This window comes from Callionymus lyra, chromosome 13 (genome assembly GCF_982586985.1).
Source record: "Callionymus lyra chromosome 13, fCalLyr1.hap1.1, whole genome shotgun sequence".
In the NCBI taxonomy this organism is placed as follows: Eukaryota; Metazoa; Chordata; class Actinopteri; order Syngnathiformes; family Callionymidae; genus Callionymus; species Callionymus lyra.
Window position 1 is genome coordinate 7,467,813 of NC_141830.1, and position 207,198 is coordinate 7,675,010.

General features: G+C 36.5%; 6 protein-coding genes across 8 annotated transcripts; 3 read left to right on the top strand and 3 right to left on the bottom strand.

Moving 5' to 3' along the window:
• Positions 1 to 3,991: 3,991 nt before the first annotated feature.
• ibtk (inhibitor of Bruton agammaglobulinemia tyrosine kinase) lies at positions 3,992 to 25,544 on the bottom strand. The gene is made up of 29 exons (XM_087805196.1): positions 25,399 to 25,544; positions 23,229 to 24,064; positions 23,028 to 23,124; positions 22,767 to 22,891; positions 20,493 to 20,603; positions 19,426 to 19,596; positions 19,229 to 19,346; positions 18,937 to 19,117; positions 18,726 to 18,849; positions 17,356 to 17,533; positions 17,057 to 17,210; positions 16,170 to 16,554; positions 15,760 to 16,013; positions 15,244 to 15,330; positions 15,081 to 15,163; positions 14,963 to 15,000; positions 14,723 to 14,819; positions 14,530 to 14,631; positions 14,343 to 14,460; positions 13,891 to 13,951; positions 12,891 to 13,015; positions 12,673 to 12,785; positions 12,423 to 12,568; positions 12,150 to 12,265; positions 11,786 to 11,881; positions 11,560 to 11,712; positions 11,042 to 11,233; positions 6,978 to 7,110; positions 3,992 to 5,245 (listed from the first exon to the last, which is right to left on the bottom strand). Exons 2-29 carry the CDS (start codon positions 23,571 to 23,573, stop codon positions 5,120 to 5,122), a joined length of 4,029 nt encoding a protein of 1,342 aa, XP_087661322.1. The 5' UTR covers positions 23,574 to 24,064; positions 25,399 to 25,544; the 3' UTR covers positions 3,992 to 5,119.
• Positions 25,545 to 28,634: 3,090 nt separating this feature from the next.
• tpbg (trophoblast glycoprotein) lies at positions 28,635 to 30,552 on the top strand. Its single transcript, XM_087805727.1, has one exon. The coding sequence runs from the start codon at positions 29,015 to 29,017 to the stop codon at positions 30,155 to 30,157; it is 1,143 nt and encodes a 380-aa protein (XP_087661853.1). The 5' UTR covers positions 28,635 to 29,014; the 3' UTR covers positions 30,158 to 30,552.
• A 3,292-nt stretch (positions 30,553 to 33,844) lies between these two features.
• ube3d (ubiquitin protein ligase E3D) lies at positions 33,845 to 106,209 on the bottom strand. 2 transcript variants are annotated; one of them, XM_087805362.1, is made up of 11 exons: positions 105,956 to 106,209; positions 101,187 to 101,398; positions 98,787 to 98,877; positions 97,585 to 97,804; positions 95,375 to 95,447; positions 95,162 to 95,240; positions 93,979 to 94,087; positions 90,694 to 90,842; positions 84,052 to 84,190; positions 72,707 to 72,766; positions 33,845 to 33,999 (listed from the first exon to the last, which is right to left on the bottom strand). In XM_087805362.1, exons 1-10 carry the CDS (start codon positions 106,057 to 106,059, stop codon positions 72,746 to 72,748), a joined length of 1,197 nt encoding a protein of 398 aa, XP_087661488.1. In that variant the 5' UTR covers positions 106,060 to 106,209; the 3' UTR covers positions 33,845 to 33,999; positions 72,707 to 72,745. The 2 variants fall into 2 exon arrangements, with proteins under 2 accessions (XP_087661488.1, XP_087661487.1); XM_087805361.1 differs by lacking the exon at positions 33,845 to 33,999 and having other exon boundaries at positions 72,573 to 72,766.
• Positions 106,210 to 106,661: 452 nt separating this feature from the next.
• On the top strand, positions 106,662 to 141,209 carry dop1a (DOP1 leucine zipper like protein A). Of its 2 annotated transcripts, none has more exons than XM_087804926.1 (38): positions 106,662 to 107,001; positions 108,030 to 108,225; positions 109,628 to 109,809; positions 109,896 to 110,066; positions 111,729 to 111,918; positions 112,028 to 112,126; positions 113,117 to 113,216; positions 114,360 to 114,457; positions 115,116 to 115,230; positions 116,012 to 116,132; positions 116,208 to 116,327; positions 116,836 to 116,938; positions 118,120 to 118,149; positions 119,282 to 119,509; positions 122,200 to 122,713; positions 123,355 to 123,638; positions 123,725 to 123,877; positions 125,110 to 125,210; positions 125,290 to 125,555; positions 125,628 to 127,737; positions 127,864 to 127,975; positions 128,199 to 128,381; positions 129,718 to 129,843; positions 130,080 to 130,214; positions 130,283 to 130,338; positions 130,426 to 130,530; positions 130,655 to 130,721; positions 132,184 to 132,328; positions 132,480 to 132,559; positions 133,614 to 133,723; positions 133,905 to 134,054; positions 134,852 to 134,913; positions 136,826 to 136,978; positions 137,046 to 137,182; positions 137,254 to 137,309; positions 137,839 to 138,003; positions 140,474 to 140,603; positions 140,668 to 141,209. In XM_087804926.1, exons 2-38 carry the CDS (start codon positions 108,088 to 108,090, stop codon positions 140,974 to 140,976), a joined length of 7,404 nt encoding a protein of 2,467 aa, XP_087661052.1. In that variant the 5' UTR covers positions 106,662 to 107,001; positions 108,030 to 108,087; the 3' UTR covers positions 140,977 to 141,209. The 2 variants fall into 2 exon arrangements, with proteins under 2 accessions (XP_087661052.1, XP_087661054.1); XM_087804928.1 differs by having other exon boundaries at positions 114,375 to 114,457.
• Positions 141,210 to 142,264: 1,055 nt separating this feature from the next.
• Positions 142,265 to 186,704, top strand: snap91a (synaptosome associated protein 91a). Its single transcript, XM_087805402.1, has 27 exons — positions 142,265 to 142,751; positions 157,839 to 157,981; positions 160,606 to 160,681; positions 161,343 to 161,445; positions 163,896 to 163,989; positions 164,136 to 164,247; positions 164,994 to 165,100; positions 165,168 to 165,209; positions 168,119 to 168,180; positions 169,727 to 169,739; positions 169,886 to 170,049; positions 170,126 to 170,217; positions 170,608 to 170,622; positions 170,891 to 171,097; positions 171,573 to 171,647; positions 173,319 to 173,585; positions 174,767 to 174,850; positions 175,142 to 175,210; positions 175,407 to 175,526; positions 176,726 to 176,797; positions 178,261 to 178,446; positions 181,019 to 181,216; positions 181,285 to 181,303; positions 182,993 to 183,083; positions 183,180 to 183,266; positions 183,340 to 183,453; positions 185,370 to 186,704. Exons 1-27 carry the CDS (start codon positions 142,622 to 142,624, stop codon positions 185,448 to 185,450), a joined length of 2,823 nt encoding a protein of 940 aa, XP_087661528.1. The 5' UTR covers positions 142,265 to 142,621; the 3' UTR covers positions 185,451 to 186,704.
• Positions 186,705 to 187,411: 707 nt separating this feature from the next.
• prss35 (serine protease 35) lies at positions 187,412 to 192,920 on the bottom strand. The gene is made up of 2 exons (XM_087805358.1): positions 192,475 to 192,920; positions 187,412 to 190,020 (listed from the first exon to the last, which is right to left on the bottom strand). Exon 2 carries the CDS (start codon positions 189,999 to 190,001, stop codon positions 188,751 to 188,753), a length of 1,251 nt encoding a protein of 416 aa, XP_087661484.1. The 5' UTR covers positions 190,002 to 190,020; positions 192,475 to 192,920; the 3' UTR covers positions 187,412 to 188,750.
• Between the last annotated feature and the right edge of the window lie 14,278 nt (positions 192,921 to 207,198).

Below are 207,198 nucleotides of genomic sequence, written 5' to 3' on the forward strand. Positions count from 1 at the left end.
TCTTAAAATATTTTGAAGGATTCTTTCGCCAAAAAAACACTTTTTCAGACAGTAATAATCAATCCAAGAGAAATGAGATACTTATTTTTTTTCCATTTATGTTAAACTACATAACTAGTGCCTGGATTGCAGGGACCACTGTGTCTTTCCGACATGCTGGCAACCTGTCCAGGGTGTCCCCTGTCTCTCACCCTGAGCAGCTGGGATCAGCTCCAGCCCCTTCGATAAGGGAATACGTGCTTGAAAACGAATCAAGTGGCTCTTAAAGAGACTAAAAACATGTGATATCAGGCTTTTTTAAAATGATTTAAACTAGTTTAATCATACATTCAACATCTTCGTGGGTCAATACAGAGTTTTTCATTGAATTCCATCTTTTTTTCTGAAGTTTCCAGATGAATTCTTTACGTTTTTGCAACATGTTTCTCTTTCAATGAGTGTTTGAATGTTACGACGCTAGCAAACATTTCATAGACTTTATTTTGAAGCTACTTTTTTTTATTATTTTAAACCTCTCGACGTTGAGTTTGTGTTCATGATCTCAGGCGACACTTTCTGTGTCTATAAAAGAAAACCTGAGCGACGGGTCACGAACACATGACCACATAAACTCAACAGACACCCAGGAGGAGAGAAAAGTGAGTGATGATATTACTAGACCAAAGAGAGAGAGAGAGAGAAAAAAAAAGTCTCCTTCTTTCCTTCTTGTTTTTTTTTCTCCTTCATGGATAACTGGATTTCCAGCAGTGGCTCATTGGTTCGTCCCGGCTGTCGGGGAGATGTTCTCGTTCTCCAGCGCTGGTCGTGGATCAGAGGCTCTGGAGGCTGGAATGGGATTTCCAGGTCTTCGGCGATGACAGAGATTCACTCTTTCTCGCTGCAAACCTTGCAGGTTTGACAGAATCTCTTCGATCCACAGGAAATCTTTCGTCACTTCTGTTGCATTTGTTCATGTTTTTGTAACTTGATAGATGTTCTATTATGTTCTAGGTTCACGGCGGATCATGCAGGTTATGGTTCGAGCCACACCTTCTTAATGATGGTTCTTTAATCGCTGAGAATGTTGACGACGAGACGTTCACTGACCTCCATTTAAAACTAGTTTGATTCTCCATTCGTCAGCGATAATTGAAGATCCAGAGTTTTTGCTTATAATACAAAGTTGTAATAATTGTTCTAATAATATAATTTTTATATTTACTATATATATTATATTTTATGTATATATTTTATTTTCAGAATATGATTAACAAAATATCAAACGTATATTTACATCTATAAAATAGAAAATAAAGAGGAAATTAATTAAAATTAATTAATTAATAATAATCATTTACTGAATAAAAATGACAAAAAGTAACATCATACAGTCCATACATTTGAAGTTTTTGTTCTTATTATCCGTAACAGAAACTAATACTACAACTACCACTACTAAATATAGCTTAACAAAGTGGAAAAAAAGTGTGAAAAATATAATAATAGTAATAATTAAATAAAAATTAAAAGTACAAAAACATACCTTCAGTCCAATGTGTCCAAATGTTTTCACCTGATAAAATGCATCACATTTTGCATCACAGGAGAAGGATCTGTCTCGCCTGCAGTTAATACAAAACTGACCTGCTCTAGTAGAAGAACTCACATTTCTCCGATCCTTAAAACTCTTCACTTGCTGCCAGTTTCTTTCAGGATTCTGGTTCTTACTTTCAGAGCTATTCATGGTCAGGCTCCTCCTTCCACCAGTGATCTGATCCAGCCTTACACCCCAGCTCGGGCTCTGAGGTCTGTGGATCAGAATCTACTGATGGTTCCTGAACACGGTTCTGGACCAGAGGAGAGAAATCCTTCCAGGCTGTTGCTCCTAAGCTTTGGAACAATCTTCCTCTGTGTTTGATGATCTACTGACTCCTTCAAGAAACACCTGAAGACATTTTCATTTGTGCTTTTCCTTGATTTTCTGGGACTCCTGTGTTTGTCTTATGTGTCTTTTAAAGTATATATTTTAACTGTATATTGTTTTTGATTGTTAAAGCGCTTTGTGACCCTGGTCTAGAAACTGTGCATCCAACATAACAGAAATCTAAACTCTAAAATGTCAGAATCCTCCTTTCATTCAGCGAGATACGATGGTGACAGTTGTGACATTCTGACTCCCGATAAGATCTCGCAGACGTCACATCTCTCGCCGGAGTCACGTTGCCGTCGGTAACAACACGTTTCACACCCTGCTCTGACGGAAACGTTTCCTCAGGACATAATGATCTTTGAAAAAAAAGAGCTGCCAGCTGATCGTCTACAGGTAATCCCGAGCTAACAGGCTCCATGTCCACTCAAGAGGATTGCAGGAGCTCGGAGACTCTTTACCGGCGTCCAGAATAAGGCCGGAGACGAAGCCAAAGGTACTCAAGCCAATCTAGAGTAAGAATAACTTTAAAGTAAAGCTGCAGCAAACAGTCTGTTCTTCTGCTCCGTTGATTCAACTGTCAATCACCATCTCTCACAAGCAAGAACAGGAAGCATATTTGATGCTATACACGTACCTGAAAGTATTTATAATTATGTTTATTTAATGTCTTCATTCCGATGTTTGCTTGTAGTTTATTTTTATATTTTATGATTATTATTTTGGTTATACTGTAATTATTGTTGTCATTTTGTTTTATTTTGTTTTGTTTATTTTATCTGGGTAACTTGTTACATACAATTAGCCACATTAATGCTACCAGGCTGAAACAAGGATGTAAAAACGCACAAGGGGCCGAAATCTTTTATACATTTTCAAGATGAGCTAAATAAATCAAACCTAGCTCAGTGTTAAACAACAAGCTGAGCTAAATACTTGAGGCTAAGCTATGCTAAGTACACCAAGCTGAGCTAAATAAAATAAGCTAAGCTAGGCTAAATACATCAAGCGAAGCTATCCTAAATACACCAAGTGAAGCTAACCTGAATACATCAAACTAAGCTAAATACACCAAGCTGAGCAAACTACACTGAGCTAAGGTAAATACACCAAGCTAAGCTAACTACACAAAGCTAAGCTAAATATATCAAGTACTTCAATCTAAGCTTAAATACATTAAGATCGGCTAAGATGAAGTAAATATACAAAGCTAAACCAAATGCATCAAGCTAACCTTAAATACATCAAACTAAGCTTAAATACATCAAGCTAATCTAAAAGCATCAAGCTAAAGTAAACACATCAAGCTAATCTAAAAGCATCAAGCTAAAGTAAACACATCAAGCTAAGCTAAACACATCAAGCTAAGCTAAAAGCATCAAGCTAAGCTAAAAGCGTCAAGCCAAGCTAAAGTAAACACATCAAGCTAATCTAAACACATCTAGCTAAACTAAAAGCATCAAGCTAAGCTAAAAGCATCAAGCCAAGCTAAAAGCATCAAGTTAAGCTAAAAGCATCAAGCTAAGCTAAAAGCATCAATCCAAGCTAAAAGCATCAAGCTAACCTAAACACATCAAGCTAAGCTAAAAGCATCAATCCAAGCTAAAAGCATCAAGCTAACCTAAACACATCAAGCTAAGCTAAAAGCATATAGCTAAACTAAAAGCATCAAGCTATGCTAAACACATCAAGCTAAGCAGTCAATTATAAAATACTTGATAGGACGAGCAACAGACTCATTTCCAAAAGTGTTTTTTATTAAACGAAGACTCTTAACAGCTAATGGATACTAATAGACGATTAGCATTTCCACCGGCGCGACTCTACCTTTGATTATGTCTGATAGAAAAGTCTCCATCAGCATAAGTTCGGGGTCACTGGGGTCACTCGGAGGACGAGCTCGATCTAATGGGAACGTGCCTTCCATCCAGCAGAAGAATAATAGGAAGGTTTGCTAACCGCTACAATGATCCCGCATGGCTACAGTAGCACCGCTAGGAACGCTAATCTTTTAATCAAACGCTAATTGATGCGAGTGTCAAGACGACCTGTTCCAGGTGCAATGAAGAGACGAACGAGACGAGGTCAATGAGCAGGTGACATTTTAATGCATGCCATTTTTTTTTCTCACTTCGGGTACTTTCCACGTACTCGTACTCGCACTCACATGTGGAGGCAGTGAAGCACACAAACACAGTTAATGCCCGTCACATGCCATCGATGGATACAAAGCCTTTAGAGGAAGAGGTTACACTTTGAACCTGGTGAGACAAGAAGTCCTAATGTGAGTTTGACCGTTCGAGGAAGTGAATGGTTGAATTTTTATATTTCAAATGTCGACTTGTTTTTTATTGAAATGACGTTTTTGTAAGCATTTATTTTCCTAATTGAATACAATCATTTATTAGTTGAGAGGGTAATATTTTTTAATTTAATCAATTCATTTTAGAGGTTGAATCTGATTGTTTGAATAATTGTAATTAAAACTAATTGTAGAAAAAAAAAGGCCTAAATTCTATATTTTTCGATTTGTAGTCTTTTAAACTCAATATATAAAAATGTGATAAAAAGTACTTTATGAAGACAATCATGGCTGCACCGTTATACCATCATTCTTGTGTTCAATTTAAAAGGATACAAATTGAAAAATATAGAAAAAATATTAATTATTGGAATTAGAACATCAAACTTTGTGTTAATGAAAAAAATCCCTTTGAAAATATTCAATTTTTAAAATTAAAGAACTAAAAACCTTTCAATACTTGAAAAAAAATATCATTAAAATGCTTAAAAAAAACACAATTTCAATGAAATAATTACAGGTTCAAACATTTCAAATTTGAAATTCAACCATCCAATAACTAGACAGATCCACCCTAGACTACGTACTAGAACATACTAGTGAGTCGACTCAACAGTTTGCACTCGTCGCTCCTCGAGCCGTTAAACATCTAATCCAACGCTCGTCTCACATTTGTGCTTCGTCTCTTTGGCAACTTCACATTTTCAATATTTTGGAGTTTCATTAAGTTACAAAGCACCAAAAAATAAGCAAAAAGTAATCCTGCGATAAGAAACTCTCTGGTGTTATGACTAACTTTGGAGCGAACTGGAGACTTAATCTCGTCCCCACGCTAGCGTGATGGACGAGCGGGCCTCCAGGAGACGTGGATGGTCTCACTGGGTCGGTATGTTGCGGCGCCTGGACGGGCCTCAGTGTTTGTTCCAGGTCGGGGCCGCCATGGGACCTCTGGAGGATCTCTCCACCGTGATGAACTCATCGGGGTTGTCACGCGCCTCGTAATGGAGGAGAAGATCTTGGATGGCTCGCTCTTCGATCTACCCCCCGAAAGAAAAAGAGAGGAACATTTGAGGTCCTGGTGGGGAAGGGAAACCACCATTTCATGGTAGAAAGAGAAACTGCTGACACTAGAAGCTGCAGTTAATCTTACAAGAAAAGGAAAATACGAGTTTTATTTTTTCTATGAAAGGTGCCGACAGCGGCCTGGCAGCTCCTGCAGCAAAGAGGATCTACTTTTTCTAGACGAGATGCTTATCAGATCATTTGACTCAAAAAAGGAACAGATGCATAAAAAAACCCAAAAGGAGATATTTGTAGTACCTTCAGAGTACTTGGCTCTGGTGTTGTAGAATTTACCAAATGACTGCTTTCATTTATTTCAAAACCAAAATATTTAAAAAACGTCAGCTTTAAAAACTGCTGGTTTGGACTGTATCCTCACATCCTCAGTCATCCAAGGGATCATACAGGAGTTAAATCTTTGTATCGCAGATGCACTATATTGATGTGTCTTCATTCAAACACCTATGACCTAAGCCCATTACAGCAAACCCCTTCAAGAAGTTATCAGACAAAAAAAATAATCTTGTAGAACCACTTAAAATAGGTGGTATATTTGCGCGTCAATCGGTAATCCATTAAAAAAAATTAAATAATGTTACTAGATATTTTAGGATATTTCTAACCCTTGTGTCATCTCAGGGTCAAGGTGTCCCAAAGGCCTGAGAACAAATGTGTTTGTGGTAGCCCTTGTGTTGTCTCTGGGTCAAGGTGACCCAAAGGCCTGAGAACAAATGTGTTTGTGGTATCCCTTGTATTGTCTCTGGATCAAGATGACCCAAAGGCCTGAGAACAAATGTGTTTTTGTGGTATCCATTGTGTTGTCTCTGGGTCAAGGTGACCTAAAGGCCTGAGAACAAATATGTTTGTAGTATCCCTTGTGTTTTCTCTGGGTCAAGGTGACCCAAAGGCCTGAGAACAAATGTGTTTGTGGTATCCCTTGTATTGTCTCTGGATCAAGATGACCCAAAGGCCTGAGAACAAATGTGTTTTTGTGGTATCCATTGTGTTGTCTCTGGGTCAAGGTGACCTAAAGGCCTGAGAACAAATATGTTTGTAGTATCCCTTGTGTTTTCTCTGGGTCAAGGTGACCCAAAGGCCTGAGAACAAATGTGTTTTTGTGGTATCCCTTGTGTTGTCTCTGGGTCAAGGTGACCCAAAGGCTTGAGACAAATGTGTTTGTGGGATCCCTTGTGTCCTCTCAGTGTCAAGGTGACCCAAAGGCCTAAGAACAAATGTGTTTGCGGTATCCCTTGTGTTGTCTCTGGGTCAAGGTGAAAGACTTCCCTGGCTTCCATAAATACACATGCAGGGTGGAGGTCGTTCACATTGACCCTGAGACAACACAAGGGATACTGCAAAAACAAATTTGTTTAGAAGCCTTCAGCTCACCTTGACCCTATGATAACACAAGGGTTAAGACCTTTTGAAAATGTAATTTAAGACACTTTAATACCACTTAAGTGCTTAATTTTAAGATTCATGAATTTAATTATTTTCAGTAAAAAAATTAAAAAAGACAGCAAATGTTATTAAAATTGTGAATTATTAGAATATAAACCATAAAAAACTGTAATCGAAATAAAATAGAAGAATATAAAAATGTAAAATAAATGGATACAGTGTTGAATATGGATACACTATAGGTATAAAGTTGAGCGTGTGGATATTCTCTCACACCTCAAGCCATGACGTGTGATCATGCTTCACCTGAATGAGAGCCAGTGGCTTCTCCCGACTGCGGATCAACGCTGCTTCCTGCTGCTTCTCCTCCTCCACGATGGAAGCAAAGGTCACCAAGGAGGAGAGGGGGGGGCTTCCTACTGCTCCCAGGAGCCAGGGTCTGAGGGGAGAAGGATGGAGATCAGGGAGGAAGGAGGCGACTACGAGCGGCAAACGTTCTCAGCAGGTGGACGGACGTTGAGTGGACTGCTGGTGACAAGCTCGTGTGCGAGGACGGCCGCCTGGATTTAGTTGAGCCCCGAAAATTAAACTTAATTCTCGTCCACACGTCTGGGTTTCGTCAGAACCGAGGTCCAGACGGCACTTATTGAGCTCGCATACCTGTTTACTGTCACACTGCAGCACCGGTTCTTTTCATTTGATGCAGAGGACACGTTTTTTAATCACTCTTTATAGACTGGAAACGTATGAAAGGGCTTTTGTTTAGGGTCGACTCAGACTTACCAGCACAAGTTCTACTTTCTTCCATTAATTAACCCTTATTTTGGCAAGATTGTTGTTTTTTTGAGCTTTGAATTATTGTTCACGAATATTTGACTTGCATTCAATGAAAACTCATTTAAAAGGCTACTCATGGAAAATGTATTTTTGAATTTGAACCATGAAACTATTTTAATCAATAAAAACCTAAATAAAAACCTTTCAAAATGATTGAATTCAGTTATTAAAAGAAAATGGCAAAATGCTTAAAAAACACATTTGAAATGTTAAATTTAAACAAAGAATATTCTAATGGCACTGGAATAGATGATCAAGCTCATTAAGGGTAGAAACGAAAGAGGAAACAGCAGTTAGAAATCAGAGCAGAGACTTTATTCCAACAAATTCCATTTCAGTTTAATGCCCCATTTATATGAATAGCATTTTAATTATTTTTAGTTTTTTGGTTTTGTAACAAACTTAATGTTGTTGAACACTGTTTTAGCAACAAATTTTTTTTTTGTTTACAAATCTCTCCCAGGTTTCTTTGTTGTTTCCGTTTTTCAACTGGTAGTTTTTCTCTTCCAACATGACTAGGGTTGGCACTTACATGTAACAGTTACTACGATACTACTTTTTGCTGTACAAACTAATTACTTCTTAGAGGCGTTTGTCATTACTGCGATCTAAACTGACCGAGTTTTCCATGTGGTCAAGAGATCATGTGACCCGAAATAGTAACAGATGCATAAAAACTCAAAAGGAGATATTTGTAGTACTTTCGTAGTACTTGGTTCTGGTGTTGTAGAATTTATAGACCGAATGACTGCTTTTATTTATTTCAAATCATATCAGTAGTTAAATATTTCTATCGTAGTTGCACTATATTGATTTGTCTTCATTCAAACACCTACGACCTAAACCCATTACAGCAAACCCATTCGAGAGGTTATCAGACAAAAAAAAGAATCTTGTAGAACCACTTAAAATAGGTGGTATATTTTATCAAACATAACATAAAAATCACAGCGCTTCTTTTAGCATATTTTTTTTGAGTATAAAAGAAAAAAAAGTTGCTACATGAAAAACACCATCCTTGTCAAGAAATATATTTTGTCTTTATTTACTTTTTTACTCACAGCATTTCACTGGCCTATAATCTCCCTTTCTGACAAAAAAATACTTTCCTTAGTAAGAAGTTACTTGGAAAGTAGAGTAACTGAGATACTTTTGAAAGGAGTAACTGTAATTACTTGCCAATTTAAAGTCATTTGCCGATCACTGAACATATTCGGATGCCACGCATATCAAGTGATAAGTTTTGATTTTAAAATCCCTTCATCTTTTGATATAAAGCACTCGTTAGTTAAAAAATATTTGCATTAATGCCATTGAAAAAGTTAAACGTATACTGTGATTTGTTTTGTGTTTTTACTTCTAATCCTACAATGGAGTTTATTTTGGTGAAACGCTGTAAATTCTAGTTGTTCATCTTCACCTGGATATTAGTGTTAATTGTGTGCACGTTACAACAAAACACACGAATGAGAAACCCTGATAAAAAAAAGCTGCCTGGTCTTGGACTAGAAGCCAAACATCAGGCAGACATTTCTATTAATGTGACTTTGATATGGACACGGGGTCCTGGGGGGGGGGCTGCTGCCGTTTCCTGAGCCTTGAAGCGAACGACCTCGCTGCTCAATGGAAAAACCAAGAGGAACCTGAAACCTGCTCTGTGTTCTGTATGATCTGCTGTGACACGAGGGCTGCCCTTATCTATTCTGATTAGCGTCACTGGCTTCAGCAGAGTGACTCACAGCCGTTTGATATCTGGAGGTCGTCTTAAAACTCACTACTAGAAGAACTACTATGTTACTGCGACTGAAATCTGTCCGGAACTCTCTAGCCACATTTTTGTTCTTGTATTATTTAAATACAAAAAAAAGGAATCTGGTCATTTTCTGGTAAATTTTTCATTTCAATGGAAATTTTTTCTAACAAGAAGTGGCTGAAACCACCTCTACATGTATTACTAACTATCTTTTAATAATACTAAAACCAAGCAATAATAACAATATTGTTTTAAAAGCTACAATATTCACTGGCCTAGTAAAGGATTGTAATAAATAAGTTAAATTATAATTCAACCAAGAAGCCAATCATTATCTTGTGGATAAATGACTCTGCACACACACATACATACACACTAATACAACCAGACATATTAAAAAAAAAACATTTATCCATTAATGGTGTAAGTTATTATTGATGTTGTGAGTCAATTAAAACCAAAATATAAATTCACAAGAAACCCGTCCACCGAAATAAATAAAAAACAATTAAAAAACTTCAAAGTTTTTTATATTATTTAATTTGTCTCAATTGATTTGTACAATTAAAAATATTTTTTTTAATTAACGGGCGAGATAATTGCGGCTGAGTGAGATAGTTTTTTCTGTAGTGGTCAGGTTAGTAGGTTCATGCACACTTTACTACAGCTCAACGGGTTGTCAGCATGTGCGGAACAAAAAAATATTAAAATACACCACATTGAAACCTGCGTTTATTTTTTTCCCCTCCTTGCTTCTCACTGGTCTTTGTAAAACTATCAACAGGCCGTCTTCTGCCAAGTGCTGCCTCCTGAGGCTAACTTTGGAATCTTAAAATCATTTTTGAACCGAGGTGCTGAAAAGAAAGTAGGTCATTCTTAACTACAAATAATGCTCAATATGAAAGGCTAGAATAATTTTATTTTATATAAGAATTTGAACATAATCTAGAAATAAAGAGACTACTATACTTAAAGAAAATATGTATAAGTAAGTAAGTAAGTAAGTAAGTAATATTTATTTATATAGCGCTTTTCGAGACCAGGGTCACAAAGCGCTTTAACAATCAAAACAATACTCAAAACAGTACATACTTCAAAGATCAAGATAACACCGAGAACAACACAGGAGTTCGAGAAATTCAAGGAAAAGCCTGAACAAATAGAAACGTCTTAAGATGTTTCTTAAAGGAGTCAGTAGACTCCATCAAGAGCAAAGAGAGAGGAAGATTGTTCCAAAGCTTAGGAGCAACAGCCTGAAAAGATTTCTCTCCTCTGGTCCTGAGCCGTGTGCGTGGAACCATAAGTAGATTCTGATCCACAGACCTCAGAGCCCGAGCTGGGGTGTAAGGCTGGATCAGATCAGTGATGTATAAGTAACAAATTCAACATAAAATGTGGCTTCAGTAAGTGCAAAAAAAATATTTTTGTCCGGTAGTTACGACTTGTCCAGCTCTCGGCAGACGTTCTTAAGGTCAGGGTGACTCATAGTTCGTGCACATCTGTGACGCTTCAGGTCACTAAGGTCTTATTTAGTGTCGATGAAGAGCAGTTTGTGTTTTTCAACAAACTCACTGACATACAAACGTTTTCACTTCCACAAAAATACCAAAATGAGGAACACAACTGTATTTTCTTTATAGACAACTGATGGTTACTCAATGACTAGAACAAGTGGATCTTACAGTCTCTACTTGAGTGAGTGATCGCTTTACAATAACAATCCAACAGCGACCCCTCGTGGTCCGCCACAGTAATGACCACATTAGTATCGTCAACTCACCCCGAGGGCTTCTCCTGTTCGTCGTCTTCATGTCTGCATGAGGCCCTGCGACTGGGGGGTGCGACAGTGGCCGGTGGAACTCGGGCAACTCCCTGACCCCTCTGAAGTCTCTGCTGGGCATTTAGTCGGTTCTCCTCCTCCAGCAGCGCCCGCAGTGAACACGTGGAGGGCGGAGACTGGACTGTGGTGGCCCTGTAGTCATGAGAAGATTAAAAAAAAATTTAAAATTAGGCTATAACACAAGATTATATTTTAAAATATTGAAGTAAAGCGGTATCTTAAGCTTAAATTCAAGTGAAATTCAAGACTTCTAAAACAGCTTAAAAAAATGTTTAACAAAATGAACTTCATAGCTTTATTTTACACAAAATAAACATCACTTGTCTGTGTGTCATGTAATGCCAATTAAGGCCTCATTGTTAAATCCATTTATTTAATGCATTTTAAGTTTTTAAAGATCCACAGGACACCAATTATGGGCTTGTGATTCTAAAAAGTTCAGTCCCAAAGGTGCTCACCAGGCCTTTCCATTGCTGGTTTTGGATGGGGTGACGATGTGGGCAGGTTTGGTCACAGTGCAGTCCACACTAGCTTCCTTGTGGGCCATGGCCAGCATCTTCCTTTGCTTCTGGGACAGTTTTGTCGACACGGGGGACGGTTTGGTGCCGAGACTGCAGGATGACAGGAAGTGAGAAACCATCCTTTGTAAAATACCGATTACGTTTTGGATTTCCTCAACAATACCTTGCAGAGTTTTTAGGGGTTGCACCAGGAGAAGGCAGGGAGTTGGCTTCTAAATCCATGATGGTTCGCAGATCCAAGACAGGTGGGTAAACTGGTCTAAAAACGTGGTTATTATAAACATTTGAATCTTAAAGTTCAGTTATAGTGATTTTATTCAACCTTCTTTTTTGGGTCATTTATTAGTTAAACACAATTACAATGCGAGTCGTTTTTTTTCTGCAGAACTACACAATATTCAACATCTAGGGAATTTTTCAGCCTTTTCCACATCACTTGCATATAAAAATATGAATCTGAAAGCTCATTTTAGACATGTAAAATATTTTTTTTATTATTATTTTAGTAAATTTTAAAGCGTTCCTACCTGTTAAGGAGCGGGATGCTTCGAGGAGCCGAGTTTGGGGGGGTTGGTAGACCAGTACAGTCGGAGGTTGGTGTGCTGGGTGGGCTTTGTAGCCTTTGATTGAAGGCCTTGCCATTCTGTCAACACAATATCAAACATCATTTTTTAACAATTTTGAAAAAAAAAATATATCACGATTATGATTTTAAGCTGCCGGGAAAACTATTAAAACCAATAATGTCGCTGTGAATTCTCATGCTGTTGGTTGATTTTCTTATTTGACTACAGACCAACCTCCGGTCTGTCGTGAAATACTGGCGACTGAGAGTCTCGTGGACTTCCCACTCCCATGCCACTGCCTTCAGAGTCTGAGGTCAGTGGCTCGTGCAAGGACTCGGCAGAATTGGCCTCGACTGTCTTCACCAGACTCGGCATAACCACTGAGAGGACAAGCAGAGTTTAAAAGGAGGAAAACCAAGACATACAGAAAGACCTGTAGAGAAATTAAATCATTTCAAATAATTGTCTATGGGGTCTGTTTTACCAGCAGGGGTGGGGCTCTGAATGATGTCAGACAGAGTGTATCCTCCTGAGCTGTCGGATCGTCGCCTCGGTTTCTTCTTTGCCTTAATCTTTGCTTTCTTTAGAAGTGTTTCCCTGAGAATTTGAAAAAGTGAAGATTGAAACCAGAGATCCATCCATCACCAACTATCTATAAACTGAGGAATTAAACTGATTTTCATGTCAATCTGATCGTCATACCTGCAGCAGTGATCCAGCTCATTGGGTTCTGTGCTGAAAGCAGAGTGGAACTCCTCATCCTCATACATACTGAGGTCTGGAGCGTCAGGATACGGAGTGATCACCCTTTTTTGCATTGCAGGGATCTAATGAAAGACATTTGAACAATTTATTTCAACTTAGTTATTGAAGTGTAGTCATTCTTTAAACTATATCATTTAAATCAAAGTTGAATCACATTTGATGAATCCATTTCATGATGGTCATCATCGTACATGAATCAGCAGAACAAGCAAGTATTCTTCTTCACAAGAATCTATTGATATGCAACAGCACAGTATCAATTAAGAATATAATTATTTGAAAAAGGTGCATTTTTTTCTGCTTTCAAATCCCATTTATTTTAAATATTTTTTTCCCTTTACTTAAGTTTTGCAAATCAATTTCTGGCCGCTAGATGGCAGCAGTCATTACGTCCTCCTCAGCTTAAGAACTTGGTGACTAAGGACAAGAGGATACAGTGACTCCAGCAGCTATTAAAGCTGATGTCTGGACATATTTTGGTTTGAAAACAAATGAAAGCAGTTATGACATCGTCAAGAGTCATGTGGTCTGTAAATTCTGCAACACCAGATTCAAGTACTCAACAATACTACACATATATCCTTGTTACTGCAGTTTCCGAATATATAGCATTGTATTGTTGCTCCTGTATCGTATCATACGATTCTTGCCAATACACAACCCAATACCAATACCATGTATCCAAAACATTACTAGATATACAAGTTTATTTAACTTTATATTGACATATAAAGACGCACCAGATATGAGTTTGTTGCAATAATATTACATAAAATCATTTAAATCCATATTAAATTACATTTCTTGAAAAACCTCGGAGTGAGATAATGATATAAAAAAACTATTTTAGTTTTGTCTAAATTCCAAAATGATTATGCCATTTGAATAAAAGTTTAATCATATTGAAATCACAACGCATATTGGAAGAATGACTCACCATCCTCCTGTAGGCACTGGAAAGCTCCATAAGCACTTCATTACTGAGAATATCCAGGGCTCTGGAGATCACAACAACAACAGCAGCGGAAACAAATATTTAACATTATTGCGTATTTAATTTGGAAAGATGTACAAAACAATGATGACTCTCTTCTGCAAAGCAAAATCAAAGTGTGAATATACCTGAGAAAGAAGGACCTGACTTGCAGTTCAACTAATGAATCAATTCTCTAACATAGACTGAATATGTAAAGGCTTGTTTTAATAGTTTGATGTGGACGCTACACTAAATAGTCCCGTCATACATATTGTTTACAACAAAGGTTATAAATTGCAAAAATAAGATGCATTAGAATGAAATAAATTCAGCAGTTTGGAACATGTTCAACAAGCTTATTATAACGTGAGAAGTTTGAGAATATAAAGAGTATTTAGGAATGTGGCTCTCACTTCGACTCCAGCATGGCAGTGATGTTGAGCCCTATGAACTGAAGACAGGACAGCTTCAGTTGCTCAGCGTTGTACATGGTAGCGAACTCAAGTAGCTCTGCTGCATTCTTCAGAGTCACTGAAAGAGAATAAAACGCGTGTAATAAATAGAGAAAGCCATGCAAAAAACAAACAAAACAATTTTTACAATTCTCTGTGATTGCGACTTCGCAAATCTCCTTCAGTCGCGTGATGAGCAGCTGATCGGCTACAACCAGTGCATTGCAGACAAACTCCACGTTCAAACAATCTGACGGGAACAGAAGAGTCAACAAATGTCAATACATCAAGAGGATTGAGGAAAATAATATTGAAAGAAAGTCTGGAGACTCATTGGGAACCTTTAATGGTGGGAGACTCATCCGTGTAAATATACTCCAGAATAACCTGCAGGATTTCAGAGCTGATGGGCATTTCAAGTGCAGTACAAGATTTGGCCTGAGAGGGGCGCAAGGGATGTAGAAAAAAAAAGAAGTGAATTCCTTATTTTCACAGGCTTTAATTAAACCATTAGAATAAAAAATATAATACAATGGCATGGATCAATACGTCTGTTATAGATAACAACATATGAGACTCACCTCTATCCAGGGGTTTCCAAGCATGCTGTGGAAATATTCTGCGAAGTGCATAAAAAAATAACTTAGAATTAAAAGATTCATTTTTTAAACACACCATAAATGAGAGATGAGGTTTTACCTAATCTTGCGCAAAGGACACTCTTGTGACATGGAAACTCTTTGCCATCTTCAGATTTTAGGGTGACATCACACAGGTAGGAGCTGGATGAAAGCAGATATTAATTAGGGGCCATGATCAAAGTTGAATATAAATATGGAGGGTTTTGATTTATATGTCCTACCATTTTTTCGGACCGAACTTCGGCTTGTTGACATTTTTTTTGTTTACTACGTTGATCCTTCCGCTTTCATATTTGACCCCATCCAGTCTGTAAAGTAAATTGAGTACAGCACATTAATATCTTATTTTCAATTTCCAAGACATTTAGCAACTACGGAGGTATTTGTTTCTTTATTTTATATATATTTTTTAAAGTTTCTACAATTGATAAAAGTGTTGAGACCCTTAAAACTGATTTGTTGTGTTGGCCATATATTATGTGAAGGACGTGTGTGTCATTCAATCCCCCCGAAAAAATATCAATCTTCTTTTAAGATTGAAGCAACTTTATTTTTTGACCGATTATAACCGCTACTTCAGTCATCAGTAACAGGTTTAAGTAATACATATATTATTTATGTAAAAAAAAAGACTTTTATATTAACTGTTAAACGTTTATGGTGTTACTTCTAGTTTTTCTCTAAATCAACCAAGAGTCTTGGCACTGCTAAAACTCTATCCAAACATTGGTTCCTACCGTGCCGAAAGGCTGCTCAAGCTGAGCTTCTTTGCGCAGTTCTGTAAAGTCTTGACCGGGTTTGGCCCGTCGTCGTGTTTTCTGGCCTTGTCGATTTTGCCTCCTTTCGCCTTCTTGCCCTGTTTGGAGGAGATCTTGCTCTTGTTGGCCTCGTCTTTAATATCCTGGGGAAGCGTGCGGTAGACGTCCAGCGCTGAGCGCCCTCTCACGCTCAAGTCCTGCAGGTTGCTGATAAGATTCTCCTGCTCCGTATCCTGACCGAAACATCAGAGTTACATCTTTGAAGCTCAAATGAGCCCAGGAACTCGTTAAATGAGATTACTTTTATAGTTAGACGTACATTAAGCCAATTTAAATATACCATGGAAAGCTTTTATTTGAGATATGAATATTTTTGGCACTTGACTCACCTGGATTCGACCTGCCTTGACCTCAGAAACGGCCGGACGTGCACCGTGCACCAGCAGCTCGCAGGAGTCGCTGTAGATGAAGTGTAGAGCATATTCCAGCATGTCTGCCGGGATTTTCTCCAATATAAGCAGGTCACAGCCCACAGCATCTTCGCTTCTCCGGATATCTTTTTCATCCTCCTCATCGACAGCGCATCTCTCAGACATGAACTGCTTTCGGAAGAACTCTGACCTCATGGACAGGATATATTTGTGTGCTGCGAAGGTGCGGTTGCCTGCTTGAAGTGTGACATCATGGATGCTGTCAGTTTCATCTGCCTCATCCAAAAGCCTCCGGAAATGTTGGGAGAAGGTTGAAGGAGAAACACTGGGAATCTCATATAAACTAGAATAATAAAAAGAAATACAGAAAAAACACAAATGTATAAATTGTAATGTTATCTGACACATAGCAGAAGCAAAAACAGAGATGATCATCATAGTTCTTTAAGAGTTTATATTTCAATACAATGTGGGTAAAACACATAAATATACATACATATTTTTTAAATTTACATTTAACATGCAAATATTTATAACATTTGTTCATTTTTGTATTGCACTAAAGTTTACGGCCGCTAGATGGCAGGAGTCCTTTGCAGCTAAGAGAGCATTAAAATCCTGTGTGATCCTGGCGATGACTGAGAACGAGAGGATACAGTGGACTCCAGCAGCTTTTAAAACTGATGTTTGGACATATTGTTTTCAAAACAAAAAAAAGCAAAGTATAATTTGAACTAAACTTGTTAAAAATTATTCCTGGTCTGAAGTCGAACACATTAAGTGATGAATTTTAACTTTTTTTTTTGTCATAGTAAGTTTTGAGATTTTAAGAGGAGATGACGCACCTTGTTTTCGGGTCCGATTGAAGAACTCCAAAATTGCGTCCCTTGGAGTCTGTGGTGATGCTCACTGCTCTGTGGACGTAGGGAAGCTTCTCCAGTCGAATTCGCTCGAACATTGTACCTACATCCGAATGGCCACAAACCTCAACCCCAATATCTGAAATGTGAGAAAAAAAACTTGACATTTCAACTTCAAGACCAAGGATTATCAGAAATAATTAACTGCGGATTTAATTTAATATATTAGACAAAAACCTGAGGTATAGAACATGCAAACGGAAAACTGATGGAACCAGTCTCACCTTTCTTTTCACTGATCTTTTTGCATTCCCCAGCCCACACGCCGCTGAAGCCCTCACCCTCCTGAGTCACAAACATCATGCCGCTCTTGCTGAGCGCGATGTCCGACATGAAAACCTGACGCCCGTACGCCCACCGGCACTGTCTCACCGAACTGCCCGAGGTGCGCCAGCAGAACACCTGAAAGTCGGGAAATTTCAAAAAAGTTACGGAAATAACGTTGAGCTCAATAAAACATATACATACATATATATAACTGTGATTTGGAGTTGTGTAAGTGTTTATTATGCACTTTCAGTTAGATAACAACTCAGAGGAGATGCTAAGAGTAACTGAGTTGGTCACTGTGCTTACATTAGGAGGGTATGTCTGATAAAACTTTACTTACCCATTGAATATTTTTCATTTTAATAATTATTATTTATATATTATATATATTCTATGCTGTAAAAGACAATTATTTCAGAAGTGACTTTAGAGTGCATTTCCTGGCTTTGGAAAGCTCAGACCTCGAAAACAAGTTTACACTAAAACCATCTTAAAACATATTTGTTTAACCCCATTTGTTATTTAATTGAAAGAGAAAACAAATATTTGTATGATTGTTTATGATGAAGTATGGAAGAATATCTCAACTATCAAGATATTGATTGGTTGAAATGTTTTTGTTTTATTGAAGCTTTTTTGTTTTTTAATAATGAATTTAATTATTATCGTCTGTTGTCACTATTATGTCAACATTTTTATATTCAATTTAAAATGTTGTAAATGTTCTCTAATATTTTCCAATTATTGGTATTACAATATCCGATGTGTAAAAACAATAAATAAGAAATTTAGCAAATATTCCAATTTCTGTATTCAATTCTTCAACAAAATAAATTCAACCTTTCAAGATAGTTATATAAATATTATAATATTTCATAAATTATTACATTCAATTATAAAAGAAAAGTTCAATGCTTAATAAAACAAAACAAAGTTACAATAAACTCAAAGTTTTAACGTTTGAAATGTTAAATTCACGCATTCAATATGATAAACTTCCATAGTTTTAACTGAAGGAATTAATAGGTTTGGGTTAGTAAACCTTCAAATATGGAACAGGGGAACAATAAAATTCAATGTCAGAGACTCAAGTAGATTAAATTCATGCTGCCAATGACACTTAAAGTGTTAAAGTGATCAACCCTGCAATATGAACTCAAAACAAAATACCTTTTACAAAAGCCACAGTGATCTGATCAGTCTCTAAGACTGACTGATAAGGATAAGTTAAAACGAAGTGAATAAACTATAAGCTCCATTAATAACATAGAACATTTTCTTTAGTAAACATTCAAATGCATTTCCGCAAAATACAAAAACCTACACGTCCTGCTTCATCCAAGGCCAAGATGGACACTTTCTCCCCACCACCATCGTTCAGAAATTGTGGTTCCACGCGGTGGTCTAGAGAGCCACCATTGACCAGGACCTTCTTAATGTTGAGTTGCCTACGGGAGTAAAAAAGTAGCATGTTAAAGTTTAAATGCTAATATCAAAGGAATGAGTGATTTTTTTTGGGGGGGTGTTTGACTCACTTTGAGGCCATTTTCTTGCACTTGTAGTCCGCCAGCAGATAAACGTCGCCTTTATCGGTCACAACCACAGTTGCTCCATTGCTAGCAGCAGCCATTGATATCCCCACATCCTTGTGATGCAGAGCTGACACCTGTCGTGGGGCCGTCACACACTTCTCCCCATTAGGGTCCAACAGATAGCCTTTAAAGAATGATATAAATGAAACGAAGGCAGCAATATGTGGCCCAAAAATAGGTCAAAACACTAATGGGAACATTTTTATATTAAAATTTATTCAAAATTCATCTTTACCAAGTTGTCCTCCATTGAGTCCCATGGTGTAAACAGCCTCCTTGGTCCACAGCACAGTGTGGAACCTTCCTGCAGCCACTCCAATTACCGTCTTGCCTCTCAGTACCTTGGAGATGACCTGTCCATATCATTGAGATTCATTTTTGAAGTTAAAGTCACACAAAACAAAACAAATGCAACCATACTTGGTCACTTACCTGTTTCGGGACGTGTGCAGAGAGAGGAGGAGGAGATAGACCCAGCTGATGGAAGGTGTTGAGGCCAAAAGTGTAAACATAGCCCTCTTGTGTCAAAACCACAGTGTGGTCTTTCGCTGCTGCCACTTGGACACAGTGGTGGGACATCAAACCTTGGACCATCCGAGGAACCTACAGCACAAAAAGAAGAAGAAAAAAAAGCAAGCATTAAGCTTCTATCCCTTCCATCATGTAAGTAAGTAAATGTTATTTCTAAAGCACCTTTCTAGACCAGCGTCACAAAGCACTTTAACAATCAAAAACAATACACAGTTAAAATACATGCTTTGAAGGATCAAGACACATAAGACAAGTCCCAGAAAATCAGGGAAAAGCACAAATAAATATGTTTTAAAAGTTTGTTGAAGGAGTCAGTAGACTCCAGAATTTTAAAATTGATCCTGCAAGAAACTGGCAGACAATGCAGAGTTTTAAGGATCAGGAAATGTGAGTTCTTCTACTAGAGCGGCTCAGAATTCTCGCTGCAGAGTTTAGTATTAACTGCAGGCTAGACAGATACGTCTTGTTTTGACACCAAAATAAACTGTTACAATAGTCTAAACCAGAAGACATTGAGTCTACGATGTATGATCATCGTAAAGAACTTACACAATTAATTGAAATTTGAACCAAGAAAAAACCTCCATATTTACTATAAAATTAAATATGATTTGAAAGCAAATAGATAAACAACACATTATATATATATATATATATATATATATATATATATAATGTTTGAAAAAAATTGGAAAAATAAAGTGCTCTGAAAAGAAAAATCCACTTTTAATTGAATGGCATTTTTAAACACTTGCAATAGTCTCTTAGTCTCTTTACCATATCTGACACAAAGTCAATCTAAAATCTTAAAGGCTTTAAACAACAAAAAAAACTCACAAAAAATGTTTTGCCGATTTAGACATACAAAAATAACATGTACTGTATATAATTTGAACCTTTTGTCAGAACTTATCCATTTCTTTTTTAGTTATCAGAAATGAAACATTTTGGCCAGTAAAACATCTTACAAGATATGTTTGCTCGTCTCCATGTCCAAGACGACCTCCTTGTCCGTGTCCACAAGTGAACACTTGACCTTTCTGAGACAGAAACACTGAGTGGAACTTACACAGGACCACCTGAAGAGACAAAAAAAAAAACACAACACATTAGTGTGGGAAAAGCTGCCACAAGATATTATGTTCAAAGTGGTTATCTTATTACTAAACGGAAAAGTTTAAACTGGGCATATATATTTCTGTGGTATTCTCCTAAATTAATTTAATGTCATTAATATGCAACACTTAACCATGCGTCTTGTCTTTACCACTCTGACCTCTTGTCAGACCCTGCCATGCATCTCTTTCCACATCGGTCAGCCAAAACCTCTTGTGGTGATAGTAAAACACTATGGCAATAAAGACCCAGGCTACTCGTGGAAAAGAAAACATCATTATTAATACATTGATCCCATCAAGCCTTCAATAGAGAGCATGGATGTTACCCCAAGTATCACATTGATGTGGACATTGGCACACATGCATACACACTATGGCGCTTCATTTAATTAAAAGCATGTCACTGCGGGATTAATATTTAACCCCTGGCACCTGGATTGGGACTGGAATACAAAGGCTGTGTCACTGGGTCATTGTGTGGTCATGAAAACAGATCCTTCTACCCCTGAACCGCTGCATGACTAGTACTCCATGCTCCATGTGTAGCAATACAACACTCTAGCAAGTACAGTGGTCCCCTGCCATATCGCAGTTCACCTACCCTGGGTCTCACTGTTTTGTGGATTTATTAAAACATTAGTACTAAATATTTAAATATATCACATCAAGCTGCAGCCACAAACAGCTCATCTACTTGTTTTTATTCACCATGTTACAAATATATTATGTATATGAAGACTTGTATATATGTGAGCTCCCATGATGCATTTCTACACTGCTCCTTCCAGTGACTGCTGATCGGTCGCTACAATACTGTATTTAAATTATACGTTTGTTTTTCTACGTGAGAAGTAATCAAGAGCTGTTTTTGGTTGGCTGGGCGGCAAAGCTGTACAGGAATTACAGGAAACCTGCAATATATGAGGGACCACTGCTTCGACCGATTATCAAGTCAGCGCCTAGTTTAATACAAGTTTCACAAGCACCAACACAACTTCTTAATTATATCTAGCATGTGACAAAAATGCACCAACAGAGCAGCAAAACTTGTGCCAACCACTAAATGAATATTTCTAACGGCATCCACATGGCACACGACTGAAATTGTGGCTCGGTTGGCACAGAGTTTGTGATGAGTTTAACCTTGAAAAGACTCATTTAAGTGACTAACAGACCATTAGCAAACATCAATTCAAAGTCAATTCCATGAAGTCACATGTTCCCTCCAACAGAAAAGCATTGTTGGGGTTTTAAAAGACGTTGATTCTGATCTGATCCTGCCCTCTTTATTTGATTTATTTTTTTTATAATTAGTTATTCAAGCTAACTTTGCAATTTGTCCATGTCTTTATAAATTTGTCGATCCACGCCCACAAGAGGCTCTTCCAGCCCAGAAGACAGAATGGGTACAAACTTCATTGATGATGGGAAAATAGATCATATCGTTAATCAGTGGAAAACTGAGACTTGCCACTAAGATGACGGTTGGAGTTGTTGCAGCCAATTTATGCCTCTTTTATTGATTCATCCACCAATGGGAAAATATACAAGATTCAAAAACCTTTATTAGGGAGTGCATGTGGGAAAATTGTATTCATAAATAGCCCTCAATGTACTATCATGCACTTGAATTGATTCAATTATCGAATTTGTCTGAATTATCACAAGTGACCTCTAACCTCTGCAAGTATCAAGTATTATTATTGTTGGTATCTTTTTATTTATTACTATAATTTCTCCAATTTTATATCATCTTTTTTCATTCTTATTCTATGTACACTTTGTGTATTGAAAACCTCGACTAGGCTTTGTCCCGGAGTGAATCTCGGTTACATAATGTCCAAGAGTGGACCCTTTGTGCTTTGTTTTTTTTCCCTTTCTCTCTCCCTTTTTTTGTCTTTCATCATCATCTGGTAAAACTCGATAAAAAAAAAAGCTTATTATAAAAGAAAACATTGTTAGGTTATTAACAGTACTATAGTATAGCAGAATAATCCGATAAATGTCAATTTTACTCAACAACATAAAAATAGGTTATATAAAGAAAATTAGTGTTTGATCAAATATACATCATGTGAAATCTTAACATTTAAATATACATCAATGGAGCTCAAGCTATTCTACCTGCTTGATGTAAACTTCAGTCCGGGCAAACACGTCTACGAGCTCTGGATGCTGACGCGTCTCCTGGTTTCCATGGCCAAGAGTGAAATTTGTATTGTTTCCCCATGTGTAGACTTCAGTTGGATCTGGGGAAAAAAAAGACAGTTAAGCTCAAACACAACCGTACATGATAGGTTTAGTTTTTATTAAACAACTATCAGATATCGTTTATAGATTTAAGATATAAAAACATTTCAGTAAAAGTGGTCAATGGTTCCCTACCTGTGTTTTTAAAGGAAACGTGAGCCGGTCTGTCCTTCATAGTCAGGTCAAGGACAGAGAGACCTTCTTTGTCCTGTGTAGTAATGAGTCCACCATGCTGTAAAAAAGGCAGAGATAAAACTAGGACTCACTTTGTGGTTTTGTGCCAAAGACACACACCATCAATTATACCAGAGTTTTGTATATTTTTGGAACACAAACCTTAACCAGGGATATGAGACAGTGGATCTGTCCATAGAAGATACTTCGATGCAGAGCGGTCCAGCCTGACTCCTTATCTTTGGCCATCATATCTGCATTCTTGTTCTCCAGCAGCCACTCCAGCAAGGCCTTCTTTCCTAGGGAGGCCGCCAGGTGCAGAGCAGTGCGGCCGAAGGCATCCCGTAAAGACGCTGAATTGTAACAGTGTGCTGTCAAGAATGACCTCAGCTGACCCTCCGAGCCTCTTGTTAAGGCTGCAACCATCTTGTCTGCATGTTGCAGAGAGCGACATTTTGGGGTGCAGTCTGGTTGTGCCACGCTCATCCTTACCCCCTTAACATCCATTTATTCAATCCAAAAGTCCTTTACACTTTTATCCAATATACAATCCCCCCCGCCCACAAATGAAATGAAAAACACAACTAAGCTTAGCAACAAAAAGAAATAAAGCACTGAGGAAGCAGCAAAACTAGACAGAGGTGGTTGGGGAGCTAGAATTGTGCTTGTGTTGAGCTTCCACCGCACCCTAGCATCCCCAGAGCCTTACGGCGACTTGTCTCAGTCAACCATCTCCATCATCAACTCCACAGAGCGTAAAGTGCTTTTAGTGTTCAGCTGCACCATGAACATAATTATAATTTCAAAACTTCTAAGTACAAAAAATTGTGTTTCAATGCCTGCAAAAATAGTTCTATAAATACTTTACAAATAAGGCAATCCTGAAGACCCTCCTCCGATATTCTCCACTGACCAATCAGGGAACCTGAGGGGATAGGTCCCTGTACCCCCCCTAAATACCGCTCTCTGATTTAAAACGCCATAATTGTAGAAGGGGCCTGGGAAAGAAACAAAGTCAAAGGTCATCATTCAGGAAGTGAGAATCAGTGGAGAATAAAACAAGTAAGTAATTTATATTTATAGAGCGCTTTTCCAGACCAGGGTCACAAAGCGCTTAAACAATCAAAACAATACTCAATAAAAGATAAACTTAAAAGGTCAAGATAACACCGAGAACAACACAGGACTTCCAGAAAAATCAAGGAAAAAAGCCATAAATAAAATGTCTTAAGATGTTTCTTGAAGGAGTCAGAAGATCATCAAACACAAAGGGAGAGGAAGATCGTTCCAAAGCTTAGGAGCAACAGTCTGGAAGGATTTCTCTCCTCTGGTCCTGAAGCGTGTTCAGGAACCATCAGTAGATTCTGATCCACAGACCTCAGAGCCCGAGCTGGGGTGTAAGGCTGGATCAGATCAGTGATGTAATGAATTTAATGACCATGAATAGCTTTAAAAGTAAGAACCAGAATTTTAAAGTTGATCCTGAAAGAAACTGGAAGCCAGTGAAGAGTTTTAAGGATCGGCGAAATGTGAGTTCTTCTACTAGAGCAGCTCAGAATTCTTGCTGCTGAGTTGTATCAACTGCAGGCAAGACAGCTCCTTCTTGTTAACACATGAAAACAAACTGTTGCAATAGTCCAGACGAGAACACACAAGCGCATGGATTACAAGCCACAAGTATAGTGTAGTAAATTTGAAAATGCCTCATATGTTCCACGGTCACATCTGCAACCTAAACCCTCTGTTGACAAACCAGCAGCTGCATGCCTAAATAACTTATATATATATAATAATAACTACATTTTAAGTAAAGTAACAATTAAAAAAACGATTTAAATCTTTTAGTGGAGGACAAGTTTAATGTATGTGACGTTTTAAAGCAGCATCAGCAGCTTCTCTTCAAAGATAGTGGAAATGTTGGCTCTGTATGATGGTTACGTAACTAGAAGAATTAGATCATTCTAGACTCTGTCTTTGGTGTGACAGCTGTTCTTCTGTTTTAAACACTCGCCCATTCAAGATAAATTTAGTTTTTTTCTGGTAAATAACTGTTCTGGCTTTTATATTTATTTAAATATTTAAAATAATATTAGCCAGTTGCTTCTCTGCAGGTCCTGCAATTGTAAGCCGACGAAACATACAACCAACACGCAATACTGACACTATTAAGATATAACTATTTCTCAGAATAGGCCTTAAAGATAAACATTGTTTTATCGATTAACTGTGTCAATATTTCTGGATCTATCCAGTTACGTGTCATGAACTGACACATCAGCGGGGCTAGCAATGCTAACGGCGTCGCTACCTTTAACAGCGTCACATCACTTACCGCCCGTTAAATGAAGGAAGAAGGTGAAAGGGACAGAGAAGCATCAAATAAGTATATCCACTGTTCCATTGTTACGTATTTTAAGAGGTAAAGAAAGAAGCTGTGGTGCTAAATTTGACAGGAGATGATCACCGAAAGCTCCCAGGTTTGGTACAAACCCATTTGCTAGCATCGAGACTTCTGATTGGTCCCAGCACGGAGCACTCTACCAATCCTCATGTCTATTGGTTCATTTCCTCCCGGCCGCTATAGCAGCCCCCAAGTTATATTCTATATATATATATATATATATATATATATAAAGTTAACTTGGAGGGGGGTCTGCTATATATATATATATGTATATATATATATACATATATATAATATATAAAGTATTATATATATATATATATATCTATATATATATATATATATGTGTATAAAGTTAACTTTGGGGCTGCTATATATATATATATATATATACAGTGGCTTGCAAAAGTTTTCATACCCAATGATCTTTTCCACATTTTGTCATGCCACAAACATTAATATATCTTATTAGAATTGAATGTGAAAGACCAACACAAAGTGTCACGCAATACATAGTACAAAGAAAATTATAAATTATTTGAAATCTTTTTTTCACAAATAAAAAACTGAAACTATTTAGCCCCCCTGAGTCAATACTTTGTGGATCCGCCTTTTGCTGCAATTACAGCTGAAAGTCTTTTGGTGTACGTCTCTACCAGCTTTGCACATCTAGAGACTGAGATTTTTGCCCATTCTCCTTTGCAAAACAGCTCAAGCTCAGTCGGATTAGATTGGTTTGAGAACGGCGGTTTTTAGATCTTGCCACAGATTCTCGATGGGATTTAGGTCTGGACTTTGACACAGGAATATGTTTTGTTTTTAAACCATTCCATTGTAGCCCTTGCTTTATGTTTGGGGTCGTTGTTGTCCTGCTGAAAGGGGAACCTCTGCCCCGGTCTCAAGTCTTTTGCAGACTCCAACAGGTTTTCTTCCAAGATTGCCCTGTATTTGACTCCATCCATCTTCCCATCAACTCTGACCAACTCCCCTGCTTTAAACTTCTCCACAACTTTATCTCTGACCTGTCCGGTGTGTTCCTTGGACTTCATGGTCCTGTATGCTCGCCTATATTCTCTTAACACACCTCCGAGGGCGTCACAGAACAGCTGTATTTGTACTGAGATTAGATTACACACAGGTGGATCTATTTATTCATTAGGTCAACATTCAATCATTCAGCAGTCATCAGGCAACGCCTGAAGGAAATGAGTTGCACGTAGAGAAACGGGGGCTGAAAACTTTTCAGTTTTTTATTTGTGAATTTTTTTTTTAAGTCATGTATAATTTTCTTTGTACTTCACAATTGTGTGACACTTTGTGTTGGTCTTTCACATTAAATTCTAATAAGATATATTTATGTTTGTGGCGCGTAGTGTGACAAAATGTGGAAAAGTTCAAGAAGAATGAATAGTTTTGCAAGCCACTATACATATATTATAGTTGCTGTATAAAAATTCAGCTGCACATGTTTTTTATATTTAGTTGTTTGATGTTTTGTGTTTGTGTCTGTAGATATTGTCAGTGCGATTGACAATAATACTCCCCAGACATCTGAGTATCTCTTTCAGTATCAATCCAGGTTTCATGGAAATTGGCAGATGACTGTCACATTGACCCGGCTAAGAATAGGAGATGGTCAAGAGGAGGGTGTAGCTAGTGTTTCACAGGGATCCACAGCGGGGCCAAGAATTATGACATATTGATGAGTGAGACCCAACTTGACACTTGCCAAGTGTGCAAGGAAATATGACCAGGTTCAAGCAATAAAAGGGCTCCCCTTGTTCATACAGCGTATTGACAGAGTGTATAAACAATATACATAGAATTTTTCATCTGACTGTTAGTGTCGCTTTAGGGATTTGCATTAAATTAAAACATAAAAATATAATAGAAATAAATAAACAGTCAACCGTTAGTGCAACATGGAATAATGATGAAGAGTGACACAAATGTTCTGGTATCATGGTGATTTTATTGAACGTTTAGAAATCATACTGTTGACCAAGAATGAAGGTAAAATAGCTGGTTCCTGAGCATACATTTAATTCATTGATTGATGCACTTTCATTCTTCCCGGATTTAAGTTGGCAACACATTTCACAAAAAAAGATTTAACATACACATGTTTAAAAAAAACAACATTAATACATTAACATGAATATGAAAAATAATAATTAAATACATGAAATATTGATAGTAGATTATTAACAACAATATAATATTCCTCATCAAAGCTCTTAGTAATTCAGTTCGCCAATAAGCCTTTGCTCAAAGTTTTCTTGTTATGAAATGCACTGCTATGAAGGTGCAATAGCTGAAAGTTCAGATATATAATATATATATACAATGGTAAATTAAAAAAAACTTCAATATTTAGTATGTTATTTAGTATGTTAAGAAGGAAATATGCAGAATGTTAATGCAGAATATAATAATATATACTGTATATATATAAATATATATATATGCACATACAATGTGAACTTAAAAAATAAGCTTTAATATATACAGTATATATATATATACATATACAATGTGAAATTAAAAAAGCTTCAATATTTAGTATGTTATTTAGTATGTTATGAAGGGGTTCTGCAGAATATAATAATATATACTGTATATATATATATATATATATATATAAATAAATATACTGTATGTATATATACACATACAATGTGAACTTAAAAAAAAAGCTTTAATATATATATATACTGTATATATATATACAATGTGAAATTAAAAAAAGCTTCAATATTTAGTATGTTAAGAAGGGGTTCTGTCTCAAAGTGCTCGAATATAATAACGTGGCACGACTGCAATACAAGAGCTATTTTAATATATAATTGTTATTCGTTGCTTAGCAGCCACAGAATCCTCCTCTGGTCCACCAGACTCCCTCTCGACTCCTGGTCTGATTTCATCTCAGGGAGTTTTTTGATTTCAACACAATTGCATCATGATATACAAGATTTAAGCACATAATATCGAGGACCAGAACGATAAATAAAGGATGTGGCCAAAAGAAAGTAAAAGTAACCCCCCCTTGGCTCTGAATAATGGTATGTTCATTTTTTTCCCCCCTGCTTCTGCTGGGTTTGGTCTCACCCAGTGGTCTGTCACCAGTATAGAGGAGGTAGTCTTCCACAGCCTCGTAATTGATACACAGAACACCAGAAGATCCACAGCCTGAAGACACAACACTTACATCTCATGCTTTTTTTTAAAATCCCGGACCATTTTCCCCCCGCATTCTTATGGAAATAAACCGACCTTTTTTTTCTTTTTCTTTCTTTGCTTCATTCTCCGTTCTGTGAAGCTCGAGGGAGACCAGCAAGAAGTTCTCAAACCCCCGGTGATCGTCTCAAGGAAATGTAGACGACTGTCGATCCAACGTGGTTTGGGGATAGTTTTTTTTTTTAAAGAGTCGGATCCGGAGATGACGCAGTTTCTGAACTGATGAAAGAAACTTTCTCTTGGTTTTTGGTTGGAACCGGAGAAGAATCAGTTCTTACACCAAGTCTGATTTTTTTTTTTTTTTTAAATGATGATGATGATGATGATGATGCGCCTGTTGCTCTTCTCGTGTGATCCAGGAAAGATGAACACGTTCAAGAAGGTTTTACTTCTCCTCCTCCTCGCCCTCGTCCTGTCCTGCCAGGGATGTCCTGAGAAATGCACGTGTTCCTCACAGACTGTCAAATGCCAGGACCAGGACCTGGACTCCATCCCTCAGTCTTTACCCACCGACACCAGACTGCTGGTCGTCACGGGGAACAACATCAGTCGCATCGACGTTGGTTCTTTTCCAACTCGCCTGGAACTGTTGACGGATCTCCATCTGAGTGGGAACGGGATCGAGGACGTGGACGCCATGGTGTTCCATCATCTGCCGAACCTTCTGCGTTTGGACTTGAGCAATAACCCCATCCAGACTTTGAGTGAGAACGCTCTCCCGGTGGACAATAGGTTGCAGGTTCTAAACCTCAGCAGGTGCTTCCACAATCACTCCACGGTGGAGATGGACCTGAGCGGGGTTCGGAATGGGAATCTTCAGCAGCTGACCATGTTGGATCTTTCTAACAATGACATCGTGGTTCTTCCAGACGACACCTTCGTTAGAATGATCAACCTGGTCCATCTCAACCTCCAGAACAGCTCCATCGTGTCCATCCTCAACGGCACCCTGAGGGTCCCGCCTCTGCAGGAGCTGGACCTGAGGGACAACAGCATCCAGGGCATCCCCTCGGGCACCCTGATGGAGTTCAACCTCAAGCCCGACCTCGACGTACACCTGGCGGGGAACCCCTGGCGCTGCGACTGCTTCATCGAGGACCTCCTCTCCTGGCTGAAGAACTCCAGCCGGGTCGGCGACGTGCAGAACCTGACCTGCTCGGAACCGGAGCGCCTGAGGGGCCGGCGGCTGGTCCAGGTCAAGCCGTCGCAACTCAAGTGCTACGGGAACATGGAGGGCGTCCTGGAGACCTCGTACGTCTTCCTGGGTCTGGTCCTGGCCTTGATCGGGGTCATCTTCCTCCTGGTGCTTTACCTGAACAGGAAGGGCATCAAGCGGTGGATGTACAACTTCCGGGACGCCTGCAGGGACCACATGGAGGGGTACCACTACAGGTACGAGATCAACACGGACCCCAGGCTGGCCAACCTGAGCATCAACTCGGATGTGTAAGTGAGGACCAAGCGTATGGACTGTAGCCTCAGTTGCATGAGTCTTCCACTCTTTTCTGGTCATGGATCCGTCCCAGACACAGCTGCATGTCCAGCGAGTGTGTTGTCCCCAGGTGTGTATTGCATGGACGATCCACGACGGGTTGGACGGACTGAGTTAGTTTTTTTGTAGAAGACAATGGAATGGAGTACGCCGACTTTTTTTTTCTTCCGCGTGACACTTTTTAAAAACTCGATGCATCCCTCATTATGCCTGAGAAAATGCCTGACTGTGGGTTTCCTTTGATCATCTGTGATATACAATATGCCTTTTATCGATGTTCATCGTGCTGCATTTTTCCAACTTGAATAGATGGATGTGAGCCTTTTTTTCTTCATTGTGAATATGTAGTTTAATAAAATGCCTCTGGGTTACTGGCATCAGCTTTGTCTGAAGACCCTTTAATCATCCCTTAGGAATGTGGAGAAGGTTGGGAACACAGACACACACACAGAAACACACACACAACCCAAGTAACTTGCACATGGAATCCAATGAAATATTCTTTACCTGTTTATCATTCATTTTTTTCCGTCTCAGTATTTTGTTGTGCTCTGTACACATCACTCTTTTGTGTGTCAAATAATATATACATTATTATTGTAGGTTTTTAACTCCCACATGAATGCAGGCAATATTATAACCAGCAGGGGGCGTTGACCGCGCCACGAGAACAAAGAACTCTTTGTAATTGGTTAGTGTTTCGTATACACAAGTTTACACAATATTGTGCAAACTTTAGCTGCACGTATTTGAACTTAATTCATAGTTTGTGCTGCATCATGTGATTAAATTACCCATCATAGTTACTATACTACAAACTACTATAATGGCCAGCTGTTTTGTTTTATTTAAAATATTAATAATAACAATTAAATATGGTAACAATCATCAACAAAAATGTATTATTATTATTTAAGTTTTAATAATAAGAAAGGTATATAATATTTTCTGTTCTAAGGTAAAGGTGAATCAGCATTTTATTGTTTGTATAAATGTTAAAGAGTTTGGAAAATTGACAAAAATGTCAGAGCCTCTGCATATTTTTACTCTTGTTTAATTCTTTTTTTTTAAATTTTGTTTCATCAGTTTGATTTACTTAACGTTGAGTAAAATTGGAGTACAAATTTGCCAAAGGTAATTAAAACAAATTCAGTTTCCTCCAGGGACAAAATGCAAGTCACTTCAAAGACACTGGCAGAACTAAATGTCTTTTTTTTTCTTTTTTTTTTTTACAAGCTATGCTTGTAAAGTAGTTTTTAGAAATGGGTATGCTTCTTTGATTTATCTGATTCTGATTGGAGATAAAGAACAAAACTTGATTTATTGTTGTGCCTTTACTTAAACTCAGGCTTTGTCTAAGAGTTCAAGTCCCTACAATAGTGCACAGTTAGTTTATATTGACGTTTAACTAAACTATATCGAGGGATTATTTATTTAAACTCTAAACTTTTAAGCATTTAAATGCAAGTTTAGCATCACTAATCTAGTCTGCATAGTAGGGTAGTGTTCAGTACTTTACATTCCATATACTGTATATATATATATATATATATATATATATATATATATATATATATATATATAATTTATATCTTTCTTAAAGGGACTCTTTATCGAATTTTAATACAAGACTGTTATTGAATATTTGAGTTGCATCAACAAAGTTGCATCACGAGTAGTAGCATTTTATAGGAACTTAACTAGTGAAACAATCCCCAATTAACTTATCTAAATCATTTTTATATCGCAATTCATTACTAATTTAAAAAAAGAACAGAGATCGTTAAGAAGAGTATTTTGGATTACATTTTTCTTTTATTTAAAGGTCTTAATGCTGGGATCGGAGCTGAAGCTTATCTGTGTTTTTATATGTTTTTATATTATATAAGTGTTTTAAAAAACTCTTTTAAAATGACTCAAGAAGCAGCAGAAAATAAAACAACAAGGTACAATTTCAAATCTAATACAATTCAAAAACACACACAAAAATCAGTTACATTTCAAAGACGTTATCTCCAGGGCCCTCATACTGGATTCAATGATTAAATTCTGTTTTTAACTTCACTGTTTTTCCTGAAATGCATGAATCCTTATCCTAACTCAAAACTTTGAAAATGTATTTTATTGAAATGTTCTTTTGCGAATTGTTTTATTTTTTACAGGAATATTTAAATTCGATAATTTATGTATTAAAAGGTTGAATTAGTTTTTTATTGAATAATTGATTCTAAATATTTCTTTATTGAAAAGTTGAATAAATGAGATTTTCAAAAGATTTGAGTTTTAAAAAATATAATTTTTTGAAAATAAACTTACTATTGTACTATTTTCAGGTTCAATATTTGCCTTTTAAATTAAATAAAAAAATATTGTTATAATAGTGCCACCAGACAATACCAACATTTAAAGGCTGCGAATTAAAAAATATTACATCAAAAAAATGTATTATTGAATTATTGGGATAAGAATATCAAACTCTTTACTGTGTGTAAAATTATTATATTAAATGGTAAAAATCAACCTTTCACTATAAAAATGATTGAATTCAATAAAAAATAATCTAAATCATTTGAAATTCAACCCGTTCCGCATTCCGCTGGCACTGTTATACTTCTTCACTCTGACCTTGGCTCCTGAAGGTTCTCCTCTCAAAGTAACTCTGGTGGTGCCTTCACACAAGATATATGCCGTTTCCCTGCAAACGACTAGAAAATGAACCTGAAACTCACAAGACAAGTATTATGCTAATGAGCTCAAGCAGCTTTGTGTCTCACGTGATCCTGTTTTTAAGGGAACTTGCATCTTCACAGGAAGCCTTTCCCACATCGCCGGGTTCTCCGCCGTCAATCGCTATTTCTCACATGGGCCGGTATGGTTTGAATAAATAATTCATGTGTGCGACTCCTTTGAGGGCCGGCGGAGCTTCCAAGCATGTAACAGTATAGCAGTCGAAAAGAATAAAGCTGTTTGTTATGTCTGCACGTGCTCGTAGGAATGAACTTGTGCGGCCCTGTTGAAGAGCAGCGAGATAATCACTCTCAATCCTCCCGTAGCCAGCAGCCAACACTCGTCTCAGATCCTCCAACAATGAGGCGCCGCCGCCTCTCTTTATTAGAAATTCTTTCTTTCCAAAGAGTGAAAATGAAGTGTTGTCAAAGTGAAGGAGCCCGTCATTGAGAACCGCTTGATGATTCTCTAATGATATGAGAGAAGGATGCGTAACTCTAGACGGGTTGGCTGGTGCCGGCGGGCTTTTGTTCGGCTCGACAAACACAGCTGCTCCGTCGCTGTACTCCCAAGATTCGCTGTCACACCTCTCTGGTTCGCACCTATGGGCAGGAGCCACATGGGCGCGCTCCGAAAGTGTAACATGCTTTTAATAGAATCATTAACAACTCCTACAACCACTGTGATTGTTTGCGAGAGGCACCAAAATTCCATCTGTTTCTGTGCTTACAATTTACTCAAAGTTTATTATGAAATGACCCTTCAGTTCCATTTCAAGCAAAGTGTACTGGCAACAATCTGACAATACAGAGGCAGAGATTCATTATATTGTGATACTGTAGTAACAAGGATATATTTGTAGTATTGTCGAGTACTTGACTCTTGTGTTGCAGAATTTACAGACCACATGACTCTTGATCAAGTCGTAACTCTTTTAATTTGTTTTCAAACAGAAATTTGACTTTAAAAGCTGCTGGAGTCGACTGTATCCCCTCGTCCTCAGCCTGGAGTTCATTGTTCCTTTAGCGGCAATTGATGTAATGGCTGCTGCCATCTTGTGGCCGGAGGTTTAACTGCAACAAAAACAACAGCTGCAGTTAATATTTGCATGTTCATTGTTTAATGAAAAATCAATACAGTGACGTTGAATATTTATATAGTACAGTGAAAAAAAGATTGTGATATTTAAGTAGTATTGATATTTTCTTACATCCCAAGTATCCAGTGTAATGTTGCAAACAAAGGGCTACATTTCTACGTCTACAAGACACCATTTTGACTCTCCTCTGAGATTAAACCAGTCTCCGACCTATTTACGTTTGAAAGACTTTGACTTGAGACGGGTCAGGTAGTTGTACTCCAGTTATTGTCGTGGGAAACATTTACCAATCAGGTACAAGTAGTTCAAGTATGGAAATATATCTGTATATCAGAATATTAAATGGTTAAATGTGCCTTTAAATGCCCAAATTTAGATTATTGAAATATTGTGTTTCAATTTTATTGAATACAATCAATGTTTTAAAAAATATATATATTATCAAAATAAGTATTTTACTTTTAATACATAGATTTTAATGTTATTAATCCAATAAAACAATGTATACTTTTAATAATTTTTCTAGAGCTTTTCAAATTCAGTATAAAAATGTTAGTAAAGTTTGATGAAGTAGCTACGAACTGTTTTGGTAGTCTGGGGTTACTACAAAGATTATATAAAAGGTTATTAATTTAAAAAACATTTAAATTACAGAATGTATGTTGTATTATTAGAATAAGAATATTTAACTCTATGTGTAAAAAATCAATAAAAAATCATGCATTTCTTGCAATTATATTATAAAACCCCCCACTAATTTAACGTTTCAATATGGTAAATCATTCAATATTTGATAATAAAACTGTTCAATATATACATTTTAGAACTCAATAATAAAAAAACTACTTAAATTCTAAGAATTAAGGAATATTTATACACAAAGAAATCAAGATTTATCATGTGCCTCAATATTCTGATAGAATTGAATTACATGATCAAATCCCATCTCATATTTCTTCTTTCCCTTCTAAACAAGCTACTTTCAAGATTTTATGTAATACAATAACCAAGATCTTTACAATGTTACTTACTTAAACAATTAATAGACATCAGATGTGGTTTAAAGAAACCCATTTTCCTTGTTTACAAGTGAGAAAGTAGATCCACACAGTTTACATGTCTGTCTGAATCCTTTCTGAAGCGCAGATCTCTTCGCTCTTACATCTTCATTATTATTTTATTATTATAAAAGCCATCAATTATCTGAGTCTCACTTGTCAGCTCGGTTGACGTGGGAGAAGGCGAGTCTAATAATGTGTTAATAAAATTAAAGACTGGATATTTATAACTATGTTGAAGCGTTACATGTAGATTTCCAGCATCTTAATGTAATATTTTCAGCCGAAATAGATGCTCAGCTATAATGTATTTATCTTCATTTCAAAATACTAAACGTGAACGACATTACATTTGTATCTATTTGTTTGCGATTTCATTCCGTGGCTCCAGGTCGGTGCTTACACCTCGCTCCCCAAAGTGAGGCTTTCCCACCTTCATGGCGTCCCTGGAGAAGATTACGGTGCAATGCAAGCGTATGTTTCCACAGAGACCGACTCTCGTGCACGATCACATCACACTGTGTTTGGAGCCACGCCTCGAACGCCGCGCTTGGCAGAGCAGGTGTAATTATAGCAAGACGCAAGAAAATAGTGAGCGATTGAACAGTTGAAAATAAAGACGAGTATAATGGATGAGCACTCCATGATGCTCCACACCTTCTGCATGGAACACCCTTTTGTGCTTGTTGATCTTTTAGCATCTTTGAGGTTTAACTGATCAATATTGGCTTAATCTTTAACTTATTTGATGTACTAAACCCATTCATTCGTCTGGTAAAGGTATGGATCCAAAGATAACAAAATCAGAATGGTGTAAAAGGAACGATAATTCACATTAAATATCTGGCACCTCAAATCCTGGTTCACCTCAAGCTAGATTTGAATGGCGACCATCTTGATGAAAAAAACAAACAATCAAAATTATTGATTGAAGATAGTATGCTGTAAGGAAGGGGTCATTATATGAATATATTTTCCCAAAAGAGAGAGCAAAATACTATACAATACACCCATATTTTATTATTATTTGAAAGCCTTTTGTTTTTTCTTAATCTTAACTTATCTTTACTTGTATACAGTTACAGGCTAACGTCACGTAATGGTAAAACTTATTACATTTAAAAATTAAAAAAATAAACTTTGAGATAATATTAATACATATACACATATACACATATGTACATAACACATACTAAAGTCCTCAAACCGCGGCTATCCAATTTAAAGCGCTAAGTGCGTTTCCTTAGGATCAGGAGGATAATTGTATTTTGTCATGTTTTTTTTTAGCCACAGTGACAAACGTTTTAGTAAGGATGGACAGTTGGCTGATTTCTATTGTATAATGTCTCCAAGACAAGAGATTTTTGAAAATATTTTCCAATGATACAGTAATTGTAGTGCTGTCTTACGATGGTTCGTTCACCAGGCTTTTTCCTTGTGTTTTCTCCGGACCTCCTTTTTTTCGAAGGTGGCCCAGTTTTCATTGAAAACAAGCGGAACAAAAGAGGGGCGAAAACAAGATAATGACGTCCGAGGGAATAATACGGTCATTATGGGTCATACAGCGAGTGAGCACCATTAAAAAGTGGTGCTGAAGGGCCACAAATAATAATTACTTCATTATTTATAAATGGCCGCCAAGTCGCACTTTCACAATGGGTCTAACATTTTGCACTAGTTTGTAATTAGTCACACTATCTTAGTAAATCAAAAAACACCTGTGGTTAAGTTAAGATCAGTCACAAAACACAAAAACATAGAATGAAGGATCTGTCTCGCCTGCAGTTAATACAAGACTCTGCAGCGAGAATTTTAAACCGCTCTAGTAGAAGAACTCACATTTCCTGATCCTTAAAACTCTTCATTGACTTCCAGTTTCTTTCAGGATCAATTTTTAAATTCTGGTTCTTACTTTCAGATCTATTCATGTTCAGACCTTACATCAGTGATCTGATCCAGACTTACACCCCAGCTCGGGCTCTGAGGTCTCTGGATCAGAATCTACTGATGTTTCCTGAACACGGTTCAGGACCAGAGGAGAGAAATCCTTCCAGGCTGTTGCTCCTAAGCTTTGGAACGATCTTCCTCTGTGTTTGATGATCTACTGACTCCTTCAAGAAACATCTTAAGACATCTTAAAGTGACTTGTGACCCTGGTCTAGAAAGGCGCTTTACAAATAACCTTTACTTACTTACTTGTTACAACACATACTTATGTACAAACATAATCATTTTTTACTTCACACACAAGAGAACACATTTTAACTTGATCTCACTGGTAAAAAGCAGGAAAAAACTACTTTGCAATTTTTTTTAAAAAGAAACAACGAGGAAATTAGAGTATTTAAAGACAAATTAACATTTTTGCTCTCACATAGCACATGTGTGTATTCGTCTCCTTAAGCCTTTACTCATACGTTGAAACATTGTGTGACTTTGTTAATCTACAGCTTCAGTACAGTCGTGCTAATCACGGCAGTCACACATTTATGCCCATGTGGGTTGAGGATGCAACAGTCTGGGCTGCAGCAACAACACCTCACTCTCAAAGTTCATGAACTGCGAGTCAAAAAAGGGAAAGAAGTCTGGCCAAAAAGTGACGTTGATCGTGTTAAATAGGCTTCCTTCTGCCAGGTTTCATACTGTCATCCTGCAGCACAATCCTCATTATAAAGGTCTCCCGTATGAAAGTACATCAGTGGAGTCAGAGGTGGTTTGAATTGAAAGATTTTAAATGTTGAAACTTGAATTAAATTATTTGTTTCAAATATTAAATTAAATTATTCCTATATAAACGGGTTTCATTTTTATTGATCCAATAGTTCTAAATAGATTTTCTAAATATATATTTAGATTTAATTAATATTCTTTTAAATTCAATATTATACCAATTTTTGAATTTTCAATTCATTAGAAGAGATAAAATATGATTGATTTCAATTATTTATTAAAACAAATTCAACCTTTCAATAAATAAATTATTGAATTCAATGATTAACAATCAATCATTATTCTGTGTTTAAAAAAAACCCAATGAATAAATGAATTAATTATACTTTGAACATGTTTAAAATATGTAATTAGAAAGAAGTTAAATAAAACGAAATAAAAAGAAAACAAATCACTGCAGTTTGAATAAGAACAAGGAAGAAGTAAAATAATCCCTTTTTACTTATGCTAAGTTTGTTGCAAATCGACACATATTTCTACAAATATATCCATAAAATACATAAAACACAAGGACCCATAGTAGTACATAACATATACCTGATCGTGTATGATATATATTACACAATATTACATTGTATAGTATAATATATATGCAGATAACCATATAAAGACATCAAATCTGGATCTGGAATGAAAAGTCTGGATCAGATCAGTGATGTAAGGAGGAGTCTGACCATGAATAGATCTGAAAATAATTTTAAAATCGATCCTGAAAGAAAATGGAAGCCAGTGAAGAGTTTTAAGGATCGGAGAAATGTGAGTTCTTCTACTAGAGCGGGTCAGAATTCTCGCTGCTTCTTTTAACTGCAGGCGAGACAGATCCTTCATTCTATGTTTTTGTATTAAGTGACCGATTAGAAGAATTGAGCTTAGCTTTTTACTTATGCTAAGTTTGTTGCATATCGCCACATATTTCTACAAATATATCCATAAAATCCATAAAATCCAAGGACATAACTAGGACTAGTACATAACATATACCTGATCTTGTATGATATATAGTACACATTATTACATGATATAGTATAATATATATGCAGATAACTATATAAAGACATAGATTATACACATATGTTGATATATATATATATATATATCAATTTTCTAAATATATATATATATATATATATATATATATATATATATATATATTTAGAAAATTCAATGGTTTATGTGTATGGGGATAATACAAATGCAGTATATATATATACCACATTTGTATTGATTGATTGATCAAACTCCAGCCAATTGTGGTGACACTATTATACCAACCTTTTAAATATTAAATTTAAAAGGCTATAAATTTAAAAAAAACTTGAAGCAAGAAATTATATTTTTGAACTATTAAAAATAGAATATCAAACTCTATGTGTAAAAACATTGTTGTTAAATATTCAAATTGTTTCAACCAATTAGTTAAAAACAAAGAAAAAAAATCAACCTTTCTATCTAGAAATAATTGAATTCTATTATTAAAAAAAATAAATAAATCAACGTTTAGGAATTCAATATTCTGATGGAACCTACATACGTCTTTGCTTTCTTTCAGGTAAAACAAGATTATCTTATCAAGCAGCCAGAAAAAAACATTAGATAAAAATAAGGAGCCACACTTTTATTGTATTTGGCCTCATTTTAATATCCGAGCGCTGAGAGACGAGTGGCGTGTTATCAGATCGTCCCGGGACTGTGATTATATTCACCACTGGGCTGTTTTCTCCTCACACACCTGGTGGCCTTGCTGGTGACCTTTCCATCTGGAAAACACTGATTACATCCAGAGGAGTAATGAGTTTTTAACATAAGATAATGATCCTGGAATGCCAGGAGTTCCCAGGCTGTGGATTGCTGTGAAAAAAAAAAAATAAGGGGTGCAGATGAGTGAAAAATGGTTTTTGCCACGAGCCGTCCACTGGAGACGCCTCGTTGTCTCTAATGTGGATTTATGATGTTGCACATGAGCATGTTGTGGAAGCATCACCCCCATCGAGCCTTGTTGGGTTTAATGAAGACGGATCGGAGCTGACAGGACGGCGCTCTCTCTGGGCGCGCTCAGTCTTGCAGTGTTTGCCACATGCGCTGGAGGAAATGCAGCATGGTGGCCCAGGCTTACGCTATCTGCTCGTAAACAAGAAGGACCTTTCGCTACCTCAACCGTTCAATAAAAAACAGATTTATTCGTCTGAAACTTCTTTGGGTTTTTACAGGAGAATGATTCTCAAACTGACCTTTAAAGTGTAACACATTTTTGTTGAAATATTTTTAGTGAAGTCATTGATAAGAGAAAATTCCTCGAGGTTTTAAAAGGTTCATTGGTTATTACATGATGATTTAAATAGTGGCTCATCTTACAAATGGACCGAAACTCCACAGAAGGACATGCTAAGGCAACACTTTTATATTTCAAAGTTGAATAAGTAAATACCTTATTATTTGCAATTTATTACAGAAACTTATTAATGACAATTCGCAAAAGTGCAAATTAAAGAACATAAAATTGTACAATCAAATGCACAAAACCTAAAAAAAAAGCCTATTAAGACAGACAAACAAAATAGATTTCACAATTATTTTCCAATAATTATATTTAGATTTTAATAAAAAATAAACAGTAATAATTGTAGTGTTATTTTTCTAATCTTTGTCTTTTCTTTTCCATAGAATGTTTTGGAAATGGAAAATTGAATTTCAACATTCCATAATCCAATTATCGCAAAAATAAGTACATAAAACATTTAACCCTAATAAGAAAAATAATTGATTGAATTAAATTGTACTTAATGATCAATTTCCCCTGTTGAATGTCTTATAACTTACGTAATTTATAAACCTCAACTACGGATTTAAACTGACAACAATGAGTTACAAATTTGAATAATTTTTTTTTTTTTTATAATGTAAAACTAAATGTCAAGATTTATTGCCAAGTTATTTTCTTAAAATTTGAATCATTTTATTCTTCTTGTTCTTGTCGGTTGCATAGTCGTCATCTTCTGGGAAAAGCATTGAGCCCAAGTCTTTTCGTTGGCTGCCAGTTTCTTTCAGGATCAATTTTTAAATTCTAACTTTGTTGCTATGTAAAAAGTGATCTATCTGGTTGGCTGGGCGGCCAAGCTTCTCACCATTAATATAAAGGAGAAAGCAGCCACCCTGAAGAAAAAGAAAAGTTTTCTTGTTGTTGTTCTTTCCATCACTAACCTCTGCAGAACTCAAATCAGAAGTGAATGAATTATGTACTTGATTCACTATCACATGACAGATCAATAATGTATATTTTTGGATATAAACCACGGTTTCAGTGTCTTTGTCAAGTTTCTTTTATGCAAATACGTGTCAATGTATTCCCAGGGGAAAAAAAACAAGTGAATCGCAAACACATCACGCAATCATTGGTTTTTATGTTTGCCTCAAAGCAGAAACACACAAAGGGGGGATTATTGGATTAAGTACTGTCTGTTTGCTATCAGTAGTCCGGAAACCTGAGCTGCAACAGATAACACCTTCAGCCATGAGCTCATGGAAACATCGTCTGCGAGAATGATACAGTGATATGTCACGGTGTGTGCCATCGACAGACTCGCACACCGGGAGTTCTCGTCAAGAGTTTGCAAGTCCAAGCTTGTTTTTTTTAACACGTGCAACGAGGAATGAGTGAAGAAAACAGGTCGTGGACTCAGATGGTTGGTTCTAGACATGTAGAGATGCGGGGGCGGGGGGGCAATAAGATAAATGATTAGACTGTTAGACACAATACAACACTCTTAGCTCATAGAACTGAATGTGTCTGTAGTGTAAAGAACTGTTTATATCTAGGGGTGTTGGAAAAATATATATTGCGATATACTTTTCCAGACACTGTATTGATATTTATTTCTTGCAAATCATAGTTAATGTGTTACCAACGTTATTCTATGGTTTAATGTGTGTGTAACACAAAATAATTAGTATTTTTTTTTACAATTTTTATATATATCTTATTTATTTATTCATTTATGTTATATCTTTGCGCTTGATGGAGTCTACTGACTCCTTTAAGAAACATCTTAAGACGTTTCTATTTGTTCAGGCTTTTCCTTGATTTTCTGGAACTCCTGTGTTGTTCTCAGTATTATCTTGATCTTTAAAGTATATACTCTTTTGAGTATTGTTTTGATTGTTAAAGCGCTTTGTGACCCTGGTCTGGAAAAGCGCTATATAAATAAATATTACTTACTTACTTACAATGACAATGCAGTCATTATGTCCTACGCAGCTAAAGGAACTTTGATATCCCGCAATGACTGAGGACGAGAGGATACAGTCGAGTCCAAGCCGCTTTTAAAGATGATGTTTGGTTTAAAAAAAAAAAAGCAGTTACGAATAATAGAGTCATAAGGTCTGTCAATTCTGCAACACCAGAGTGAAGTACTCGACAATACTACAAATAATATATCCTTGTTTCTACAGTATTTCAATGCATCACAATATATCGCAATTTGTTGTATCAAATTTTTTTTGCCCCTGTATTGTGATACGCATCATAGCGAGGTTCTTACCAATACACACCCCTGTTTAAATCCAATGTTCCCGCCATGGCTACACTGTTTGGAAGCATGAAGTGAAGTACTAACACTTCTCGCCCAAAGTAGTTGCGATAAGCCGTAAACTATTTTTATAGCACTTGAGATCGGCCCTTGGATAGACCAAGATTGAAAATATTTTTTTCTTGAGGCAAACCATTTTTTTTGTATGTAACCTTCACACTAGAGCATACTTGTCATCGTGGTTATTAATCAATAAAGAGTCTTTTTACCCTTCACAGTTTTAATTAATGAGTAGTGTCTTTTTGTTTCCAATCCAACTTGGAGATTTTGCCAAGTTGGATTTCTGCTGCTTAAAGTCGAATTAAGGTCAAGAAAAACGTGTCAGAGATGTTGCATTTAAGATATAATAACACGATTTCATCATTTTAATTCAGAGGTATTTGAGTCCTGCTTGTGTTTGATCGGTAGTCTCACAGCAAGAAGGTCGCGAGTTCAAATCTAATTTTTTTTAACCTTGTCACATCAACACCTGTGCTCACCTGAGGGTGAAAGAACCCTGCTCTTCTTGTCAACCATGTACGTTTACCCACTTAAAGGGTTTTCCTCTTGGCACTCCTGTTTCCTCCCACATTCCACAGACAAAGAAAAGGTTAATTGATGACTTTGTACTTTGTAGTCTGCTCCACATTCACAATAAATTATCTCACCCCCATAAGATATCATTCCTTTCATTCATTCAATTCATTTTACATGTACAATTTCACACTTTTCAATTATTTTAATTTAGATCCGCCACAATATCATCAACTGGGGCCAAATCCTGCCCACCATTTATTTAACATGGTCCGTCGGATTGTTGGTTAACAATTTAAATAATGCCACAAATTTTAAAAATGTTGACATTTTGACGTATAAAGATGTTCTAGATAAAACTTAGGATCAATTATTATGGATGTCAATGACCAGAATGGATGGAGGACATACACACAATTCCAATCAGATATTGTACTTCTTGTTAAAGATAGTTTAGTAAATACACATTTTGTTTGGCTACACTATTGAAAATTTGGGTTGAAATTGAGTTTTACACCCGTGTTGTAAAGCAATACACGAACGTTTTATGTTTTGTTGCATCACCTGAGCCCAGACCAGTACCAAGAGTAAGACCAAGGAAGAACGAAACAAAGACCGTGACCAGAAAGAAACCAAAGACTTGCTTCACTTATAGAGCATTAACTTCAAAATGGGATCAACTGCACTGTATTTTCCCATCTACAAGAGACCATAAAAAAAGCGGTATTGAGAACAACACTGGTCTCAAAATACACAACTTGTTATTACTTAACAACATAAATGATTTCAATAAAGGCATTTATTCCTGTGTTTTAGCCTCTTAATCCCCATATTTAGGCAGATAATGTCATTCTTCACCCGAAGCTCAGTTTGTTTCTCCCTCATCTCCAAACACACCGTGACATACTCCGGACACCTACAGTGAAACTAAAGTGGCTGAGTTACATAATCCGAGGTGACGAGAGAGAACATCACTGCCGCGGGTGTTTGGACGAGATCTCTGTTGATTTTTTCCCGCGTCTGCACATTCTGTCTAATTGTGTTTCGGAGGATCGTGAAAGGAGGTGAAATTGCATCTCGCTATGATCTACGGCTCAATTTCTCCTTTGTCCCAGCAGGTTCTGAACATCCCAGGAGGTAAGAATCACAGAGGATGTAATCAATAACTTATCGGCGGAAAAAGGATCAGTTTTTCTTCCAGATGCACAGCAGGTACGACGGACCTGCTGAAGGTGGCACTTTTTGCAAACATGATGATGTAGTTAGAGCGACACGCTTGTCCTGTCGCTGCTTGTTTTCCAGGACCATATGGTCAGCGGGGGGGACAACATTAAACGCTTGGTAATATGATGTAGATCAGTGGAGAGTGTCAGAGTGAATAATGGACTGAACGAGCGACGCAACAGCGAAGCACCGTGAGCGCTTTCACAAGGCCACGCACAATAACCCCTTTTAAAATTGTGTACTTTGTTCAAACAAATTAGAATGCTCAGCCGGCCTTGAAGGAAATTCATAACAAGGGCCCTTGCCAGAATGAAAGCTGATTTTTAAACATATTTTTCCATCCATGTGGGCACTTTTCACTTTTTCCACTGACTCATTCACAATTGTCTTCAGTTCTTGCTTGTATTTTAACTCTTATTTTTCCAGCCTGTATTGAAAACAAGGCTGCTACAATCATTTACCGCTCTACTCTTCTTCTCTTCATTGTCATCCTACCAGAACCTAAAAGAGATGCACAGGGATTCCTCGGCCTCTTTATCAATCGTGCTGACAGATGGTAAAACAAATCAACAGAATCATCAGCCAAGAACGTCTATGTTGTCTGCATTTTGCAAAAAAAATGAAATTTCTATATTAATATTGTATAAAAATGAATGTATTTTGTATTGTTTTTCTGAAATTCTGTTTATTGTCATCAAACACTGCCCACAAGTGAAAAACTGTATCAATAAAACAAATAAAAAAGCAGGGTTATGGTCAGGTTAGGGTTAGGGTTGGTCAAAGTTAGGGTGGGGTTATGGGTTAGGTAAGGGTTATTAGTTAAGTTTAGGTTGGGTTTACTATGTTTATTATATGTTATTGGTAATGGGCAGGTTAAGGGTTAGGGATAAGTGAGGTTAAAAATAGGTTAAGTAAGTATTAGGGTTAGGGTTATAGTTATGATAAGAGTTATGGGTTATGGGTTATAGGTTAGTACAAAAAAACAAAAACAGACAAACAAAAACCAACATATACGTTTTAAATGTGTGTATAGTGTTATAAAACATTGGTACAATTAGAAAGAACCCCCTACCCTCCCTCATGCGACTCTGAATATATGTCTAAAAAAGTTAGGCAAGATATTATTGCTTATAATATTTAAAGAAAATCTGATATTTATTATCTAAAATCAAGTTTACATTTCCCACTGAAAATTACTCTTTAGGTGAATGTGTATTAGTGTAAGTGTGAGAAGGTATACTTAAAGTTAATTGAATTAAAAATAAGCTATAAGCAAGCTTAACACCAACAAGTTTAATTTTACATTCTTGATTATGTGTTCTTCAATGTCCAGTATTATCAGTCCATAGCATTCAGATTGTAGTCTCAAAGTCCCTCATTTTCATCTCATACTGTGGATGAATTGTAGAATTTTACTTTTATTTCGAGATATCTTTTTATCTCAGGACTTTTGCCTTTTTATAGTCTGACTCAAATAAACATAGGAACTCACAGCTGCAGCTCTCTTAGAATTGTTTGGTTCACATATGTGTTTTAACTTTAAAAAGGATGTTTCAATATCAATAACTCGATGATTTGGTCTCGATATCCTCGTGAGAGTTGCTCACCAAAAAGAATATTGGTTTGAAACAGGATAAAAGGACAAAATATATCTGTGATGCTAAAACCACAGAATCTGAGACACGAGGAAAGACTAATACTCTGGGAGTGTAAAAGGATAGATTTGAATTGTGAAGCAGGATTGCGTGGAGGGAAACTGTGGAAATCTGGATTAAATCTTGAAGCTTCTGGTCCTCAACAGAGAGTTTATGGTAATCCATGCAGATCTTGGATTGGTTGACAACCTTAGCCAAGTTTTTTTTTTCTGTGACTGTATGATTAATTTTTGTTTTACCCACTAGTACCACCTTTTTTGAAATACTGTTTTAATTCTGCAGGTATAAAGAAGTATTATGAGTGTGTGTTAGAGATATTTAGTTGAGCTCAACATCAGCAGAAAATGTATATAGTTTATTGTTGTATTTTATTAATAAATACAAACAAATTTGACGAAAAAAACAATGAGAACAAGAAGTTAATATTGTGACACAACATTGTCCACAGGTTATCATTTTCAGAATCATTAACTACTCAACTTTCTTTTGTTTAATACCCTTTTTAAAATGTTAATAATAAAAAAAAATGGTCACAGCAGTGACTCTGCTTCCATTTTTTGGTTGATTTTAATGTCTGGCACAAACACAATGAATCAAGCTAAAGCCAGGTTTTAGGTTGTAGGGGTGAGGGTTAGAGTGAGGTTTAGGATTAGGGTGTAGGGTTACATAAGGGTTAGGGTGAAGGTTATTGGTTAGGGTTAGAGTAAGATTTAGGTTTGAGTAAGGGTTAGCGTTAGCATTAGGGTTTGGTTAGGGGTAAGGGTTGGTTTAGAGTTAGAGTTTGCATTACAGCTAGGGTTAGGGTTAGGGCTAGGGCTAGGGCTAGGGCTAGGGCTAGGGCTAGGGCTAGTGCTAAGGCTAAGGCTAGGGCTAGGGCTAGGGCTAGGGCTAGGGCTAGGGTTAGAGTAAGGGTTAGGGTTAGGGTTACATAAGAATAGGGTGAAGGTTATGGGTTAGTGTTAGAGTAAGGGTTAGGTTTGAAGAAGGGTTAGCGTTAGCATTAGGGTTTGGTTAGGGGTAAGGGTTGGTTTAGAGTTAGTTTGCATTACAGTTAGGGTTAGGATTAGGGTTAGGGCTAGGGCTAGGGCTAGGGCTAGGACTAGGGCTAGGGCTAGGGCTAGGGCTAGGGTTAGGGTTTGAGTAAGGGTTAGCATTAGCATGATGGGTTAGAGGTAAGGGTTGGTTTAGAGTTAGAGTTAGCATTACAGTCAGGATTAGGGTTAGAGTTAGGGCTAGGTTAGGTTAGGTAGAACTTTAGGTTTACATAGGGTTAGGGTTAGAGGCTAGGTTTAGAGTCAGGGTTAAAGTTAGAGTTAGAGTTATGGTTAGGGTAAAGATTTAAATCAGAGTTATTTAAATGACTTAATAAAAAAAGATAAACACCAGCAAAACCAAAACACTAATACACTGTAATTTGAAAGAAACGTTCTCATATTATTATATATTAAACATATAGTGCACGTAAAACGTCTTATTTGGTCCTGCAGATGTTTGTATTTATAATCTTATCTTTCTTACTCTCATTCAAGCTCCTGATTCTTGTGAGAACCTGAATCACAATCCTGTTTCCATACGTGTCTAACAATGGTAGCGTCTCTCTGCTGAACAACTCTCTCCTCGCGCACATTTCTCCCGTTACAATCTCAGCCCCCAGTTGTCAAGCTCGTCGTTCCGCCCCTTAGCTCGCCATCCTGTCATTTTCTATTCTGCGTTTGAAACGTGAAGAGCGTCCGTGCCGACGACGTAGAAGTCTGGCACCAGCGCCCGGGTAATGAAACAGTGTCGGGCCTCCGCTCAGACGGATGAAATGCAATATTCCTCCAGCCGGGCTGTAACACGAGCTTCATATGTAGATATCAGATAGTTCGCCACGATCTTTCTGTTACCGTCCACCAGCCAACGCTTTGAGCAATTAGGATTTCTACTGTTACGCTTTTTGCACGCGAGCTCGGGAGAGATGACACAAGCTCAGTGGGTACAATTATGGAAAAAGATGTCTAACACATTTGAACCACAATGATCCAGGAATGAACAGAAACATAATAACCAGCATTTACTTCGCTCGTGTTCTGGGTATTGTCCTTTAGATTTGTAATAATATACAGTAAGTCCTTCTTTTTTTTAGTGTTTTTAGAATTGTATAAATAATGCACCACATTTTAATATTACCGTACTCTACTGTGATAATAATAATCTTACTATATATAGGTAATGGGGCAGACGACCCCCATGGAAAGTGAAACAACAACAAAAAACTGTCTTTAAAATGATCATATAGACTTAGGATGGGGGAGGGTAACTTGATCAGGTCAAGGCAAAGGGGTAAAAGGGGGGCAGAGGACCCCATTAAAATTCAAATACACCCAATTATGACCAACATTATTTTATTTCAGATCTTTGACCTTCAGTTAAGGTTTTAAGGGGAGGGGCACTCGATCAGGTCGAGGGAAAGGGGACAAAAGTAGGGCAGAAAATTGAAATACCTTTAATTTTGATTAAATTTCAATTAAATTTTAAATTTAAATATACACTTTTTGATTAAATTCCAAGTGATATCACTCGTAAACGTACGTACAGTTCATCGAGATTTCTAGAATATCAGCTCCTTTTGGTTATTGTATGGAGGCGGAAAACCCTAATGAAAATTGAAATACGTCCGATTTTGATGAAAATTTAAACAACACAACAGATATTTCCTTTTATTAATTGTAAGGTGGGGCATAACAGGGGTGCGGCGGGCAGAAGAACCCCATAAAAATTAAAATACATCCAATCTTGATGAAGAGAAAATGTCTTGAAAACTAGCATGCAGCGTGAGTGGGAGGACACTTCAATCAGGTCGAGGGAAGACGGTCATAAGGCGGCGAAACAACTCAATGGAAATTCGAATTCATGAATTTTTGATGATGACAAACTATATTGGAATGATGTAAATAACTGCAGTAAGACCAGGGAAACTATGGAAACTCAGTGCCTTCTGAATATCGAATGGTTGATATGAACATTTTAAATGTAGAAGCTTTGATTATCTTTAAAATGATGATGTTGTTTTTTGAGCTTTAAACCATTTTTTTAAAAATTAAATCATTGAATTCAATGATTTGTTTATTAAAAGGTTGAGTAAGGTTTTACTGTATAATCGAATTAAAAAATCGTATATTTCGAAATGAAAGATATATTTTACAGAGACTTTAATAACTAATCATTCAAAAATACATTTTCTCACTTCAATGTTTTTTTTAATGAGTATCTTTTTTAAAATAAATATAAAAAAGTTTGTATAAATGGCTTCAAGTAGCTCAGTACTCTTTGGTATTGTCTGGTGACAGTATTACATTTTTAAATTAAATTTAAAAGGCTAGAGATTAAAAAATATTTAATTTAGAAAATGTATTTTGAATTATTGTAATTTGAATATCAAACTCTAAGTTTATTCAATTAAATACAGATATTATTGTATTACATTGTTAAGAAAAAATGCAAATAATAGACAGCATTTTTAATTTTTTAAATTTATTTGAAATGTTCAATTCAAGCATTTTTCTATTGTGATATATTGTGAACAGGTTTGTTTCACGGCATGCATTTATATATAAGTCTCAGAAGTATAAAAACGTACATCCACCTGGAGACCACAGAAACAGGATTCTCCTCTATCATATTCCTCGGATCACTGATCTCCTCCACCGTCACGCTGCTCCCAGTTCAAAGGGAAATTTCTCTTGATGAATCTGAAAAATTCTTGCAAGTCGCTGAGGTATAAAAAATTGCTGTTCAAGAGGGATTAATCTTTCCTGCACTCTGGTAAATCCCTTCAACAATGTGAGGATAAACAGCAGCAGAAAACCTGATCTGACAGCCGCTTGAATGGCTGGATTCAAGAGTTTACGACCGGGTTAAGAAGCCGCTCGTCCGGACTGCTGATGTCGGGGAGTTTGTGGGATGTAATGCTAAGATTAGCAGTTTTGCCGATTAGGTAACTGACCTTTGTCCGTGTCTAACATTCGCTTTCGTCGCTGTGATGGTTCCAGAAACTCTTTCTTGTGTTTGTCTATCTGTCGATTTCTCACTCGTCCAACTAATTATGTTATATTAAGTGTTACTTAATATAACGCCGTGGTTTTATTATCAGCCTATTAATCTGCCCAACAACAAATAAATATACATTTTTAGTAACTGAAAATAAAATGAATAAAGGTACTTTTTTATATAGTTTTTAAAAAACATTTAAAATTGTATTTTATTTTCTTAGATGGATAATCAACATTGTTTGGGCCCCTAAATGATAGAACCCTTATTGGGTGGGAGAGGTTTTGTATTTGTAGGGTTGGATAAATATGAGGCAAAAAAAAAAAAACTTTACAGAAACGATAGATTAGTTAAATTAACAAACACAAGTGGTTGCTAAAGGTCTTACATTTGACCATTTCTTGTTGAATTAAGTAGTCATTAGGGTTGTCTATTGAAAAGAATTTGGTCATATGATACCTATCTCGATACATATATTGCGAAACTGTCTTTTAAAATTTAATTTAATTGTGCAAAAACCACTTGACTAGTAGTAGTTGAATTAAATGCTTAACATTATAACATCAACCCCCCTTTTCCCGAAAGAAAGAAATGAGCAAATACTTTCTCTAGTGAACCGTTAAAGTGATTGTAGGAAAGTGCTTCTCAAAATATTAACAAAAATATATATTGAAAAATGGACAATGAAGTGCATCAACCTGGAGCAACATGCAATATCCAGTATCTGTCAGTGCCAGAGTTATGCTGGAGTCTAGTGTGTCCTTTTCTTTTTCACTCATCGCTGCAATTTCCGCCGTTTCGTTTTTACTTTGTCACCGAGGAAATGAAGAATGTTGCCAACTAGTGGCCAGAGACTAAATTGCACCACATAAACGAAAAGACGCCTTGAATATTTGAGTGTTAATTGTAAAATAAAACATTGAATGATTGTCTTTTATACACACACTGTTGAAAAATAAACCTTAAAATAAATTTAAAATAAAAGGAAATATTGATACAGTGTTATTGAATATCGGGGGGAAAATATCGCAACATATCGTTATGTCGATATTTTCTTTCATCCCTAGTAGTAATGTTTTCTGCTTGAAAAAATAACATCATGTTGTTTTCCCTTTGTTACATATTGTTTGCTTTGATTTCTGTTATTATTTACTAGCGATTTACATTGCACAACCTACAGTATTCATATACTTTATTTACTGTGTCATTTATTTGTAGAGAGTATGATGGTTGGATAGAACTGTTTATGTCAAGGAAAGTTAAAATTATATATTTTCTGACCAATAACCTCGACTGAAACTCCCAATATAAGGTTAATTGTGTATTTATTGAAATGTCTATTTTTAAGAATGATTTGCTCAAGTATGATGTGGTATTATAGCATAATACAAAAATTCTAGTTTGAGATAAAAGTATAAAATACGTTTTACTGCAAGATTAAAGTCGTACAACATTTATTCCGAGATAAAATTTGTACTAAAATGTATTTTTAACGAGATTACAGTTGAAGAAAATAAATGTATTACCAGTTTACAGACCTATAACATACATTTATTACCAGATTACAGTCGTGAAAAACACATTTATCAGGAAATTAAAGTTGCACGAAAATGTATTTATTACGAGATTACAGATTGTACAAAATATATTTATTACAAGACCATAATAAAATATTTTTTAAAGCAGATCAATGTCCTACGAACAAGGCGCACCAATATAAGGTTAATAGTCTATTTATCTGAATTTATATTTATTCAAAAAATGTTCCAAGTACGATGTTTATTAGTGTAAAAAGTGTTTTATTAGGTTGTATAAAACACATGTATTACAAGATTTACGTCATACTACATTTTCCAACTAAATACATACATATTAGAGTTGAAAAATGCATCCATTACAAGTTTAGAGTCGTATAAAATACATGTATTATGAGTTTGTATAGTGATTTAAGGTCAATATTAGTAGAGAATATCTTGGTTGTCTTGGGTCATTGTTTATTGCTCTTTTTTCCAATGTGTAAATAAGCGTTTATTTTCTGTTCTTAAGTTTTTCAAGATAATATGAATAAGCTCTAAAACACATGAATACTCCAGAGGTTGACTGAGGCGATTATCAACCCTCTAGGATGAAAAAAAGTTATTTCACTCACGTTTCAAATCAATTCCTGAAAACAAACCGCGATATGACGATCTCGGACTTCTATTGCGTCAAAGGAGATAACCTTCCTTTATGAAAGAAACCAAAGTCTACTTTAATGGATTCCCTTTCTGTGGCACACATGATCCTTGGTATGCACTTCGACAACAGGATCGATTAGATCTGCGTGGTCATCTGACGGAGATCTGCTGAACCTTTTCAACTTTTCCTCACATGCTGGCCTTTCAATGAAGGAGCTGAACATTGCGTTTCACTGCAGATGTGGTTTTCCTTCCTAAGATCGGATTAACTTGAAAAAAAAAAAAAGAGAGAGAGAAAGAGAGAGAGAGAGAGATTTATAGATAGATAGATAGATAGATAGATAGATAGATAGATAGATAGATAGATAGATAGATAGATAGATAGATAGATAGATAGATAGATAGATAGATAGATAGATAGATAGATAGATAGATAGATAGATAGATAGATAGATAGATAGATAGATAGATAGATAGATAGAGAGAGAGAGATTTATAGATAGAAAGATAGATAGATGGATGGATGGATGGATGGATGGATGGACGGACGGACGGACGGACGGACGGACGGACGGACGGACGGACGGACGGACAGACAGACAGACAGACAGACAGACAGACAGACAGACAGACAGACAGACAGACAGACAGACAGACAGACAGACGGATAGATAGATAGATAGATAGATAGATAGATAGATAGATAGATAGATAGATAGATAGATAGATAGATAGATAGATAGATAGATAGATAGATAGATAGATAGATAGATAGATAGATAGATAGATAGATAGATAGATAGATAGATAGATAGATAGATAGATAGATAGATAGATAGATAGATAGATAGAAGACTGTATATAGACTGTATATAGAAAAATACATACAGTATATATTTACTTCTATTATTTAAACTTAAATAAAAAAACTTAAACTTATTTAAAGTTAGAACAAATAAATTCATCACAAGATTAAATTTGTAAAAAAAAATTTATTAAGAGATAAAAAAAAAGTTTAAACTACATTTCTTATAAGATAAAGTCGGAAGGAAATTGCATTTATTACGATATATATGTAGTAAAAAAGTGCATTTATTATGTGATAAAAGAAGTTTGAACTACATTTCTTATTAGACATTTTTTGAATTTCAAGATTAAAGTACGAAAATACTTTATTATGAGATTTAAATTGTGCCAAAATTCTGCTTAACGAGATTAAAGTTGAATAAACAAAATACTTTATCGAGAAAATTAAAGTTATATGAAAATTGTATTATTAACAAGATTAAATTGACAGTAAAATGCATGTATTACCACATTAAAGTTTGTACAGAATAATGTGACGTCATATCTGCATTTTCTTATAGAACTTTTAAACTTTTTTTTAAAAGTATTTTGTCTTTAATCTTGTAACAAATGCATAATATACAACTGAATAACATCTTGAAGTGGCCAAAATATTCATAATTAAAATTATGTACAACTACAATCAATACATTTTTATCAATTTCACACTTATTCAAATGTTTTTTCGTATATCATACACTTACAATTGTATACTTTTGAATTTTGATCAAACAATTCACCTGTAATCAAAAGTTTTTTGGTCCATAACCTTCCAGTTTTTAAACATTATGCAGCATCGTCTGCACACTCTTTTGGCGATTGTTGTGAGTGTCCTTTTAAAACAATTCTGATTTGAAACAACTTTGACTGACCACTGTGTTGTACAAACATGTCAGTGAGGAGAACGAGGAAAAAAACACTAAAGTGATCCTGCGAGCGGCAGTTAAAGGGACAGATTCGAGCCGAAGCATCGTCACAAACAAAGGCTTTAAAGAAAAGAGGAACAGCTCCCGGTTGTTTAAGTGGAACACTTCCCACTCGCTCATATAAATGCAGCCGCGCTCGTGTTTCTCTCCAGAGTCTGAAGATGCTTCGTGGCTCAATTACATTAAGTTCCTGCTTAAACATTCATGACTCTTAAGTTATATCATATATCTGTGCAATACAAGTCATAAATCATACATTCGTCATCACTATGTTACATTAAGCAGATGCTTTCATCCGGAGACACTCGCATCGGTTCAACACCAGGAGCTCAAGCCCCGACAATCGCTCACTGCTTAACTACTGGGAGGTTCTGGGGAAAAAAACTCTGTTTTAAATACAAAAGTACATTCAAGCACTTTGGAAAATGGCACTTTATTTTCTTTTTTACATAATTATCTAAACAAAACAAGCTAAAAAGTCACTTAGAGAGAGACAGGAGAAACAAGTGTATATATATATATATATATATATATATATATATATTTAAATGTTTGGATTGTCTTGATAAAATACTATGACTGTTGCAAGAAGACAGACGAAGCATATATCTGGATATTAGTTGGTGCACTAGTGGTTTATTGGGACACTAGTGGTTTACTGGGACATCTTTGGTGGTTAATGGGGCATAACTGGCAGATAAACATGTTAAAAAAAAGTTTTGTTTTTGTTTAAAAAATATATCATTGGCAGTGAGTTAAAAATGTGGCTTGTCCAGCTTATCATTTGTCCGACACCAAGAACATTTTCTCTTCTTTCTTTGTTTATTTCTATTATAAGCAACCACTGGATGTGTTCTTATACCGGGCTGCCAAACCTTTTTTTTTTTTAAAAAACCACAGACTGGTTTAACACGACATGATATTATTGGACCTTCAGATAAAACTATGAAAATAATTCATAAAAAGTTAGTGTTTCACTCATTTTCACTCTTGTCGGTAATCACAGATAAATGTTAGAAACAAAACACCCTTTTCTGATAGTAATAGAACAGATATTTGACAAATAACTTAAACATTAAAAACAGTAAGGTACCAAAACAGGATTTGGTTTGAGTTTAGGTATTATCTGCGGTAGAATTTTCAGTTTGAAAAAAGTCCTTTTGGCTCAAGCAGTGTCTCAAGTGTAGTTTACCTTACCTGGTTTTTGGTCTTTTCATGGTAACAGTAAAGACGACCAAAAGTGCTCTTGTTAGGCACAACGTTATCCAGGTGTACATTTATTATCGTATTTCTACGATTATTTAACCATTTGTGTAATGTACGATCAATAACTATAATTATTATAATAATAATTATATCATTCCGGTAAATCTGGCTTTAATTTTTCACGTGACATTTGTCCAGTTGTTATTTTTTTAACATGTATACGATCATTTCGGAAAAAATACGATCATTTTTTGAGTCTCACATATCGCCCCCTATTGGCAATAGCCTCGATATTTAAAGGGGTTTCCTTTCGCAAAGTAAAAGTCCGGGTTTCTTTGGTCCAGATGCTACCCCCTTGACCCAACCATAGATAAGCAGAAAAAAAAACTTTAAATTAATTGTATGAGGTCGATTGAGTGTTAGAAATAATTCTTTAAAGTATATCTTAATTAATTATATTATAAGTGTTTAATTAAATTAATTTTTCCTTTTATGTCAGTGTAGAAGATAGTTCGTCACCGAGGTATTTTGCAGGGATTTCATTATTGAATTTCATCGTCCAAACATTGAGTAAAATAACTGCTTTACAATTCTAATGCCTTCTCGCCTATTCGGAGACAATGTTCAAAGCCACACAATACCAGGCAGGAGAGAACCGTGTAACCTATCTAGGACTCATAATTGGCTGCAGGATCGCACAAGCCAAAAAATGTTCCCCGCACATTAATTTTAATAACTGCATAATTTACCCTCGAAAAAACCTTCACAACATGGAGATATTTTGGTTCCAAACACTTCTGTCCTAACGAAAAATGTTCTATCACCAACGAGTTTTGAGCTAATTTACTCGCCCAGACAAGCGCTAAAACTCTCTGGCGCTCATTAGAGACGGAGCCGCTCGGAAGGTGTGTGTTTGTGAGGTTGAACAAAGTCAAGTAGACAGTTTCGTCGGAATATGAAACACTTCCTCCCATTAAAGTTTTTTTTTTTTTTTTTTTTAAACAATCCCCGCCTCATCATGATCCTGACTGAAGCTGGCGTGGTTGCAAGTGGGCCGAAGCCACAGGCAACGACGCACAAGAGGAGAGTCAACTGTTAATGACAACAGATTCCCTACACACACACACATGCAGAAATCACACCCTATACGGTCACGTTAACCCGCCCGGCTATAGTAGGAGATGTTTTCTTTCACCATTGTCGACGCCCCCCTACACGCTGCCACTTCACCAGCCGAGCGCTGGCCCTGTTGCTGTGGCCCGGCCCGACTCTCCGTCCTGATGATCTCTTCGGCTGCTAAAGGAGATCTTGGATAACAAGCAGAGACAGACGAAGATCTGAGGGAGCGCTGGAGAACACTGACAGCGCTGAGAGGCATCATTTAGCGGTTAGGAAAGAACAGAGATGCTCGACTCAAAGAGGAAGAAAAAGGCCACAAATTACGCTTCTTTTCCTCCTGAGATGAATTCAACTAACATGCTGCTGAAGACCGAGTGATGCTAGAGTTCAGTTTATCATTCACGTTGGATAGGAGAAGTATTTCTGCAGTGAAAGTTAACTCATGCTAAACCTTTATTATTACAAAAAGGTGATTTATTATGTCGAGACTAAATAGATCTGAATAAATCAGGGATGTTGTTGTCGAGTTTATTGTCTATCCTCACTTTAAAATCAATCACTGTCGCAAACAACAAATATAGTTGACAGCCCAAAACAGATGGATTAGAAAGAACAAAATAGATGAATAGAAAGATATAAAAGAGAAAGAAATCAACAAGAATAAGAAATGTCACAAGAACAATGAAGTTTCTTCATCTAAGTCTTTCATCATGACCATATTTTGAAGTCATTACTTTATAAAGTTAGTCTGAAATCTGGGTGAACAAGAGGTTACGAGAGCGGTGTCTATTATGACGTAATAATGGCTTCACTTCGCCTCCAGCCAGATGTAATCACACCCAAAGCCCCAAATACAAATGTGTTTGTGGTATCCCTTGTTTCGTCTCTGGGTCAAGGTGACCCAGAAGCCTGAAAAAAAATGTGTTTAAGGTATCCCTTGTGTTGTCTCTGGGTCAAGGTGGACAAACTGCCTGGCTTCTAGAATATGCAGTGTTGGTTACTTAGAGAAGTACGACTCAACAACCAGCAGTGTTGATAATAGTTTCTACAGTATTATAGTCAACCTTATGTGGTAAAATTGCGAGAATTTTTGTAGTTATTTGGAGAATTTTTAAATGTTGCAGTTGGTTTACAGGAAGATAGATCAGATTGTTGTGTCACCGAACCTCCTCTGCACTTCACCACCCATAATCCTTTGCCCTTGTTTTTGATTGTTTAAGCACTTTGTGACCCTGGTCTAGAAAGGCGCTCTACAAATAACCTTTACTTACTCACTTCCTTACTTTATATATTCCGAAGTTGAATCCATTATCTCAATATTTCCCTTCAAATAATACCAGTGATTAAGTCTAAAGGACTTTTTATTTTACGTTTTCAGGAAATTTGGAATATTTATAATATTGTTATATTTTAGGTATTTATTGATGCAATTGCACTTTGTCATTCCTTGCACTTTGTTCTTTTTATTTGCACTTTGTTATTTCTTTTTATGGATTGATTGATTAACTTTATGAAACTTACCATCCATCCGTGCATCCATCCGTCCATCCGTCCATCCGTCCATCCATCCATCCGTCCATCCGTCCATCCGTCCGTCCGTCCGTCCGTCCGTCCGTCCATCCGTCCAGCCGTCCATCCGTCCATCCGTCCATCCATCCATCCATCCATCCATCCATCCATCCATCCATCCATCCATCCATCCATCCATCCATCCATCCGTCCATCCATCCATCCATCCATCCGTCCATCCATCCATCCATCCATCCATCCATCCATCCATCCATCCATCCATCCATCCATCCATCCATCCGTCCATCCATCCGTGCATCCATCTGAAAAACTATTTGCGGTAGAGCTATTTTGATAGGAAGTAGGAATATTCAAATATTTAGAAATTTAAGTCGTTATTCAAAGCCATACCCAAAATCTAGTAACAATTACTGAAATTTATGTAGCCAAATAAAACATATTTCTAATAAAACTTTGGCAAAGTTTTATGTCCATAGTTAGTTTAAAATGTCCTCACCTCAAACCTGTCAGCTCTGTGGGATAGCACTCTCTTCTGCCTTGGCAACAAAAAAACCTACATTGAAAAAAAAAAACTCCTCTCTGCCTGTGAGACTACAAGAGTTTTCATCTCAAATGAGGCTATCCCACCTTGAAAGACCAAAGCACCGAAGATACACACTGTTCTCCTGGAACCATTGAGAAAAGAAAACCTGTCATATCACGATGAATCCCATCTAAAGATAGTCTAGCAGGATTTTTTTTTGGGAAATGACAAAAGGACAGTATTTGGCAGAAGGAAATGGAACTCGCGCACATGCAACCATAGGAGGTCTTGGCGGCTCCCGATCACTGTTGGCTTTGTTTTCTCGTCCTCTCCTTTCTTTCTTTCTTTTTTAAACATGTGAAAGATATATGGAGTCCCGTGAGAGAGGAGCTCATCTTCCCTCTTGGCTTCTGAAGTGCCAGAGGGAAAAGCAACAATGGGAATTCACTGAGCAATTTCCTACTTTGTTATTGAACATTACTTCTCCAAGCTTTGGTTTCACTTTAGTTGTCAAAAAGCAGGAAAGATAGATGATCCACTCTCTTCTAAATTTGGCAGAGAAACTGGCAATGTCCCCAAGAATGGAAAAAATGTGCTTCTACAGGCTTCGGTCTGAAACATCTCAACATTTTTTTGATAGATTTCCTCGACTGACATTATTATAATAGTGAGGATTCTAAAAATAGCGACAACAGCTCACGACATAAAATGACTTCTGGTGATACAACTTCTACAGTATTCATCACAACATGTTAATATATCTAAGCTCTGGCGATCAAACCAACATTTTCTTTCCTCCAATCTAATGTTTTAAAATGTGAAACAGAAGCTTATCTTGGCAACTATCAAACGTGGTAGAGAGAAAAGAAAAACTGGGAGACGTGTTGTATCTGATCCGGTCTTGAGGTTGCTTAGGGGTGTGTTCTGAAATTGCACTTAAATTCATTCTGTCAGAACACACAGTACAGAGCAGTGTGATGCGTACAAGGCTGCTTTCAAGCCAAGATTACAATCCCTTTATTCTACCTACTTGGCCGACACATGTTTTTCTCTAGAGGGAAATTTGGCGAAGCTGTTCCAAACTGCTTGTATCTTTTGCCAAATAAACTAGCAAAGCTGCTCCACACTCAGATCCACACTGATGGGAAAATGCTGAGCAAATATGTTATATATGCTATCATATTATCTGACCACTTATATGGATACAGTGGTATCACCCACCGCTGGTGTTTTTATCACTGCTTGCGTGGGATAAGAACAAAGTAAAGTAGGTATAGCTTTGTGCAAGGACCTGTGTAGAAGTGAACACTCAACCTTTTCATGTGTGTTGGTGCTACTTTTAATTTACTGCTTGTTTAAGTGTTATAATGCATGAAATAGAAACATTGCAGCTCTTTGCTTTAGAGAGAAATTTGACGGACTAGAAAGCATATTCTGTATTAATCTCTCCTTGTGCAAGTAAAAGGATGGTGACTTATTCTGAATCTGGTGTCTGTTCTTTGTCTGATATGACATTACTGTAAACATCTTGTCTCGTCTTTTCCCCGAAATCACTGTGATTTTCACTATATCTCTTACTAAGAGTCCAATCCAATCTCCGGTGAAAACTCATTATGTCCACTTGTCCCGCCATCTTGTTCTTGATCTGCTCCCACAGGCACAATTCTATCTCTTTTTTTCTCCATAATTTTAGGTCCTTTTTGAAAATTGTAACTCCCATTATCTGCTTCAATTTACTCTCTTCTCTCCTCCCCCGCCTTATGGGTTAGTAAGAACCATTTCATTAACATTTTAAATCTGTAGGAACAGCATTCATTAATGCTTTATCAGAAGATATACACACAATGTATTCCTTAAAATCCTGTTTTAATATAAACCATGAACGATGCTTTATTCTGGGCTGTGTCCTAAATCGCACACTTCTCCAAGTGCACTGGTTTATAGTACACATTAAGATAAAGATTAAGGTCACATGAGTAAATCTTGTTTTAAATAAAAAACTGTCTCTACACACTTGAAATGACTCTACAACTTCTTCTTTTACTGCTTTTTAAGGCTGGATGCAACTGGAATTTGGAACACTATCGTAGACACTTGACAGCGCTTTTCACCAAATTAAACAAGTTATTAAGTTGTGTTTCATTGTGTTATTATTGTTGTTGTGTTGTTTCGTGGTAAAATTTGTGTTTTCTTAGCGTCATCTACGTCCCTAAGATTGCGGTCAATGAGGTTGGAAAGTGTCCATCTATCCAAACCCCATTTACTGGCCATTTGAGTGCTAAATGCGCACTACATTTTCGCACACTGCTAATTGGGACGCACTTGTGCATTCAAAATGCTAAGTGTAAGTGCAGAAGTGCACGATTTAGGACACTGCCCTAGTTTTGAATCAGCAATAATTAAGGGCAGTTTTCTAACCGCGGACATTGGAAGCAATGACAGAAAAACACGCCAGCACTTAAATGACGACGATAAACGAAAATGTGCATTTGTTAAGATCTACTCAACTAGTCCTCTGAAGACTTACTCTAAAAGGGCGGCTTAATGAGCCACGAAGCTAATTCTATCGCTGTTTGTATTCCTCGCAGTCCAGGAGGCCCCGTGAGGAGCAGGGAAGACATGGATCTGTGAAGATTGGACCATTTGTCTTAGCGTTAGAGTGCTGACAGATTGGTCCGTCTCTCTCTGCCTTCAGTGGATCTCACTTCTGTCCATCTCCTCATTTAGATGGTCTCCTGGGAGAACGCTTGGTTGTCTGTGAAGTTAACAATCCAGACTCCTTTCTGTTATTAACAATTGAAGCTGAAACTTTTGATGGAATCTTCTTTTTTATTTCAAGCCACAATAACACCAAGCCCAGGTATGTGGGTTATTACATCTCCTGAGGAAACGAGGGAAAGACGTGAAAGGAAACTAATGTGTTGATTAAACAGTGTCTTACATAGATCTTGAACCTCTATTGTATCATCAGTATGTGTCTGTACAAAACTCTCTTTTCATTGAAATACTTAAATGTCCTTACCCACTGAAAACGCTTTATTTTACAGGAGATGAAATCTTGTTTACCATAACCACGCCCACACTGCCGTGATTGGACAAACATTGCTCTCCACCTCCAAAGGAATTGTTGTATAAACAAACCAGGGCATGGTTACAGCCGGCTGGAAGAGTAGTGAAGCCATTATTACGTCACAATGGACTCCGCTCTCGTAACCTCTCGTTCGCCCGGATTTCAGACGAGGAAGAACTTTATAAAGTAACAATTTCAAAATGTCATGATAAGAGACTCACTGAATCTTGGGAATTCATTATTTGAAACATGTGAGTCAAGAAACGTTTTCAACTTAGTCGACCTTTATAAAACAATTGAAAATAGAGTAATGAAGAATAAATAAATCATGTAAGGATTGTGTTGTGTTATTATCCCATAATGTTATAGAAACAAACTAAAATTCATCAATCATTTAATATTAATGAATAATGTACTTGGTTTTAATATAAATCAATAAATCATTATAAAACAAAGCAAATATGATTTTTTTCCCCCCATCATTTATTTTCAATCTCATTTTGTGCTTTACATCAGTTTTCAGTACATTTGTAAGTTTTATACAGTTGTAAAAAATCCACCTGAAAATAATAAATCCATTCCTTTATTCAAATAGGTAATAAAATAACGATTAATGAAAAAGGAAGAACCAAAAAAAAGACGGTTTATTGTTGGCAAAGATCAGTTTTACTTTTTTAACACTGATCTCACGAGGGCCACATGTGGCCCCAGTTTTAGCCAGCCTTCAACTAATTAGAGAGCAGTTTGTATAGGAAGCAGGACCAGCTGGTATACTGAATACTTTGGGCAAATTGAATCATGATATAAGATTCAATATTATAATTAACATCCCTTGAGCTGCCCCCCCCCCCATCAGTGGTCCCGGTCTCTAATATGGCCCTTTGGGATGTTGCCCATCCCTTATATATATGTATACATATACACTAATGCAACAGAGGGCATCTTCTTGACCTAATTCAACATCAATCAATAGATGTTCATCCCATTATATAGAGGTTTTTTATTGACAGTTATCACATGATGTAATTGGGGCACAATGACAAAAAGAAAGTTCTGGTTTCCAGGTAAAGAGCAAATGTTTGGGTAAATTATTTCAAATGTCTTATCTCGCTTTAGTTGAAATCTAAAGTTCAGTGCTCTCTGCCCAGAAGGAGATTACAGACACAAGAAACTTGACTGCTTATTTCTCCACACCATGAACGTAAGCGCTGATAAGCCTTCCGTCTGCGAGGCGAAGTCTTCAAACCGTAAGGCAGCGGTTGATTCATCTTCTCTCTGGTTGGTGGAGATATGAGGCCGGCGGTCGTAGCACTTCCACGCTGGGCTTCCATCTCTTCCGTCAGCTGTCAGCTCCTGATATTCCTCAATCCCTGTCAAGACTGTAGATTTGAACGCCGCCGCTGCCACACTTCCACATGTGCCACTTCATATCTGATCTTGATGTGTTCGACAAGTCACCCAAGCAGAGCGTTTCTTAGACAGTCAGCACTTTTTTTCTACTGTCACCGAAAATGTTTGCTGGCAGGATGTCACTGTTGACTTGTTATTGCTTCATGTTCGCTGATGCTTCTGTGACGCTCTCACCCCGGGAGCAGGTTGACTCTGAGGCCAGCAGCGGCTCCGGGGCCTCGGCATGGATCTCCACCAATCCCGCCACAGAGGAATGTGTAGAACTATGAAGAGGCTAATGAGCCCCAGAAGGCTGCCCTGATGTGGCCCCAGGTCTTGTTAGAAAATCCAAAACAAAGTGGGATGCAAAGATTAAAGGCTTTATTAATTGTGGTGGAAGGATAGTTGGTTGTTAGGACATTAAGAAGCAACCAGAGCCGACAAAAATAATACTGAAGTACTAAAGAAGTGCTGGCATAGATAACTGCCATGATGCAGAGCAGCCAAAAGAGTTGTGGTCAGACATCAGCAATGTTAATAAACAGTAGATGGATCCATTGATAGATGCATTAGTTGTGAGCTGTAGACACTGTAGATAGATAGATATTGTAGAAAAATACTATATATAGAAACATACTATAGATAGACACTGTAGATAATAAGATACTATAGATAGATATGGTAGATACTGTAATTAGATACTATAGATAAATACTTTAGATATAAATATACTGTAGATAGACACTGTAGATAATAAGATACTGTAGATAGATATGGTAGATACTGTAAATAGATACTATAGATAAATACTTTATATAAACATATGCTGTAGATAGACACTGTAGATAATAAGATACTGTAGATAGATATGGTAGATGCTGTAAATAGATACTATAGATAAATACTTTAGATAGAAATATACTGTAGATAGACACTGTAGATAATAAGATACTGTAGATATGGTAGATACTGTAAATAGATACTATAGATACATACTTTAGACAGAAATATACTGTAGATAGACCCTGTAGATAATACGATACTGTAGATAGATATGGTAGATACTGTAAATAGATACTATAGATAAATACTTTAGATAGAAATATACTGTAGATAGACACTGTAGATAATAAGATACTGTAGATAGATATGGTAGATACTGTAAATAGATACTATGGATAAATACTTTAGATAGAAATATACTGTAGATAGACACTGTAGATAATAAGATACTGTAGATAGATATGGTAGATGCTGTAAATAGATACTGTAGATAAATACATAGATAGAAATATACTGTGGATAGATAATGTAGATGGAAAGATACTGTAAACGGATACTGCAGGTATAAAGATACTGTATATAGATATATTGTTGATTGATACTGTGGACATACGGTAGATAGAAAGATACAATAGATAGATAGCTAATGTTGATATATTGTATATTTTGGATAGATAATGTAGGTAAATACTACAGATAGAAATATACTGTAGATAGATAGAAACTCTAGATAGATAATGTGAGTAGAAATATACTGTCAATGGATACTGAAGTTGGATACTGTAGATATATATTGTAGATATATACTATATATATATACTGTAGATAGAAATATACTGTACATAGCTATTGATGATAGATACAGTGGATATATACGGTACATAGAAAGATACTGTAGATAAATAATATAGATAGAAATACACTTAGACAGATAGTCTAGATAGATACTGTAAATGGAACTATAGGAAGATACTGTAGATATATATTGTAGATAAAAATATATTGTAGATATGAATTGTACATAGAAAGATACAATAGATGGATATATATGATAGATAAATACTATAGATAGAAATATACTGTAGATGGAAATATAGAAAGAAACCTAGATACTGAACATACATATTGTAGATACTATAGAAAGACAGATACTCGAGATAAATACTTAAGATGGAAAGATATTGTGGATAAAAAGATAGAACTATGCTGTAGATAGCTAGGTTGCTAGCTTGATCTAAACATAATAGCACATTTTGTAGCACCTCTGTTGGTGAAGTGAATTAGTTCATTTGATTTTTTCCATAAATTGTTTCGGACAAAGATTATTCAGCAAATTTGTCAATTTAACCAAAATTTCTTTGAATAGGGATTTTTTAAACCATCATTTTTGATAATAATAATACAACTTTTTAATTGTGAAAACATTTTAAACACTAAAGTTACATATTAGTTAATATATGAAATCAGTAATATATAGATAAATACAATGTGATAATAATTAACTTGTAGTACTGTACAATCCCCTTTTTAGTGGCAAAAATATTTCTCAGATCTATGGTAATCTTCACTGTGACAATTAAAAACAAAAACAAATATGGTGTTTTGAATGTGACGCCTGTTGCCAAAATCTATTTTGTCTTCCTGCCACGTGATTGGCTCCACTGAGGGCTATTCTCTTCTAAAAGATTATTAAGTCATAAACTTTTTTATTAAGGAGAGAAATGATGCTGCCGAAGAAAAACAAGATGAAGCAGATGAAAAGTCTCTTACAGTCGAATTCTCTTCTAAAACCCTCACAATAAATGGACTATTAACCAAAGCTTCATGCGACTCAGGTGGAAGAGGAGCAGAGCAAGAACTCAGTTTCCTTGTCGTCTGACTGACTCTGTGATTCCCAGGATAGATGATCCATTAGGATCCGGGTGACTAAAAGAGGAACTCAATCTAATGCCTCATTTGCTCTCTGAGATAAAACTAGCTTTATGGCATGACCCCCCCCTCCCCCCACCACCACCACCCAAAAAAAAATCTATTTTTCCAACAGTGGCCAATCTCACACATCGCTGTCCAGCTTAATCCCAAAATAATATCAAGCACATTAGCAAAGGCAAAGGCCTGGAAAATCCAATTTAAATTTTGATACCGGGGCTCTTGTGGACTCCATTATTCCACACGTGTGATGTGGCTTTTTGTTTTAATAGCCATTTATCTCCAGTGGGCGAGAAGCCGTACAGAGGCGGAGGATGAAAAGATGCATTCAACTGTGGATTAGCCTTCAAAGAAACACCAGCTGAGAATAATGAGGAATTATTTGGGATTGTGAGATTAAAAAATGCTGGTTCTTATGAAAGTATTATCAGAATATTGAACGGTTAAAGCTTAAACATTTTCTTTTTATTGAAATGTTGATCTTTTTAAGTACTTTATAATTAAATTCAATCATTTATGCATTGAAAGGTTACAGAAGTTCCAAAAAATTAAAATGAACAGTTTTTTTACACAGAGTTCCAGGGACATGTGGTCAGGGGAGGCAGGTGAGGCAGTGCCTCACCTCTCAATGCACAATCCATCACAAACTGCGTTGATACATGCAATTGACACGTGCCGTATAATACTCCAGATAAGTTTATTTCTCTTCATTTTCCTAAGCCTGGTTGGTGTCTTTAACTATTAAAGTTTAATGTTTGTAAGGGTCTAATTTAGTTTAGCTGATCGGAAATACGAGAAAAATTGAGCCAAACTTAAGTTCCCGCTTACCTTTAAATTCCCCAAACGCTATTTAATAGGAGGAAATAAATGCTCGGCTTTCAAATTAAGGGCATTGAATCAGTCGAGTCTTCCTTGTAATCCTTTACTATCACGGTCATACTCTATACTGTTTAAAATCAATGTTTGCTAATCCTTTTTAAATTATTTATTAGTTCATTTATCTTTTTCTATATCCATTGATTGTTTAAAACAAATTTAGATTTTCAGCCAATTGAAAGGTCTCAGATCATTAAATATGGCAGGATAAAGATTTTGAATATACAATTTTAAATAAATTGATAATTAAAACATAATATTTCAGCAATGACTCTTATGTCAATATCAAAGATGACATGCTTATGAAGTTATAAATCAATATATATCCACAATCAATGAATGCCATAGATCTAGAGGATGTAGACTAATATCCTACAACATATGAAAATTCAATATAGACTTGTTGAGCAATTATTAATTAAATCATATATTTTTTGAACTTCATATATGTGTGAAGAATGCTGTTGAGATATTAAATAACTAATAGTCATGAATAAGTTTCCCCTTTTGTGTTTATATACTTAAATCTGACACTAAAGGAGTCAGTGCCTCACCAGCCATGAAGCTCATCAAACGTCACTGTAGATTTTTATATATGAATTCCAATAATTCCTAAATAAATATTATACATTTAATATTTTTCAATTCGTAGCCTTTTAAATTCAGTATAACATTTTTGCTCGAATAGTGCCAACATGATTCCCTGGTTCCGTCTTTGTGGTTCTTCTTGATCCTCATCCTATATTATTGCATCATACGAACATATGTCACAAAATGTTTTAAATCTTATTTTATATCATAGGATTAAAGAACAATATAATAACCATACTTACAAGATCTGATCTTTTTCTTTCCATTTTCATCAAAAAAAATGTTTTGCCTTTTGACAGTCCCTAACAAAAGCTACATACAAGACATACAAGAGAAGACGTTATGACCCATATGGGAATTTAACATTTCTTGTTAACTCTCATATTAGTTGTGTTTCCTAAAAGTTTTGTTTGTTAAAACCATGATTTAAACCCTATTATTGATTACAACCGGTTTGATATCTGTGTCAATGCGTTTTCCCTTTTTCTTAAATAGCTCTTAGAAAAAGCAAACTTGTACCATCCTGCCACACTTTTATAGTTTCATGTCATCAGTTGTAGTTCCCATACAAGTACTAGAGGATAAGAAGTATCAGTAATACAGGCAGCCAGTGAAGAGTTTTAAGGATCAGAGAAATGTGAGTTCTTCTACTAGAGCAGGTCAGAATTCTCGCTGCAGAGTTTAGTATTAACTGCAGGCGAGACACATCCTTCTTGTTTAGACACCAAAACTGATACAGTAGACAAATACTAAGATTGTAGCTTCTTGTGAAAGAAAAGTACATTTTAAAATAATACTTTATGCTCCTCAGTATGACTAAAAGATGATTTATGCAGACGGAACCTCAAAGAGGTGATAAATAATCATGATGGAAACTGCATCAATGTTCAGGATTTAATATGTTCAGACGATTGTATTTAAAGACCAACATCTTCCTTAAATAATAACTTTTATTTTTTAAAGTTTTGATTTATTAACTTTATCAATAACCTCATTGTGTTCATGTGTGGTCAGTGCTTTGATTTTCTTCTGCCGACTGTTTCCAAACCACAGATGTTTTCTGGATGGAATGAAAAAACTAAAATGACGTCATGAGAACAACAGTTGATTTAGTTTGTAAGTATATGAGGTTTTGGTTTTATTTTTCTCTCCCCGGGAGTTTCCAGATGACTGTTCATGAATCATAAAGACAACATTTATTAGAAGTGACCAAAGATACATAAAGCTGAACTTAAAAGCTTTATTCACTTTAAAAAAAAAAAGAAAATCACTTCAAAACGAGGAAAAAACCCAAAACATCTTAATAAAATAAATAAATAATGGGAGTGAATAATTAAAGTCACAAACACAATAAAGACACTTTGAAAAAACAAACAAACAAATTAAATCAAAATTTAATTGAACTATTTGTTTGAGTCTCAACTAAAAAACTCAACAATCAAAATACAATCAAAAAATCAAAAGGTTGCCTGATTAATAAATAAAAATCATGTTTAATCAATTAAAAAATGAAAACTTTATCAAATTAAGGTCATATTATGGATAGGATACAGATAAATGATTAAATCCCAAAACAGTTACTTCTATCAAAAAAAGAATTTTGAATAAAAAAAAACAACTGTCAATTAAAAAAGGTTTTTAATAAAAGTTTTAACTAAAGGACTCATAATATGAAGGTAGATTTGTTTCTTTATTGTATTTAATAATTTAAAAAGAATGAAAAAAAAACACTTTTTTTTCATTCTTTTTTTTTCCAACTGAAAATACATATTTTTTGTGATTTTTGATTCTCAATGAGGTGAAAACATTCTTGTTAAGTTGATTTTCAGTCAATGATTACAGCTCCGCTTCCTTGGATTAAATAACAAAAACAAGGATCTTTGTTCAGCCCACGACGCCTCCAGGCGTTGATATGATTGAAAATTTGGGGAAATTTGGCTTCAATAATTCACTGAAGCAATGTTAGCGTAGCAAAGGGAAAAAAAAGACAAACCACTGGTATTGTTAGGAGGGTGTCAAAAAGAAACATTTCACATTAACCAGAGTCTCAGAGATCAAGAAAATCAATTTTGTTCAAAGGGCCTTTGGCCAGGACAATCTCTGGAAAGTGATCTGCTGAGAAGAAAGCAGCAGTGAACAGATGAATCCCAGCTCTGTGCTGCTGGAGAAGGTTTGTTCTCAGAGATCACATGATAGCATGGAGTGAAATTGGTTGGTTCAAGTTGGCTCAAGGCCCGCGTCATATTGCCTCTGATAAAGAAAAACTCATTTGGATGTTCATCTGAGGACACCCAATAAATCTCCGTTCATTTACTCAACAGAAGTCTCTCGGCATGATTCACCAGTTTTTGCTCAAACCTGTACAAATCCGGCCAAAATTACAAGAGTGGTTTATTTACTGCACATCGGACTTCTTGTCAGTGAGCGGATGATTATCTCGACATAAGTAACGAGCGGCAAAGCCTTGAGCGAACAGCAGGAATCAGCTGTTGGTCTAGAAGAACTGGTGCCGTTTTTCTTTTCCTTGAGAAATATTTGAAAAATATCTTGTTTGCTCCATCGATGAAATCAAGATTTTTAATTTCTTTTGATTAATGAAGTTAAAAATTGTTTGATTATAGTTAAACATTTTTTTGATTAAAATTAAAAATAGTTGGATAACAGTTGAAAATTGTTTGAATATAGTTGAAAAATGTTTGACTACAGTTGAAAATTATTGGATTAAAGTTGAAAATTGTTTGAATATAGTTGAAAAATGTTTGACTACAGTTGAAAATTATTGGATTAAAGATGAAAATTGTTTGATTAGTTATAAATTGTTTGATTATAGTTGAAAATTGTTTTGATTATAGTTGAAAATCGTTTGATTAGTTAAATATTTTTTGGATTAAAGTTAAAAATAGTTGGATAACAGTTGAAAATTGTTTTCTTATAGTTGGAAATTGTTTGATTATAGTTGAAAATTGTTTTCTTATAGTTGGAAATTGTTTGATTATAGTTGAAAATTGTTTGACTAGAGTTGAAAATTCTTGAAATAAAGTTGAAAATTGTTTGATTAGTTAAAAATTGTTGGATTATAGTTGAAAATTGTTGGATTACAGTACAAAATTGTTTGAATATAGTTGAAAATTGTTTGAATATAGTTGAAAAATGTTTGACTAGAGTTGAAAATTCTTGAAATAAAGTTGAAAATGGCTTGATTAGTTAAAAATTGTTGGATTATAGTTGAAAATTGTTTGATTATAGTTGAAAATTGTTTGATTATAGTTGAAAATTGTTGGATTACAGTTGAAAATTGTTGGATTACAGTTGAAAATTGTTTGTTAATCGTTGAAAATTGTTTGATTATAATTGGAAATTGTTTTAATAAGGTGGACATTTTCTATTACAGTTGAAAATAGTTTGATTAATGAAAATACATGATACATAATAAAAATAAAATAATTATATGTATGAATATGTAGCACATTTTTATTCAAAATGAAATTTAATAAAAGAGTAAATAAAGTTGAGAAAGTTTAAAACAAAATATGTGCATTTTATATATATATATATATATATATATATATATATTAATGAACGAGCAGAAATGAACACGTTTATGTTAAAACAGCTGCAGGGATTCAAGTCCCTCCTCTTCGCTGGAATGTCAATTTGCAATAAAGCGGAAACGATACAAGATAATGAATAGAAAAGGTTTCCACTGCCAGTTACAGAATAATAGGCAGCAAACTGTCAACACACTTCCCAAAATGAACCCTCCATGTGACACTCAAGGGTTAAGGGAAGGATCAAAGGATAAAAGGTCAAGTGCTCTTAATGGTTTCACCGACATCACTGAGCCCTCGTCCGCGGAACACTCGAAATAAACGGGTTATTTAGAGACGACTTCACATGCAGAGCGAGCAGCAAAGGAAGAGGAGGAGGAACCGCTCGACGCTTCAGCGGATGTATTTAATTAGACGATTCACTCTCTGCTTTGTCGCCTCGCCGGCCACACATACTTCTTTGTGTGTTTGCAAGAGTAATTGTCTCCGGCCACATTCAGCAGAACCGGTCCAGCAGAGACACTCTCAGGTGTCACCAGATTCACATTCAAAACAACATTAAATATAAATAAAACACCTGTTTGAACGGATTTAATTGAGGAGAAAATTCACTTTCATTGTCCTCCAGTATATACATGCGAAACATGATGTTGACCAATGAGCGTGTGAGTTTTGGTCATGTGATGTGGGACACGAGACTGTGGTTTTAAATAAAGTTTTGAGACTTTTATCGACAGCGACGACTCACAAAAACTTTCGTGAACGATTGTTCAAAGATAAGACAAGTACAACTTTTTTGTTCATACACAAGTGTAATACTATGGAGCCTCGCTAAGTACTTCTACAGAGGTTCGCGGAGTACTACTACGGAACCTAAAGTTCAAAAACGATGGACTGTTGCGGAGAAAAACTTTTTCTTTTTTTTCCTACAGAACCCTGCAAAGAAATACTAGAGAGCCGTCATAGAGTTTTACTACGAAGCCTCTCGGAGTAATAACATGGAGCCACATGGAGTTATACTATGGAGCCTTGTGTTGTAATACTAGGCGCTTTTCAGAGTAATACTGCAAAGCCTCACAGAGAAAAACTACAGAGCCTCGCAGGGTAATACTATGAAGCCTTGTGAGGTTATACTACTAAACCCTCTGAGTAATATGAGAGAGCTTCACAAAGTAATATTACAGAACCTCTCAGAGTAATACTTAAAAGTGTTGCGCTGTAAAACTACAGAGGAGTAATATTACGGAGCCTCTCGGAGTAATAGTAAAAAGCTGAGGAAATACTATAGAGTCTTGTGGAGTAATACTTTGGAACCTCACAGACTAATAACATGGAAACTCAAGAAGTAATACTATGGAGCCTTGTGTAGTAAAACTACAGACTCTTGCGGAGTAATACTGTGGAGCTTCTCAGAGTAATACTGCGAAGCCTCTCCGAGTAAAACTACAGAACCTCGCAGGGTAATACTACGAAGCCTTGTGGAGTAATACAACGTAGCCTCACAAAGTATTACTGTGGAGCCTCTCAGAGTAATACTAAAAACCTTGCCGTGTACAACTACAGAGCGTTCCAGAGTAATACTATGGAGCCTCACAAAGTAATATTATGGAGCCTCTCAGAGTAATAATTAATTTCCGTAAAACTACAGAGCGTGGCGGAGTAATACTACGGAGACTAAGTCAAATTTTGGGGCTCCGTGAACAACGTGAAATGGATCCCAGGTCAGTAAACACAAGCAGAATTTAAACAAAAGGTGTATTGTGGAATCTTGAGAAAATAATTTGAAGTGTGAGTAAAGTCTGAAAAATGGTCTTCAGGACGAGTCCAGGTCATACAAACACACACTTTCAAGTCCACTCTTGTTTAATTGAGGGCGATGAACTGTTTTGTAACTTAAACCCCAAGAATGTCTGTGTCAGAGATGCCGAGCTCCGATAAACCAGATAAATTGGCTCCGACGCTCGAGCGAGTTTCAGTGTCTCGACTCACAAACCGGCTACATTAGAGCCAGGAGTGTGTGTGCGGGTTCTGGTCGCCGGGTTTAACCACATATCTCCTCCGACCAGATCCTAAAGATACAGCGAGTGTTGTGTAAATAACATCCATCACCGGGAAAATCAGAGCGCTCCACATGTTGTAATTACATGGAAGAGGAGGAGGAGGAGGACGAGCCCCCCAGCTATCATACGCTCTCATCAACCACGTGTCACATGGCAACCTTGTTTGAGAAGGAAACAACAGATACGAAAGAGAGTTTTTTTTAATCGTCATCAGACACAGGAGTCAGTGGAGGAATGTGTAATTACACGGACTGTGTTGCACGTGTCGGAACAAGAGGCTCTTCTCGGGCTGGTAATTACAACTCTTTCTTCTTACCCGTCAGAGTGAGCGCTCTCTCCGGGGTGTCGCCGGGCATCACAGCCTGAGGTACGCCACCTGAAGACACACAAGGGCAACATCGCAACGGTTAAACTTCTCAGCCACGTAAAAAAAACCCGTTATTAAGAGACGTCCAAAAACAGAGGAGAAGAAGCAGCTCCATCCTTCCATCTGCTGGTTTTAAAAGCTGCAGACGGCAGATGAGACTCCACCGAGGGTTCGGCGCCGCGATGATGGATGAGGGCATCTGCCTCACACTCAAGGCCTCGTCCTCAGCGCGCCAACGCCTGCTCAGCACTCACCGGTAATTCATAGCAATGATAACAAAACGTCACGTAGCCATGAGGAGAAGAATTGTTGGAGTCAATTCTGGAGTGAATCGCAGGAGGAGTGGTGGGTTTTGTGAGCGGCAGCTGTTCATCTGGAAATGTGTGCGAAAGTACGAGACGTTATGACTTGAAATGTTGGCAGCGGTCGACACCTGGAGATCACCAAACATGGTCTGCAGCTGTGGTTCATCGCCAGGTTGGTTAGAAAAGGTTTCTCGAATCCACTCAGTACATCTGGTAGTTAATATATGAAGATATATCAGTGTCATCAGAATATTGAATCATGGAATTTAACATTTTAAACCTATTTTTTAATGATTCAATTCAATCATTTCTATATTAATAATTTTAAAAACAGTTTTTCTAAATTCAATATTTACATTTCAACCATAGCCTTATAAATTCAGTGTTGTTTGACGGCACTATTATCGATATCAACATATCATTTTGAATTTAAAAGGGTAGGGATTAAAAAATACATATATTTAGAAAATGTATTTTTAATAAAATTATTCAAAAAGAAAATGATTTCATAAAATTCTTTATTATTAAAGTATACAGGAAAAAAAATGCAATTTTTCAATATAGTAATTATTGAAATCAATTACTTTTATACATTTAATAATTATATTTAATAAAATAAATGTTTGTATGCCACTGATGTACTTTCACAGAGATATTTTGATAGCAGTATTACACAGATGTAAATTAAATTTAAGAGGCTATGGATAAAGAACACTGGGAATAAAAGATTGTGACTCCGATAAAAATGTATTTGTTAAATAATTGAATATGAATATCAAACCCTATGTGTTAAAAAAAACCCATTAATTTAGAAAAAAACTAAATTTTTCTTTCAATTATTGAATAAATAAAAAATCAATTACTTGATATATAAATTATTCAATAAAATGATTCGATAAAAACCCTGTTATTCAACAATTTATATACTGAAAGCTTGAATTACTGAACAAAAGCACATTTAACCTTTCAATATTAAAAAATGAATTAAATTAAATTAAATTATACAAAAAAATGTAAATATTATTTCAACCACTCAATATTTCAGTTGGCACAGATATACTTCCATATTCTAGATTATAGAATTTTTGAAAAAATATACATTTTAAATTATGCCACACAATCAAGATGTTTTGCATTAAAAAACAATTAATGGAATTTTGACTTTATTTAGAGACAAAAACAGATAATTATCATTACTTGGCTTCATTTCAATAACATAATAATAACACAGGGAAGATGAACTATAATAGACGACTAAAAAAATATCTATAAATCCCACGTGTCAAACTGGGTAAAGTTAATTTGTTGACCGATTAAGAAGTGTTTTAGATAAGAAAGGGAACAAGGTCTACACTTATACAGTGACTTCCAAAGATAGCAAAGATTTGTTTGTGAAAAGATAATCAAGATAGATTAAGTTGTGGCGGCACAGAAGCGGGAAGCGAGTACTATTCCAGTGGTGACGTCAGAGTGTGTACACGTGTCAATGAATCCCAGGTTGGAGTATATTTGTAACATTTTCTAAATCCCTACTAGGAAAAAACAGATTTAAAATTTTAAGTCCCACAACCTGTCGGCAGCGAGAAGGAAGGGGAGACACTGACAGCAGGTCCGCCCAGAACACGGGGCGCTCGCTGACGTACGTGTCTTTGATCTTAATGAAACTCCAGCGAGGAAAATACATCCCTGAGAACCATGTGCGAGCGAAACATCAGTTGGAGATTATTGGTATTAGCAGCTTTTCCACTCCTCGTCGCCAGAAGGAAGACAGTTGAACATGCGTGTATAACTTAACGTTTTCTGAGGTGTGTTTTAAGTAAGTAAGTAAGTAATATTTATTTATATAGCGCTTTTCCAGACCAGGGTCACAAAGCGCTTTAACAATCAAAACAATACTCAAAAAAGTATATATTTTAAGATCAAGATGATACTGAGAACAACACAGGAGTTCCAGAAAATCAAGGAAAAGCCTGAACAAATAGAAACGTCTTAAGATGTTTCTTAAAGGAGTCAGTAGATCATCAAGCGCAAAGAGAGAGGAAGATCGTTCCAAAGCTTAGGAGCAACAGTCTGGAAGGATTTCTCTCCTCTGGTCCTGAAGCGTGTTCAGGAACCATCAGTAGATTCTGATCCACAGACCTCAGAGCCCGAGCTGGGGTGTAAGGCTGGATCAGATCAGTGATGTAAGGAGGAGCCTGACCATGAATAGATCTGAAAGTAAGAACCAGAATATTAAAGTTGATCCTGAAAGAAACTGGAAGCCATTGAAGAGTTTTAAGGATCGGAGAAATGTGAGTTCTTCTACTAGAGCGAGTTAGAATTCTCGCTGCAGAGTTCTGAATCAACTGCAGGCGAGACACATCCTTCTTGTTAAGACATGAAAACAAACTGTTACAATAGTCCAGACGAGAAGAAACAAACGCATGGATTATAAGATCCAGATCATGTTCCGACAACATTTTCCTAAGTTTGGAGATTTTTCTCAGTTGAAGGAAACAGTTTCTGGACAGTTTTAAGTGCCCTTCTTAGATGAAGCCATTGAAATTGTGTGTATTGACAATAATCCGATATGTATCAAGGTACAAGGTCAACAATACAATATATTGAGATGTATTGTGATACTGAAGGAACAAAGATATATTTGTAGCTCGAAAAGCGCTATATAAATAAATATTACTTACTTACTTACTTAGTATTGTCCGAGTACTTGACTTTGCAGACTTTACAGATTTGTTTTGAAACCAAAATATGTTATCAGTCTCACAGGATTTTTCTTTGTTCCTTTAGCTGCAGAGGACTATTGAATGCTGCCATCTAGCGGCCACAAATCTAATTGTAGCACAAAAATGAACAAACGATGTGAATATTTGAATGTTAATCGTAAATTTAAAAAAATTATATTTAAAGATAATAAAACAAAAACAGTTTGTTGCTGTCGAATAAAATATTGTGAAAAAAAATATGTAAATTTAAAAACAAAAATAAAAATAATAATAAAAAAATAAAAATAAAAACGCAAAATATATAATATTTTCTAACACCCCTGATAAATACATATTTTAAATTGTTACAAATGTTTACTCTTGACCCCTGCTTGTTTTCACATGATCAAATGTGGCCCCTCATGTAAAAAGCTTGGACACCCCTGGTTTAAAGAAGAAAGTAGCTTTGAAACAAACACAGAGAAGTCAGAGTTGAACATGCAAAGGTATTCATCAGGAGTAGAAATGATTTTATCGGAGGGACAGGAGATGTGGGAGGAAAAAAGGGGAAATGAAGGACAAACATTGTTAGAATAAGAAGCACTGGAGTGAAGCATTGTCAAAACATGAAGAGGACCCCTGTGACGCCCGGTAGACAAAGAACAAGACCGTCAGTGAAGCCTCACTTCGGTGTCACAACGGTAAGCTGCCATTTTCAGTCCTGAATGCCTGTTGAAAACCGAGCTACGACCCCCTTGGCTTTGGTCACCGACGTCTCGTGCTACCGAGGCTATAATGTCAGGCTCCCCCCTGAGAGCCCATTAGCCAGCTGATGGTCGCTCATAATGCTTGGAGCTCAGCCCAGAGTGTAATTTCCATCTCATCCAAGCACAGGCCACACTAGATAGTCGGCTACTTTGGTATCATGAATACATTAGACACACAGATCGCTTCGGTACACTTTCTAGAGCCAGGATCTCACATAGTTTGCAAAAGTTAAAATTTAAAGTAGCCGTTTGTTTTTATTTTACAATCTAATGAAAGATGAATGTTTTCAAAAGTTCTATAAATTTGGTATAATTATTATTATTACATTTAAGATGGACTAAGCATCGAATATTTTCTCACGCCTTTGTTTTAAGGGTGAGAGAAAAAAAAAACCAGACTAGACGAACTTGATATATTCTTTCAGTTCTGCTCATGGGTCTTAAGTAAGGGGAGAGTCAAAATGGCCGATAAGGGATAAATAATTAAAGCAGTTTCTTTACTGTGGAAGTAAAGAAAAAAAGTAGATTTGAACGCAATCTTCTCTGGGTCCACCAGACCTTTTCTGAGGCTCTATCTGCGAGTTTAAATCTCTTTAAAAAGAAAACATTTATAACAAAATAACAAAAGTTTGTTGTATGTTGTTGTAAGTTGTATGTGATGCTTACACTCTTAACTAGAAATATCAATGGGTTTTTACTTTCTATTAGTCTTTTACTGTGTTTTACCTCAATATTTGAATATGTGGTTTACATTTGTAAATGGTATGCATGTTGTTTTACCATTGTTCTGTTTTTTTTAAATATATTGTGTTATTTTTTCAATGACTGACTGTTAGTTTTTATGTAAAGCAACTTGACAGTTGCAGGGAGGAGATCATTGGAGAAGCTACTGTCCATTAAGCAAGATGACATATTCCTCTGAACACTGTCATCAGTGAGAAGAGAAGCAGATAGAACATGAATGCTCCTCCCATGATGCAACACTAATAGACTCAGGGACTCGTTCGTTCCTCGTGCTATTAGATTGTTTAATTCCGAGTTTGGGGGCAGGAGTGAAGTGAAAAGATGATTCTATGTAAATTTTTCTATTCTTTTTTCTTTGATCTACATTCTTTATCTTTAGATTGTGTCATCCTGCACTTTCTTTTTATTGAACTTTGTTCCTTTTCTTCATGCTCTTCAGAAGAAATACATTTTATTTAAAATATTTCTCCTCTGGAATCAGCAGCAGGTTTTTAAAAAACCATCGACTGGACATACGGCGACACTTGGCAGCTGAAGATATGAAAAAAAAGCTTGGGAGACATTCAACTTAGACCATATGCATCTCAATACAATCGTTCCAAAACCACAATGAAAGAGGCTTAAGGTTGTTCAGTCTCTTCTGAATATGCTCGATGATGTCATGTTCACGGTACGATGGAGGCCTAACAGGCTTTTAAACAAAGGTATTGTCAAATGGATAATGGTTCAACGATATGGTTTCCAAATCGATTCAGCAAGACTGCAATAGCGAGAGGCTGTTGAATCACAGAATTCCAAATAAAATCGTTGAAAGAATTCCAGGAACATGGTAGCTTTATGTTGCGTCATTTATTCATCATTTACAACATTTCTAAAGCTCTTGGGAATCCAGAAGAAGAAATTATGTAGGAAAAAAAACTTCTATTCCTAAGTATTCAAATTTTGGGGAAAAAACTAAAACAAAATTGGATCAAAGCAAGAATGTTTCAAACCTGCTGACCATATATATATATATATATATATATATATGTCTTTGTGAGGGATGGTTCTTTGAATTTCAATAACCAAACTGTTTATTTTAGCTCTACAATGCTGATTCATACATTGTAAAAGGCTAATAACTCGGGTAAATCATTTTCGACTCACCCTCATCGTCGGCTAAGGGTTGGGATTATATTCAGATTAATCCGTTTCTGGTTTAGAGTTATAGACAAAAATGTATGTTCATTTTAATGTAGCGACTGGAGCTCAGTTGTCTTCGTCTTTATCTTCGTCCCAAAAGACACTTAAAAACATCCAAATACTTTGTCTGTCTGGCTCGTCTGTAAGGTACCGTTTGTAGTGAAGCCTCAAGATGAGGAATTGTTCCAAAATACCTCTTAGTTAGTCTTTATTTTTGAAGTTTGTTTTAACAGAAACTCACAGTCTCACAGTTCCAGCTACAATTGTATACTCATTGAAACACACGTGTCTTAAAGATTTACGCTGATCATCGGCTGATGTCCTTGGATCTTCCGCTAAAAACGAGCCTAAAATAAAGAGATCTATTTAATTTTTTTCTGAACTATTTCTAATGTCGAGGCTTCAATCCAAGAAGGACGTTACAGACGAACAGTATGAGGGTATTTAGGTGTTTTTAAGTGTCTTTTTGGACGAAGATGAAGACAACTGGGCACCAGTTACCACATTAGCATAGACATACAGTTTTGTTCATAACTCTAAAAAGAACAGATTATTCTGAAAATAATCTCAACCCTTTGTGAGTGGAAAATGAGTTAAATTTGAATTTTGGGCAAACTACCACTTTTGTAATGGCCTCGTGAAGTTTCCATGTAAAGTGTTCAGCGAGTGAGTCGGCGTTAGTTGAAGTGACATGTCGTCGCCGCGGGACTGAGGAGAAGATTAATGAGAGGGTGAGGTGAAGTGAAACAAGAAGGGCTGGGCGGGTGTTCTCTTGACTATAAAGTGACAGTAACACTGAAAGCTGGTGATTCTTCAAACTCCATTAAACTGAGCGGCAAAACACAGAGACACCCAGGACGACAGTCGGCGTTCTGCACGGAGCTCAATAAACGCTTGTGTGTTTGTTGTGCGAGCTTTCATCTTCGGTCAACACCGACACTTATTGTGGATCTGAATATGCAATTACTGCTTCACTTTCCACGCAACGTTTTGACACCTCTTCCACTAAAAAAGCGTGGGTCTCTGTAGAAAAACGTCTTCCAGCGCAGTGGCATATGTGAAGATCAATACAAGATTGTGACATTAAGAGAGTTTAAGTGCATCTCTCATATCGGAAAGAGCATAAACAGCCACTTACATGAGCATCACTGGTAACACTATACTAGTACAATGGAGGAAGTGTTTGAGTGTGTATATTCATCACCCCCCACTGCTCCACCCTCCCCCTGGAACGGCTTCGATGTGCGCAAGAAGGAAAAGTAAGTATCTAGGATTACATTAAAGTAGTGACAGGAAGCATGATACGTCACTTAAATATGATTCGTTTGAACTAGGGCTGCACGATATATCGAAAAAATATGGATATCGCGATTTTGGCACGTGCGATATGCATTCCAAAAACGTGTGCGATAATTAATATAATTTTTTATTGTACAAATCAAGCATTTCCTAAATGCACACTTTGACCAAATCTCTGTCACGTTCTGTAAAGATGTCAATTTGTACTTCTATGTCTCGTTGTCGTTTACGTCTCCGTCTGTCTGTCAGCTTTGCGTCGCAGCTTGTTGGCTCGGTTGCTATGGCGACGCGTCTTGCTGGCGTGCTGACTTAGCTCAGTATATATTATATATATATTATCAGGAAGTAAGACTAACTTATGAGCGGTACTCAAACACTAGTGATCCAGTCACTCGTCTCTTTCAACCCCCTTTGCTAAAGCAACATATTGTTAGTACTTTACATCTTGTCTCAGTTGTTTTTTCGGCGTTTTTTATAAAATCGCGGAACTTCAAACAAGTGTAAACCTGTCCGTCTTCTCCGTATGTTAAGTTGTTAGCGTCAGGTCATTTATAAACTGTTATGTGTGCGTGTACAAGGCGGTGGGATTTATTATTGATTTGGTGATATCGCGACACGCCGGCGGCTCCTCTCTGATGTCGCTCAGTTTTGTGGGAAACCGATGCAAGTCTAGTATATTTTTCGTTTTCCTTCTCTAAACCCCAGGACTACCCCTACAGTACTCGCTCCTGTGTGCGGCTACATGTGCAATTTTTTTTTTTTAGGTAAAAATATAATGCATTAACATCAATATCACAATGTTTGTCTGACATGTTTGTTGACATGGTTCTACACACAGAAAGAGACACAATCTTCAACATTCATATCAAAAGATCGGATCATAGAAAACACATTTTTAATGGGTGGTAAAAGTTGGTAAAAATGTCTCTCTGTATGCATTTATATATATATATAAGATAGTAAAGGTGGGAACTTGTACCATCTCACGGTTTCAATTTGATTCTGATTTCCTGAGGGCCACGGATTTACGATACAGAACGATTTTGTATATAACGATTGTCTCCGTTTGTATTTCATTTTTTTAATAATATTCAAAATTAAAATATTAATATAAAAATGGTGAATTGAAAAGATGCATTTGACCGGAAAGTTTTTGCACATATTCTTTAAAATAGTAGAGCAGGGGTGGGAAAATAAATTTCCTCAGGGCCCATATTATTCAGTACATTGTGACTGTTCTAAGGGGCCGTGAAGCGAAAAGAAAGAACAAACAAACAAAAAAGAATAAATAAAAGTATTTAGTTTTAATCTAATTGTATATTATTCTTTTTTTTAAATTAAAAACATTACCAAATAAATAACAGAGAGGAAAAAAACCCCAAAAGAAATAAAAAATTACCAAGATCTTTAACAAGTTACATGTAGAGCTGTACTAGTAATAAAATTGTTTGATAGCTATATTTGTATCTTTTTTTGAGTTAGTATTTTAGCTCAAGGATGTATTTATACCGTGTCAAGTTTAATTTCAGTTTTTATATCTAAATATCTTTTCATACCAATATTTCTCAAAATAAATGAAATATATTTATATACATACACCTTTTCCCCCTTGACCGTTGCTGTGTCTCAAATTGCATACTAGCGTACTAAAAGTAAAGTATTTTTAGTGCGTTAGTGCGTCTCAATTCTTAGTATGCGAAATTTAGTGCGCCATGCACACTAAATTGGCGTACTAACACGCCGACAAAACTGAGCATGGTTCGATGGACACTAAACACCCTAAACAGCCGCCATCTTAGTGACGTTTTAAACGGAAGTTACGTCATATATAAATGCATATATATTCATATACTTACAGGTGCATTTTCCGCAGCAGTAGAAGGATAAACACGTATTCGCTGCTGATACCAGCTTAAATATCTTGTGATTATTTAGATTCTCATATTTTTTCTTTATTTATTTTTCCAAACTTGCAAAACGTGCTGCCAGCAGGTGTCGATAGCGTTCAAACAGCTGCTTGAAACATCGTTAAATAGAAGTAGAAGAAGAAGCTGTCGCGTCATTTCCTGTTAGTGTGTAGCAGCAGAGTTTGATTTGAGACAAACTATCTGTGGAGAATTTGCGTACTAGATAGTACGTACACTAAACATACTAACTTCTAGCATACTAAGAGTAGTATGCGATTTGAGACACAGCACGTGTGATAAACAGCTATGGCCGTCGGTCTGCTCATACATGTGGGTCGGCCTCGGAGCACAAATGTGCTAAATCGACTTGCAATCAGTAGGTCATGAGTTCAATTCCCTTCTCCTTTGTTGATGCCACACATTTTCCTCGAGGCACTCCGGTGAAATTTCTCTGCTTGATTTGAAGAGCTTAATAGAGTGAGAAACCTCAAACAACTTAGTCACTTAAAAGTGCATTAAGGATGAGACCAACGAAAGCGCGACGCGAACAGATCACTGCCCTCACTGAAGGCTGTGAACGTACAAGCGAGAGGAAAAAACAAAACAGTGACAGATCAATTTTAAGAAACATTATTAACCTTCATAAATCTTATCGAAGGTGGCAGACCAGTGGATGTAACAAGACGAAGAGAAGATATTCTAAATTCATATTTTATAATAAGAATGGCTTTTGTTGGCATTTGCAGTCGTGACTCAACCGTGGCAGCATTAGGAGGATGTCGGCTGTCAAACTGATGTCTTGTTATCGTGCCGTTTTTCCCTTTATATTTTCAAATCCATTCATTTTTAATAGCTTGTATGAAGGCAGAATTGATCAACACAAGCAAAGAATTTTACAAAACAGATAATTCTGTTTAATTTAATTGTTTAATTTCATATTGTTTATGTTTTAAGGAAATAAAAATACATGTAAAATGAATATAGATATATTCCCTACAAACATTTTAGATTTTGGGCATCAAATATATTCTAGAAATATCATGAAATAGGTTATAGTTCTCTCAGGATTAAGCAGCAACTGGGTGAAAACACAAACATCCTACCGATAGAAAAGTAAAGTGGGTGGAAATAGACGTGAGGAGGAAGGCGAGCCTTTGTGAGCCGCTCGACATAATTACCCCATCGTGTTCGTAAAAGCCACAAAGAACAGTTGTCAGCAATGTTTCCGCCTCCTGTTTTCTAGTGAGAGGGATTTCCTTGACAACTTGTGCTAAATGTACACATTTACAGAAATCACAGGTGAAAAGGAGCTTGAAATAAGGCTGACAAAAGTAAAAAATCACTCGTTCCCTCGAGCAAACGTAGAAACTTGAAAGCTCTGAATCATGAAATTAATACCTGGCATTAAAAGGGTTGAGGTGTAGAGAACAGCGATGGCTAAAAGGTTGATATCAAAGAGTAAGTGAACGCTGTTGGCGATAACAGATCATGCTCAGCTGCTCACGATGATGAGTATTGAGCTGCAGCGATCACGCTTTTACCATTCTTTATTTTATTCATCATTGAGTTTGTTATTATTAAATACAATTTAAAAATATACTAGATTTAATTGAATAATGATCGTCCTCTTGTTTTTGGTCTTTGTCTAATTTCAGGCATCTTAAAAAATACACTTATCTTTAGTAAATATAAAGATAAACCGATTGATTTACATTCTTTTTGAAAATATCATTACGACATTATTTGTATTTTTTCACAATACTATATAATCGACAGCACTGTATAAATTTTTATTTCAATCATATGTAATTCTGAAGGAGAGTTACTTATGGTTAACAGTGCGTTTAAAATAAAATAATTCAATTTCGTATTGAAAACAATTAAAAATAAACAATTACATTTTAACATTCAAATGTTTACGGTGTGCACTTTTGTGTTTCAATTAAACTTGTGGCCTGTAGATGGCAGCAGTCATTACGTCCTCCGCAGCTAAAGTAGCAATAACGTCCTGCGAGATCCCAAAGATGACTGAGGACGAGAGGATACAGTCGACTCAAGCAGCGTTTAAAGCTGATGTTTGGACATATTTTGGTTTCAAAACAAATGAAAGCATTTACGACTTCGTCATGTGGTCTGTAAATTCTGCAACACCCGAGTCAAGTACTCGACAATACTAGAAATACACCCTTGTTACTTCAGTATCACTATATATTGTATTGTTGCAGTTAAAAAAATATGGGACATCACTGACTGATTTTGATGCAAGAATAATTATCTGTAAAAAGAAATATGTGGGGAAAAGGCGGGAAAACTTTCGTTTTTGATCCAGTTCAAGAATAAGGTGAGACGCTTTACAATCCAGCACATGGAACCCATGACATGTCTCACCTTGTAAGACCGCATGCAGCGCATAGATGCTGGAAGTGTGTTGTTGCTGTCGTCCATCACTTGCTGCAGCTCCTCGCACACCTTGGGTAGCAGCACCACAGGATGTCCGATAGCTTTGTCCTCCCAGCTGCCTACAATGCTGCAGACACACAAAGAGCAGGAGTGATTTATAGCGACTGCCGCGGCGGTACATGTCCCGATGATGCTGTGAATGAGCTGGAAACTTTTAATGAATCGCAGGGGAACAAAAAGTTGCAACTTATGCACTTTTTTATCGTTATCGGACGAGAAGATACTGTCAGAGGCCGAGTATTTGGCCCGTAATCTCTCTTCACGACAATTTGATCCTTTATTTTGCAGGATCCATTTTTCCTGAACTCCACTGGAAACAAGAAAACGCTCCAAAGAAAAGCAAAGAAAGAAACAAGATAATAACTTAATAGACTTTTCCTTATTTTGCTATTTACTTGCAATCGTTATTATTAATAAGTAAGAATACTCTACTAGATTAGTTTGAATATGGTATTAGAGTCATGATCAATTATCAGGTTTAGAAAAATATATATACTGTATATGTACTGTAATACTGTATGTATTTAGGACACAAAAATATTGCTTAAACTTAAATAATTCCATAATTTTTGTCACGATACTGTATCCATATTCAAAATCACGGATATTCACAGAGTTTGTTCATTTTTGTGTTGAAATTAAACTCCATTTAGACAGTGAGATCCCACGATAACTGCCATAACTGAGGACGAGAGGATACAGTCGACTGTTTGAACATATTTCGGTTTCAAAACAAATGAAACCTTATTTTGCTATTCCCTTGCAATAATCATTATTAATAAATAATAATATTATACTAGATACGTTTGAATATGGTATTAGATTCATTTCAACTATGCACTTCATAACACAACCTTTTCAGGTTAATAAGTAAAAAGAAAATGATTCAAAATCCTTAATTTATTATCATCAGATTTTCACTAAAAGTTGAAGAAAAATAGAAAAGAAATCAAAGGAAAAATGCATTTGTAAATGTATTGTGGAAGCCTTACTGCAAAAGAGAAAGAAAAATAATAAAATGATAAAACATATTCTCTGAATAATTTCTGAAATGCTAGCTTCTGAGTTCAGTTTGGTAAAAACACTTTTCTCTCCCGATATTGCAAAAGCTGAGTAAGATTGATCTTTTCTTTGGTGTCTTCCTCCCATTATCTTGAGGGGGCAGGGGGCAGCAAATTCAGGAAGGAGACCCAGACTTTCCTATCCCCGGTACATCCATCCAGTTCTTCACCGGGGGAACTCAAGGTGTTACCAGGCCAGCTGAGACACTTAAAAAGTCTAGGGTGTACTGAGTCGCCCCCATTTGTTCTCCTACAGGCGGGACATGTATTGAAGACCTCATCAGCTCCATTTCAAGCCTCTCCCAGATGGTTACGCTTCCATCTGATCTAATCTAGCTGAGGTAGAAAACTCATTCTGGTCTATTGTACCTGCGAGCTTTTGCCTTTTTTGTTCAGTTACTAAAGCATCAATAAAGTTTATCTATCATCTATATTAGTGCCATCAGAATATTGAACCGTACATTTTTTAATGAAGCTAAAAATAGTGTAATTCAGTCATTTCTGTATTGAAATGTTGATTAAAAAAACAATTAAATATGAACACTTTATTTTTACACATAGAGCTTGACAATCATTCAAAATAAACGTAAATAATAAAAATAAATTCTATATTTGAAAATTTGAAACTTTAAGGACAATCATGCGACCTAAAGATGGTTACATAACAACATTTTTGCAAATAATTATAATTGAATAATAAATAAATAAAATCAAAATCAACTTTTGATTTATTTAAAAAAAAAATTAAGTTAAGTTATTTAACGAAGACAAATTCAATTTTTCTATATTAACATTATTTTATTTAATGATTAAAAAATAATAAGTAAATGCTTAAAAACAACAACCAAGAATCAACATTTGAAATGTTAAATTATACCATTTAATATTCTGATGTCTCTAGTTCAACACTGCAGAAAACTGACCAGAAACTGTTTCCTTCAACTGAGAAAAATCTCTAAATTTAGGAAAATGTTGTCATGGCATGATCTGGAGCTTGAAATCCATGCGTTTGTGTCTTAGACTATTGTAACAGTTTATTTTTGTGTCTAGACTAGAAGGATCTGTCTCGCCTGCAGTTGATACAAAACTCTGCAGCAAGAATTCTGACCTGCTCTAGTAGAAGAACTCACATTTCTCCGGTCCTTAAATCTCTTCACTGGCTGCCAGTTTCTTTCAGGATAGATTTTAGTTCCTGAACACGCTTCCGGACCAGAGGAGAGAAATCCTTCCAGACTGTTGCTCCTAAGCTTTCGAACGATCTGTATCTCCCTCTGTGTTTGATGATCTACTGACTCCTTCAAGAAACATCTTAAGACATACTTATTTGTGCTTTTCCCTGATTTTTCTGGGACTGTGTTTGTCTCGGTGGTGTCTTGACATTTTAAGTATTTATTTTATTGGCTATTGTTTTAATCATTTAAGCGCTTTGTGATCCTGGTCTAGAAAAGCGCTCTATAAATATTTCTTATTTACTTACTTCCATGATCATCTGCTGAATATATTCATGACTTCCCTCAACGGACTTCTTCAGTTGAGAATGTGCAATAGACGGAATAAACACAGTTCAGACAGGAAATCAGTCTGATTGAAGGAAGACGGATTGATGTCCCATCGGCGAGACGGGCTTCCTACTTGAGTGAGTGATCACAAACTTTTTTTTTAAGAAATCTCAACTCAAATCCTGTAACCAATGCTGAAGCTGTCACTTGAAAAAAACGTCAAGTTGACAGAAGTCGTTTAAAAAAACGGGGAATTCCTTTAAACTCGAGCTTTTTCAATCAGCATTCATATTAGCACCTGACGACACAGAGAGTTTGGCTCAACTCAAAGTCAAAGCTCTCCCTTCAGTGACAAGTATAATCCACTTAGGCACCGGCTCAGTGATCCTGCAGCCAATTATTGGCACTTTTAACACACACGCATCACAGTCAACTGTGTCCCCACTGTATTCTGCACAGGAAAGCCATCATCCAGGGAATTTAACTTCCCGGGCATGACATTTAATTTAAAAATGCCAGAGGTGAGTGATGAAGGATGAATGGGAGTCTACAGAGGCGGATGAAGAAATGCGCCAAAAGACGGTCTCTTTGAAAAACAAGCTGATGTTTATAAGGTCAAACCGATAAGACGGAATTCATGCGTAATTAAACCTTTAAGAGGATATTAACAGGGTTTTATGAAGGGGATCAAATCCTTAAACCAGGACTCAAAACTCCACTCAAGACATTCTCTATCCAGGTGGATGAAGAAGTGTGTTAAACATGTCTTTCACAGAGTATTGTGATGACATCGTGGTGAGCGTAGAAACCAACGCAGTAGATGATCCAACATTTACTGGAAAGCTTAAATTAAGCTTATGAATAAATATATTTCTTATTGTAATTTAAGGCGTTAAAATTGTAATGGTGACGAACATATTTTTTGTGTCCCTGAAACATTTGGTCTTTCTGGAATAATATCTCTAATTTTATATATATTTATATCTATATATATCTATATATAGATAGATAGATAGATATATCTATTTATATACATATAAAGATAAATATATATATATATACATACATATATAGATATGTGTAAATAATTTGAAAAAGAAACGAATAAAAGAAAAACTTATTTTAAATAGAAAGAATGTCGATGATACAATTTTCCATTATTAAATGGAAAAAAGCCCCAAACAATCAACATAATAATAAAGCATTTATTATAGCGTTTTTAATAAAAAAAAAAAAAAATAAAAAACATGCATTTAACACATTTTTTAAACATAGAGTTGGATATTCCAATTCCAATAATTAAAAAAGACATTGTTTCCAAATCAAAATGTTTTATATGGAAGTTTCTCTGAGTCAACCCCACTTTAAACCATTACAAAAAAAATAATTGAATATACTCATAATTAATAGTTTAATTTAAAAAATATATTTAAATGCTGGAAAATAATTAAATAAAAAATATTCCAAGTTTGAACATTTGAAATGTTTAATTCAATATTCTGATGGCGCTGATATTCTCCTCTGTGTCTCTTTATTGTTTATACCATTTATCAGCCTGTGTGTTGTATTTTAAACTGTACTATTGATCTATCTTGTCATTCCAGGATGATTTACTGTACGTAAAAGCAGCCCTCAAGCGACCCCCTAATATAGATAAAATGTTTCCACATCATAAAAAAAGATTTTGAATTATGAACAGCCGAATGGTTTCTCTTTCATCTTTCATCGATTAAAAAAAAAGAACACATTTGCTTTTGTAAAGGCTATTGAGGTTATCCTGGCAGCTTTTAGAGACCAGTCAATTGTTATGGACATATTCCAGTTGGATGAAGATCACAGCAAGAACTTCACAGCTTTTCTTCTTAGGAAGAACAGATTGGAATCAGATAAGCACCTGGAGGTAAATAAAAAAAAAAAGATCGATTGAGGGCTTTCACCAAAAATCCACTTTATCAGTGCAGTATTTCTGCAGAGGGAAACAGATATTAAAGCTTTACATCAGCAGATGTGTCCATGTGATGACACACGCATGTAAACCTCTGAGCTCCATGCAAATCCGAGGCTGCTTTCGAAAAGTGCTGACGTGGAATGTTGCTGTCAAGACTCGTTAATGCGAAGATATTCATCTCGGCTCATTCTGTTCATCCCTCAATTTAATTGCACAATTAGTCCTTTGAATGATTGGAGTTGGGATTCCTAATAAGCCTTCGCCGTCAGTCAGCCTCAATGCATGTCAAAAACTACACAAACAACAAACCTAGCGCTTGTTTTTTTTTTTCTTCTCTTCTCCCCCGTTTACAGTGGAGAAGAGTGAGAAAGCAAGGCATGCTGGTAGGTTGAAATAATGAGGGCTGAAGGCTGATACAGCAGGGGGGCACTGCACGAGAACACGAGCACCACATGCAACACATCTACGTACAACTTTAGTAGCATAAACACACACGTGTATCACTTCATCAGAATATTGAATTGTTCAATTTAACATTTCAAATGTTAAAACTTTGATTTTATTTTTTTTCATGCAATTTTTTCTTTTTTACATACATTTAATTTAATAATTTCTAAATTGAAAGGTTGAATTTGTCTTTATTGACTAATGGAATCACAATATGTCTATATTGTAATGTTGGGATATGTTGTTCAATTTAAAAATTCAAAAACATTTTCACAGATAGACTTTAAACACTATAATTCCAAAAATCCAAATATTATTTTACTAAATTCTATATTTCTAGCCTTTTAAATTCAACGTAAAAACGTTGGTATAATAGTGCGACCATGACCAGCTGAAAGTCTTTATCATGTTGCTCAGTACTTTTGTAGTGTTGTCTAAGATGACACGCCCATATAGAAGTATATCAGTATTATCAGAATATGCAATGGTTGAATTAAACATTAAGAATATTTGAATTGCAATATTTTTAAGCATTTGCTTTCTTCTAAATATTTCTAAATTAATTTCTAAATATTTAAATAAAAAGTATTTTGATTTAATTCTAGAAAATTTGATTATTTTCAAAATTTAGTTTAGTTTATTAAATCGTATTCGAATAATTATATCATATTTTCTTTTAAATTCAATATTTTTAAATTGGCAGACTTTTAAATTAAATCTAGACATAGTGGTATAAGAGGTATAATAGCTACCATTGTTATATGGAGCATATAAAAGGATAAAAAAAAAGTGAGAGTATCTGGATGTTCTGTTCTATGTTAGTCTTTGTATCCTTTGTCTTTGTTGTTTTTCTTTGACCTATGTTCTTTATCTTTAGACTTAGATTGTATCATCTTGTTCTTTCTCTTTATGTTCTTCTTCTTATTTTATTTTTTATGTATTATTTTTTATTGTTTATGAAAAATTGCTGGCTATTGGAAAAAAACAATTTCCCGAAGGAGACCTCCTGAGGGATCAATAAAGTTTTACCTTACCTTACCTTACCTTGAAAGGATAAAAATTAAATAAATTGAATTCAGAATTTTTTTTTTTTCAATAATTGGAATATGAAACGCTAAATGTTAAAAATATAAATATTTTGAAAAAAAATTCCAACATAAAATGCAATATTCGATAATGGTGTCTTAAAATGCGATATCGATATAAATGCGATATTTTTTTCTTTCACCTAAAAATGTACTGAAAGTCACCGTGCCCGCAAGACGTGTCGCCATAGCAACCCAGCCTAGCGAGCTGCGCCGCACAGTTCACAAACAGACGGAGACGTAAACAACAACGAGACATAGAAGTACAAATTGACAACATTAGAGAACGTGACACTGATTGGTCGAAGTGCGCCTTTAAGAAATACTACTTATACAATAATCGCAATATCGATATTATTTTTTCGATATATCATGCAGCCTTAGTTGAAACATTATAATGTTCAATTAACCCATTCAATATTTGGATGGCACTGATATACGAGAGATAAAAGAAGATAAAAGAAGAGAAAAACAAGAGGGGGGGAGGAGCTAGAAGATGAGGAGGAGGGCATGCAAACGTCCTCACTTACTCTCGCTGCTGGACGTCGGCCTCGGAGCAGGGGATGTAGAGCAGCTTCAGGACTCTGGCTGTTTGGGAAGATTGGTGTTGAAGCTCCGGGGAGCAGAGAGACTCCTCTGGTACTGAAGCTGTGATGGAGTCGCTGTTCAACATCCAGAGCTGTAGGAGGAGCAGAAGACGAGTGAAGACATGATCCTCCAGCATCGCAACGTGTTTACATTCAAACTTGGAGGCCGTTTGTTGCACTTTCCCTCAATGGAAGATGGATCTAGATGGTGCACCTCATGGTGCATAAGCATCAACGTGCTCTTAGAAGTAGATTTTATACTGATGGCAAAATAAATATTTTGAATAAATGCATGATCGATCCATTCATGAAATACGATATCATTACTAATTCATTCAGTTTGACCATCAGAAACATTTTCAAACAAATGTAAATCACAGAAGTGCATTAATAATTTAATTAGATATTTCTATATACATTTACTTTGAGAATAAATTGAAATAACTTATTTTAATTATCTGTTTTTATTATAATTTCATAATGCATCAAAACAACACAATAAACCTTAATAAATAAATATCCTGAGTTGTTTACAATAAACATAGAGTACAGTCAGCCGTATAAAAAACATGGATCTCATCACAATTACATCTGGACTTATATAATGAAAAACATATACCGTTTATAATTTTCTACTGTTTAATATACTTCTGTTTAATGTTGTATTTGTTGTGTCGTAATGCTGTACTACTATATAGTTAATTGTCACATTAAAATAGCTGTGTTTTATTGTGTTTATTGTTGCTTTTTCCATTTGTGTTTCTACTGGGAACTTTCTACTGTGTCAACTACAATTTCACCACTGTCTGATGGAAAGAAGAAATATAAGATCTTATGGTTTTCACACATGTGCTTCCAGTTTACTCATCACCTGTATAACAAAAATATATAAATAAATAAGTTGCAAATATTCATCCAACTTCAATTACTGATGAATGATCAACTCACTATTGAACATGTAGCAGAAGATAATGTGCCCTGAAATCTGACTATGAAAGAAACTTTTTTTTAAGTTAAGACGTTTCAACTGGAAAAAGTTCTTCAAAAGTACGACTTCAATTTAAACCTGCGCAAGCAGCCTGTAAAAGTATTCTGAATAAAGCATTTTAGTGCAAGTTTGTATTGAAACTAGGCAAAAACATAAAATAATTAAAAAGCAATAGTCAATCCACATGTTAAACTGAAATTGTTGACTTTTCAGATAGCACAAAAAAAACACACAGGGTTAGTCTTTATCTAGTAAGAAAATAAGAAAGTAAGTACGTAAGTAAGTAATATTTTTAGAGCACTTTTCTAGACCAGGGTCACAAAGCGCTTAAACAATCAAAACAATACCCAATAAAATATATTCCTAAAAGGTCAACGACGAGACAAACGACAAAAGCACAAATAAAAATGTCTTAAGATGTTTCTTGAAGGAGTCAGTAGATCATTAAACACAGAGAGAGCGGAAGATCGTTCCAAAGCTTAGGAGCAACAGTCTAGAAGGACCCAGAACAGAACCTTGAGGGACTCCACACAACAGATCCGCCGATTCAGACCTCATTTGATTGGCAGATACACTAAAACTGCGTTTATTGTGTGTGTTTTTTTAAACTTAATGTAAGTTTATAAGGTTTAGTAGTTGCTCTTTAGCGCCTCTGAACTTTCCCCAAACCTGCTGTGATTGCTGCTCCGTTTTAGTTTGAAATGAGAAAAGTTGTACGTCATGACTCAGCGCAGACGGATGCTGCCCCCTGTGTGGCTTCCTGTGCGCTGAGATGACACTACTGACAACTTTCTGGAGGAGTCTCTCAATTATCGCCGGGAAAGAGCCTAAAAATAGACCTGAGGCAGCTCTTTCTGGCTCCGACTATCAAGCGGAGGGGATCATACTCACGGTATACACTTCATCTGCACATTTTATTTGCCTCGCAGCACAACACGATGCCAGGGGGAGCATCGGTTGAAAAAAACAAAGTGTCTCAATACCTCATGTCGCTGCTTAAAATGACAAACTCGCTTTCTATTTGGCTCATTTATTCACAGAAGGGAAGATTTAACATGAACATTTTGAACTTGTCTCCACCCTCAAATAAAAAAACTAGTTATATTTAAAAAGTGTTTCTGATAAATTTATCTTAAGGGAGTGTCAGGAAAAAAAGAAATCCAGAAAAAGTGTATTAATATTCAACAGCACTGTACCGTTTTGATCCCCCCCATCTCCTAACATACATTTTTTAAGCTTTTTTTGTGAAAATACTTATCTTATTGGTTTATATTTCAATAAAATGTCTGTCAAATTAAATAATTTGATCTTCTTTTTTTTTACAATTAAGATGTAAATATTCACAACGTCACAACGTTTGTTTATTTTAGTGTTGCAATTAAGCTTCCAGCCAATAGATGATAGCAATCACTGGAAAAGGCACAATGACCGTGGATGAGAGGATACAATAGGCTTAGCAGTAGATTGATCCTCAACCATAAAAGAGAGCTCCCCTACTGCCCTCCCTCTCACCATGTTCCCTCCTGTGGTGTGACAATTATCGAATCGTTAACATAACAAAATGAGTGTCCATAGTTTTTGTTTTTTTAAGCCAATCGGCTCTTGGCTGGGCATTATAGGGCGAAAAGCCAAATGGCTCTTCTGGGGGACATCTTGTTTAAAGATGATGTAAATATTTTTGGCTTCGAGTTATACTTATTCAGCCAAAACGAGAGGAACATTCAGACGAGATCACTTCAATTCTTGTTATTATTGTGTTGAATTAGCTGATTATAGCTTCTGTAGTTTGCTTTGCATTAATGCAAAAGTTATATTTTTGCAACCCCAATGAGGAATTCCTTGTAGAATATGCTCAATAAAAAATGAACAATAAAGTACTCAACAATTATATAGTTATAATTATTCAAAAATATTGTTAAAATATATATTTTTGCTGTAGCTGAAGTCATTTACTATACAATAATAGTAAGAATATATTTTTAAGATCAGCAGCTACTGTAATAGATTCTTCTTCAGGGAGTTAATGAAAAGCTTATTCCTGAAAATTGAACACATAAGATATATACAGGATCCAGAGATAGACAAACATTTATTTTTAAACCCCACAGTTAAAGCAATCAGCTTAGACATGATTGTAAAGTATCCATCTGATTGAACGACCAGCCGTGACCTCCATCGTGCTTCTAGAAGAGGACTATTTTTACCCCAAATTTTTCACGAGTGTTTGTGCCAGCTCTCACCAGTAGGAAGGTTTTTCCGTCAGGAGTCTGGACCGTGAAATGGAAGGTGCTCAAAGAGTTGGACAGCTCCAGCAGCCTCACTGCGACGGTTCGCTCCAGGAACTCGGATCTGACAACAAGAGATGTCGCTCAATTAAAATAGACGGTTTCGATAAATAAATACATGAATACAATTCAAAGCATTTATCATAAATTAAAAAAACAAGTACTTTATTTGATACGTTAATGACCAGATAGAATATTCTACAACATTTGATTCAACTCTAAAACAAAATTCAAATACTTTAAATTTAATTTCACAAGAAGATTTAATATAAATTCTCATGTAATAATAAATTGTCATCCAAATATTCTTGTAAAAGAAGTAAATAATAGTATACAAGTACCATAAGAACATTTTACTTTTTATAATTCATTCATTTGTTAACACATTCAATTAATTATTGGTTAAGTTTTGTTTTATTAAATAATCAAATTAAATAATTTCTAAATTGAAAAGTTGAATTTTTTTTTTTCCACAATAGTTAAAAAAAGGAAGGAAGGAAATATTTGAAAATAAAAATCTCTTCACATATAGTTTTATATTCTTATTCAAATAATTCAAAAATAAGATTTCGACTTTCAATATCTTTTTAATACGTCGATTTTTAAATTCAATATAAAAATGTTTGTATAAAGGTGACACCGAACTTCATCGAACTTTCAGCCAATCATGTGACACACAGACAATCACATGACAAGGTAGAAGCGCTTTTAAAGGCTACGAATAAAAAAATATTTAATTTTGAGAATGTATTCATGAATTATTGGAATAAAAATATCAAACTATTTATAAATAAATTCATTGACTTAGAAATTATTATTTTATTTTATTTATTTTAAAAGAGTAAATTCAACCTTTCAATATACAAATGGTTGAATTCAATAAAAGTCCTAGTTTCAATCATTCAATATTCTTATATATTGCAGTAAGAATCCTTTCAAACTACAGTTTTATACTCAAATCAAATCATGTGATCAAAGCTGTGTTTCGCTGTTGATGTTCAGTCGTAGCCGAGAGTGAACAACATCCACTCGTGATGACTAAACCAGAACGGCTTCATCTTCTCTACATCCACTCGTACATTTTCATCCGTAAAACGCTCCCTTGTGTCACTAATAAGTTGACTCATTCAAAACCTGCCTGATAATCGAATCGTCTGCTTTGGGGTCTCCCACCGCGGGCTCCACTATAACCTGCGTGAAGTACAGCCTGAGTGTTCCTGGAAGACAAACAAAGAGAAAACGCTCAGCAAAAGCTTTTTCACTTCCAGTAGTTTATTTCTTCTGTTGCTCAGTTTGAGGAATGGACCACAAATAACTCGGAAATCTTCTTGATGTATGTGTTGGTTTGTACCTGGAGCCACTGCCTCTCCCAGGACTGCAGAGCAGCTTTTGCAGGAGATGGATGCCAGACGTCTGCAGGGTTTCTGCTCAAACATATCCCCACAACACACACACAAATCAGTTTTTTGAGACAAAAATCAACTGCTCTTTAAAACCACAAAAGTACAAAATGGGTAAAATAAACAGATGGTATTTGTTCCTCTGTGTTTTGTTTTGCTTACCCTTCATCATAAAACAACACAAATCGAGCCAAGAGCGAGAAAACGATATAAACTGTGAAACAGAACCATCCCTCACTCGTATATATTCCATAGACATGATCTGTGAGAAAATTAGCTAAATAACAGATAAATGTTATTGCCGTCATCATTTTTAAAGAGGCTTATTTTTTTTGTTTTTGTCCTGGTAAACCTCATCTACAGTTGACAATTGAATTTCAACATTCACTCATTGAAACAAAATGGTGTTTACATTTTTTAAATAATTAACACGTTGTATTAAAATGAAAAAAAAACACATTTGAGAAGATGTTAGTCTGACAAAATTATGATTTTGAAGTAGTAATTTATTTTTTTAATCCTTGCAAAAGCTTCCTAATTGTATATTTTCATGTCCGTAAATAACAAATATATTCCTGAAGTTTTATTATCACACATTTACCTAACTCTTAATGACCTCCCTGGCTTCCAGAAATACTTATGCAGTGGTGAAGGTCGTTCACCTTGACCCAAAGACAACACAAGGGATAACAAATTTAAGACAAATCCAGTCTTAATCCAGAAAAATATTACTAATGTGTTTCTATTCATTGAACTGATTTCAGATGTTGGCAAAGTGCAGCCTGGGACCATTTGTGGCTCTTTGACAATGTTTAAGTGGCCCTCATAGAGTAAAACTACAATACGGATCAGGTCGACATGTTTCTAAAGCCAATATGGTTTAGAATTAGTGAATACAATTTATTTTCCAGTTAAAACTTTATGTTTTTTGTTTTTGAAACCTTTCAATAGGCAGTAATTGGCACAAAATCAATTTTACATATGTTGTCTCTTTTTTTAACTAAGGAATGAATTGCTTATTAGAGATACATTATAATTATTTAATTAAAGGTATATCAAATTTAAAAGTATAATTTAAATGATCATAATACCAATAGTTGCAGTTCCAGATATCAGCCGATGTTGGGGATATTGTTCCAAACTATACTACTTAGATTGTACGTATACTGTAATAGTGTATCATTTTTATGTTTTTTTTAAAAATAATTTATTAATTATAATTATTATAAGTGGTGTCGTTTGGAAACTATCTGGCAATCCAATATGCAGTAGAATACCAAGGCAACGATACAATATATATTGCGATAAATTGCAATACTTTAGGAACAAGTATATATTTGTAGTATTGTCGAGAACTTGACTCTGGTTTTGGAGAATTTACAGACCACATGACTTTTGACGAAATCGTAACTGCTTTCATTTGTTTTAAAACGAAATTTTTCCAAACATCATCTTAAACGGTATCCTCTCATCCTCAGTCAACGCAATGATCATATTGTTCTTTTAGCTGCGGAGGACTTCACAGAAGTTTATTTACAACCAAAAAATGAACATCATTCGTTCTCATTTCTTCTGGGAAACTCGCAGCTCCACAACATTTGTTTATTTTAGTGTTGCAATTAAAATTCCAGCTACTAGACGACAGCACTGGTAAAGGAACAATGACTGTGGATGAGAGGATACAATCGGCTTACCAGGAGATTGAGCCTCAACCAAGGAAGAGAGCTCTCCCACTGCCCTCTCACCATGTTCCCTTCTGTGGTGTGACAATTATCGCATCGTTTACATAACAAAATGAGTGTCCAATTGTTTTTCCAATCGGCTCTTGGCTGGGCATTATAGGGCGAAAAGCCAAAAACTCTTCTCTGGGACTTTAAGATGTTAAAGATGATGTAAATATTTTGGCTTTGAGTTCTACTAATTCGGCAAAAAAAGAGAGGAAGGATCATAATGTTCCTTTAGCTGCGGAGGACTTACTGGCTCCACAGAAGTTTATTTACAACCAAAAATTGAACATCATTCATTTTCATTTCTTCTGGGAAACTCGCAGCTGCAAAAACCACTGTTAAATAATAATAATAATAATTTATCACAAATAAACATCTTATCTTGAATACCACTTCAAGCAAGTTTTCCTTAACTCTCATTTGAATGAACAAACCTTTGGATCTTGACTGTCCGCCGATCCTGCAGGACTAACTTCCTGCACCAGAGTCTGGTCACAGCTGCCGTCACTCGGTAAGAGGACGAACGTGTCGCCCGTTAAGCAATCTTCCGGTCTGGGCAACAACTTTTTGGCAAAGGGGTCTGCATGACAACACCAGTCGTCTACGAGGGCGTTCCAGTTCCCATTGGGAAGAGGGAGAACACGCTTGAAAGATCTGAGGAGAAATCATTGAAACAGATGGATTTCATTTTATGACTTCTTCGATAAACAGGCTTTAATTTGCTAGGACATATTACTAGAACACAATATTGACAGACATTTAAAAATGATTTACCAAACCTATTTTAATATGAACACAAATATTGACAGAGCCGGGGGAAGGCATGTGATCCAACGGCGCAGAGAGGAAATTACCGAGCAAATACCCTCGAACAATATTATCCTCATTTTAAAAATATTTATTCTTTCAAGGTGTTTTTTTGTTGTTATAACTACTGATAGTGGCAATAAAAAGCTACACAACTTTTTTTCCCTCATCCCCCTGAAGCTCTTTATTATCATATATTTTATAACTTTATTATTATCCTGCAGGCCACAAAGGTTTTGTAATGGGTTTTATTGTAGTGTAAATCACTATCATTAGTAGTACATAAATAAAGCTCCGCATTATTATTATAGTTTGGGCTGAGGTCAGCAGCAAAATCATTTCCTGCTGAGCAACCATTCAGTTCCTCCTCTTTATGTTGAGGTGCAAATTATAATTAGACAAAAGGTCGTTAAAATTAGATTTTGTGCTTCCCAGTCCCAGATGCCTCCAATTTCCTTTGTAGGAAGTGGAAAAGAAGTCAACTTTTAGTGGGTCAATGCTGAGAAACACAGCCTGAGGACAATAGTCTGGGGAAATGCAGCTGTTGCAATTTTCGGCCGTCTGATTGCTGACCGGAGAAAACTACACACCGTCGGCGATAAGAACAATAGCCGCGCTCAGCTGCTGCAACGCTAGGTCACGAATATAATGGCAGACTTAAAAAAAAAAAAAAATTGCTAGCCAAACCTTTATGTCACGATAAACTATATAAATCCAAACAAAGGCTGACAACTGACGACTGAGGTCCGGCTCCATCCATCATTATTATTTTCCTCTCGCAGATTCATCTTCCTGTTGTCAATAAAGTAACCACACGGCGTCGACTCACCTGTCCTCCGTCAGCCTGGTCAAGCAGTTTTGGCAGTGGAAGCAATAAGTCTCTTTGGCCCGGAGCATCTGCATCACACTCTCCGACGCCTCTGTGGAGGGCCAAAGGCAAAAAAAGAAAAAAAGAGGAAAAAAAGCATGAGCCTCTCACATTGTATTAGAGGGAATCGATAGAACACAGAGAAGGTCACTTAGCTGAGAGGCAAGAAATCAATCTGACAAAGTTGATTTTTCAATAGTTGTCGGAGGTTGTTGCTTCAATTTTTGAACATTAAGTAGAAAGAACATTGTCAATGGATGATAAAAATATGGAATTCAGGTCTAGTAGTAGAATGTGCCCTCAAAAGAATAGAAAAAACGAAAATACGTGTTTAAACGACAGGCTTTAATATATGCTCTAATAAATAAATACATTAAAATTCAGTTGAAGCATTAAGCATGATGCTTATTGGTGAATTAAAACTAGGACTATGTAATGGCAGGAACCTAGCAATACGATACGTATCACGGTACACAGGATATATTGTAAGTAAGTAAGTAAGTAATATTTATTTATATAGCGCTTTTCGAGACCAGGGTCACAAAGCGCTTTAACAATCAAAACAATACTCAAAACAGTACATACTTCAAAGATCAAGACAACACCGAGAACAACACAGGAGTTCGAGAAATTCAAGGAAAAGCCTGAACAAATAGAAACGTCTTAAGATGTTTCTTAAAGGAGTCAGTAGACTCCATCAAGCGCAAAGAGAGAGGAAGATTGTTCCAAAGCTTAGGAGCAACAGCCTGAAAAGATTTCTCTCCTCTGGTCCTGAGCCGTGTGCGTGGAACCATAAGTAGATTCTGATCCACAGACCTCAGAGACCGAGCTGGGGTGTAAGGCTGGATCAGATCAGTGATGTAAGGAGGAGCCTGACCATGAATAGCTCTGAAAGTAAGAACCAGAATTTTAAAGTTGATCCTGAAAGAAACTGGAAGCCAGTGAAGATACTATAAAGCAAGAATATATTTGTAATATTGTCGAGTACTTGACTCTGGTGTTGCAGAATTTACAGACCACATGACTCTTGACGAAGTCGTAACTGCTTTAATTTATTTTGAAACCAGAAATTGTCCATCAGCTTTCAAAACTGCTGGAGTCGACTGTATCCTCTCGTCCTCAGTCGTCACAGGGGATTTTTATTTTATTTTAGCTGCGGAGGACGGAATGACTGCTGCTATCTAGCGGCCAGAAACCGTGACAGGGTCGTAACTGATTTAATTTGTTTCGAAACCAAAATGATGTCCAAAGATCAGCTCTAAACACTGTTGGAGTCGACTGTATCCCCTCGTCCTCAGTCATTGCCGAAATCTCGCGTGATTTCATTGTTCCTTTAGTGAGGGCAGGCATAATGACTGGATGGTAAAATTGCAACACAAATATGGACAAACGTTGTTAATATTTGCACGTAAACTGTAAATTTGGAAAAAAAAGGGATTTTAATTTTTTTTATTTTACACGTACAACCGTAAAATAACTATGATAAGAAAATGATTTGAAAGTGTGAAAAACAGATCTAGTAATGTTGAATTTCGATACAGCATCATGAAAAAAACAACAACAATATATCGGTGTAGCCTTAATTTGTCACACCTCTAATTACATCATCAAATTACTTTGACCTTAAGGGGAAATACTATCATCATCATCATCATCATCATCGAACTTTCATGATAAAAAAATCAGTTCTTCCTGAAGAAACATCCACATACATTTCATTAATAGATTTCCCACTTCTGCTGATTTGCTAATATTTTTTTTCCATGCATTTCCAAGATACACTGATAAGATTCAACTGCACTATTTTACATCAAAACATAAAAATATATATATGCAGTATCTTTCATTGCATTACCCGTTTGAACTAGCAGAACACAAGATATCAACCTTTCACTCTCAGAAATAGAAATTGTGACGTGTGGTAATAAAAACACAAACGATATTTCACACAGGCAATATTTATTTGTATTCATATAAAAAAAAGATTATTTAATTTATTATTATCAAGATTATTTCTTTATCATATTCACTACGGTTTTACTATACATACACATGTGCATTGACAACTTTACTTTGTTGTGTTATTATATGATTCAACGCATCTTTTAAAATAAATGAACTTTTGAGACAATTAGAAATAAATGTTATTATTGTTTGTTACGGAGGCTGGTCCTCGGCCTGACTCGCCTGGATAAGAACTTTGAGGAGGAACATTCCGAAGGAGACCTCCTGAGGGATCAATAAAGTTTTACCTTACCTTACCTTAAAGGCGACCGGATGATATTATATTGATGTAAACAAACCTGTATCTAAGGCGATGCGGACATTATTCACTCGGATGGATTGCCAGGGCTGACATACCTTTGTCGTCGCTGCACTGAGTGCTTATGCGAAGTCTGAAATGCAGCTCCTCGCCACTGGAGTCTCCGGCAGGTGTGGGGACGCAAGACCCCTCCTGGAAGCAGACACCAGGTGGAAGGGAGGCGGTGACATCACCTTTGGGGGTCTGGACGACGAGAGACGAGTCGCCACCTTTCACGGCAACATCAGCAGGACTCACAGCGACCCCTTTGCTGTTGATGAAGAAGAATTGGTCAGTACTAAAATTATACATATTCTTCTTTTCCCCCAAAATTATTTAGAAATAGACAATCATTTGAAAGTGTTTTAACCTCAAAACAATATTACTGACACTCCCGCCACAAACTTGAGAAACGTTCCTAACTGGAGAATTAATCAGACAGGGTCTCTTTCAGAACAGGAACAGTGATTAATGACTCGGCCATTCAGCAAAACTAAATCGGACCCTCTGAGTTTCAGAGATATCCCTTAAAACTGAATGGTTATCGTCAGTCCCAGGCGGATCGGAGCCCCCCCTTTACATTGCCTCTTGGATTAACAAATTGTCTCGCGTGAACAATGGGATGTTGTCACACAAAAGGATGGTTTCAGGTCTTGATAATAGATTTAACCTCGTGTTATTATCACGCTTTATTTCACGAGGCCTGGTCGATTATTCTAAATGATCTTACAGCCACCTAGTGGTCAACTTGATGTGCGTCTGTGAATGAGTCTTCAGTCTTCAGTCAATATAATAATCCCAACAAATATTACAAATATTAGGAAGACAAGAAAACAAATTATATATATATACACACATCTACGACTATATACTGTACATATATAATATACATATACATATACAATTTTTTAAACAATTTCCCAAAGGAGATCTCCTTAGGGATCAATAAAGTTCTACCCAACCTATATACTGTACATACAATACACTATTTATCACTATTTAAATCGTAGATTCTAACTGGAGGCAACTATGAATGAATACATGTGGACTAATGTACTCGACTAACACATTTGAAATAACATATGGTATAGTATAGTTTCTTCTTGATAAATTCCAAAGGTATTAGGTAAGGTACCTTACTTGGTTTTCACTTCACATGTGTGTCTTCTCCTGGTTACTTTGTGGAATTTCTTCCGCTATTTAATATTTAATGGATATAATAGAGTTGGGGCCCTGAGTTGTGTTGTGCAAAGGTCAGGTTGAAACACAACAGGACAACTGTTTTATATATATATACAGTATATATATATATATATTAAACTTACACACGCACACTTTTTCTCGACAAAACTGTATCAAATATTCAACAGAAGTCATTACGTCCGCAGCTAAAGCTACAATGAAGTCCCGGCAAGAACTGAGGACAAGAGGATACAGTAGACTCCAGCAGCTTGTAGTCCAAGCTTATGTTTTAACACATTTTCGGGTTCACAACAAATGAAAACAGTTACATCTTCGTCAAGAGTCATGTGGTCTGTAAATTCTGCAACACCAGAGTCAAGCACTTGACAATACTACAAATAAATCCTTGTTACTACAGTAAGTAAGTAAGTAAGTAATATTTATTTATATAGCGCTTTTCCAGACCAGGGTCACAAAGCGCTTAAACAAACAAAGCAATACTCAAAAAAAGTATATACACTTTAAAGATCAAGATAATACTGAGAACAACACAGGAGTTCCAGAAAATCAAGGAAAAGCCTGAACAAATAGAAACGTCTTAAGATGTTTCTTAAAGGAGTCAGTAGATCATCAAACACAAAGGCAGAGGAAGATCGTTCCAAAGCTTAGGAGCAACAGCCTGAAAAGATTTCTCTCCTCTGGTCCTGAACCGTGTTCAGGAACCATCAGTAGATTCTGATCCACAGACCTCAGAGCCCGAGCTGGGGTGTAAGGCTGGATCAGATCAGTGATGTAAGGAGGAGCCTGACCATGAATAGATCTGAAAGTAAGAACCAGAATTTTAAAGTTGAACCTGAGAGAAACTGGAAGCCAGTGAAGAGTTTTAAGGATCGGAGAAATGCGAGTTCTTCTACTTGAGCAGGTTAGAATTCTCGCTGCAGAGTTCTGAATCAACTGCAGGCGAGACAGATCCTTCTTGTTAATTCATGAAAACAAACTGTTACAATAGTCCAGACAAGAAGAAACAAACGCATGGATTACAAGCTCCAGATCATGTTCCGACAACATTTTCCTAAGTTTAGAGATTTTTCTCAGTTGAAGGAAAGAGTTTCTGGTCAGTTTTCTGCAGTTTCGAACAAGAGACACGTCTTTATCAAATACAACACCCAGGTTTCTCAGGCTCAGTTTGACAGACTGACCTAAGTCACCCAAGTACTGACTCAACCCTGGAATCTTATCATCAGGAGCAATCACCAGTGTTTCAGTTTTGTCCACATTTAGCTGTAGAGTGTTTTCACTCAGCCATTGCTTGATTTCTAGCAAACAATTGACTAAGCTGTTCAGCCTCTGGGGCTCAGTTGGATCAAAAGAGCAGTAGAGCTGGATGTCATCAGCAAAAATGTGATAAGAAACATCTGGAAATCTCTGAATGATTTTACCGAGGGGAATCAAGTACAGCAAAAACAATAAAGGACCCAGAACAGAACCTTGAGGGACTCCACACAACAGATCTGCCGATTCAGACCTCATTTGATTGGCAGATACACTAAAACTGCGCCCACAAAGGTATGATGAGAACCATTCTAACACAGACCCAGACAGTCCCACTTCATCCCTCAGTCTTCTCAGCAGGATCTGGTGATCAACTGTGTCAAAGGCTGAGGACAGATCCAAAAGAACCAGATCTCTGATCCAGGAACAAAGACAGCTGCTCAGACACCACCTTCTCCAAGATCTTGGACAAGAAAGGGAGCTTAGAAATAGGCCTGAAATTACTGAGGTCAGTCGGGTCTAAGCCTGGTTTTTTGAGCAGAGGCTCCACAATGGCATGTTTAAATGCATTGGGAAAAACCCCTGTGGAAAGGGAGAGGTTCACCATATTGGTAACCCAGGGGGCAATTACATCAAATACTTTGATAAAAAGCCTACAAGGAAGGACGTCATCTGAGCAAGAGGAGGGTTTCATCTTGTTCACTAGTGCCGAAATATCACCCAAAGATACAGCAGTGAAGGAGGACCAAGAGGAGGAGAGGGGCTCAGAGACAGTAGGGGTTCCAAACAAAGGGGGAGATCAATTTAATTTTGTCAATGAAAAATCTCAACAATGCATTGCTGTCAGCTTCACAGAAGACAGGCGTGATTTGAGGAGACACGAGAGAATTAATCGTGTCAAACAAAACTTTGGGGTTTTTCCTATTTGCTGCTACCAGTTTTCTGATGTAATCAGATCTAGCAGTTTCTACCATCTCATTGTAAGAAGTCATCAGATCCCTGAGGTGAAGTCTATGCACCTCAAGTTTAGTGGACTTCCAGAGATGACGTCTCTTCAGACTCAGGAGATCTTCATTTGTCCAAGGGCACCTTTTTTTCTGAATTTTCAAGTTCGATTTAACAGGTGCCACTTGATCCAGTATTTCAACACAATGACCAGTGAAACAGTGAATCAAACTGTCCACGTCTGGGCAGTCATCAAAGGAAAGACGGTCAAACATAGCAGAAAAACTGTCTGCAGTATCGGCTGAGATGACACGTCTCTGACACCTAACTTTCAAAGGCTTAGGTTCAGGGATGAAGTCCAGGTTGAACAAGACAAGAGAATGATCACTCAGATGGACATCATGTACGGATACATTAGAGATGTTCAGGCCAAGAGTAAAAACTAAGTCTAAAATGTGGCCTTTTTGATGAGTGGGTTCAGAAACATGTTGCTCAAAATTAAAGGCTTCTGTTAAAGTTAAAAGTTCTTTAGCAGAACAAGATGTGACGTCATCAACATGAAGATTAAAGTCTCCAAGAATAAGAACAGATTCCATCCGAATAATGGAAGATAAGAAGTCACTAAAGTCTTTCAAGAACATCGCTGCAGGACCAGGCGGACGGTAGATTGACACACAATAGAAAGTTCTTGTAGAACCAACCAAGATCATCTGAGACTCAAAAGAAGTGAATTCCTGTGTCTGAATCACTTTGCAAGAACAACTCTCCCTAAAAACAGTAGCAAGACCTCCTCCACGACCAGAGAGGCGAGGCTTCCCCAGGACAGCGCTCCCTACTGGACAGAGTTCGTTCAGATGAATAAACTCTTCCTCTCTCTGCCAAGTCTCAGAAAGACATAATAAATCCAAATTAACTCTTGTGAAAAGATCATTAAGAATAAAGGATTTATTAGTAATGGAGCGAACATTAAGAAGTCCCACATTCAGCACCGATGACATGATTGAGTAGCTCAACATATTGTATATTGCCCCTGTATCGTATTGTCAGATTCTTGCCAAAAGACACCCCTAATATATAATATATATATATATATATATATATATATATACACACATACATGTTCAACTATAGAGATGTACACTACAATAAAACCCATTCATATAAATAAAGTTTTAAAATGTATAATAAAAAAAGGAAAATAAAGGATTGTTTCTTCTTTTTTTGTGATGATTCAAGTCCAACAAAAGAGAGACATTGATAATTTGTTACATGTTTATTTTCCCAACAAAGCTCCAGAGAAACACGTTTTATTTCTGAGGTATTTCTAAAGCTACATTAGCATTGGTTAGCACATCTTAAATCACACAGTTTATTGAAGCAGACAGTGCATTAAAACTGCTTCAGTTCTCAAAAACACACTCATATTTACCCGACGATAAGAAGACCACTTTCAAGTCTCGTCCTGAGCTCAATGAAAACTCCAACTCCATGTGTTCTTCCATGAGTTCTTCTCTGTTTCCACGATTCCTCCATTGATCTCCAGCAAAGGAGCTCTTAACGACTATTCGCGAGTGACAACAAATACACCGATTCCTGACGTAAAATAAATATATAAACGTGTATTTATGAGTGTAACAAAAGCAATAATGTGTTTTTAAAGTCCACTCGTGTTTGCGACGTGATGCTCCCACGGCTGCTGTTGAGTTCCCGGTTAAATGTGCTCATCCGGTAAACTATCACAATAAAAGAAAAATATAGCGTTTTTATCTCGTTTTGCAACAACATATTTATATTTATATTTTTAATAAGGAAAAGAGAATAATTATATTATAAGGAATTACATGTGGATTTTTCTCACTGGGACTAATACATATACATAATATATTAATATAATTAAATAAATATTAAGTAATTAATTACTTATTGCGTTGTGTTTAATATCTAAATATGAATATTATAAATATATTTAATATATAGCTGCGTTGATGTTTCGCGTTAAGTTAGCCACGTTACAGTTTTATTTTACACGATTAATGCTTCCGCTCTGCACACGTGTGACCATGACTAGCTTGACGCACGGAGGAGGCGGAAGCTGTGCATGCGGAAGCTCTGTTGGTTGGATGGTTGGACGAGAAGCTAAACCGCAGCGGAAGAAGCTGTCAATGGTGCCGTGTTTCTGTCGAAGGAAGCTTCTGAAAAACCGCCACGACACCTTCTTTTTTATCCAGGCAGAATATCGGCGGAGGAAAGAGACCATGTAGAGTCTAACGGGATTCGCTGTGAGAGTCTGAGCAGCTTGTCAACAGAGCCGGGGCCTCTTTTCTTCTTCTTCTTCTTCTTCTATTTCTTCTTCTCCTCCCTCTGTGACCTCCTTGATCTTCTCGAACCCGCTCAGAACCAGACTGTCAGTCGCCAGGACTCGTGGATCAGGGATCATGATCGAATGACAGCCGCCCTCCGTAGTTTCACATAACGGTAATTTTTGTTGTATATTTTTCAATCCAACTCGAGGCCCTGACTCCTGTCAGGTTTTGTTTGTTGACAACACACCTGGCGGGAGGAGACGAACGAGATCATCACTTCCCATGTGTGTTTACTGACTTTCAACCACGGAATTTGGATGCAGAATTGTTAACAAAATATCCTGAGGTTTCTGTCAAACGAGAAACAAGTCCATCAATGAATTGCTTTTGTTGACATGTCTTTCCAAACACTTGTTATTATTTTACTAAAATTCTTATATATAGTAATAATATAGGTTTATTACTTAAACAATTTAGTTTATATCTGAAATAGACACACCTTTGAAAGAGAAACTGCTTCTTATCTCTGTTTGTTTTTGTAGCAACAGAAAGAAAAACATTTCAAATTAAGCAAACAAGATAAATTATTAATAACGTATTTTTTTAATATTAAATTGTGGATTTAACTGTTAGATTTCTAAATAATCTGCATATTCAACGTATATACGTTATAAGGTAAAGTGTATGTTTTTAAACAGTGGTCAATATCTGCGGCATGTGTTACATGATCTACCAATTACTTCCGTTTATCGTCTAAATTTTGTGGCAAGTGGTTAAAGAACAAAGATTATCTCATCGGTTATTATCATGCAATAGCTTTTATTTATAGGTTGGATTGAACGGATGAAAATGGCCAAAATTTAAACAAAATCCATAAAACAAAAAAAACAAACCCATAAATCACCTGTCGAAGATGTTCAGTAACAAAACAGCATCTGGTTCTGTGACAATTTTGTGAAGGACAAATATTTTGCAACTCTGTTTGTTAACTAACCAATATTTGACTTAATTCTAGAATATTTTCTAAAGAAAAGTAACGTGATCTTGTTTATTGATGTTCAGAAACAATGTAATAGCTGTTGTTTTTTTTACCTCTTTACAGCACTTTTTGACACATGAGTAATGTTTTATGAGATAAAACAGATTGCATGTAGGTGTGACAGTGAGTCACTCTTTGTTTCCATGGTGTTGTCTCTTCAGGTGGGATGCACGTGCGTGCGGCAGGAGTTAGGCATTAGCGTCGCACTAACCAAGGAGAATGAATGCAGAGGAAGTGGAGCTGCTCGGTGACTCCAAGTACAGGAACTATGTGGCCGCCGTCGACAAAGCCCTCAAGAACTTTGAGTACTCCAGCGAGTGGGCCGATCTCATCTCTGCTCTGGGGAAGCTCAACAAGGTAAAAACGTCACTCATTAACTCTTTGTGTCGGCACGAATGTCGCAAGTAAAAAATGTCGTGCATAGTTTGTGTTTGAAAAATGTAGCCTGTCGATAACTTTATTGTTAGTAACTGTATCCAGTAACTGGTATTTGCTTCTAAGTACCTTATTTTAATAAATGTTTAACCATAGTAAGAGTATTTCTTTCATGAACTTTAGCTTTAAGCTGCAATTTTTAAAAATACTTTTACAAGTTGTTGTGTTTACAAGTTACAACTTGCAAGTTTAATTAAAAAAAAAAAAATGTAATTACTAAATATCCTGTTTTTGAACCATTGTTGGTGAATCAACAAATCACAGAATAAGAAAAAAAGTGAGTTATCCAAATAAAAACAAAATTTTCCATGCGATATTTTTCAATTAAAAGAGTTTCCTCAGTTAATCTTTTTAAAACTAAGCATTTACATGAAGTTTAAAATACAAACTTAAAACTCACCTGTTCCGTATCGCAACCTCTCTTTATTATTTGACATTATTGCCGTATTTTATTGTGTAGATTTAATGCTATGGCTTTTTATTGTTTGATTTTTATCCTATTATTCAGAATCAGAATCAGAAATCCTTTATTTGTCCCGCGAGGGGAAATTCAGTTTAAACAACAGCAAGCGCAATACCTCAAATAAAAAAAATAAGACACCCAGAAATAGAATAATAAAATGAAAAGAAAGATCTAAATAGAATAGAATAAAAATCTGCCCTATATTATATATACACTATCATATATACAAAAATAACAAGAAGAAAATAACAAGAAGAAAAGGTGCTGTTAAATATTTATCTTGCTGAGTTCTTATTGTGGAGTCTGATGGCAGCAGGGAGGAAGGACCTGCGGTACCTCTCCCTCACACACCTGGGATGAAGCATCCTATCACTGATGGACGTTATTGTTCATTATGTACCTGTAAATAATAATAATGTGATTTAAAGAGTAAGCTTAAAAACTCCCATCATCGCTTTATAGATATCAAGGAAAATTTTGAAATCACATAATACTATAAAACTGTGTTATAAAATGGATAAACCACAAAAAAAAATAAGTTGTGTTTACAATACCAGCAAAAAAAAATTGGATTCTAATAAAACCCCCAAAACTAAAGTAAAAGAGAAGAATGAAGAGAGTTCATGAGGTGAAGTGACTTTAAGAGTTTTGAAAGGCGCTTTTAAAAATGATGTTATTCAATTTTCAACAACAAAAATCATCTGAGTGTGTTCTTATCTGAGAGCTTGTAAAAAGTTTCTTTATTAAGTAGCATCTTCGCAAACATCTATAATTAAGAAACAGCATTTTATATTTATTCACATGTATTTTCCCAACTATATTTTAGATGCATGACCAGTCTCTGTCCCACACATGTCCCAGGTTCTGCAGAACAATTCTAAATACCACGTGGTTCCTAAGAAGCTGACAATAGGGAAGCGTCTGGCTCAGTGTCTTCACCCTGCGTTACCGAGCGGAGTCCACCGCAAGGCCTTGGAGACCTATGAGATCATCTTCAAGATCATCGGGTCCAAGAGATTGGCCAAAGACCTTTTTCTTTACAGGTAAGAACGTTGTATAAAAGCAGCAGAATATGTTCTCACTTCTTTTATATTCTTATAACATTCTGAACGTTGTGTGTTGGCTGCAGTGCCGGGCTCTTCCCTTTGCTCTCCAATGCTGCTATGTCCGTGAAGCCGGTGCTTCTGGGCCTCTATGAGACCTACTACCTGCCTCTAGGGAAGACACTGAAGCCAGGCCTGCAGGGACTTCTCACCGGAGTGCTGCCGGGTCTGGAGGAGGGGTCCGAGTACTATGACAGGTAAATGAGTGAATTTATAACGGGGTCGACAATCTTTAATTGGTGTTGGGAGCCTCCCAGGACCGTTGCCTGCCAACTCAAAAAACACGTTAATCAATACTGTGATTTAAACAGCCGTGTTACTTGTTAGTTTACATGTTGTCACTCAGTTCAATTATTTCACTTGGCATGAGAAAAGTTGACGGTTCGAGAACCGCATTGGCTGTTTTTTATTCTTTAAAAAATACTATTGATATACATTAACGATGGATAAAAATAAATGTATGCTTTTGGTCTTTTAAGATAAATGAACAATCAAATGCATGTTCTTTGCTCTGCTTGACATCTATGATGCATTCAATGACAATGGGATTGCTGTGGTGCGTTCAAGAGCATATGATATTTTAAAACTAAACACTTAAGACAGAGATCCTAATTTTTTTTGAGGTTTATATTGTTTGATTAGTTCACTTTGTTATACCTTTTATCTTAAGTTATTTAATTTATTTAACACTTTAATTGTTGTGTTATTTTCCTTTAAAGGCTGTTGTGTTTTTTAAATTGTTTTTTTTTTCATTTGTATTGACAAAATATAAAAATATATAAAAATCAAGTTTTGTTTAAAAGTCAGTGGAAGAAGCAACTAGAAACTAATTATACTCAACAACTCGTTTGAAAAGTCAAATCTATATGATTTTAATGGTTTATATTTATTCAAATTATTAACTTTTCTTTTTTAAATACCTGTATGTCTTTTAAAAAACAGGAGCCACGTCAAAGGTGTAAAGGGACTGTGAGTTGCAGACCATTGAATTATAATCATAGTTAATTCAAATATATGAACAGCCACTAGAGGGTGCAACACTCACAGGTTAACTCAACTCAACTCAACACTTAATTTCTTTCAAGGACAAATAGCCTTTGGTGATGTAGCTTTGTTCACGGAAATAATTTCCTCACTGATAGTTACAGTTTTCGTTGGTTACATGCGTGAGAAATTGTAACAGCTTAAGCTTAACACAACATTTGTTTTCATTTAGTAATATTTTCATCACTTTGGGCGTACTGTAAAGGCTCCAACAGCTCCAATACAAGAATACTAGGGGTTAAATCAAATTTATTTCTGGAATTAGCTTTTATTTTTGGCTTTAATATCACAATTTATTTTTACAATTGTTCTGTTATAGTTTATATTACAATAAAACCAAAGTTATTTAATTACTAATTGCAAAAAAATACTAACTTATACATGAATACTATATATCCTGTATATTTTTATTATAATCAATATTCACAGCCTTTGTTAAATTTTGTGTTTCAATTAAACCTCTGGCCTCTAGATGGCAGCAGTCATTACATCCTCCGCAGTCGGAGGAAATATGAAATCCGGAGGGCCTGGGGACGAGAGGATACAGTCGGCTGTAGCAGCTTTTAAAGCTGATGTTTGGACACAATTTAGTTCCAAAACAAATGAAAGCAGTTACGACTTCATCAAGAGTCATGTGGTCTGTAAATACTGCAACACCAGAGTCAAGTACTTAAAAAAAAACTACAAATATATCCTACAGTATTGCAATATATCCTATCTTTTCCCTTGTACCGTGATACCGTATCATATCGACAGATTCTTGCCAATACACACTCGTATCAAAAGAAGCTTTTATTTCTCGTTTCTCTGTGAAGAACCAACACTCTGCTGGAAAAGGTGGCGGCAGCAGTGGAGCAGTCGGCCTTCTACAGTGCCTTGTGGGGCAGCATCCTCACCAGTCCGGCTGTGCGTCTCCCGGGAGTATCGTTCGTTCTGCTGCACCTGAATCGCAAACTCTCAATGGAGGACCAGCTCTATGTCATGGGCAGTGACATCGAGCTGATGGTAAATTACTCAATTTCACTTAAACTCTATATTTGAACATTTATTTTTCTAAGGAATATTGTAGTACAAGAAGCATTTAACATTTTTTTTTTTTTTTTTGGTCCACTAGGTGGAGGCGGTCAGTACCTCGGTGCAGGACTCAAGTGTGTTGGTGCAGAGAAGCACTCTGGACCTGATCCTCTTCTGTTTCCCCTTTCACATGAGCCAGGTATAAATACCTCTAAATGTTTTGTAATTAAAGGTATTATTTTAAATATGCTTGTCATGCATCACTGATTATCAGCTCAATTTTTAAATAATAACTACATAATTTGTATTTACTTTATTTCTGCATAACGTTGCTATTTAGTTAAAAAACAAATATAATATTTGAATATTTAAAATATAAATACAAGGTAAACTAGCAGATAAATCATTATTAATTATAAATTAAAAACACATTTCCTAGATCGAAGGCTGAATTTAAAATGTTTAATGGATTCATTAACTTAACAAAATAACAATTGGTAACAAAATAAAATGTAATAATGTTACGTGATAAAATGATGAAATTATTGACGTCATTTATAGGTATGTAACAAATCTTTAAAATGTCTTTGAATACTAAGTGATAATATTCTAGAAAGACGGTGTTAAATTATTGAAAAAGATTTGGGAAATGTTAAATTTCTCGCCTGCAGTTAATACAAAACTCTGCAGGGAGAATTCGGACCGCTCTCATAGGAGAACTCACATTTCCCCGATCCTTAAAACTCTATCGGACCAGAGGAGAGAAATCCTTCCAGACTGTTGCTCCTAAGCTTTGGAATGATCTCTGTGTTTGATGATCTACTGACTCCTTCAAGAAACATCTTAAGACGTTTTTATTTGTGCGTTTCCCTGATTTTCTGGAACTCCTATGTTTATCTTATGTGTCTTGATCTTTTAAAGTTTATATTTTAACTGTGTATTATTTTTGATTGTTGAAGTGCTTTGTGACCCTGGTCTAGAAAGGCGCTTTACAAATAACCTTCACTTACCTACTAAGTTTGGTGAATGATAATTAAATCCCCCTCACAATAAAGTACAAAAATCTATATAATATTTTATTATAATGTATCAGTGTTACAGTGAATTAAAAGACGCAAGCCATTTTCTTTCTGTACATGTTTAAATATTCTTTGTGTGTTTGCATTTTTTTCTCCTGTTGTGTGTTCAGGCAACAAGGCCCGACATGATCCGGATCCTGTCGGCTTCCTTGCATGTGGTTTTGAGGAGAGACATGTCGCTCAACCGCAGACTCTACGCCTGGTTGCTGGGTAAGAAAACAGTCAAACAGTTAATGTTCAAACAGAGGAAGCCTTTTGAAATGGAGGAGAGTTATTTAGTAGATAAATGTACACTGAGCCAGAGTATATTTAGGTTACTTTCTTTATTCTTGTTCTTTTTCACGGTTTTATGATTCCTGAACACCTGATAATTGTATTATTTAGTAATCAAAGTGACATTTTTTTTAAATAAAAATGTTTTTTTGTTTTTTTTCTTGAATAATTTCATTCAATAGTTATTATATTTAAGGTTGAATTTATTTTTTTAAATAATTGTAGAATTTGTGTAATAATTTAATTAAAAATATATTCTAATTTCAATAATTCTGAAATACATTTTCTAAATTCTATAATTTCTAACTCAATTCAAATTCAATCTCAATATGTGGCCGATGTTATACCAACGTTATTATATTGTATTGCCGGCAAATTAAAAATGATTGATTTTTAGATAATGTATTTTTTATAAATATTGTGATAAGTATATCAAACTCTACATTTAAAAATGGGTAAGGGTCACCTATCTATTTCATACTATATTATTACATGTTTGACCTTAAAATTTAAACCATGATAAAAAAACACTTTAGGATAAATGATGACATTAAAAACTGTCTTTATATTGTGTGATTTTTTTCTTGATCCAAGTTATAATGTTATACAAAGATGTTTGTTAATGTCTCTACAAAGACTGTATATTTCTCCATTTACATTTAAATACATTTTGATATGCCCACTTTAATGTATTGTAATTTTTATTTCATTTGATTAGGTTTTATTCATCTGATTTTATTGTATTTACATTTATTCTATACTACACTGTATTCAAAACGCCACACAAAAGTTATGTAGTTTTCAAAGTACAGGTTCTGATTCTGATATTTTAGCTTCATATTTTCTCATTTACAAATAACATTTTGCCTTTGTTTTTTTTTTTTTACATTGCCTGCCGGTGAACTTGACGGTGAGTGACTATAAATATGTCGTTTTTTCACAAAATTAAATGTTCTAATAATGCTAAAAGCGCTAAAAGAAAGATTTAATGATTGAAGTGAACTAAAACATCACCCGTTTTGTTCCTTCTTGTGCGTGACTGTTATGTAGTTGTTCATTATTTTTCTACATATTTTCCAGGCCTTGACAACACAGGGCCGCGGAGCACTCGGCTGAGCAACCCTGAAGAACATGCAAGCCACTACTTTAACTCCTATTCTAAAGACATGCTGGTTCATGTAAGAGTCCTGAATCTTTTTTTTTTGTGCCTCAGCTCGGCCACATGTCACTCATGTGTTTATGGTCCTATGGATGGATGGATGTCTAAAGATAAAGAACATAGATCATAGAAAAATAAAAAATAAAAAGGATACAAAGATTAACAGTCTAAGGAATGAATGAGTCCCTGAGTCTATTAGTGTTGCATCATGGGAGGAGCGTTCGTGCTCCATCTGCTTCTCTGCTCACTGATGACAGTGTTCAGAGGATGACTGTCATCTGTGTTTGATTTCTCTGCCAAATTAATCATGCGTCCCCCTTAATCTGTCGCTGTCCACACCTTGTGGACTCGCTCCTGTCTGCGTCAGTTTTTTTTTCTTTGATCGCTGTCATCTCACATTAAGGTGTTATGATGATTCGTTTTGATACTCCAGGGCTTGGATTTTTGGGGTATAGTATCAACCAGAAGGGGGGATATTTGATATATATTTTGTTTGTTTAAGTGGCCATCTGTTTCGAGGACACTCCATTGGGAAAAGCTTTGTTCTATAGGGACCATCTGTTGCTATTTCAGTCCAATTATGGGACAGACGAAGCGTAAAAAAAACAAAGAAAGATTTTAGTGGAAATATTTGCAAAAATTAAATAAAATAAACCATTTTTTTTGTTTTGTTCTAGGCAATGGTGGGGATCCTGCAGGGAAAAGCCCGCGGCGGGGAGGAAGAAAGCGTTCTCATGCACGACCTGAAGCCATTCCGCATCCTGATCAGTCTTCTGGACAAACCAGAACTTGGTAATGTTGTGTCGAACATTGACTAGTGAGGTTAATTATACATTTCAAAGTTCTGGACAACCAATACTAGAAGAGTTATTCCCTTTTTTAAATTTTGTTTTTAGTCTAGTGTTTTTTTGTGGATTTACATGTTCATTTTTTTTCTAATGCATATAAATACAGCCATTCATATTTAAATCTTCATAGCAAAGTGTTTTGCATTATTAAACCTACTACTACTACACTTGCCTGGAATCTGAGAATGAAAACAATCTCTATTTTTCATCAAGTTGGAAGCATTGAATTTATAATCTATATTAAGGAATTCCATATATATTTGTTAAACTGTTAAAGATATTATATATTAAATAAAGATTTTAAGGATCGACTATATCTATTGGAAAAACTGTGTTTTTTAAGGTGGTGCCACCAGGGGGCGGTAGGGGTCCTGAAAAATCGGAAATTAAACTTAAATTTTATATATGACGTAATATAAAGAAATGGGCCACACATTTTGATCCTGTTTTTCCATTGATTATTTCTGACTGAGAAGTTTTTTTTTAGTTTTTTTAACATTATCCTATGACTCTCAAAACATTAAAGATGCTTGTTTCAGCAAAGTTATGTAAAAAATAAACTTGGTGAACTAGTGGAAATTTGTGAAAGACAACCACTATATGATTTTAGCGGTTTTATCCGAAGTTCGGTCCGTGATAAAAAAATTAAATCAGATAAACCAGACAGAATCCTTGGCATGATGCAGTTGGAAACCCTGAGGATAAAAAGTCTGTTCCTTCCACAGGTCCTGTTATCTTGGAGGACGTTCTGATTGAAGTATTTCGTAGTCTGCACTCACAGTGCCGAACGGAACTAGATCTACCGAAGCAGAGTCCGTTCAGCAAAGACCACACACACCTCAGCAGGTTTTGTCCAGTTTCTTTCACTTTGTGAAGTAACATCCTGATAGTTTTTAATAAGGTTTGTTTGATCGTTCCCAGCAAACTGCGAGAGAACAAGAAGACGGCGGAGCTGATCAAAACGGCCAACCTCCTCTTCAATTCCTTCGAGCCGTACTACATGTGGGACTACATCGCTCGCTGGTTCGAGGAGTGCTGCAGGTTCTCTTCTGTTTTTACACTGATTAATACTACATTGAAGTAGTGACCATTACATTTTTTTGATCAAAATAATGTATATGTTATAACTCTTTATAAACATCATTAATATTTCCCTCACACAGTTAATGCACAATTAAAATCCTCTTATCACTATAACAATTAAATAAAAAATGGTCAAGGTTTAAATAAAGAAAATATATTCGAACCGTTAAATTCAACGTTGTATATGAACCTGAGCATCTCCCATTATGCTTTGCCGCCCAGCCAACTAATTATAGCTGTGGATTTCTGACACAAAAACATAGGCGTATAATTTAAATACTGTAATGTAGCGACCAATCAGCCGTCACTAACTGGAGCAGTGTGTAGAAAAGCATCATGGGAGTTCATCATTTTTGCTGGCAACATAAGTACGGTGGGTGCAGTTATTAGTGTGAATACAAAAGTTAATTGATAATAGTCCTATGATGATTATTACAAGTGGTCTCTCTCGGTCGTGCTGCTGCAGGAGAACGGAGAACGCCAACAAGAGTCTGAATTGTGAGGCTCAAGCGCTGTCACTGGTGGAGTTCTGTCAGCTGGTGGACTTCCTGCTGGACATCGTTTCCTTGGTATGTCCCTCTCATTTCTTATTTTAGTTTTTAATTCTTCTGTTCTTTTCATTTTTCTTTCTTTCATAGTGATTTCTTTTTAACAATATTGTTTTCTTAATATCTGTGTTTATTGTCTTTATTTATGTTTTTATTCTTAACATTCTTATTTAACTCATTCTTGCCTGTAGGCATTTCCTTTTTTTAATGGTTTGTGAGAAGTGCATGTTTGGAATTGAGTGACTAATCTTCTGAGAGCATCAACAAAATATGATTTAAATTGTGACGGGATCTTCAAGGGTGATGTGGTCCCTTTGCAAATGTGGAATAAAATGTATTCTTCAGTAAAAACCCATTGTACTTCTAAATGTATTTAAAAACGATTTGATTTTAAACATGTTTCAATACGTCTTTTTGGTCGTTTAGAATCTAACATTCTGTATATAGAATGTATTCAGCTCAAATTATGCTCCCTTGCTTAATGGTCACTAGGGGTTTATATTTATATATTTATAAAATTAAATATTGCTATATTTGTATCCAAGATTCTGCATTCTATTTAACACAACTGTATCATTTTTTTTAATTTTTTAATTTTAGTTTGGCTTTCAAATCATATTTTATTCTCTGAGATCCTAGCAATGACTGAGGACGAGAGGATACAGTTGACTCCAGCAGCTTTTAAACTTGATGTTTGGACAAAAAAAAAAGAAAGGTTATAACTTCGTCTAGAGTCATGTGGTCTGTTAATTCTGCAACAGAGTCAAGTACTTGAAAATACTACAAAGCTATCCTTGTTCCTGTTTCAATACGTCTTTTTGGTCGTTTAGAATCTAACATTCTGCATAATTAAATTAAGTCTTCTTGGTGGAAATGATAGACATGTCTGTCATTCAGAAGGAAAAAGTTCCTCTACAATTGTGTCACATATATTTCATTATCGCCTATGATAGTTGTTTTTAATGTGTTTGTGTTTATGTTTTTGTTTCTCTACGAAAGGCTGCTTATCTGTGTAGTGTTTCCAAAACAGAACTGTTTGGAAAGTATAGTTTTTGTTTCCCTGCTTGTAGGAATGTATGGTTTATTTCGATGAAACAGTGTGTGTGTGTTTGTGTGTAAATGTGTGCGCGGGCAGAAAGGGTTTGTGAGGCTCGTTCTCCGCTCGCTCCTCTCCGTTGAAACTCTGCTCTTTCTCCTTGAAGCCTACTAGAAGCATGAGGGTAATCTGCCAGGTAAAGTACTGCTCTTTCCTGCTTTCTTCCACCTCATCCTGCTTCACTGAGGCTTTGATGAAAACCAGCCCCGCCACACCATTCTACCATCAATCAGTTTCATCTGTTTGTCTTGACAAAGTAACAGCAAATATGTGTTTAAATACAGTTGAGCTTATTTATTTTATTTTATTTTACATTTTGCGTGGATCATTTAAAAACTCCCGCCGCACTTTTTGAAAGGTTTTACCATCATGCATGCAGTCATGCATCACAGCGCTCTCATATTTGTATCAAAAATATGACTTTGACCCCCATTTTTTTCTTCGATGTTCTAAAATCTGATACTATTGTTTTAGAGTATCTGATACTTGATTTACAGCTGCAAGAGTTCTGAAATATATGACAATAAATGGAAGTATATCAGTGCCATCGGAATATTGAATGGATTAATTAACATTTTACATTTCATTAAATTACATTTTTTTTGGGGGGGGGTGGAATTAAATTCAATAATTTAATTAAAAAATATTTATATTTTAAACTGTTGAAGCTGAAAGTTCAATTGTCTGGTGGCACTTTTATACCAACATTTTTATATAGACTTTAAAAGGCAACAAATAAAAGCTATGTGCAAAAAAAACAAAAAGTTTTAAAATGTATCTTATATATATAAAAAAAAAGGCATCCTTTCTATATATAAATGATTTAATTCAATCATTCAAAATAAAGTAATTTGTTTTGCTGTTTTTTCAGCATTACATTTTAATTTATAATTATTATTGAATTAAAATAATATTTAATGGATATTTCATTGTTGTTATTGTAATTCCAATAATTAAAAAATACACTTCCTAATTCAATATTTTTTTTTAATTCGTAGCCTTTTTTCAATTAACAAACAATATTGTATAATAGTGCCCATCATGTGCCAATCACGTGTCGTTGTAGAGGCACAAAAAATCCATCCTTTTTAATAGTGCCTTGTTCAAATGCTTAAAAAAACAACATTTAAATAAGAAATACCAAGTTAAAATTGTTCAACCCTTCAGTATTCCGATGGTACTAGTATACCGTCCCCATCATACCCCATCATCAGCCACTTCATCCCTAATTGGTTCCCATAGGTCATGACCTGTCCGGGTGTTTACAGGAGACCTACATCGAGATCCAGACCGAGCACCTTCCTCAGCTGCTGTTGCGCATGGTGGCGGCTCTGACCCACCACCTGCAGACGCTGGGCCTCAGGGAGTTGACTCACTGCCTGCGACTCTGCTCCAAGATCCTCAGCAAAGTGCAACCGCCGCTGGTGTCCCCTCTGACCCTGCCTCCCGCCGCCCAGTCTCAGGGTCTGTCCCAGAGGGACAAGGACGTCGGGCGGGTGAGTAGGAAATGCTGCACTATTGATTGGTTTATGTTCTGAAAATGGCTGTATGTCCGTATGGTCAAATATCAAATTATATAGAGATAGACAAGCTCGGACTCAGCTCTCATTATGCTGCCTTGCTTAATGGTCACTAGGGGTTTATGTTTATATATTTATAAATATTGCTATATTTGTTTCCAAGATTCTGCATTCTATTTAACACAGCTGTATCAGTTTATTTTTTAATTATTTTAGTTTGGCTTTCAAATCATATTTTATTGTTTTACGTATTAATTGTGTGTTTAAATTAAATGTATTCGATTTTTAAATTAACAATTGTCATGTAAATATTCATGGCGTTTGTTCATTTTTGTCTTGCAATTACATTTTCGGGCCGCTAGAGGGCGGCAGCCATTACATCATCCGCAGCTAAAGGAACAATGAAAATCCAATGAGATCCTAGCAATGACTGAGGACGAGAGGATACAGTTGACTCCAGCAGCTTTTAAACTTGATGTTTGGATAAAAAAAAAGAGAAAAGTTATAAACTTCGTCTAGAGTCATGTGGTCTGTTAATTCTGCCATAACAGAGTCAAGTACTCGACAATACTACAAATCCATCCTTGTTCCTACAGTATTGCGATTTATTTAATCGTTGCCCCAGTATCGTGATGCGAGTCCACCTTGATGTTCAGTTAAAACCCTGTGCCACTTCCAAATCGCTGACCCACTTTCTTTAAAAGTAACTTTCATAAACGGTTCACAAACACTCTCTTTTCTCTGGTCCCGCCCCGACCATTGTCCCTCCTCCCAAGCTTCTGCTTCAGCTTTGATTTCGGCCGGGGTGGTCCTTGAACTGGGCTCGTTCTTTTAACAAAAGTCGTTAAAAACTCGTCTGTCAACCGCCGTCCTCCAGGTCCCTCTTCAACAAACTGGTTTTTGGAGCTCAGTGACGCGTATCTAGAGTTCAGTCAGGGCTGTCTTTTGGACAGAGATGGGGTGAAGAGAGATTGGGGGGGGAAAAAAGGTTTGACCCTAAGGGGGATGTTGGGGGGGGGGGCTACAAAAAAGTCAAAAGATATTTAACCAACAGCTGAGTCCAGCTCGTTCCATCTCTGAGGAGGACGAGGAGCACACTAGTCTTTGTTGCCTCCTGGGTTAAGCATCTCCACCAGAGTGGAACAATTATACATGTACAGGACACGGTCACATCCAATGCTACCTTCCCGAGGGCCAGTTAAATGACAAGCACTCACAAAAATGCCATCTGAGGTCCAGGCTAGGCGAGCATTGCTACCGCAGACAAAACGTGTCCCACGAAGAGACCCCCGAGGGACAGACCGTGACAGAAAAAGCTGTAAGAACTTGTCGTGAGCGCAGCAGGATGTTATCAGGTGTACACTTGGGTACTTCTGGTCAAATTTTTCTACAATGATGGACGGCAAGTTCTAAAACGTTTGTGAGCACTTTTACTGTGTCAACTTTTTCATCTTTTGTTGTATTTAATTTGAATGCAATCACTTTTATTTTTAAGAGCAGACATGGTTTTTTAAGATAAAACTCAAGTTAAATAGTTGAAATTACAGTAAAGCATGTTTACCCTAGTTTTTGATTCAGCTACAGAAAATTCCTGTAGCTTTAACATCCTCGCCTGAAATAATTACATAGTAATTTACTCCGTAAAGTGGTATCTTGCTGAAAAAAACCTGCAATAAACATAATTCTTAAAGTAGTGACTGCTTGATTTTCAAATTTTCACATACAGTACATATAGAGGCCTCATGATCCCTCCTTGTGCTCTTTATAAACTCTCCCAAACAGTTTTCTCGAACCCTATATAATTTTGTTAACACAAAATGTATAAACAAAGTTTTAGAATTAACATTTTAAACATGTTCTACACACACTCATTTGTGTAGTTGCAGACAGGAATGTCCATGTCCATGGTAATACAATGAAGTGTCATACCTCCCAACAACCCTTTCTGTAACAATGACCCTCTCGTAATGCTTTGCCGCTCAGCCAACAGAATCCAGCTGTCGATCCCTTTTATCATAGCAAATAGACGTAAGATTTAAGTAAAGTATTTTAACCTGCTCAGTATGTAGAAAGGCAGCATGGGAGTTTAATGTTTTGTAGGCAACACAAGTAAGGTGGGGGCGATTTGCGTTTCTTGACTGCAGCATATATATATATTTATGGAATGATTTCTCTCCTCTGGTCCGGAAGCGTGTTCAGGAACCATAAGTAGATTCTGATCCACAGACCTCAGAGCCCGAGCTGGGGTGTAAGGCTGGATCAGATCACTGATGGAAGGTCTGACCATTAATAGATCTGAAAGTAAGAACCAGATTTTTAAATTGATCCTGAAAGAAACTGGCAGCCAGTGAAGAGTTTTAAGTATCGGAGAAATGTGAGTTCTTCTACTAGAGCGGCTCAGAATTCTCGCTGTAGAGTTTTATATTAACTGCAGGCGAGACAGATCCTTCTTGTTTGGACATAAAAATAAACTGTTACAATAGTCTAAACGAGACACAAACGCATGGATTATAAGATCCAGATTGTGTTGTGACATAATTTTCCTAAATTTAGAGATTTTTCTCTGTTGAAGGAAACCGTTTCTGGTCAGTTTTCTGTATATACTGTATATCAGACCACAGAAGGCTATAGGACACTGTAACAATATCTTGTATTATCTTCTCCAGGCTCTCCCTGCCACTCCGGAGCTTCCTGTCGGCAGTGAAGTATTCGAAGATGAAGAGAATCGTCAGGGCAGCCGATCTTCTGAAAGTGGCTTCACAGACTTTGTCCAGTACCAGGATGGCGGACCCGAGAACACGCAGCAAACGACTCACCCCGCCATCAAAACAGGCCGCCGTTCATCGGGCCCTTCCCAGACCAAACCCCTGGACAAGCCGGTCATGCAGTGCTGCCTGGACCACTTCCAGCTGTTTCTGTCTCGTCTCATCAGCTTGTATATCACTCCCGGCCCGGTGGAGTGTTGGGAGGGTAATCGAGCCGAACCACTCGACACAGTCGGGACTCAGGTTTCAGAAAAGCTCGAGTCTAACCAAGTAGAGTCCAGCTCCGAGTATGGACAGATTCCTCATGTCGCTGCCTTCACTGCCGCCTGCCAGCTCTTCCTGGAATGCTCCAGTTTTCCCGTCTACATCGCAGAAGGCAACCTTAAGGCGACACCCTCTCAGGAGGAACAGCCGGGTACGTAACCGCACCGTTTCATTGACCATAATTATGACCAGGATACAACATTTAAGTAATCGTTATGTACCAGAAACAAAAGTTTCCAACATAACAGAAGTGGCTAAACGATTTAGGAAAAAATATATATATATTTATTGATCCGTAGATTTGAGTGTCTTTATTTAAATTTTGTACTGTAAAAATAAAAACCTTAAACAAGAAACCTGAAATGGACAATATTATACATTTAAATATCACTCAAATAAAACTGGTAACACCAATGTAATGTTAATGTTGTTTTTTTTTGCACTTTTAAATACTAATAAAGCAGGTGTTTCATCTCTGTTCGTTTTGTTTTTGCCGCCACCTACTGTAGAGTTAGTGTAAGCATTTCTTTCTTTTTTTAATCACAACCAATGGTCACAACAACAACAAACAATGGTATGAAATTGACATTCTATTTAATCGCGATCTCAATTTAAATTAAACAAAAATACTTGTAGGTATTTTAGCTTTAATCTGATCAAAATGATGTACATAATTAAAAGTAAAGCAAGTAAATTGTTAGTTATTATGTGTCCCAAGCGTTTGTTTCTCCAATCTCATCCCCCGTAATTATTAAATTATCCATTGATTAACTTCCACTTTCATCCGCACAGACGGGGAGACAGTGCAGCTGCCAGCTTGGCTGCAAAGTCTGATGGAAGCCTGCTGCCTTGCCAGGGATTTCTCACTGCAAGGAGTGGCCATTTCGCTGCTCATGGACCTGGTGGGTCTAACTCAGTCGGTTGCCTTGGTAGCTGCAGAGACGGTAGCCTCTGCCGGTAGCACCGAGTCCACTCAGCACATGAGTCCAAGTCAAGGAAGAGTGGCGGTCGTCATCAGGCCTCCTCTCACTCAAGGGATCCTGAAGTTCATCGCTGACAAGACGGACTTCTTTAAGGTGAAGCTGAAGATTGAAATAATGCTGAAGATTGCTTCTGCTATTTTTGTTTTGTAATCATCCTAATTTTTTTCTTTTTCCTTAAGAGTGTGGCTCTTATCCTGTGGGACCAGCTCAGTGAAGGAACACCTCAGAACCATCAACGCAGTGTAGAGCTTTTTTACCAGCTGCACAATCTCGTACCTTCTTCCAGCATCTGTGAGGACGTCATCAGCCAACAACTGATGCACAGAGACAAGGTCAGCAGAAAACCTAGTACATCAGTGGCATCAGAATATTGAATTTAGCAATTTGAATTGTGGCGCACTGGTTTGCGCGATCACCAAGAAGGTTGCAGGTTCGCTTCCCGATTGGGAGGGAGGCAACTTTTGTTGCGTGGGCACTCTGGTTTCCTCCCACAGAGTCCAAAAACATAGAGACGTCGATTGGCAACTTGAGCTAAATGTCCGTAGGTATGAGTGTGTGTTTAAATGGTTGTCTGTCTTTGCGTGTCCTGTGACAGACTGGCATCCTGTCCAGGGTGTCCCCTGTCTCTCGTCTGAAGAAACTAGGGAATAAGAGGCAGAAAAATGAATGAAATGTGTTTGTTTTTTTTAAATCATTGCATTTCTTTTTTTAAATAATCAAATTTGGTGATTTATTTAATGGAAAGTTTAATTTGCTTTTTAAATAATTAAATTAATTCATTTTTAGTTGAAAAGTTTCCGTTTTTCAAATGTATATTAATAATTCCATTTAAAAATGGAATATTTGCTATTTTATTTCTCTCACACATAGAGTTTGATACTCTAATTAAAATTATTGAAACCATTTTTTTTCATAATTAATGTTGAGCCTTTTTAATTTAATATTAACATGTTGTTATAATAGTGTCACCAGACAATACCAAAAGAGTACAGAGCTACTTGATCTAACCGCCATTCAATCATGGTGCGATTATACACTATACGTATTTATAAATTTCGCATTTAATTTTTGAATTATTGGAAATTAGACGTCAATCTTTACCCTGATGTTTAAAAACATTCATTTTTTATTCAATTATACAGTATAATAAAAATCAACCTTCCTATATATTATTTAATTCAATTATTTAATCAAAATTAATATTTAACATTAAAAACATGAAAACAATTATATGTCAATAAAAGCTATATTTGAAATGTTAAATTAAACCATTTAATATTTTTTGATGGCATTAGTAGGCTTTCACTTATGAAAGTAAATGTATCACTTATGAAAAACAAATCACTGAAGGAACACTACACTACAATTTCTCATAGCTTAAAGCATTGTATTGTAGTTTAAACTGTAAACTGTAGTTTATATATAATGTCACACTGGTTTGAAAAGAGGAGAGAGTTAACTTTATATCATCACAAACACAGCACTGAGATTGAATTTTGTTTAACTTAGTATATTCCACGATTTCGAGATGAATCTAAAATCCAATCAAATGTACTTTTTGTAGAGAATCCGTCTGGAGGCCCACGTGAAGTTTTCAATCTTGTGGCACTTGACTCGGGATTTGAACATCAACAAGTCTTCTCCTTTTAATCGCACATTTGATCGGTAAGTCTGTTCTCAGGTGATTTTTTTCAAAATAAAATGTCATCACATTAAATCCCCCCCCCCCTGTACCCCCCCACAGCTCTCTCTTCATCATGCTAGACAGTTTAAGTTACTGGGATCCGTGCACGAGTTCTGTCGGGCGGGCCTGGCTCGATCACGTCCTGCAAAGACACGACATCGCCCGGGTGCTGGAGCCGCTCCTCCTTCTTCTTCTTCACCCTAAAACCCACCGGGTTTCCATTCAAAAAGTGCAGGCGCAGCGGCATTGGGCCCAGGTCGCCCCTGACTCCGCTGAACACCTCCCATCAGAAACCATCTACACCAGGGACTCTGGTTTCTCAGAAAGTAAGTCAAAGATGTTGTTTCTGTGTTCCTTGAGATGATCTAACAATTCTTGTATTGCCTTTTTTTTTTTAGACCTCAGTCATATCCAAAGAGAAAGAATGGGACACGAGGAGTTTCAAGGTCTTTCAGTCGGAGATATGGAGCCCTTCTGTTTGACCGTCAACCCGCTCGGCGATAGTCTGTCTTTACTCAGCCTGAGCAACGAGAACCTCGCACTTGCTGCAGAGTTTCAGCCGTCTGTCCAGCAGGAGGAGCCGCAGAGCTCCGAATCCACCGGGTCGCAATCCTCCACCGTGGAGGACGGCAGCTTTGAGGACCCGGACGGGGTCAACGCCATGATCAACGGCTCGGACCAACCGCCTGGATCTTCGGACGACATGTCGTACGATTCCGTTGAGGAGGCGGTGGCCTGTGTTGTGAAAGATCTGATCGAGAGAGTCCTCGCCGACGATGCAGCTTCCGAGTTCCAAACGGAAGTTTGGCCTCAGACGGACTCGGACAGCACCTCCTCGGACACGTCCACCGGCATTCGCCTGGATTCCGGCGTTCCTCAGGGGTCAGAGCACCACACTCTCCCGGAGATGCTGGCGGGAGGCACGCTCGAGTTCCTGGGCGTGGCGCCGGCGGACTCCGGCGTGGAGGGGAGGGAGCACAAAGAGGGGATAACCCGTCACAGCTCGTCGCCCTCCATCGTCACGTTGAACGACGGCTCGGAGCCCGCCACGCCCGACCACCTGCAGGTGAGCGACCCTCAGGCCCGTAAACGTAGCCACAGCAGCACCCAGCTCAGCCTGAAGGGCAAGATCATGGAGAGGCTGGCCGACAAATCCCCCGGCGCGAAACCCAAGATCAAAAAATCCAAGAGAAAGGAGGAGGAGAGGCAGAGGAAGGCGGCGATCCAATCGGAGAAACTACGCCCCCCGAGCATTTTCTTCGGCGACAGTCTCGATCTGGAGAACTGGTACAGCTGTGGCGAGGGAGAGGTGTCCGAGATAGAGAGCGACACCGGGTCGCCGGGCGGAGGTTCGAGCGGCACAGTGGGGGACGCGAGTGTCACGGGGCGCAGGTCTTCCTCCGCCCCGCCCAGTTTTAACATCCACCCTCTCTACCAGCACGTTCTTCTCTACCTCCAGCTCTACGACTCCTCGCGGGCGCTTCACGCTCTGTCGGCGGTCGCCGCCATGCTCCGGGCGGCGCCCTCAGGGTTCGTGAGCGCGATATCCACCACAAGCATCAACAACACCTACACCCCCCAGCTGTCTCTGCTCCAGAACCTCCTCGCCCGCCACAGGGTTTCCGTCATGGGCAAGGACTTCTACTGCCCCATCCCTCAAGACTCGCACTCCCACACATTCCGCAGCGCCATGTATCTGGACATCATCATCTCGCTCTGCCTGTACTTCCTGAGAAGCCACTACTCCGCCTACGTGGCCGCCGGGCCTCAGGACCTGGCGGGGAACCGGGCCATGCAGCTGACCAGCGTTGAGGTCTTGACCCTCCTCTTCAGCGAGCTCTCTAAGGTCACCAGCGGCTCGGCGAAAGGCTTTGCCAGTTTCATCAGCGACGTGATGTCCAAGTGCAAGGTTCAGAAGGTGGTCCTCCACTGCCTTCTCTCGTCCATCTTCAGCGCCCAGAAGTGGCACGACCAGCGGGTCGCCGGCGTCAACGTGGCCAGCGTCGAGGAGGGTCTGTCGGAGGACTGCGTCATCAATCTGTCCGAAGACCAGATCGACGGCTGCAGCACGGTCCAGTCGCAGCTGCTGAGGCTGCTGCAGAGCCTGGTGGTGCTGGAGCACCGAGTCCTGCTTCCGGCCGAAGAAGGAGGAGAACCAGGACCCGGGGGGACGCCAGGAGGACCCGGGATCGGGCCAGGGGCCGGTTTTGAAATCTTGGGTGGCGAGGTTGAGCACGTCAACCCGCAGCAGCCAATGAAATCGCTCCAGTATCTCCACGGCCAGCCCATCACGGCGCAAGGGATGTTTTTGTGTGCCGTGATCCGAGCTTTGCACCAGCACCACACCTGCAAGATGCACCCCCAGTGGATCGGGTTGATCACGTCCACCCTGCCGTACATGGGGAGGGTGCTGAGGAGAGTCGTTGCCTCGGTCACGTTGCAGCTGTGCAGGAATTTAGAGAATCTTCTCCACCAGTTCCGCTACGAGACCGGAATCACAGAAATCAGGTATTTACAAAGTTCACTGCACCTTTTCTACCAGCAGATGGCGCCACCGACCAGCGAAATGCTACACAAGCTAAAATAGTTCTCTAGTTTTTCAATATTATTGATACTGTACTCATGTTTTTCTAGACCTCAGTGGATGGCACTCTGCATCCCTCCTGACCTCATCTTGACAGTACTTGAAGGAATGACTGCGATCATCCATTATTGCCTGTTGGATCCCACTTCCCAATACCACCAGGTGATTCACTAAATCATTTTGACAATAATAATTATATAATTTATACCATTTTGAATAATGTAAATGTTTACAATTTTATTTTGGCTTCAGAAAATATACAAGGTTGATCAAAAAATCCTTTTCATTACATCGATTATAGGATATTAACAATGACCTGAAAATAATATTTGTTTCACATTGTTGTCTTTATTTGTGTTGATGAAAGTCTGTCTCACATTTTTAGTTGCAAGTGAGCGTGGACCAGAAGCATCTGGCCGAGGCTCGGTCCGGCATATTGTCCATCCTCCACACCATCATGTCCTCGGTCACTCTGTTGTGGAGCGTCCTCCACCAGGCGGACAACTCTGACAAGCCTGCCGCTGCCTCAGCTGCCTTCTCTTCTAACATCAATCTAGGCTCCACAAAGGTAAACCTTCACTCATTCTCGATAGATGGATAAACTTTACTAATCACTCTCGAGATCTCCTTCGGGAAATTTTGGTAAAATGAGTTAAAAAAAAAATCTTCTGTTTGGGCATTTTATTGTAAAGCTTTATATCTTGGAATTAAAGTTGTATGTATAGATGTGTTTATTTACAACAAACTGTTCTGAAGATCAAATATCTAGGTTCTATACCAGAGGTTGACAACCTGTAACGTATTATTAAGTCGCTCTGACATTTCAATTAAATCAGAGTTATTTTTTTTTGTTTTTTTTTCTGTTTGAGCTGAAATGGTTCAGAAGAGTAAAGAGAAAACTTTACCAATTGGCAATTGGAATTATTATAATTCAAACTACACTATATTTTAGCTTAGTTAGTTAAGCTTAGTTAGTTAGTAAAGTTAGGCAATATATTTTCACTTCAATTCCGTTTTGATTTGTCCTAATAAAATACTTTTGCTGTTTTTGTATGATAGATTTAATGAGAATATCATGCATTTCTATAACTGTGTTAGCCTCAGTTTATCAGTTAATTTTGCGTCTCTGAGTGAGGTTTCATTTGGTGGGGAACAGTCATTTATTCACTCATAAACAATACACTACTCCTACTACTAATTAAAATTAATCTACCAATTGTCCCTAAACTGCCAGTGAAGGAGCCAAATGTTGCTTTGATGGTTGCAGTCGCACAGTTTGTGCAGAAATATGCTGGAGCCATTGTTTTGTTGCTGTTGTTTGCTGGGCTAGCAGCATCTCAGCCATTGTTGAGAACCGGTTCCTGGATTGATGGAGAGTAGTTTATTGTGCGACCTTCTCTCATCCAAGACAATCCTCTTCACCACCTTGACCATAACTGAGCACGTTCTCCTCTGGAATCTTTGAGAATGAAGAAATCCTTTTGAGTACAGACTCATAATTATGATCCCTGAACCGAGCACAAAAAAACGGAGAGACAGACTTTGATAAATAAGTCAACCTTATCTTGGTATTGAGGAGGATACACAAAATGACAAAAAGAAGTAGACATCAGACGATTCAAAATGTTTTGTCAAAAGACCACAAATGACAAAAGCCAAGTGAACGTACTGCTTCCAGGTACTGCCTTAGGTGACACAATTTTAATGCCTGTGATGTGATTTAAATATTTCTTTGTGTGTGAGATTATGCTGCTCCAAAGGGTTATTACAAATGAAAAATAAACTGTAGGTTTAAACGGCTCAAAATATACGGGAAAAGCAGTGAGATAAAGTCATGTTAAATATTCTTAATACATACTTTAAAGGTTTCAGCTGATTCTACTGGTATCACTTGTGTTCAACAGAACCTCCGGCAGCAGATTCTGGAGCTGCTCGGCCCAATTTCCATGAATCACGGCGCTCACTTCATGGCAGCTATTGCTTATGTTTGGAATGAGCGGAAGCAGATGAAAGCTTCTGTCAGAAATAAGGTGGGTGACTGTCGTAGACCACTTATTATTATCACTCTAAAATGTATATTTTTGAAAATAAACCCCCCAAAAAAAACGTACGGACATATATTTTTCCTTATCCGAGTTCTCCTGGGCCTTGTGTAGGCAGCAGCTGGGGAAATATACGTGAAACTGAGGATGAGATGTTTTATTGGACAACAGGTGGACATACAGATGTGTAGAAGCAGCATGCAACATTTCTCCTTATGCTTCAGGTCATTCCTCTCGCCAGCGAGGAGCAGCTGCTGCTTGTTGAGCTGGTTCGCTCCGTGAGCGCCATGCGTACCGAGACGGTGATGCAGACCGTGAGGGAAGTTCTGAAGCAGCCGCCTGCTATAGCCAAGGACAAGGTTTGTGTCATTCAGGGCGTCTCGTTGTCTCACGTCTCTTTCATTATTCTCCTTTCCATTGTCAACAGAAACACTTGTCCCTGGAGGTCTGCATGCTGCAGTTCTTTTATGCTTACGTCCAGAGGTCAGTTCTGCTTGTGTAAAAATAATTGCATAACATAATTTTGCAATTTTTTTATGTAGTTTTCTTTTTCTTTTCACGATGTTCCAGAATCCCCGTTTCCAGTCTAGTCGACAGTTGGCCGCCGTTGCTGGCGCTGCTGAAGGATTCTGTGCAGCTGGGTCTTCCTGCCCCGGGCCAGTTCTTGATACTGCGGTCAGCTTCGATACAGAACACATTTCTCGACATATTTATGACCCTTCAAATCCGTCTAATTAAATAACCTGTTCCTCCTCCAGTGCAAAAAATGTAACTAAAAACATCTTCCTTCATTGTTTAGAGTTCTCAATGAGTTCATTTTGAAGAATCCCAACCTGGAGAGTAAAAAGGATCAACGAGAGCTGCAGGTTTGTGCCTTTTTAGCTGCTTTTATACTATGTTAATCAAAATAATTGTTTTCTTGAGTTACACATATTCAGTGCATATTTCTACTTCAATCATTTTTAAGAATGTTAATGGCCTGGACAGAAAATATGGTCTTGTATCCAGTTTGAAGATGTTGCTGGTGGTCTCTGATAAATACAGATGTGTACTGATACTCAATCATGGCACCAGTTCTGGTATAAACTGTAGTCAATGGATCCAGATTCCTCCCCATATCCCTCTTTAGACCCTGCTTCCCTGCTCTACACTGTTCTTTCTTATCTCCCTTTCTCTCCTCCCCCCGTCTCTTTACATCCCCCTGTCTCTCTTCATGAAGGCGTTCACACCCAGTCTGGTTCTGCTCCAGGTTTCTGCATATTTTTCCTCACCACTGTCGCTTATTGTGATTGGCTGGGATCTATTTTTATCTTCTTGTATATATATATATATATATATATATATATGCTTTATTTAGACTGTTAATGAGAAACTGTAATCTAGTGATTTGATTTTGACACTTAACAATAAAGTTGAATTGAATAGTCACTTGAACGAAAAGAAAAGCTAAATCCGATGTTTCTTTCTTGCCTCATTTGGTGTCATTCAAAATATATTTAAAGTACAGTCGTGACAGTCATTCGCTCTGCATATAAGTGTTTTTATTTTTCATTTTATTTTCAAAGGTTTAGAAATACTACATGAATGACACACTCTGCACAACTTTTGGTTTTGTTCTTTGACTGTTTAAATTAATTTGTTTGACGACGGTATTTAATAAAATCTGAATAATCCACACGGAAATAACCAAAATATTTAGTTTTCTTCTTGAATTGTATATCTTCTTAAACCCCATTTATTATTAAGAAATAAACTTATTGTAACTAACAGAAGCTTGACCATGAAAAGCTCTGAAAGTAAGAACCAGAATTTCAAAATTGATCCTAAAAGAAACTGGCAGCCAGTGAAGAGTTTTAAGGATAAGGGAAATGTGAGTTCTTCTACTAGAGCAGGTCAGAATTCTTGCTTCAGAGAGCTTCCGGACCAAAGGAGAGAAATCCTTCCAGACTGTTGCTCCTAAGCTTTGGAACGATCTTCCTCTGTGTTTGATGATCTACTGACTCCTTCAAGAAACATCTTAAGACACTTTTATTTGATTCTTGGCCTTTTAAAGTATATATATTAACTGTGTATTGTTTTTGATTGTTAAAGCGCTTTGTGACCCTGGTCTAGAAAGATATTTACAAATAACATTTACTTACTTACTTTCTTGTTTGTTATGAAACATATGGAATGTGCTGCGATTATTGTGGATCCTTCAGACTGGCCTATTGCAATATTACAACCAATACTTTTAGTTGTCTTCCACAAGTATAACAAGGGGTAATGAAAAAGCAATGACTTTGATTTGCTGGGGGTGACAATGGTATTTTTTTCTTCTTTAAACAGGATGTGACTCATAAAGTTGTGGAGGCTATCGGGACGATCGCTGGCTCCTCTCTTGAGCAAACGACATGGTTGAGAAGAAACTTGGAGGTGAAACCTTCTCCTCAGATAGTTGTGGAAGGATCCAATTTAGAAGATGACGTGGAAGGTATGTTTCCTTTATGACTTTTATGTTTTCGTTGTCGGAAATGTAAATTCCGTGTATCCACAGATAATGATTATTTGAGTTGTTATGTGATTTGATTCTTCTGATCGTACAACATATTATGAATGAAACAACCTGGATATGTATTTTGCAGACTTGATGCTCACTGTCATGGAGACGTCCAGCTTCACACCATCAGTCTATAGCGTTCATGCCCTCACGCTGCTCGCAGAGGTACGACCTACACTCTTGTCCAAGGAATTTTGGTTCACAAAACAGCTTAACAAGGACAAAAATGATGATAATATTTGATTAGTTTAGGATGCTACCTTTCTTAAAGGGCAACACATGTGAAAACTCTCCTGACTTACTCTCATGTTTCAAATGTTGAAGTCTTCCTCTCCAAGATGCAGTGAGTTCCTCATCATAGCCATGTTTGGAACGAATTACTTTATAAAGTTCTCCTCCGTCTGAAATCTCGGCGAACGAGAGGTTACGAGAGCAGAGTCCATTATGACCTAATAATGGCTTCACTCCACCTCCAGCCAGCTGTAACTCCACGCCCTGCTTTGTTTATAAAAACAAGTCCCTTACTATGAGAGCAGAGTGGGTGTGGTTATGATAAACAAGATTGAATCTCCAGAGAAACTGTGTTTTCAGTGGGCGGGGCTTAAGATAATTTTCTAATGTAAATATTTCAATAACGTTTTTTACAAACGGACACACACTGATGATACAATGGAGTCGAAGATCAACACATTAGTTGAGCTTTACTTTCATGGAACTCGGATTAAATTCTTAAACCTTTGATGTTTGTCAAATATTGTAAAACAGAAAATAATAAATAATGTCTTGTGGATGTTTTCAACTTTCAAATTTTTTTTTTTAATGTTCATAAGGTTTTATTTTTAGAATGACGATGAATCATTAATAAAAGTCACGAAGAATCACCTCAGAATTACGGAAACTATGTCTGGAGTAAATATAAAAGTAGTTTGTCACAAGTGCACTGTATGACTTTCTGTTTTTTTGCGTGTCCCACTGGAAGGTTTGGCTTAAAATCAAAGTAGACTTATGTTCATTTTGATATTGTGACATAAAAAGATACCAGTGTTTAAGTTAAGATAAGGAACAGCAGTTACGAGTGTCGACGATGTTACAGTTTGACTTCCTTCAACGGGTGTAACGGGAGAATGAAAAGTTTTTCAGACTCATTCTCCACATTAGACAGTTACAGGTGAATATACAATGAAACTTGAATGCAACTGATTCAACTTCCTGTTTTCAGGTTCTGGCTCATCTGTTAGACATGGTGTTCTACAGTGACGAGAAGGAGCGTGTCATTCCATTGCTGGTCAATATCATGCACTACGTCGTGCCCTACCTCCGCAACCACAGGTGACTCGTCTTTATTTTTCAAATTTAAGTTTTGACTCGTCAGGACCTTCTTTTTTTTTTGGAGCTTTTATAAAGGGTTGCGCTTTAAGAGATGAAACTAGGAGATGCAAGCACAGCACACCGCACTTTGTTTGTACTTAGCGTTATTAGAAAATGCTAATGCTCCGATTCCATTTGGCAGCGCTCACAACGCCCCCAGTTACCGAGCCTGCATCCAGCTCCTGAGCAGCCTGAGTGGATACCAGTACACCCGTCGTGCCTGGAAAAAGGAAGCCTTCGACCTCTTCATGGACCACACCTTTTTCCAAATGGATTCATCCTGCGTCAGCCAGTTAGTGTTCGAGTGTGTTTGTCGAAATACAGAAACAAAAAAACATATTTAAATACTTTGAATCTGTAAAAATACATACTTCAAAGTGGCTATTTTGGCAGGAAAAGGTTGTTTTACAAGTATTTACAGTGAAAAAAGGGATAATAAAAGGAAAAAAAAGTTATTATAAGTAAATTAATATTGTTATTGTTATTAAATTATTGTTTTTTTAATAGACTGAATAATATTGTGTTTCAATTTCTGCTTAAAAATCTATTGGTTTATTTATTTATTTTATTTTTGTTTACATTTTTATTAATTGCTTTATATTATTTAATTTATACATTTTGATATGCCCACTTTAATCTTCAAGTCTCTTATTTTATTAAATTAAGCTGTATTTTCTTTATTTTCTTTATATTTATTTAATTTCTCATTCTGTACTGTCAACACAACAAAAAAGCATGTGTTCAGTTTACAACAATATCAAAAACATGTTTTCAGACTGATTTAAGCATTAGGTTTGTTTATCATTTTTAGTTTATTTCTTTTGATTGATTGATTCTTTTGAATTCCTCCTCATCACCATCTTTCTCTTTGCGTCTCTCCTCACTTGATAAGGCTCAAAACATTTTCAAATTCGAACTTTTTTTGTGTACGAAAGATCTCAATAATACTGATTAATTTTTGAAACAATTAAAGAATATTCCTCTCGCACCAAAGGGAAGAAACACGGCAATCAAGTCTGTGAAATGATGGAGAATCATGTCCACTGAATTGTGTCTAACATAATCTACTTTAATGTCTTTCCCCTGCAGCTGGAGGGCCATCATCGACCACCTGATGACTCATGACAAGACCACGTTCAGAGACCTCATGAGTAAGTCTCCTATCGATGAGGTTGAATGGATGATATATGAGTAAACGTTTCTTCTGGCCACACTTTTTATCCACTTGGTTCATCCTTTATAGTGCGTTTCCTATGCGGCAAAGAGATGGAGGGAGAGTTTGCTTCTAGAAATGCAGAATTAAACCATTTATTTAGTTAAATATATATGGATTATGTGAGTTTTAAAAGTCAAGTTTGTCATTAATATCAGATATCTATGAAATATCTGTGGTTGTACAATTAAGTAAAAATGTGTGTGTGTTTCTGGCATTGAAAAGATTCTGGGTGAAGTTTTATGGATTGTTTTAAATGAAACCCCTTTTTAATTTGACAAACTGATAGACTCGGAGTCATTTAAAACAGCCCACAAAAACTATTCAATTGTAGTTTTACTTTCGTCTTGAGTTGGAGGTAAAAGGTTAATTATCGGTGGTATCATGACGGCATTCTGTTGAAACTCCTCGGCCCTTGACTTTGCTTTTTTCTTAAAAATGTGGCCCCTTTGCTTGATGGAGTTTGACACCCCTGTGATATTTTGTCTGAGAAAACCCCCCCAAAGAAGTCGCATTTTATCCAGAATTCTTTTGCTTGGACATGCTTGCATGCAGAGCCTGTAGATGATGATTTATGCTGTAGAAAATATATGAATGTATAATAGAATGTGGATTAACTATCACATCCATGTCTATACCGGTTTGTGTTTCACTTATTTTGACTAGTTAACAGGTTTAATAACATGACTTTGATCGTCTTACAAGCTAATGTTACTCAAAGGAAATAACCTTTTTTTTTTCAAAATAAAATACCATTGACACCATAATAATCAATAGACCAGAAGTGATATAAATGATTATTTTCATCTGTGCGGTAACAAATGCTTTTATGCTCGACGTGATTTGTTCGAAGGGGAGGCTGCGGTCGCCTGTCTTTATCCCATTGGGTGAAAACTCTTCATCGGCTGATACGAGTTGTCGGGTAGAATCTGAACAGTGTGTTCTGCTGCGTGACTGCAGAAAACCTTCTCCACAGAAACATGCAAATCTACTCCGAGGATGTTAATATGTTCTGATCCCAAATGATGACAATTGTGCAAAATAATGAAATGTAATATTGTCTTGTTTTTGTGCAGTGGTTATAAAGGAGACTTATTATAATCTGTCATTGTTAATTATGATGAATATATAGATAACAGTGTCACAAAACACTTGTTTGACTTAACAACGTATAAGATTGTGAATGTGTGTGTAAAATATTAAGAAATGAAAGGTACAGTATGACATCAGAATATAAAATGCTTGAATTAAACATTTAAAATGTTGAAACTTTCATTTATTTATTTATTTTTATTTAAATGTTGTTGGACTTTTTGTAATTAAAATTAAATGAAATGGGTGTTTTTACACATACATTTTGATTTACTAATTGTAGTAATTCAAAAATGATCTTTCTAAATTCAATATTTCTTAATTTGTAGCCTTTTTAAATGCAGTATTTTCTGATTGTACTATTATACTTTTACTATACATTTTATATTAAATTTAAAAAGCTACAAATGAAAAGATATTAAATTTAGAAAAAAAAGAAATTATTTATTGGAATTACAATAATAATAATAATAATCTAGAATATATATAAATTTAAAAAAAAAGTTAATTATTTTCAGTTAATCCAAATCTTAAAAATGCTTTTCAATAAATGAATTCAAATTTAAAAAATCAACTATTATATTCTGATGGATCTAATATACTTGCATATGAATTACTCTGTTTGGATTTCATCTCTACAGATATTAATAATGATAATGTAGGAAAATATAAGTGACTTCTCTTTCAGTTTTCTAAATCTAAAAGAGAAAAGTTGTACTGCAGAATCATTTTTAAAAATCATGTTTTTTTTCTTTCAGCTCGAGTGGCTGTGGCTCAGAGCAGCTCCTTGAGTCTGTTCACCAACAGAGATGCTGAGCTGGAGCAGAGAGCGATGCTGCTCAAGCGTTTGGCCTTCACCATCTACAGCAGCGAAGTGGACCAATACCAGAAATACTTGCCCGACATCCAAGGTACGTCCGCCGCCGCCGTCCTCTTCAGACTCGCCGCAGCCGAGCTTTGATTCGACTTCCTACGCAGAACGCCTGGTGGAGAGCCTGCGTCTGCCTCAGGTGCCCATCCTCCACGCTCAGGTCTTCCTCTTCTTCAGAGTGCTGCTGCTGCGCATGTCGCCGCAACACCTCACCTCCCTGTGGCCCACCATGATCACTGAGCTGGTGAAGACACTCGACTCTTTGTTTTTATTCTTATTCTTTTTTTTATTAAACCTCTACGTGCGTCTCTGCAGGTTCAAGTGTTTCTGCTGATGGAGCAGGAGCTGATGGCAGACGAGGACATGTCAAGGTTATTCAACTGAATTTTTATTTTACTCTTGATTTTATTATATATAATTACATTTTTAAAATTCTTTTTATTTAAACATTTTAAAGAGGCAAAAAACAACATTCTATATTTCATATATTTTGTGGTTTAAAATACAATAAAAACATGTATTATTCCATTAAAATAATTTATAATTTTTTACCTTTTTTATACATTTTATTTAAACAATACGAAAAATATATGGATACCCATAAATAGGACAAATAAAAGTAAGAAAGAGGAATAAAAAATGTCTTCAAAGTAGTATCTTTGACAAATTATATGTTTAGTTTTACTAGTCATAAAATTAAGTAAGATAAACGGCATAAACGATTCTAATTTTTCAGATTTATATTTTATAATTTTGCGACCCAGGCCTTTCCCTGAACATCCGTTTTATTCCAAATTAATTTGTCTTCCTTATCTTATCTTAAACACTGGGATGTTTGTCGGTCAAATGACTTGAAGAGCTGAAATCCATGAGTGACACATGCGATCTCTGTGCTTTCAGGACACTGGGTCCGTCTGTAGCCGGCCTCGAGACCACATATTCGGGGGGGAACGGCTTCTCGACCTCGTACAACAGCCAGCGATGGCTGAACCTCTACCTGTCCGCCTGCAAGCTCCTGGATCTGGCCTTGGCTCTTCCACCCGAGAGTCTGCCCCAGTTCCAGATGTGAGTGTTGACGGATCCCAATGTTAAATGCACATTTCATTGATCAAAGACACCAGACTTGGTTTCTGCCGATACTTCTACTCTTTGGTACTCTTAGGCTCAAATCTATTACTCTGCAGGACTATATAGTTTTACTCTGCAAGACTCTGTTGTATTACTGTGTAAAACTTTGTAGTATTTCTCCCCGAGGCTTCTTATTTTAATCCGCAAAACCCCATAGTATTACTTCGCGAGACTTTGTAGTATAACACTGCAAGGCTTCGTAGTATTACGCCTCAATGCTCTGTAGTATTAGTCCGCAAGACTCCGTAGTATTACTTGGCCTGGCTTACTAGTATTACACTGCAAGGCCTCTTAGTATAAGACTGCGATGCTTCATAGTATTAAACCGCAAAGCTCTGTTGTATTAGTCAGCAAGACACAGTAGTATTACTCCCTGAAACTTCATAGTTTTACTCTAAAGAGCTTTGTACTATTTCTCCCTTTGCAAAGCACTACATAGTATTATTTCGCAAATCTCTGTAGTATTACTCTGTGTGTTTCCGCAGTATTACACAGCAAGGCTTTGTAATATTACAGCGATAGGCGCTGTAGTATAACCCACAATTCTCTATAAAAAAAAAAAATCTCCTTGTGGCTCTGTAGTATTACTTTGTGAAGCTTTGTAGTATTACTACGCAGGACTCGGTAGCATTACTCTGCAAAAGTCTGTAATATTACCCCGCGAGGCTCTTTAGTATAACTTCTTGAGTTTCTGTAGTATTACCCCGTGAGGCTCTGTAGTATTACCTCTTGAGGCTCCGCAGTATAACTTAATGAATTTTTGTAGTATTACCTCTTGAGGCTCTGTAGTAAAACTTCATGATTTTCTGTAGTATTACCCCGTGAGCTTCTGTAGTATAACTTCATGAGTTTCTGTAGTATTACCCCGTGAGGCTCTGTAGTATAACTTCATGATTTTCTGTAGTATTACCCCGTGAGCTTCTGTTGTATAACTTCATGAGTTTCTGTAGTATTACCCCGTGAGGCTCTGTAGTATAACTTCATGAGTTTCTGTAGTATTACCTCTTGATGCTCTGTAATATCATGGGTTTCTGTAATATTACCCCGCGAGGCTCTTTAGTATAACTTCATGAGTTTCTGTAGTATTACCCCGTGAGGCTCTGTAGTATTACCTCTTGAGGCTCCGCAGTATAACTTAATGAATTTTTGTAGTATTACCTCTTGAGGCTCTGTAGTAAAACTTCATGATTTTCTGTAGTATTACCCCGTGAGCTTCTGTAGTATACCTTCATGAGTTTCTGTAGTATTACCCCGTGAGGCTCTGTAGTATAACTTCATGAGTTTCTGTAGTATTACCCCGTGAGGCTCTGTAGTATAACTTCATGAGTTTCTGTAGTATTACCTCTTGAGGCTCTGTAATATCATGGGTTTCTGTAATATTACCCCGCGAGGCTCTTTAGTATAACTTCATGAGTTTCTGTAGTATTACCCCGTGAGGCTCTGTAGTATTACCTCTTGAGGCTCCGCAGTATAACTTAATGAATTTTTGTAGTATTACCTCTTGAGGCTCTGTAGTAAAACTTCATGATTTTCTGTAGTATTACCCCGTGAGCTTCTGTAGTATAACTTCATGAGTTTCAGTAGTATTACCCCGTGAGGCTCTGTAGTATAACTTCATGATTTTCTGTAGTATTACCCCGTGAGCTTCTGTAGTATAACTTCATGAGTTTCTGTAGTATTACCCTGTGAGGCTCTGTAGTATAACTTCATGATTTTCTGTAGTATTACCCCGTGAGCTTCTGTAGTATAACTTCATGAGTTTCTGTAGTATTACCTCGTGAGGCTCTGTAGTATAATTTCATGATTTTCTGTAGTATTACCCCGTGAGCTTCTGTAGTATAACTTCATGAGTTTCTGTAGTATTACCCCGTGAGGCTCTGTAGTATAACTTCATGATTTTCTGTAGTATTACCCCGTGAGCTTCTGTAGTATAACTTCATGAGTTTCTGTAGTATTACCCTGTGAGGCTCTGTAGTATAACTTCATGAGTTTCTGTAGTATTACCTCTTGATGCTCTGTAATATCATGGGTTTCTGTAATATTACCCCGCGAGGCTCTTTAGTATAACTTCATGAGTTTCTGTAGTATTACCCCGTGAGGCTCTGTAGTATAACTTCATCAGTTTCTGTAGTATTACCCCGTGAGGCTCTGTAGTATAACTTCATGAGTTTAGGTAGTATTACCTCTTGAGGCTCTGTAGTATAACGTCATGGGTTTCTGTAGTATTACCTCTTGATGCTCTGTAATATCATGGGTTTCTGTAGTATTATTTCGTGAGTCCTTGTGGCTCCGTGGCTTCACCACATCTATCATTCAAGTCCATCAGTCACGCAGTGGAAGAACATTTTTAAGAAAACTGTTATGATTTGACTCTTTAAATAAAAGTGTCTTGATTGTTTTGATCCAGGTATCGCTGGGCTTTCATTCCTGAGGCTTCAGACGACGCAGGCCTGGAGGTGCGACGTCAGGGAACTCACCAGCGCGAGTTCAAACCTTACGTGGTCCGACTGGCCAAGCTGCTGAGGAAACGGGCCAAGGTAGATCCTGCAGCTGATGAAGGGAGTTTCTTAAGTCCTCACATTTTTATTGTCCCCCGCACAGAAAAACCCAGAGGAGGACTGCTCCATGAAGACCCTGTCCTGGGAGCCCGGCCACCTGATGCTGACCCTGTACGTGATCCGCAGCATGGAGCAGCTGCTGCCCTTCTTCAACCTGCTCAGCCAGGTGTTCAACAGCAAGTCCAGCAGCCGCTCCGGAACCTCCTACAGCCACAACCCGGCGGATGCTTCCCTCCCGGGCCACAAGGAGGGCCAGAAGCTGGAGAGCCAGAAGGTCTTCTGGAGTCGAGCACGACAGAACATCGAGGAGATGGTGGAGAAGGATTTCCTGGAGGGACTTATCAAGACGTGAGACTTTTAGAGAGACTTGAATAACAAAAAAGGGTTGATTACTGACGATTTGTACATTTGTTTTTTGTATTTATTATCATTTTACTTTTCAAAAGACTATTTAATTTTAATTGTACATATGTAGCAGCTTTGATGACCCGATTTTACTACTTCGTGTGACGACGGGGACTCGAGGTGTCATTCCATATTGATGTGACTTAATAAAGATTTATAATTGAAATGTCTGAAAAATTACCTTTGGAAATATTCTGTGCTGAACATGGTAAGGATTTTATTTTATAAATGTTCTTTGATAATATTTGTCCACAATTAAATGCCTTTTTTGTTGTTTTTTTTAAATAACAAAGAAATGTATACGTTGTCCTTTGATCCTTCAGTTAATACTATGTGTTATTAAATGAGAAGGATTTTGTTCAGTATAGTCACAATATTTTGCGCGTCACCTACATTTCTAGATAGAAACATGAATTTTAAGCGGCTGTTGGACACTATTAACAAAAAAAAACCTCGTTTCAGCACCACGGACAGCGACCAGTATGTCGGTTTTTGTGTTATTTAGAGAACACATTTAAAAGGTATCAGTCTAAATAAGGGGTCTCAAACTCATCTAGAGGGAGGGGTCAGAGGTCAATTCTTGTAGAGACTGTGCCGCAGACCCGGAGGTCTTTCAACTATTCATTTATTAACGAATATGACACATTTGGTTACATTTTGGTTCAATGTTTAATGGATTTTTGTTTTGTTTTACTGTGAATTTGGGTAATTTTTGATACATTTGTACGTGATATTTTATATTTTATCTAAACTGTTTAATCAAAGCTATAAGAAACAAACACAACCCATTTATTTTGTGGTGACAAAAAAATAAATAATATAAACGAAATAAAAAGAGGTGAATAAAATATGATAAAAATAAAATAAGAGATACTCGTTAAATGGCATATAAATAATTAATTATCAATATAAAATCAATTATTTTGTCTTTTTGCGGTAAACCAATGACTCACGGACCGGTACTGTAGAGGACCCGGATGTGAGCTAATTTATAGAAACATTTAAAAAAAAAAAAGAAAATCGAGGTTTTTGCTTCTTATGACCTTCACGTGACGTCACGAGCGAGGCACGAGCCTTCACGTCCATCCATATCCTCCCATCTTACTCTCGCGGGAACAACGCCGGGCAGCCCCTGCATAGCACTCTCGCGAGACTTGGGCCGGCGGTGGGCGTGGCTACAGCCCGGGCTATAAAAGCATTAATAATGAAATAAAGTGGAAACGAGAAGACGCACATCCGCCATCCTGTCGCCCGGCTGACGCGCGGATACTCGGCTGGAAGTCGTTGGCTCACGGGTGAGAAGCGCAGGGGAGAGCGAGGGGAGGAACAGCGGTTGGGGGGAGGATGCGAGCGAGGGTCTGAGGTCCAGTGTCCCGCAGAGACAGAGGAGAGAGGAGGATAATCCCGAGGAGCTCCATCCGGGGAGAGAGGAGACACCAGGAGCCGCTTTACAACTGGATCTTATTTCCGCTTCCTGTCCTGTTATCTTTGAGATAAACCCCCCGCCCCCAGACATCAGTGGGAGTCTTGTTGGTTTTTGAGGAGAACCGTTTCCGAGCTGGTTGGGACCCCACCGGAGAGAAGGAGACAAGATGTCGGGTCAGACTCTGACGGACCGCATCGCCGCGGCTCAGTACACCCTGACCGGGTCTGAGGTGTGTCGAGCTGTGTGTAAGGCCACCACTCACGAGCAGACTGCACCCAAGAAGAAGCACCTGGAGAGTGAGTAGATCTAGCTTTCTATCTATCTTTCTATCTTTCTTCTTTCTTACTATCTATCTATCCATCTATCCATCCAGCCCTCCATCCATCCATCCATCCATCCATCCATCCATCCATCCATCCATCCATCCATCCATCCATCCATCCATCCATCCATCCATCCATCCATCCTTCCTTCCTTCCTTCCTTCCTTCCTTCCATTCATCCAATGATCCATCCATCCATCCATCTATCCTTCCATCTATCCATCTATCTATCATCCATCCATCCATCCATCCATCCATCCATCCATCCATCCATCCATCCATCCATCCATCCATCCATCCATCCTTCCTTCCTTCCTTCCTTCCTTCCTTCCATTCATCCAATGATCCATCCATCCATCCATCTATCCTTCCATCTATCCATCTATCTATCCATCCATCCATCCATCCATCCATCCATCCATCCATCTATCCATCCATCCATCCATCCATCCATCCATCCATCTATCCTTCCATCCATCCATCCATCCATCCATCCATCCATCCATCCATCCATCCATCCATCCATCCATCCATCCATCCATCCATCCATCCATCCATCCATCCACCCATCCATCCATCCATCCATCCATCTATCCTTCCTTCCTTCCTTCCTTCCTTCATTCCTTTCTTCCTTCCATTCATCCATCCATCTATCCTTCCTTCCTTCCTTCCTTCCTTCCTTCCTTCCTTCCTTCCTTCCTTCCTTCCTTCCTTCATTCCTTTCTTCCTATCATCCATCCATCCTTCCTTCCTTCCTTCCTTCCTTCCTTCCTTTCTTCCTTCCATTCATCTATCCTTCATTCCTTTCTTCCTTCCATTCATCCATCCATCCATCCATCCATCCTTCATCTATCCTTCCTTCATTCATCCTTCCATCCATCCATCCATCCATCTTTCCATCCATCCATCCTTCCATCCTCCATTCATTCATCCATCCTTCTTTCCTTCCATCCATCCACCCATCCATCTTTCCTTCCTTCAATCTTTCTATCCATCCATCCATCCATCCTTCCATCCTTCCTTCATCCATTCATTCATCCATCCTTCTTTCCTTCCATCCATCCATCCATCTTTCCTTCCTTCAATCTTTCTATCCATCCATCCATCCATCCTTCTTTCCATCATCCATCCATCCATCCATCCATCTATCTATTCACCCATCATCACTTTCTTTCATTCCTGTCCTTCAAATATTCTCTCCATCCACCACCATCATGATGGTTGCCTCCCCCTTTCTTTACTTCCACCAAACAAACCCAAACATTCTTTAAAGAGGGGCCACACTAGATGTTTGGTGAAACCGAGCAGGGGCCAAACAGTGACGCCAGTGACATTAATAATGATAAATTACACCGTCATATGATGTAAGAGACGTCTTCGTTGTGTCTCAATCGGGTACAAAACCATCATAAGCTGGGGACCATCCCAGCTAGTTAGGGCAAAGGGATGTGTACGAAAGTGAGGAGCTAACTGTGGCTCAGGAAATTGGAGGGAAGGGAAGAATGGAATAGAATGTGACGTAATATTACGAGAATATCAACACAAACGTTAACCTACTTTCATTTAAGACAAGAATCCAACCGTCCATTGGAGTCGCCAGACGGGGCTTTTTTGTAAAGTCTTATCTGACTAAATGTTTTGTCGTATTCTCAGCATTAAGACAGACAGAATATAAACTAAATAACAGAAGCAGATAAAAAGAGTTGGCGTTAAAAATGCTACCTTAAAGCAAAACAAGCTATGGTTTAAATGATAATATTTGTTTTTCGACAAGAACTTCACAATACGATACGCATCATGATACTGGACTAAAAAACAAAACCATAGCGAGATATCGGATTTAAGTCGGATTTAAATCCGAATAATAATATCAATATTTATATATAAATATTTTCAATCCTAAACTTCCTGATAATGATTCAGAAATTTGACTATAAACACCTTCAAAGTAAAACCTGAATGAAAAAAAAAGCTTTATTATGATAATACTTATTAATTTGGTTTCTATTTCTCAGCACCAGGACAAGTGGCTGGTGTGCAGTTTACAAATGGATCCCAACATGGTAGCTTATCTACCGCTGGTCCACCAGTTTATCAGGATAATTGAATAAGCAACTCACACACACGCCCACATGCCGTGTGCTGCTCTAGTGCTGCATAATTAAAAAGGATATTGGTTTTTGTTAGCCAGCACGGCAGCACGCCGTCTAACTGAAGGAAGGAAATAAAAAGAAGAAAGACTATTCTTGGTCCAGGTGTTTTTCAAGAGTGATGATTGGATGTCACTCGCAAACTAACACTTCGGTGAGTCATCGGCCAGTTTTTGTGTGAGAAATGTTTAAGATAAGATAAGATTTGGGTGCGTTTGCTACAGAACAGAAGAAACGATTAAACATAAACACATATAAGATTAGACGTACAGTGCAAAAAGAACAATATAGGGCCTAATAATAAATAATAAAATAAAATACAATAAAGTTAAATGCAATATAAATAAAACAATAGAAAACTAAGATTAAAAAAATGTTATTGTAACATAGACAAATGCCTTAAACAATATTTTTGTGGTCGTTTTGGTGATACGAAAATGTGTCTAATACACAAACGGTCTTAGTTCTTGTCAATGAAACTATGTTTGGTTTAACCCTTGTGTTGTCTCTGGCCCTGGCTCCCAGGAATACACCTGCAATGGTGAAGGTCGTTCACCTTGACCCGGAGACAACACAAAGGGATACCACAAACACATTTGTTTTTCCGGCCACCGGGTCACCTTGACCCGGAGGCAACACAAGGGATACCATAAACACAATTGTTCGGGGCCACCGGGTCACCTTGACCCGGAGGCAACACAAGGGATACCATAAACACAATTGTTCGGGGCCACCGGGTCACCTTGACCCTGAGATAACGCGAGGGTTAAAAAGATGAATCGGTACGAATTGGAGATCGATATTAAAGATATTTGTCAGGTTAGGAATCTGAGTTGACGCTTTTAAATAAAGAATATAAATCATATCTGGTTTAGAGTCGCACACAAGTGAGAACAACACAGAGTTTACATGTCTGTCTAAATCCTTCTGAAGCACAGAGCTGTCGGTTGCGATGTATTAACAATGTTCAAGAACAGCACAGTTTATAACACACCCTGAATCTTAAATTTAAAGAATATAATGTCTTGGATTTTATTAGAACAGGAAGTTGTATAAAATTGTGCACGTAACCTCTTGATGCACAACTTGATCCATGTGTACTGTAATTTTATTGTATCACAATCCGTGTATCAAGATTATATTTTCACAATATGTTGATTTATTTAACAGCAATTATGATAACATTGTTTTTTACCAATTGTACATACAAGTCTTACATCACTTCCTAGGAAATATACATAAGATTTAAACATGTTTCCAACCTTTATATTTGACCTTCTTTGAATCCTCTTCTGACTCCTAGTTATACCTCATTACTCTAATCAATGAAACCATTGATTTCTAGTGCAGATCACATTATTACTAACCAGAAATCAATATTTGGTCTGGAGTGAACACTTTCTTTCCGAAGTAATGAAAAAATAGTATGTTTTGAAAAATGTGATGGAACCAACTGCTGTAAAATATTTTCCATTTAGAGAAAATTGATTCATGGTTTTGAGTTATGGCTCCAATGAATACGCCATTGAATGAAAACGCCGTTTTGATTGATTGTGACTCAGCATTTCATCAGAGGATAACAAAATCCCTTTTTCTGGCAATAAAATGTGTGATAAACATAACTGTCATTTTATAATAACTCTGATTTGTATTTGCCGCTTCAACAAAGTTACAATAACTCCACCTGATGCAAAAAAAATGTACAGAATAAGACATTTTATTCTAAGTATATTAAAAAATGTTTCACCATTTTATATTTTTAATTGATAAATTAATGATTATTTAAAATCACCGTAATCCATGATATATGTATCAGTTGAGTTCAAATGTAAGCATTTGGTTGACTTTCTTACATTTTTTAATTTTCATGCTTATCGGAGCAGTTTTTTGGCAATATTTTCAGAATCAGAACACAATTACTGCCATTGTTTGGTGTTACAGTACATACTAATAAAAATGAATGAAATATATAGAAATCTGATAAAATTGATTGAGTAAAATATTATAATAAAGACCATTATTATATAACACCATAAAGTAAGTAAGTAAGAAACTGGCAGCCAGTAAATACTTTTAAGGATCAGGGAAATGTGAGTTCTTCTACTAGAGCGGCTCAGAATTCTCGCATCAGAATTTTGTATTAACTGCAGGTGAGACAGACATTAAAGTGGGAATAGAAAAAATACAATCAAATACATTAAATTAATGAAATAATATTCATGATCCTGAAATGATGGTATTTTGTCATGAAGATGGATCATTGGAAACTTGATAGTTTATATATTTATCTTATCTTATCATCTCTCAAAGATGTAACTAAAAGCCAATATATATCATAAAATGGTCATTTTCTAAATTGTGGGTCACATTTTAAAATGACAAAAAACATCACTTCTTGTAGTGTTTTTTTTTTAGTCCCTGAAGAGACCGAATTGAAGCATCTTTAATCCCCACCAAACGTCTTGCGTTTAAAGATACGTCTGTTTCAGCAGCATTTGTTTGCTTGACTGGTTATTCTAGGTCATCAGAAATATACCCAAGCAAAGAAAAAAAAGACATTATTTCTCAATATGTATTAAAAATAATAGAAAACTATTGAGGTTCCAGTAAAATGGGTTTCTGAGGATAGTTATGGAATTAAATGTAACCGTTATTTCCAAGATATAAGAAGGATCTACTTTCATTTTTGTTCAGCTTTAGCATCCCAGATTTTATTTTAGCTCACCATATTATTCAAAAGCTTAAAGTCAGTTAACTTTCATTGAAATGCCTTTTTTTTTTTAAAAGAATATACAAAGATTCCAGCAATAATCCAAACATGACAATGACTCACAGGATTCTATATTTTTTTTTACACCATTCAGGACAAATATAATCTCCTGTGGATTATTTCACAGAAAAGCCTAATGTTTGACTCGTCAGATGATCCAGTTCAAGTGAAACGAGTCACGACAGGAAGCTTCTCGTGAAGCAACTGTTCAAGATCCAGAAACATAAAAAATATGTATTTTAGTTATGCCTGGGTATTGAAAATTGTTTTGAAGTTGAACTGTTCAATTTCCACTTTAATCATGTTATTAAAAGACAGAAAAATAAAGATGGAATCCCCAAAAGCCCCGTTATTGTCAGTACAATGTCATCGCTATTGAGCTTAAGTGACTATTATCAAGTAACCATGGAAACATCAGCTCTTTTCTTCTTCTCCTTCTCATATATTTGTCCAAACAAATGTACCTGTAGTTAAAACCAGACATTTAAATAAACAAAAAAAAAAGATTTTGTTATTCTAGTCGTTTTCTTGCAAAACAATGCTAGACGTAGCAAAATTATTTTTTCATCTTCATTTGGACTGGCTTTCAATGCATTTTGAATTGAATCTAAAATGAAAATAATTTTGATAAAAGCCACTTTGACCTCATGTTGTATTAGTTTTGAAAATTCATTTTTGTATTTTGGCAACTTAACTTTCACTTAATTATTAATTATGTTGTTGCTCTTGCAAAGCAAGAGTGTGTTTCAAATAAAATAAATACGAATTTTTATTAACAGTTACCATAAAAATATTCTCGGCGTTAAGTCATTTTTGTGTTGCGATTAAACTACCGGCCGCTAGATGGCAGCGGTCATTACGTCGAATTACGATGAAACCCGGCGAGATCCCGGCTATGACTGAGTATGAGAGGATACAGTCGACTCCAGCACCTTTTAAGCTGATGTGTGGACAAATGTTGTCTTTCAGTTCTATTAATTCAACAAAAGTATGAAGAAAAGCAAAATGTCACCAAAATTCAGCGTCCCCTAAAAATGTTTCCAAAAACGAATCGTATCAAATCGTGAGGGGAATATATCGTATCGAATCGTACCGTGAGATTAGTGTATCTCTACAGCCCGGTTTATGATTCTGTGGATCTAATGTTTGTCTAACTAAAAATGTAATCGTCTTACACAATAACACAAATACAATAATACAATAACTATGAACACTAGAGCTACAGAGTCTTCTGACCAATGTTGGGTGAAGATATTATTGCTGGCGATGGCTGACTTCCTTTGCTGCTCCGAGCGATGAGCCGGGGGTTAAATGGAGTGATTTGAGGAGGTTATTTATTTCAATTTCGTAGCAGCAGCAGCAGCTGAAAGTGAGCGAGCTGCAGCCGAGCCTATTTTGATGAGGTTGTTTTCCCTGATATTCATAGCGGTGATGACACATATGCCAGCAGTAGACCCACCAGTTAACAGCTTCACAGCCGCCGTATGGGGGTCAGACGACAGAGAGAATCGATGGATTTACCTCGTGGTGGATTTATATCAGGGAATCTTTTTCCTAAACCAATGGTAGCCAACTAGCCAGCTCAGTGTAACCATCTGCCACTTTGGCACATCTCTGAGGTGGAGAATGAAACCTGTACATTACAGCCAGAATAGACTGTTCTTTTTTTTTTTTATTAACTGTAATTATAACCGACTTGTGTCGGATTTTCTGGCTCGGTTCTCATATCAGAGTTGAACCAACATACAGGGTTTCTGAGGCCCATTGTGAGAGTGTTTAGAACCTTTTTAACGTATGTTTTTTAACATTTATTTCAGCTTGAGTTCACTTCCTTAACAGGCATCATGCTTATTCCAAATATGAAAACAAGTGAATACAGATTAGGTAGATAGATAGAACTGTATGGATCCCTAACAATAATTAATAAAATACATATAAAATGAATATAAAACTAGTACATTTTTAAATATAACAACAACACATTCGAAACAGTACAAAATACTCATTAAAATTGTGTTTATTTTACAATATTTTATAGTTATTTATACAACTTCATAATAATATGAATTGCCTGGTCCAGGTATAACACTTGCACACCAAAAGTGTGTCCAGGTCACTCCAGTTGTGTGTTCCAGAATTATGTCTGACATAATCACCGTCATGTTTGAGTTAAAGTCATCAGTTTTTATTTCAGCTGTGAAAACACATTAATGCTCTGGTGGCTTCCTCACCGCCGTCAGACAAATGTGTGTTTGTGTTTGATAATTTGAGGGATTTTCGTGTAATTTAGAGAAACCACCAGAGAGATTTAGCAGTTAGATGAAGTTTATTTTATCCTCATTTATGTTTCTTCTAAATGTATCTAATGTCTATAATAAACAGATCAGTCCTGTGTGGACATTTGCATTATTATTTGAATTTGAAATGACCTGTAATACAATTCTGGTAACTTTCATGCACTTTTAAATTATTCCTCTTTTTTTTTTACGAAATCTTTTCAGGTTGTTTAGCTCAATATTATTTTGCATCAAGAACCGGTTTTATGTCGGCTTTATATTCAAGGACATTCAGATAAACATAATTCATCTAGAGTTTGTGTTTTTCAAACATTTTCTCTAGATTACAGGTTTATTATTTGAGTATAATTGACTGGAACGAGCTAACGTAACTGTCTTATCTTACTTAGGAGAAAATATCATTCTTTTTTTCTAAACAAAAAACCTTTCAGACAGTTTAAATCAATCAAACATAAATTATATTCATAATTTTTTCTTTCTCACAGTATACAGTAACACATTTATCATGGACCTGGTGTTGGGGAAACATTGTAGATACATTATAGATGAATGCAAATCTGTTTAGTTAGAATTATGTTGTATAGAGTGAGGAATAAAATACAGAGTAAACACCCACAAAAAAGCTCTGCAGTCTCTTTGACATTGGTTTGAACCAACGGACGTTCTAGCAAGAACGCTCATGTTCTCCCACTAGACTAGGATTACCCAGCATCCTCCTGTGTTTGTTTCATCTGCTCTCTAGTCAATAAGAGCTATAAGTAAGAGGATGCTGGCTCTCTTTAGGTTCCCCGCTCTCACACATCAGTGATGTCTGAGATGTGTAAGAGTGTGTGGGAGGTAAAGCCGGTCCTCAGAACAGTGTGTGTCCGAGTTAACAAGCTGGATGTGGACGCCATGCTTGACCTCGAGCTCTGGTTTGATGCAGAGATGCTTTATATATTTTGTTATGGTTCCTATGGTTCATTGAACAGCAGAAACTGAAATAAATGGATCTATTCTAACAGTCTAGATTTTTTTTAATAATCCAAAAAGGTGACATTATACCCACATGTGTATATTGAATTTAAGAGTCAAATAGAAGAAAAAACATGGAATTAGAATTACATTTCTATTTGATGAAAAGTTATTCCTTAATTTTTTAAATATTAAGCTTTTAAATTCAATATACAAATGCTGGCACTATTTTACCGACATTTTGATATTGAATTTAAAATGCATAAAATGAGAAAAATATTATCATTATCATTGTATAAATTCAATATCAAACTCTTTGTTTTAAAAAAAAAACCCCATTCATCTTGAAAATAGTCAACATTTTAAATTTAAATTTTTAATATTTTTTTGAAAAAACCTTTATATGTTGAAATTATTTAGTTTAATGATAAAAAAAAAACGAAATGAATGAATGAAATGCTGAAAAAATAAAAAACAAATGAGTTAGTTGTCCATACAAAGTCATTTTGATTAATCGAAGATAACTGTTTGCTATTCCTTTTTTCACAATACCGTATGGATATTCATTAGAACTGCATCCATTTCTGTTTTTGAAAAAGGTTTTCTTTAGCATTTCAAATATTTCATTTTTTATAATAGTTTATAATAGCTTTATATTCTAATAAAATGTGTAAAAGATCAAATACTTCCATTTTTTAAATGTACAATTAGCTAACGTCTGTTTTTTTTGTGTTGCAACTAAACTTAAAGGAACAATAATATCCAATGAAATCCCATCAATGACTGAGGACAAGAGGATACAGTCGACTCCAGCAGCTTGTAAAGCTGAACATATTTTTGTTTCAAAACAAATGAAAGCAGTTACGACTACAAGAGTCATGTGGTCTGTAAATTCTGCAACACCAGAGTCAAGTACTCGATAATACTACAAATATATCCTTGTTCGTACAGTAGCACAATATATTGGAATATATCATATTGTGCTGTAATATTTAGGTATCGCCAGATTCTTGCCAATATACACTTCTTCTCTTAATGAAAACATTGTTAATCATAAATGTGTATAAAATATGACGCTATATAAAGACATCAAAGATACATGCGTCATATATTCTAGTGAAAAAAATTGAATAACTTCATAATATATGGACACATTATGAACATTGAAAAGTACCAATACTTTGATTTACTGGTGGATCTTCTCTGTGATCGAAGGTTCTACTCATTGTGGTTCACATGGTCACAGATGTGCCAGAATCATTCCAGTAATCTCGCTGCAACATTAGTCCTGTGATGAGTCTATTATTGTCAGTGTCTTATCAGCGATCTTTCCAAATGAGAGCTCGCTGAAATATCAGTGTGTGTGTTATCTTATGAGACGCCACCGTTCTTCCACTCATGTCACTCACCGAGTGTGGATCCCATTGGCTTCCTCTTTGTGTAGCTGCCACATCTCATTGGCGCTTCTGCCATGCCACGGTGCATCCTGGGTAATTTATTTTCCACCCCCTGTAAGCCTTAGGGTGAAAGCGTCTAAAAATAAACCCCCCTCTGCTCTCATGGTCCATTCATGTGTAACTCACTTATGGAGCATGTTCTGTATCACGGCACAATTTTTTTTGGATTTCACCAAAACGTATGAGATGGTTTTGATTGAAAGTAATATTCTGCATTGATCTGTTAACCTTGGCTACACGAGCAACATCGTGCACGATGATTTCATAGCACTCTTGCTGCACATTTAATACAAAATATTCTGGTTACCAAGGATACCACCTTGGCTTGTGTGTTCTGGCTGCACACGCAGTAAAAAAGAAAAAGGCATCATCTGTGAGAGACGAGCGGCCCATGTGCCAGCGAGTATATTTGTCAGTTACAAATGTGAAATCATGCCTCTAGAGACGTGTCTGCATGAGATATTGACTGATGGTTTTACAACGGTCGATATCTCTGAGTACAGTACACAAGTGCACATCATCATCACAAATACTCATCATCCATACGCGGGACACTCAGAATTGTTTGTAGAAGTACACTCTTTAGTTAAATTAACACTTTTACAACTTGTACTCGCAGTAGTATACATTTAACATGCGTACTGAATTGACCTTACACAAGTGTCTAGTATTTATGCGGGTCGCAAGAGGTCACCGTTTAACATGTATAAAATATTGTTGACAACAAAGTGGTTTTTTTTTTTTTCAATTTCAATCAAAATTACGATTTATTTGATTTAATATTCAAATCCCAGATGCTGTGAATAAGAACAAATATGTGTTACACAGCATGACTAGGTGAAGATTCTGGGAACACGAGACGTGTCACGATACAAGGTCAACAATACGATATATTGCGATATGGTAGTAAGTGAGTAACAAGGATATATTTGTAGTATCATCGAGTACTTGACTCTGGTGTTTACAGACCACATGACTCTTGACGAAGTTGTAACTGTTTTCATTTGTTTTGAAGCCAAAATATGTCCAAACATCAGCTTTTAAAGGTACTAGAGTCGATTGTATCCTCTCATCCTCAGTGATTTATATCACTATAGTAACACTTGAGTTGAATACATTTTTTTTATGTGTGTGTACTGTTTATGAGAGAATTTTCGTTTTAAAACAAATGAAAGCAGTTACGACTTTGTCAAGAGTCATGTGGTCTGTAAATACTACAACACCAGAGTCAAGTACTCAACAATACTACACATATATCCTTGTTACTACAGTATCGCAATATATATCGTATTGTTGGCCTTGTATATCAGTAGTTTCTTGTTAAAACACATTTTTGGTTGGTTATGGTATATTCAACAAGGTGGGAGGAGTAAAAATAAGAAGTACACACAGTTTCACTTAATGAAAATCTGCTAAATAAACAAAAAACTGTGTAATTTTTGTCAAACATAAAAGGATGTATACATTTGAAGGACATTGTCTTCCATGTGTGGAATGGAAACTACTCTTGAGTGAATATGGTTACAATAATAAAATGATTATTTTACTTCATAACTACTATTTATTTGCATGTCAATCAATGAAAAAAAATCTAATAAACTTCAATTCAAATTCAAACATGTATGACCTTTGTTTTAGCTTTATATCTAATTTAGTCTAATTAATCTAAATATAAAACACTTTCATATTATATAATAAAATTCAACCCTCTATTGTTTAATGCATTAAATAACCTCTAGATAGTTTCTGCTAAATACTATATTTCAGGATATTTGAGGCAATTTTGCTTTATTCAAATTACAAAAAGCACAAGCCGCATTTGATTTGATGTATTTATCCCTGAAACATAATGTTTTTCTTTCTGTCCTACTGAGAACTAGCAGAGAATAAGACATGTCAGATCTCATTCAATCACCCAACATCCCCTCCAGCCATCTGTCATGGAGCTTTCGTTTTTTTTTTATCTGCTCTGTAAACACAGTTCCGTGCTGCATAAAACATCTTGGCGTGCAACAGTGTTCGCTGCAGATGTAGTAAAAATAAGACGCCAGGACGTGAGGACTTCTCTGTTGTCTCTCGGTGAAAGAAGCATCTGCACACATAAGTGCAGTTTAAGACGTTACAGATATGGACAGATGACGATTGGATGACTCAACGATCGCCATGGCAACAAGCCCACCAATCCTACAGAAAAAAAAATCAACACTGATGATAATGGTTGTTGGATTATCTATAATACTTTGATATAATAGTGGGAAATATACATGGCAGCAGTTGAAACAATATACTGTATTATTTATTAATATTTATTAATATAAATACTTTATTGAGTGTTGTTTTGATTATTTAAGCGCTTTGTGACCCTGGTCTGGAAAAGCACTATATAAATACAAATTACTTACTTACTTACTTACTGTATAATTGGATTTTAATCATCAACCCGTAGTTAATATAAATACTCTCTTTAATCAAGTTCATTCCAAAATCACTGTTTCATTCAAGTCTTTTCTCGTGTATCTTACATGCAATAGAAATATTTTAATGTTCAATGGTCTCTGTAGGATTTGTGATTAAAAAACAATGAGTAAAACCAGAAAGAAATCCTCATGGTTTTCAATTGATGTGTATTGGCAAGAATCTGATACAATACACGATACAGTGCAACAATATGATATATTGTGATATTGTAAGTAAGTAATTTGTATTTATATAGCGCTTTTCAGCATATATTTGTAGTATTGTTGAGTACTTGACTCTGGTGTATCAGAATTTACAGACCACATGACTCTTGACGATGGTTTTTAAAACCAAAATATGTCCAAACATCAGCTTTTAAAGGTACTAGAGTCAACTGTATCCTCTCGTCCTCAGTCGCGGGATTTCAATGTTCCTTTAGTTTATGGTCAAATGACCCTGAATCATACATGAATATAACTTAGTAGTTCTATAGTTAATCAGTTGTGTATGTAGAATTTTCCTGTAAATTCAAATTCAAAAAAGTTTTCTTTTCTATTTTTTTTGTATTAATTGAAGATTCCAGATAGATTTTTTTAATCAAGAACACCTGTTAGACAGTTTTATTTATGAGCTAAATATTGCCTTTTTTTTAACAGATTACAGATTACGACACCACAAACAACAGCGATAATACAATGCAAAACATTAACCAAACTAAAAGTAGTATATCAATACTTAATTTAAGTGTAATACCTGTACATTCTTGTAAGACATGTGGTATTAATTAGCCCAGAATATACTTTATTATTTTCCTAACCCTACAAAAAGTTTTGTGCCCTCTCTCTCTTTGTAAGTCACAGACGCGTTGCAGGCCCAGGCTGATGAATTATTGAGGAGGCATGAATAAGCTCTCGGCAGATCTTTGTCCAAACGCACAATCAAAGATGTTGCAGTGAGATCATGTGCTCAAAAACCCAATGATGCACGAAGGAATTAACCGAGGGTCGCTTGTCAAGTCGTCAGGTTGAAAATGTGACCCTTGCTTTGGATGGCGTGAGTAAACTGGCAGCAGCAGGAATGAAAAAAAAGCGTGGCAGACGAAATGACAGACGTGAGGTATATGTAGGAGTGTTGCAGGCTCTGCTGACTCATCAAACCTTGAGGGTCTTATCATTGCTCGTCCTTGTCTCTCTAGCCCTGAACTTCTCTTTCGTTTGCTGGATGTGGAAAAATATATTTCATCTTTTTTCCAGTTGTACGGTGGAGGCTCAGAAGTCCTCACATCCCAAAGTTAATTATTAAGTGAAAGATGTCAACTGACAAGTGCACATGATGCTAATTCCTCTCATGGCCCGGGGCCCAAATCCAGGACGCCAAGTTCTTGAATGTGGCCCGCTGGATTGTTGGCTCCCTTATAGGGGTTACACAATGACTTTCAACCAATTTATGAAGGAAATACACACAGATACGTAAGATTAATTCACCATTAAAGCATGAAAATTCCTGTTACCTACATTTTAAAATATACATTTTGTTCCGCCCACAAGAATAGTGCTAAGACCTTTTTTTTTTCTTAAATTGACTCCTTCAAGAAACATCTTAAGACGTTCTTATTTGTGCTTTTCCATGATTTTCTGGGACTCATGTGTTTGTCTTATGTTGTCTTGGCTTTTTAAAGTTTATACTTTTTGGGGGGATTTAAGATGCATTATGTCACTTCTAGGTACAATTGGTTCTGTAATATTTAGCTGGTATTATATTGTCTGATTTACTGTTCAGAGTAAAACTGCACATTACTTTTTTTTTCAATACCATCACGTTCGTCTGTTTTTTAACTTTCATTTGATAATAAGTTCCACAACTTAACTTGAAATATTGCAATGACTATTTATCTCAACCTTCTGTTGGTAGAAATTCACTTTTCTCCTGTTTTTCATGAGATGAAAGTTCAAACACTCTTTGTATAATTTCATAAGCAAGACTTAATTTCTCTATTATAGTTTTTGTACTTTTACAAATTGCCAATTTTGTGCTCTTACGTTATCCCTTGTGTTTCATTAGTTAGGATAAAATTACAAGGTATTGCTTTGATTTAGTTGACATCAAATAACACAGCAAAACAAGTATAGTATTATTACAGCCTTTTCATATTGGTACATTTGCATTTATTAATCATGAATATATATATATATGTATATATATATACATATATATATATATATATATATATATATATATATATATATATATTTTCATCCTGTTGCTATTTTGAATATTTAATTTCAAATCTGAGTACACTTCTATTTATTTCCATTTACCTAATAATTCCGTCTTGTATATTATTGAACGTTTAAAAATACAATTTTGTTGTTGTTTTTTTTTCTATATTGGTGTACAGAGGCCCAGAAATTCAAAATAAATGTACACTCGGAAACAAAATTACAATTTCCTGATACAAATGTACAAACTATGAAACAAAATTACAATTCCCTAAAACAAATGTACAAACTTTGGAACAAAATGTCATATTCCTGGAAAAAAAAGAAACTGGAAACAATTTTACAAACCCGAAATTTGTTGACAAACTCTGAAACAAAATGAAAATTTCCTAGGATTATTTATTTGTTTCAAGCAATTGTAACTTTGTTTCAGTTTGTACTCTTCTTTTTTGTTGCACTTCTGAGCCACCACATTACAGTCTGTCACATCAGAAAAAAATGATTTGAATTATTCTCATCTTAAAAGTAGTTGAACTTGGTGGAAACTCTACATTCCAATATCTTTTCTGATGATAATAATTTGTTCAAATACTAAGTCTGAATCTTGCCGAAAGAAGAATTAATCTCAGAATGACATCCGTCACCAGTAGCAAGCAAACATCTTCATCACATTACAATCAATCTTTCTGTGTCAGTAGTGAAAAATGACCTGCTAGCATCCATCATTTGACTCACCCTTGTTCTACTCCCCCTGCAGGCTTGATCCAGGCCACCCAGGACACCAACGTGAACGTGCCCCAGATGGCCGACACTCTGATGGAGAGGGCGGGCAACGCCAGCTGGGTGGTTGTTTTCAAAGCCCTGATCACAACGCACCACATCATGGTGCACGGCAACGAGGTTAGCTTGTCTTAAAGCTTCTCTTTCTGTTGTTTGTTCCATTGAACACTTTTACATTTGATAAACACTGTATTTTATGTACCAATAAAATATTGAATGGTGGAATTTTACATATTTTAATTGTTGAAACTTATATTTTGAGCATATCATTATTTTGGAAAAACAAAATAATATAATCACAGGCTTCCTGCACTTTATTAAAACATATTTAAGCGTTTATTTTATTCAACTTAAAAGAAAAACCTCAATCAGCATTAAATATATATTAAATTCAAATTTAAAAAAAATCATTCAAATGTAAATACACATGATGAAGTTAGGTTTGTTATCTTTTCAAATCTGAAAATATTTGATAGTATTTATTTATTTATTTTAAAAATGAAAAGATTGACCTGCAATCACAAAAGCAGAACGAACCAAACGGTAAAGATGTTGCAGTCGGGACTCTTTGTAAAGATGTATCTTCGGAGAGATTTTCGTTTTGATCAACATTGAAAGTTTAAATTCAGTGATAAATAGATGTCCAACCATGATTTTTTTGTTTGCTAAAAGCAGTACCAGAACACATGTACAAGGCATGGTGTATATTTTTCAAGAAATTGGTCAAATTGTGCTGGTGTTTGTTGATTTTTTGGGTTATTTTTTGTTAATTGTCGACTCGAGTTGGTCTTGAAATTTAATTTCATGGCTTGATCTGTAGAAACACCAAATCAGCAACATGGTGTTTCATTGGTTGAAGCTAGCTTGAATATACATTTTCACTTTAAAGCTTCCTCCTCTAAATGCATGCTGTCTTGTGTTTCAACGGCTCCTCTACAGAATAAATGTGGCCCTCTAGAGAATAGAACTGCCCACCTCTGATTCAAACAATGAATATATAATGGTTCCCTCGTGTGGTGTTCTCAGCTGCAGAGAAGTACGAGTTGTAAATGGCAGTAAGAAGTAGACGTTTCTTTACTGTATCTCTTAAAAGCAAACATAGACATTAAATGCTGCTGTTCTCTGGCTGGAGACTAGAATAATCCCTTTCTAAATGATGGGAAGATCAGATTTTATCATTGAAGGATGGAAGAAAATCCTGCAGTGATGTGAGGAATACAAACTATGTAAGGGAAGAGGAAACATTACTCATCAATACTCCAGAGAGGATGTTTTATTCCTCCTCTCACTTGATTGTGAAAGTACTGTTCTAAACAAGGCTTAGTCATCTATGTGTGTGTGTGTGTGTGTGTGTGAGAGAGAGAGAGAAAGCAAGTGTCTGTGTGAATTTGATTCAGAGGGCGTTAGAATAAATTGATTTTTCTTTATTACTCATACATTGCTGGTGGGTGTGTAGTTGTGTGTGTGTCATACCTGTATGCATTTAACACAGTAAGGAGGTTGTGGTTTCCATCATTTCAGTTTAATTATTGGATTCCTTTCTGTGTTTTCTGCTCATAACGGAATTTGTCTTTTGACGTGCATTACAAATATTATTGTGTAACAAAATGGTTACTAGAATGTAACCATGTGATGTTTTTACTTTCATATTACCTCTATAAAAGTTAGATTATATTTGTGTATTCCAAATAATTATGCCTGTTCAATGGAACATTTGGTTTAAACTCACAGCAGAGATTCATGCTGGGAATTGCTTTGGTTTTTTTTTAATTAAAAATGAAATCCCTTTAGCCAGTTTTGAATGTAAAAAAAAAAAAAGTTTTCTATTACACAGAGAGTTAGTATATTTTACGTTTCAAGTGATACTGACTCAGTAAAACAACAATTTAGAAAAATATGAGCTTATCGTTTTTTTAATACATAATTAAATTAAAGACAGTATATACGTCAAATAAAGGCTTCCCCCGAGGATAACAGCAAGTTGTTTCGCTGATGTCAGCAAAAACAAAGTGTGGTCTATTCTTTATTTAATTTCTTTAATTGCCATTAAAATGTATTTGATTATCTCTATTCTAATATAGGTTGGAATATTTATGATAGAATATGTTTACCTTTAATTTAATTTTGACCATTGACTTTTGGCAGAGATGCATGCTGGGAATAGTTTTTGTTTTGCATTGAAAATTAAATCATTTTAACTAGTTTTTAATGTGAAAAAAATTATTGTTACACAGATTAAATGAAATAGTCTCTTGTAAGTTTCAAGTTATACTGAATAAAATGACAACATTGAAAAATGTTTGGTGGAAAATTATGAACTTATTATTGAGTTGATTGTCATTAAATGTGTGAATGTTTATGATAAAATGTGTTTTACCTTTAATTTAATTTGACCATTAACCTTTGGGAGTTGAATGAAACAGGTTTTTAACTCAAGGAAGAACAACGGCAGGGATGCATGATTGGAAATTTGGAATATAATTATTGTTTTTTGTATCAAAATAAATCACCTTTTCACCAGTTTTCAACGTGAAAAACATAATTGTTGTGCTACACAAATGTAATTGCCATCATTGTTAAGTTGTAGGAGGCAAACACAGCTTCCACACTCTTAAAAAACCTATATTCATATTTTGACATCAATAAATGATCAAATTAAACGTTAAATATTATCACATCATGTCCCACTGAAAGAAGTGAACAATTCTCCTTGTAATCTTGTAATTTTTTTTTTGTTCTTGCAGAAATTCCTGCAGTTTTTGTCCTCGAGGAACACGTTGTTCAACCTCAGCAACTTCCTGGACAAAACTGGATCACACGGTGGGTGTTTTGCTGACCCTTGATCTGTTACCAGGCCTTGATGTGGCCTCTGCCATCTTCAACGGTGTGGTCTGCTGGGGGAGCAGCGTGACAGCAAAGGATAGGGCTAAACTGGACAGCCTTATTAAGAAGGCCGGTTACGTCCTAGGGCGCCCCCTGGATCCTGTGGAGGAAGTGACTGGGAGGAGGATACGGAGCAAGCTGGGCTCCATGAGGGGGAACTTGTCTCACCCTCTCCAGCACACACTGAGGGCATTGAGGAGCTCCATCAGTGATAGGATGCTCCATCCCAGGTGTGTGAGGGAGAGGTACCGCAGGTCCTTCCTCCCTACTGCCATCAGACTCCACAATAACAACACAGCCAGATAATTATCTAACTGCACCTTTCTTGCTATTTTTGTAAATATGTGTATATAATATAGTGCAGATTTATTTTCTATTCTATTTAGATTCTTTCTTTTCTTTTTAATATTTTATTTCTGGGTGTTTTTATTTTTCTTCTGGTATATTGCTCTTGCTGTTTGTTAAAAAGAATTTCCCCTCGCGGGATAATAAAGGGATTCTGATTCTGATTCTGATTGATAAAAAAAACAAAAACACATTTTCTCGTTTTTTAACGTATACATTTGTATATTATTGATGTGTTTGTTTTCTTCTCCAGGCTACGACATGTCCACATTCATCAGACGCTACAGTCGCTATCTCAACCAGAAGGCTTTCGCCTACAGGCAGATGTCTTTCGACTTTGTCCGAGTGAAAAAAGGGTAACGTACACATTCGGGCGTCGTATTGATCGTATTGAGTTTAGCTTGGATGAGAACAAGCAGCTACGGTACATGTTGGAGAATATGGTTCCCCAGAAAGTTGCTAATACGTGCTAATGTAAGACAATAAAAAGTCTTGTGTGGGGACTATTTTAGATTGCTTTTAAATACATTTTTAACAATGTTTCTGGGAAATATAATATACTAGCTGAAGTACACCTGGTGTTGCCTGGGGTTAAGTGATAAATGAAACCCATGTAACTTTGTTTTTAAGATGTTATCGTCCCTTTAACAGGCTTGCATGGACTTAATAGGATGCTCGGCTTTTCGGCAGATCATGACAGATTTTCTCAAAAACATTGTAGGACTTGAAACTTATAAAGGTTGTAACTTCTTTCATATTTGAGCTACAGAGCTTTGTTTGGAATGAGACGAAGAAAAATCTATTTGAGCACTAATAACAAGGGAGTATTTAGTGCACAACAGTTTTCTGCCATTACAGACGAAAAAGGCCAAAAAGGAAAAAAACATCTTATTCCAGAGACAGATAGTAGTAGTAGTTCAAGGTCATTTTGGCCCTAGAAGAGTTCTGTAGAACCCTGTAGCACCGTGAGAGAGCCAAGCTGACTCACAAATCCATTAAGATCTGGATTTATTGACAATATTAGATTAGATTAGGTAAACTTTATTGATCCCTCTGGAGGTCTCCTTCGGGAAGTTGTTTTTTCCAGCACACAGACGATATATTCATAAAACAAGAACAAAGTGCAATAAAAAGAAAGTGCGAGATGACACAATCTAAAGATAAAGATAAAGAACATAAAGCAAAGAAAAATTACAAAGAAAAAGGATATAAAGATGAACATGGAATATCATCTTTTCACTCCAAACTCAGAGTTAAACAGCCTAATAGCAGAGATAATTAATTAGTCCCTGAGTCTATTAGTGTTGCATCATGGGAGGAGCATTCGTGCATCATCTACTTCTCTGTTCACTGATGACAGTGTTCAGAGGATGATGTCATCATCCATGATGGACAGTAGTTTGTCCAGAGATCTCCTCTCTGCAACTGTCACCAGTGAGTCCAGCTACAACCACAGAGCCTCCTGATCCAACTGGACATATTTCCACCCCAACACACCACAGCATAAACCACTGGCCACCACAGACTGGTAGAACATGCAGAGGAGTTTCAGATGTTAAATGATCTGAGCCTCCTCAGAAAGTACAGTCTACTCTGAGCTTTCTTATACACATGGTCTATCTCCACCTCGTCGCCTCTGATGGACACTGGACGTGGCTTTGTCCTGGACCTCCCAAAGTCCATGACCAGCTCATGGTCTGTTGTCCCTGATGCATCCAACAATGGCAGTGTCGTCAGCATTCTTCTGGACAAGACTCAGCTCTGAGTTGTAGCAGAAGTCTGAAGTGTAGATGGTGAAGAGGAGAGGGGCCAGTACTGTCCCCTGAGGTGCTCCTGTACTGCACACCATAGTGTCAGACGTGATGTCCTTCAGCCTGACATAATGTTGTCGATCAGCGAGATAGTCCTAGATCCAGGAGACCAGGCCAGGGTCCACAAGAATCTTTGTCAGTTTGTCCTGCAGCAGAGTGGGCTGGATGGTGTTAAAGGCGCTAGAAAAGTCCAGGAACAGGATCCTCACTGTTATTATTGAGACCTACAAAGTTAATTTGTCATTCTTGAATGACTGAGTGCTCTGTTTGGCTGCTGGTTAACGCTGACACTGAACGTTTGCATCAGTCAGGAGATGGATAAACATGTCAGATGATGAGCCCTGAAATGAAGAGTGTAACGCTGTGATACATTTATTAACAGAATTTATCTCTGCTCATTTAGGTCGTGATGAATCACAATCTGCTTTAACTCTCCTTTGGAATCCCATTCATGGAATAAAATGTGGAAACCCTTTATAAAAACACTGAAATAAAACCAATTTATAGTCTGTCAAGTGTTGATAAGAGATCGTCTCTCATGGTTTTTAATTGATAATTAGTAAAATGACAATATAAAAAATGTTTTTCATGTTCCGTTTGTGTAAATATGTTCTCATTTGTTTAGTCTCTTTGAAATGTATTTAAATCCAACGCTCAAATTAAGAGCGTCCTCCAGATATAATAGAGAGTGCTTGAGCTCAGGATCTGAGTGTTAGTGAGTAACAAAAGGTCCCATTTAGAGTTTTTTCTTTTATGGATTTTCACTAATAATAAAGGTTTATCTTTAACCAAACGTGACTGAAACGACCTCAGAGGAAATGTTGTCAAACGTTAAAACACATTTCAGACAGTAACAACCAGTATAACAGAAATGTACTGTTTAGGATTTATTTGTTTCTGTATGTCCGAGTAATAAATCAGTCCCAGGACTTGGGGTGTCAACCGCTACCACTAGTTTTTGGTTGTTTTTTGAATGTCCTTGTGTTCTCCTGCAGAGCCGACGGAGCCATGAGGACCATGACCGTGGAGAAGCTCTTGAAAGGAATGCCGACTCTACAGGGTCAAATCGACGCGTTGCTGGATTTTGAGGTGAGAAATCCTCAAATTAAATCAATAAAAGACACCAATTTAATCAGCTTAGGATGTGACCTCATGTTATATCGTTAGAGGTCTTCATGGCATCTTCACCACAGTCCAGGATCAGGACGATAACAATGTTTTTTTTATTCCAACAGGTTCACGCACCAGAGCTGAACAACGCCGTGATAAACTCCTCCTTCCTGCTCCTGTTCAAAGACCTGATCAAGTTGTACGCCTGTTACAACGACGGGATCATCAACCTGCTAGGTAGGAGTTCATGAAACCATCAGAATACTGAACGGTTAAATCAAACATTTGTTAAACCTTTTTTTTTAATTGAAATGTTGTTTTTTTTAACATTTAATTTTTAAAATTATTGAATTATACAATTTCAATATCTAAAGGTTGAATTAGTTTTATTGATGTATTCATTATTTATTAAATTCTTAGCCATTAAATAAAAAAGACTACAATAGTAACATTATTTATAAAGGTTATTAATATTTTCAAAATAAATAACAATGAAAATCCAATAATTCAAAAATAAACTGGAACTACCAACATTTTTAATTTGCGTTTTAAAGTCGAAAAATAAAAATAAAAACTATTGAAATTACAAAATTTACTTTTGAATTATCGTGAATAAGAAAATCTGTGTTTAACCCTTGTGTAATCTGGGGTTCAAACACAATTTTTTTTTTAAGCCTACGGGTCAGATTGACCCTGAGACAGCAACACAAGGGTTAAAAAAATATTAATTTTTTAATTATTATTCAATTATTTTACAAAACCAACAGATTGAACCTCAATATACATATTATTTAATTAAAAAATGTCAAAAATACTTAAAAAAAACAACTTCCATAAATAAATGTAAGGTTTCAACATTAGAAATGTTGAAATTTAATCAATATTGATGACACTGATATACTTCTGTACCATCACCATACATACAGTACGTTCACCATTTTTTATATCACTCACACTCATACTGTTGTTTTGATTTGTTTCAGAAAAATTCTTCCAGATGAAGAGAAGTCAGTGTAAAGATGGCTTGGAGATCTATAAACGGTTCCTCACAAGAATGACCAGAGTTTCAGAATTCTTCAAAATAGCCGAGGTAACTCTAAGGAATTTACTGGTAACGTTTTGATATTTATACTTTAATGTATCCTTTTATTTTACAGCAAGTCGGGATTGACAAAAATGATATCCCAGAACTCACTCAGGTAAGAAATCTCTCGGTCAAAAAGCAATGGGTTTGCTTGTTAAATAAAGATTTGTGTGTTCATGCTCGAGGCCTCCTTTCATTGAGCTGAACATAGTCATAGATCCGAGCCGGTTGTGTTTTCACCTCCAGAGATGCAGACGGATCAGAGAGTCTTGCAAACAAGCATCTTAGGCAGGGTTAACAATTGTGAGACTGCAGAGCAGCCCAGAGCAGATGAAAGGAAATACTTGTGGACTGGAGAAGCTTGTATTTGCTCAGCAATGCAACAGATAAACTACTCGGCACTTCTATTATTTGCATGATTTTTCCGCTTTCAGGAAAACATCTGATTTATTTATGAACTGTTACTACTTTTTTCGTTGAAATATTATCAGAATGGATTCTGGCAGTTCTAGGAAAACATAAAATATACATTAAATTGGGCATTTATGAGCGTAGTTGTTTGTATATTTGTATATTTTTCAAACATGCAAACACAGAATGCATGATTTCTGTTGTGCAATTGCAAGAGGCACTTGTGACTGCTGACGTTGTTGGTTCATTTGAAATGGAAGAGCAGGAAAAATGCAGTTTTGAGTTTAATTTAAAAAGAAACAAAGTCTTGTTTATTATCTGAAAGGTATGAACAGGATCAGGTGTTTACTATGACTTTGGTTTTTATAATCTGATCCATTAAAAAAGTGGTTTCAAAATCAAAGTGTTTGACTAAAAGGGTTTGTAAATATGTATGTAGATTTCTTTCTTTTTTTATTCTATTAAAAAAAGCTGGTTTGATAAAAAAAAAAACTCATTAAAATCAACATATATATTTTAAATTAAAAAATAACTTCAACTTCAATAAAAAAAAAAACACTAAAAAACAAAGGTTTAAAATTATCTTTTTATTTTTTTAACTGTTTTCTTTAATTGTAGTAAAAAAAAATTTTGAGCCATTATATCAGTACGACCTTTATGTTTGGATTATTAAATCTTCCAAAAAGTTGCTTCAGTGAAAAAACAAACATTGTCAATCTTTTGTTTTTTTTGATTGTATAAAATATTTTCAAAATCTTTTTTATATAAAAATATTATATATTTTTTTAATGAAAATGTTTATGATTCAATAAAAAAAAATACATTTACCATCAGATGTTTAAAGAATAAAAATAATCCAATCAAATTTTACCTTATATATAGCTTTGATTATATATGTAGTTAAGATGAAACAGATTTAGGAGATCAAATGACACATAAAATTGGATTAAAAAAAACACACACATTTCAAGTGAAACAACACAAAAACCCATAAAATAATAGTTTTATTTTTTAATAAAACAAAAAAACAAGATATAAATGAAATTTAAACTAAAGAAGGAAAAATAGCCATTGAGTTTAGGACCCCTGATCCACGCTTGATTCCCAAATACAAAAATGAAATGATGTTATGTCATGTGCACGTGTGTGAGATTGTTTGAATCCCTGGAGCACTGCAACAGTCACGATGATGCCGGCGCAGCCTCCGTCTTCTTTATTGCCCTTTATCTCCGACTGCAGATGGAGACGATAACTTAAGAGTCTCTGTTGAGCGAATAGATCAGATGGGTTTAAGCTGATAAACGCAGGAAATGGAGCCGAGCACTAATGCAAAGGGACGTCGCTTGAATTTGCTGTCGTCCAAGAAGCCGACGGATGATTTTGCTTCATCCTCGACTGCATCTCAGAGAGTTATTATGTCTAATTTAGGGTTAGTGCAACAAGTGGAGTGTTCTCCTGATGGATATACTCTTGTCTCCACCAAGACATGGAATTATTTTTGCAGGATTATGGGGAAATATAAGACGAGATTCTTGTCTCGTCCAGACAGTTGTTCTTTGTGTCCTGCTTGTTTATTGACTGTTGTGAGACAATGGTTGTATTTAACAAACACACAAGAAGGAGAGATACACATGTTAGGATATTACAAAAGGGAGGAAACAAATAACAACATGGAGGGAAAAGAAGAAAAAAGAACAGATAAAAATGTGAAGGGACAACAAAATAAACTAACAAAAACATTAAGGGAAAAGAGAAAAAAACAAAAAAACATCATCATGGGAAGAAGAAAAAACATGATAGAAATAAAACATAAAAAAGGAAAAAGATAAAAAACAATATAAGGAACAAGAGAAACAACATGGACAACATTGACGGGAAAGAAAACCAAAATAACACAGAGAGGGAAAAAAATATCAACAAATAATATAAAGAAAATAAAAATCGAAGAAAAAAGGACATTGAGGGAAAAAACAAAACAAATCACTACAAGGGAAAAGAAAAAAACATACAAATATCAAGGAAAAAAAGACAAATAACAACATTTAGGGAAAAATATATAAAAAACAACACTATTAGGGAAAGAAAAAAATGATAAAAAACATGTAGGGACAAACAAAACAAGAAAAAAAAAGTAAAACATTAAGGGAGAATTTAAAAAAACTAATCAAGGTAAAAGGGGGAAAATGATAAGGGTGTTATAAATAAAAACATGAGGAAAGAATTTTCAAAAGGACACGAAAAAAAACATGGAGGGAATAGACAAAAAAAATAACATTAAAGGAAATAAAAAATAAAAAACACATTGAGTGAAAAGACAAAACAAATAACATCAAGAGAAAATATATATATAGATCAAGAAAAAGCAAGAAACAGATAACAACATTGAAAAAACAATAATATGGAGGGAAAAGAAAAAAAAAACTATATTGAGAAAAAAAACAAAAAAACATTAAAGGATCAGAAAAAATGAAATAAAATCAAGGGAAAACTGGAAAGAAACATCAAGGGAAACAAGCTGTGCATAATATACTGTAACCGTCTTTTAAAGATTGATGAAACGTTTGAAATATAGATTTGAAGATTCACTTGCTTACTCACCCAATCCTCCTGCAGGCCCCTGAGAGCCTCCTGGAGTCCCTGGAGACTCATCTCAACACCCTGGAAGGCAAGAAGCCGTAAGTATTTGAAAACACCTGCAGTCATTCCATCTATTACATAAATCAACTTTATGGTTCATGATCCAGTGTAGCAGAGTGTAGCTGGTTCTATGTCAGGAGAACACGTTACATTTTCTAATCCATGGATTTTATTATTTGTCTTACAAACCACAGGGAGGATAAGTAAGTATGCTCTCACTATATGAACACAGATCATCTCCGTTGTGGTGTATTTGTGGTTTTGAAATGTAGAAATGAAATCAATGGCAAGGCATAAAAATTGATGCATTTCTGCAATAAATAATAATAATAATTATTATTATTATTATTTTAAGTAGAGTGGTGTTAATATATTCATACAGAAATCAAACTCATAATTTTTTAAAAAGCTCATTATGTTTATTTTAGGTTCATTTACTGTACTTTCAATTATGTGAATTATTTAAAAAAAAATAGAAGACATAGTGTTCCTTATAAAATATTTGCTAACTATTTTTAACTTTTGTAAAGGGTTCAAAATTGAATCCCGCTTGTTGACGAGCATTAAAACATTAAAAATAGTTTTATGAATTATGCTTAATTTTGAATATTATTATTTTGTTATCTAAACAATTACACAACTTTTATTGGGCGACCCACCGAGAGAGTTTTTGACCAACAAACTGCTTGTGTGTCATAGGAAATATTTTCATTTAAGAAAGAGGACTAATATGATATTTTAGTAAATTAAAACCAAATTCCAAAACAACTAAAGCCCTTTTTTAGTTTTGTAAAAAAAACAAAAAAAATGCAGATGCAGTATTTGGTTATGATGCAACAGAGGTTCCAAGACATCTGGGTAGCCAGAAACATTTCAATCTTATGTATTAGTGCTTTTGAACTTATTCTAGTAAAAACTGTAATATATTTAATACTAGGCTTGTTTGCTTGATAAGTCCAAGTTGTGTAAGACAATTGTTTTTACTTCAAATAACATTTTAACACTTTCTTAGTGTGTTTTACATACTGTCTTTACACAAAGTCTTTCTTCTCCTTAATGTGAAAGACAATATGTTGATTTATTAGCACTAATAATACTTTTTTTGAGATCGTTTTAAAAACTTGGGATAAAAGTTGAATTTGCAAACATCCTGCCAGGATGAAATAGATGTAGTTTAACTTAATTTTTGAGTTGTACTCAATTTTACTGCATTTATTTAAAACTGAACCATTGTGCTATTTGCAAAAGTTAGCAGCAGTTACAGAAGGTTTTTACAAGACAATCATTTTCATTCTGTGCATGTCCTGTTTGCCGACTCATTGTATCTCTGACTCTGCCAAAGACATAAAAAAATCCATAATTTATTCATGCTTTCTTTGTCACTGAGAGAAAACTCTTTAGTTAAAGTGGGGCTGAGACACTGTGGCCCAGTGGGGCGGATAAGATCCATTAATCACAGACGTTTACGAGCCCAAATTGTTGTTATTCGCTGTCTGTTAACGCAAACCCATCAATTTATCCGCCATTTATTGTTCCGTGTGAACCTCAAGTCACTCGTCTTAATTGTTATCTTTGTCCCTGCAGGTCACCCACTAAGGTAAGAGTCGTTCTTTACTCTACGTTTTAATGGATTATGGTGCAGTAAGAAATGTGACCTGGAACAGGGTTTTATGATAAACGGGTTGTGAGTCAATGAACTTTAGTTTTTTAACACGTAATCATCTGTGTCATCTTGTTGTGCAGCAAGAGAAGGCAGCTAACAACAGCGCTCCGCCAGCTGCTGCAGCTGCTGCTGCTTCGGCACCGCCCCCGAAACCCACCGCCCCGGCTCGTCCCGGGCCTCCTGCCAAACCTCCTCCGCCGTCTATCACGCCCACGGCCCCGGCGCCGACCATCGCTGCCAGCAAGTTAGAACGCCTTCAGTAACAATAAATATTTTACAAGGAATATTCTCCTGTTTATTTCTTCTTTTTTTTTTTCTAGAGCACTTGACGGTTTCTTGCTGGATCTAGACCCAATTTCTTCGTCGTCAGCAGGGGGCGCTGCAGCGTCTGCATCCACAACTGGATGGGGAGGTAAACGTTTTTTTTTAAAATAAATGATCCAGTACTTCACACTATTCATTATTCTGTATTTATTTTACTGAATCCACATGACAAATACTGTAGCTGGATAATAAACTTTCACTTTTTAACAATTAAGCACAGCTTTCTAGTCAGTTTACGTCTTGTATGCTTTGAAAAAATGTTATATTTTATTATTTTTAAGTACAATACAAGTACAAGGGAAACCATTTTTTTTCCTTTTTGTGTTTATTTTATCTGCTTTTCCACGTTCTACCTTCCTTCAACATGTTGAGGAGAAGCTTTTTTCTAAACTTTGCAGTGATGTTGTTCATCATCAAGTGGAATTAGACATAAACGGTTCAGAAAGTCATTCTTCTCTCTTTTTTCAATCTTTTACAGATCTTTTCGCTGACGGTGAGTTCCCTCTTTGTCAAAACAAAATAGATTTTTTCGTAAAAATCACAAATAAATAAATATATTACATATAAATATACTTTTATTTTGTTATTTTAACAGATATGGTAAAATTAAAGATCAATAGGATCACTTACTACTTTCCTTTAAAATGTTTTTTCTTCAAAAGTGTGCTTGAAAAAAACTGCAAAAATATTTATTACTCTCTTCTTGAAATGACACAACTTTCATTCTCAATGTAAAGGTTTATCGATTTCTCTGTTAGCAGCTCCGACCACCAATGGCAAAGTAGCAGCAGCCCCTGTTGCTCCTCCGGCTGCAGCACCAACCGCTGCCCCCACTGTTGCTGCACCCACTGTTGCTGCACCCACTGTCACTGCACCCACTGTTGCCCCCGTTGCTGCACCTGCTCCCACATCTTTGCCTGTTGCAGCCGCTTCCATCAACTCATCCGCAGACATGGACCTTTTCGGAGGTCAGTGAGTTCAGGAAGAGTCTGAGGAAGTTTTTTTTTTTTTAAGACAATTGAATGATAAAAAACAATAGTTTCATGACTAAATGATTATTCATCCATTATCTGGAATATAGTTGCTATCATTGTCAAAGAGAGAGTTGCCTTGCCCTTATTTTGGAATGTGACGTTTCCCCCTCTTGTCACAAAGTTAATATGAACTTGTGACAACTTGCTTCATTCCACTATCCTGCACAGGAAGTGCACTCATCGAATGCAGCATTATGCAGCCCTTCAAACTAAAAGCTCCTCCACGGGCTGCATATTTCTTGTATTCTCAGCTTTTTTCTTCCCTGATGCTGACCTCTTTTGTTTTTTGTCCATTTCATTTGTATGTTCCCTCATTTTGTCCCGATCCTTTTTTTTTTTGGTGTCTGGCTGTGTTGTCCTGGATGTTCGTGTGTTGCCTTTCGGGCTGTTTTCGTCTGAAATACCATAGATGCGTTTGCACCTTCTCCAGGAGACGGTCCTGCCACGGCCGCGGGTCCAGCTACTGATGCCTTCGGTGAATCTGGTGGGTGACAAAACAGCCTCGTGTAAAGGATGAGTGCTTGAGTGTGTGCTTGAGAATTTAACAGCTGCTTTTAATCCCGACTTTGCTTCTTTTTTCCCTCATGAGGAGACAGTAAATCAACTACTGTCTCACCACTGACCCTCACATCTCTTCATCTACTTCTCTGAACCTTCGCAGTCATTGGACTCAACAAATGTTTTTATAATTCAGTCACATTCTAAAGTATATAATATCCTTAATGTTTCACTTTTTTAGTTAATAATGCTGGACTCACCAAGTCCATGCTTTCATCCTATATTATATTATTAATGTTATACATGTATTTAGAGAAAACACTGGAAGAAACATTTAATAATATTATTTTTCTATATGACATTACATTATTTAAGATAAATAGAAATACAAGATGATTCTTAAATATTGTACTAAACTCCACAGGGATAACGATACGATATATTGCAATAGTGTTGGAGCATGAATATATTTGTAGTATTGTCGAGTACTTGACTCTGGTGTTGCATAATTTACAGACCACATGACTCTTGATGAAGTCGTAACTGCTTTCATCTGTTTTTAAAAACCAAAATATATCCAAACATCAGGTTTAAAAGCGACTAGACTCGACTGTATCCTCTCGTCCTTAGCCATCGCCAAGATATCTTAGTTGTAAAATCTTCCATAAGCTGTGTATGATGTAATGTGCGCTGCCATCTAGAGGCCTGAAGTTTAATTGCAACACAAAAATTAACAAACCCAGTAAACATTTGCATGTTAATTGTAAAGAGTTAAAATGTTATTATTTTATTTAATACACTCTTTATTCAATATATACAGGACACACTGAAGGAAACATTAAATCATATGATTTGTAATCTGAAAATCAATTTAAAGGAAAATATAAATATGAGGTGATTTAAAATGTTATTCTAAACTGTATCTTTTCCTCTTGCATATTCTGGAGGTTTTATGATTGTAAACTGTAAACATTTTGGCCTGAAAATGAACTCAATCCCTGTCATTTCTCTAAACTGTATGACATGTGTGCGAAACGAAAGGCTCTTGTTGGTTAAGATGAGTAAAAGATAGTATTTCTGTCAAGAATAATACTTCTAGTAAGAGTAAAACTCACGTAGAAGAATTGGAATTTGGAAGTTTTAGATGAATACAAAGTTAGTAAGTATGGTCTAAGCCTCGCAAAATAACTATTAAACTTCCTGTTTGGTAAATACACTTTTATCATTTTGGCCCCTTTTGTAAGTAAGTAAGTAAGTAATATTTATTTATATAGCGCTGTCATTGAATTGCTATGATGTTGCACAACAATTCACCATAAATATAAATACTATGATAAAAAAGTAAACATTTCAGCTTTTAATAATTAAATAATCATATTAAAATCTAATATGAAAAAAGGATTTTTAACGCGTTAATAAACTAAATAAAATATATACCAAAGACAAACGCTAGGGGGACTTTGTAACAGCGAGGCATGGAGGATCGTGTTTTGTGACTGAAGTTAATGAGTGTGATTTAACTGATTAACTGTCATTAAACTAACTCATATTAATGCTCTGCTAGTGCTCTAACATTCATCCGACCTTGACCCTTCTTCTCTCATCGCCACCTCCCTAACACCCCCCTCCCCCTTCCTTGCTGCTCTCACCCCCGAAGACCCCTTCGCCACGACCGAGGGAAGCGCTGACATCGCTCCGGAGATGGACCTGTTCGCCATGAGACCCACCGAGTCCAGCGCCGCCGCCGCCGCCGCCATCAACCCTCCATCCACTAGTGAGGCGCCGACCATCGTCGCCCCCATCGCTGACCCCACCCCTTCTTCTTCTTCTACTTCTTCCTCCTCCACCGTCACCGTCACCACCACCACCTCTGACAGCACCACCACAGAGTCTGCAGCCGCGCCGACTCTAGATCTCTTTGGTGGTAAAGTCCGCTCGCTCTCATTCTGCTTCTCAGTGCTTTTCGTTATGCATTATGACTGTGATGATGTTGTCGATGATGCTTTTTATTGACGCTCCTCACATTCTAGGTTTGCTTTTCTAACCTGGAAAATCAAGCACGTCAACCTCCTCTGACGACACAAAATCACTATTTCAACGTGTCAGTCCAACTATTTCTAATCGTATTTCGACCTTATCATCAAAAAGCAGATGTTTCACCTGGTTTTCAGCAGAGGCGGTTCAACCTGCTTTGATTTCTCACTCGACACTAACTGATGGAATGAAGAATGAACTTTTTTTTATATCTTCCTGCTTGTAGAGCTTCAAAAGAACTGACTGATTTTTTTTCTTGCACTTTAAATAACGTGGAGTATTGCTCAATCTCACACCTCTTCCACCAAACTAGATTTTAAAAATATATAAAACATTGGGACATTATAATTTAATACGTTTTATAAGCTCATCCATAGAGTGGGTTAAGTTTCATGTGACCAACAACAGATTTACAGTAATGGGTCAGAGACATTGTTTTCAGTAGAAGTACTGAAAAGGTATTTTATCTAATTTTGGATGATCGATACTGCAGTTACACTACTCTGACTCTAGGTGGAACCAGAAACTATTTTATAGGAACTACAGATCGGTCCTTTAAGGCAGGGATCCACAACTTTTTTCGCACCACAGACCAGTGAAATGTCAGAATTATATTGTCAGACCAACCCTTTTAGATAAAAAACGTAATAAAAAATGTATTTGAGAATGCAAAGTAAATATTATACAAGGTAACATCTCTCTCAGTAATGGTGACCTGAGCGGCTCCTGTAATGCTTTGCCGCCCCCACACTTTGGAATACATTATAAACTGTTGGATTCTAAGTTGAATTGTTTAATAATCCTCAAAGCTACATCCATAACATTCAATAAACTGGGTGTCTAGACAATATTGAGTCTTTTGCCGGGATTGAAAAAGACATTTCTTCTTTATTTTTGTGGTGGAAGCTGTTCTAGTCAACCTAAGGTTGAGCAATACTCTCCAGCTTTCTCACAGTAACAAGCTCTGCACTCACACTCCTGCTTTCCTTCATCACTCTTCTTTACTCATGGTTCATTTTGCACTGGACTTGAAATCTGAATGTACATCTGATTGTGTGTCCCTGTTCATAGATATGTTTCAATCAATGCCTGAGCAAAGCCCTTCCACTGAATCCAAAGCTGCTACCACTCCTAGCGTAGACCTTTTTGGTGCAGGTACAGGAGTCGATGTCCATGTCTCTGTGTGTGGAACCTCTTCATCACTCCTGGTTTCCATACGTCTACTCCTGTCTATCTGACTGTGTACCCCCCTCCCCGACACCTTTTTGGTTTCGTCCCCCATAGTGGTTTGAGATCTGTGCATGAGTGCCACCCATCGTGAAACTGGACTGTCCTTGTGGCTGCTTTGGACCTCTTTAATGCTAACACTGTTTTTTATTTGCTCCCTAAAACCTCCACGGTTTTCCTTCTTCTTTCTGCCTTTTTTTCTTTGCGTCTGTAAATCAGACCTTCCTGCTGTTTCTCGCGGGCCCTCTCCTTTGCCCGAGCTGGCTCCGGCTGGAGACATCGTGACAGGTGAGACGAGCTTCACTGCTTCTTCTGACTTCATGAGGAGTGTAGCAGGTCTTCACTGATCATGAAGCGTTTTGCACGGCAGAGGATTCAGGCCTTCCCTCGCTACGCACTTGCATCTGCCTTGAACCGACAAAAGCGCATCATCGCAGAGACACTTTTACTGAATCTTTCAATCGTTCTTCTACCTTCTGTTCAGACTCGTTTTCTACTCCCGCTGATCCTCCTTCTCCTGAAGCTCCTGCTGATGCTGCACCTTCATCTCCAGAGACTTCTCCCCCGCCAAAAGCAGACCCAGAACCAGTCATTGACCTGCTCGGTATATACAGACGTTTACAAAACCGGTTCCATTTAAACAATTCACATTCCATTTTCTTCTTTCTTTGCATATTCCATTCATTGTCGCAGTTGTCCCAAATGACAGGTGAATTGTAGACTAACTATTAGCATTGTAGCGACAGACAAAAATAGAGCTGTAGTTGATAGAATCCTTGAGATCCCTGGTGCTGATGCACGCTTGTTTTAACTTGGTACAATTTTTAAGATAACTTTCACATGAAAGGAGCGCTACTGAAGGCATTTGTTTCTAGCGCCCTCCACTGTTGAATCAATGTAATTGCATTGTCGTGAAATTAGTGTCTTCAGTTAGCATGTGCAAAATAAACTCTCTGTTGGAAGATTAGAAATTAAATCTGCTTGTTAGTAGGAGAAAATAAATATTAGTATTAAATTATAAAGTATTATTGAATCTTAAAGGTTAATTTATGTTAAAACCAAACTCTCCTGACACACTCACATGTTTCAAATGTTGAAGTCTTTCTCTCCAAAATGCAGTAAGTCTCTCATCTTGACCAGGTTTTGAACTTCATAAAGTTCTCCCCCGTCTCAAATCTTGACGAACGAGAGGTTATGAGAGCGGAGTCAATAGCTCTGAAAGTAAGAACAGGAATTTTTTAATTTATCCTGAAAGAAACTGGCAGCCAGTGAAGAGTTTTAAGGACCGGAGAAATGTGAGTTCTTCTACTAGAGCAGAACATTCTGGCTGCAGAGTTTTGTATTAACTGCAGGCGAGACAGATCCTTCTTTTTTGGACATGAAAATAAACTGTTACAATAGTTAAAACGAGAAGATACAAACGCACGGATTACAAGCTCAACACCGAGTTGTGACATCATTTTCCTTTTTTCTTAGAGATTTTCCTCAGTTAAAGGTTAAACAGTTTCCGGTCAGTCCCCTTAGAAGCTCCGTATCCTTTTTTTCTTGATAGAAATATTAATCAGGAGAATATTTAAAAGTGCCTCAACTCAGCTGTTTTAAAAAAAAACTTTTTTTGTAGTTAAAGATTTGATTTAATCAAAATCAAGTTGAGATTTCCTAACATTGAAATCCTTGAAATACATGTCATTTCACGTGTATGACCTTGATGTGACATTAACCCCTCGTTGCTCTCCTGTTGTAGTCCAGGGTTGACCTTCTAACCCCTTTTGTACCTTCCATGCTGCATTGTGGACCGTGCAGACTCCTTCAGCGGTCCTGCCGAACAGACACAAAGTTCTGCTCCTGGAGGACCAGGAGACGACCTGCTGGGAGGTGAGTGGAAGTCTTGGCTGTGCTGGTGTTGAATTGACGACGTGGCCATTAAACTGATTGAACTCAATTAGTAAAAGCTTCTTATAAAAGATTGATGATGTCAACTTGGCTTCAGTCTTGGATTTCCATCACACAGGAAGTGATTCGGAAGTCAGTTGGTGATGTGAAAACCTTTAGCCAATTTTCACTTTATTGATTTCTTAATTGACATCATAAAGTATTGCCGAAACAACCTCTATTATTCATATCTCGTATAAGGTTATTTTGCAAACAGGTTTCTTAATACTGGAGTGGTTGATTTCTAAAAAATACTGGCTACCATCATGATATAGTCAGACTTAAGTTGAACTAAAATAACAAACTGTTGCATCAAGAATAAGATATTAATATATAAAGTTTAGTTAATAAATGTGAGCTTTAACCTCAGAGTCATGTTGGATTTTTATTTCTTGATGGGAAATGTTAATAGAATGTATCACTCTCTCTTTTAGTCACTAGAAGCAAGCTAACATTTTGCTAACATATATAGCATTAAGCTAATTAGCCTCTATAATGTGGTAAGTAGTGGTGTGTATTGGTAAGAATCTGAAGATACGATACGTATTATATTACATGGGCAACAAAATGATATATTTTGATACTAGTATTGTCGAGTACTTGACGGAATTTACAGACCACATGACTCTTGACGAAGTCCTAACTGCTTTAATTTGTTTTGAAACCAAAATATGTCCAAACATCAGCTTTAAAAGCAGCTGGAGTCGACTGTATCCTCTTGTCCTCAGACGTCTGAGGGATCTCGGGGGATTTCATTGTACCTATAACTGTGTGGGACTTAATGAGTGCTGCCTCCGGTGGCGAGAAGTTTATTTGCAACACATAAATACACCATGAATATTTGCCTGTTAATTGTAAAAAACAAAAAAATTAATCATTTAATTACAAACTTAATTGTAGTATACACCATAATATAACTATGATGAAATTTCAATTCAATGCCATAAAAATCGAAACAAGATTTCATGATTTGTATTTAATTCAACCATTCAGTAGTCTGATGACACTTGATATACTGTCATAGTACTTTGTCCGTGAAAAATAAAATAAAATACAGTCATAAAATCTGGATTTTGCCTTGATTTTCTATTTTGGATTTTTGTACTCGCAGAAAAACTTGAGAAATAAAATGTATGTCGAATTAAATATTAAAAATATAAAAAATTGAAATAAAGAAATTCGAGGCCTTTTTCCGAAAATGTATTGATTATTTTAAAAAGATGCCATTAAATTTGATTTTGAATTTATGTTTAAAAAATCAAAATCAATGGATCCTGACATTTTTTTGATTTGCATTTCGAAAATGAATATGGAAATGTCACCTACAGTACCAGGAGTAAAACATCACATTAAAAGACTATATATATGTCATTAAATCTGCTCATAACCACAAACTCTCCCACCAGGTTTGATGTCGCCCACCCTGGCCCCGACCGCCGCCCCGACATTGGCTCCCGCACCAGTACAAAACGATCTCCTGGAATCAGGCTTCGACTCTCTTGGCTCTCTTCCATCGCCAACGCCCCCAGTACCTGCTGCAGTACCACTGGCGCCGGAACCAACAGCGCCCTCTGGTGGATTTGATGCATCAAGTAAGAGATCCTCCTTCTTTTTCCCTTTCTTTACTCGTTATTTCTCTTCAGGACTGTCAGTGAGGGCGACTGCGCTCTGCACTGTTTTGTGTGATTAAAAGAGGAGTTTGACGCTGATGTTCGTGCCGAGAGCTTGACTTGTGCACGACTGACTCAGGCTGACACGCTGATTATGTAACACTCTCGCTCTGCACTGCTTTCTCTTCTCGGATTTATTCTCCTTATACTCCTCACCTCTGGTTCAAACACCGGCTTCTCTTCTCTCAACTGACTCTTCTCTCTCTCTCTCTCTTTGATTTGCTGCTCATTTTTCCACCCCACGTTTCCTCCTTTCACGCCCTCTTTCTCTTCTCTGGGGCATTGCTTGCTTCTTCTTCTTCTTCTTCTAATCTGTTCATGGTGAGTTCAAGCTTGTGATGAAAGAACACGAGAGCATGTGGAGACCAGCGAGGAAGTAGTTCAGTGTCGTCAGAATATTCAATGAATTGAACATTTTCAAATGTTGAATAATTCTAGTGAAATGTTGTTGTTTTTTTTAAGCTTTGAATATCTTTTTGGGAATAATTAAATCCAGGAATTTCTGCATTAAAAGGTTGATTTTTTTTCTTCCAAATATGTTTATTATAATTATACAACCATGCACATGTGCATAATGAATTAATGTATTTATTTATCTATTTATGTATTGATTAATTCATTTTTGAATGAATTCAAACCGTTTTACATATACATTTTGATATTTTAATTCCAATAATTCATACATACACTTTCTAAATTCAATTATTCATTCATAGCCTTTTTAATTAAATATCAAAATGGTGGTATAATAGTTATTACCAAAAGTAAAAAGCTATTAAATAACTTCCAGGTAATCATGGTTAGAACTATTATACCAACATTTTTATATTACATTTAAAAGGCTAAATTCCAAAACATTTAATTTTTTTATTAAATAATTTTTGGAAGTAAAATATCAAAATCAATTTGTTCAAAATAAATAAATAAAGTATTTTAATGTAGAATTTATTAAATCAACTAATAACATTATAATTAAATGGTTTTAAAAAGCAGAAGTTTCAACATTTAAAATGTAATTTAATTTTTCCACTTGACACTGATCTACTTCCATATCCTGGACGACTGAACCTCTGAAGCTTCTTACGATTGTCGAGGATTTGCATGAAGCCCTGGTCGTCTCCTGCATGAAGCAAATCCCGCCGTAATAACTTCACCGTCTTTCTCAAGCTCTGGTTTTTAGCCATGTGTCATCAACGCTGCTGCTTCCTGCTATTATTAGATTCACATGCGAATGTTGCAGACATTCTCTCTTCAATGTTGTGTTCAAAGACATTCATATTTCAGTCGGTGGAGTTACTGTCATCCTGGAATCACACAAATGGGATTTTGTTAAATGAATGTTCGTGGTAACAAATTAATATTTGTACCAAAAAATTTCAAGGAATTAAACTTTATTTTATTTTATTTATCTGACCGTTAGCCCTTAGTTTATATGCCTCCCTCAGAAACTGTGAAACAGTGTTTATATTTTCAATAAATAACATTTTACAATTGATTTCTTAAAATGTTCTCTTCAAATTCTAAGATTTTAAAAGTAAATGTTCTTAATTTCCACCTTGAAAAGGTTGCTCGATACAGCGAGTTGTATGACGCCAGCCCACTGGGGGGCGCTCTCAGATATAAAATGATAATAACGCCAGGATTTTCATTGAATTGATTTTAAATGTAAATGGTAGGAAGTGACGACACTGTATCATGAAACCTCATCAACACAAACTGTCATCTGGATTTGTATTTTTTAATGACATTTTCAGATGATTTTCTATAAGTAAATTATACATGTTAATATTTTACTTTATATTTTGTTTTTTAATATCGTTTCTACGTCTTTTTAAGGCTATTTATTCACCAATTTAAATAAATACATACACATTGTAGTAAAAACATTTAGTACATAATTATAAATACTAATACAATCTCTTTGTGTTTGATGATCTACTGACTCCTTTAAGAAACATCTTAAGACGTTTCTATTTGTTCAGGCTTTTCCTTGATTTTCTGGAACTCCTGTTGTGTTCTCAGTTTTATCTTGATCTTTAAAGTATATACTTTATTGAAGATTGTTTTGTTTGTTTAAGCGCTTTTTGACCCTGGTCTCGAAAAGCGCTATAAAAATAAATATTACTTACTTACTTACTTACAATGATTAATAAATAAAATTATTAAATAAAATGAACACAATAAGATAATGATAAATATATCAACATTAAACGTCGATAAACTAACGAGAATATAATGTTTTCCTCCCGGGAAAATGAATTGTCAACTCCTGCAGTATCAATAATGGATTGCAGATCTATCGTCGTCACACACTAGTTAATAAAATACAAATGGAAACATCTGCGTGACACCTGGTTAAAATCCGTTTCTCACTTTTCATATTTTTAAATAAACATACTTTGAAAAATGTCACGCATGTCTCTGACGGATGACGCCTCGTCTGGTTCACATCTTCCTGCTCACATCTCTAACTGTTATCTTGGCGCCCCTGCAGTGATGGGGGGACTAGGCGACCTGCTGATGCCGGCGGTGACGCCGCAGAGCTCCGGCGGGAGCACGGGGGGCAGCGCGGGGGGCAGCATGGGGACCCCGGTGGCGCTGGAGAGCTTCTCGGCCGTGCCTCCTCCGACACCCCCGCCCACCAAAACCATGGGGGGGGATCTGGACTCGTCGCTGGCCAACCTGGTCGGAGGTAGACTCGCCCTCGCCGTGTTTCCCCCTGACAGGTGTCACATGTCCACCTTTTTCTGTCTCTTTCAGATCTAGGAATGAAGAAGAAGTAAGTTTGATTTGTTCTTTTAAAAATACAGATATTTGGTATAACATTGTATAAAGATAGAGTTTGAATGTACAAGTGTATATTAGAATGCTTAACATTTAACATTGTTTTATATATATATATATATATATATATATATATATATATATATATATATATAATGAAAGTTCCGTCAAGTAGCTCAGTGATCTATTGCTAATGTCTGGTGACACTATTATACCAAGATTCTTACACTGAATTTAAAAGGCTACGAATACAAAAATACTGACAATTTTGAATTATTTGAATTAGAATATGAATCTCTATGAGCACAATTTTATTTTAATTTTAAAAAAAGAATACATTTATATAAATGCAAAAATATATAAGATAAATAATAAATAATTAATAGAAAATATCAAACACATATATATATATATACATATATATATATATAACAAAATATTATATTGAATTAAAATATTATTTATCTTATATATTTTTGCATATATTTTATTATATATCTTATATATATATATATATATGTTTGATATTTTCTATTAATTATTTATTATTTATCTTATATATTTTTGCATATATTTTATTATATATCTTATATATATATATATATATATGTTTGATACTTTCTATTAATTATTTATTATTTATCTTATATATATTTGCATTTATATAAATGTATTCTTTTTTTTTAATTACAATAAAATTGTGCTCATAGAGATTCATATTCTAATTCAAATAATTCAAAATTGTCAGTATTTTTGTATTCGTAGCCTTTTAAATTCAGTGTAAGAATCTTGGTATAATAGTGTCACCAGACATTAGCAATAGATCACTGAGCTACTTGATGGAACTTTCAGCCTTGAATGGAGGCACCATTACAACAAAATGTTATATTGAATTTAAAAATAGTAAAATATTGAATTTTGAACATTTGTTTTGTTAATTACTGGGATGTAAAACATCAAACTCTGTGTGTTATTATCAAAATTATTGAAATAAATTATTTAATATTCTGATTGCACTTCTATACTCTTAGATTATTATTATTTTTAACCATTGAGTTGTCCCGGGTCAAGTTGACCCAGAAGCCTGAAAACAAATGTGTTTGTGATATCCCTTGTGTTGTTTCTGAGTCAAGGTGAACCAGAAGCCTGAAAACAAATGTGTTTGTGATATCTCTTGTGTTGTCTCAGGGTCAAGGTGAGAATAAAATGAATAGTGACTCATACATTAAAATTTAATAATTTCATTAAATTCAAGATGAAAGTATGTATTCATAAGAAAGAAATTGTCATGATGAAGTCATAGTATTATTTTTAACATATATTTACATTCTGCTGTGTTTGAGTGTTGCCTGTAACCTTGACAACTATCAGGGGCCAATACTGTTCTTTTGTCCAATACATTAAAAAAAATAAAATCAAACATGAGGTTTATTAAAAGTATGGTAAGTAAGCACTTCATAAAGCAAGAATTATATACGGTTCACCAATCAATGTCCACAAAGTAAAAGATTAAAAATAAGACAAACACAATTAAAATAAATACTGTTAATTATGAATAAATCATTATTTTGACTTTATATAAATAAAGAAACAACAGTTTTATTCACATTTCGTATTCTGACTCACACAGTCCCTTGTTTTAAAACAAGTTTTCTCATTTGCCCATCTTTAATTTTTCACTCAGAGACCCGATGAGTGAGAGGAAGCTGACAGGAGGAGCCAACTGGACCCCCAAGGTGGCCCCGACTAGCTGGGGAACACCCGGAGCACCCATGGTATGTAAAAGACAATGTTTTTATTACATAAATATATACATACCGATAATGTCTTGAACACAGAATAGATGAATTCATATGTATTTTATTCCATAGTCTGGAGCAGCTCCTGGGGCGCCAGGTGCAGCGCCCCCTGGTGGACCAATGGTTCCCCCAATGAGCGCACAGCCAGCCTACAGCATGGTGAGACGCTAACCACTGTGGAATCACCTGTTTGATCCTTCTGTTTTTTCTCATTCATGTTTCTGTTTTGCAGGCTGCTGCTGGAGGACCAGGAGCCCCCATGATGCCCCCCATGATGGCTCAGCCAATGATGGGTCAGCCCATGATGAGACCACCGTTTGCTGGAGCTGCTGCCCCTGGAGCGCCGGTAACTTTGATGCATGTGTCATGGTGGAAAAGAGACGTTTGTGTGTCCAAGAATACTCACAAATTAACAAAATATAACAATACCTTATGATAAATGTACATTTAATGACCTCTTGTATATGTATCAAGTCAAATCTGATTGAAAAATATCAGAATTATGTTTATTTGTGGAAGTATATCAGTGGATTATCTTGAATGGTGTTTTTAGTGTTTAACATTTTAATGTTTTTAGTTGTTTAATCATTAAATTCAATTATTTCTATGTTGAAAGCCTTGCATTACGTACTTTATTAACTTAATTTACAATATTTTACAAACATCGTGATGAAGCAAAATTCTAAATATATATATATATTTTTAATGCATATTATTGTCCTATTTTTTTTAATTTTAATCCCCTAATGGTTGCTTCATTATTCTTTTTTTGTTATTGTTGTTACATGTAATATTTTTATCAAGCAAGATGTTGTTACCTTTGATTCAGTTATTTTATTTATTTATTATTTCTTTGCCATATTTAATTTCTTTCTTTGTTTGTTGTTTGTAGCTGTTTGTTTCTGAGTCTTTATACATTCATTTATTTTATTTTATTAAACATATCCACATTAATCCATAAAAACACAACAAGTATATATAGCTAATTATCTTATGATAATGAAGTTGTTGTATTTTGATTCCCTTTGTGAAATATTTATCATTATTATTGTTGTCGTTGTTGAAAAGCAAAACTAAACAAGCTGATTTTTTTCATTAGCCTTAATTCAATAATGAAGTTTATTTTTAATTTACAAAGTTACTTAATTTCTTACTTACTTATTTACTTACTTACCTAGTTACTTACATACTTAGTTACTTACTTACCTAATTATTAACTTACCTCCTTACTTACTTACTCATTTACATACTTACATACTTAGTTTCATACTTTCTTAGTTACTTACTTACTTAGTTACTTACTTACCTAATTATTAACTTACCTCCTTACTTACTTACTCATTTACATACTTACATACTTAGTTTCATACTTTCTTAGTTACTTACTTACTTAGTTACTTACTTACTTAGTTACTTACTTACCTAATTATTAACTTACCTCCTTACTTACTTACTCATTTACATACTTAGTTTCATACTTTCTTAGTTACTTACTTAACTAGTTACTTACATACTTAGTTACTTACTTACCTAATTATTAACTTACCTCCTTACTTACTTACTCATTTACATACTTACATACTTAGTTTCATACTTTCTTAGTTACTTAGTTACTTACTTACTTACTTACCTACTTACTTTCTTGCTTACTTACTTACTTACTTACTTACTACCTTACTTATTTACTTAGTTACTTAATTTCTTACTTAATAAGTTACTTACTTACCTACTTACGTACTTATTTACTTAGTTACTTACTTTCATAGGTACTTACTAAACTACTTACTTACTTATTTACTTAACTACTTACTTACGTACGTACTTACCTACTTAATTACCTACTTACTTACGTACTTATTTACTTAGTTACTTACTTTCATAGTTACTTACTAACCTACTTACTTACTTATTTACTTAACTACTTACTTACGTACGTACTTACCTACTTACTAACTTACTTACTTACTTACCTACTTACGTACTTACTTAGTTACTTACTTACCTACTAACGTACTTACTTACTAAGTTACTTACTTACCTACCTGCTTACTTACTTACTTGGTTACTTACTTACGTACGTACTTACTTACTTACTTAACCACTTACTTACTTAGTTACTTTCTTACTTACATACTTACCTACTTACGTACTTACTTACTTACCTACTTACTTACTTACATTCTTACTTAGTTACTTGCTTACATAGTTACTTATTTACTTACCTAATAACTCTAACACTGATCAAACAACTTTAACCCGCAGATCTCCGCAGCACCTGCTAATCAAAGTCCCAAAAAGCCCAAGGACCCTCTGGCAGAACTGGACCTCAAGGACTTCTTATAACCCCCCCGGCCGTAAGGATCTCAGGGTGCAAGAGTCAGTTTGTCGAGTCAGCAAACTTGTGAGATTCAGTCTCTCTTTTTTTATTTTGTTCCTTTATTTCGCTGCATATTCGGTGCAGCCGGACCCTCTGAGCTTAACATGGTGTCTGTTTACATCTCAGGATACCAGTAATGTTCAGTGACCCCCCCTCGTCCCCCTGACCCCCCCCTTCGTGTGATGTCGTAGCACAAAACTGTGAAAGTGAACCATAGCGGATAATATGTATATGAGTAAAAAAAACAAAAACAAATTATTGTGTCCACGTAGATGTCAGAAAAACAAAACAAAAAAACAAGTGCGAGCGAACGTGACGGCGTGTTTTGATTCTAGTGTCGAATGATGGACGTGTCGTGGTGTCCCAGGCTCCGCCCCCTTCCTTCCAGAACCCTCCTCCTCCGGATCCGAGAGAATGGTTTACAGAGAGAGATCCCACTGGTTGTACATAGATTTCTCCGGGATCTCTGACGTGTCTGTGGATGGAAGAAGAGAATATAAATGTAAATCTGAACATGTTACAAGTCGTGTGAGTCCTCATTACAGCGTATTTGGAGAAGAAAAAAAAGATATAAATATTATCTATATTCTAACCTCTGTGGGCTTCTCAAACATCCCAGCGAAATGTTGTTGTTTTTTTTTTTACTTTTCTTGTTCTCTTTCGTCAAGTGTTTGTTTGTGGCAGCTCCACCTACAGCTTAACAATCAGAGTTTAATCTTTATTTATTCTGAAATAAACAACTATCTGTTTAAAATAAACATGCATGCGATTAAAACTATATAGGATATGTTTTGATGTGTGGATTGGAATCCTGGTGAAACAATTATTTTTTAGTTGCGTACGACTCTTATTTGTCCCGTATTGTCGTGTTGCTGTGATTTTCTCCGCCGCACTCAAGAGTGTTTTTGTCGTTTTTTTGTTCATTTTACGGTACTTTAGTTTGTCTGCGCTGTTTGACAAGCCGACACTGGGAGCTGCTGTATCTGATGCAGGAACCTTTTCAAAAGTGGAACCTTCTTCTTCTTGATTTGTGTGACGAGGAGACGTCGCGTCTGTTTCCGTGTGTGCGTAAGAAACATTGTTGTTTTTTTTTTAAATGGTTGAGTTCAAAATGAAGGGGGTAAAAAAAAAAGTATTTTTGTTGAGATTATTTTCTTTATGACGCCCCCTCTCCTGTGCATGTTGACTCTGTGAGATGCAATAAATTCAATGGCAGATCAACTGCAGACGTTTCTTTTTTTTTATCCGCATGCTGGACGAGTCGAGGTGACGGGGGACACCCTGGAAAGGCTGTCAGTCCATCACGGGACACAAACAAAATGATGCTTCTGATCAATTGGATACAGTTCTAATGTAGTTGTACTCATATGTGTGAGTTTGCGCCCTTATATAGACTGATACTATATGTATCACGATACAGGGTCAACAATACAATATACTGTGTAGTCGCACCGAGGTTGTATTTGTAGTATTGTCCGAGTACTTGACTCTGGTGTTGCAGAATTTACAGACCACGCGACTCTTTTTAAATTAGTTTTGAAACCAAAATATGACCAAACATCAGCTTTTAAAAGCTTCTGGAGTCGACTGTATCCTCTCGTCCTCAGTCACGTTTCACAATTTCATTGTTCCTTTTGCTGTGGAGGATATGATGCCGTCTAGCGGACGGAAGTTTAATTACAACACAGAAATGAACAAACGCCTTGAAAATATTGAAATTGAAAATTTCTATTTTTTTAATTGAAAGTCAAAAAGGTAATCAATATAATTCTGTGGAAAACTGATACAGTATCGTGAAAATAAATGTTTAAGTGTCGAAATGTTTACCCGGTTGTCCTTTGCCTCTAAACCTAAGTAGCTGGGACAGTCGAAAATGATTGTAAATATCAATGAATCACACACACACACACACACACAGACAACACACCACAATAGTAATCTTGGTTTAATGGTCGACAGCCTTTTATAAACTCTTCTTGTATTTGGTCTTGAAATGATTTAATAGTGTGAAAAATAAAAACAACAACCAAAATTACACTTTTTTTCAACTCTATACAACAATATTTGTCTTTTTAGGATCATCGTTTTGAAGACACTAACACAGTCAGTCCATGTTTAACCCAATTAGGCCGTTTAATACATACAGTATTCAGTCAAAATATATTCCAAACCGTTTTTTTTCCTTTTTACCCCAAATAAAAATGTATACAATTCCATAAATAAGCACCAGGTTTTCTGGAGAAGCACCGACTTGAATATGTGCACAACAGATTAAAGGCAGAAACTTCCTGAAACAAGAGACGCGGGGAATAAAAAAAGCAGATTTTCGTAGATTTTCAAAAAGTTTGGAAAACTTTGTTTGGGGTCTTCAGTGGGAAGAAGACGTGAGCTTTGGAAGTATTTCAGTGCCATTGACAATTTAAATGTTGAAACTTGTTTACGTGAATTAATATTATTAAATCAAGTTCAATTCATTCCATATTGAATTAGTTTACTTTTCGGATTTTTAAAAATATATTTGAATTAAACATTTCAAAATACATTTTACACGTTCAAAACTCCAACAATTCAATAAAAAAAATCAATTCAATATATTTTGTATTTGCATCCTTTTAAATTCAATATATTTCAGCCAATTATGGTGGCAGAAGTGTAGCAACATGTTTATATTGAATTGAAAAGGCTACAAATTAAAACATATTGAATTGAGAACATTTATTTTGAAATTATTTCAATGAGAATATCAAACTCTATGTGTAACAATAAACATATTCACTTCAAAAGTGTAAGATTATTTTAAATTCAATTATTAAAAAAACAAAACAATGGTTGCAAATTATTGAAATCAACGAATTAAACCCGTTAATATTAAAATACAATTTTCAATTGAATTCTTTAACAAATAACCTTTTTAATACAAAGTTTCAACATTTGAAATTCAAATTCCACCAGTAAATATTCCGATGACACTGACATACTTCTGGGATTTCGTCGACGACAAACCTTCCAGTAAAAGTGTTTAAAAATCTTCAGTCGACACATGAAAATACAGATTTTTTTTTTTCTTGTTTTTTTTTGTAGCAAATAAATTAGAAAAAAAAACGATGAGCCACAGTTCTCTTGAAGGGCTGTCCAGTCTCAGTCGAGTCTGTGTTGCTGATGGAGTCGAGGGTCAGGCCTTTTTTTGGGGGGGGGGTTGAGGGACCGGGCGGGGGAGAGGGGGGGGGGGTTGGGGGTGCTGCTGCTTTTAGGGGTCGTCGTGGTCGCTAGGCTACCCTGCACTCGCTCGAGTCCCCGTGGACCCAGTAGCAGATCTGAGCGTACTTCAGGGGCGTTATCCTCACGGCCACGTTGTAATCCTGCTGCAGCCCGTTCCCGTTGACGTCCACCCACTGGTGGCCCGTGAAGACCCCGACGATCTTCCTCTTCCACTTCTTCTTGCCGGGCTCCTTGAGGCGGATGTAGACCCCGGAGCCGCTGGAGCCCGGCTTGGCGTCGCAGTACTGGTAGAGCAGGTCTTTGGACTCGTCCGAGACGGAGCAGAAGCGGTACACCAGGGTCCCGGGTCGGTCGTCGTCGAAGCCGGAGAAGTGGATCCGTCCGGCCGGCAGTTTTTTAATGGACGGGACCACGCCCAGGTCCATGTGCTTGACCTTGGGCGGCCTCTTGAGCTCCAGGACGGCGTAGTCGTAGTCGGCCGACAGGCCGTCGGACACGCCCTTGAACCAGCCCTTGGGCACCTGGGTCTTCTTGACCCGGGTCCACTTGAAGGACGGCTTCTCCGGCTCCACGCTGCGGCGGCTTCGACTCTTCCTGCCTTTTCCTTTTCCCTTACGCTCCTCCTTTTCCTGGACCTCCTCCTTCTCCTCGCCCTTCCTCCTCCGTCCTTTCCCTCCCTTCCCTTTGCCTCCCTTCCCTCGTCTGGATTTCTCCTTCAGGATTCCCACCCGGAGCTTCTGCACGCCGTCCAGGTAATCCTTCCCGTTGTGGACGCAGTGGGCGGCGGTGAGCACGTGTTTGGGCGACACCAGAACCCCGGAGCAACCCGTGGAGATCTTGACGGAAGTGGAGAACGGATACTTGGTGGAGAACTGCTTGTCGGAGATGGTGAAGCGGGAGTCGGTGCCGTAGACCTCTCGCTTCCGGCGGGCGTGGGCGGAGACGTTCGAAGAACCCGCCGCCGCCGCCTCCTCGCCGAGTCCCTGCACCGTCACCGAGGTGAAGGTGCGGCTGCCGTTCTCGTAGACCGTCTCGTAGGCGAGCAGCTGCTCCAGGTCGTCCAGCGACGGCGACGGGAGGCGGCGCTGGCACTCGATCCCGCAGGTGCCGCTCACTTCGGCCTGAGGGCGGGCGGAGAAGTCGGGGCTGCTGAGGGCGGAGGTGCGTCGGTTCCTCACCAGGGGAACGTTCCACTGCGGCCACGTGTACTCGTCGTCGTCGTCGAAGCCGCCCGCGCTCACCTCAGACGCCAGCGCCGCCACCGTGAGCAGGACACAGCACATGTGTATGGGGCCCATTTTGAACTGGGGCCTGGCCCTGCAACACAGAGACAGAAGACATGTTGGATTTTTTTTGGAGAATTATTTGTCTTAAAGGTTGTTTGTTGCACAAAAACGTTAGATTTTTAAGAGATTTTGAGCAAACTAGTGGTGATTTATTATAATTATATTAAAAAAAGATGATTTTAAGTGATGTAAACAAAACACAGAAAAAAAATTAGATTAATTAAATACAATACAAAACAAAAAGAGATAATACATCATAGTGATTTAAATTATACATTATTAATCAATTAAACACAATTACGGAATACATCTCGTTCATCTAGCTTTAGAACAACTTCAAATAGTATTAATAATGACTATATAAATACAAATACAAATATATATTTGGTGACTTTACCTTGAGTTAAAAAAAATAAAATGAGATAATGGTTTTATTTTCATTAGTAAATTGATTTTGTCCCTTTTAACTAAATATTTCCCTCAACGTTATAGCTAAGCTTTTATTTTATTTATTTTTATTTTATTAATATAAATAAATGACAACGTTTAGCGAAGTTTATAAATAGTGATGACAGGAATTGACCAGCAGGTGGCGGTAGCGTTTCTGAATTCTTTGCACAAACAAACTCTCACTCCACACGCAGAACCGAAGAAGAGCTGGAACCCAAATGGTAATTTATAACTATTTCTAACTAACTTTTCCACTATTTGATCACGTTTTATTGTGTCATTATCAACATTTGCTGAGGGGTTTTGTTGTTTTTTAGGGTAATTTTACTTACAAACAACAACAGAAATAAAGACAAACAACAAACAACCTTTGATTATAAAGGGAAAAGGAGGAAATTGAAAGGCGTAATAGCAAACAATGAGAACCTTGTACACATAGTTAGTCTAGATTACATTATATTATATTATATAGACTTTATTAATCCCTGTTAGTTTACAAATGTAATTTTTAAATCCACCGAAATAATAATAATAATTATAAAAAAACATCTTCAAGATTATTTCTGATTGTTTTCATATTGTGTTTATCACGAGTAGAAAAGAAAACAATTTATATTTAAAAGTAGGAGCCAAAAATAATTAAAAAATACATCTGAGAATGGAGAAGACTGTGTTACTATTATTATATTAGCAAAGTTAGCATAGCTGTTTTCCTCAATCAAATTCTTTATTAAAATAAATGTGTATACAGTTTCCTTCTTCTAGACCATTTATTGTATTTTCAAAAACGCTTTGACACCAAAAAAGCAACTTTATAAAGTGGGTTAGCGACAAAGTTTGGTGCAGCTCCAGTTGTGGCCACATGATGGCGGTGTTTCTCTTGATGTCGATTTTCCCCTGTCGTCGCTGATATGAATAACGACCATAAAAGACGATTTAGAAACGATTTTTGTGAGTGAGTCAGCGTTTAGAGCAGATAAATCTCACTGACAGTCTTCCGGGGGATGAACCGAGGGTGAGCTGAGACAGAGGCTTGGAGCTCGGCCACAGTGGTTAACCTTCTCCCCCAGTTAATGACCATATCTGGTTTCTGAGACTCCACTTTCCTCCAGACACACACACTGGCAAATAAGACATTAATCCAGATATTCCAGAGGGAAAAGTCTGGCAAGGAATAACAAATTAAAAACCATCAGCTGACAGGGAGGAATGTCCGCATCATCATCTGCTGACCAAACTGTTTTTATCCTCCACTTTATTTAAAAATGAAAAAAAGCTGTAAAATAAAGCTTTTCACGTCCAAAAATGAGGGAGTCGCTTCACAAGTCGAGTCTTATAAAAACAAATCCACAGACACCATCACCAAGACAGAGAGTCATAAAAAGTCACGACCGCAAAGTGCCATAAAACACACTCAACGAGAATACACGAGTCTGACCCTCGAGTTTTTCCAGCTGTGGAATTAATCCATGGTTTAGTTCAAAGTCTACAGTTCCTCCGATGATGATGATGATGATGGTGACAGACAGACAGATATCAAGTTGTGTATTATATTTTTTTAATATATATATATATATTTAATATGCAACTTGCACTTCTGTGTTTTTTGCTGACAACGACACATCTAAACAGTTTTAAATAATATAAACGTTTTCAAATAATGGGGTGAGAGGAAAAACGACGTGTTTCCAAAGTCCAGTCACTTCACTTCTAAAAAAATAAAAAATAAAATAAAGACCGATAGAAGGCGCTCTTATCCCGGGATCTGTTCGAAAGTTCAACAGGGTTTGCGAGAGATCAAAGTTATGATAAATTGTGATATTAAATCAATTCATGTTAAGCAAATGGCGAAGAAAAAAACTACCTTTTTAAGTTAAATTATTTATTTACTTTTTTTAATTTTTTAAATGAGTTGCACAGTTGCACACATAAGTACATAGTCTACAGGTCCTATAATAAAGAAATGAGTATCTAAAAAATACATAATAATAATAATAATAAAAAAATTGGAGTCAAAACGACAAAGAAGTCTTACCTGCTTGCATCCGATTAATGGGTATCCTAAAATCCTGCAGTGTGTTGTTTGTTTGTTTGTTTTTTTCCGAAAAGAAGACACTCCAATATGATCCCACTAGGAAACCAAGTGCATCCCAGAGGTGCTGGTGTCAGCGAGCGCCTCTATCCTCATCTCTTCCACGAGAGTCGCAGCTCCACACAGGCTGCACTTGATGCTGAGGAGGAGGGAGGCAGGCGGGAGGAGAGGAATTTAAAAGAGGTTTTTTTTTTTCTTTTTTTTTTTCTTTCTGCCGTCACTGACAAAAGCTGTTCAAATATGGGTGGGACCGAAGCCCAGCCTGGATCAAGTGGGGTAGTCAGGGGTGTGTGTAGGCTGGGCTGAGCCCCCCCCCCACCCCCCCCCCGGGTATTGTCACAAACGGGAGCACAGGGGGCATAAATCAAGCGCTCAGATAACACCTCCATAATGTTTTATTAATTATTATTATTATAATTATTATTGTAAAAGCCATAACATCTTCTAATAATTACTGAGAAACAGTTACATTATTATTTATTAAAAAAACATCATCAGTTTCCGTTCATTAGCTTTGCTAGCATAGCATACGACAAGATATTCCTTTGTTCTTCCCACAGTAGGACATTTGAGATGTGAGAGCAGCGAGTTCACATAAAAAAAAGGAAACAAACATGAATTGAAAAATAATTTCCAAAAATAATAAAATAAAACAGATGAATCTTCAGGCGCTCATGGCGGCCATTTTGGGTATCCACTGTCAATGCAGAACGTTTATTTACGGATAATACTTAAATCAAATTAAATCATAAGAATGAAAAACTATGATTCAATTATTTCTACAAAAAAAAAAGAAATGTGACAGGATTATATTTTTATTTAGGAAAGAAAAACTGCATAAACAATGCTAGTTTAATTCAAATTAATCAAGATTAAAGATTATTTTTCACTTTTTAACATTACATTTTTATTATAAAAAAAAGAATTTCCCTGTCAAAAATTATTAGATAGAAAGGTAATTCAAGAACTAATTAGAAAATGTTTATAATAAAACATTATTATTGAACAAAAAGATGTTAAATAAATTATGTAAATTGGAAAAAAAGTTAAAAATGAGTTTATTTGTAAAAAAGAATAAAACATTTAGCCAAAACTGATTGATAAAAAAAACAACTGACGTATAAACATTGTATAGAATATTTTCTCTTTTATTTTATGGCTTTTGCTCGTCATTATTTTTGTACATCTCAAGAAATTACCTTGAATCTCTTTCCAAATGTTTATTGTGGACCAAACATGACAACAATCAGTGGAACATCTACGTTGTATTGTAAGTAGAGCAGAGTCTTGTGGAGTTATTGCAGTACAAGTTGGGGGTTTATTTCATGAGGTCTGGACAGATGGGCAGCAGAACGCCTGGTAAGTATTTCAAGTCTCAAGGAAAAGGGGGAAGAAATGGAAGCTACGTATGTAATGAGGGATAAAAACTTCATGATGCACATCTGGCGTGAAGGATGGAGAGCATGTCGACTGTGGTTCGAAACAATTCTCGCTGTAATCGCTTGTGTCAGGCAGTTTGATGTGCAGCAGCTTTCACAGCAGGGAGCGTTCAACTCGTAAAAATTCCACCTGTTGCCGAAGTGGATGTTCGTGAACGTGTGGGAGGTCAGACGACACGTGTGAAATCATGACGGATCATTATGTGTTTGTGTGTGTGTGTGTGTGTGTGTGTGTGTGTGTGTGTGTGTGTGTGTGTGTGTGTGTGTGTGTGTGTGTGTGTGTGTGTGTGTGTGTGGGTGTGGTGATCTCGTCCGTGTGTGTAGTAAATACTAGGGCTAAGGGTTGTGTATCGGGAAGAGTGTGGCGATATACGATACGTATAGAATAGAATAGAATAGAATAGAAAATGTTTATTCATCCCCAGAGGGGGAAACACACTTTTACAACAGCACAGTTGAAAAAATAAAGTGCAAGGAAAAAAATAAATAATAAAAGAGATAATAAAAAAAATAAAAAAAGATCTTAAAAATATACAATTATTTACAATATTAGAAAATTAACACTATTAACAAAATAAAATAGAATAAAATAAAATAAAATAAAATAAAATAAAATAAAATAAAATAAAATAAAATAAAATAAAATAGAATAGAATAGAATAAAATAAAATAAAATAAAATAAAATAAAATAGAATAGAATAGAATAGAATAAAATAAAATAAAATAGAATAGAATAGAATAGAATAGAATAGAATAAAATAAAATAAAATAAAATAAAATAAAATAAAATAAAATAAAATTAAATTAAATTAAATTAAATTAAATTAAATTAAATTAAATTAAATTAAATTAAATTAAAACAAAAAATTAAATAAAACACACTAGAAGAAAAACACACTACGGATTAGCATCAGGATATTTAAAGTAGAGAGTTAAATATCCTGACACCAGTTGGGATGAAGGACCTTCAATAACGATATAAGTATCATACTACTGTAGGAACAACTACTGTATATATTGTTTCTTTTTAATATACAAGACTTTTTCTGGCTTTTACAACAAATAAATAAGCAAATACTTTCTTTAATCAAATGTGAAAATGTTTGTAGGAAAGTGCTTCTCAAAAATGTAAACTTACAGTAAAAATCAATGAAGTGCATAAACAAACAACCTGGAGCAACATGATATATCCAGTATCAGTGTTTTATTTTTTTTTAATTAAAACTCAGTTTTAAAGCCAAAATGAGTCAAAACAAGCTGATGTTTAATTTTTAATTAATTTTAAATAACATGATACTTTAATTCAAAGTTATTTTATTTATTATTTTTTGTAAAAAAAATAAATAATTTAATAATTTGATCTGTGATCAACAAGATTTAAAATTCACTTAGTAAAGTATTTACCAGTGTTATGACTAAACGAAACTTGTTAAATGTATTTTTGTGTCATCATTGATCCTGAAGTTTGTTAAATGGTGCGTTGATGTCACACAGAAACGGAACTCGGCGCCGTCAGCCTTTATTCAACCAGTATTAAATATAAACTCTATTTATTGTATGAGACAGATTCCAATGATGAAGTCAACATTCACACTAACAAGAACGTTTGTTATTATTGACTTTTATGCATCGACTGAAAGTTTCTCTCGTCTCTACAGAACAGCAAAGTTAACGGCTTCGTTTTGTTTCATCTTGTTTCTTCGATCTGCTCATATTCTTTGCCGTGATTCGTCTTTAGATGTTTAATAAAGTTAGTGCTGTTGAATCTGCTGCGCCGGTGCGTGACGTATAAATATATATATATATATTTTGAATGGTGAATAAAATATTGCGATATACGGTATATCGTTATATCGATATTTTCTTACACCCCTAGTAAATACCTTCTGTGGTTCCTTTAACTACGAAGGGTTAAGATTGAACGTTGGGTCTTGAAAATCAGAAAAACATTTTTGGTATAAAGAAAACAAAGTCTTCTCTTGAGATGTACAAGTTCTCACTTTCTGGGGTGTCAAACTTAAGGGGGCCAAAATGTTAGAACAAAGTTTATGTGATACAGGAAGATTCATTATGATGTTCAACTTGATCTACAGGTATCTCTATGTTGGTCTTCCTTAACCAAACAATCCTTGTAATCGTTGACTTTGATAATTCATATTCCTTATCTTATCTTAAACACTGACTTCTTTACAGTTCACCTCATCAACGTGAACCTTACTTTACTCACTTTGTCATTTTAGCTACAACACACCCGTCCTGGATCTCCCTTCTCAAGAACCATCCAGAACAAAAGAGACTGAATGTGAGTAGATTCCTGAACACATATTTAAAGTAACACTTACATTTCTTAATCTTCACTTTGTTGATAGTTTAAGTGTATGTTTTATTTATTTTCAAGATTGTATTTCATGTTTAATGTTGCTCAACTCTACCAAAGCAAATGTATAATTGTTGGAACCCTGCACTGATGATCAAAGGAATCTGATTCTGAAATGTTGTCGATCCACCAGCACATGTTTATCTTCTAAATGCAGACGCATCTAAGAAGACAAATAGAAAGAGAGAGAATTGATCAAATAATTCATGGTTGAACGAGGGGCCTGAAACAGAAGCTCCCAAATGTGGCGAAAATTCATCATCCTCCATCCATCCATCCATCCATCCATCCATCCATCCATCCATCCATCCATCCATCCATCCATCCATCCATCCATCCATCCATCCATCCATCCATCCATCCATCCATCCATCCATCCATCCATCCATCCATCCATCCATCCATCCATCCATCCATCCATCCATCCATCCATCCATCCATCCATCCATCCATCCATCCATCCATGAATCCATCAGGTATTCATCCATCCATGTATCCATCCATGTATCCATCAGGTATTCATCCATCCATGTATCCATCAGGTATTCATCCATCCATGTATCCATCAGGTATTCATCCATCCATGTATCCATCAGGTATCCATCCATCCATGTATCCATCCATGTATCCATCAGGTATTCATCCATCCATGTATCCATCCATCCATGTATCCATCAGGTATCCATCCATCCATGTATCCATCCATCCATGTATCCATCCATGTATCCATCAGGTATCCATCCATCCATGTATCCATCCATCCATGTATCCATCCATCCATGTATCCATCAGGTATCCATCCATCCATGTATCCATCCATCCATGTATCCATCCATGTATCCATCAGGTATCCATCCATCCATGTATCCATCCATCCATGTATCCATCCATCCATGTATCCATCAGGTATCCATCCATCCATGTATCCATCAGGTATCCATCCATCCATGTATCCATCTATCCATGTATCCATCCATGTATCCATCAGGTATCCATCCATCCATGTATCCATCCATCCATGTATCCATCCATGTATCCATCCATGTATCCATCCATGTATCCGTCAGGTATCCATCCATCCATGTATCCATCAGGTATCCATCCATCCATGTATCCATCCATGTATCCATCCATGTATCCATCAGGTATTCATCCATCCATCTATCCATCCATGTATCCATCCATGTATCCATCCATGTATCCATCCATGTATCCATCAGGTATCCATCCATCCATGTATCCATCCATCCATGTATCCATCCATCCATGTATCCATCCATGTATCCATCCATGTATCCATCAGGTATTCATCCATCCATCTATCCATCCATCATCATCCATCCATGTAGCTATTCATCCATGTATCTATCCATCCATCCATGTATCTATCTATCAATCCATCAATCCATCCGTGTATACATCCATCCACGTATCCATCCACGTATCCATCCAGGTATCCATCCATCCATGTATCTATCCATCCATCTATGTATCCATCCATCCATGTACTTCCATGTACATCCATACATCCATACATCCATGTATCAATACATACATGCATATGTACATGCATACATACATACATACTTGTTCAAAAGTAGACTTATTTTAAAATATGAATTGTGTCTTTCCTGTTGTATATTTATATGATGCAGTAAATGCACACATGCAAAGGCCCTGTGAACGTTCCATCTGCCAAAATACAGATAATAGGTTCTTTGCTCTCGGGGTAAACACAGGGAAGAAATATAAGCTTATAATTGAAGAGTGGTAATAAGTTGCTGAAAACATCCACATAATGTGTCCAACAACGTATTCAATATGGAACTTTGTTAGTCCTTGACTTGGCTGGAGAGTATTGTACGGATCAACAGCACAAAGCATCAATGTGTTTCAAGATTTTTTAATCATTTATTTTTAATAATATCATAACATGCCTTTTTTGCCTCTGATTGAATTTAGCAATAGTTTCATGATGCTTCATATTTCATAAGCATGTTAGCTCATCTTTGTAGACCATTTCCTCTCTTGTATGACCAATGGAACAATCTAACAAGAAGTGTTCTGGACAAATGATTGACAGCTGCTCGGGATGTTCGGCTGAAAGCCTGCAAGCTTATTTAAATAAACTTCTGTGGGCGATTTTATTTTATTTATATTTTAGCTTGAAGAACCTCCTGGAAGTGAATCCTCAAACCAAAATAAAAATCTGCTTCACCTTCATAGGTGTGTTTTGTTTGGATGGATCACGCTTCACTTTTCATTTCATCCCCTTTAACTATCAGCTGTCTGCAGTTTTTGGTATTTAAGTTTGGAACTGGATTGAACCGAAAATGAGCATGTTGAAACAATCCCCCAGTGCATTGTCTACTCCCGAGTCTCATGACACATCAGCTGGAACGCTTCATGCTTTGCTTCATGAAAAGTTGAAATCTTCGTCTTCCTTTTATTAAAACAAAAACTCCCGAAGTGTGAAGTTTAAGATTCAAACCCTGTTAGGGGAGCAAGTCCTGGCCAAGCACTGCAAAAGGGGGGCTTTTTAAAAGCATCATCTTATCTGGGCTTCAATGATTCCTCCCTCACCTGTGACCATGAACTCTGGTTCATGAGCCTGAAAACTGATAGAATCCGCCGCCTCAGCGTTTCTTTGTAGGTTTTTTGAGATAAGGTGAGGGAGTCTGTCATCGACCCTGAGACTTGGCCTCGTTTACTTTGAAAAGGTAGTCATTTAAGGCGGTTTAAGAGTCTCATCAACTGCACAGCTTTTCGGAGATCAAACCCGGATATCACATCTCCTCTCAGAGCCGGCCGACTTGGCAAAGGGAAGTACGGGAATCCCTATCAAAACCCTTAAGCCCAAGACCTTTTCTCTGAGAATCCAGCTCTTACGCGGTCTCCAGTGATTCTATATAATCCTTCGCTAAATTCGACCTGATACGCAGAGCGGTTCGGTAGGATTTCAATTAGGCGTTAACACACATTATCAAACAAACCGAATGGTCGCCGACATTTAAAAGTCGTTTTTTGTCTATAGTATTGTTAAATGAAATACTCGTGGTTAGCCAAAGCCTCCGGTAAGCAACCCAGCTGGAACCCATGACTGCACACATGCAGGAAAAAGAAGCCTATATAGGTTCCTGTTTTCAGTTAAGTTGAAGGTCAAAGGTTACGGAAGAGGAGTGAAACAAGAGTGAGAGAGAGAGAGAGTCGCCTATGCACTCGGCCGGGGTAGGGGGGGGGTTCGTGAATAGAAAAAGCAGTGAGTGATATTTTTGGTCGGGGGGTCCGGGGGGCTAGTGCGGATAGAGGGGCTTTTGTGCGACACACCCGTCGCAGGAAGTGCTCCCCTTCGCACTCCGGTGCCGGTAGATGGACGCGCATTGGTGGAAGGTGGAGCTGAGGAATGTCATCAGTTGTTTGAGAGAGGAGACCCTCACCAGCTTCACAACAGGTGGTTGGATCCCATCGAGGCTCGACTTATCGTGAGCGACCTCCGGTTGTCGATACCTGAAGAGTTGCAAAAGCCTCATTTCTTAACCCCCACCCTCCCCAAAAAAAATACTTTTAATCAAACTGCAATCTCGGAAAACATACCTTTTTTTTCTGTTTATAGCGGTCAAGTTTAAAGGCGGCCGCCTTCCTCTGAATGACCGCACTAATAAACCGCTCTCAGAGCGCCGCAGTGAACTCTGCGTCACACTAACAGACCACCATTGATATAATAGAGACCTCTGGCTCAATACCGCTCTCTATCTCGCTAACTGGCTATATATATAAGAAGTAATGGTCCCAGTTAGTCGGATGTCTCGCTTGAATCCACATTTATAACCAATTTAATTGCAAATATTTGGGCAAAATAAATGGTTTGCAAGCAACAGATGAAAGCTTGGCCAGAGACTCGTGCGCCTTCATATAGAAACAGAGGCCCCCTATCCTGAAGGGGTCTTTAAGATTTGTGAGGGCAGGACAGAGCGATCAGAGTTTTCATTAAATCAAAATTGGGAGGTCTACCTTGGAAATGTTTACCTTTATTGTAGACTTCACCACTCATTGGAGACTAAATTGGTAAAATAAACAATATATTTTCTATATAAGTAATATATATTTTACCACAGGAACTACCAAAACAACTGCATTTGTTGGTTTTAACACATATGTTTATATACTTTATTTGATAAACTTTTACTGGAGTTGCAAAGTAAATATTCCTCCACACAAATGAAGGACCAAACATGATGGTACTTCAGTTTTATACACCAAAACCAGAGTAAATGATGGAAAGAATAAACTTTTTGGACGATTAATGTATCTTTAGGCTAAGCCTGACTAGATGATATTGGCATAATTTCTTAAATATTTTATGTTTTTGCCATTTTTAAAACACTATCTGGGCTCAATTTGCACGTATATCATCTGCATAGAAGTACATGAATTCCTCAGGAAGTCGTTTTTTTTACTAAAGGAAGCAGCAAAGATGCACTTTCCAGCATGTTTAGTGAAAAAGCGACAAACTTGCTGGATTTCTTGAGAGTTTTCTTCAGGGATATTTTGTTTTTCTAAACAACTATCGTAATCAAATAACAGTTGATAGAAATGTTTAGTTGGGCTTCGACGATTTGTTATTGTCGCAGTCACATTATTGTCTGTTTCTTTAAACTAATTCCCTGGAATAAACACAATTATTCCGATTATTTACACATCTTAACAACAAAAACTGGAGTTCAGTTGACGTTGTGTGTGGGCGCTTGGATGTTCAAGGGGTTCAGTTTAATTGTATCTCAAGTCAACCCAGACAAACACAGTTTCAAAGTTTTAATAAATGCATTTGCACACCTAAAGGACTAAAGTAGAAAAAGCATATGGACTCCACCACCATGTACTGTATATACATAGTTTTCGCATCATTAGATTAGCATGTATTAATGCTACTTTACTAGCCACCTTTATTACCGTAGCAAAATACAATATTTTTCAGGAATGTAATGTAGAACAAACCATAACGATGTAAAATTCAGGCGATAATCTGGACCAATTCCAGACCATATTTCAATTCTTTGTCTGAAATACTTTGCTATGAAATCTTAGCATGTTGCGCGGCGTATATGTGCCGTTCGACCATGATGAGGTTAACACAACTGCAGTGTTTTTTCTCTAAATCTAAACTGTTTAGACACACGGAGACAAACAAACCAAATGTGACATTTATCTCCGACAGACTTCTTGTTTATAGAGAGGAAGTGTTTTCATTTCTTCAACTGCTGCCAGAAGTAGACGTGCCAGAGGAGAGCGAGGTGTGGATTGATGAAGGTATTTGTCCTGTGGAAGAAAAGAAAAACAGAGTGCAAGTAGTTGCGTAATACTTTCTACCAGTGTTGTTGATCTGACAAGATTCAAGATTCATTGGTTTGATTGACTTCGGCACACTTAATGTCTCGGAGCTTTTTTTTATTTTTGTATTGCAATTAAACTTTTGGCCCCTAGATGGTGGAACTCATTACGTCCGCCGCAGCTCAAGGAACACTGCAACCATGCGAGATCATGGTGATGGCTGAGGACGAGAGGATACATTGGGGCTTTTTTTTTTTTAATTGATGTTCGGACATATTTTAGTACAAATCAAAGCATTTACGTATTGCCAGATTTTCTTGGCAATACAAACCCCTTCCACAGAGATTAAATCTGGTTGACCATAACCACGCCCACTCTGCTGTGATTGGTCAAACAATGGGTTTGTCACCATGCGTCATCAAACCATGAGGTCCCCACCTCCAAGGGACTTGTTTTTATAAACAAAGCGGGGCGTGATTACAGCTGGCTGGAGGAGGCTTGAAGCTATTATTACGTCATAATGGACTCCACTCTCATAACCTTTTGTTCGCCAAGATTTCAGACTGGAGAGAACTTTATAAAGTAATAACTTCAAAACATCGTCATGATGTCAAGGAGGCTGTAAATTGTATTGTTGCTCCTGTATCGTGACACGTATTTTAATGTGTGTTTTGTCATGTGAAATAAGTTCTGTGGATGAGAGACAAAAGTATTTGTTTAGCAATCCTAGCGCTGTAGTTGTCCTGGAGAAGCTCCATTGTCTCCGTGGCCTGGACCTGGCGTTCCTGCCCTCATTAGTTCAGTTCGGTTTGGCAAACCATGACCTGCCCACCCAACTGTGATTTCACCCGTCTGTCTACGTTCAATAGCACTCCTTTATTAGCGCCGGCACAGTCATCATCAAAACACCAAAACACACATGTCTCTGCATGCAAGCCGCCAAACTATGCCAGAGACGAGACACGTGCAAGACACGAATCAGTAGGAACGAGACGTTCTCTTCAACCAATTGACTTTTACTGACTTGTATCACTTTAACCAAATGTATCCTTCAGGACCTTGACTTCAACCATTTAGTTGCATATATATAATTAAATAACTACTATAAGTTCCAGTAATAAATTAAAACCAAAATGAATTACTTGTAAAAGACAAACATAAACACTCTCTTTTGAAAGTAAAATGTCACTTCATAACGCAGTCCAAATACAAAATAGTGACCAGTTTTTCCATCTATTATCAAGGATCATTTAAATCCTCTTGTCTCAGGTGCGGCGTGTTGGTGTGTGTTGGATAAAAAGGTACCTGAGCCGACACTCGTCCTGTGAAGTGTCAGATGAGGATTAACAGGGTTTTCGTTGAGTTAAGGCAGCTCACCAGATTTAGGTGGTTTCAGTAAAACCTGTCCACAACCGTAATACTGTCAATATTCCAAATTTCCAAATGACCATCACTCACGATATCACTATTGTCCTGCTGATGATTCATGACTCGTCAATGGTGTGTCAACATCATCCTGGCCTGGGCTTGTAAACCCAATGGATTGGAAGAATTAACTCACCTAAGACCAAAATGAAAACTGGGAATTCCTTAAATACATTCCTGTTCTAAGCTGCTAACCAGACATGTCAGCAGAGCTGCTCTTTCCATCAGGCTCACTCTAAGAACTGTGCAACTCAGAAATCTGAGAGTTGACATCGCAAAGACAATCCTGAAGTACTTGTTCATAGTATTCGGAATCTCTTCTAATGAGTAGGTTGGTTTTATTCTGTAGACATTCTTGTATATCTTTTAAGATGGTAACTGAAGGTTATTTAAAGGGAAACTAAAGTAAGTAAATTATATTTGTAGAGCGCTTTTTTTCTGGAGATGGAATCATGTTTACCATAACCACGCCCACTCTGCTGTGATTGGTCAAACACAGGGTTTGTCACAACGCGTCATCAAACCAGGACGTCTCCACCTCCAAGGGACTCGTTGTATAAACAAAGCGGGGCGTGATTACAGCTTGCTGGAGGAGGAGTGAAGCCATTATGACGTCATAATGGATTCCGCTCTCGTAACCTTTCGTTCGCCAGTATTTGAGATGGGGGAGAACTTTATAAAGTAATAACTTCAGAACATTGTCATGATGAGGGACTTACTGCATCTTGGAGAAAATATCTTTTGGAAAAATATCTGGTGCACTGTTTTTCATATTTAATGTTCATGGTCCGAATTTTTGAAAGAGCAAACTTCAGATTCTAGGAAAGAAATAATCATTTCCTGCTTATTTTGCAGCAACAAATCGAGTCGGATAAAAGTCTCTCCCAGCATCCTTCCTGTCGACGCTATCAAAATAGTTTTTTTTCATTTTATGTTTTAACAGAGGCTCCAGGAAAACTCTGAAGTTTGGTCCCTTATGATTCCGATCAAACTCCTTCCCGTCCAACATGTCACCCCTTCTTTAATAATCCCTGACAGAAGGGCCGAAGTTCCCTTTTTTCCACCTCCCTAAAATAAAGACTCAAACAGTGAGTCATTATGAAGTATGATCGGTGAAAGAGCTCATTGATTTTCGGAGGGTTGGGGGAGGGTCACGTATGAAATCAAAGAAGAGCCAGTACAGTGACCAGTACATTTGGAACTCTCCAGGAACTTCCCCAGTTCCTTAATGGGTATTGTCGTCACATATGTGGGAGGCGTGTCTGCTTTTTTTTTTTTTCCTAATCATTTTTGGCTCAAACATAAACAGAAACAGCTTCTTAAAAGGGATGTTGGGGGAAAAAAATGTGGTTCTGGTTTTTCCTTTGCCAGCAATTTTTTTTTTGCCACCTTGGAATCTTCAGTGAACTGTCAAAGAGTTTACTGTGTAGAGTTTATGAGTTTATTAGCTCCGGCGCTGATAATAAGAGTCACCGTTGGGTCGCATAGGTCGAAGCAGGTGAGGACACACCTGAGAGGTTTGTCGATGAAACATCTTTTGTCGCCTTTTTAAGCTTTAAAAACGTACACTCGTACGTTGATATCTAGATAAAGAAGTCATCCAGGTACATCTCTCTCGCCTGTTCATGCTAGTGTCATGAGAGGAAATATGGTTTCCACATCCAGTCTGGCTGTAATTACGTTTAATGGGCACCTTTTCGTGAATCCTGGACCACGGGCAGGAAGTGCGACCAGGTGCTGCTGTCACTGTGCCATAGAAAAAAAAATGGATGTAAGAGGGAAAACCATGGGTTTGAGTGAGATTTTGATTCTGGGTAATTGTATTTGTCTTTGTCTGCTGCCTCCTCCTCCTCCTCCTTCCTGGCCACGAAAAGCCCCACGGGGATAAACAAGAGTCAGAAACCCAGACGAGGAGAGAAGTGGGGGCGGCAGCTGTGTGGGACAGACTTGAACGATACACTTTACTTCTGAGTGTCAGAGGCTGGATCTGTGGCTTAATTTGGGGTGTGTTGGGCTCAATGAACTATACAATTTGATCAACAAATTAAAAAAAAGTATTAAAGCTGATGGATGTTTGATTTAAAGTTTTTTTAAATTGAAATTAAATTGTTGTTTTATGCATTGAACTATAAGTATTTTTTGAATCATTAAATTTAATCATTTCTATATTAAAATGTTGATTTCTTTTTTCTTTTAACAATTGAATTACATTTTTTACTTATATATCTTTTTAAATATAGTTTGATATTCTAATTCGAATATTTTAAATATATATACTTTTTTTAAATTAATTATTTATATTTCGAGCCCTTTTAATTCAATTTTTACGTTTAATTCCATATACACGTGTTTATATTATAGTTTCACCAGAGTACTGAGCTTCTTGTTTTTTTTAAAGAATTAAATACATGTTTGTATAATTGCATTAAATACTTTTTTCATCCAAAGGTTGAAACGATTTTTGTTGAATTATTGAGTTTGATATTTTACATTAAACAAACTTTTTATATATATTCATAGCCTTTAAAATTCAATAAAAATGTTGTTATAATAGTAACACTAGACAATACCAAAAGAGTATGGAGATACTTGATGGATCAGTCACATCATTGGCTGAATGTTTTAGTAGCTATTTTGGTATTTTCTTGTGGTACTATTATGCCAACTTTTAAAAGTTGAATTCAAAAGGCTACAAATGAAAAAATATATATTTTTGAACATTTATTTTTTAATTATTGGAATAAGGATATCAAACTTTGTGTGAATAAATGTCATTCATTAAAAAGAATATTCAATTTTCTTGATTCAATTATTTAAAGAAAACACATTTAACCATTCATGCAATTCTATACTTCCATTGTGATGTATCGTTTCCTCTAAATCGCTGTGTAAATAATATAACTTTTATGATCTTTTAAACCTGATTAAAAATGTTACATCATAACCTGGTTTATGGTCTCGCTCGTTATCTTTCGGGTCAAACTCTCTCTCGTGCTTCTCCTAGTCCGTGGCCTTGACTGTTGGTCAGGGATGACCATGTACATCTGCTCTGAGCCAGCGCTCCCCAACCTTTTATCGGACCATTTTAATGTCCACATCATCTCCACAGACTGACCTTCAGGTAAAAATAAAACAACAGGAAAATATTACCACAACGTTGACTCTGAACTCTGCAACGACATGGTTCCATAGAGAGTTTGTTCACTAGTTTACAGGCTTATTTAACTTATTATTAATTATTATTATTTATATTATTTAACCCATAAATTTGACCAAAATAAGGCCTGACTTCGAACTAAATATTGTCTTTATTCCAATAAAAAACCTTTCAGACAGCAGTAATGAATACAATATAAAATGGAGTAGAAATGTGTGAGTAATTATTAATTAGTAACTTAATCTTTGTGTTGTCTCTGGGTCAAGGTGACCCGGTCGCCCCGAAAACAAACTTGTTCATGGTATCCCTTGTTTTGTCTCTGGGTCAAGATGAACAACCTCCGCCACTGCATATGTTTTAATGGAAGCCAGGGAGGTCGTTCACCTTGACCCAGAGACAACACAAGGGATACTACAAACACATTTGTTTTGGGGGATTTGGGTCTACTTTACCCAGAGACCCACGGAAAACAGACAAACATTTGCTGATGCATTTGTTCTGTGAGTAATAATTTGGGGCTAATTTGTGCGTGATGCATGAGGGTCTTCTTGACCGTCCGCCCAACAATTTGCTCTTTGTAGTAAAGTGGTCTCAAAGAAACTCTGGACAAATAGTTTTTTGACATATTTTAGAAGAACTTTCATTCTTAATACATTTATTTTGTATTACTTAACAATGAGAATAGAACAGAAATAAAATCCACTTTCGCAAATGTATGTATTTTATTGACACAAATGCATGTTTTTTGTGCGTAAAAGGCAGATTTTGGAAGAAGTTTGATAGAATACATTATGAAAATATCAATGTTGTATTATATTTAAGCGTTACATTTTAAGAAATATGTATGATAAATGCAGTACTACATTTTTAAAGTTGAATCACATTTTGTAAAACTTGGGTTTTTTAACATTTTTATATAATTTTGTTTTAATTAGTTGAC

Bases quoted from the DNA above. Each gene is read 5' to 3' on its own strand.
- ibtk (XM_087805196.1), bottom strand. From the start codon at position 23,573: ATGGATGTTAAGGGGGTAAGGATGAGCGTGGCACAACCAGACTGCACC. The intron at 11,713-11,785 runs GTATTGTTGAGG...GTCATCCTGCAG, and splicing joins ACCCCTAAAAACTCTGCAAG to TCTCGGCACCAAACCGTCCC. The intron at 5,246-6,977 runs GTGAAGCATGAT...TTCGGGGGGTAG, and splicing joins AGCCACTGGCTCTCATTCAG to ATCGAAGAGCGAGCCATCCA.
- tpbg (XM_087805727.1), top strand. From the start codon at position 29,015: ATGATGATGATGATGATGATGATGCGCCTGTTGCTCTTCTCGTGTGAT.
- ube3d (XM_087805362.1), bottom strand. From the start codon at position 106,059: ATGGAGGAATCGTGGAAACAGAGAAGAACTCATGGAAGAACACATGGA. The intron at 101,399-105,955 runs GTAAATATGAGT...CTTCATCAACAG, and splicing joins AGTGGTCTTCTTATCGTCGG to CAAAGGGGTCGCTGTGAGTC. The intron at 72,767-84,051 runs GTGAGACATGTC...GTGTGTCTTCAG, and splicing joins GCTGCATGCGGTCTTACAAG to GTGGCGTACCTCAGGCTGTG.
- dop1a (XM_087804926.1), top strand. From the start codon at position 108,088: ATGAATGCAGAGGAAGTGGAGCTGCTCGGTGACTCCAAGTACAGGAAC. The intron at 108,226-109,627 runs GTAAAAACGTCA...CACATGTCCCAG, and splicing joins CTCTGGGGAAGCTCAACAAG to GTTCTGCAGAACAATTCTAA. The intron at 129,844-130,079 runs GTGGGTGACTGT...CTTATGCTTCAG, and splicing joins AAGCTTCTGTCAGAAATAAG to GTCATTCCTCTCGCCAGCGA.
- snap91a (XM_087805402.1), top strand. From the start codon at position 142,622: ATGTCGGGTCAGACTCTGACGGACCGCATCGCCGCGGCTCAGTACACC. The intron at 160,682-161,342 runs GTGGGTGTTTTG...TTTCTTCTCCAG, and splicing joins GGACAAAACTGGATCACACG to GCTACGACATGTCCACATTC. The intron at 183,084-183,179 runs GTATGTAAAAGA...TTTATTCCATAG, and splicing joins GAACACCCGGAGCACCCATG to TCTGGAGCAGCTCCTGGGGC.
- prss35 (XM_087805358.1), bottom strand. From the start codon at position 190,001: ATGGGCCCCATACACATGTGCTGTGTCCTGCTCACGGTGGCGGCGCTG.